Source organism: Sciurus vulgaris (assembly GCF_902686455.1).
Source record: "Sciurus vulgaris genome assembly, chromosome: 18".
Taxonomy (NCBI): domain Eukaryota; kingdom Metazoa; phylum Chordata; class Mammalia; order Rodentia; family Sciuridae; genus Sciurus; species Sciurus vulgaris.
In genome coordinates, this window is record NC_136479.1 from 30,456,693 (window position 1) to 30,700,485 (window position 243,793).

General features: G+C 41.4%; 7 protein-coding genes and 1 long non-coding RNA gene across 22 annotated transcripts; 3 read left to right on the forward strand and 5 right to left on the reverse strand.

The window, feature by feature from the left end:
• The first annotated feature begins 7,026 nt into the window (after nt 1-7,026).
• Nucleotides 7,027-39,211, forward strand: EIF2AK1 (eukaryotic translation initiation factor 2 alpha kinase 1). Of its 3 annotated transcripts, none has more exons than XM_079121248.1 (15): nt 7,027-7,253; nt 13,720-13,878; nt 15,929-16,062; nt 17,792-17,829; nt 19,066-19,165; nt 19,925-20,005; nt 20,755-20,859; nt 21,548-21,606; nt 21,904-22,225; nt 23,592-23,703; nt 27,501-27,601; nt 33,582-33,696; nt 33,904-33,986; nt 35,853-36,086; nt 39,065-39,211. In XM_079121248.1, exons 1-15 carry the CDS (start codon nt 7,136-7,138, stop codon nt 39,173-39,175), a joined length of 1,872 nt encoding a protein of 623 aa, XP_078977374.1. In that variant the 5' UTR covers nt 7,027-7,135; the 3' UTR covers nt 39,176-39,211. The 3 variants fall into 3 exon arrangements, with proteins under 3 accessions (XP_078977374.1, XP_078977375.1, XP_078977376.1); XM_079121249.1 differs by having other exon boundaries at nt 20,755-20,854; nt 21,549-21,606; XM_079121250.1 differs by having other exon boundaries at nt 20,755-20,854; nt 21,552-21,606.
• Nucleotides 22,247-23,585, reverse strand: LOC306649876. The gene is made up of 2 exons (XR_013760732.1): nt 22,777-23,585; nt 22,247-22,745 (listed from the first exon to the last, which is right to left on the reverse strand). It is a non-coding gene; the product is annotated as an uncharacterized lncRNA (long non-coding RNA).
• Nucleotides 27,645-33,575, reverse strand: ANKRD61 (ankyrin repeat domain 61). The gene is made up of 3 exons (XM_079121313.1): nt 31,771-33,575; nt 30,294-30,391; nt 27,645-29,347 (listed from the first exon to the last, which is right to left on the reverse strand). The coding sequence occupies exons 1-3, from the start codon at nt 31,984-31,986 to the stop codon at nt 28,402-28,404; spliced, it is 1,260 nt and encodes a 419-aa protein (XP_078977439.1). The 5' UTR covers nt 31,987-33,575; the 3' UTR covers nt 27,645-28,401.
• Nucleotides 39,212-40,244: 1,033 nt separating the features above from the next.
• Nucleotides 40,245-49,204, reverse strand: AIMP2 (aminoacyl tRNA synthetase complex interacting multifunctional protein 2). Of its 2 annotated transcripts, none has more exons than XM_079121294.1 (4): nt 48,943-49,204; nt 43,563-43,769; nt 41,573-41,804; nt 40,245-40,773 (listed from the first exon to the last, which is right to left on the reverse strand). In XM_079121294.1, exons 1-4 carry the CDS (start codon nt 49,075-49,077, stop codon nt 40,385-40,387), a joined length of 963 nt encoding a protein of 320 aa, XP_078977420.1. In that variant the 5' UTR covers nt 49,078-49,204; the 3' UTR covers nt 40,245-40,384. The 2 variants fall into 2 exon arrangements, with proteins under 2 accessions (XP_078977420.1, XP_078977421.1); XM_079121295.1 differs by having other exon boundaries at nt 49,063-49,189.
• An 80-nt stretch (nt 49,205-49,284) lies between these two features.
• On the forward strand, nt 49,285-79,277 carry PMS2 (PMS1 homolog 2, mismatch repair system component). The gene is made up of 15 exons (XM_079121225.1): nt 49,285-49,444; nt 51,173-51,312; nt 51,652-51,738; nt 52,053-52,155; nt 53,082-53,265; nt 56,231-56,398; nt 56,841-56,938; nt 57,924-58,023; nt 59,302-59,386; nt 62,795-62,950; nt 68,936-69,800; nt 74,420-74,587; nt 76,627-76,727; nt 76,943-77,112; nt 79,129-79,277. Exons 1-15 carry the CDS (start codon nt 49,422-49,424, stop codon nt 79,270-79,272), a joined length of 2,592 nt encoding a protein of 863 aa, XP_078977351.1. The 5' UTR covers nt 49,285-49,421; the 3' UTR covers nt 79,273-79,277.
• A 1,336-nt stretch (nt 79,278-80,613) lies between these two features.
• Nucleotides 80,614-155,549, forward strand: RSPH10B (radial spoke head 10 homolog B). 11 transcript variants are annotated; one of them, XR_013760724.1, is made up of 23 exons: nt 80,884-81,168; nt 82,207-82,557; nt 86,007-86,082; nt 97,682-97,750; nt 99,292-99,465; nt 102,414-102,499; nt 103,156-103,276; nt 106,285-106,461; nt 107,566-107,725; nt 107,966-108,087; nt 112,165-112,354; nt 113,395-113,509; nt 114,516-114,595; nt 114,876-115,024; nt 120,383-120,490; nt 122,102-122,245; nt 128,840-128,965; nt 130,123-130,207; nt 132,435-132,572; nt 144,719-144,917; nt 146,876-147,052; nt 154,721-154,899; nt 155,031-155,549. XR_013760724.1 is itself a non-coding variant. In XM_079121218.1 (22 exons), the coding sequence occupies exons 2-21, from the start codon at nt 82,304-82,306 to the stop codon at nt 147,048-147,050; spliced, it is 2,748 nt and encodes a 915-aa protein (XP_078977344.1). In that variant the 5' UTR covers nt 80,884-81,168; nt 82,207-82,303; the 3' UTR covers nt 147,051-147,052; nt 154,721-155,549. The 11 variants fall into 11 exon arrangements, 9 of the variants coding, with proteins under 9 accessions (XP_078977343.1, XP_078977344.1, XP_078977345.1 ...); XR_013760725.1 differs by having other exon boundaries at nt 154,799-154,899; XM_079121218.1 differs by having other exon boundaries at nt 154,721-155,549.
• On the reverse strand, nt 153,877-179,962 carry CCZ1 (CCZ1 homolog, vacuolar protein trafficking and biogenesis associated). Its single transcript, XM_079121282.1, has 15 exons — nt 179,782-179,962; nt 178,759-178,856; nt 178,573-178,666; nt 178,123-178,200; nt 177,667-177,714; nt 176,836-176,919; nt 175,399-175,574; nt 170,934-171,015; nt 169,232-169,293; nt 168,827-168,938; nt 163,634-163,667; nt 162,769-162,886; nt 155,971-156,129; nt 155,556-155,683; nt 153,877-154,242 (listed from the first exon to the last, which is right to left on the reverse strand). The coding sequence occupies exons 1-15, from the start codon at nt 179,899-179,901 to the stop codon at nt 154,187-154,189; spliced, it is 1,449 nt and encodes a 482-aa protein (XP_078977408.1). The 5' UTR covers nt 179,902-179,962; the 3' UTR covers nt 153,877-154,186.
• Nucleotides 179,963-187,655: 7,693 nt separating this feature from the next.
• OCM2 (oncomodulin 2) lies at nt 187,656-223,675 on the reverse strand. 2 transcript variants are annotated; one of them, XM_079120144.1, is made up of 6 exons: nt 223,399-223,675; nt 223,260-223,306; nt 191,578-191,645; nt 190,801-190,933; nt 189,977-190,086; nt 187,656-187,904 (listed from the first exon to the last, which is right to left on the reverse strand). In XM_079120144.1, exons 1-6 carry the CDS (start codon nt 223,411-223,413, stop codon nt 187,879-187,881), a joined length of 399 nt encoding a protein of 132 aa, XP_078976270.1. In that variant the 5' UTR covers nt 223,414-223,675; the 3' UTR covers nt 187,656-187,878. The 2 variants fall into 2 exon arrangements, with proteins under 2 accessions (XP_078976270.1, XP_078976271.1); XM_079120145.1 differs by lacking the exons at nt 223,260-223,306; nt 223,399-223,675 and adding an exon at nt 192,802-192,866.
• Nucleotides 223,676-243,793: the final 20,118 nt, after the last annotated feature.

A 243,793-nucleotide genomic window follows, 5' to 3' on the forward strand; every position in this document is an offset into this window, starting at 1 on the left:
AGATTCCAAGTGTAAACCTTCCTGATTGCACTCACCTTTCTCCCTCTTAAGAAGTAATCACTCTTTTAAAATCAGGTATCAGCCAGGGACATATCTCAGTGGTAGAGCACTTTCCTAGCATGTGTGAGTCCCTGAGTTGGATCCCCACCATCACACACACGTAAAGTAAAATAAAGCCAGATATCATTGCTATCTACATTTTAACATTTTTACTACAAATATCTGTGTCCTTAAATAATATTCACTTTAAGCATGTGTAAAATTTTTTATATACATGGCATCATACTGTGCTTTCTGAGACAGAGTTTGGAGCCAAACTGCCTGGATTTCAATTATGCCTGCCAGGGATTTTTTTTGAGGTAATGAAAGTGTCTAAAATTAGGTAGTGATGACAGTTTCCCAATTCTCTGAATATGCTAAAATCCACTGAATTCTACACTTTAAAAGAGTGAATTCTAAGCCAGGCATGGTGGTACCCACCTGTAATCCCAGAAACTCAGAAGGCCTAAGCCTCCTGTGTGGCTGGGGCTACAGTGCCTGGCTTCACTGTGTTGATTCAATATCCCTGATGATATATGTGGGCTACTTGACTCATTCTGTTCTATATTTGTTCACATATTTTTATTTGTTCATTTCCCTATTGGATTTAGGCATTTCCAATTTTTTTTTAGTTTTTAAATTTATTTTAATGTTTATTAGAAAAAATAAGTACATAAAATGTGAAATATGATTTCTTGAAACAAGACCATGGTTAAAAAAGGCTAAAACATTTTTTAAAATTAGTAAATATATGGCACAGGATATAGTACATGAGATCTGGAAAGTGGTAATACATTGAGGAAAAACTGTGTTAAGGAATTATTTGATTTAGCCGTCATCATTTCTAAATGCTTGTTATTAATGAGTCATTCAAATTTGTTTTTACAAATAATGTGGCAATAAACGCCCTTACGTATATATCCTTGGGAACATATATAGGGGCAACCAAGGGAACCTGCAAGGGGATTACTGGATCTTGGGTAGAAACATGATAAAGAAAAAATTATTCATGGAAGTTGATCACGATGGTAAGGACAATTTTATTGAAGGGCATTTTGTTATAAGAGGAGGTCAGATTTGACTCTGAAGACAACAAGGAAAGGTGGGAATATATAACCAGGGGACCGGGTGCCAGTGAATGGAAAACTACTAAGAGAAAAGCCCAGGGTTGGGGAGAATTTCTGGCCAAACTGACCTAACAGGATTCTTGCTGAAGGCAGGTGAGTATGATCAGGCATCACCTTGGGAATGGTAGAAGAGAAGAAATCTGATTAGATATCAAGGGTGATAAGATATGAAGGATGGGGGATTATGGCTATAGTAACTCATAGAGATTCTTTTTTCTTTTTTCAGACAGGGTCTTGCTGTGCTGCCCAGACTGGCTTCAAATTCCTGACCTCAAGAGATCCTCTTGCCTCAGACTCCCTAGTAGCTGTGACTATAGCCACGTGCCACTGCATCCTACTCAGGATTCTTGCTAAAATTGGACAATGCAGAGATGAACATAGAGGCCCCCCAAATCAGGGTCTAGATGAGAAGAGAGTTCAGAGGAGCCCCATTAGAGGTAGGTCAAGGAGGAGATCTTTGTCAACTGTTTGACTTTATTCAGTACCATTGAATTGCTCTTTAGTTGGGTATTGAGGTACACACCTGTAAACCCAGTGACTCAAGAGGATCTCAAATTAAGACCAGTCTCACCAGTTCAATAAGGCCCTAAGATACATAGCAAGACCCTGCCTCAAAATAAAAAGTAAAAGTGACTGGGGATGTGGCTCAGTGGTTAAGTGTACACCTAGGTTCAATCCCTGTACCAATATAAAAGAATAGCTCTTTAGCAATGTATGATCTTCTTTCTCCATATCCTCACCAACACTTGGTATGAGAAACTTCAATTTTTGCAAGTATAACATTTCTTTTTGTTGTTGTTGTTAGGTCATTTATTTGTTGATTTTTAAATCTTTTAGTGAATGAGCTCAATGCAATGAACTTTCCTCTTAGTACTGCCTTCATAGTGTCCCAGAGATTTTGATATGTTGTATTGGTATTCTCATTTACTTCTAAGAATTTTTTAATCTCCTCCCTGATGTTTTGTTATTTATTCATGCATCATTCAATAAATAGCATATTATTTAGTCTCTAGGTGTTGGAGTAGCTTCTATTTTGTATTTTAGCATTGAATTCTAATTTCATTCCATTATGATCTGATAGAATGCAGGGGAGTATCTCTATTTTTATATTTGCTAAGAGTGGTTTTGCTAAGAGTGGTTTTGTGGCATAACATATGGTCTATTTTAGAGAAGGATCCATGTGCTGCTGAGAAGAAAGTGTATTTGATTGTTGATGGATGGAATATTCAAAATATGTCTGTTAAGTCAAAGTTATTGATTGTATTATTGAGTTCTATAGTTTTCTTTGTTTAGTTTTTGTTTGGAAGATCTATCCAGTGGTGAGAGAGGTGTGTTAAAGTCACCCAGTATTATTGTGTGTTGTGGTCTATTTCATTCCTGAAATTGAGAAGGGTTTGTTTGATGTACGTAGATGCTCCATTGTTTGGGGCATAAATATTTACAGTTGATGTATGATTCCCTTAAGCAGTATGAAATGTCCTTGTTTATCCCTTCTGACTAACTTTGACTTGAAGTCCACTTTATCTGATAGGAGGATGGAAACCCCCGCTTTTTACTCAATCCATGAGAATGATATGTGTTTTTTTTCCATTCTTTCACTTTCAGTCTTGGATGTCTTTCCCTATGAGATAGGTCTTCATTTTTTATTTTGCATTTACTTGTAACCAGTGCATCTTTTGCTACGTTCACTGGCTGTTTGGGGTTCCTCTTTGGTTAACTGTAGTTTAATATTGCATGTTAGTATGCTGTATTATGTTTCATTTTTGTGATGCTGGGGAATGAAACCCAGGGCTTCAGGCTGAAGCCCTGAACACTTTGCTACTGAGCCTCATTATCCAGCTCCTTATGTTTCTTTTTTTAACAAATTAATTTCTGGATATAGTACAAAGGTTGACTGCCAGTTTTTAAACTTGGAAAATATAGATGTATTGTATGCAATTTATATAGATGAAGAGGGATAATGAAAAATGATTTTTAGAAGGAAGATGAAGAATCTTTTCATAGCTGGGCATGGTGGCACACACCTGTAATCCAGCAACTCTGGAGGCTCAGGCAGGAGAATCGAAGTTCAAAGCCAGCCTCAGCAACTTAGTGAGACCCTATCTCAAAATAAAAAATAAAGAGGGCCAAGATGTGGCTCAGTGTTAAATGTGCCCATAGGTTCAATCCCTGGAATTAGGAATTTGAGATACTTTTGAGGCATCCAAGAGAATACATCAGTGCTGTAGATATACCTTTGGGCTTCGTCAGATTGTAGATGGTATGCTAAGTGTAGTAAAACCCATGGTTGTCTCCTGGACAGAGATAACAAGAGCCCTACAGAATTTATACATTTGGAAAAGGAGGTTTCAGTGAGGGATCCTGAAATGAAGGACCAGTGAAGAAGAGGAAAACCGAAAGAGTATGATGTCATGGAAGGCAAAAGAAGAACATGCTTTTTTTTCAATTTTTCTAATGACCACATGAAGTTGCATCGCATAGGTATATGACAGTTGCTTTTCTACTTGCAATTTCACTTTATCTCATTGCTCTTCTCCCCCACCCTCCACATTGGTACTAGGGATTGAACCCAGAGGCACTTTACCACTGAGCTCCATCCCCAGTTCTTTCCACTTTTTAGTTTGAGTCAGGGTCTTGCTGAGTTTTTGAGTGTCTCACCAAATTGCTGAGGCTGGTCTTGAACTTGTGATACTTCTGCCTCAGTCTCTGCAGTTGCTGGAATTATAGGTATGCCCTGCCACACCTGACAGATGAATTTATAGATTCATTTTAGTATGCTACTCTGGTTATTTTATTTTTTACTGTGAATGGAAATCAGGGGAACTTTACCACTAAGCTACATCCCTAGTCTTTTTCTGTTTTTTATTTTGAGACAGGATTTGGCTAAACTTGTGATTCTCCTGCCTCAGCCTCCCAAATCCTTGAGATAATAGTGCGCACCACTGCGCCTAACTTGATTATTTCCTTAGGATATGCTCCTATATGTAGGTGAAAGGTAAAAGCTATTATTATTATTATTAGTAGTAGTAGTAGTAGTAGTAGTACTGGGGATTGAACCCATAGGTGCCTTACCACTGAGCTACATCCCCAGTTCTTTTTATTTTATTTTAAGACAGGGTCTCACCAAGTTACTTAGGGTCTTGCTAAATTGTTGAGGCTGGCCTGGAATTGGCAATCCTCCTGCCTCAGCCTCCTGAGTCGCTGGGATTACAGGCCTGCACCACCATGTCTAGCAGGAAAATCTATTTAAAACTTTTCAGGTCCTGGCTTGGTGGTGCATGCCTGTAATTCCAGGGAATTGGGAGACTGAGACAGGAAGATCTCAAGTTCAAGACTAGTCTGGACAATTTAGCAAGACCCTGTCTCAAAAAAAAAAAAAAAAAAAAAAGGGCTAGGGATGTGACTCAGTGGTAGAGTGTTCTGGGTTCAATCCCCTGTACCAAAAAACATATGAATAAATAAATAAAAGCTTGTAGTATAAATTGCACATTGTCTTCTAGAAAGTTCACTTCCATTTATATACCCACCTGAATGAGTTGCTTTTTCTCCATAAAATCAGTATTACTAGGCATTTCCAGTAATGGCAGAAAAGTGGTGAGAATCAAATATTGCACATGAACAGTTTTTTTTTTTTTCCAGATTTTAAAATAAAGGGCACATAAGAACTTTTTGTGGTTGTTGCTGCATTGCTGGGGATTGAAAAAAGAGCTTCACATGAGCTACCACTGAGCTACACACCAAGCCCCATACTGACATTTATAAAAAAAATATTCTTTTAGTTGTTGAAGGACCTTAATTTTATTTACTTATATATTGTGCTGAGGATCGAACCCAGGGCCTTGTGCATGCTAGGCAAGTGCTCTACCACTGAGCTACATTCTCAGTCCCAATAACTTTTTTTTTTTTTGTACTATAGGGTATTGAACCCAGGGGTGTTCTACCACTGAACTATATCCCCTTCATTTGCATGTTTTAGTTTAAGACAGGGACTTGTTAAATTGAAGAGGCTGGTCTGGAACTTGCAATCCTCTTACCTCAGTCTCCCAAGCAGCCCAAAAAACTTTCCCCACCCCCACTAAGGACTAAAACCAGGGCCTTGTACATGCTAGGCAAGCACTCAACCACTGAGATACATCTCTAGCCCCAGTAACTACCCCCAACCCCACTGGGGATTGAATCTAGGGGCGCTTAACCATTGAGGGCTAATTCCCTGTCTTTTTAACTTTTTTATTGCTTAACTACTGAACTACATCCCAGTTCTTTTTATTTTTTGAGACAGGGTCTTGCTAAATTGCTGAGGCTGTCCTCCAATTTGGTGTCTTTTTGCCTCAGCCTCCTGAGTTGCTGGGATTACAGGTGTGCACCACCAAACTCAGTTTTTGTTTTTGTTTTCGTTTTGCTCATTCTTGACCTTTTCCTTGGAATAAATTCCTGAAAGTGTAACTGCTTTCTTTTTGATATAGGGGATTGAACCCAGGGACACTTTAGGGTTGAGCTGCATTCCCTTGCTAAATTGCTGAGGGTCTTACTAAATTGTTGAGTTTGGCATCTTACTGCCTCAGTCTCAGTTGCTGGGATTATAGGCATGCGGAACTGTCTGGTTGAACATGGAACTGTTGAGTCAGATATATTTTCTTTCTTTAAGTGATTAAATTTTTTTGGTACCAGGGATTGAACCCAGGATGCTTTACCACTGAGCCACATACCTTGTTCTTTCTATTTTGAGATAGGGTCTCCCTAAATTGCCTAGGGCCTCACTAAATTGATGAGGCTGGCCTCGCATTTGCCATCCTCCTGCCTTAGCCTTCTGAGTCCTTGGGATTTACAGGAGTATTTGCTTTCTTAAAGTTGTGGATTCATGTAGTTAAATCACTCTCCAGAAAGGCTGTGCTCTCTCAGAACATCAGCAATGCATGGGGAATTTTATAGAGAACCGTTTCCTGAATTGTCTCGATCAGGCTAAATTTTTCCAGTATGACTCTATACGGAACGTATTGTTCAAATAAAAAAATTCAACCAGTTTTAAAATCGTAAAGACTATTACAACTGTATTTATCTAATCCTAGATCTCCTTAAGGATTATTTTCAAAAGCATTGTGTTGGGGACTGAGTCACCAGGGCCAGCTGCAGAGGGCATGGCGTACTGGGGATTGAACTCAGAGGCACTCGACCACGCAGCCGCATCCCCAGCCCTATTTTGTATTTTTATTTAGAGACATGGTCTCACTGGGTTGCTGTTGCTAGTTGCTGTTGCTTAGCACCTCGCCATTGCTGAGGCTGGCTTTGAACTCGCGATCCTCCTGCCTCGGCCTCCCAAGCTGCTGTGATGGCAGGCGTGTGCCACCGCGCCGGGCTGGAGGATGGAGTTTTGAAGTTGAGTGTTTCAAAATAGTAGATCCGGGTGGCCTGGAGGTCACATGAGAAAAAGTACTAAGGTTTAAAAACATTTCAGTGGTACATTCAGTCTCCCAAACAGCGTTATTTCTATTAGGTTAAATTCACTCTGGGATCAAGCTGGCATTTCCTATTTCATTGTGGTTTAACGGTTGACAAAAATAAATACGGCATTGTACCCACAAAAGGTAAACATTTCTAATGAGCTCTGCAGACACCTAATTTCTACACTGACACCTGACTTTTGGCGCGAGGTGTGAGTGTTAACACTCGTCCGCAGATACTCCAGACTTCCGGGAGGGAAGACTGGCGGCAGAACCCCGGCCCACCCAGTGGAGCCGGGCACCGAGAACCCGCGTCGCCCCAGGATAACCCCGCTGGGCGCGCTCGCCGGGAGGTCGGAGGAGGCGGAGTCTGCGCTGGGCCCGCCCCCGCCGCCGACGTCCTCGTGGCGGGGGCGGGTCTTCCGTCTAGTGAGGCGCTACTTCCGGATCGGCGTCTGTCACCGCGGGTGGCTAGCCGAAGTGGCTCTGAGCGAGCCAGGTTGCGGTGCTGAGGCCTGCGCGCGGCCGGAGATGCTGGGGGGCTGCTCTGGGGCCCGGAAGGACAAAGCCGAGGGCGACCGGGCGGGAGGTGTAGCCTCGCCGCCCGCCATCGACTTCCCGGCCGAGGGCTCGGAACCAAAGTATGATGGTGAGTGAACCCGCTGTCGCTGGCCGCCTGGATGCCCCCCCCCCCCCCCCCCCGATCACCCGCGTTTCCGCGCAGTTTGGCAGCGGCGAGGGTCGCCTGGGTTAGTGCAGCTGCCTCGGCGCTGCAGCTGGGGGTGGCGTGCGGGTCCTCAGGATGAGGTAAATATTTGTTGAAAAGCTTCTCGGACCTGCTTGTTTGTTTATGTTTCTGCTCCTTGGTTTCCTTTCTGCGCACTGAGGCCTTTGGACGGCGAAGGACTTACTGGCCGCCACTTTCCAGCTCTTAAAAGCCGTGTGGTCTGGTCAGTCGTTGGGAATGACCTTTGTTTGCTATAATGGGACTTTGCAGACTCTATGGTGCAGAACAGTTGGGTCTAAGACTTGCAATTTGTAGCTTTTCCTGTAGTTTTTGCATCAGTGGCAGAATAATGATTTCTCAAAGTCAGGTAGTGGAAATGCCTTTTTTCTTGATGCTTTTGGTTATTAGATGTGGCGTTACTTAAGTCAACTAGCATAAAATGCTAAAACAACATCTCTACTATTATACTGAAAATGCAGGGTTGTTAGTTGTCAGTTTTTTGGACAGTTTTAAAAATTAAGTGTGGCGTCGACAATGAATACATTGGGGCTGGGGATGAAAGCTCAGTGGTACAGCTGGTGTTTAAGCATAAATGAGACCCTGGGTTCAATGCCAGCACCGAAATGGACAAGGACTCAAAGAGGTTTTAACTATACAGTAGTCCTAATAGAATGATTACAGAGAATACACATTCAGTTGAAGCATGGAATAAATATTACTGTGTTGCAGTGGATTTAAAGGTGCAAACTGAGTTGAACAAGTTTTTGGAAAAGTTCTTGCATTTTCATCCCTAATAGTACCTGTAATTCTCTACTACAAAGAGAAAAAACAAACCAAACAGACTGGTGGTAATTTAGGTTGAGTTTTACAGAGGAAAATCGTAAGATAACAATTTTTTCATGGATACATAGTTTTTTTCCCCCAAACATTAGGTGGTATGTTAATAGCAGCTCAACATTGTGGAACATGTTATGTCATAGCATAAGTCCCAGCTGTAAACATGCAAGTCTGTCTTTCTGTGATAAGAGTTTCTGCAAACCAAAGATTACTCTTCAAGGGAGTAATCTTAGATAAACTTAAAATATTTTTCTTCTCCATTGTGCTTTTCTTCCAAAGAGACCTACACTGTCCAGATGCAGTTTATTTTTTTATATGAAAAGTGAGGCCTGTGAAGACTGTAAGTTCATTTTCAATAGATGTAAAAACAGAATAATTAAATGACTTCCCAAATGCTCTGGGATTTGAAGAGGTCACTGTGCCACTTAATGACTGAGTCATAAAATTCAAAATCTAGGTATAACTTTGGTAGTTGATTGTTGGAATTCTTCTAAAGCCAACATTTGCCTTTGATAAATTTACTGTATGTTTTCTTTTTGTGAGCATAAGGAGTACTGGGAGCCACAGTGGCACACATCTGTAATCCCAGCTACTCAAGATGCTCAGACAGAAGGATGACAAGTTTGAGGCCAACCTGGGTAACTTAGCAAGATCTTGTCTCAAAAGTAAAATGAACAGGGCTGGGGATATAACTCAGTAGTAGAGCACTTGCCTGGCATGTGTAGGAGGCCCTGGGATCAATGTCTGGTACCAAAAAAAAAAAAAAAAAAAAAAAAAAGGAGGAGGGCCAGCAGTAAGTCCATGGTCACATTATTCATTTTCTTCATCTGACACCAGTTTTTTTTAAAAATGTTAATTCAGAGGGGCTGGGATTGTAGCTTAGTAGCGGAGCACTTGCCTAGCATGTATGAGGTGCTGCGTTTCTTCGATTCTCAGCACCACATAAAAGTAAGTAAAGATATTGTATCCATCTATAACTACAAATAAAAATGTTATTTCAGGTTAATCTTCTGGGCTTTTCTTTTTCTCCTCCTGAGGAGTCTGAATTAGAGTATCTCTTTCATGTTTGAATACTCTCATCCTGCTTAGCAGAAGTCTAGAACTCTAATTCAGCTAGGATCTGCATCTTATTTCTTACTGTTTTATGAGAACTTGACCTCATCTTTCCTTTTAGCTACTTTCCTTCTCCTCTTCTATTCATGACCAGTACTGTGAAATGGGAAACTTTCAGCTTCAGCCTTCATTTCTTTTCCATTTTACTCATTTGAATAGCTGTCCTCTGGTTTTTTAAAAGTTGTCCATTTTCTTGAATTATTAAGAGCTCATTTGAAAAAACTGACCAACTTTTCTCTTTTATTTCTTCATATTAAAAAGTAGAATTTCTGGGCTGGGGATATAGGTCATTGTCAGAATATTTGCCTAGCATATGTAGCTCTGGGTTTGATCCCCAGGTGCAAAAAGATAGATAAATAAATAAAATTGAATTTTCTCATTGTAAAAAATGGGAAACTAAGAGTACAAAGAAGCAGAAAACCCTCCTAACCATAATCACACTGTTAAAAGTTATGTGTATATATATATTTAAAAATTTCACCAGGCATGGTGGCACAGAACTGTAATTTCAGCTACTCAGGAGGCTGAGGCAGGAGGATCACAAGTTTGAGGCCAGCCTTGGCAACTTTGTGAAATCCTGTCTCAAAATAAAAAAAACAAAAATGCCTGGGGATGTAGCTCAGTGGTAAAGTACCCCTAGGTTCAATCCTCAGTACGGGGGTCAGGGAGGAGTTTTCACATTAACAGAGTATGTTTAAAATATAGAACAGCATGAAGATTTAAAAACCATAATCTCATCACCCAGAGGCTATGGTTTACATTTTGGTGTAGTTAAAGACATTTTTTGTTAATGATTTCACATTTAAAAATGTTTATTAGAGAAAGGCCACATGAATGGATTGATGATTTCCATCTAATTTGCTCCAAATACAATAAATATTTAGAGAAATTATTCACAAAGATTTTAAAGCATAAAGGAAAAAAAGGAGGGGGGTTAATTGCCTATACTCACAGGAATAATCACTGTGAACAATTTGATCTTTTGGGTTGGAAGTGTAGCTTAGTGGTAGAGATTTTGCTTGGCGTGGGAGAAGCCTAAGGTTTGATCTCCAGCTCTGCAAGAGAGAGAGAGAGAGAAAGAAGAAAAGAAAAACAGAAAAACAACCAAAAAAAAAAAAAAAAAAGGGAAGAAAGAAAAAAACAATTTGATATTCATTTGCAAGTATTTATTGAGGGTTGTATACCAGTCACTGCCCTCAGTGCTGAGGTTGGAATGGTCAGACTATATAAAACAGCATTATAATGTAATTTAATTTCTTTTACAAAATCTATAGCTATATCATTAAAAACAAGGGGACAGAGATTTAGTCTGTTTTGTTCTTGCTAGCTTTAAAATTTTTTTATGTATTTTTTATTTTAAAATATTTTTTAGATGTTGATAGACCTTTATTCACATATTTATATCAAACTCGCTACCTCTCACATGCTAGGCAAGTGCTCTGCCACTGAGCCACAACCCCAGCCCTTGTGTATTTATTTAACTATAAAATAAATGCATTTTAAAAGTTTTATCAAGCCAGGCATGGTGGTGTGTGCCAAATGTTGTGACACTTTTCTGTCTCTTGTGTTTGAACATACCTGCTTTTCTTCCTCCTCCTCTTCCTCTTTTTGCACTTGAGATTGAACCCGGGCCTTGCACATGCTATGCAGAGGCACTCTACCACTGAGCTACATCCCCAGGCCATTTTATTTATTTATTTTGAAACAGGGTTTTGGTAAGTTGCCCAGGTGGCCTCAAACTTGTGATTTTTTTTGCCTCAGGCCCCACAGTGGCTATGATTTCAGGCATTTGTCACCACACCCAGCCATGCCTGCTTTTTCTGTACCCTTGGCAATATCAAGTATTTCAGGCTTTAAATAGTTACCAATGTGATGGGCAAACTCTAGTACCTTAGATATTTTAATATGTATGCCATTAATTACTAGTTAGAATTTTAATTGTACTTTTACTTTATTAGCTTGTGAGACTTCTAAGTTTTATTTCCTTTCCTTGTCATGCATAGTACAGACATATGTAATGTGTCTGAATTTGAGTTTTATATTTTAAGTTTAAGATGTCTTTACATGGCCTGGGGATATGGCCCAGTGGTAGAGTGTGTGCCTGGCATGGGTAAATCCCTGGGTTTAATCCCTAGCACTGCATATAAATAAATAAATATAGATATGTAACAGTGCTTCCTGACTTTTTTTTTAAGATCTCTTTACCTGAGGAAGTTTTTCCATGGCCACATTTTTCATTTTTTCTTTCCCATACTCAGACAACTAAGTATTTATTTAAAATGAATAGCACATCTGCACATAAGAAGGTCATGGTGGTCCCCTCCTACAATACACACACATGGCCATCTATAGATCAGAGAGGAAATTGATGCATAAATACTGGATTTTAAAATGTTGGCTCTTCCAGGACATTTAGTGGTTAATAGAGGAGACTGGAACAGAATATTTGAAATGGACCAATTTTATTTTTTTATTTTTATTTTTTTAGTACCAGGGATTGAACCCAGGGGTGCTTAACCACTGAACCACTTCCCCATCCCTTTTTGTGTGTTATTTTGAGACAGTGTTCACTAAGTTGCTTAGGGCCTCACTAAATTGCTGAGACTGGCTTTGAATTTGCAATCCTCCTGCCTCAGCACCCCCACAAGTTGCTGGGATTTCAAGCATGTGCCACCACGTCCCACAAAATGGGCCAATTTTTGAAGGGCTAGGAGCTATGTAGTCCTCTGCCTGCAGGATGTTTCTAGTTGAATGCATCCACAGCTGTTGGGAGTTGATATGTCCGAACTTTCCTCTGACTAGCACCTCATTATCTCATTAACACCTCTACCTTCCTATTCCTAGTGTTTTATATCCTGGCCTCCACAGTTCTGTAATTTGCCTCTTTTACTCATTTTAGCCACACCTTCCCTTATTTACTTCCTACCTCCTTCCAGGCCACTATATCATTTCAGAATGGTGTCCTCAAGCAGTTTTCCTTTATTATGTTTTTTGCCTGTTAAGGTTTGAAAATGGGGTGTCCCTCAAAAGCTCACATATGAGACAATCAATGCAAGAAGTTTCAGAGGAGAAATGACTGGGTTGTAAGACTTAACCTAATCAGCGATTTAATCCTTTAATAGGGATTAACTGAGTGGTTACTGAAGTAAGGCGTGGCTGGAGGAGACTGGTATTGAGGCTTGGCTTTGGGGTATATATTTTGTATCTGGAGAGTGGAGACTCTTTGCTTCCTGATGTTGTGAGTTGCTTCCCTCTGCCACACTCTTCCACTGTGATGTTCAGTGTTCAGCCTCACCTAGAGCCCTGAGGAATGGAGCCAGCCTTCCATGGAGTAGAACTCTCTGAAACTGGAAACCCTCAAATAAACTTCTCCTCTAGTCAGATCTTTTAGTCACAGCAGCAAAATAGCTGACTGAAACACCTGTTCAATAATTTATTGAATAAAGTGTTAATGAGGATTTACGACCTTCAGCTTTAAGTACCAGCTCATCATCTGTCTGTTTTATCTTCCATAGTGGCAAGAGGGCAAAATTGGGAGTCATTCTAACATTCCTGATTTGCTAGTTCCCTAACTTCTCAGATCAGTGTCCTTATCTGTAAACAGTGGTGATGGTAACACTTTATATTGTTTTTTAAGAATTAGAAGAAGCTGAGTGCAGTGATGTATGCCTGTAATCCCAAAGATTTGGGAGGCTGAGGCAGGAGGATTGTGAGTTCAGAGCAAGCCTCAGCAATTTAGCCCTAAGTAAATCAGTGAGACCCTGTCTCTAAAACATAAAAAAAGGGCTGGGGATGTGGTTCAGTGGTTAAGCACCTCTGGGATCAATCCCCAGTATCAAAAAAAAAAAAAAAAAAAAAAAAATTGGAGATTATGCATGTAAAACACTTGTGCATACATAGTTATGCGTTCAGAGTAGTTTATTCTTTTTTACCTTCTCTCCTTTGTCAACTTTCTTTATGCCTGCTTCGCAAAGGAAGGAGGCTGTCCTATTCTACACTTGCTAGCTTGTTTGTCTTAAAATTATTTTGTTTTTTCCCTTCTAATGTACGTACATATCATTGGTATCTATCATTGCTGCCAAAACTGTTTTCCCTCTGCCTCATAGCATCGTTTTTTTTTTTTTTTTTTTTAATAACCATTTTATTTAGTTTTTATGTGGTGCTAAAGGTCAACCCAGTGCCTCACGTGTGCTAAGCAGGTGCTCTACCACGGAGCCACAGTCTCAGCCCCAGGCCTCATAGCTTCTTGCTGCTGGTCCTCCAGCTCATAAAATTCAACTCAGAACTCACTTCCAGAAAGCCTTTCTTAACCCAACTAAGCATAACTACTCTTTTGTTTTAATTTCCCTTCAGTTAAATACTTTGTATTTCATTAGAGCGTGCTGTTTTTTCATTTTGAGATGTGTTTACCAATAATTTTTCCTTTTTTAATTTTTAGAATCTGATGTTCCAGCAGAACTCCAGGTGTTAAAAGAACCCCTTCAACAGCCAACTTTCCCTTTTGCAGTTGCAAACCAGCTACTGCTGGTTTCTTTGCTGGAACACTTGAGCCATGTGCATGAACCAAACCTACTTCGTTCAAAACAGGTGTTTAAATGTAAGTAAAAATAAGTTGATCTTGATTAAATAAAGTCTGTAAAAATACTCTATTGTTTAATGTGGGTCCAAGAAACAGCCGGTGTATAAAATTGGGTCAGAATTAATTGTGAATAATCATTCCTTAAATTCATTTCACGTTTTCCTTTGGGTAACTCCTGGGGAATCCCAAAATTGCATGTAATATAAATTAGTTTTCATTTTGGGGTACTGGGGCTTTAAAACTGAGCTACCTCCTCAGCCCTTTTGATTTATTTTATTATTATTTTTTTAATCTTTTTTAGTTGTACGTGAACACGTACCTTTATTTTTATGTGGTGCTGAGAATCGAACCTAGGGCTTCACCTGTGCTAGACGAGTACTCCACCACTGAGCCACAACCCCAGCACCTGATTTATTTTGAGACAAGGTCTCACTAAGTGGCTGAGACTAGCCTCAAACTTGCAATCCTGCCTCAGCCTTCTGAGATGCTAGGAACAGGAAGGTGCCACTGCACTCACCTTAAAGAATTCTTTCGCATCTGTAGCATAATGTGATATTCATGTGATTTTTGAAGCTCTGTTTTGATTTGGTTGATACGCAGATAAAAGAAAATCACATGTATTCATTCTGAGCCAGTTCTTGACCAGAGAAGTAGGATAGCTGCATATTGTGTTGTTGAAATGTTTTTTTATTCCTGCCAAAGGGCACTTTTACTCAAGACAAAAGTGAGTAGTATTATAGATGATATTTCTAGTTCAGCACTTTATTCCTGTTTGCAGTACAAGGGATTGGACCGAGATGTGGTCTACCACTAAACTACATCCCCCAGCCGTTTTTATTTTTTATTTTGAGATAGGGTCTTGCTAAATTCCTCAGGCTGGCCTTGAACTTTCAATGTTCCTGCCTACAGGGTACCTGAAATTATAGGCATGGGACACCACGCCCAACTGGTTGTTCGTTGACAGACCATTGAAACTGCTTTAATATCTCTAGCCACAGATTCTGAGGTTCTTTTCTACTGAAAAGGTCTTTCCAGGTCTTGTTTGGTGTTAGAAATTCTAAAACTTATACATTTGTGTGGTCTTAGAACTTAATATATTTTTGTAGACTTCATGGAACATAAAAAGTAGTAAAAATATTTGTAAAGTGTACATTTATTATTTGCTTGAAAAAAGCAAATCTTATACTGTACATTCTAAGTAGTGGCATATATGGGGGGCACATAAGAGGTGTTTCTTAGGTTCCAGAGAACTGGTACCTAGGGATTATTGCATTAGATTCATGGTATAGAAAGTAAATTGTGATAATGTTGGTGCAGTAACATTGCTTATAGTTAAAGCAGATTTGTAGATCTTACTGTTCTTTCTGATAATTGTGGGAACTGAATCCAGGACCTTGTGCACTGAACTACACCCACAGCATGATTTTAAGATAATTTTGAATTCCCTATGTATAGAATTTTTAGATTACTGAACTTTAAAAACTAGATGTATCTAATTTTTTAGAGACGATTCTAGAATCGTTCCTAAATAAATATTTCTGCTGTGATTCAGTTAGTTGATCTCAGTGGAGAGTTTTGAGTGTTAAAGAATATCCTCTGTTTTATCTGTATTTCTTATGAAGAAAACCAGGGCACCTCTGTAGGAACTTCTTTTTCTGAGGAGCCTGCTATTTGGTCTATAAATACATCTACTGTGCTCTTTGCATATTGGCTGAAGATGTTCCATAATAAAAAAAAAAAAACAAAAACAGTTAGTACTCACTTTGATTGTTACTTACCATTTTTTTCTGTCTCTGTTATCATATTTCTTGTCAGCAAAGTGTAATGTATGAAATGTCAGACGATTTTACATTTTTTCTTGCCCCCCCCCTTTTTTTCCCTAATGGAACTTAGTACTTTAATGACTAGGCATATAAGCAAATGACTGCAGTGTAAGATAGGCAGTAATTACAAACGTGTTCTTGATCAGTTAATATACCAGTTGCTCCTTCTCTTTTAGAGACTCAGTCTTCAAGCCATTTTATCGACAACCTTTCTAATCCTGGTTTTCCATGTTCTTCTTTTATAGTACTTTGTCAGACCTTTATCAAAATGGGACTGCTGTCTTCTTTCACCTGCAGTGATGAATTTAGCTCATTGAGACTACATCACAACAGAGCTATTACTCATTTAATGAGGTCCGCCAAAGAGAGAGTTCGCCAGGTAAGCCCTAACTGTGCTGTGTATGGAAAATGTTTAATTTCAAGAGAACTGAATTTTAAAGTATTATGAAATTGTAATTATATATCAAGTTTTCAAAAATACAAACTTCACTTATTCAAGATTTATGGAATATTTATGTGTTAGATTCTTTTGCAGGTGCTGAGGTAAAAATCACTGAACAAAATAGATGAAAATCCCTGCCCTCATGGAGATTATATTTAGATGGGAGGGCAGAAAACAGTAGGAAAAAATATAAAAATATATGAGATATTAGGTGGTGTTAACATAAAGGAGAAACATATGGCAGTGAAGGGGTTTTGGAGATGTCGGAAGGGGCTGCATAACTTTCACATAGGGTGCCCAGGGAGGACCTCACTGGCACAGTGCTAAAGTCAAGAGTTGAAGGTAGGTCAGGGGTTGTAGCTCACTGGCAGAGCCTTTGCCTTGTGTGTGTGAGGAATTGGGTTCGATTCTCAGCACTGAATATAAAGAAATAAATAAAATAAAAATCAATTGACAACTAAAAAATATTTAAAGAAAAAAAAGAGTTGAAAATTAGAGAATGAATTATGCAAATTTGTGCAGAAGATCATTCCAAGCAGAGGAACAGTAAGTGTAGGGACCCCACAGTGGGTATGCAGGTGGCAGTGTGCTGGGGGTGGGAGTGAGGGGCTATAAGGCATCCCTAGGGCTGGAATAGAGTGAACAAAGGGGAGAATTTAGAGGAGAGAGTAGGGAAAGTCAAGGGAAGAAGGGACAGATTAAATAGAACCTTGATACCATTTTAATGTGCTTGGTTTTACTCAGATAAAATGGGAAGCATTGCAATTTTTTGAGCATAGGAGTGACATAACCTGATTTACATTTTAATGGGATCACACCTGCTACTGTGTTGAGAATAGGCCAATGGAGGGGCTGGGGAGATAGCTTAGTCGGTAGAGTGCTTGCCTTATAAACACAAGGCCCTGGGTTTGATCCCCAGCACCTCCCCCCCCCCCCAAAAAAAAAAAAAGAATAGGCCAATGGAGGTCAAGGGCAGAAGCAGGGAAGCAGGTACAGTCATACAGGCAAGAGGTGGTAGAATGGGGGGGTAGCAGTGGAGATCTGGGGAGTAATCAGTTTTTGTATATATTTTGAAGGCAAAGTCAACATTGGCTTATGGAGCTCCTTATTAAATATATTCTCAGCTTTGAAATATTTTCAGTTGTAAACTTTTTTTTTTAAATATTTTTTTTAGTTGTTGATGAACCTTTATTTATTCATATGTGGTGCTGAGAATCGAGCCTAGTGCCTCACACATACTAGGCAAGTGCTCTACCACTGAATTACAACCCCAGCCAAGTTATAAACTCCTAAGTAATATTAAAAATGATGTTTTTTTGCCTGGTATAGTGGCACATATCTATAATTCCAGTTGCTTGGGAGGCTGAGGCAGAAGGGTTACAAGTTCAAAGCCAGCCTCAGCAATTTTACTAAGCACGCTGGTCTCAAAATAAAATAATAATAAAAAGGGCTGGGATGTGGCTCAGTGGCTAAGCCCCCCTGGGTTCAATTTTTGGTAAGCCTGCCTCCCCCCTCAAAAATAAAAAAAAACGTTTTTTGGTTTTGTTTTCAATATTGTTTGAGTTTTTGGGCTATTAATGTGACATTGAATTTTGAAAGATTCCTTATTTCAGACTTTTCAAAATGATTTTTAAAAAACGTTTTTTTTTTTGTTTATTTGTTTTAGGATCCTTGTGAAGATAATTCATATATGCAGAAAATCAGGTATGCGTTAAGTTCTTCTTTGATTATGTACAGACTAAACTATTCAGAAGAAAGCAAGATTAATTTGGGGATAAAAAAGTAATGGTGTTAGGGTAGTTTGTGATTTTTTTTTTTTTTTTTTTTTTGTACTGGGGATTGAACCCAAGGGTACTTGACCACTAAGCCACATCCGTAGCCCCCCCCTTTTTAAAAAAAAAAAATTATTTTTTAATTTTGAGAGCGGGTCTTGCTAAGTTGCTTAGGGCCTCACTAAGTTGCTGAGGCTTGCCTGGAGCTAACTTACCATCCTCCTGTCTCAGCCTCCCAGACTGCTGGGATTACAGAAGTGCACCACCACACCTAGATAGTTGTGAAAATTTAAGACTGTGTTGTCAGCACTTAGCCCTGCTCCAGGACTTGCTTTAATTCTCATTTCTTTCCTCTTCCAATTCTTGTCCCACATTGAATGGAATTCTGTAAGCCCTACTATTATTTCACACTACTGATGATACCCAGTCTCTTTTAGGGAACATCTATTTACCAGGTGTTTAAAATCTGTGACTGGTCTGCATCATTATGAGTTTAAATAAATTTATTACTGAGCTCACCTAATCAACTACTGTCCGTTGGTCTTCCTTAGGAAGGAAGAAAATGCTGTAAAACATTTTCTGTTGGTAAGGGGCTTGAAATTAGTTTAATGACCCCCTTGCCATTTTCATTATATTGTTGATTTGCTTAGTCAGTGTTTTCTTGGTAGAGAATGAAAAATTACACTTCATTTTTTTATGTATACATATATTTTTAGTTATATATAGATACAATACTTTTATTTTGTTCATGTGGTGCTAAGGATTGAATCCAGTGCCTCACACTTGCTAGGCAAGTGCTCTACCACTGAGCATGACCCCAGCCCCACTTCGGTTCATTCTTTATAAATGATTGCAGTTTAGTAATCGATGAGGACCAGCAGATTTGTACATAAGACTGTGAATAGGAACTGTCCTAAAACATATTGATTGTCTCAGGTATTTGACTGGTGTCGGGGGGCGGGGCAAACTTTTAATCCTAATAATTTGGGAGGCTGAGGCAGGAGTGTTACAAGTTGGAGACCAGCTTCAGCAACTTATTGAGACCCTGTCTCAAATTTAAGAAAGCACTGGGGATGTGGTTCAGTGGTAAAGTGTCTCTGAGGTCCATCCCCAGTAACAAAAGTAAAACCAGAAAATACTGATTATGTGTTTTGTATTTAACTTTTAGATCCAGGGAAATAGCCTTTGAAGCACAAACTTCACGTTACTTGAATGAATTTGAAGAAATTGCCATCTTAGGAAAAGGTGGATATGGAAGAGTATACAAGGTTTGTTTTCTACTTACTCATGTTGACCCATTACTCTATAAATAAGTGTATTTTGAGAAGTTTGTTTCATTATTATTATAAAGCACTCAGAGAATGCTCAGAAATCACGTGTATTTACTTACCATTATGATTTGTTATTTACAGGGAAGCACATAGGTTTTAATATTTTCCTAAGCACAGTAGGTGGATTTTGGATTCTGAGTTTTATGGTATATTCTTATTAAAAATGTTTAACTAACTACTTGTGAGACTGAGGCAGGAGGATTGCAAGTTCAAGGCCAGCTTTGGCAAATTAGAAAGACCCTTTCTGAAAATAAAATATAAGAAAAGGACTGGGAATGTAGCTCAGTGGTAGATTGCCCCTCGGCTCAATCCCTAGTACAAAAAAGAAAAAAAAAGTGTTAATCGGGCTGAGGATATAACTCTGGGATAGAGCTGGCATGCACAAAGCCCTGGGTTTAATCCCTAGCATTCACACACATGCAAAAATGTTACTAAAAAGAATATCCTCCTGCATTTTGGGACTTATGTGGGTTAGCTGATGTTCCTCTTCTTCAGACCGGGAACCTCTGGGAATCAGACTCACACAGTGTACAAAGCTGCAGTCCAGCTGACTAGGGCTCACTCCCAGAAAACAGGGGCAAGGAGTTATGGCTTTAACTTAATTTGATATTTTTGGCTAGTTTGGATTATCTAAGAACTTCTTTATTCATTTGTGATTTAATGGAACTTAATACTTGGTCTCTTTTGCTTTTTTAGGTCAGGAATAAATTAGATGGTCAGCATTATGCAATTAAGAAAATCCTGATTAAGGGTGCAACCAAGACCGATTGCATGAAGGTATGATTTTAAAAGTGATTTGAGTTAGGCCCAGTGGTGGCATGCACCTGTAGTTCCAGCTCCTGGGACACTGAGGTGGGACTTGAGCCCAGGAGTTCAAGACTAGTCTGGGCAACATATCAAGGCCTCATTTCAAAGAAGAAAACAAAGATCTATTTTGTGTAATTGTGAATTTAGTTCCTTTCAAAAGAAATATGTGTATTTGTGATATTTGGCAAATTGTAGGTGGTATGGATTGCCTGTTTACTAAGATGAGATTGTAGTAAAGAATAGTAAATATCAGAACTAAATTTTTATTTGACTTTTTTTTATAGACTACCACATTTCAGGTCATTGCTGGGGAAATTAATTTTTCAGGTAAATGATCAGTATGTAATACAACTTGTTACTATAAAGCATGAGCCCAGTTTGTCCAGGTCTTCCCCTTACATGCTATTGGGTTCTGAGAAAACAGCTGTTATTTTCTGAGCTGCTGTTTCTCTCACTTGGCAGTAATGTTTTTTTATTCACCTTGAATTGATATAGGAATCAGATGGGAAAATTATAAATGAGCTATACGAAACATAAAGCGTCATAAATTTATTTAGTTGCTGTAGCTATTTGCCTCTCACAAGAATATCCCCATTATTTTAACATAGTTCAGATTGCTTGCACAGAGGAATTTTTATTATTTTGCTCTGGAACAATAAGTGTTTGATACCATAAACATTTAACAAATTGCCAGTAAAATCTCTTTACATTTTCTTTAGGTACTTCGGGAAGTAAAGGTGCTGGCAGGTCTTCAACACCCTAATATTGTAGGCTATCACACTGCATGGATAGAACATGTTCATGTGGTTCAGCCCCAAGGTAAGTCATTTTTGACTATACAAGTTGAGTATCCCTTGTCTGAAAACACGAAAACTAGAAAACTCCAAAATCCAAAACTTATAAAGTGTTAAGAGTCACTTAGAATTTTTTGGATTTTGTAGTTTGTGAGAATACTTTAGGATCTGAAAAAAAAATCCCAAGTCTGATTTACTTCTGGTCCTGAGCATTTTGGATAGGAGATAGTCAACCTGTATAGTGAAATGGTTGGCATACTTCTACCTGTGAGCCAAATCTTGCCTGCCCTTGTTTTTATACATTTCACAAACTGATAATGGTTTTTTATTTTCAAATAGTTAAAAGGAATCAAAGAATATTTTGGGAAAGTTATGTGTAATTCACATTTCAGAGTCATAAAAAAGTTTATTAGAACCTAGGCTTACATACATATTGCTTTTGCACTACAACAGAATTCAGGTTGCAGCAGGGTCCCTTACAGTTACCAAAACCTAAAAGGTTTTCTTTCAGGTTTTCTATAAAAAGTTTGCTGACTTCTGGTGTATACAACAACTCTGTTTTTATACTTCCTAAAACATGCCAGCTATTTGAACAAACATGGTTTATTCACTTTGACTTGTAGTCTCATTTGGTATTATCTATACATTTTAGCTCTGCTTTTGACTTTAAGTTGAAATACTGGGCTGCTTGCAGATTTTTGTATTTTGTTTCTGTTCAGCAGGCAGAGTTCCTATTCAGTTGCCCTCTCTTGAAGTGCTCTCTGATGAGGAAGACAGGTATGCATTTGTCTGCACATTAGAGTGGTTTACTGTTGCCCGCAGTGACTTGCTTTTGCCTTTTGCTACTGGGATCTTGGGAGGAGTGTTTTAGGCTTTATTTTTGCGTATTTTTATTACAAAATATTAAATTTTCTTTAAGTATTTTAGTATGTTAAATAAAAGGTGCTGCTGGAAAGACTTGATACCTTTTTTGAAAAGTTGATCTGTAAGATTCCTACAGACTTGAAGGAGCAGTGAGATACTCTTTTGATCTTTTTTTACATTCACTTTTATTTTTTTCTGTTTTTCCTCCAGAGATCAATATGGTGGTGTTAATGAAAGCAGCTCATCAATTATCTTTGCTGAGTTTACCTCAGAAAAAGAAAAACCCTTTGGAGAAAATGACGGTGAAAATCAGAATAACAAATTGGTGAACTACACCACAGATTTAGTTATAAGGGACAGCAGTGAACTTGAGTCGTCCATTAATCTCCAAGAAAATGGTTTGGTTGATTTGTCTGACGAATCAATTGTTAAACATCAGCTGCCAGTGAGGCATAATTCAGACCTGGAAGGGAATTTCACATTCAGTGAAGAGTCTTCTGAAGAAAACTTTAACTTATTGGGGCAGACAGAGGTAGAGCATTTTCCCAGAACCTACTGATGTGATGTTTACCTTAATAATTGTATGAAGGATTGTGATGGGCCTGCCTTCTTCCTTAGCGAACTTCCCACTTGTTGTGCCTCCCTGTGTTCAGTCTTTTGGACTTGCATGTTCTCTCTTGCCAGATGGCCCTTATATTTGGTGTGCTTCCTTCACTTAGCTCCTACTAATAACCCTTTTCTAACTTCCCCAGATATTCTTGAATGTGCACCCTGGAGTTGGAAGCCTCATTCACACTCTATTTCTGTAGTATGTTAGTGTCATGCTATAAAAATATGTTTATGCAAAAGAATTTTCTATTTTTAGAGTATGACTTTAGATGAGTCCTGTAGGATTGCCAGGTCAGTTTTCAAGATATTCTTTTTGAGGGTTATACTAATATGCTGGTCAGACTCACATCGTATGCTCACTGGTATTGATTATTAGTATTTAAAAAAGTGAGCATTAACAGAGTCTACCTAATTTTGTCATATTAGAATTGCAAAACTGTATTCTTAGCCATACACACACACACACACACACACACACACACACACACACACACACAACAAAGAATTGTCAAGGAATATATATGTCTGTGTGTGTGTTTGGTACCAGGGTTGCTTAACCTCTGAGCCATGTCCCCAGCCCTTTTGAGTTTTTTATTTTGAGACAGGGTCTCACTAAGTTGTTAGGGCCTTGCTAAGTTGCTGAGGCTGATCTTGAACTTGGATTCCTCCTGCCTCACCCTTCTAGTTGCTGAGATTACAGGTGTGTGCCACTGTGCTGACTTTTTTTTTTTTTTTTTAATAAAAGAACGGAATGAATTCACGTGAATCCAAAGGAGTTGAGTTTGGGGGACTTCCAGTCAGAATTGTTTAATTTCTCTGTATTTCTGTATTTGGAAAATTTTCCTCAATGCCTAAATGAGTGGGCTGTAGGAAGTTTAATGTTTGCTTATTTTTTTCTTAAATAAGTTATTAGTTATGTACTATGTGAAGCCAAAGTATATATACGTCAGAATATGGTTATAATTGTAGAATACTATTTAGGTATTCTTTGATGTTTTATCTTAGGTTTAAAAACTGTTTGCAGACCAGTTTCAGAACTGGTTCCTTCATGCCATGTTCAGGAGCTTCTACCAGTGGACTCCTACTGACTTCAGCCTGATCTACCCTTGTCTCCTTGTATTATGACACACTGTTTTAATTATTTAATTATTGCTCTGCTTCTTGGGCAGGCCTGGATCCTTAGTACTTAGCCATTGTTTTTGGCCTAGAGTAAGCAAGTTGAGTGTTGATTAAATGAATAATGTTCGTGAATTGGCAAATACAGGGACCCACAGTGTGTCCTGTCCTAGGTTCGGTACCACCTGATGCTGCATATCCAGATGCAGCTGTGTGAACTTTCCCTATGGGACTGGATAGCCGAGAGGAACAAGCGGGGCCAAGAGTGTGTGGATGAAGCTGCCTGTAAGTACCATCTGGGTAGTAAATACTGAAGGGGAAATAAAGACAGTCAAGTCTTTCCCACCTAATGTTAGGAATGCCTCCAGGGGCTTTAGGTTAAAAAAAAAAGAAAAGAAAACTAACAACAAAAACTTCAAAGAAATAGTTGTGCTTATTTCAGCATTTTGCAAGAACTAATAGATAATTTGGAAGCTAAATTTCTCTATAATAAAGATTTTGTTATATTGAAATAGTACTACCATGAAATTTAAATGATTTTGGATAGACAAAATTTATTTCGTTGTCAGTGGATCTTTATTTATTTATATGTGGTGCTCGAGAATTGAACCCAGTGCCTCACACATGCCAGGCAAGTGCTCTACCATTGTGCCACAACCCAGCCCTAAGATAAATTTAAATACTTGTTTTACTTTATTATTATTATTTTTTAAATTCTGAAATTGGTGCTCTTATAAAAAAATTTCTTACATGATCCGGGCTCCCCCTCCCCCATACTCTATAGTTATAGGTTCTTCTAGAAATACTTTGTTGAATATTTAAAAAATATAACACTGATTCTCAGCTCTGGCTGCTTGTTAGAATCACACAGGGTATTTTTAAAAATGTTGATTAAAAAAACAGTAACTTTACAGTGGGGAAGCCTCATAAACACAATCTTAGCCAGGGATCAAAGTCACTGTCAGTGTTGGTAAGTCATGTTGATAGTGTGAGTCTCCTTGGTGTGATATGATGAGAATGGCAGTTTATCTCTGTGATCTTCCTTCCCCCAAACCACAGTCCCAGGCTAATCATGGGGAAAATACTAGAAAAATCCCTCTTGAAGGACATCTACAAAATACTTGATCAGTACTTTTCAAAACTGTCAGGGCTGTCAGAAACAAGGAAAGCCTAAGAAATTGCTAAGAGGAATCTGAAGAGACACCACAACTCTGTATTATATGATAGGTATATCCTGATTGGGGTCCTGGAACAGAAAGAGGAAACTTTTGTAAAGACGAAGGAAATCTGAATGAACTAGGAACTTCAGTTAACAATATTACCTATCAATGTTGGTATACCCATTGTGACAAATGTATCATATGAGTACAGGTGTTGATGATGAGAGAAACTGGGGATTTGGGGATGTAGCTCAGTGGTAGAGAGCCTGCTTAGCATGCCCAAGGGCCTGGATTCAACCCCAGCACTAAAGGGAAGAAAAAGAAAAAAGGGGCAATTGGGTGTGGGTTTTATGGAAACCCTTTGTACTATCTTTTCAGTTTTTCCGTAAATTTAAGATTTAAAATATAAAACCTATTTTAAAAGAAAGCTGCTGTCTGGGACTATACCACTTATATATGTAGTGATTGGTCTAAGATAGGCCTTGGCCTTTGACACTCTTTGGGAAATTTGCTTGATTCTTGCATGTAGTCCAAGTTAAAAATCACCGTATTAGATTATCAGAATTGTAGATGAGAGTGACTTGATTTTAAGTCAAACTAAATGTCAGTCATTAATCATTTGCCATCCACTTCTTTATTGGGTCTAAGATATACATTAATTAACTTACTCAAAATCTGAGACCAGCTTCCCGTGCAAAGACAAACCCTATCTCCAGAAGCTTCTCCATGCACCCAGTGCTGCTTCTCTGGTTTACCATGTAATTAGGTGGAGGGCATGTAATTGGTTCAGTTCAGTTGTGGCAGGAAGTGTGTTGCTTATTTTCAGTGCCCTGTGTATGTGTCTTTTGCCTGCTACATGAACAAATGGAAACAGTTTATTGGAACACTGTATGCAGTCCCTGATCTCTAAACTTCCATTTGGAGAATAAATATGGCATGAAAATTTTAATTTTTACCATTTAGTACAAGAAATCTGTTAAAACAATAAAGGAAAAACATGTATGATGCTGCTAGAATGTTGTGTGTATATGTATATATGTGTATTTGGTGTATATAATGTGTGTGTGTGTATTTTTTTTTTTTTTTTGTATTAGAGATTAAACCCAGGGTGCTTTTCCACTGAAAAGGGTTGGTGCTATACCTCCAACCCTTTTTATGTTTTATTTTGAGACCAGGTTTCATTACGTTTCCCAGGCTAACTTTGAATTTGTGATACTCTAGCCTCCTGAGTAGCTGGAATTACAGACATGTGCTATCATGCCGGACTGTTTGCTGCTTAAAATATTTTGAAGTTTTAACTTTGTAGTAGTCAAACCCTGTGTTGATAGCTTTATGTCAGTTCTTTTTCTTGTTTTTTTAGTCTCTTTTTTTTAATATATATTTTTTTAGTTGTGGATGAACCTTTATTTTTATTCATTTATTTTTATGTGGTGCTGAGAATTGAGCCCAGTGCCTCACACATGCTAGGCAAGCACTCAACCACTGAGCCACAACCCTAGCCGGTTTTACATTTCACCATTCCCAACAATCCCATGAGCAGCAGACCTGGGTTTGAGACCTGACTCTACTTACCAGCTGTAAGTTTCCATGCAAGTCTGGGAATACTCTCAGTTCGTCTTATCATCTGTCATTTGTGGGTTGTCCCTGTGGTGTGGGTTGTTGTGAGGATTAATGTGGGGAGTGTGAAGGATGTAGCAGATTGCTAGGCAGAGAAAATGCACTGAATGGACACTGTTGCCACAGAGTCAGGTCCCTGTGTGGTCAGGTCTGCCCCCGGGTCAGGTCTGAATCCTGTGACTGTTGCCTGCCATATGGAGAGGTGAGGCATATGAAACAAGAACCACATGTTTTCAAGACACCACAGGAAAGTAGTGGTTCTGCATAGTTGTGGCAGTCAAAAGCTCTTCTTACGTTTCTATCTAGGCAGAAGGGGAGTGATGACTTTCATGTGATGGGGAATCACAGTGGGGGTCTTTATAAGTGGAACCATTGCTTTTACACACACACACACACACACACACACACACACACACAGGTTTTTGTTTTCTGAAGTATTGCCCAATTATAGGCCAGATATTGTAAAAAGTTATTCTGTGTGGAATAGGTTTGAGCTGTAAAACAAACTAGGCTCATTCAAGAAGAGAGCATTCAGGCAGGGTTCTTTTACATGAATATAAACAATAGGTTAGTTAATGATTTAAAATGACTGAGCTATTAAATGCTTAGTGTGATATTACTAAATTTACTTGGTAGGAAAATTCCAGGATTTTTTTCTTTATTAATTTTTGATTTAGTCTTATAAATATTAATTAGATGAATTCACTTTTTTTTTTTTAATTGGTACTGGGAAACCCAAGGATGTTTTACTACAGAGCTACATCACCAGTCCATTTATTTTTTATTTTGAGATAGGGTGTTAATAAGTTGCTCAGGCTGGCCTTGAACCTCTGATCCTCCTGCCTCAGCCTTTCAAAAGTCACTGGGATTATAGGCTTGTGCCACCATGCCCAATTCTTTTTTCTTTTTTGCCACATACTTAAACTACATCTAAGTTAGCCACCTAATGTCTGAGAATTGTTTAAAAAGTAATTGATACAGGGTTTAGTTGATTCTGGGTAAAATTAGAGGTTCCTTCTTTCAGGTCACACAGTCCATCAAGGATTGGGTGCCAGTCTGATGGTTTCTTCTCTAGCTGAGGAACACTTTCTTTGTTGACTTTGTGCTCCAGAATGTCCTCCACAGCTCCTTGACTTGGTTAAAAATCTGAATATTGCCCAAATGTGTGATGTTAATGTGTATAGAACTACCTTAACATTTAGATATTTATATAATGGGTTCAATCCCTAGCACCACAAAAAAAAAAAAAAAAAAAAAGAGAGAGAGAAATGAAACTATTTATCCCCTCCCGCCCCTTACTTCCAGGTCCATATGTTATGGCCAGTGTTGCAACAAAAATTTTTCAAGAATTGGTGGAAGGTGTATTTTACATACATAACATGGGAATTGTACACAGAGATCTGAAGGTAAGTAGGGTCTCCAAATTCTTGAGAGCAGCAACTGGTAGTTTCGTGTGAGGAGTGACTTGATGTGGACTCCCTGAGTATAGTGAGATGATGTACCCTTGTTCATATACTTGGGAGGTCATTGTTACATCTGTTTAAATCGTCGTTGCATAGGGCCAGACAAGAGAACCTTAGACTAAATTTAAAAGCAGTAATTTTAGAGTATTTGAACATTCTTTATGGAGTCCAAGTACTGTTCTAATATTGGTGATGTTAAATGTAATTAATACTGTCAGAAATGCTCACATATTATCATATCAGTAGATAATAAACTTTCTGGGAAAGTTTTTTGCTGCTTAAAAAAGATAAGCACTATTCCAGTTTTAAATCCACAAAAGACTATCAAGAAAAATATTTTCTTCTTTGACAAGTTTTAAAGTAATTTGTTTACTTTCCAGGCAAAACTTACATCATGGTAAAGGCATTTAAAAGAAAATTAAGGAGCATAAGAGTTAATATGCAGGGGCTGGGGTTGTAGCTCAGTGGTAGAGTGCTTGCCTAGCATGTGTGAGGTACTGGGTTCAATCTTCAGCACCACATAAAAAAATAAGTAAATAAGATAAAGGTATTGTGTCCATCTATAATTAAAATATTTTTTTAAAAAGAGTTAATATGCAAATCAATTTATTTTTTGAAAAGGGTTGAAGAACCAGTAGTTTCTACATTGGGATGTAAGGGTGATGGGTTATGTATTTACTGGTTTATGTCTAGTCAGAAAAAGCAGTTGTTGAAATTCTCCAGCACTAAGGAACCTGGAGGTTTTATTTCAAGAGGTAAGCTAAGTCGTAACAACAGTATATAGAGTTCCACATCTTCATTGGGAGAAGCTTCTTCAGATGTTGTTTGTATTTCTCACCATAAATATTTCTGATATTTCTTTTACAGATATCCTCTAGGGATAAAGGTTTTTGAGATAAGTTTATTAGGGTTTCCTTTAAGAGGTGGAATTCTGGTAGCATGATTCCTGCAGGTAGGATTCCTTGCTTATTGGTCAGTCTCAAAGGGTAAGTGTGATAAAGTAGTCTGGCAAGAAGTGTCACATCTCTGATGTTGGAACTGCGTTGAAGGTACATATAAATTGGAGATTCTGCATTTTTTGTTAAAATATTAACATTTGCTTCAAATTCCAGCAAGAGATTGATTATTGCCTCTCTGCCTCCAAAACATGCCTCATGGAGAGCTGTTTGACCTTCGTGGTCCTGGGCATTAACCTTGGCTCCATGAATTAGCAGCACACGGATGCAGCTCACCCCTGCTGCTAGCAGTCGGCCTGCTTTGCTTGATGCGGTGCACACTGCCAGCTTCAGGGCTGTGTTCCCAGTAGAAGAGACAGCACAGTTAACATTTGCACCACATGCAATGAGTGTTTCCATCATCTCCTTATTAAGTACATCGGCAGCCATGTGAAGGGGTGTCATGCTGGATTCATTAATGGCATTGACCTGGGCACCATTCTGGGCCAAAATGGAGAGAACTGGGTAGGTTCCGTATGTTATGGCCAGGTGGAGGGGCGAATGTTTGTTGCTGTTGTCAACTCGAGCATTAACTCGAGCTCCATGTTCACACAAGATGCGGAGACACAGTACAGCATTATTCTGAATGTCTGTCAGGATCCTTTGGATTCTGTCACCTGGTTTTGTCCATGTGGTAGAAGTGATTGGCCAGTGCAGTAGCATCAGGTGAAGAGCTGTGAGGCCTCGTGTGTCCCTGGAGGGTATTTATCACATGTTAGTTAGATTCACAGTGAGAATGGCTCTACTTGAAGAATTAATGCTTAAGAAGGCAACATTTTCTTATTACCCTTTAACCTCTTTGAAGAAATGTTTCAGAATCTGTATTGCTGGGTAATTTTAGGATATCCACCAGTTTTCAGGTTACACAGATTTATTAGTGTGAGGCCCTGGGTCAAGGGGGACAGTAAGGGGCCCTGAGGTCTTCCAGACAAGAAACATAGTTAACTATTGAAGTAATATTGGAAGTGGGCAAACTTGCAGAGAGGTGTAGGGCAGGAAATGTTCACTCAGGAATGTTATATAGTTTTGAGGGCAGGAAAGGATGCTCTGCGGAGCCCCTGAGGAGATATAGGGAGTCCATGATGGATGTTTGGAGAAGAATTCAAAAGCTGGGGTGGGGGTGAAGGTGCAGGGAGAGATTGAAAGCAAGGCATATCTGGTGGACTCTAATGAACAGGGTCCAAGAAGTTTATTATTTTTATGCCATGTCATTCTTTCATTTATTCAGATATTATTGATTGGGTCCTTACTTGGTGGAGGCATTTGGTTTAGGTGTTAGAATAGTGAGCAAGATAAATTTCTCTTTCAGGAAGCTTACAATCTAGTGGAGGATCATAAAAAAAGACCCATTGTCTTGTTTTTCTTAGGTTATTAGATTTCCTTAGGGCCATGGCCAGAACTTAATATATTTTCCACAATACTATTACTGAGCACTTAATACTCAGTGTGTATTAATTTAGCTGAGTAGTTTGTGTTCTTGCATCTTTTCCAGTTTTTCTAATATCTCATCTAGTCATAAAAGATTAGATGATTTGTAGTTCTAAACCCATGAAGAATGTAGAAGCCCATATGTAACTAGGACAGATAACCTCTGAGTCACTAGAGATGGTCACTTAGGATGGTCTACTAAGTTGACTTACCTTACTTCTGGGTCAGCTCCATGTTCTAACAAACAGAGCAAACTTGGTGCCTTGTGGTATTCGGCAGCCAGATGAATAGGGATAATGGACTGTGTTTGCTGTGGGAAAATCAAAATGCATTATAAACATAGTTTGTAAAGTAATATTTGTGCTAGCTTGCCATTCCAAGGGAACAAAGTATGTTAGTTTTACATTGGTTCAGTGTATTTTGGCATATGTGTTGAAATTTTCCTTTGCTGTTTACCTATTTTAAATGGTTAATACCCAGGAAGTTTCATATTATAGAATTTATATTTTACAGAAATGCAAATTTACCAAGGCAACAGAAATAACACTCAGGACTTTGAAAGTTGATCCTGTGAATGACTCATAGTGTAAAATTAATGCTATAAAGTCATTTATCCTTAAATTGAAGTGACAGGCAAGTAGGTGCTATGTTTTAAGGCTTTAGCAAAGTCATATCATCAGGAGCAAAAACTGAATTTTTAGGGTTTCAAAGATAACACAGCATATGTTCTGTGATTAGCAGAGCTGTTTATGCCAGCTCTTAAATTGTGTGTGTGTGTGTGTGTGTACACACACATGTGATTTTATACTGTGGCTGTAAGATACACGGGGGAGGGAGGAAAAGAGAAGCTGACTTCCTTTTTTTGTTTTTAAATGATACTAGGGACTGAACCCAGGGGTGCTTGACCACTGAGCTATGTCCTCACTGTTTTTTATTTTTTTAATTTGGGACAGGGTCTTACTAAGTTGTTGAGGGTCTTACTAAGTTCCTGAGATTGACCTCAAACTTGGGAGCCTCCTGCCTCAGCCTCCAAAGTTGCTGGAATTAGATGTTTGTGCCACTGTACCCTGCTATGACTTCCTTTTTGAACAAAGAATTAACTGTATAGGCAATAATGGTTTTATAAAAATTAGTCATAAAAGAGTATATATTAAGCTGGGTACAGTGGTGCACACCTGTAATCCCAGCAGCTCAGGAGGCTGAGGCAGGAGGAGTGTAAGTTCCAAAGCCAGTGTCAGCAATTTAGTGAGGCCCTAAGCACTCAGCATAGATCCTGTATCTAAATAAAAATTTAAAAAGCCCTGGGGATGTGGCTCAGTGGTTAAGCTCCCCTGGGGTTAATCCCTGGTACCAAACAAACAAATGAATGAGTCAAAAAAGAGACTAAAAAATAAGTTCACTGCATAGGTATAATTACTATCAGTATCTTTGAGAGGATGACGTAGTGTTCTTTGAGCCAAATAAGTTCTAGTCTTTTCTTCATCAGTTTATACGTGGTGAATGGAAGGAAGGTGTTGCAGACCTGCACTCTGCTCTGTTGTGGGATGTGCTGGCTGGTGGCTGAGCCAAGTGTGAGCCAAGTGTTTTGTTAGGGCAGGGAGGAGCTTAGGTAGTTCACAAGTGTTAGGTCATGTTTCTCCATAAGCCTCTGTCTTTTTTCTAAAAGTGACTAAGCATAAAAGAAGGTACCTGGCTCAGATGTAATCTGTAACTGGTGGATCTGGCCAGAATAGTCAGGGGCTTGTTGACAGGGTGGTTTCTGAGAAGTGCCTTGATTGTAGTGCAGTCATCTTTGATTATGGCTTCGTAAAGCTTAGTGTGCAGTGCTGTGTCTGAGCTGTCCTCTGGTGACTTGACACTGTCAACCACCAGGTCTCTGCTTCCCTTCTTGGTTATATTTCCCATGAGAAGATTCTGAGGCTCTTGAGTTCAGGGGAAATTGCTGTTATGGAATCTGTCAGTTTCAGTTTCTTTATGATGATCCCTTCGGTGCAGTTCTAGAACTATTCTAGAATTGTTGAGGAGCCTATTTGTGAATACATTTCATTTTTTAATTGAAGCCAGACCATTTTAGATGTTGTTACCTGATTGCATAGTGCCAAATATCAGCAGTTTTTAGGCTTTTCTACTCAGTCACAAAAACATTTTAACTCTCATCCTACACTTAAGATTATTTCTGCTTTCTCTTCCAGATAACTTTAGTTCAAACAACTAATAGAACTAAAACAGGATATTTATATATTAACATAAAAATTTTTACATTTAAAATTAAGAAAACTTTTAACCCACGTATTTTTTTTTTTTTTTTTTTAATTTTAGTAGAATCTTTCCCATCATGTGGGTGCATTTGTTTTATTTTTTTGCTGTGGTGGGAATCTAACCTAAGGCCTCACATATGCTAGGCAAGTGCTCTACTACTGAGCACATCCCCAGCCCTTTTTGAAAATTTGAGAAAGGTCTTGCTCGCTAAATTGCTGAGCTTGCCCTTGAACTTGTGATCCTCCTGCCTCTGCCTCCCAAGTAGCTAGGATTATAGACGTTTGCCATTGCACCTGGCTAATGCAGTTTTTCACTGGTATAGGAATAGTCTGGAAGATGTTTTGGATCTGGGAAAATTGCTTAAGTAGACCAAATGTGTATCTTCATAGTGTGATCTAGTTGTCCCCAACCCTGGGTAATTTATGAGATATCTGAGAGCTTATGAAAAACGCCTAAGTTGCTGAGCATCATGGCTGAGGGAAACTGAAGCAGAAGGGTTGGGAGTTTGCCGTTTCCAAAAAAAATTGGCCTGGAGGAGTGTGCGTAGTTTGCACAAGACCCTGGGTTCAATTCCAGCACCTTCCACCCCACCAAAAACCAAACAAAAACAAAAACAATAAAAACAAACTCCCAGAGTTTTTCATAAAAACATGAGTCTTTGACTGTTGGAGGACAGTTCTTAAAAGCTTCTCAGATGATGACACACAAAGTCAAGAAGCACTTGTCTTGGTATAAAGCATGCTCTACATTAATGGTTCTAGAGCTGAAATGCCTTTGGGACTTTGGGACCTGCATTCAACCCCAGGAATTTTCACTTAGTTGTGTGAAGATGTTGAGATTCTTATGAACTTCTCTGATGAGTCTACATAGAGCCAAATTTGAGAACTGTTGCTCAGAGTTTGATTTTTGATAGGGCTACTTGCTTCTGAGTTGCTATCATTTTTTTTTTTTTGGTGGTACTAGGGATTGAACCTAGGGGTGTTGACATCCCCAATCTTTTTTATTTTGTTTGGCTACTACATTGCCAACTCTTTTTATTTTGTTTTTGAGAAAGGGCCTTGCTAAGTTGCCCAGGCTGATCCCAAACTTGCAGTCTTCCTGCTTCAGCCTCCTGAGTTGCTGGGATTATAGGCCTTTGCCATTGCACCCTGTGTCAGAGTTAATAACTCTTTTAACACTCATGAGTCTTCACTATTTGTTTTAAGAAAACTAAGGAGTAGACTTGTTGTGTTTGTTTATAGCCTAGAAATATTTTTCTTCATGGTCCTGATCAGCAAGTAAAAATAGGAGACTTTGGCCTGGCCTGCACAGACATCATACAGAAGAATGCAGATTGGACCAATAAAAATGGGAAGGGTAAGCAGTTTTTGTTTTTTGAATTAAAAAAGAAACATGGTCAAACATATTGGTATTTAAAGAGAATCACAAAAATTTAATGACAAAACTAAGATAAAAACAAAACAGCTGTTGTTCCCTTAGGAGCTACAGCACCCTGCTTATCATGTTTCTTAATGTTGACAGTGTTAACACTGTAGAATTTAATATGTGCTTTTTCAACTGTAGAAACACCAACACACACTTCCAGAGTGGGTACTTGTCTGTACGCCTCACCTGAGCAGTTGGAAGGATCTGGGTATGATGCCAAGGTAGGATTTATTGCTTGTTACCCTTTCATTTGAGTCATTCTGCAATCATTAAGTATCAAACAGTACAGTAAGTGCAGAAGCTGTATACTAGAGGTGTCTGGAGAGAACAGTCTTGCAGGTGACCTATTGACCATGCTGCTCTAGTAAGAAGCCTTATTTTTCCCCTGAATCTGACTATGTTGCTCTTTAAGCTACTTTACTATTTCTGAATCCATGGATGTCCCAGGGTTGCGGAGATAGCTCAGTTGTTAGAGTGCTCACCTCGCAAGCACAAGGCCCTAGGTTCAATCCCCAGCACCACACACACATACACACACAATCCCATGGATGTCCCAAGTTGTTCTGAAATGAGCTTTCCTCTTTGAACTATCACCATTTGCTTCAGGAAGTGAGAATTCATAGAAGCCCGTGTTCAACTTTTCATTCTTTTCACTTCAAACTTAGGTCAATAAATCCTACAGAGAAGCACCCCCCCCCCCCTTTTTTTGGTACTGGGAATTAAATCCAGAGATCCTTACCACTGAGCCACATTTCAGCTCCTTTTTATATATTATTTAGCGATAGGGTCTCATTGAGTTGCTTAGGGCTTCTCTAAGTTGCTGAGGCTGACTTTGAACACACAGTTCTCCAGCCTCAGCCTCCTGAGCTGCTGGGATTACAGGTGTGTGCCACCATGCACAGTATCTTTTATTGTTCCTCAAAGAAGTGTTAAAGTAAATCCCCTTTTCAAAATAACAGTCTAGGGGTGGGGTTGTGGCTCAGAGGTAGAGTGCTTGCCTGGCATTGGGTTACGTGAGGCATTGGGTTACGTGAGGCATTGGGTTCCATCCTTAGCACCACATAAAAATAAATGAAAAATAAAGGTATTATGTCCATCTACAACTAAAAATACATTTAAAAATAAAAATTCCCAAATAATAGTCTATTAAATTTTCTTCCTTTTTGAGGAGTGCATTAGTGTTTTAGCTATTGGGAAAGAACTGCCAGAAGAAACCATGACTGTCTCTAAAAGCCTATCTAGTAAAGACCTTCCTAAAAAATTAGTTTTTAGGGGAAATAGCACAGATTCATTCTTTCCCTTTTTTTCCTGGGATTGAACCCAGGCAGTACCAGTGAGCTACATTCCCAGCCCTTTTTATTTTTTTTATTTTGAGATAAGGCCCTGCTAAGTTGCCAGGCTAGACTCAAACTTTAGATCCTCCTGCCTCAGCCTCATGAGTTGCTGGGATTACCGGGCGGGGGGGGGGGGGGGGTGTTGTTTTGTTTTGTTTCCTAGTTGTAAATGGACAGAATGCCTTTGTTTTTAAATAAACTAAGGATTGAATCCAGTGCCTCACACATGCTAGGCAAGCCCTCTGCCACAGACCTACAGACCCAGCCCAGTAGCACAGATCTTATGAGAGTTTGCAAACACTACCAGGAATGCTTAGAGTATAGGCAGAGGTAAAACCAGAAAAGGACCCAGTGACAATCCTGTATTGCTCGCACTAACGGTTGCAAGCTTCTGTTGCTCTGCCTGGGTCAGGCCTCGATTGTCACGGATGGTGGAGACAGTTATAGGGCTCTGACTGCTGTGGGTGGTGGGAGATATCACTGCCCTTCACCTGACCATCAGACCTGCATGCCCATGGATGCCTCTTAAGGGTATTAAAGAGATTGGGTTGTGAAAGTCCTGGTCACCTCTTGCTTGGGGTAGATAATTGTTTTTGTAAGGCATGGACCTTCCTGTTGTGTTCCCATCTGTTTGTGATCGTAAATCCTCATCCTTAGAAGTCCTTGCTAGTTTGAGAGAATATAAACTGCTGTGGAAGTGTCATTCTAACTTTGTATTGCATTCTTGAACTCCCTTTTTTGTTCTTTTTTCAGTCAGATATGTACAGCTTGGGTGTAATCCTGCTTGAGCTCTTTCAGCCATTTGGAACAGAAATGGAGCGAGCAGCAGTTTTAACAGGAGTAAGAACTGGTCACATACCTGAATCCCTCAGTAAAAGGTGTCCAGTACAAGCCAAGTATATCCAGCACTTAACTAGGAGGAATGCATCTCAGAGACCATCTGCTCTTCAGCTGCTGCAGAGTGAACTTTTCCAAACTTCTGGAAATGTACGTAAAATTATTTAATGCTAGGGGAAATATCAAGCTTGAAATAGAATCTGTTTAAACTGTGAATCTTGTTTCATGAAGAACAGTTGAGTTTTGATTAAGGTTTATGGAAACCTTAAGCCCATTCTGAGTTCCCTAACAGTGTATCAAGTACTAAGCTTATACCATAGCACACTTGTGTTGGGGGTTTACATGAGCTGACTCACTGCCAGCTTTCCAGTATTAAAACGATAAGCTTCACTTTTAGCTTCATCTCCCTATTAGTCAGTGAAAAGGTTTTCATTTCTCCTTTTCAACCATGAACCTTTTCTAAATGATTATAAAAGTGCCTACTAATAAAAAGGGACACATATCAAAGGACAAAAGAGAGTAGTAATTCTAAGGTGTAGAGGGAACAGTGGTGGCAGAGGCTGTTTTCACCACAGGGGGAGCTTTCATCGTATACCTGTGATGTTAGTTTTCAGCCCTGTGATATGGTGTTGCCCTAGGCATCCCATTCCCTTCCTCCATCCTGACCCAGTTCACAGTGTCGAGTGCAACCACTAGTCTACTAGAAACAATAGGTGATTCATCCATTCTCTTCCTCTGTAAACTTCTGTAAGATTTAGCTGGACACAGTGGCACACACTATAATCCCATCTACCCAAGGAGGCTGAGCTAGGAAGATCACAAGTTTGAGGCCATGGCAATTTAGGAAGACCCTGTTTTAATTAAAACAAACAAACAAAAAGGTGGGGGTGGGGGGTGTAAGTCAATGGTAAAGCACCCCTAGGTTCAGTCCTCTGTAAGGGCTGGGAGTGGAGCAAGAAACCTAAGATTTAATTAAAGCTTGATTCAAAGATATATTCACAGATTATCTAGTACTTTGCTACTCAAATTATGGTTCTCAGGTCAGTTGCATCAGTGCTACCTGGGAGCTCCACATTCTCAGTGAAAATTTGCGTGTTTGCAAAATTCCCAAATGATTTACACACAAAGTTTGTGCAGCAGTCCATGAATGTGGCGGTTTCCTAAGTGTTGTCTCCAGGTCAGCAGGAGAAAATCCCTTGGGAACTTGGTAGAATTCTTGCCCTCACCAGTCTCCCAACCTATTAAGAGAAATTCTGAGTTGGTCGCAGTGGCACACGCCTATAATCCCAGTGGCTCAGGAGGCTGAGGCAGGAGGATCGAGAGTGCAAAACCAGCCTCAGCAACTTAGTGAGACCCTGTCTCTAAATGAAAAATAAAAAAGCAGGGGATGTGGCTCAGTGGTTAAGTGCCCCTGAGTTCAAACCCCAGTACCAAAAAAGGCTGGGGGGTTTATATTCTGGGAGGAGAGTGGGCAGCAGTTTGTACTTTAATAAACTTTTTTTTTAGTTATAGGTGGACACCTTTATTTTTTAAAATTTTTATGTGGTGCTGAGGATCAAACCCAGCACCTCACATGCACTACGCAAGTGCTGTATTGCTGAGCCATAACCCCAGCCCCAACAAACTCTTGAAGTGATTCTGATTTACACTAGTTTGGAAATCAATTGGAGTGTTTTAAAGACTCCATTGGGGCTAGGTGTGTGGCTCAGTGGTAGAGGTGTTCTTAGCATGCATAAGGCCCTGGGTTCCCTCCAAAGGGAAAAAAAAATCAGGAAGTTGATTTTTCTTTTATTTAAAGCATATTAATTTTCAATTAAAAATAAATTTTTATTAGCTTAAATGGTAAAATGGTAGATGTGATATTTCCTTTGAGAAAGTGAAAGTAGCAGGTGTGGTTCTAAACCAAGTGTAGGCATTTATCTTCTTAAGAAAGGATTCTGTAGTACCAGGTCAGGAGCTATTAGAAATGATAGTTATTTGGTGTTTATGGAAAAAGATTCCTCCCATCTTGTACGATTTTATTTAAAAAAGCAAAAACAAAAACCCCACACATACCTGTATATGTAAAGGTTTGTATATAGGCAGTCTTTTCTTTGCATGGAAATGTGGAACTGTAAAAGTAACTCTACAAAGTTAAAAAATGCCAAGTAATTAATAGGAAAGGTTATGATTGTTCTGTGATCTTTAAAGTGTCAAACATTAAAACTTTTATGTTGTCAGTTATGAACATGTGGAAATGAAAAAGATCATAAAATCATTGTTGAGTTAATGCATAGTAATTAGCAACATTGGAAATTGATGAGTTCCAGGAGTAAACAGTGCCTGCCACCTTCCTCTGGTAGCATGGGACATGGAGTGAGCACCTTTTCTTTTCTTTGACTCCCCTAATTGTCATGTTCTCTCCAGTTTTTTTTTTTTTTTTTGTCATCATCATTGTAAAATATCTCTGAGAGTTTCCAGTGGTTTTTTTTTTTGCTGGTATCACCTGTTTCCTAACTTAGGTTGAAAGCAGCTCTTAATCTGTGACCACATATCTAGTGTTTTTTCTGATGGTGACCACATTCCCACAAGCAGGCCACTCTTCTATAACACCATTTTCATTTGATTCAAAATTGCTTCCAGCATTATCACTTTTCATTACTTTGATGCACTTCATATTTGTTGGCCAATATCCTCTTTCATTTATCCAGTTTTTAAAAATGTCAGGTAGATTCCTCACTGGAAGACAAGGAGGCAACACAGTCATGTGTTGTTGTTAACTAACAGATATATAGTGACCAAGCACTGATAGATTTTGAAAGGAAAGACATATTTGACCCCTTAATGTGCTTTGTTCATTTACACAGTATCTTGGGAGCTGAGGAATGTCACACAGTTGTATTTAGTACACCATGATAGCTGACCCTGGAGCCATGCATTTGGGTGACTGGTGCTATTTAAACTGTGATAATGAATTTATGTGTATTGGAACTTTGCAAAGTGAGAACTGCCCGTTACTCTTTATTTATTGTGGTGTAGGGGATCAAACCCAGGGCCTCATGCCTACTGCCTGTATGCTCTACCATTGAGCTACACCCCAGCTTCAGAAGTGGCCATTTAAATGGAACTTAAAATTTTTCTCTTTACAGGTTAATCTCACCCTACAGAAGAAGATAATAGAGCAAGAAAAAGAAATTGAAGAACTAAAGAAACAGCTAAGCCTCCTTTCTCAGGACAGAGGGGTTAAGGATGATGTGTAGACCTGAGGCCACCTGAGTGCCCCTGTCCCCCTGCCTGGCACAGCAGGCACTCGCCAGGCCTGGGAAGATGGGAAAAAATACAAAAGATGGCAATTAGAATGGGAGCTTACCTGTCTAGCCTTATTTAGGCTACATCAGTAATATGAAAGTGGACTTAAATCTCTTAGAACAAGCAACTGGAATGTAAATTTTCAGTCTTTTTAGTAGGATATAGATGGTATGATTCTTAATTGTATTTAGTAAGCCTGTAGAAGACTTATTAAAGATGTAAAAGAACCCCCAGCTGCCTTTTCCTTAAGTAGCTCTTTCATGACCTAAGATTGCACTAAATTAACTTTTATTTTTCTTTTTATCTTGTGGTGCTAGGGATTGAACCCAGGGCCTCCTGCATGCCAGTCAAAGGCTCTACTACTGAGCCAGATCCCTAGCCCCTCTATCTTAAACCTGTTATGCTCTTTCCCTCTCTTCTGCAAGCTTGTATTCCTGAATTTCCTACTTAAATATTTCTGTCCGGTTTCTGAAATTGAAAATTTAAGCATCACTTTCAATAATTCCTCTTTGAATTATGCTCGTTGACCATCCAGTCCTCCAGAAGGTTCTACTGTAGAAATCCAAGGGTGCTTCCCTTTCCAATCCCCACGTGGAGGCCTGCATGCCAGCTGGGTTGTCACGTTCCAACAGCTGCCAGTCTCCCCAGTCCTTTCCCGCTGCAGCTGAAGCCAGTTCCTAGAAAGACACCTGATTGTATCACTCCTTGGTTCAAAACCACCTGCTGGCTCCGGCTGTCTCTAAGGTGGAATTTCAGTTTTTCAGCACCATCTCCAACTTTTCTCTGTTCTTGCACCTTCAACTCACCATCATTCTCTATAGAGAGTGACCTCAGAGCAGCAGAGACACACCATCTTTCCTCCTTTGCCCAGCTCTGCTCCTGGAAGTCCTTCCATTTAATATGGCCTTCAACTCCCAACAGCCTACATTCCTGAGGCGGCGGTCTGATGTGCCTCCCACAGTTTGCAGTCCTCATGGTGTTCTGTACAGTTTTAATGAATTTTAAATAAAATGGAACCCATAAGTTATATGATGCTTTTATTGATATTTGACAACTGTCCTAAATAAAAAGACTTTGATTATAATACAAGTCCTCTTATTAATAGGCATGAAGCAGCACCATTCGTAAAATCAAAACCCTTTAAAACCAGTTGGTAAAATTCACTTAAGGAGCTTGAGAGCAGCGTTGAAGGGGGCCAGGTTTTCACAGGATCTCAGCCACCGCTGCACATTGGTTGGTGCCACCGCGGTGCAGCCTCCAGTCTGCTGGAGCACAGACCATAGCACGACATCTGCTACGGTGAGCTCGTTCCCAACCAGCCATGGGCTCTTCCCTAGAGCAGAGTTCATGGAGCGGAAAACAGCTGCTTTTTCTTTGCTGCTCCCCTCTTTTAGCTGAAAAATAGCAATATCTACCCAGCTATCTATGAGGGTTGAGTTGATAGCATTATGCTTCTGGCCAAACAGAGAGAACAAGAAACGTGCAATGTTCCCTTCTCCTTCGATGGGGCACATCGTCTGGACACTGAACTTCATCTGAGTCTTGGGCACTGAAAGGGAGAAACATGCCAGGTAGTGTATGAGTGGCAGCTGCTGAGGGAAGTACTTGTGCTGTCTAGAAGGGGACGTCACCAATAATGACTGACTTATAAAGAGGGAAAGTATTTTCAAGTACATTACATTTTTCATGTCTCCCAAGTGTTTTAAAATTCAAGAGATTCAGATGCAAACCATATGTTAAAAACATACCCAAGTTGCCTTTATGCTATTTGATTTTGACGATTTTCAAGCTAGAAGGACCTAAGACCATCTATTCCAACCTCTGTTGCCAAGGGATTTGGACGCTGAGAACAGGAAACCAGGAGTCCCATGGCCCCAGTCAGGGATTCTGCCCTCATAACTTCTCCACTCGTGGAGCTGAGGGCAGTGAAGTTATCACTGATGAATGGTGTGAACTCACTGCCCTCTACATAAACCTAAACAGGACACACATCAGAGAGACAGCAAGTAAAATATCCTGCCAGCCTCCAAGGGCCATAAGAAAAGTAACTTCAGTGTCCCTGGCTTAAGTTTGAGAATAAGAGGGTCAGACAGCTGTGTCACTTCACCTCTGCTCTGCCTGGTTAGATAGTCCCCCTGGAACTCTCTCTCAGAGCTCTAACCTCCCAGAGCAATGAGGGCATCCTGTGTCAAGATTCATCTCTGCTCTGCTTCTAGAACTGCCCCGTGAGCTTTGAATACTCGAGAGGACCTGACCTGATGCAAGCAGCTCTAGTCTGCTATAGTATCCTAGTGCCCTGCCCTTTGTTGTCTGTTCATACATGAAGGTCAACCTTGTCCTATACTCACCATTCTTCCAAATTAAAGTGAAGCCCAGCTGATACTCATGACGGGGCTGTTTCCTAGTCTGTTCCCCAAAGCACTTGAGAAGGTTCTCGGGCACACTCTTAACCGATGAGTGGGTGTGCACAGTAGATAGCACCCTGTAGCTCTCACAGAGCAGCCTGTGCAGCACGAGCAGGGAGAGAGGAGGGGAGGCAGGGTTTGCGTTGATCACGATGTCTTTCAGTGCCCCATAGTCCTAGGGGAGAGACCAGAACGACACAGCCATCAAGAGCAAGCTGGAGTGCATGACTGTACGGTGCTACCTTGGCGGCTCCCATGAAGGAGGTACTGTTATGACCCCACCTTACAGCCAAGAAAACTTCAGTCCTGGTGAGGCAAGTCACTTGTCAAAATGGGCACTGAGCTCAGAAGTGGAGGTTGGATGTGGGCTGACGCCATGTCCTAAGCTCTCCACTCCTGGTTCACTACAATCAGTAGACTTTACTGTGAAACACAAAACAACATTGGGGATGACACCTCTCTTTTTTACCTTTGAGATAAAACTAAATTAGAAACAATCACGTGTAATTCCCGCAGCTACCAAATCTAACAATGACTACACATAGAATTTCTATACCAATTTGTGTTCATCAAGGTGTTTCAATGAAGTGCCCCTTGAAACAGGGTCTTGGATCCAGAGACCAGGGGCAAGAGATTTTGCAACCCTTAATGCTGACTAAAGTGCCCAGCCTGTAGTCTTTTTATTTATTTTGTACTGGGGATTGAACCCAGGGATGCTTTATCACTGAGCTACATCCTCGGCCCTTTTTGTTTTTTATTCTGAGACAGGGTCTCACTCACTAAGCTGCTGAGGCTGGTCCTGAGCTTGTGTTCCTCCTGTCTCAGCCTTCTAAGTGGCACTGGGCTATACCTGCAGTCTGTTTTTTTTTAAAGGTTGACATTCATACTTCTATGGTTTTGCTCTTAATAACAAAAACCATTCATGTACACAATCACAACCAGTTTCCTTGACCTTTTGTACACGACAGATTCATGTCCTTCATGCCAAGCCAGGCAGAACACTTCACAGATCCCTGAAAAGATCACATTACCTGATGCTGTGCTTTCGGAGGTATCAAAATGCCACAAGCATCTTGTGCTGAGAAGCCTTCCTAGCACACTGAGAGATCATTGTTCTGTTGTGCTAGGGGCCTGGTCAGGTCTCCTTTGGGTAGTCAGTGCAGAATGAGTGGGCAGAGGAATGAATACACCAGAGGCACTGAGGTTCCCCAGAACAGAGCCCTTGGAGAGACACTGCAATATCATATCTGCTTCTTAGGGCTTCAGTACCACTCCATCACCAGTTCATCACCAGGGCATTAGTAGGGAATCTTGGGACAAACCCTCTTCATACTCAATTAAATACTAGTTTGTAATAAGACATTCTTTGCATATCAGATTGTTCCCTTAATTAGCTGAAACCTATGAACTTCAATCATGAAAGCTGGCTGATAGGACTCATTTTAATAGAGCAAAATGAATTGGAGCAAAATACACTGGAAATAGATGGGACTAAGTAGCTTTTAGCAAGGTATTTCAAAAGGATTGGTGGGATATTGCACCTGGGCAGCCAACGTTTCTCTCAAAACATCAAGGTTGCCGCTACTGAGCCTCTGAGAAACACCCAGTAAGTAAGTGGAGACCTGTATTCCAGGACTCCAAGACTGCTGAACAGACTTGGACCCACAGGAGGCTGTGACTTGAGTTCCTTCTGCCCACACTGCTCCTCCCTGGGTCTGAGAAATTAAGTAGGGGCTTTGGAGCTTGCTTTGGTTTCACTCTTGCCTTCCAAACCTGTTCTGTGCCAAGGTACAATCACTGAGAGAAAAAAAGAACGTACTCTTTGCTCCACCTTTGAGAACTAGAGCAAAGCAAAAATCACACTGGCACGATTTTCTGGCACTAAGAACTATCCAACACATTTGATGTCACTCAGCTTTCAAAATGAACCTACCTTTCCAAGCACTGAATTCAAGTCCAATGCACTGGTGGTTAAAGGAGTGGGCTCATCAGCTTGTATGATGTTTGTCACGTCCAAGTCTGCATCTGGTGTGTTGATCATCTTGGAGAGACCATCAACCGCAGCTTTCAACTCGTACAAACGTTTTAAAATATCATCTTGGCGGGACTCAAGAGCTTGCAGAGATGGGTCAGAGGCATCCTAAACAAACCAATATCCACACAGTTGGCCTACATTTGATCACTTTTTTTTTTTTAATATTTTAGTCGTCAGTGAATATTTATTTATATGTGGTGCTGAGAATCGAACCCAGTTCCTCACACATGCAAGGCAAGTGCTCTACCACTGAGCCACAACCCAGCCCTGATGACTAGTTTTACTTTGTCCCCTGCACTCGCCAAACCTCCCACCCTTTAAAAGCCATTATTATGAAGCAGCAGAACCATCTCATTCCTCAACCTCCATCTAATAGGTTCTACAAATAGATCCATGAATGCTCTAAAATAAAGAAGAAACATTGTGACTGAAAGTCACTTTGAAATTGTCTGATTCCTATTTCAAGTAATTTTGTCTAAGAATAGAGAAGGGGAGAAAATGGAAACAAATCACTCCCCACCCCCAATGAATCTTTATTTTCTAAAAATTTTTTAGTTGTAGGTAGACATAACACCCTTATTTTATTTTTTATATATTTCTTAGATGTTGACAGACCTTTATTTTATTCATTTATTTATATGTGGTGCTGAGAATAAAACCCAGGGCCTCACATGTGCTAGGTGAGCACTCTATCACTGAGCTACAACCCCAGCCCAGACCTTTATTTTATTAATATGCAGTGCTGAGAATTGAACCCAGTGTGTTACACATGCTAGGCAAGCACTCTACCACTGGGCTACAACTCCAGCCCCAACAAATCACTTTTTTATTTATTTATTTTCTTGTTTCAGGGATTGAAATCAGGGGTATTCAGCCACTGAGCCACATCCCCAGCCCTATTTTGTATTTTATTTAGAGATGGGGTCTCACTGAATTGCTTAGTGCCTCACTTTTGCTGAAGCTGGCTTTGAATTCATGATCCAATCCTCCTGCCTCAGCCTCCCAAGCCGCTGGGATTACAGGTATGCACAACCGTCCCTGGCTTTTTTTTTTTTTTTTTTTTTTTGAGACTTGTTCTCACCATGTTTCCCAGGCTGGCCCTGAACTCCTGGGCTCAAGCAATTCATCTGCCTCAGCTTCCCACTGCATCCAGCATTCTTTATTCTTAATAATGAATTAAAAACACATTAGTAAAGAAAGAATGGGAGCAATGAGAATGTAACTTAAAATTTACACCAATAGAAGGGAAAAGGGGACACAGACAGTATTCAAGAAGGCTCCTTTAGCGGGGGTGGCGGCGCATGCCTGTAATCCCAGCAGCTCAGGAGGCTGCGGTTCAAAGAAAGCCTCAGCAAAAGCAAGGTGTTAAGCAACTCAGTGAGACCCAGTCTCTAAATAAAATACAAAATAGGGCTGGGGAGGTGGCTCAGTGGCACAGTGTCCCTGAATTCAATATCTGGTACCCCCCCCACACACAAAAAAAGGCTCCTGTGGCTCAGAAGTGGGTCCCTGGGGAAGGTGATCAATTCACCATATAGTTCTCAAGGTAACACTGGTATCTCCCTTATCTTAGAATCATCTAGAACTTTTTCATAGCAGAAGTGTATAACTCCATGAAGAGGAGCTACAACATTCATTCACTGAATCTGCATCCTTCTTTCCTTCTTTAAAAAAAAAAATTTTTTTTTTTTTTTTTTTTTTGGTACTGGGTTTTGAAACCAGGGGTATTTAGCCACTGAACCACATCCCCAGCTCTTTTTTGAGACAGGACCTCACTAAGTTGCAGAGGCTGGCCTCAACTTGCGACTCTCCTGCACTCAGCTTCCCAAGTCACTGGGATTACAGGCATGAACCACCACACGTGGCAGCACCCTCTTTACATAGTACATGGTCTGGTACACAGAAAATAACCAATGGTATCTGCTGAGAAGTAAGTCTCAGGTCCTACAGACTTACTTTAAAAGGCAGTAACAAATAACCTCCCCATAGCCATATCATACAACCTATTTACAGATTTATGAGTTCTCACAACAGATAATCCATTTTAAGTTGAAGGAACAAATAATGAGGAAAAAGGTCATACCTCGACAGAATAATCAAGAATGTGGCAATGACCTTGAGTTTATTATAAATAAGTACTCATGATACAATGGGAGTGGAGGAGTATTTGCTCACATTTGTGGGCAACCAAGTTCAATGTTCTCAGGAACATCTGTTCCTCCACCAGTCATATCCCTCTCTTATATCCAATTTATTATCAGGTGCTGCTAGTTTTACCTCCTAAATATTTCTGGAATCCACTGGCTTTTAAGAGTGCCTCCGTCACTGCCCAAGGCCAGGTCACCATTTTTCTCCTGCTCTAATTTCCTTACTGGTCACATAGCACCCATTCTGATCCCCTGCTCCAATCCATTCCTTAAAATGCTAGTTAGTTCTAAAAACGAACTTGGACCTTGTCACCACCTCCATAAGTCTAACTGCTTAGGCTCTTAGGAAAAAAGTTAAGCCTTTAACATGGCTTAATAAATACCTTGTATTATCTAGACTCTTGCTGTGTCACTTCACATAATTCTCTCACTTGTTCTGCACTTAAACCATACCATTATGAGTTTCTAAAACACCAGGCTCCCTTCTACCACAGGACCTTCACACATTCTGTTCCCTCCATCTGTGATACTCTCTCTTCTCTGGTCTGTTCAACTTCTATTTTTGTTTGCACTTATAACCACTATCTCACCTCTCTTGCTTGCTGCTCTTAAGATTGGACAGTAAAGGAATATAAGTCCACTGACTTCTGGATAGCACAAAGAATAGAAGATGCCACTTAAATAATAGGTGCTGGCTGGAAATAAGTCTGAATGCAAGATGTGACAGGTGGGACAAGCCCTTGGGTAGCACCCTGTTCTGTGATGACGTTCCTTCTGAGTAACATTTCCAGTCTCTTGTAACCAACCTGTGTTTGTACACTGTGCACAGTCTTGCTCATTTCTACCTACCCCGTAAGCCCAAAGCAGCAGCTACTAAATTAAAAACTCAGTCAACACACTCTGGGAATTTCTGAAGTAAGAACTGTACATGTGACATGGTCTGTGATTTCTAAGCCCCAGCAGAACTTGATCTAGCCCTTCATGATCTGCGTAATGCCAAAACGCTCAAGATCTGCTTTCTCTCATGGATACCTTCCAATTCTGGCCTGTGGTTTTCCTCGTTGAGGCTAAAGACTGTGATTTGGTACCCATCTGTTTTATCTTATATGTATTTAGAAGCAGCTGCTTCTTTGTGTTATTCTCATGTGCTCTAGATATGCTAGATTTCTAATTATTTGTGCATCCACATTAACATCTGCTAAAGGAATTGTTAGAGCCACAGGACTGTGTGTTTTCCAAGTCACAAGTTCACAGATTAAAGCCCGAAGGAACTCAGGCAGCAGATTTACAAAAACAAAACTTGGGTCTCAAATAAGAGATGACTGACAGGCACAGTGGCACACACCTTAATCCCAGGATCACAAGTTCAAGGCCAGCCTCAGCAACTCACTGTGAGCCTGTCTCAAAACCTAAAAGCTAAAAAAGTGCTGAGATGTAGCCCACTGGTAAAGAACCCTGGGTTTCAATCCCCAGTACCAAAAAAAAGATCTCCCTCTAGGTTTTCTTTATGGTCCTCTCTGTGCAGTTGAAGGGGGCACTGGGCCATGTCTTTGTGGCAGTTTCTAGTTGAAGGACCGCTGAACCATATCTGTCATTTTTGGCTTAGCTCTGTAGTGAGACAACTCTCAATGTCCTTGGGTTTCAAACTAAGCTTCCTTCTACTCTAGGCAGAAAGCCATTATGACAAAGTGAAGGAAAATACACGATGGGAAAACTGACCTCAAAATGTCTACTTATTCATCTCCTGTCAGAACGGACAGAATGTTTTTCCTACTAGAAACCCCAGATATGCATTTGTAATTGATAAAAAGGTAAAAGACTTGAGTAAGTACTTATAAAATAGGCAATCAAAATGGTTAAGGAGGGCTGGGGAAATAGCTCAATTGGTAGAGTGCTTGCCTCGTAAGCACAAGGCCCTGGGTTCAATCCCCAGCACCGCAAAAAAAAAAAAAAAAAAAAAAGGTCAAGGACGGGCTGGATTATGGCTCAGTGGTAGAGTGCTTGCCTTGCACATGTGAGGCACTGGGTTCCATCCTTAGCACCAAATAAAAACAAAAAAATAAAGATATTTTGTCCATCTACAACTAAAAATAGTTTAAAAAAATGGAAAGGGAAACATGAAAAGGTGTTCAACTTACTTAGAAACTGGAGAAAGCCAAACTAAAACTACATTAGGACACCTCCATTAGGATGACTACTTTAGACGCCCACCAGTTTTGTGAAGAGTGCAAACATGAAGAATTCTCTAACGCTAGTGAGAGGATAAACTGGTATAACCACTTTAGAAAACCATTTATCCAGTAAAGCAGAAGACTGATCTGCCCACTGAGCAACAATCCCAATTCTTAGTGTGGGTATGTGTGTGTGTATATATATATCTCCTGAGTCAAGTAGTGTATAAGAAGATTCACTGCAAGATTATTCATAATAGCTGAAAATGGAAAAGGACCCAGTGCCCACGAGCAGCAGGAAAAAAAATAATGGTAGTACAGTCACGCAGTGGAACAGCACGCTACAGAGAAGACGATTAATTCATTGTTGCAATAAAATTACCCTTAAAAATCACGTCTGCAAAATAAAGACAGTCCCAACAGAACAGATACTGTATGCCTCACTTACGTCAAGACCAGACTGTATAGGGATGTGTACTTAGTATGCAAAAATAACAGGGCCAAACAAGACAATGCTACCATCAAAGTCAGGACCTTTGGAGGAAAGTTGTAAATGGGAAGGGTGGGGAGCTGATAATGCAAATCAAACTGGGGTGGTGGTGACTCTGAAGTTCGCTAATTCCTCAAAATGAGTATTTATGTATTATTCACTTTTGTGAGGGTTAAATTTCATACTAAAAAATTTTTAAGTCTTATGCCAAAAAAGTAAAAAGAAGATGGATAGATCTTTTAATAGATAAAAGTTAGGATGACTTGATGCCCAAGCGGTGCACGGGGCCAGGTTGGGGTTTGCGGCCGAGTCCAGCGCCCAGTTTGTCCCAGCCAGGTGGGACTCGTCAGTCCTGGCCAGGGCCAGCGGGTCCGGATCGCTGCAGCGCCTGCGCACTGAATAGATGGCGGGATGCGGGGTGCGGCCGTGCACCAGCGCCTGCGCACTGGGTGGGAGCCGCGCACTCCTACCTGCACGTGGCCAGCCTCCGGCGCGGGGCTGCCGGTCCTGCAGTGCACGTTGGGGAGCCGGTACATGCAGGTGGGAAGCTCTACACGTAGCGGTGCGACGCCCCCATGATAGGGTTTTACCTGGTACATCGGCATGGCGGAAACCAAAGGAAGGAAGTTGGCGGGCGAGTGTCAAGAACGCTAAGAAACCGTCCGGGGCTACGACGAACTGCGGCCACCTTCTTTCTGACCCTGCTTGAGGCGTTCGGGAAAACGCAGTCTGTGCGTCCTAATTGGCTCAGGCATTCTTGACGTCACTAGCTCGACCTTTGACATGACCAATCCACGAGAAGGAGGTATGGGAAGCGTTCGCTGCCCCGCCCGGAAGAGGTGGGACTTAGCCCCAATAGCCACCAATGGGCACCCGGGAAACTCGGCCGGAGTCGGAACTGCAGCGGGAACTCTCACACAGTTGTGGAGGCTAGTCACATTCTGGGTCCATGGAGGGAGTTGAGGGTCCCAGGTGAGCGGGACTCCTTGTCTTCCTTGGGGGACGCCCTTGTGGAAGCCCACGGCGTCCCAGCCCCCTGGAAAGGACAGGAAGTGGTCTAGGCGCGCGGCGAGCAAGGCCCGCAGCGGCGTTCGAGGTGTGCCCGGGCCGTGTACTCGGTGAGGGTGCTCTTTGAGGTCGCGGTCCAGCCGCTGACCCCTCCCTGCGGGTGGGGAGTCGGCACCTGAGTGTTGCAGATTTGGCTCGCGTTGGACCGGCCTCTCCAGATGCTGTCGCAAGACGGTGGATCTGAATCAGGACCATGCAACTCCCCTAGACTGAATTAATTTCCGTTTTACCTGGTGTCTGATTCTAATTGGGGTTAGGGTTAGCTTCAAGGCGCACGCTAATTTGCGTAGCCGTTCTTGTTTTGTTTCGTTCCTTGTTTTGTTTTAATGCAATGCTTCTATATCTCTTTGAGTATTTGATTTCTGACTGGCAAGTTACCCCGAATTAGATGTAGGAGTCTGATGTCAGCACAGTTACATTCAATGTCAACGCACCTTCGCTGTTTGTATTTCAGTGTTGTGCCCCACCCCACACCCAACTCAAAACAAGTATCTGAAATGGCCCGTGGCCTATGATGTGTTGCCAAATATACTGATTTTTAGAGATACTTTCCATTTTATGTGAGGTCATCTGTAGTTTCACATTATAAACTTAAGTTTTGCAAGGTAGTATGAGGAGTTAAGAGGTTTGTTTATTCCCTTTTAGAGTTTGTTGAAGGTCTTGGTGGGTATGTTTCACATGCGTGGGAAATACCCAAAGATTTTTCTCCTGGGAAACTCCTGTCTTCCCTTATATCCAACCTAGGAGTTGCACCATTTGTTGAAAATGTCTACATATTAATGAACATATGGAATATTTTTTTTTTTTCCTCGAATGAGAAGGAGTTGGCTTGAAAGAGGGGGAGCACTTTAGACAGAAGACTGTAAAAGAGCAAAAATGTCTAAAAGAGGTTGTCCATTACAGGAAATACTTGTTTACTGTGACTGAAATTTAGGGACTTGGTGAAGGGAGAAGGATGAGAGAGAATGAGAAAATAAGGTACACTGGGGCTCAGTCGTGACTAATATTAAATTTCATCTAATGGGCAGTAAGGCACTAGTAAGTTTTTAAGCCTAAAAATTGTCTGACCAGATTTGTGATTTTGAAAATAACTGGTGGTAGCACGCGGGATGGAGACACTTGTAAAACTCTGAAAGCAAGTAGAGGAAAAACTTTGAGGGCTTTTGCCAACGCAGCAGTGCGCAGCTTGGATTTGGATGGGGTTGCAGAAGCAACTATGGGAATAGTTAGACAACTGGTACCCATTTTGGCAAACTTTCCCACCATACTTTTAGCTTTTCCAAGTTGTATGGGAAATAACTGCTTTTGCTTTTCAAGAAAGATCTCTTTGTAAAAGATTATTGACCTGTAGCTTGAGAATACATGTTTCCTTCATGTAGTTTAATATATACTTAGATTTTAAATATCTATTGAATATGAAACATTTATTCAGAAGTATTTTTTGGCAAATGTTTAAGGATTGTAGAACATTCATATTTGTAAATATATTAAATGGATATGTTCATATAATAAATGAATGGGATAGGTCCACCAATAACCGATGAATCATTTCCTACGGTTAATATCAGGGTGAAAATGCATTACTTGATTTGTTTGAATACTTATTTTGTTTCTTGTAACTGATTTCTTTAGTACGGAACTTGCTAAAGCCATTAAACCTATTGACCGGAAGTCAGTCCATCAGATTTGTTCTGGGCAGGTGGTACTGAGTCTCAGCACTGCTGTGAAAGAATTGATAGAAAATAGTGTGGATGCTGGTGCCACTAATATTGGTAAGTTTATGAAAGTTTTAAGCCTCAAGAAATAATCAGTTTATGTTATTTTATTTAAGAACCATTTGTTATTATAATAAAATTCAGATATACAAAATGACAGTAGTATGTTTAAATATACTACTGTATATGTGTTTAAGTGTTAGTATACCAATGAATTATTATTTTAAGTGTAAAGTTACCATTTATTGTACTAGTACTAGATAGTAAGAATAATAATAGTGGTTAAGTTTTACTGTGTTCTTACTATGTGTTTGTATCATATGTTGCGAATATCAATTTATAAAAGCTTTTCAGCATGGATTGATCTTTGAAAAGTAACTATTTTAAACTTTTTAGATCTAAGGCTTAAAGACTATGGGGTGGATCTCATTGAAGTTTCAGACAATGGATGTGGGGTAGAAGAAGAAAATTTTGAGGGCCTAGGTAAGTTGAATTTATAATATAATTGGGCCAAATGTCTCAGAATTTTGAATAACACTGTCTTAGTAAACACATCTTTTTAAACCAGTTACTGGGGCTGGGGTTGTAGCTTAGTAATAGAGCTCATGCCTGGCACGTGTGACGCATGAGTTTGATCCTCAGTACTGTATAAAAATAAATAAATAAAATAAAGGTATTGTGTCCATCTACAACTAAAAAAGAAAATTAAAAAAAAAAAAAAGACACCAGTTACTTTGGTAGTCATTGTGTATATTTATTTATCCTTGAGACATCTTACTTTATACTCTTTTTTTCAGCTCTGAAACATCACACTTCTAAGATTCAAGAGTTTGCTGACCTCACGCAGGTTGAAACTTTTGGCTTTCGGGGGGAAGCTCTCAGCTCACTTTGTGCTCTGAGGTGATGCATTGTTTTTATCCATTAACTTCACCATTATGCAGATTCTTTTGAAAGTTGATAAGTATGATTAGAGTCATTATTGTTTACACTTTTCTTTTCTTTCTGTCTTTCTTTTTTTTTTTTTGATGGAGCCCAGGACCTCATGGTTGCTAGGAAAACACTGTATTACTGAGCTACAGTCCCAGCCCTTATTTATTCTTCCCAATCAGAAAGTCTCATTCTCTAACTTCTAAATTCTTTTATCTGATTGCCAATCTAAATGATAATACTTTTGAAATGTGAGCAATAAATGATTAAATGAAACAAGTAGAATTGTAAAAAACATTGTTATTCATTTTAAAGCAGTAGTTTCTCAATTTTAAAGTAATACTACAGCTGTAGCTCAATGGTAGAGTACTTGCCTAGCCCGGTTTCAATCCCCAGCAAAAACAAACACAGGTAATAAATTATAGGGATCACTGTTTTGATTTACTTTCAATTTTGGGGGAAAGATTTAATCAAAGCCCTTGTTTATCCTAAAATTCTAAAGAGTCTATTATATCTAAACAATTGTTTTTATTTATTCTAAGATTCTAAAATTTTGTAAGTGGTTATACATTTGAATTATAATATCTTTTGGATCATTTTATCAAATTTTGTTAGAACAGTAGTAACAAAACTGAGAAATCTTTATTTGTGAATAAATTTTGAGATCATTTGTTGTTTGCATTTCAGCTTAAAAAAACGAAGTCAATGGTTTTATCAAACAGCATTTATAGAACTCTCAGTATCTTTAGGTGTCATACCTTAGATTTTATGATTATTCACTCATTTAAACTCTCTTAACTATCTCAGAGGGATCATCAAGGAAAATAGGTCAAATAGTGTTCTGTGTCCAACCCTTGTGAGTCTCTAACTGTGTAGCCATGGCTGCTGTTTTCTTACAGTGATGTAACTATTTCTACCTGCCACGCATCTGCAAAGGTTGGGACTCGACTGGTGTTTGATCATAATGGGAAAATTGTTCAGAAAACCCCCTACCCACGACCCAGAGGGACGTCAGTCTGTGTGCAGCAGTTATTTTATACGCTACCTGTGCGCCATAAAGAATTTCAAAGAAATATTAAAAAGGTGTGGTAAATTCATAATTCCAATCTTCAAGAGTATCAATTTTATAATGTACACTAGTAAAAGATTTAATAAAGATCTTTACTTTTCAGTTGATTCTCAAAGACTTCTTAGCTACTCAGAAGACTGAAGCAGGAGAATCATAAGTTTAAGGCCTGTCTGCGTAACTTAATAAGACCCTGTCTCAAACTAAAATAAAAAGGGCTAAGAGAATAGCTCACTGGTAGAGGTCTTACCTGGTACATGTGAGGACCTAGGTTCAATCCCCAGGATTGCCAAAAAGAAAAAGAAAGAAAAGATACTAAATTTTGAATGATGTACCCATTTCTTGCAAATAATCATAAAATAGTGTTTATTAGACATTCTTATATGGGAAATGGGTCCTTTAAAAAATAATATATTTTGATTCTGTCTGTATCTTGTGTGTGTGTGTGTGTGTGTGTGTGTGTAACTGGGGATAGAACCCAGGTTCTTGCATATGCTAAGCAAGTGCTCTATAAGCCCAGCTCCCATCTTCTTTCTTTTTGTTTTTGGTACCAGGGATTGAACCCAGGGGCACTTAACCACTAAGCCACATCCCCAGCCCTTTTTTGTATTTTATTTAAAGACAGCGTCTCACTGAGTTGCTTAGGACTTCGCTAAGTTGCTGAGGCTGGCCTTGAACTTGAGATCCTTCTGCCTCAGCCTCCTGAGCTGCTGGGATTATAGGCTTGTGTCACTGTTCCTGGCTCCCATCTTCATTTAAAAAATTTTTTCTTTTTTTTAGTTGTAGATGGACACAATACCTTTATTTTATTTACTTATGTGGTGCTGAGGATTTAACCCAGTGCTCTACCACTGAGGCACAACCCCAGCACCACCCCCACCTTCATTTTTAAATAAGATTATTTCTCTTTGTTTCCTGAAAAGTTGATTAGAATGCAAATGGATGGCAAAATGCTATATTGTATTTCAGAAGCAGATTATGAAATTGTCTTTGTATAATTACAGTTTTTTATCAGTGAAACAACTGACCTAAATATGTGTAGCAGAAAGCCTGGAAGAGTAGACTCTTGAGTGTTATGAGAGGTTACTCTTGGATGTGAGATCTTGTGCATTTTGCTGTCCTCTTGTTGCTTTTCTCTTTGGTATACACACACTTATTTTTGGTACTGGGGATCGAATGGAGGGGTGCTTTACCATTACATCCCTGGCCCTTTTTATTTTTTGAGACTAGGTGTCAATCATTGCTGGATCTGATCTCAGTCCTCCTGCTTCAGCCTCCTGAGTAACTAAGAACACAGGTGTGCACCACTGTGCTGGCTATACATACTTTTTTTTAATCTTTATTTTACCTATTTATTTTCATGTGGTGCTGAGGATCAAACCCAGTGCCTCACATGTGCTAGGCAAGTGTTCTACCACTGAGCTACAACTCCAACACCTATGCATATATTTTAATAATACAAAAAGTACCTTAAGTCTATATAGTTAAAAACTTTCTTCGCTTATAAAGCCATTTATGCTAATTTTAACTTTATTAAATTTTACAAAAATAGAAAAAAACTTTATATCTGATGGTAAAAAAAATTGTGCCTCAGAAAAATACAGGAATATGGGACTGGGGTTGTAGCTCAGTGGTAGAGTGCTTGCCTAGCATGTGTGAGGCACTGGGTTTAATTCTCAGCACCACATACTAATAAGTAAAATGTCCATTGACAACTAAAAAAATATTAAAAAAAAATACAGGGACATAGAACTTGTACTTGTTAGAGATGACCATTATTAATGGTTTGTATGTATTTTCAAATGCTTTTTAATTTCATGTTTACAAGTATTGGAAAAAACTTCAAGGTATATTAATATAATGAAAACAAGAAATATAGAAAGAACAGCAGTCATGTAATACAGAATTGTAGGTGGTAAGTTGTCGAGATTGTCTCTGTCTATCCTCAGTTTGATTTATAGTCTGAGACTATAAATGTACATGTGTGTGTGAAGCCTTTATACATGTATTTAGATATTTTTAAAACATTTGTATTGTATGTAAACTGTTGTGTGCCTGATTTTTTCACTTAGCGTGTTGTTATTTTTTGGTCAACACAGTAGCTTCTTCTGTCATTAATGTAGGTATACCATAATTTTTTTTTTTTGATGGGGTGTACCAGGGATTGAACCCAGGGGTGCTTAATCACTGAGCCTCATACCCAGCCCTTTTTTAAATATTTTAGAGACAGGGTCTTGCTGGGTTGCTTAGGGCCTCACTAAAGTACTAAAGCTGGCTTTGAACTTGAGATCCTCCTGCCTCAGCCTCCTGAGCTGCTGGGATTACAGGTACGAACCACTGTGCCTGGCCAGAGCTACCATAATTTAATTACCTCCTTACTGACAGTTTTTAGATTGTTTGTGGTTTTGTGTGGCCATTGAGTGTTTCAGTGAATATTTTTGTAATTTATCTTTGTATGCTCGTGCTAGTCTTTCTACAAGCATAACATTTTTAAATTTTTAATTTTTTTTGGTGGTACTGGGCATTGACCCAAAAGCTGCTCCACCATTGATCTTTATCCTCAGACCTTTTTAAAATTATTTTTGAGACAGTGTCTCTCTAAGTTGTCAGCCCGGGCTAAAACTTGCAGTCCTTCTGTCTTGGCCTCCTGAATCTCTGGGATTACGGGTGTGTGCCCCCACTCCTGGCTAAGGATAAGTTTAAACAACAATAACAACAACAAAACAGGATAAATTTCTAGGGGAGGGATTACAAGGTCAAAGGGAATGTGCGGCTGTAAGTAAGGACAGTGTGGAGGAGCCAAAGCCTGAGTGGCCTTTTATAGGCTACAGCGTGATACCTCTTTACAGTTTGTTCTGTCAGTAATGTTCCCTTTGTTTTTGAAGTGGTATGAGAACCTTGAATTGGATGTGGTAACTTGGGCCTTGTTATTCCTGTGAGATAATTGTAATGTTTAGTCTTGTCTTTGTGTTTTTCACATAGGAGTATGCCAAAATGATCCAGGTCTTACACGCATACTGCATCATTTCATCAGGTGTCCGTATAAGTTGCACCAATCAGGTTGGACAAGGAAAGCGGCAGCCTGTGGTATGCACAAGTGGAAGCTCCAGCATGAAGGAAAATATCGGCTCTGTGTTTGGGCAGAAGCAGGTAATGGTGGCCAGTTACTTAAGAACATGTTATTGCTATATAGAGAGACTATGACAGGGTTGTCATCCTTTAATAGAGTAGAGAATAAAATCCAAGAACTGAGTTTTTAAGGTACATATCATAAAAAATGTTTTGAGAACTGAACGTTTTTGTTATTCTTACAGAAACGAAGTACTACATCCTTTGAGTCTCTCTGAAAAAGCTTAGAGTATAATGGCCAGTGTGTTGATTACGAGTTAATAGAAGCTCAAGTGTTTCATCTTTGTATTAAAAATAGTCAGGTTTTTAATAGCACTGCAAAACAGTTATCAAGATTCCTTGAATTTCTCTGTGCTCTTAATGTGAATAGTTTCACTGTGAAAGAAAACACATTTTATCTTCTCTGAAGTTTGGACCATTCTGTCTTTATTAGGAAATAACTGTTACTCTTGGTTTGTTTCAGTTGCAAGGCCTCATTCCTTTTGTTCAGCTGCCCCCTAGCGACTCTGTCTGTGAAGAGTATGGCCTGAGCTGTTCCGATGCTCTGCATAATCTGTTTTAGTAAGTAGATTTGTCACCAGGAAAACTGCAACCACTATTTTTTCCTGAGGGTGTTTTTTTTGTTTGTTTCTTTTTCCTTTTTCAAATAGTGATTTTAAGACGTGTAGTGCTTTTCTCAATCCCACTGCTGAGAAAGGGGATTTATATAAAAGAGTTACTTGATCCAAACAGTATTCTGGGTAAACGGCACATTTCAGGGGGGGTCCTATTGAATTAAGTCTTTGTTAAGACTCTTTAGTTAGAATAATATTTAAATTATTTTATGTGCATTGTTTGACTTTTTGGGAATCTGTTCCTTAATTATTTTATAAAGCATCCTTATTTTGAGTCTGTGAAAAATAGACATTTCTATAAGCAGGATTGGCCCTGGCAGGTCCATATTGCTTATTCTTCCTCCACTTGCTTTTGGTTTGTGCCTAAAAGTGCAAAAAAAATGGAAATTCATTTCTTTATGTTAAGGTGTTGTTCTTACGGAAATGCAGACATCCTGGGTGGATTTCATGTAGAATAAGCACTTTACCAACAACACCTTAGTAGAGATAAGTTTGCTGACAGAGAACAGATTTTAAAAGGAGAGAGGATGTGGGTAGAGATCCTGAATACAAGTGGGGAGACTCCATTGACAAGCTGGTGGGGACAAAGGTGCAAAGGTCTTGAGAATGTGTTTGGAGTGAGGTCCACTCCTGACATGGAAGCCCAGGCTTTAATAGGGAAGGTGAGAGGAGAGCTGAGGAGGTCAGCAGTGCGCTCACTGCATTACCTGGGATGGGTTTTAGCTGTGAAGCTTTAGGGCATTTCAGAGTGTCTGGGCTCTTTTTGTGATCCATCTGGGTAAAGCAGAGATGCACTGGAATAGAAATAGGAATACTCATCAGCAGGTCACCAGGTTTTCTGTTGTTACTTGATTTTAACAGCATGCCTTGTGCTAAGTGTTCTAATGCTTAGCTTAGCTCCAGAACCTATTCTTACACGTTACCCTTGATAGTATCTCAGGCTTCATCTCAGGGTGTGCGCATGGTATTGGCAGGAGCTCAACAGACAGACAATTTTTCTTCATCAATCAGCGGCCCTGTGACCCAGCAAAGGTATTTACAAAATTTTTGTATTAATTTATTCTTGTGCCTCTGAGGTTTTATTTTATTATTTCATGATGTAAGTAATTTATGTGGAACTTGAGACCAACTCAGAAACATGACTTTAAAATTATTTCAAGCATTTAAGAAAGTCAATATGCAGTTGTTTCAATTGTGTATGTGCATATGTATGTCTATACATACAAGCTTAAGTAGACAAGCACATATTAATTACCAGTATGTTTGTTAGCACTGTTTGAAGAAAATAAACATTTCAGAACGTTTTCTGTCATCTAGACTTTAGCATAGACCAACCACATGCATACATTTCTGTGTTTTCTCTTCCTTCTGTCCATTTTCCAGGAAAATAAGGGCCCAGATTTCCTCTGCCTCACATTTTTTAAAAATATTTTTTTAGTTGTCAATGAATCTTTTATTTTATTTATTTATATGTGGTGCTAAGGATTGAACCCAGGGCCTCACACATACCAAGCAAGCGCTGTACCACTGAGCCACAACTCCAGCCCTGTAACCAATCATCTTGATTTGGTTACATAGGTTTTTAATGGTACAGTTTTGACTTTTGTATCTTCAGCAACAGTACCTTTGTAATATTTTCTATTTTCTAGTGACACTTCAAAATTTGCTTGTACCTACCACATGTGGTTCACCCTCTACCTGTTTTTAATTAGCACAGTTTCCATGCTTTATCTCTAATGCCATTAGGTAATCTCATCATAATGTCCTGTAAATATGTGTCTTCAGTACATTTGAATGTGCTTTTGAACATTTAAACTACACTTGAGTTTTATTAAAATTTCTTGAAGTGTATCTTCAGATTGGAAAAGGATTCAATTTCAGGATCCTAAAAAATACCTCTTTGAGGAACTTGACACTTTTTGAGTGATGGATATATTTATGATTTTGATTGTGGAATAATTCCACAGGTGTGCACATGCATGCACACACACAGGCAGGTTAAGACTTACCTAATAGGTAGACAGTTGTGTGTCCTTGTAGTCCCAGCTAATTCAGGAAGCTGAGGTAGTAAGATCACTTGAGCCCAGAAGGTCAAGGCCACCTTGGGCAATATAACAATTACCTGTCTCAAAAAAAAGAAGAGACTTATCAAACTTTATACTTTAAATATGTGCAGGTTTTTGCATACCAATAATACCTTAATAAAGTTGTATTCTTTTAATAAAACCTAAATAAAAATATACCCCTTTGGTGTTAACAACAGTGGGGGAAGGGAGCAATTATTATTTTCACACCTTTGTTTTTATACAGGTCTCCAGGCTTGTGAATGAGGTCTACCATGTATATAATCGGCATCAATATCCATTTGTTGTTCTCAACATTTCTGTTGATTCAGGTACGTTCCACTGAGATGTCAATAAAATGGGAGACTTATTCCTAAAAAAATAAGATGAAGTTATAAAGCTCTGACTTGACTGGAAAGAGGACAATTTATGGTGATAAAATTTTGAGTTTTATAGACCTTGCTTGCTTGCTAATTGAAACAATATCAAATGTGTTATTAGGAAAATGTGACTTTTTAATATCAACAAAGGGAAAAAGTATAACTAATGTTAGCATGTTCTCCCAAATTTTGAAAATAATTAATTTCATCATCTAGGTATTTTTCTTTGATTGTTAAAATTCTGGTTTATTGTCATCTGGTTTTTCTATACACTTAAAAATTATATGTGTGCTTACCTTGAAGTACATACACACACATGCACATATACTCATCCTTTGGGTGAGCAAATAATTTTGTGTCCTACTCTTTATCCTATCCCTAGGGATTGAACCCAGGGCCTTACATGTACTAGACAAGTGCTATACTACTGCACTGTATCCCCAGCTCTTTTTTAAAAAAATTTGAGACAGTGTCTTGCTGAATTGCCCAGGCTGGCCTCAAACTTGGGATCTTGCTATCTCAGCTCTTCCCAAGTAGTTGGGACCATAGGCATATGCCACCATGACTGATTGCTCTTTGTCTTTAGATGTGAAAAATGTTCTTTTCCATGTTATTAAAAATTACTAAGAAACATGATTTTAATAGCTGCATTATATTCCAATGCATGTTTATACTTGATTTTTAAATTTTTTAAAAAAAATTGTTATTATTTTGGTGCTGGGAATTAACTTCAGAAGCCCTCTACCACTGAACTATGTCCCCAGTCCCCCCCCCCTTTTTTTTTTTTGTATATTTTGAGACAGGTTCTCATTAAGTTGCCCAGAATGGTATTGAATTGTTACCCTCCTGTCTCGGCCTCCTGAGTCCCTTGAATTCCAGGCATGTGCCACTGTGCCCAGCAGTTCTTTTATTTTTTGATATATTAAGTTCTTTTCAATTTAAAGAAATTATAAATAACTATATTTTAAAATTATTATCTGTATCATCATTTCCATAAAATATATTTCTTGAAATGGAATTATTGGGCCAGTGAACATGATCATTTTAAGGCTTTTTGCTGTGTTGAATTCTTGGCATGTTGTATCAATTTATACATCTGTCAGCAATACTAGATAGATACCATAATTTTTAAATTAAACTCAGTAGGGGATAAAATATAGCTTGCATTTTTCTCTTAGACATTTTCTTTTCTTCTTTTTTTTGGGGGGCAGTGCTGGGGGTTGAACCTAGGGGTGCTGAGTCACTTATTCATATCCCCAGCCCTTTTTGTTTTTTATTTTGAGATAGTGTCTTCGTAAATTGCCCATGTTGGCCTTGAACTTGTGATCCTCCTGCCTCAGCCTCCGATGTCTTTGAGATTACATGGTGTACCACTGCTTCTGGTCTTCTACATTCTTATGTGTTTATTTTTCAGTTTACCCTTTCAAATCCTTATTTATTTTGTCTATTTGAAAAATTGTTGGGCTGAAGTTGTGGCTCAGTGGTAGAGTGCTCACCTAGCTGGTGTGAGGCACTCTATTCGATCCTCAGCACCACATAAAAATAAAATAAAGGTATTGTGTCCACTTACCACTAAAAATATATATTTAAAAAAAAAAGATCATGTTTTTCTTGTTTGAAAAAAACTACAATTTTTTATTATTTATTTGTTTATTTTGTGGTGATAGGGATTGAACCCAGATCCTTGTGCGTACTGGGCAAGTGTTTTATCACTGAGCTGCATTCACAGCTCTAAGTCACGAATATTAACCTGGATACCATAATTTTTTTAAACATTGTAACATTTTGTATAAGATTGTTGAAGGATGAGGGTAATTTAGTCAGAGTATCAAAGAGAACTAAATTTGAAATGAGACAGTTACTAAATCTAGCAGAATAAACAATTATAATAAAAGATTTAATCATAACACTATGTAGCTCACAGGAAACTGTATAATCATTAAATTAAAAACAGTAATATGCTTAATCAAAAATTGAAATGTAATTAAAAGAAGTATGGGTGTAAGTAGCTAAACTTCTTATAATAAGATACATACTGGTTAGGTTAGACTAAGTTATTCAATAGTAACAACTCCAAAATCAAATGGCATATCTAAGAGAAGTTTTTGTCTTACATCACTCTTCTTACTTGGGTCCTCAGATGTTCTGCCCCATATCATTCAGGGATTCAGTCAGAGGCTCTACCAACTTATAACTACACCATCTGAACATAGGCAGAGAGTGACAAAACAGTAGAGAAGCATGCGTGAGCTTTAACTTCTTTTACTGTCTCAACTTAGAAGTGTTGCTCTTCATTTCCTCTTAAAATTTCACTGGCCAGAAATAGTCACATGACCCTGTTTAACCAGCCAGAGTGGGCTAGGCAGTGCAGTCTTTATGTACTCTGAAGGGAAAGGAGAACAGAAATATTCACCAGGGTAAGTTTTTAAAACCATTTAAGATGGTTAAAAAGTGAAAGTAAATACCAGAACATGTTGAAAAGCTAAAGCAAAAGTGAATAAGGTTGAAATATTTCTGGGGAGGCAAGCAGGTAACCAGCATAGGCTGTGATGCAGGTCACAGAACAAGAGATTGAATGAGTTGAAAGCTTTCTAGCATTGTTTGACTTTTGAAACTGTCTGCATTATTGTTTTTATTAAATTATATATAATTAATTTTTAAAATTGCTTGAAAAATAAAGACTATGACAAACATATTCTCAGTAACCCCATGTAGGATCATCACTGAGGTCACTGTTAGATGGCTGGTCAGCTGTTTGCAGAAAACCTCTCTTGAGTGGTTGGTCAGGCTCCCTCCCTGGGTGTCTAACTGCTCCCGATTCCCAAGACTTGATGTGCTTGGAGAACGTAGGTGCTGTCTTATAGCTTCTTCCTCAGGTTGCGATTTTTTCTTGCTCATTTTGACCTTACACTGCTCAATACAAAAATAGTTCTTCAAGCAGCTTACCTTGATTTTTCTGATTCCACTGGCATCCTTGTGCCAGTGGAGAACGTAGGTGCTGTCTTATAGCTTCTTCCTCAGGTTGCGATTTTTTCTTGCTCATTTTGACCTTACACTGCTCAATACAAAGATTGTTCTTCAAGCAGCTTACCTTGATTTTTCTGATACCACTGGCATCCTTGTGCAGCTATTAGCAGGACTGGATACATGGCTCTGTCCTGGGGCCCCAGCCCTTGTGTTTCTTCCTGCCTATGCCCTGCCCAGGGCAGGTTGGAGCCTGAGCTCAAGTGATCTTTCCCTTGTTATCCCTATATTTTAGTAATACCTTTGGTAAGAATAAGTGAATGAATAGCATATGGCTAAATTATTATTGTTAAAGATGAATTTAAACATAATTAATGTACGTTATTTTTTTCTTAGAATGTGTTGATATCAATGTAACTCCAGATAAAAGGCAAATTTTACTACAAGAAGAAAAGCTATTGTTGGCAATTTTAAAGACCTCTTTGATAGGAATGTTTGACAGTGATGTAAACAAACTTAATGTCAATCAGCAGCCACTATTGGATATTGAAGGTAAGAAAAATGCAGTGATGTAACAATTTCTAAAACATCTAGCTATTGTGAGACTTGCTTTTTTCCCTGAGGTAACATTTTTTGATATGAAACAAAATTTCTTAGAGTGGATATATCACCCTAGAAACATGTAAACTGTAGGCTTAGGGTAATCTGTTAAAAAGAGACATAAGTGAGCACATTTAGCACTTATGAGTATTTAGTCATGTCTTTTTTTTTCTTAAATACTTTTTTAGTTGTAGATGGACATGGTATCTTTATTTATTTTTATGTGGTGCTGAGGATCGAACCCAGTGCCTCACACATACCAGGAAGCGTTCCATCATTGAGCTACAACCCCAGGCCCAGTGATGTCTTTTTTTTTTTTGGTACTGGGAATTGAACCCAGGAGTGCTTAACCACTGAGCCACATTCCAGCCCTTTATATAATATATATATATATTATTAAAGATAGGGTCTTCCTGAGTTACTGAGACTGGCTTAGAACTTGTGATCCTCCTACCTCAGCCTACTGAGCCACTGAGATCCAGTGATGTCTTTTTTTTTTTTTTTTTAATGTTGGTAGACCTTTATTTTATTCATTTGTTTATATGTGCTACTGAGGATTGAACCCAGTGCCTCACACGTGCCAGGCAAGTGCTTTACCACTGAACTCCAACCCCAGTCCCCAGTGATACCTTTCTTGGTCCATTAATGACCACTCCAGTTTTTCTGATCGTAAACAGATGACGTAAGATGTGTGATGAGCAGAAGTCTACCTTGATTGTAGATTCTTAATTCCCTTGTTATTTCTTTAACTATATATTTTTGAGTTAAGTTCTTAGCACTTACGCTGGAGATTATATTTAGCATAGCAATTGAATTCAGATTAATTCCAGTTTATTTTCAGTAGCATACAAGTTGATACTGGTGCCTGTCACCAGATTTGTCATTTTTGCTTTATGTAGTTGTCTTTTAAATCATATAATAGAGAAAAGGGATCCAAATAAAAAAATGTAAAAATACATTTATTCCTTCTTATATTTACCTTCTTTTATATTTACCTTTATTAGTGCTCTTAATTTCCTCATGTGGATTTGAGTTTCTGTCTAGTGTCCTTTTTTTAATAAAATTTTTTGTTTTAGATGGACACAATACCTTTATTTAATTTTTTTTTAAAGTGGTGCTAAGGATCAAACCCAGTGCCTCACATGTGCTAGGCATGCACTCTGCCATTGAGCTACAATCCCAGCCCCTCTAGTGTCCTTTTGTTTCATCCTGAAAGATTTCCTTTAGCATATTTTGTAGGGCAGGTCTACACTAATGAATTCTTTCAGCCTTAGTATCTCCTCCTTTTTCTTTTTTCTTTTTTTTTTTTCTTTTTTTTCTTTTTTTTTTTTTTGTAGGGAAGGGTACTAGGGATTGAACCCTGGGCTGTTTTATCACTGAGCTACATCCCCAACCATTTTCAATTTTTTATTTTGAGACAGGGTCTTACTATGTTGCTAAGGGTCTTGCTAAATTGCCAGGCTGACCTTGAACTTGTGTTCCTCCTACCTCAGCCTCCTGAGTTGCTGAGATGACAGGCATGTGCCACTAATCCTGGTGAACCATTATTTCATCAAATAATCTTTCTGCCTCTTTGTTTCTCTCTCTTCTGGGATACCTACTTCGTGTATGTTGGTGTGTTTGATGGTCTCCAGTGGGTCTCAGAGTCTTGGTTCATTTTTTTTTTTTTTTATACTTTCTGTTCTAACTAGATGATCTCAATTGACCCATCAGTATTGCTGATTCTTCTGCCTGATGAAATCTTCTATTGAGCTTTTCTAGGGAATTTTTCATTTCAGTTGTTATGCTTTCCAACTCCAGACTTCTTTTTAATAATTTCTATCAGGCCCACCTACATGCAGCCTGTCCACTGGAGACTCTGAGGCATATTTATGTGGTGCAGAGACACTGACGTTTTTCTTACAGTCCTTCCAGATTTCTCTGCTTTCCCTTCTACCCACACCTCTTCCTTCTACATCCCATCTGGAAATGATAATAAAGACATATACCACTTTGGAAAAAATAATAATAATTTCTATCAGGAGGGTGAGACAGGAGGTTCACAAGTTCAAAGCTAGCCTCAGCAATTTAGCGAGACTATAAGCAACTTAGTGAGACCCTTTCTTAAAATAAAAAAGAAAAAGGGCTGGGGATGTTGCTCAGTGGTAGAACACCACTGGGTTCAATCCCTAGTGCCAAAAAAGAATTTTTTTTCCATCTAACAATATTCTCATTTGGCAGGACATTATTTTTATAGTTTTATATATGTGTGCATGTGTACGCATCTGTGTGTGTTACTGGAATTTGAACCTGGGGTGCTCTGCCACTGAGCTCTACCTGTTTTAGTCAGCTTTTTCACTGCTGTGACTAAAGGATTCGACTAGCACAATTGTAGGGGAGAAAAAGTTTATTAGAAGGTTCATGGTTTCAGAGGTCTTAGTCCATAGAAGGCTGGCTCCATTCCTAGAGGCTTGAGGTGAGGCAGAACATCATGGCAGAAGAGTGTGGCATAGGGAAACAACTCACACGTTTATTAGGAAACAGAGGGAGTCTCTACTCGCCAGATACAAATATATACTCAAAGCCATGCCCTGATTCCCACTTCCTCCAGCCACTCCCTACCACTTCAGTTACCACTCTGTTAATCCCTGAGTTAATCAGGAGATTAGATCACTGATGGGGTTGACTCTTACAACCCAATCATTTCTCCCCTGAACCTCCTTGCATTGTCTCATGAGAGCTTCTGGGGGACACCTCACATCCAAACTGTAACATCCCCAAGCATTTTTTTATTTTCTATTTTTATTACTAAGTTGCCCAGGCTGGCCTGGAACTTGAAATCCTCCTACCTAAGTCACCCATGTCTCCGGGATTACTGGTGATATCTGACTTTCTTTAGTTCTTTACGTATGGTTTCCTTTGGTTATTTGAACACATTTAAAATAGCTGATTTAAAATCTTTGTCTAGGTAAGTCCCTATACAAGCTTTTGTAGGAATAGTTCGCTGTTGACCACCTTTTTTCCTTTACATGAGTTACACTTCCTTGTTTCTTTGTAGGTTTCTGTTTTTTTCCATGGAAAACTGAACAGTTTAAATAATAGAATATGGCGACTCAAAATCAGATTCTTTCCTTTTCCCAGCATTTGTTGTTGTTCCTGTTTGTTGTTTGTTTTTGACTTATCTGGAAAAAAATCTCTGTTAAAGCCTCTGTTTTTTGTCATGTATGGTCATTGAAGTCTCTGATTTTGGTTAGTTAATTATTAGACAGATTTTCTTAAATGCTTGAACCCATCAAGTATCCCAGTATTCTCTGAGAGGCCCCATGTGCTTATTGGGGCAGGCAGTTAATAGCTCTGCCTCAGCCTTCACTTCCTGCTTGCCTTAAGTATCAGGTCAGCCAGAGGTCTTGGATCTTCCCAGGTCTTTCCCAGGCATTCCAAGTGGCCTTGTAGATTCACAGGTTTATATTGGAGCTTTTTAAAGCCCCAGTGGACATCTCATTCCCAGGCTTTTCCTTTTGAACTTTTTTGGTTAATTTGTTGTTTTCCCAACTCTTAACCAGTCTCAGGCTATGATTTTAAGCAATTGCCTTGAATAGGTTTGACCATGACTCTCAAGGAAAGGCCTTTTTGTGCTGGGTGAACAGTCAGTACAGATACAGACATCCTTGCAAGTGGGGTGCTCCAGAAACTGCCAGACAGGTCAAGTAATCGTCCCTGTCTAGGATGTAAGGTTTCGACAGAGCTTCTGTTCTCCCCTGGTGGCTGCTAGGCTGCTGTAGTTTTATTGTGAGCTCAGGTGTTGAGTGCAGGACTGGGAAGGAGAAACTGCAGCTCTGCCAAGTCCAGTGGCCTCAGAGCTTGCTGTTCTTACGGAGATTTGACCATTTTTCTTGAATAAATACTCTCCAGTTGTAAATCTTACATTAATTTCCTGAGTTCTCAATCAGTTGTTTCTGATCGTTATTTTTGCCAGTTTTCTTATTCCTTTTAAGGAGGAGGGACTCTTTGGAGGCCCTCACTCTGCCATTTTCCCTGAGGTCATCCCATGCAGTTTTCACTTAGTGTCACATTGAAGTGAGAGTTGCCACAAAGATGGTCTGATCTCTGTCATGATGTGCTCAATCATTATTTTCTATCTGGCCACATGTTATCAGCCATTTGTCAAAGTAAAAAGTTTTCATTTTTATTCAAACAAACCATATATGTTGGGCAACCTGTGGGAGGTGCCAAAGTTGAGCCCCAGCTTCCTTCCTTGGCAGAGGGAGGAGCTGACCTTGCCTATGGTGGCCAGACTTATTTTATTTGGTTAAGTTCATAAGCCAATTTACCCCGATCCCTGTGTCTGGATGTGAAGGGATAGAGGTGGAAGCTCGTCATTGTGTCCTTGGTGGAGGAAAGGCCAGAGAACTGCTGCAAGACTGGAACTAGTCTTTAGTTGGAAACTACAGGGTGACAGATGCTCTTTGGATGCCCCCAGTGAGTGAAAAATGCTCTGCGATGAACCTCAGACTGGAAAAAGTTCTTAAGGAGGGTGCCGGGAGTGGTAAACCTTACCGCCTTCTCAGGTTTCTCCTAGGCATGCGGTGGCCATCTAGATCCCCGGGGTTAAGGGGAGCAGGATGGAGAGTAGAAAGAGAGACTGCTCTCTGCCCTCACACTTCCCAACACCTTGAGGGCAGGAAGAGGTTGATTTGGAAAATGGTGGGGTGGGCTTTTGTAGAGTGCCATGGAGGACAGTTGGGAGAATCTGAGGATATGGTGGGGGGCCTAGGCTCCTGGTGGTTGGGTGGGCTGCAGGGTTGTGGGAGAGGAGCACCGAAAGCCGGCATTGGTATGGTGGGGCTCTGACTTGTGTCTGGAAAGCTTGTGCCTTTCCTGGCTATTGTCTGCGTGGGAGAGTGGGACATCATCTCTGCTCGTGGAATACTGAGGGGGATTATTGGCAGCACATGCCTCTATGGAAGGGCTAACTGGTGTCTCTGAGCCCTTTTCAGACCTAGCTAGAGAGGCTGCCTCATAATAGACGATTTAGAACCACTGTATCAGACGCATGGTTACATCAGTGCCTGTCTTTTAGCCATTTTGTTGAAGTGGAGCAGTGACACAGAAACAGACATCATTTGAATGGCTTGTGAGTGTCTTAGCCCTGAGATCAAGAAATAGCTCCCACAGAACCCCCCTTCTGTGCCTTTTTCTATACTAATCACTAGTGGTAAACACTTTTCTGACTTTTTAAAACATATACTTTTTTTTTGTCGTTGTTGTAGGTGGATACAAGACCTTTATTTTTATGTGGTGTGGAGGATCGAACCCAGGGCCTCGTGCATGCTAGGCGAGCATGCTACCACCAAGCCATGACCCCAGCCCCACTTTTCTGACTTCTAACAGCATTAGTTTAATTTGCTTTTAATTTGCAATCATTTAATTTGTGTTTTTTATGATTTATTTATAAGAATCAGCCAAGTCATGTGGGGCATCCATTTGTTCATTCTGGTGGCTGTACACTGTATTCACATATCACAGTTTTTTGTTGGTGTTAGGGTTGTTTGCAGTCTGGGGCTGCAGAGAAAACTGCCATGACCATCCTTACACGTCTTCCTGGTGACCATAAGTAGGCGTTTGTGGTGGGAGGTGCGAGCTGGGTCACAGGTATATGCACTTCGGGCAGACTTCCCAGCTGTTATTGGAGCAGCTCTGCCAGTCTAAATTGCCACCAGCAGTATTTAAGACTTCCTTGTAAACCTCATTCTTGTGAACATTTGGTTACTTTTAAATTTCACCCATCTGGTGCTGAGCAGCATCATATTGTTTTAATTTGTGCCCCTTATGATTAACTGTTTATATATGTTTAATTAGCTGTCCTCCTTTTTTATGAAATGCCTGTTTATGTTAAAACATTCTTTTGTCTCACTTCAGCACAGTCCCTGATACTTTTCTTTGTTCCCATCTGCCTAGGTAACTTAATAAAGATGCGTGTGGCAGAAATGGAAAAACCTGTGCCAGAAAAGCAGGAGAGTTCCCCTTCCCTAAGGACTCGAGCAGAAACGAGGCTAGAGTCCATTTCCAGGCTCAGAGAGGCCTTTTCTCTTCATCACACCGCAGAGACCAAGTCTCAGGGCCTAGAGACTCCTGAACCCAGGTGGAACTCTCCAAGACAAAAAAGGGGTGTACTCTCTTTCAGTGCCTCAGATCCTGTCTCTGGCAGAGGGTTTCAGGGCCCTCAGGAAGAGGTGGTAAATCCTAGGAAGGACTGTGCGGACAGAGTAGAAATGGAGAAGGACTCGGGGTGTAGTAGCACTTCAGCTGGCTCAGAGGGAGGGCTCAGCACCCCAGAAGCCAGCAGTCATTGTAGCAGTGACCATGCAGTGAGCTCTCCAGAAGACAGATTTTCACAGGAAGATGTGGACTCTTGTGAGAAACTGCCTGAAATGGAACATATGGAACATCACCTTTCAGACATAAAATGCTGTTTAAACCAAGAAGGTGTTGGATATAAATTAAGAGTTGTTTCTCCACCAGCTGATACTACATCCTCAAACACCAAGCGTTTTAAAAAAGAAGAAATTTCTTCAAATGCTGACACTCCTCAAAATTTGGTTAATACTCAGAACATGTCAGTGTCTCAGGTTGATGTAGCTGTTAAAATTAGTAAGAAAATAGTGCCACTTGACTTTTCCATGAGGTCTTTAGCTAAACGAGTAAAGCAGTTACATCACCAAGAACAGCAAAGTCAAAGGGGGCAGAATTACAGGAAATTTAGGGCAAAGATTTGCCCTGGAGAAAATCAAGCAGCAGAAGATGAATTGAGAAAAGAGATCAGGTAAAGTTTGCTCTTAATGGTGTTTTGGTCAGGCTTGTGGCTGGTAGTTTTGAGTGAACCAGAGGTTGGGCCTAGAGACTTGGCGTTGGCTCCTCTGGCTGTCTTTGGCTTTCACTTTTCTGTCTGACTTGGGTTCAGGGTGGCCCTCCCTTGGCACCAGAATGTGTCCTCTGACTTGTATTGCCTCTCAGGACAGCCCTACCTGGGGGCGTCCCTGCTCCATAGACTTCTACTGTCCCTTGTGAGCTCCCCCTCTTTGCTCCCCCTCTCAGATTCTAATGTCAGGGCTGACCTTGACTCCATAGATTGATTTTTGACTTCGCCAGGAATTCTTGGTTTTTCCATTCACTGCCTTCTTGCTGCCTCTCACATCTGTCATGTTAGTTTTCTTTAAAGAACTCATCATCATACTTTATTGCTACAAATATGTAAGATTGTTTTTCCTTAGATTTTTTTCATCACTGTTTTGATCAGCTGTTTCGCTGCTGTGACCAAAAGACCTGACAAGAACAGTTAGAGGAGGAAAAATTTATTTTGGAGTTCATAGTTTCAACTCATTTCATAGTTGGACAACTCCATTGCTCTGTGTCCAAGGTGAGGCAGAACACCCCCCGCCACAGACAAAATATAAACTCCAGAGGCACACCCCCAGTGACCCATCTCTGGCCACACCCTACCTGCTTACAGTTACCACCCAGTTAGTCCCTGTCAGTGGATTAAGGCACTGATTAGGTTAAGGCTCATAACCCAGTCATTTCACCTCTTAATTTTATTGCTTTGTCCCACACATGAGCTTTTGGGGACTCCTTATATCTAAACCATAACAGTATCCTTTCCAGATCAGTCCAAATAAGCAAAGTCTTCTTGACCCCATTTTTATTCCTCTTCCTGACAATTTCCAGCCCATAGTGACTTCTTATGTTAAATTTATGGCAGATTTGGTGGATTATCAACATTTCCCCTTTTCAGTTAAATGTATATTAGAAAAAATTACCACTGGCTTATTGTCAACCTGATGATTTTGAGGGATAAGTGAGAGAGTCAATTTAAGGAAAGTAACAGTACGGATAATGGTAAACACTGGTAGCTCCTACCACTTTCTTCACTATAATCATGGTCTACTGTGTGGCACTTTTTATTCCCCCCAGTGCTGGGGTCAAACCCAGTACCTCAGGCATGCTAGGCAAGTGCTGTACCACTGAAGTACTTCCCTAGCTCCATTGTGGCTTTTTGATAGTTCGTTTTTCAAAAAACTTCTTGTTTGTTTTGTCTCAACAATCACCGAGGCATGCTATACCGTGCAACTCTAATTGCAGCGGCCTCCAAGCACTTTGGATCAGAGATTTTACCAATTCATATTCAATATGCTTCAACAACGAATAATATATACTTCCTTTGATATTCATAAACCTAGTTTATATTGAGACAAGTTTTCAAGAAATGCTTTCTTTAAAAAATGGTTTAAGATTGCTAGGCAGGTGGCCCACGCCAGGCTGAGGCAGGACGATTGTGAATTTGAGGCCAGGCTGGCCAGCTTATCAAGACCCTCAGTAGCTTAACGAGACCCTACCTCAAAATAATGAGGGCTAGGGAGTATAGCTCCATGAGTTCAATCCCGAGTACCAAAAAAAGAATTAATAGAGGTAAAATTTTTTTTTGGATAGGATCTGGTAATTGAACCTTGAGGAATCCAGTACAGAGAGACTGGTTTCTGTGCTTATGTGTGGCCATGCTCATTGTTGCTTGCGTGCGCGCGCACGTGCGCGCGCTCTCTCTCTCTCTCTCTCTCTCTCTCTCTCTCTCTCTCTCTCTCTCTCTCTCTCTCTCTCTCTCTCTCTCTCTCACGTGCACGCACACACACACACACAAATTATACAGGGCATATAATTGCTAGGGAGATTATGTAGAGTACCCACATTAATACCAAGTTATCCTTTATCTTTGGATTCTTTTAACTCAGCAAGTGAAAATTTTTAAGAATAGCCATTTCAGTAGACATTTACATATCAATTGCTTGCTATGGTGATTCTTGAATTTGGGTACACATGAGAATCACTTAGTAAGCTTGTCAGACAAGCACAACCTCTGGCTGATCTCCTTTCTCCGTGGATCATTACAACCTGGGAGTTGGCAGTTTTGCAAGAATGCTGGATGTTTGCCTCAAATCCCTGACCCAACAGTATGCCTGGCCTTGGCTCTTGGCTGCCAACACACAGCTGGTACATGGGCCACAGTTCCTGTTCAGAATTCTTGTTCTGACAAGGTGTGGTATGGTTTACTGTTTTCTGAGAGACACATTTCTAGTTAAAGATTAGGTAGTACTAAGCGACATGGAGGTAATGCTTACTACCTAACAGCCCCCCCCCAACAACCAGTACTGGGGATTGAACCCAGAGGCACTTAACCACTGAGCCACATCCCCAGCCCTTTTTATTTATTTATATAGTTTTTGTATCAGGAATTGACCCCAGGGGCGCTTAACCACTGAGCCACATCTCCAGCCCTTTTTATATTTTATTTTTGAAACAGGGGCTTGCTAAGTATCTTAGGGGCTTGCTAAGTTGCTAAGGCCAAACTTGGTGATCCTCTTGCCTGAGCCACTGGGATCACTGGTATCTTCTAATTTTTTATTATGAGAAAGAGTCCCCCGAGGTTGCCCAGGCTAGCCTTGAACTTGTGATCCTTTTTCCTCTGGCTCCTGATTTGCTGGGATTATAGGCATGCACCACTGCAACCAACTACCACCTTCTATAGTTTAAGTTGTAACCAAATATAGCAAGCCATAAAGTTTTGTTCCTTCTGTTGTTTAAACAGATATTGATTTCTGTAGGAGAGAAACCTACCAAAGACACAGACAAGCTGGGTCTTGAGGCCAGCACAGGTTCTTCCCAAAGGTCATTTTCCTGGGGAGCTGACTCATATGCAGACAGTCCCTGGGAGAGATGGAATCTCTGTCAGTTATCAGTGGATTGAGTATTGGCTCCATGCTGCTTTGCTCCTGGAGGCTAGACCACATAGGTAGGCATTTTTCTGGTGCACTGCTAGACTTTATCAAGAGAGCTTGCTGAGGGGAGGACACTGCAAGACAAAGCAGACACTTCCCTCCTTGCTTCTCAATGCCCATTTTCTTTTCCTTTCATAGTACAGCTGCCAGTGGCAAGCAGGAGCCCCTGCGTGGCTCACTGGCCATTTCTTTCCATTCAGGGCTAGCAGCTACTCCTGCTGGAACTCAGTCTCCATGGTGGAGCCTCTTCTGGGAACTCCCCTTTGGGGCACTCTCCCTCTCAAGGGGTAGCAGCTACTTCTTGTGTTTGCTGCTCTTCATTTCTTAGTTGAGTAGTTGACCATGTTTTACTGTGAATAACTTTATTGTAAATTCTCCTTTTCAAATCACAGATGCATTTTTATCTCTTGACTGGACTCTGGCTGACATGGAAATGGTCTAGGAACGGTGTCAGGAGCCAGACCCTCAAAGATAGGATTTGGGACCTGACTTGTTGTGACTTGGGTTGAACTTAGTGCTGAATCTCTTGCCAGTAGAAATCCATAGCATGCAGAGGGATCACAGTTAGTCGCACTGTCTATCATCTGTGGTTGATTGTGATGAGGTGCCAACTTTGTCACTTCATTGTGATGAAGCCAGTGTCTCAGGAGTCCCAGCGGCTGCTGTTCATTGATGATGAACAAGCACTGGTGTCCTCAGTGCCCTGGAGCACTTACAAAAAGAAATGGCAGTCTCAGCTTCTTCTGGTCTCTGTTCAGGCCACTGTCTAAGAGGCAGAGAGTTCATAGCAGCTCTAGCCATCTTATTTCTCATAGTTGTGGGGCTGATGTTGAGGAAGATAAATGTTCACAAAATGTAGTTGTGGGGTTTCAGGGTTACTATATCTCTTATGTGAAGGTTGAGGTGGTGTCTGTCTCTGCTTTGACCTATACAGTGTTGAGTTAGATTTGAAGTCAACCACCAAAGGACTTGGTGGTGAACCTGGCAGATAATGAAAGGATTAATACCCAGAATTGGCATAAAGATACTCTTACATACTCTGTTGGTGGGAGTGCAAACTTGTATAGATTTGCTATGAAAAGAAAAAGTGTACATACATAGTTGTAGGTACTAATCTCACAAAAATACTCCTATAAGTGAGCTGGTCTTGTTGCAACTTTGTGTGCATTACTGAAATTGGAAACAGCTGAATGTCCTTCAGTGGAGAATTTGTCCAAGTATGCTGCATCCACACAGTGAGTTCCTATGTGGCCCGTCAAAAGAATGAAGTAGGTCCATATGTGTGCATCTGAAAAAAATTCTACAGTGTCAAGTGATGAAAGTAGAATGGTGTGAAGAATAAAGTTTAATTTTAATTTTTTTAATAACAAAATTCATGTATAGGCAAAGATCTAGAAAGATATATGTACCAGATTATGGAAGGCATCTCTGGAAAGTTGAATGAATGAATAATCGATGTTATCTGTAGAAAGTGGGATTGTTAGGGACCTTCTCTAATTTATGTTTTTGTTTTGATTTTTTTTTTTTTTTTTTTTTTTTTTGGTTATAGTGTTCTGTTTTATAATCAGAAAAATAACCTATAAGATTTCTTATAATGGACATTTTATCCATGCAGTAAAACAATGTTTGCAGAGATGGAGATCCTTGGTCAGTTTAACTTGGGATTTATAATAACCAAATTGAAGGAGGACATCTTCCTTGTGGACCAGCATGCTGCTGATGAGAAGTACAACTTTGAGATGCTGCAGCAGCACACTGTTCTTCAAGCCCAGAGGCTCATTGTGTAAGTTCACTCAGGGTACAAAATTTTCACTGCTGTTTCCCCAGGTCCTCCCCTCATTTAAGATTGAACAGCTTGAAAGTGTGTGCATGTGTGCGTATAATCTGCCATGAGCATCTGGGCAACAGATTTTTACAATTTTACATAGTAATAGTTGTGCTCTTATTCATTGAGTGCCTATCATATCCTAGGCGCTAGTGAAGCAATTTGCATGCATTGGTTTATTTAATCCTCACAAACCTACAAGGTAGTTTTCATCTCCATCACGATTTCACAGGTGACAAAACTGAGGCACAAGGTCACTTAGCTGATGTACTCTTTAGGTATCAGAACTTTTCAGCTGTTCAAAAATGTTGCTCACTAGTTGGCCAAAACATTATTATGGTGAAGGGCAACTGATAGTACATAGTATTTGTAATTATAGTGCAGAAGGGTTGTGTGTTCAGAGAGGCAGTGCAGTCTCTCTGTGTTTTCACTGACCACTGTTCAAGGGGCTGTGATGGTTATCATGTAAACCAGCAGTCTTCTATTAAGCAGGGTTATAAGAAGAGGTCACTGATTTTCATCTGGGAAATAAAATTATGTAGCAAAATGAACTCATACTGTAAGAGGTAGATCTGCCATAGAGAAAAGTCCCACTGAATAGTTCTGAACTGGAAAAGCGTGTCTAGCATACTGAGTACTCCATTTCCTGTGGGAATACATTAATTCTTTCCATTTTCAGCAGGAGTTAATGGTAATAGTGAAGATGCTTCATAATATTGAAATATGGGGCTGAGGTTGTAACTCAGTGGTAGAGTGCTTGCCTAGCATGTACGATGCACTGGGTTTGAGTCTCAGCACCACATATAAATAAGTAAAATTAAAGGTCCATTGACAACTAATATGGAAATATTTCTGCTCATCTTATGGGACCCTTTGCCATTTTGCATAAATGTGCAGCATCACAAGTTGAACCAGATAATCAGAGGCCACTTTGGGTCCCACATGGACCACACTTCAGGATTAAAGGATAAAGACCAAAATTCCATTTTAGCCTCTGAGGCCCTGCACAGTTTAGCTGATGACCCCTCTAGCATCTTCTCTTCTCCCTTCTTGTTCTCTTGAGCCACTCTGACTCTTTCCTGGCAGGCCTGATTAATTCCTCCATGGATTAATTAATTAATTCCTGGAGAAGATGAAATGTGTCTTTATGTGTGGTGCTGGGAGCATCAGTGGTCCATTGGAGTGCCTTTGCACATGTGGTTCTCTCTGCCTGGAACCCTCATCCCACACCTACTTCTCTCCCTTTACCTGATTTGCCCTTTTTGTCCCCAAAGCTCAAGTTCACTTTCTCCCTGACCCCAGGACCAAGGCCCACTTACCTTATGCTCTCATGGCACTGGGTGTCTTCCTTATTCTCACTGTATTTTATAGTTATAATTGATTTGACTGTTTGTTTAGTGTCTTTCTTCCTACTAATGTAAGGCAGAGACCGTCTGTTTGCTTACTATGCTATCTCCTGTGTTTGTCTTATTATGAATCCAGTAGGAGAGATGAGTGGATAAGAAGTGCAGGCAGAAGAAGGAGCAGGATAGCAAAATTCTTGTTCACGTTCATAGTTTTCAAATTATCTTTATTGTGAGGTGGAAATGTTGGCATAGTTTTATCCTTAAGGAGAGGATCCGAAAAAAGACCAGGTCATTGGAATGGGGTAGCAGATTGAGGAGAAAGCAAACTACTTTTGTAGCTACTTTAACTTTTTTTTTTTTTTTGTGGTACTAGGGATTGAACTCAGGGCCTTGTGCTTGCAAGACAAGCACTCTACCAGCTGAGCTATCTCCCCAGCCCGCTACTTTAACTTTTTTAAGAACTTTATTAGAAAAAGAAAACTAAAGGAAATTGTGCAGGAGATTTCGTGATGAATAGTGGGAAGGTCCAGAGCTGAATAGTGTTATGTCTTGTTTTTGAAATTTAGTGTCATAATATTAATGTTTCGCTTTCATTTCTGCCTTATGGGTAAATGTGACATCAAGTTGCAGTTTGAATCTCCTGTTTTTCAGACCTCAGACCCTCAACTTAACTGCTGTCAACGAAGCTGTCCTGATAGAAAATCTGGAAATATTCAGAAAGAATGGCTTTGATTTTGTCATTGATGAAGATGGTAAGTTAGTAATCAGGACTATCGAGTTGTGCTTGTTTTTAGAGCTGGGAACAGTCTTTGACATCTTTTAATCAGTCTTAATCAGTCTTTTATTTTGTAAAAGGTGCAAAGGCTCCCCAAGAAGCATTGCTGTCTTGAAGTATTCCTTTTCAGTAGTACTCAAGTGATAGATGTTTCTCAAATAATGAATTTTTTTCAAAATTTTATTCTTTTAGCTCCAGTCACTGAAAGGGCTAAGTTGATTTCCTTGCCAACCAGTAAAAACTGGACTTTTGGACCCCAAGATATAGATGAGCTGATCTTTATGCTAAGTGACAGCCCTGGGGTCATGTGCCGGCCATCCCGAGTCAGGCAAATGTTTGCCTCTAGAGCCTGTCGAAAGTCTGTAAGTAAAGAAAACTCTGCTGCCAGGGCATGGTGGGTCTGCTCATCCCTGTGGTCTTAGGAAGTTCTCAGTTCAACTCTGAATTTGGTCAGCATTGTTGAATGTCTTCATGATTGCCATAGGTCATGTTATGCAAAGAGTCAGATCATCTCTGCTAATACAGCATATCAGTCAGCAGGTCTGTGTTATTTTTGACCTTTAATTCACGTTTAATGCCCTTTTTTCTATGTAGTTAAACAGTGTTCTTTCTTTTGGCTTTCGTTGGTTCCACCATAGTCGGCTTTGCATGCACCTTGCCTGTCCATGGTCCTTGTGGTGACAGCAACATTGGATGAGAAAGGTTTGCTGCTGCCAGGCCTGTGCTCCTGTGGAGTCATTTAGTTAACAGTGTTCCACAGGGGCCAGGTACAGTTGTATCCCTGCTGCTGCTCAGCTCTGTAGTGGAAATGGTAGCAATGGCTGGGGATTAAGCTAATGATGTCCAAGTTCAGTAAGCAACTGTGTCACTTGGTCACATTCCTTATTTATTCCTCATATATTTCTTGGGCCCCACTTTGTGGTCAGTCCTGTTTCACATGTGAGGACACAGAGGTAACCAGGCAGGTGAGGTCCTTGCTGGTATGGACTGAATGTTTAGTGGGGAAGAAATAGACATAAATAAAAATACATGACACCTCAGATGTCAGTGCTGTAAAGAAATTCACACAGTGTGTTGGGATAGGGAATAACCAGAGGAATGAGGTGAACAGGTGAGACGGGCAGTCGGGATTGGCTGTGTGAGCTGAGCTGCTGCTTGGAAGGTGAGTTGGAGCCCCCTTGGGTAAGAACTTTCCCGTTAGAAGAAATAGAAAGTACAAAGACTCAGGGTGTTTGAACAGATCCAGAGGCTGGTCCATGTGTTCACAGAGGGACACTTGGGAGTAGAGCTCTGAGGGGTGCTGGGCCTGGAGGAGATGGGATTTCTGGGGAGTGGCTGGAGTTTTCGGGAAGCAGTAGAGTGCTTGGGAAGGGGTAAAGCATCTGGTGAGGAGCACTGCTGTAGACATGCCCAGTGTGAGGCCCCAGGCGACTCTAAACCAGGTGTCTGTAAACAATGCGTTGGTGGGTCTAGGGCTCCAGGGAAGTGTCAGGGCTGCTGATCAGACTCAGGTGGAATTCACAGCTGTGAGACTAGGTGAAATTACTCCAGGGAAGAGTTTAATTAGAAGAGGGTTCAGAATCTGACAGGCATTTGGTGACGACCTAACACTGACCTTCCAGTCCTGGAGTCTGAGTGAGTGGCGGAGCAGGGTAGCCTGTGCTGACAGTGGGGCACTTTACCTCTCTGTCTTCATGACTCGAAGGCCCTGGAGCTACAGACTACCAGCTTGGTTTCTGCCCTGGGGATTTCATCCTGCTGTATCTCTCCTTTCTCTCACTCTGGTGCCTACCCACTTGGGCTTTCTTCTGTCACTCTGCCCAGGAGGCCTATGCTACCAAGCCCTGCCCACCCTTCAGCCCTTCTGTGCTCCAGCTATGCTGACCCTCTTTCAGCTCCACAGCCACTCCATGCACTCCCTCAGTTGCTTCTTCTGCTCTTCCCTCTGCCTTGGCCTATCCCTTAGCCCTTCACATGGTCTGGCTCCCTGCCATCTGCACAGCCCCTGCTTTTTTCTGTTAACTTGTTTGTTGTCTGTCTGCCTCTAGCATAGAAGGGCCCTACTGTGCCCCCAGCCCTAATAGGGCTACTGCAGTTGCCCAGGTTACAGGTTAGGGTGACTGGAGCAGTCAGGGTGTAGCTGCTGAGAGTGGTTGGATTCTGGATGGGTTAGATTGGCATCTCAAGGAGAGGTGGTGCTGTCATGCCAGAGCTGCAGGGCCCTGAACCCCACCAAAAGGCAGAGGGCTGAGATGTCAGTTGGGGCAGAGATGTCTTTGAGCTATAATCTTGTCTAGGCTTATTGTGGAGAAGAGTGCTTTTGAAGGGTATTTTAACAGAGACCAGTAAAACTCTAAACTATTGTGTCTTATACTCAGGTGATGATTGGCACTGCTCTTAACACAAGCGAGATGAAGAAGCTCATCATCCACATGGGTGAGATGGACCATCCCTGGAACTGTCCCCATGGAAGGCCAACCATGAGGCACATTGCCAATCTGGATGTCATTTCTCAGAACTGACTCTTGTCATTTTCTTTATAGATTTTATTGTAGTTTTCTTTTCTTTTTATTTTTTTGGGTGCTGGGAATTGAACCCAGGGCCTTGTGCTTGCAAGGCAAGCACTCAACCGACTGAGCTATCTCCCCAGCCCCTTTATTGTAGATTTCTGTGTTTTGAAAGACAGGGTCTTAAGTAACCATTTCGTTTCAAAATTAACCTGCTACTGTAAAGAAAATGTACCAGATCCACTTAAAAATGATCTTAAAGCCAGGTGTTGGTGATATGCTTCTGTTGTCCCTACTACTCAGGAAGCTGAGGCAGGAGGATTGCTTGACCCTAGGTGTTCTAGAGCAGACTAGACAATATATTGAGACCCTGTCTGAAAAAAAAGATTTGAGAATCTTTAAAACCATGTGAAGCAGCGCTTGCAATATTTTTTCTGCATTTGAGTGAATGTGCTTGCTGGAAAGAACATATATTACAAAAATAAGAATACCACTTTGGAAGTTACCCAGGCCTCAGCCCTGGCTGGAGGTGTTTTAATCTGCAGCTTTCCACCTGCAGTGATGATTAAATCATTTGGTTGAAATTCATAAACTTAAAATTATGCTTCTTTTGGGTTAGTTGTTTTCAACCCTGGTGCATGTTAAATTTTTTTAAAAAAGAAATAATCCCCAAAACACAGAAAACTCTGTTCGGCTAAAATGAAATGACGACGAGACTGGTGTTGCTATTTTTACATGCTCCCAGTGCAGCACGGGTTTGGAAACTGCTGTTCTAGGCAGAGGGAAAGAAAAGATTTTGATATTTCTGTAACTTCATAACTGTGATTTGGTTTCCTTGGGGTGTGAACTGTAGATGTTTTTTTCATGGACTTCCTATTTGAACTGTTGCCAAAAATGGAAGTAAAAATACCCTCTATGGATTCTAACATGATGGTCGGGGTACAGCAATGAATAGTGTGAGCAATCCCACTGGCAACCCTTTCTCCAGACTGGCCTTTCAGGAGAGTGGGCCTCCGAAGTTTAGTCCTGCTCAGATGTAACCAGACAGTCGTTATTGCATTCGTGTGTCAAACTGTATGCTGGTGTTTCTGCAGGATCTCATTTAATATTCACAAGAACTCTACAAATTGGGAATTGTGGTAGGCATGATGATCCCCCCACCCCAAGATGCCTGGGTCCAGTCCTCAGAGCCTGTGATGACATCTTGCATGGCAAAAGGAACTCTGCCAATATGATTAAGTTAAGGATCTTATGATGGGATTAGCTCCTACTGTCTTGATGGCCCCAGTCTCTCAACATGAGCTCTTCAAAGTGGAGACCACCCTCCCAGCTCCAGCGTGCCAGAGAGATGCAGTGTTGCTGATTTTGAAGATGGAGGAAGGCACCACTAGCCAAGGGTATAGGCATCCCTAGAAGCTGGAAAAAGTTAAGGAAACGAATTCTCCCCTGGAATCTCCAGAAAGACCAGCCCTGTTGGACTAACTTATAGAACTGTAAGATAATAAACATGTTGTTTCAAGCCACTAAGTTTGTGATGATTGGTTTAAGGCAGCGGTGGAAACTGATGCTTATTTCATAGTGACGAAACTTGCAGAGAGGCCATGCAAGGCATTTATTTACCATAGCTGGGGAAAGTCAGGCCAAATACTCTCCTCTTGCCTCAAGGACCGGAAGGGCAGAATGGGCTGCCCAACCGCTTTGAGGTAGCGGTCCCTTTAAGGGGGAGGGGCCCAGCTTGCGGCAACGTGGTTGCCGGGAGACTGACCTAGTTCCGGGACGCGTGCCCCTGCAGCTCCTCTGGGTCTGGAGCCCCTGGGCCCCTGCGTGCGGGGACAGTGCGTGGACCAGGGCCTGCTGCTTCTTCAGCCTCCTAGGACCTGAGCATGTGCTTGATGGGCGAGCAGACCTGAGGTAGGGCAGAGCAAGGCTCAGAAAAGGTGGGGTTTACTACTGAAGCTGCTTCCAAAGCCTAGGACGGGGACAGTAATGGAAAACACTGTGAGAAATGAAGTTTATTTGTAGTTTGAATTCCACTGATAAGAGGACCAGAAGGCCCATAAAAGCCCGAGATGAGAGCACCTTGGGCTGGATTGCTGTGGACGGTTTTGTCGAGGCAGTAATAGGGATCCCGGGAAAGAGCAAAGCGGGTTTTGAAGGCAGACAGAAGTCTGGAGGCGAGGCTGAACTGACCAAGTGGGGTCAAGAGGATGCTGTCAGATATAGGACCCCACACCGTGGAATGCACCCCAGGACACGTCTGTGTGCCCTGCCTAGTGGGTTAGGAAGTTTCTGATGGGTCCAGTTTTGGAGGGTAATGAAAACTGGCTTTGGAACCCTGCCCTTCTCAGCCTTGAGACCTTGGACAAATTTTTAGCATATCCTTTCTCCTCTGGCCTGTAAGAGGTAGTGGTGTTACAGGGAGTAGGCAGGCAGGGGTTTCAGGTTCAGAAAAGGAAAAGTGATAAAATAATCACTCCATTTATTGACTGCTCTATATTTTCTAAGGGATTTTTCTGTGCATAATCTTATCTAATCCTAATGGTGAGACAAGGTACTGTTATTTCTTGTTGATGTCCAAGGCAGAAGGAAATTAAGCAACTTGCTTAAAGTTACAGAGCTGATAAATTTTGATGCAGGTGTCTGACCCTAGCTACTGAGCACTTCACAATGCTCACATTTTAGGAGAAAGGTCTTAAAGTATGAACTGACAGCATGCAAGATCTTAGAGGTTAAGCAGTCATTTTTGTGTATGGAAAAGAAAGAATGTTAGCCTGTGATCCAATACTAAAAATTTCAGGACCACCAATACTACTATTTTGAGATTGTGTAGTGGTGATACTTGTAATTATTTTTTTCAGGTTTTAGGAGAATGATAATGATACTGTGGTAAGGCTAAGTTTTTATAAGTGAAACCTCCAAGTATTTAGAGACATAATTTTTATTTTTCAGATAAAACTCATCAGTGCTTTATAACAGACAGCTGTCATCTGAAGGACTCAGTTGGATATTTGTATACATAAATTGGATATTTATTCTTCCAAAGGCAATGGTGAAAGAAAAGAAAAAAGCAGACAAAAAAGGAGATAAGTCAGTCCGCTCTCCCTCTTCTATCTCAGAGTATGCAGAGTTTTCCAAGCAAGATGGCAGTGCCCCTAGGCAAGAACTGTCCCCAGGTGGCATCCAGGCATTGGAATTGCCACATAAGGAACTGTCACCTAGAAGATTCTCCAAAGGTCTTCAACAGAGTGAAGATGCCACTCAGTATGAAGAACCCATTCTGACCAAACTCATAGTGGAAAGGTGACTTTCATGGGGTGTGGCAGGATTGAATGCTGTGAATCAGGTGTTTGAGAACATGCTTCACTGCAAGCATATGAATCCTCACACATTTTTATGATCATTACATGATTGTCCCACGTCTGAAAACCACTCCTCTTTTAGGTAATGTTTTTGTGTGATGCTTCGTGAGATGATGGCTTTGCCCCATTGAGGTTCCTGGAGGTTGCCTCTTCCAGACTCCCTTTTCTACCACTTTTATGTCCCTCTTGGCAATCTCTTCTATCGTTGTAGCTTTACCTACCATCTCTCTAGATAACCATGAAAAACTATTTTCTTTAGTTCTGTTCCAAATTTCAGATTCAAATTTTTAACTTTATACTGGACTCAAACTCCCTCTGTCCAGAAGTACAGACTGCAGAGCTTGAGACTAGGCCTGGCTTCGAGTTTTAGCTCTGTGACATTGACTTCATCCATCCTACAGTCTTGCTGAGCCTCAGGTTCTCAATTGGGGAATATGAGAATATGCACCTCAGGAGGTTGCTGGGAATGTCATTCTTTTTCTTTTAGTTATAACCTTCTCCATTGTTTCCATTTCTATAATGGCAGAAATCTTCCACAACTCCTGACCTGACACCTTAGAACTGCCCTTCCCCATGCCTGTCACATTTCTTTTCCTTCATTCTTCTGTCATTTCATTGCCCTGTGCATAGACTTTATTCCTTCTTGTTGGATTGATTTGATGTTTCCTAGACTTGCCTTCCTGAAGGCCTCCTGTTTAGATTTACCTTCCTAATGCAGGGCTCTATCTACATTTCTCCCTGTATTATTTATGCACTGCTGTGTAACGGGTCACCCCAAAGCTTGGCAGCTTAGAGCTATAAATAGTACCTCATGTGGTTTCTGGGTTCAGAAATCCCACAGTTGGGTGTCTCATGAGGTTGCAGTTGAGGTGTTGACCTTGGAATGCTGTCATATGAAGGCTTGACTAACCTGGATATCTGCTTCCAAAGGGGCTCACTCCCATGGCTGTTGACAAGAGGCCTTACATCATTTCCTGATCACATGGTACATTCTCTGTAGGGCCCCTGAGTCCCTGGCATGGCACCTGCTTTCCCCTAGAGAGAGTGATGTAAGGGCAGAAGCCACAGTATGTCTTCTGTGACACATTCTAAGACACAGTCTCGGAAGTCACCCTCTTTCCACAATATCCTAGTGCTCATACAGGTCAGTGATATTCAATGCGAGTGTGAATACAAGGTGAGAATCACGAGCTAGTGGAGGCTGGTCACTGAACTCCCCTCCTTACCACCTCTTGAGTTTCTTCCCATTGACTACAGAATGAAATCCCTTAGCCCAACAGTGTGACTCCAGTTCATTTCTCCCTGCCCTGCCCAACAGGCAGGCCCACCTCAATTTCCTACTGATTCCATTTGATTCTGTTTTTGCTCTCCAGCTGCCCTCACTGGAGTGTTTTCCCTTGTTTCTATAGATGAAATCCTACCTGCTCTTCAAGGCCAACTTCTTCTGTTAATGCTTCCTATTAAGAACATTTCCCTCAGCACTTCTTTTGCTTATTTTTTGGTGCTGTGGTTGAAACCGAGGGCCTTGTGCATGCCAGGCAAGTGCTGTGCCACTGAGCTACATCCCCAGTCCTTTTAAATTTAGAATCCTTTAATCATACTGTTTTCTATTGTGTATCACTATACTTAACTACTTTCCATTACATGCATACATATGATGTATGTGTCATTGTAATTGACTTTTTAGCCCTCAGCTTCTCTACCTGGTTGAAAATTCCTCAATAGCTGAGGCGCAACTAGAACATCACATACCTGGCCTCAGCCTGATAGGTGCTCTGTTGAGATTTATAGTTTGCACAATACCAGCAGCTGTTTACAGTGTGCCCACTCACAGTTATAGCTGAGCACTCTAGAGGGATATTAAAAAGTATGAAACATAGTTAGGCAATGCATAATTATGTTCTCTGGTGGGCTATTTTAGGGAAGCTCAGAGCTGTGTGTGCTGAGTTGGTTTGGGAACGTGGGACCTGCAGTTACCTTGAGGCAGGAGCCATAGGATAGAATGTCCTGACATAGCAGGGGGTGGATCCTAGCCAGCTCCTGGATATATATGTGCTCTGGGGATGAGGAGAGGTGTCCTTCAGAGCACCATATGAGGCTGTTATGAACTCTTCAAAATCTTTTATATTTTCTTTATATATATATATATATATTTTAGTTGTTGATGGATCTTTATTTTATTCAGTTAATTATTTATATTTGGTGCTGAGAATCAAACCCAGTGCCTCACACATGCTAGGCGAGCGCTCAACCACTGAGCCACTACCGCAGCCCCCCTATATTCTCATTATGACAAGTGAGATAATGCAATGATATAATTAATTGTCCCCTTCCATCCCATTCCAGTTTTCCTCTCCCTACCCTTTTCATTAATTCATTATGTTTTTAATGTGGGGTTTTTTGTTGTTGTTTTGGGGATGGAACCCAGAGCCTTGGGTGTGCTGGGTAAGTGCTCTACCACTGAGCTACACCCCCCTGCCTTCATTAATTGCCATAAAGTCCTTTGGATTTTATAGGTAAATTATCACACAATTTTCTAGTTTCTTATTTCTTCAGCATTTACACCAGTTGTTTAAATTTCTTGACTTTTACATTAACTAGAACCTCTAAAATGGGTGTTGAGTAATTGGTAGTCAAAGCTCGCATCCTGTTCACGTTCCTGAATTTAATGGAATTGTTTCTTATCTCTCTTAAAAATCATGTGTGCTGTTTTTTTTCATTAGTCTATTATATTTAAGCAGCTTCCTCATATTATAAATTAGAATATTTTTTAGAAATGATTGCTGAAGCCTATCAAATACATGTGTGGTTTTTATTCTTTTAATTTGCTAATGTATTGAATTATGTTCATAGATTTTCCTGAAGTTTAATTTTCCTTGGATTTTTAAATAAGTCAGTTCTGGTCACACCCATCACAAGCTCATTTGTTTTCACCTCACCTCAGGTGAACTGTGTGACAAATCACACATTATCCTTTTGGTTTTGAACTAAAAATCTGGGCTGTGTTCTTAAAACCTCCCTTTCCCAAAGCTAACTCATCATCAGGCCCTGTTGGATCCATGTCCAGAATAGATCTTTTTTTTTTTTTTTTTAAGTTCTAAAATTTTTATAGTGGTAAAATATACATAAAGTAAAATTTACAGTTTTGACCATGTGAAGTGCAGAATTCAGTGGCATTAAGTACATTCATGGTGTTGTGCAGCCGTCATCCTGCTCTGTTTCCAGAACTTGTTCATTTTCCCTAACACCTGTTTAACGCTAACCCCGTGTCCCCTGCTCCTCCCCCAAGCCCCTGGGAATCTCTACTGTATTTTCCAACTATAAAATTTAACACACTGTCATGTAGGTTTATTTACGTCACTCATTACCTTGAGCTTTATTTCTTTGTAGCTATGAAGGGGAGAAAGTCCGAGGATTGTACGAAGGAGAAGGCTCTGCAGTTTTTCAAGGTGGTTGTACCTACCATGTGAGTCTCTGCTGGAACTTTCAGGGTGGGGAGGAAGGTGTGAGATCATATGTTTTAATTTGCAAGGCTTCCAAAAAGTCCACTGATTCTTCAAAAGGAATTGGAAATACTTCATGCTGATTTTATCCTGAACCTAGACTACATATTTAAGGTAAAAATTGGTCCAGTATAATTGAAGTGGTCACTTTAGATTTTTTCCCCCTGATTTTTATATTGTTCAAAGAACATCTCTAAAGCAAAAATAGTTGCTCCTTGGTGTTCATGGGGGATTGGTTCCACTTCCCCCTCAGATACCAAAATCCAGGGATGCTCAGATTCCTTATATAAAATGGCAGAGTAATTCCATATACACACACAATCTGTTAAATGCCCTAAATCATCTCTAGATGACTTACAATATGTTATAAATGTTATGTTGATGGGTGTTATACTGTATCATTAAGGGAAGAATGCGAAGGAAAAAAGGTGTATCTTCAGTTTAGGTACAACCACTGTAGGCCTAGACAATGTAACTATTTCCTTCTGGGGTCTGTTCCTTCAACATTTGTAAAGCATGGATATGGAGGCCAACTGTGATATACAAAATCTCAGTATTTTCACCATTTTGCCATGTGTTCCATTTGCCATGTTTCTATTAGTGGATATATCATTATTTAATGTGACACATTAATTTCATAGGTAACATTTTGAACTTTTTTTCATTTGTGAATCTGTATTTCCGCATAGTTTTCTTTCTTTTTGTTTTTTCTTTTATTCTGGAAATTGAGCCTAGCAGTGCTTAACCACTGAGCAATATCCCCAGTTCTTTTTATTTTTTTATTTTGAGACAGGGTCTTGCTAAATTGCCAAGGCTGGCTTTGAACTTGCAATCCTCCTGCCTCATCCTCCTGAGTTGCTGGGATTACAGGCGTGCACCACCACACCTGGCTTGCTGCATGGTTTTCATAAATTTTAAAATTGTTTTATTGTGAAATATACATAGCATTATTTTAGTGGACTCTGCAGTGGCATTAAGTATATTCATATTGTTGTTCAACCATTACTATTACCCACCTCTAGACCTTTCTTAGCATTCCAAACTGACTTTGAGACTGTACCCATTAATCACTAACTCTCCATCCCTGTTATTTTTTTAACTCAACTTTAAATTTTTTTTTTTTTTCGTAGATTGTAGATTGACCACATGCCTTTGTTTATTTTTATGTGGTGCTAGGGATTGAACCCAGTGCCTCATGTGTGTGCTAGGCAAGTACTCTGCCATAGAGCTACAGCCCCAGCCCCTCTGCCCTGTTATTTTTTTAAATTAATTTTTAATTTTTTATTTGTTCTAATTAGTTACACATGACAGTAGAATGCATTTATGTATTTTGATAAATCATACATTAATGGAGTATAATTTCTTATTTTTCTGATTGTACATGTTGCAGAATCACATCAGTCATGCAGCCATATATGTACAAACTAGTGACATCCTAATTCCTTCATTTCTTCTTCATTTATTACTAGAGTACTAGATATAACCTCTTATCTGGGAATTTTATTCAGTACCTTTTATTTCTAAATGAACTGTAATTTCTTTTGATTTTTAATTTACAGTAATTTAGAAGGGTTTCATAATCAGCAATTGTGAGTGGTTTTTTTGAGGGGGAAGTTTTCCTTTTGTAGGCAATGCTTAGAATTATATTGTATTCAGAATGTAACTACTATCATTTCTAAGAATTTTTAAAGTCATCTAATACATAGCCAATTTTTTAAAAAATTCCAAGGGTACTTAACTTAAATGTGTATTTTCTGTGTGTTACTATTATAGTTCATATCAACAAGGGCTGGGATGTAACTCAGGGGTAGAGTGCTTGCCTAGCATAAGCAAGCCCTGGGCCCAATCCCCAGCACTGCAAAAATGGACAAATAAGGTTCACATAAACATATGTCTGATATCAGTCTGTCATGGCCTTGCTGTTTTTCCCTTTCCTTTTTTTCTTTATCAAATTGAAAGTGAAGAGCCTTTATTTAGTTTTCTAGTGATGGTATCCTATCATCTTTAAGAAATATTATGCTTTTTCTATCAACATATTTCTAAATGTCAGAATCTAACTTTCCTCTCCTGAATAAATTAAGTCTTATAATGCACAGTTTTACTGACACCCAGTATCTAACTGAAATCCCCTGGAATTTTAGAGCAAGATCCTACTTTTTATTTTCTTAGGAATATTCACAACTGCCTTTGGCTTCTCAGCCACATTAGCAACAATTACTGTTTTCTTAACTGTGATGGAAGTGAGGGACTGACAGGGCTTTCATGGGGGTGTGCAGTAGGTCTAGGACTCCTCCGTTCAGGGGAGGCTACACTCACTCCAGAAATTCTCTCACTGAGGATTTGAGGTTGGGGTTGTGGGGAAACTTCCTTTTTCATTCCAAAAGCAAAGAATTCACTTGCTGGGATAACATTTCTACCTCTCCGTCCCTTCTCATTTTCCATCTCCGTTTCTCTTGCTAGATCAGCCTGGAGAATTCTAGGGCCCTCTGCTGGTTCTGTCATTAGGGCACATGTATTGTACTCCACTGAGTCCTTCCTTTGTAAGAGGGGCCTGCGGTCCTTCTGCTAGTTTGTACTTCTGTTTACATATCCGTTTCATTTGCCTCATCTAGTTTGCCTCACTAGGGCCAGAATTCAAGGCAGTCTAAAGCAGTAACGCCTGGATGTCCCTTAGCTCACAGCTCTGCAGCAGGAGTTCCTTCAGAGAGCATTTTCAGATGTCCAGTTCTGCTGCAGCTTTGCATATGGGCCAGACAGGAAGTAGGGCTGGGTGCAGCTCAGGTAACGTGCATGCTTGCTTAGTATGTTGTGCTGGCTTGCCCCCTCAGCACAGTAAAAAAAGAAAAACACCCCAAACTGGAAGGTGCTTCTTGCTGCTACATCCACACTTTCCAAATGAGTTCCTTTGGTGTTTCCACACCCCATTTCCCTATCCTACAGCTATGAAGAAGGCTGGCACCTCTAGGGACTCCATGTGGCCAAACCTAGACCAGTGATAATGGGAACAATTAGCAGTTAGCAGGAACAGAACACAAAATCCCCCCAAACCCTGGCCCCTTCCAGGGCGTCCCACACTCCATCCCTACCTATAAAAGCCAGATTTTTCACCAACTGCTGCTCCTGCCAGGCAACTGCACTGTTCTCTTTTGTTGGTGCAATACAGGGCCTACATTTTTTCCTCCAGTGGCCACCTCTGCCCCTCCTGCCTTTAGGTCCCTCCCCATTATTTTTGATATTGCATAGTCTTCTAATTTGTTAGTCATTACTAATTACATAGCTGTGATATTTTGGATGCTTTTACTTGTTGCCTTTGTTGATTACACCACAATGAAGAGATTTACCTATTCATTCACATTGTAAAAGAAATATGTGCTTATAATATGAGAACAAATTTTTGTAGCTGAGTCCAGAAGGCTTGAGTGTTAGTACCTGGATTTTTTCCCCCCTTAACATACTTGGTTATTTCCCTTTGTCATAAAAGCTATTCAGAAATACCTTTTCAGGTGACTGAATACTCTTTATTAATTGACTGCCCCATTTGACCTTTGTTTGCTCTGCCTTCTGGCACTCATAGGGTTTTGCTTATTCTGGTCAGGGTCTTCTCTCCTCTGCAGACTTTTTTTTTTTTTTTTTTGTAAGGGGGATTGAGCCCAGGGGGGCTTAACACTGAGCCACATCCCCAGCTCTTTTTTATATTTTATTTTGAGACAGGGTCTTGCTGAGTTGCTTAGGGCCTTACTAAATTGTTGAAGCTGGCTTTGAACTTGCAGTCCTCCTGCCTCAGCCTCTCCAGCTGCTGGGATTACAGGCGTGTACCACCCAGTGACTACCCTTTCTGCCCCAGGTGCTCTTCTGCTGACTGTTACTAGGTGGATGCAAGGAGCATGATTGGCTTGTGCTGTGCAAGCTAGGCTGCCCTGCCCTTCCACTGAGAGGGTGAGAAATGCCGTCCATTTCCTCTGCCTGCACTGCCAGCTACTTGATTTACAAACTTGCCATGTTTTCCCTAGACCCAAATGATTTTGATGAAAAATAAGCATTGCTGGACTTTCTTTACATTGTTTTGTTTGTTTGTTTTTGTTATTGAGAAGGGGATCTCACTAATGTTGCCCAGATTGACTCCAAATGCCTAGGCTCAAATCATGCTCCTGCTGCAGCCTCCTGCATAGTCACCAACCTGACTTTAAAAATTATTATTATTACTTGTAGTGCTGGAGAATAAACCCAGGGCCTTGCACATGCTAAGCAAGTGCTCTATCACTGAGCTACACCCAGCCCTAAAAAAAGATTTTAGCAATGTCAGTTTGTGGTTAAATTTTTGCATTTGGATTGGTTTAGGCCACCCCTAAAACAAATTGAGAAAGCAAACAAACACTGAGAGCAGAAGCAGTGACTTGCCCCTCTGTGTTGTTTTATATCAGGGCGACTGACTGTTTCATGCATCAATAGAGGTTTCAGTTCCTAGAACACTGAATCCCTGAGGCCTGAGAAGGATGTTAGCATTAGGCTCCTTCCAGGTAAGGGTCAGATCCAGAGACTCAGCGCTAGGCTTCTGGTGGGTAAGATCAGGCTTTCTCACATTTTTGGATCACGATCCCTAATGTACGTGTGTGTGTGTGTGTGTGTGTGCGCGTGTGCGCGCGCACGTAGATAGTGACAGCCAGCATTTCCCTTAGTATGTGAATACAGGCTGATTATTTTCTAGTCTAGTTTTTTAAAGTAAAAACACTGGCTGGTGTGACACATTGGATTGATTCCTTAATACAAAACAGGATCATAGACTGCAGTATGAAAATTACTGCACTGCCCTAACTCCTTTGTGCCAATCCTGTCTGTGGTGAGTTGACCTGGATTGATTCTGAAATTGATTCTTTGGTAAGGTACCTTCCTTTTCTATTTCCTGGAATACTTTGAGAAGTATTGGAATGAGTTCTTCTTTGAAGGTCTTGTAGAACTCGACTGAGAATCGTCTGGTCCTGGGCTTTTCTTGGATGGTAGATTTTTAATGGCTTCTTCTATTTCATTGCTTGATATTGATCTGTTTAAATCGTGTATGTCCTCCTGGTTCAGTTTGGGAGGAGCATATATCTCTAGAAATTTGTCAATGTCTTCGGTACTTTCTATTTTGTTGGAATACACATTTTCAAAGTAGCTTCTCATTATGTTCTGTATCTCAGTGATGTCTGTTGTGATATTTCCTTTTGCATCATGTATTTTAGTAATTTGAGTCTTCTCTCTCCTTCTCTTTGTTAGTGTGGCTAAGGGTTTATCTATTTTGTTTACTTTCTCAAAGAACCAACTTTTTGTTATGTCAATTTTTTGAATAGTTTCTTTTGTTTCAATTTCATTGATTTCAGCTCTGATTTTAATTATTTCCTGTCTTCTACTACTTTTGCTGTTATTCTGTTCTTCTTTTTCTAGGGCTTTGAGCTGTAATGTTAGGTCATTTAATTGTTGACTTTTCATTCTTTTCTGGAATGCCCTCCATGCAATGAATTTTCCTCTTAGTACCGCTTTCATAGTGTCCCAGAGATTTTGATATGTGTATCATCATTCTCATTGACCTCTAAGAATTTTTTAATCTCCTCCCTGATGTTTTTTGTTATCCATGTTTCATTCAATAGCATATTATGTAGTCTCCAAGTGTTGGAGTAATTTCCTTTTTTTACTTTGTCATTGATTTCTACTCTGTCTATTATGATCTGATAGAACACAAGGCAGGATCTCTATTTTTTTGCATTTCCTAAGGGTTGCTTTGTGGCATAACATATGATCTATTTTTGAGAAGGTTCCATGTGCTGCTGAGAAGAAAGTGTATCCACTCGTTGATGGATGGAATATTCTATATATGTCTATTAAGTCTAGGTTATTGATTGTGTTATGAGTTCTATGGTTTCTTTGGTTGGATTTTGTTTGGAAGATCTATCTAGTGGTGACAGCGGTGCGTTAAAGTCGCCCAGAATTATTGTGTTGTGGTCTATGTGATTCTTGAAATTGAGAAGAATTTGTTTGATGTACAGGGATGCACCATTGTTTGGGGCATAAATATTTACTATCATTATGTCTTCCTGATTTATGGTTCCCTTAAGCAATATGAAATGTCCTTCCTTTTTTTTTTTTTATTTTATTGTAAACAAATGGGGTACATGTTGTTTCTCTGTACATGGCGTAAAGGCATACCATTTGTGTAATCATAAATTTACAAGAGTAATGTTGTTTGATTCATTCTGTTATTTTTTCCCTTCCCCCCACCCCTCCCACCCCTCTTTTCCCTCTATACAGTCCTTCCTTCCTCCATACTTGCCCCCCTTTCTAACCCTAACTCTAACCCTAACACTAACCCTTCCCTCCCCCCATTATGTGTCATCATCCACTTATTAGCGATATCATTCGTCCTTTGGCTTTTTGAGATTGGCTTATCTCACTTAGCATGATATTCTCCAATTTCATCCATTTGCCTGCAAGTGCCATAATTTTATCATTCTTTATGGCTGAGTAATATTCCATTGTATATATATACCACAGTTTCTTTATCCACTCATCAATTGAAGGACATCTAGGTTGGTTCCACAGTCTGGCTATTGTGAATTGAGCAGCTATGAACATTGATGTGGCTGTATCTCTGTAGTATGCTGATTTTAAGTCCTTTGGGTATAGGCCAAGGAGTGGGATAGCTGGGTCAAATGGAGGGTCCATTCCAAGTTTTCGAAGGAATCCACACTGCTTTCCAGAGTGGCTGCACTAATTTGCAGCCCCACCAGCAATGTATGAGTGTACCTTTCTCCCCACATCCTCGCCAACACCTGTTGTTGCTCGTATTCTTGATAATCGCCATTCTAATTGGGGTGAGATGGAATCTTAGGGTGGTTTTGATTTGCATTTCTCTTATTACTAGAGATGTTGAACATTTTTCCATATGTTTGTTGATTGCTTGTAGATCTTCTTCTATGAAGTGTCTATTCATTTCCTTAGCTCATTTGTCGACTGGATTATTTGAATTCTTGGAGTAGAGTTTTTTGAGTTCTTTATAGATTCTGGAGATTAGTGCTCTATCTGAAGTATGATTGGCAAAGATATTCTCCCACTCTGTAGGCTCTTTCTTCGCATTGCTGATAGTTTCCTTTGCTGAGAGAAAGCTTTTTAGTTTGAATCTATCCCAGTTATTGATTCTTGCTTTTATTTCTTGTGCTATGGGAGTCCTGTTAAGGAAGTCTGGTCCTAAGCTGACATGTTGAAGATCTGGACCTACTTTTTCTTCTATAATCTGCAGGGTCTCTGGTCTGATTTCAAGGTCCTTAATCCATTTTGAGTTTAGTTTCGTACATGGTGAGAGATATGGGTTTAGTTTCATTCTGTTGCATATGGATTTCCAATTTTCCCAGCACCATTTGTTGAAGAGGCTATCTTTTCTCCATTGCATATTTTTGGCACCTTTGTCTAGTATGAGAAAATTGTATTTATTTGGGTTTGTGTCCGTGAAATGTCCTTCTTTATCCCTTCTGACTAACTTTGGCTTGAAGTCCACTTTATCTGATATAAGGATGGAAACCCCCGCTTTTTTACTGGGTCCATGTGCGTGGTAGGTTTTTTCCCATCTTTTCACCTTCAGTCTGTGGATGTCTTTTTCTATGAGATGAGTCTCTTGTAGGCAGCATATTGTTGGGTCTTTCTTTTTAATCCATTCTGCCAGTCTATGTCTTTTGATTGATGAGTTTAGGCCATTAACGTTCAGGGTTATTATTGAGAAATGATTTGTATTCCCAGTCATTTGGCTTATTTTTGGTTTTTAAGTTGGCTTGGTTTCTCCTTTGAGTGGTTTTCCTCTAAGGTAGTTCCTCCCTTTGCTGACCTACATTGTTCTTTTTCATTTCCTCCTCATGGAATATTTTGTTGAGAACATTCTGTAGTGCAGGCTTTCTGTTTGTAAATTCTTTTAACTTTTGTTTATCATGGAAGGATTTTATTTCATCTTCAAATCTGAAGGTTAGTTTTCCTGGGTATAGGATTCTTGGTTGGCAACCATGTTCTTTCAGAGCTTGAAATATATTGCTCCAGGCCCTTCTAGCTTTTAGAGTCTGGGTTGAGAAGTCTGCTGCTATCAGTATTGGTCTCCCCCTATATGTAATCTGATGCTTTTCTGTTGCGGCCTTCAAAATCCTATCTTTATTTTGAATGTTAGGCATTTTCATTATAATGTGCCTTGGTGTGGATCTGTTGTGATTCTGTGCATTTTGTGTTCTGAAGCCTCTTGTATTTGATTTTCCATTTCATTCTTCAGGTTTGGGAAATTTTCTGATATTATTTCATTGAATAGGTTGTTCATTCCTTTGGTTCCTTAATCCCAATAATTCTTAAATTTGGTCTTTTCATGATGTCCCATAGTTCTTGGAGATTCTGTTCATGATTTCTTACCATCTTCTCTGTTTGGGCAACTTTATTTTCAAGATTAAATATTTTGTCTTCATTGTCTGAGGTTCTGTCTTCCAAGTGGTCTAGTCTGTTGGTGATGCTTTCCATTGAGTTTTTTATTTGGTTTATTGTCTCCTTCATTTCAAGGATTTCCGATTGGTTTTTTTTGAGAATCTCTATCTCTTTGTTGAAATGATCTTTGCTTTCTGCAGGTGCTCTTTCAGCTTATTGGTATTATCATTCATTGCCTGCATTTGCTCTCTTACCTCATCCTTTGCTTCGCGAATCATCTTAATCATGTATAATCTGAAGTCCTTTTCTGACATTTCTTCTAACATACTGTCATTGGATTCTATTACTATAGAATCTAGATTTGTTTGGATCATTTTCTTCCCTTGTTTTTTCATGTTGTTCATGTATCTTCCCCTCTAGCGCTGCAGATCTGGAGTATTGCAGATTTCTCCCTATAGGCTTATAGTGGCCCTATAGGTTTCCAAAACCCTTTCTTTAAGGGGAGATCAATATTAGCAGTGCCCAAGTCAGACACTATGCAATCCTAGACCAAATAGCCCCTATGGGGACAATAACATCATGTAAATAAGGGAGAAAGCGACTCTGAGGAAACAGGTAAACAGAAGGAAAAGAAAGCAAGAAATGTAAAGAAATAAAAACTTAAATATTTTTTTTAAAACAGGAGAAAAAAGAAAATCTACTGTATAATAGTCATATACTAATGAAACCTCCCAGTGTTCAGTAGCCTGATGTATGAGAGGTACCTGACAATGAGCTTCAAGCCTCCAGCAGGCGTCTTGGGATGGGATTTGCCCCACCCGAAGATCGGAGCTACGGCTTCCAGGATTATCCAAGATGTCTGCTCTGGCTTCCAAATGTGTTGGCAAATGGGGAGCTGCAGCTCAGGGGTGGACGTGGTCAGCTGGAGGTCCTGGAGACAGGATGCAGTTGGTCCGGCAGTTGTCCTGGAGGTCGGGTGTGTTTGGTGTGGTTGTGGGATCCAGGAGGCCAAGTGCAATCAGTTGGTCTGGGTTCCCGGTGATAGGGCACAGTCAGTTGATCTGGGGGTCCTGGCGGCAGGGAGCAGTCAGTTGATGTGAGGGCCCCAGAGGCAGGGGGTGATCGGTTGGACTGAGGGATCCTGGAGACGGGACTCGGTCAGTCTGGCCAGGGGTCCTACAGGGCTTGGCTGTTGTCTCAAAATGGCGACAGCCACGTGTAATCAAACCTGCAGGTACTGTAACAGTGAACTTCCAGGCAGCAGCAGGCAGCTGGTTCTCCACTGGCGGTCTGCGGTCAATCTGCTGGCAGCTGTCGGACGATCGGGAGGTGAACCTCGAGCGTTGGGTGATGGATAGGGGTAAGGTAGGCGGTGGACAGGCGAGAGGCAGGCAAATGGCGGATGATAGACACCTGACAGTGAGCAATCTCTGAAGTTGATTCTTGCTGGTAAAGTTAGGGCCCCCACCAGCAGCATATGCATCACCTGGGAATGTTTTAGAAATGCACATTCTGGGGCTCCACTCAGACCTGCTGAGAAGTGGAAGCCCCAGGTGTGCCCAGCAATCTGCATTTTAACAAGCATGCAGGTAGCTCCCATTCATAGCAGCATCTGAGAACCTCTGAGTTCTGTTTTGTGTAGACAGTTTGTTTAGACTTGATCACCCACCTGACCTGACAAGATAATTTTCAGGAAGGACTAGGTATAATTTTATCATTGTTTACTCCTATTGCACTTAGACATTCAGCTGTGTTGTTTTTTGTGACTCTTCTTATATATCAACATTAGATACTCTAAATGTAAATTAAATGTAAATTAACTATACTAGCAGTGCTATAGTTGGCCCTCCATATTCACAAGGTCTATATCCACAGATTTAGTCAACCACAGATGGAAAATATTCAGGACAAAAATTGTATCCGTGTTGAACATGTACAGACACTTTTTCTTCTCATTGTTTCCTAGGTGATAGAGTATAATAGCTGTTTACTTAGCATCTATATTGTATTAGGTGTTCCCATTAATCTATAACTTAAAATATATAGAAGGGGGTTGAGGTACAGTTCAGTAGTTGAACTCAGGCTTAGTATTTATGAGGCCCTGGGTTCAATCCTCAGCACCAGGTAAATAAATAAAATGTATGGAGGGAATAGTTAGGTCACATGCAAATATTCTACCATTTTATGTGAAGGACTTGTGCCCTATTATCACTGAAAGCTTGGTCCTTGTCCACAGTGCCAATCTAATAATGAAGACAAGGTTGTGAGAAAAAAGGAAAAAAAAAAAAAAAAAAAAAAAAAAAAAAAAGTTGTGTTTCTTTGTTAGTAAAGGAGAAACTGAGTGGACGTCTGTCCCTGAGGCTGTGAATCTCCCTATCAGGGGAAACAGGGATTTTTAAAGATGTGATTCAAAGGCTCCCTTCTAGGTGTGCCCTGTCACACCTACTTGTGGCCCTGAGAAGTAGCTGTCTCATAGGTAATCTGATGCCAGGCCAGTCTCAAGATCTGAATTACCTCATTCCTCTGGTGTGTGTCCTCAAGGGCAGATAATGTAGCCTAGGATGGGAAAAAAGGATAATCTTATTTCCCCTTGTGGGGGAGGGAGATGAGGAAAGAAAATAAATTCAGGTTTAACATAAGCTGCAGTGGCAGAGCAGCAAGGGTCAATATTCAAAGCATAAAGTCACAGGAACCAAACCCCCATGGAAACTGAGGGACAAGTGTATATGCATACACGTATGTGGGCCAGTGCATATACTGATAATTCTTAGTAAAGGAAACTGGACAAAAGCATGAAATTTACAAATAATGTCTGATCCGATATTCAGATGATGGTTTTCATCATCTACCTAGTTGAAATTTAAAAGTTTTTTTTTTTTAAAGTTTAAAAGGCAAAAACCAAAAGTATTTGAATTGTTTTGAACTATACTGTTTTCTAGTAGCTTGCATAGAGAGAAAGATTCAGATTGTGGTATACATTTTAGAGAATTGGGTATTTTGGAATCCCTCTTTAGATTCTTTTTAGATCAGGATGAACCCCTGTGTCATGGAGAAGCCTCCTCTCTAAATAACTGCACCTTTGACAGTAGCTGCTTGAAACAAAGTTTCATTCTGAAGGTTTGCTGTTGTTTTGTTTTGAAGGGTATGTTTTCAGAAGGATTCATGCATGGACAAGGGACATACATTTGGGCTGATGGATTGAAATATGAGGTAAAGCATGTGACAAATTATAGTTCTAAATTGCAATTATGAAATTTAATGATCAGGCCCCCACAACTAGACATATTATTTTCATAAAATAATTTAGCACAAATTTAAAACAATGCACAGAATCAAAGGGTAGAGTAACTTAATGACTGCATGTGGCCTGCCAGGAATTGTTGTAACTGGTTCTGTTTGTAGCTCTAGAGGTATTTTATGTGTTTTTTGCCTATATAGCACATTTAAGTATATATTCCCTCCTACTTTTTACAGTTTATTATACATTCTCTTCTATGTTTTTTAGTGATCAAACAATATCCAGACATCTAGATCTATTTTTATTGGCTGCATGTGTTCCATTATCTGGGTTTCACTTAACCCATCTTGCCAGGTTGTGGGGAATATATGTACTTTTAAATTGATTGCTTTGGACAGATTTGTTCTTCAGGAGAGTATGCCAGTTCCAACTCCCACCCACAAAGTGTGGTGCCCAAAATGCTGTTCTAAAAATCTCCATTGCAGAGCTACTAATGTAGTGGTGTGTATAAATGGTGATGAAGACATTTAAAACACAGGCATGCCATGCACTTGTTCTAATAACAGCTAAGCAAGGACAGAAATACAGGTGCAGTTGGGCAGGAGTGCAGCTAACTGGAGCTGGATGAGGCAGGCAGGCTGCAGAGGTGTAGAGAGAGCAAAGGAGGGGTTCACTCTGAGGCCCAGGGGAGTCTGAGGTTTGATCCCCAACAGTGGTCTGGGGCCAAGTCCCTTCCCACACAACATTCCACCTCTAGCTCAGGGCCATGTTCAAGATTTCTGATCCAACTGGCAATTTGGCAAGGAGATGCCTCTGCTTTGTTGTTCTGGATATTCTTGGGGGTTGAGGACTCCTCCTTCCAGGCACAGACCCCTGCATCAGCCTAGTCAGATGGCTTCGTGGGCAGGGTTGGGGCTCTCACAGGAGCATCCTCAGGCAGGGAGTCCAGGCGGTACCACCTGGCCAGTGGTCAACCAGGCAGCACTGTGATGGCAACATCCAGTAAGTTCAGATTCCTGGAATAGCATCTATTGGCTTGGGGCAGGGTGCATAGTGCTGTGCCCACAGACATCCCAGTCCACCAAGGCAGATTCTGCAAAGATGTATCTGCAGAACATTGTAATGACCACAGGTAGAAGGAATGACTTCCACTGGTAATCAATCGCTTTGTCATGTCTGGAGGGAACAGGGAATGAGCCTGCTTCTGGGCCAGTGTGAAGAGTCTGAAGTCCTAAGGTCAGAGTTGGCAGCCCCTCTACCATATCACTTGCATGCTGCTTGGAGCTTTGTCCACACATAGTCTTTCCCGTATTTTATTCTCCATGCACTTCCTCACAGAGGAGCGATTAGGTGAGAGAGGATGGGAAATGCAGAGGAGGGAGGCTGGGGGCATGTCCAGCTTCCCATGGAAGAGGGGCAGGGGCAGTATCAGTGGTTAGGTCTCCAGCAGCCCACAGGATGAGGGGCCCCGCACTGCTGCATTCTCACCGCCCTTACAGACATTTTGCCTTAGGGGGACTTTGTGAAGAACATTCCTATGAACCACGGCGTGTATACTTGGCCAGATGGCAGCATGTACGAAGGAGAAGTGGTGAACGGCATGAGGAACGGATTTGGTATGTTCAAGTGCAGCACACATCCTGTGTCCTACGTCGGCCACTGGTGCCAAGGCAAGAGACACGGGAAGGTGGGTGGAGGCACCATCTGTGCACAGGGTGTGCGGTCGTGGTGGGTGGGAAGTGTTGAGGGATACTCGTGTGAAATAAAATTAACCATTTTAAAGTTACAGTTCAGTGGCGCCACGTCCATTCGTAATGTTTTGCAGCCATCACCGCTGTCTAGTCTCAAACATTCTCATCACCCCAAAATAAAACCCCCGCCCTTTAGGCAGTGCTCCACATCCCTGCCTTTACACGTTCCCTGGCAGTCCCTGGTCTACTGTCACTGTGGGTTTACCTACTGGACATTTTATATAAATGGAATCATGTGACATTGCAACCTTTTGTGTCTGGCTGCTTTCACTTAGCATGTTTTTAAGGTTCATCCGTGTCATAGCACGTGGCAGTCCTTCACTCTTATGGCTGAGTAATATTCCATTGTAAGTATTGATCATAATTTATCTATTCATCTATTGTTGGACATTGGGCTTTTTTTCTTCTTTTTTTAAAATATACTTATATATATGTAATATAGTTATGTATTTTTATATATAATATATATTATATATACATATGTTGTAGGTGGACATAATACCTTTATTTTATTTATTTATTTTTATGTGGTCCTGAGGCTCAAACCCAGTGCCTCACATGTGCACACTCCACCCCTGAGCCACAACTGCAGCCTGGCATTGGGCTATTTTCATTTTGACTATTGTGAACAATGCTGCTATGTATATATGTGCCTGGATTTGAGTACTTGTTTTCAGTTCTTTGGGGTATTTACCCAGAAGTGGGGTTGCTGGGTCATATGGTAACTTTACGTTTAATGTTTTAAGGAGCCATCAAATTGTATTCCACAACAGCTGTACCATTGACACCTCCAACAGCAATGCACAGCATATTCATTTTTAACCAAGGTTGCTACGTTTGGCATTATTGTTTTGCTTTTGTATAGGTTGAAAAAATACTGTAGCAATTTTTAGAATTTTAAAAATTCATAGTTTTTAGAAAATATCATAAGAAAAGAAAAAGTGTACCATTCTAAGTCTCATTGACTGAACATTGACAGGTTGGAAAACATCATTTGAGAGGGTATTGTTCCCAAGTCCTTGATTATGCAACATTAAACAAAGGGAGACTCTTGTTTTTCCCTTTTCTTTTCCTTCCTTCCTTCTTTCTTTTTTTCTTTTTATAATTTATGACTGCCTACTAAGATAAGGCAAATACCCTGGTTTATTTTCAGACCCACAAAAGTAAATGGACAGAGTCTGGCACATTATTTAGAACCTCCACAGAAATCAGTGCCTATCCCTCAAGTAGTGCTATATGAAAAAGCAAATCTGTGACCATGCCTGAGAAACCTTGGAGAATTCTAACTCTAGGAGTCTTTTCATCTGAACAACACAGATAATTAAATCCCAGATGCTGGTCTGCTTCCTGCAGGGGCCTGGTCTGTCTACCATTTTCCTTTCAAGTGGAACTACCAGATGGAAACTGGAAGGAAAAGTCCTTCCATGAGACGTGTGCCAGCCACTGGAAGTCACCAAAAGGCCTTGCAAGCCAAGGAGGACTTCCAGAGTCCATGCACAAAGGAATATCTAGGTTTTAGAGTTGAAAATGTGGCTGGAAATGTAGTTCAGCAGTAGAATGCATGCTTCAAATGTTCAGGGCGCTGAGTTTGATCTCCAGCACTGCAAATAAACAAAAAACCCAAAATCAAAACAGAGTGGTTTTGAGAGGGATTAGGGATCTAGTCCAGCCTTCTTCCTTAAGGGATGCAGGCCTGGAGGGTGAGGAGCGGGTGAGCCAGGGCTGCATGGCTGAGTTCACCTGGCACCTGGCCTTCCCTCACAGTTCCTCAAAATTCCACCTCAGCCCTCCTGCTCTGCTCAGGTTTTTTCTGTCTCTTATGTGGTGTTTGTGGGTATTTCTCAAGCTCACAGCAAGTCAGTTGAGACTGGAGGGGTTGGAGATGGTGACTTCCAGTCAGAAACCCCTGGATGGCTTCAAGAAGGAGCAAAGTAGCTGGATAATGAAGATGAAAGGTTTGCTGGGCTTGTTGTTGCCAGCCTGTAATCAGCAATAGAAGTCTGAGGCGGGAGGATCACAAGTCAGAGTTCAACGTCAGCAACTTAAAGAGACCTCAGTATCTTATTGAGACCCTCAGCAATTTAGTCTCAAAATAAAATATAAAGAGGGCTAGGGATGTGGTTCAGTGGCAAAGCACCCTGAGTTCAATCCCAAGCACCAAAATAAAGAAAAAGAGGGGGCTGGGGTTGTGGCTCAGTGGTTGAGCACTTGCCCAGCACGTGTGAGGTACTGGGTTTGACCCTCAGCACCACACAAAAATAAATAAATAAAATAAAGGTATTGTGTCCATCAACAACTGAAAAGAAGAAAAAGATTGCTTGTGTATACCTGTGCATGTGTGTGCATGCAGCATGCACACGCAGGAATAAATAGCAAAAAGGTAACTAGAGGCTGTTCAGCATAGATCCAAATACGCTGCAGAGTGGCACGAACCACTGCCTTGCAGAAGTCATCAAAGAATGACTGAATGTTGCTCACGCGGAGACAGCAAAATGGGTAAGACATTAAAATGGATAAAATGAAATGGCTTTGATATGTGAAAGAGTGACCTCCAGTTACAAGGAAGGTGCACCAAGAAGACAAGATTCTTCAGGTGTGTGTGTGACTAATAGTTATGGAATACAATGAATGCAGTCATTCCCTGCCTTAATGTGGCACTTTGTTATTAAGGGGTAATTGGTTTGTGATATTATCTCATTTGCCTTTGGTATAACATTTTCTTGATTGTAAAAGAGAAACTTAATGGCTTCTGTGCCTCATGTTGTGTGACGCTGACCTCTGCATAGTTTTATACTTCTTCAATTTATATACTATTTATATTTACATTTAAAAAAGCATGTGTTATGAGGCTTGAATTTTTAAAATATTATATTATTCATTTTAGGGCTCCATTTATTACAATCAAGAGGGTACCTCTTGGTACGAGGGAGACTGGGTCTACAACATCAAAAAGGGCTGGGGAATAAGATGGTAGGTATGATCACTGCCACATCTGGGGTGTAGGGAAAAAGTGTGTGTGGTCCCAAATAGCTTTCATTTAGGCTACAGATAAGGTGTAGAAATTACAGAGGATACATTGTCTGTTGAAGCAGGGTGGAATTGAAATTTATCTCCAAAGTGAAGAAAACATTCCATAAAAATTTAGAGAAATACCACATTAAATATTCAAACACACTGTTTCAGTTTTTTGTAAGTAGACACTGCCTTTCTTTGTTCTTTGTATTAATCATCAATCCTCATTATTGTATGTTTTCTGAAGAATGATGACACATTTGTTTGGCTTTGGATTCAGATATAGAATCCAAAATTTTAATAAAAGGATTTTTAATGTTTTAATAAAATGTTTAAAATATTTGGGGGCAAAATATTAACCAATCATAATATGATAGAGAATTATTTCTAAAGCATGTAAAGACCCTTCTTAGCTACTTTGTCACCTTATTAATCAGTGGGCTTAATAAAGTGATTTATTCTGCTCCCCCACATGATAATTTTTACTGACCACATGCCCACCCACTGGACACAGTGGAGGGGGCTGGGGTCCTGGGCATGGATTTCTTCACAGGTGTTCGAGGACTGTTGTATGCAAGGTCACTGCTGGCTGCTCATTGTTTCTTTTGTTTCAGTTACAAATCTGGAAACATATATGAAGGCCAGTGGGAAGACAACATGCGCCACGGGGAAGGCAAGATGAGGTGGCTGACGACCAACGAGGAGTACACCGGCTCCTGGGGGCGGGGGGTCCAGGTGGGCACTGGGCCATCTTGGCATGGCCCCTACAGTGTGCTGTACTGATCCTCAGCCCTGGGCTTCCGAATGAGATTACACAGTAATCTAAAATTTAAGCTCTGATGAATTTAGAACTCAAAGTACTCTTTCCTGGTCTCAACTGCACTTTTTATTGCTGTTTTATTATTTAGCGTTCTTTATAGTGTGACACACGTTAGGTTCTGCCATTGTCAACGTCATAAATTCATGTGGCTCCTCCAAGGGCAGAGACTATTATTTATACTTCAGAAATGTTGGATTTTCAGCCAGGTATGGTGACGCATGCCTGTAATCTCAGCAATTTGGGAGGCTGAGGCAGGAGGACTACAAGTTCAAGGTCAGTGTCTCGAAATAAAAAATAAAAAGGGCCATATGTAGAAGAATGAAACCTGATCCTTATCTTTGACCCTGCACAAAAGTCAACTCAAAGTGGATCAAAGACCTAGGAATTAGCCCAGCTGTCTAACATGTTGGCATAGGAACCCACTTCCTTAACAAGACTCCTAAAGCACAAGAAATAAACCTAAAAGTCAATAAATGGGAGGCATCAAATTAAAAAGCTTCCACACAGCAAAGGGAATGACAGCATGAAGAAAGAACCTACAGAATGAGAAAAGTTCTTTGCCACATTCTCCTCAGATAGGGATTAATATCCAGAATATATAAAGAACTCAGCAAACTTAACACCAAATAACCCAATTAATAAACGGGCAAAAGAACTAAACACACTTCTCAAAAGAAGAAATACAAATGGCCAAAAAATATATGGAAAAATGTTGAATATCTCTAGCAATCAGGTAAATGCAATTCGAAACTACATTGAGGTTTCATCTCATTCCAGTCAGAATGTCAATTATCAAGAATACAAGTAGCCAGGCACGGTGGCACACACTTGTAATCCAAGTGACTCGGGAGGCTGAGGCAGGAGGATCACAAGTTCGAAGCCAGCAATTTAGTGAGGCCCTAAGCAAGTGAGTGAGATCCTGTCTCAAAAATAAAAAATAGGGGTTGGATTCATGGCTCAGAGCACTTGCCTGGCTTGTGTGAGGTCCTGGGTTAGATCCTCACTACCTCATATAATTAAGTAAATAAATAAATAAATAGATAAATCCATTGACAACTAAAAAATATTTCAAAAAAATTAAAAAGGGCAGGGATGTGACTCAGTGGTAAAGTGCCTCTGAGTTAAATCCCTAGGACCAAAAAAAAAAAAAAGTAATAAGTGTTGGCAAGGATGCAGGGGGAAAAAGGCACACTCATACATTGTTGGTGGGACTGCAAATTAGTGCAGCCACTCTAGAAAGCAACATGCATATTCCTCAAAAATCTCCACCATATGACCCTGCTATCCCAGTCTTTGGTTTATATCCAAAAGATCTAAAATCAGCATACTATAGTGATGCAGCCACATCAATGTTTATAGCAGCACAATTCACAATAGCCAAGTTCTGGGTTTAACCTATGTGCTCTTCAAGAGATGAACGGATAAAGAAAATGTATACATTGTATACACAGTAGAGTGTTAGCCAGAAAGAAGAATGAAATTATGGCATTTGTTGGTAAATACATGGAGTGAAGGACAAGATGCTAAGTGAAATAAGTCAGATTCAGAAAGTCAAGGGCCATATGTTTTCTTTGGTCTGCAGAAGCCTGTCCAAAATAAGGGGAGGAGGGAAGTGAAGAAGGAAAAATGAGGGATTTCACCAAAATAGGAGAAAGATCAGTGGACTAGGTGAAGGGAATTGAGGGAGTGAGAGAAGGAACGGGATAAGCGAAGAATGAACCTGACCTACCTTTCCTACGTGCATATGTGAATATATCATGTAATCCGTAAGACACTAACTGAAAAATAACTAAAAATAGCAGAAAGATCAGTGGAGGAGAAGGGAACGGGGAGGGAAAAGGGGAGAGAAAGGAAAGCAGTGGGGACTGAATTAGAACAAATTATATTCCATGCTTTTTTAATCATGGCAAAAATGAACCCTAATGTTATGTATAACTAGAAAGGGAAAACTGGGGAAAAAATTCATTGAAATATAAAAAACAAAACCAAAAACAAGACTTGGGATGTGGCTCAGTGGTAAAGCACCACTGACTTCAATCCCCAGTACTGGGAAAAGAGAAAAAGAAACAAACAAATGATGGATTTCCTGCACAAAAGAGAAAAACTTTGGTTGATATAGTTCATAAAGCTAGAATTTTCTAATAGATATTAGTCTGGTAATGGGACCTTTGTAAACTCACATAATAGCTCCAGTTTTGTTTTTTTTTTGTGTGTGTGTGTGTGTTTAGGTTCTTTGGTGGTGTCTGTCTAGGCAATCATCTTTGCAAGTACAGTCGACTTCATGTCTTTCTTTCTAATCTGTCTGGAGTTTTCCCTCTTACTACTGTATTGCCTGGTGCTCCTGCATGATAGAGGGATGGAAATCTTACATCGTTCTTGATCCTTCTAGGAAAGAATTCAGTCTTTCATCAGGGGTGGCGTGAGCTGTAGATTTTTCATAGATGCCCTTTTCTCTTTAATTCTTCTTTTTTTTTTTCTTTTTCTTTCTTTTTTTTTTGGTACCAGGGATTGAATACAGGGTGCTTAACCCCTGAGCCACATCTCCAGCCCTTTTTGTGTTTTATTTTGAGACAGGGTCGGGCTAAGTTGCTTAGGACCTTGCTAAGTTGTGAGGCTGGCCTTAAACTTGCAATCCCCCTGCCTCAGCCTCCTGAGATGCCGGGATTACAGGCACTACCATTCCCAGCAAATTCTTAATTTCCTTACAGTTTTTGTTATGAATGTATGTTGACCCTTAAAGGCTTGTTTAAGTTCTCCTAGGTCAAAATACTGGTTAGTAAGTAGCTGAGCTAATATTGAACCTAAGTCTGTGTGGCTCCAAAGTTCTTGTCTCCTAAGTTATGATTGTGTTTGTTAGAAATGAATTCAGGTAAAAGGAGGAAGTATTTTGAGCATTTCTGATGGCATTTCACTTTCTTTTCAGAATGGCTTTGGAACACACACATGGTTTCTAAAGAGAATCCCCAACTCTCAGTATCCTTTAAGAAATGAATATATAGGAGAGTTTGTAAATGGATGTCGCCATGGACATGGAAAGTTTTACTATGCTAGTGGAGCCATGTATGAGGGCGACTGGGTTTCCAATAAAAAACATGGCATGGTGAGTATCCCTGTGAAGATTCATCTTAAAGATTATTTAGAGCAATTGAAGTGCAGTAAAAGGTGAGTCATTTCTAGCTAGTAAATTACATTATCCATTTTGCATAGATAACTTACTGTTAAGGTGGTCACATGAATTTTGAAATATTTCCAACATGTTTTCTATTTCCTGGATATTTAGAGTTTACTTAGTTTGTGTTTCATGAATGTGTATGTATGTGTTAGGTGGGTTTGGTTGCAAAGTATCAGACAATCTAGTTTAATGTGCCATCTATAATAAAGACTAATGGGAATGTGGGCTTAGGCTGGTTTGATTCAGTGACTTCTTGCGGTCAGGATTTCTCCTCCTCTGCCCACATCATCTCCCACCCTGTCAGCTTCACTCTTGAGTTGCCCTTCCCCATGACTGCAGGACAACTGCTGTGCTTCAAGACTTCACATCCATGTACCACACACTAAGTAGAAGAAAAGAAATTCTTTTCCTGAATCCTTCTATAAATGTCTCATTTCACAGAGCTGAGCTGTGTCATTTGCCCACCTCTGAAACAGTAACTGAACATTGGCATGGGTTTGACAAACAGCAGGGAGTCCCTCTTCCCCTGGGCTTTATGCTGGTCATGTGCATAGTTTAATAAGACCCATTCTGTGACCTAGAGGTTCTTATATTTGGGGAGAGGTTGTGGGCTGGATACAGAATGAGGAGAGAAGGGGGAGGAGAGGAGGGAAGAGAGGATTTGTATAATGATATGAGACCCTAGGAGCCAGGCATATATGGACTATGTGTGCAGTTTCAAAACAAACAGCTCTTCTGGGTGCAGTGGCACATGCCTGTAATCCCAGAGGCTCAGGAGGCTGAGGCAGGAGGATCAAGAATTCAAAGCCAGCCTCGGCAACAGAGAGGTGCTAAGCAACTCTAAATAAAATAGAAAATAGGGCTGGGATGTGGCTCAGGGATTGAGTGCCTCTGAGTTCAATCCCTAGTACCAAAACCAAAAAACCAGCTCCAAACCCTTGAAAGAGCCTTTGGTGTGCATATGCCAATGTTTCTTTCCAAGGAAACTTTTCACAAATTGCAAAAAGTTGTTTTCTACCTTTCTACCTGCAGGGTCGATTAACTTTCAAGAATGGGCGTGTGTATGAAGGCCCATTTTCCAATGACCACATAGCACAGTTTCCAGATCTTGAAGTTGAATTTATAAGTTACCTGGACCTGCCCTCAAATGATGCCCAAACAGGCAGGCAACTCCAATCTTCTGTTAGTGCTGGTAGGATCCTTTACTCAGTCTGCTTTTATCTATGTGTCCATTAATGAGAATATATCTGATACTTCAGGAAACAGCAGTTTCCTGTGAGCAACTTTTTTTTTTTTTTTTTTTTTTTTTTTTTAGTTTTTTTCCTCATACCCTTGTATCCCATTTTGTTAGAGAACATTTTGACATAATGGTGAAATTTTTTAACATTGCTTTTCATAATTATTCCCTGTTTTTGCCTTCATCATTTGCCAGAAACTATCAGAAAGCTTGATGGCAGTGAAAGCCATTCTGTGTTAGGATCAAGCATTGAACTGGACCTGCATTTGCTGCTGAACATGTATCCTAAGGAAAACCAAGCAGAAGAAAAAAAGCAGGTGGAAACATTTTTATTGCTATAGATTTATATTGTAGATTTAAATATTAACAGAGTCTCCACCGTCCTGGGATGCCAGAGCTGATGATTGTTGCCACCTGTCGAATGTCTTTTAAACGCTCAACATGGTTTAAGTAGATCGTCCTGCTTAGTTTGCAAGGCAACCCTGTGAGTGAGCAGGCTTGTGAGAAAAGGGAGGAACAGAGGGAGAGTTACCCTGAACCCCAGAGCCCATAAAAGTCACATCACCCTCACACTCAGGTCAGTTTGAAGTCCAAGACTGTGGCCACCTCCCTTGGTGGGACACTAATTCTGCAGTACATTATTATAGACTTTTAGGGTTCAGGAGAACTTTGGGCCCTTAGAAATCACTGAAAATTGAGAAACCTTTAGAGACAGATGAAATTATATGCACTTGTACCTCATTGAATGACTGTCTGGCAAATTATAGCCACCAAGTGCCAGTTAGTACCACAGGCCCTACTTAGACTGGGGATTGGTATGTTTCCTCCTGAAACTTTTGTTGCAGATGTTACTTTGAGAGCCAGCCTCTTCTGCACTGCAAAGCTCTTTGCCCCTTTCCTCTTGCTCATCACTGCTGCTTCTGGCCCCTGGTTCTTTGGGCCTCAGGAGGTTGCCTCACTCCATCTCCTGTCCTCCTATTTTGGGTTCCAAGGCCATCACCGTAACCCAGGCTCCCAGAATCAAGATTCTACTCAAAGATTCTTTTTAAAATTAGGAGTCTTTCAATTATCAAGAATACAAGCAACAATAAATGTTGGTGAGGATGCTGGTGGGGTTGCAAATTGGTGCAGCCACTCTGGAAAGCAGGATGGAGATTCCTCAGACAACTTGGAATGGAACCACCATTTGACCCAGCTATCCCACTCCTCTGTTTATACCCAAAGGACTTAAAATCAGCATACTACAGTGACACAGCCACAACAATGTTTACAGCAGCTTGATTCACAATAGCAAAACTATAGAACCATCCTAGATACCCTTCCATAGATGAATGGATAAAGAAAATGTGGTACATATACATAATGGAATCTTACTCAGCCTTAAATAAGAATGAAATTATGGAATTTGCTGGTAAATGGATGGAACTAGAGAATATCATGCTAAGTGAAATAAGCCAATCCCCAAAAACCAAAGACCGAATGTTTTCTCTGATAAGTGGATGCTTATCCATAGTGGTGGATGGACAGGGAAGAATGAAGGAATTTTGGATTATACGGAAGGGAGTGAGGGAATTGGTGGGGCAGTGGGGATGTGAAGGAGGATAGAATGAGACAGACATTATTACCCTGTATACATGTATGAAAAACATTTTTTTAAATTCTCTATTTAAAAAAAAGAAAGAAAAAATAAAAGAGGCTCTACATCCAAACAAAATCCCTCTTTCCCTCCAATTTTTTTTAGGGGTATATTGGGGACTGAATCCAGGAGTGCTTGACCACTGACCTATATCCCTAATGTTTTTTATTTTCTAGAGACAGGGTCCTGTCGTGTTACTGAGACTGACCTTAAACTTGTGATCCTTCTGCTTTAACTTCCCAAGTCACTGGAATTGCAGGCATATACCAGCAAGTTCAGCTCCCTCTTTCCAATTTTTAGTATGCATAGGTAGAATTGGAATCATTCCATTTACAAAATCTCTGTCTTCACATGGAATTTAATGATAGCTATTCAGTACCATAAGATATATTCCTACAATATAATTTTTAGGTGAATAATATATACTGATTTACCAAGAAAGGCAAAATCACATTGTTTACATTATTCCCCTCATCTCTTACAATATATATTATAGTATAATATATATGTATATGATCTCTTATAATAATATATGTTATTATTATACCATTTTACACTTTGGAGTTCTATGTCAAACATGTGGGTCTTATACAAATTATGGGTTTAAAAATATCTTGAATATTTCATAATCACAAAAGGAACACATGTTCGTACAAAAAAGTCAAGCATTATGGAAATACGGCACAGAAAGTGAAAGAATCCTACAATTAATTCTACACCCTGGGAATACCTTTAAACAGTTTTAATGACTATAATGTTTCATAATGGACATATTGCAATTTAGCAAATTTTCTATAGCTTACTTTTTACTTTTTATTATGCAGAGAATTAAAAAAAAAAAAAAAAAACATGGTTTCCACATACCTTCCTCCCGGCTTCTGCTCACGTACCATCATATATGACCATGGTACAGTGAACAGACCCCAGGAATGAGCGTTACAGCAACACAGTTGACTCAGCTGCTGACTTCTAGAACAGAATTTTACTGTTTTTTCTCCTAATGTCCTCTTTCCATTCTGGGATTCAGCCCAGGCCCCATTGATGCCCTTGGTTGTCTGTTTGACAGCTCCTTCATTTTCCACTGTCTTTGCGACCTTGAGGCCTCCCTCTCAAGAGAACTGCTCAGTTATTTGGTAGAATCTCTCTCAATTTGGGTTTAAGGTTTTCTTCATGATTATACATATTTATTACCTATTATTGACATTTGTCAAAATGTGGGTATCTGAGTAGAAGTTCTGGATTATTCTAGTTTCAACCAGGAAAAGCTAAAGCAAACAGGCCATGGTCCTCTGAGCCTTTGGGCTATCATTTCTCCCTCAAATAGTTGCCTCTATCAGGTGACCTGACAACCCCTTTCCAGCCTAACCCTGTCAGTCCCCTCCTCCTCACCATGACTTGCAGGACAGTGGCTCACACTGCAGAGTAGCCCTTGGCTCTGGGCATGGTTCCAAATGCCTTCAATCACTGACTCCTCCCAGCAGCCTCTGGGCAGGTCTGGGGTTGTCCCACTTTGCACAGGAGGGGCTGGAGCAGAAGGGGATGACAACTTCACTGCAGGCCCTCCTGGCATTCCTGGAACACCACCCCCTCCCCGCCCCACCACTGTCTGTTTCAGGCCCAGCCTACCCTTGGGGTGCCTGCTTTCTGTGACATTCTACTGCTCATGCTGTTCTCCCAGGGTCAGTTCAAATGCCGCATCCTCCAGGGAGCTGCTGAGTTAGAATTGCCTCTCTTTATGTAGGCTTGGTTCTCCCAGTGATACCTCTTTATTGCATAAAGCGTCTTGTGTTCATTACTCAATTTTAAGCTTCATGAAGACAAATTCTGTGTGTGTTCTAGAATAGTGCTTTAAGTGGGCATAAACGTGCATTGAAATTGAATCTCAAAAAGCAGGAGTCAATGGCAAGAGTAACAGATGCAGCTGTCCAGGTGGGGCTTCTTTGTTCTCCCTGGGGACCCCAAATGCCATTCTTTGCATTCTCTGACTAAGAGGAAGAGGCACAGGTAGGTGGAAGGGGACACTGTACAGGCTGTTGGGTTGTGTGGCTGGGGAGTTCAGGGCAGCATAAGGGCATCGGAGGCCTGGGAAAATACTAAAAGGTGAATTGGGGACAGAGAGAGAACTTAGTAAAGCAACCAGCATGGACATTGCTTAGTGCATACCTTCAGCCCCAAGTACACGTTAGCTAGGTGTTTCTGGCACATTCTGTTTATCAGGTTGAGGAGTTCCTTCTCTTCCTAATTGGCTGAGGGTGTTTATCATGAATAGGTGTTAATTCTGTCAAATGCATCAACTGATAATCGTGAGGCTTTTCTTTTTTAATGTACCAATATGGTGAATTTCTTTGATTGTATTTTCAAATGTCAAAATCAGCGCTGCAATTGCCGCATAAACTCCACTTGGTGTTGATGTATTATTTGTTTTACATAATGGATTCAATTATTTTGTCACAAGGATTTTTGCATCTATGTTCAGGAGGGATAGAATAGAATTTTATTGCTGCCATTGAGACAGGATGCCATCACATTGCAGTGTGAAAGGAACTCCATTTTCCAGATAACTTGTGTTTTTTTACTGTTAGAAATGGCATGTTATTGACTGAGGGTGACAGGCAGAAAAGAACACTGAGCTCTCACAGGTAAGAGGTACCTGGTTTCTTCATGTGTGCTGTCCTCATCTGATCTAGAAAACAGGTGCTGTGTCTTTTACTGTTGTTTCTATTAAGCAGGATTAAGATACATGGCTGTCTTTTTCCAGGTAGAATTTGCTGTCTTAAGAAACATTACAGAATTAAGAAGAATCTATAGCTTCTACAGCAGCCTAGGGTGTGATCACTCTCTGGACAATACATTTCTGATGACAAAGCTTCACTTCTGGAGATTTCTAAAAGATTGCAAATTTCATCACCACCATATAACTCTTGCTGATATGGACAGGATATTAAGTGGTGAGTGTTTGAGGTCCTTTACTTCTTTAGGTTTAGAGGACAATGTACCACACTGCCATTTGGAAATGAACTAAGGAATGTTGAGCAAGTAGGGAAGGCAAAAGTCGGGAAAGGAGTTCCAGAAATCAGCCTGTGTCCTTGCTCTCGGTGCTTACAGTGTACTTGCAGAGGTGGTCTCCAGCAATAATAGCTACCCTGGCAAGACCACCTGTAGCAGGGGCAGCAAGGCACAGCCTGAGGCCAGACCCTGCCCTCCAGCTCTTCTTTCCTGAACCTAGCACACTCATCTGTGTCTTGCCTATGACTGAGCAGTCAAGAAGGCCAGACCATAAAGCTTCATTTATTTACTCTCACGTACCTCACGGGTAGAAAAGTACTGAATTGCCAGGTCATAAGCAAGAAGGATCTGGGATGGCTTGGAATAGTCTAGAAAATGCTTAGTAGTTTTAGGATTGGTTTTGATTTCAAATTAGAAAGTTCGTGTGATAAATTGAACAACCTTGAAAGTTTTACTCTTTCCAGCTGAGTTCTGGGAGGCAGAACTGAAGGTCTTAAATTATCTACTTGAAAAAAATATTAGGAAAAAAAACCCCATTTACTTCAAACTTTAATGTTTGAAACATATTTAAAATTGACTTAGTATTAGCGGTGTTGGGGTTGTGACTCAGTGGTAGAGCGCTTGCCTAGCATGTGTGAGGCACTGGGTTTGATTCTCAGCACTGTGTAGAAATAAATGAATGAAGTAAAGGTCTATCAACATCTAAAAAAATATACATATATAAAAAAATAACTAGCAGTGATAATCAAACAGTGGCTCAGATCACAAGAACCATGGGGTCAAGGTGTCTTTTCTAGGAAACTAATCAGACAGAATTCTTCCATGTGGTGCTTCGTTTTTGTTTGGTTGCTCACATGTGTTCCGAGTACTCTCAGGAAACAAGTACTCTGTCATAGTCAGTTCTTTGAATTGTACACCAGGAGTAAATAGAACAGAAGTATCTAGAAAATGCTATCCATCCTTTCCATTTTTAAAATTTTAGCCAACAGTGACATACCAGTTGAAGAAATTCATTCTCCATTTAGAACAATACTTTTGAGAACATTCTTGAACTACCTCCTGCAGTTGGCTTACCACATTCATCACAAAGAATTTCAGTAAGTACCACTCCTGGGTCCCTGTGAGGGGTGACGCAGACTCACCTGCACCATGGTGACGGTGTTGTCCTCTTTTTCCATTAATCCTTGTTTTTACAGATCTTTGAAATGCAGGGCTAGAACCAAACTTTTTCCACAAATATCACCCACAAAGCCGTAAGATACTAGGTTAGACTCTGAAAACCCTTCACATCTTGAGCTGTTTCAATATTGCAAATAGCTCTTGGAATTCCATTCAGAAATAATCACAACTAACCCTTTCTTCTTAGATCAGAATTTCCTGTCTTTCTCAGAGCAAAATTGATACTATATATATTTTTTAACTTGTTGTTTTGAAGTAATTTTAGATTTTCAGGGTTGTTGCCAATTTAGGCTGTAGAGTTCCTGTGTATCCTTCACTCAAATTTCCCTACTGCTGACTCTTATATAGCTATGATGTATTTATCAAAAGTAAGGAATTAATGTTGCTATAATAACATTAACTAAACTAGACATTAGTAGGATTTCTCCAGTTTTTCCACTGTCCTGTTTCTGTTCTAGGATCTAATCCTAGATCCCACAATTCATTTTGCTGTCCTGTCTTCTCAGACTCTTCTAATCTATGACAGTTTCTTAGACTTTGTCTTTCATGACCTTCACACTTTAGGAAATGCTGGTCAGTTATTTTGTAAAATATCCCATGATTTTGATTGGTATCTGATATCGCCTCATGATTACTGAGGTGTAGATTTGGGGGAGGAACACCATGGCAGTGAACTGCCCTTCTCACTGTGTCACACAGGCAGTGTGTGACGTCAGTGTGCCTCATTACTAGTGATGCTGACCTGGCTCGCAGATTAACATGGCCTCAAGCAAGTTTTTCCACTGTAGCTTACATTTTCCTCTTCTCCCCTTCTATATAGACTCTATTTGTTAGAAATTATATTTAAGTCTCTTCCACACTCCAGAAGAGAATTAAGTTCTAGCTCCTGGAGTGAGGAGTAGTTATGGTATCTTTTAATCACAGAAGCAGAAGTCCATCGCTCTTTCTGTGTTTCACAAAACTGATGACTGAGAACATCCATCCAAATGCCTGCCAAGTAAAAGGTAAGTACAAGAATAATAGGGTCAGACTAGGTGCTAGCAACTTGGGAGGCTGAGGCAGGAGCATCTCGAGAATCAAAAATTTAAGGCCAGCCTGGGCAATTTAGTGAGACCCTGTCTCAAAATAAAAAAAATATAAAGGACTGGGGATGTAGCTCAGTGGTAAAGTGCCCCAGGGTACAATCCCCAGTATCAAAAAAAAAGAAAGAAAAATAGGGTTACGTTTGCTATGATTTCTTCACAATTTAATTCTATAATCATTTTTTGGAATGTTATATTTTAGGCACTTTATTCAGTGACCAACAGAGAACACTCTACTCAATGAATTACATTGATAAGTGCTGGGAGATTTACACAGCTTATTGCAGAATAAATACAGCTCCACCCAATGAGCCTACAATGAAGATGAGACACTTCCTCTGGATGTTGAGAGTAAGTTTAATATCAGTAGGTTTGAAATTGACTTTAACTGGTCCCAGGCATGGCAGCACACCACTGTAAATCCTAGAGACTTGGGAGGCTCAGGCAGGAGGTCATGTATTCGAAGCCACTGTGGGCACCTCAGCAAGATGCTGTCTAATAAAAATAAAATTAAAAAAGGACTGGGGATGCAGCTCAGGGGTAGAATGCCTCTGGGTTAAATACCCAGAACTACAAGGAAAAAATTAATTCTCTTAAATTGGTTTTATATTTATGGGAATTTTGATATTAACTAAAGGCAAAATATTGTAGGTGTGATATGTAATAATGAAGTGACGATTTGGGATGAATTTTCATGGTCACCGAATGTTTACTTTGGAGAAGAGAGTGATGTAAAGGGTCTGTGATGGTGGGAAGCCCAGACCCAGGGGTGTGTCCTGCAGTTCTGGTCCTTTGAAGGAAGATGCAGGATGAATGTCATGTTTAAAAATCCTTGTCCATGTGGGGCATGGTGCCATGGCCTTGGTCCCAGGTACGCAGGAGGCTGAGACAATGTGGGCAACATAGCAAAACCCTGTCTCAAAAAAAAAAAAAAAAAAAAAAAAAAAAAAATCACTCATCAAAATGTAATTTTTAAAAGTTAATTTGAAAAATAGTGACATCTTATTTATTCAGTGTTCTCATACTAATGGTAGTTTTGTTCCATGATACTTTGTAATTGTGGGAATACAAATGATGAAAGAATTGAATGCTAATTTTAGAGTGCTTAACATTTTCAACAGTGCTATGCTTATGAAAAACTGATAAATAAATATTTATTTTATTTTTATTTTTATTTTATTCTAATTACTTATATATGACAGTAGAATGCATTTATACATTTTGATGAATCATACATAAATGGAATATAAGTTCTCATTTTTCTGACTGTACATATTGTAGAATCACATCGGTCATACAGCCATATATGTACATGAGGTAATAATGTCTGTTTCACTCTACTATCATTCCTTCCCCCATAACCCTTCCCCTCCCTTCACTCCTCTCTACCTAATACAAAGTAACTCTATTCTTCCCTACAACCTCCTTTATTGTGAATTAACTTCCACATATCAGAGAAAACATTCGGTCTTCAGTTTTTTGGGTTTGGCTTATTTCACTTAGCATGATATTCTCTAATGCCATCCATTTACCAGCAAATGTCAGAATTTCATTCTTCTTTAAAGCTGAGTAATATTCCTTTTATATATATATATATATATAAAAGAAAATGTGAGATATATATATATATTTTTTTCTTTTTTCACATTTTATTTTTTTTAATTTTTATTGTAAACAAATGGGATACATGTTGTTTCTGTTTGTACATGGAGTAACAGCATACCATTTGTGTAATCATACATTTAGGGTAATGACGTTTGATTCATTCTGTTATTTTTTGCTTCCCCCTCACCCCTCCCACCCCTCTTTTTCCTCTATACAGTCCCTCCTTCCTCCATTCTTGCCTCCCCCACCCCCCATTATGTGTCCTCATCCGCTTATCAGTGAGATCATTCGTCCTTTAGTTTTTTGAGATTGGCTTATCTCACATGGAATGATATTCTCCAATTTCATCCATTTGCCTGCAAATGCCATAATTTTATTATTCTATATAGCTGAGTAATATTCCATTGTATATATATACCACAGTTTCTTTATCCATTCATCAATTGAAGGACATTTAGGTTGGTTCCACAATCTGGCAATTGTGAATTGAGCAGCTATGAACATCGATGTGGTGTATCTCTGTAGTATGCTGATTTTAAGTCCTTTGGGTATAGGCCAAGAAGTGGGATAGCTGGGTCAAATGGTGGGTCCATTCCAAGTTTTCTAAGGAATCTCCACACTGCTTTCCAGAGTGGCTGCACTAATTTGCAGCCCCACCAGCAATGTATGAGTGTACCTTTCTCCCCACATCCTCGCCAACACCTATTGTTGCTTGTATTCTTGATAATCGCCATTCTAATTGGGGTGAGATGGAATCTTAGTGTAGTTTTGATTTGCATTTCTCTTATTACTAAAGATGGTGAATATTTTTTCATATGTTTGTCGATTGCTTGTAGATCTTCTTCTGTGAAGCATCTGTTCATATCCTTAGCCCATTTGTTGATTGGGTTATTTGTATTCTTTGTGTAGAGTTTTTTGGGTTCTTTATAATATCTGGAAATTAGTGCTCTATCTGAAGTATGATTGGCAAAGATATTCTCCCACTCTGTAGGCACTCTCTTCACATTGCTGATAGTTTCCTTTGCTGAGAGAAAGCTATTTAGTTTGAATCTGTCCCAGTTATTGATTCTTGCTTTTATTTCTTGTGCTATGGGAGTCCTGTTGAGGAAGTCTGATCCTAAGCCAACACGTTGAAGATTTGGACCTACTTTTTCTTCTATAAGATGCAGGGTCTCTGGTCTGATTTCAAGGTCCTTGATCCATTGTGAGTTGATTTTTGTGCAGGGTGAGAGATAGGAGGTTAGTTTCATTCTCTTGCATATGGATTTCCAAAAACTGACAATTTAGTGTCTTACTGTAGGACAGTTTTTTAAAGGTAAGTGATTTAGGAAATGGAATATCATATAGCTGTTTGTCCACCTTCCCCTTTCTTCATGGTCATTTATTATTGAAGAAACTAGGTCATCTGTCCTTGCAGAGTAAGTCAGACATCCTGGTTTTTGTGGTAGCGGGGGTTCCCTGGAGCTCAAGTGACTGGGGCTGACTGCAGCAATCGGCCCTCACACTCCCACAGGTAAGATTTCAAAGGGGACATGCAGAGTAGCAAACAAGTGCTTATCAGCGGAATCGAGGTGGAAATGCACCTGGCAGAGGCACTGTGGACTGTCTCTGAAGAGAACCGTGGGGCTTTTATGGGGTTTGGGTTTCTTTGTTCTTGTCTTGGTTTCCCACACCCACTATGGTTGACAAGTTAGCTATTGTCCTCTGTTGTTTTGTATGGCCCTCAGCAAATTTTTTTTTTTTTTTTGGGGGTCTGGGGTTCGAACCCAGGGCCTTGTGCTTACAAGGCAAGCACTCTACCGACTGAGCTATCTCCCCAGCCCCAAATTTTCTTTATGAAGGTCTTAATGATGGGCTCACAGAACATGGTTTTGAGATAATGGTTCCTTTAAGGGGTTATCCTTAGCAATGGCCAGGGGTGTGTGACATGCTAGCTCCTAGTTTTTCATGTGTGGGTTCTGTGAGCACATGCTTAGCTATTCTGCTTGGGTTTCCTGCTTTTCCTAGTCCTGGGAGCAGTTCACATCTGACAGCCTCCCCTGTCAGTTGTTCCCCTTCTTGTCCCTCTTCCTGCCTGCTCATAGCTGACTGCATCCTCACAGTGGTGTTTAGCATGTTCTTCTTTTCCCCACACTTCCATGAAAGTGACAGAATTAGGGCCTTGATGGGATTCAGGTTTTTATTCTGTGACCAAGCCACAGGTGGTACTGTGCCCTTCCTGTTTCAGCCCATCGGGAGTGATTCCTTGTAGTGATGCTGTGATTGATCAGTGGGTTCATACAGTGTCCACGTCATGGTCTCTTATAATGTTTCCCATAAACCCTGTCTAGGGGCTTTGCAGTCCCTGATGGTCATTGCTAGTGGCCATTACTTCATGAGAGAGTATACACGGGCAATTTTCAAAATCTGTCATTTCTTTTACGTTCATTAGCTGTGAGTCTTCAAGAACTTTACTTCATTGGTTGAGTACTCTGAAATACAATCCATAGGGGAAAGGAAGGATGAGTGGTTGATTTTTTTTTTCCTTGATTAATTTTCAGAATAATGAGTTCTACTATTCTGGCAATTCAGTTTTTTAAAAAAATATATTTTTTAGTTGTAGATGGACACGATGCCTTTGTTTTATTCATTTATTTTTATGTGTTGCTGAGGTTGGAACCCAGTGCCTCACACGTGCTAGGCAAGCACTCTGCCACTGACCTACAACCCCAGCCCAATTTTTTTGTTTTTAATATGCACACAATATCTCTTATTCCACTGAAGATATGATTTGGAGTCGGGAGGCTAACTGGAGGTTTTTCTCTGCTCTTATAGAATACCTCTGTTCTGGGGCTGGCTTTGTGGCTCAGTGGTAGAGCACTTGCCTAGCATATGTGGGGCACTGGGTTTGATCCTCAGCACCACATAAAAATAAATAAATAAAATAAAGGCATACTGTTCATCTACAACTAAAAAAAAAATACCTCTGTTCCCTCCAAGTGCTGATTTTGTTTTTTGGTTCGGTTCCTTGGCGTTGGATGCGTGTCAAACCTTGGCCGTTGCTCGCATACAAGAAGGCACGCTCTAAAGCTGATTAGGTGGCACTTGTCAAAGAGCAGGTTTCACTGTAGAGAAATTGGCCAGGAAATGCCCTGCTGCAAACTGTGAGTACTGACAGAGCTTTTCTCTTGGGATTTTCCAAAAGCTGTCTCCTGACTCCTGTGTGGGAAACAGGTACCTGATTTTCACAGGCCCGAGGACAGGGTGAAGGGCAGGATTGGGTGTGGGAGAAGGGCCTTATCAAGACCCATTTTCACTTGATCTTTCTTTTCAGCAAAGCTCTGGGACTCAAGGGGAGCCAAGTGTTTTTTCTGCCCAAATTATCTCTGATCCAGTCTTTGTGGAGAGTAAGCCTTTAGTGTGGAAAGGGGACCCAGCACACTTGTCTCCATGCTGGCTTCCGTGGTACTCATCTCTCCTTCCCTCCCGAGCTGCTTATCCCTCCTTGAGTGCCTTGGCCTATTCCTCCAGGGCCAACGGCCCAGCTCTCCCCGGCCCATGGAGTGTGTTGTTATTCATACCGGTATCATCCAACTCCCATTTTGTCTGTCTGTGTTTGTGTGGAAAAAAATACTGTTATTTTAGAGAGATCAGAAAAGGGATAAAGAGGCCAATACTAATGGTGGTCCAGAGTGCTTTTCAAAATGATGGTTTCTAAGATATTGATTTCTGGTACCCTTTTTCTCCCCGCCCCCTTTTTTTTTCTTTTTGGTGCTGAGAATTGAACCCAGAGCCTTGATGCATGCGAAGCAAGCACTCTACCAACTGAGCTATATCCCCAGCCCCCATTTTTTCTTAAAGTATTATGTAACACTTGGATGTGCATTGACATTAAAATATATACCTGGGGCTGGGGTTGTGGCTCAGTGGTAGAGTGCTCACCTAGCACGGGTGAGGCACTGGGTTTGATCCTCAGCACCGCATAAAAAATAAATAAATAAAGGTATTGTGTCCATCGATGGAAAAATACTTAAAAACAAATAAAATATATACCTGTTTATAATTAATTATAGGCAGTTAAAAACTTACAGGCAGTTATGATTTGGTTGGTTTTTGTTTTTATAGGACTTTAGGATGATAAATAAAGAATTAACTGCAACTAAATTTGTGACAGTAATAGCAGAGGACAATCCTTTTGTACATGACGGAATCGACAGCAACTTGGAACTTGAGGTTTGTAAAGATGGGTCACAAATGATACAGATCCAACTCAGATGTTTGTTCTGCCTTGGACACCAGGAATCAAGATCTGACTGAGAAGAGTCTGAACCCAATATACAAAAATATATATTGTGTCTGTGTGTATACACATGTACACTTAAAAAATTTTAAATTTGTTCTCATTAGTTATACATGAAAGTAGAATGCACTTATATATTTTGATAAATCATACATAAATGGAATATAATTTCTTATTTTTCTGATTGTACATGTTGTAGGATCCCATCAGTCATGCAGTCATATATGTACATAAGGTAATAATGTCTGTTTCACTTTACTATTCTTCCTACCCCCCCACTCCCTCCCGTCCCTTTACTCCCCTCTACCTAATCTAAAGTAAGCCTTTTCTTCCCTAACAACCCCCACCCGCTTATTGTGAGTTAGCATCTGCATATCAGAGAAAACATTCGGCCTTTGGTTTTTTGGGATTGGCTTATTTCCAACTCCATCCATTTACCAGCAAATGCCATACTTTCATTCTTCTTTAAAATTGAGTAATATTCCATCATATATATATATATATATATACACACACACACACACACACACACATACACACACACACTCATACCACATTTTCTTTATCCATTCATCTGTTGAAGGATACCTAGGTTGGTCCATAGTCTAGCTATTGTGAGTCGAGCTGCTATAAACACTGATGTGGCTGTGTCACTGTAGTATGCACACTTTAAGTCCTTTGGGTATAAACCAAGGAGAGGGAGAGCTGCGTCAAATGGTGGTTCCATTCCAAGTTTTCTTAGGAATCTCCATAATGCTTTCCATAATGATTGTACTAATTTGCAGTCCCACCAGCAATGTGTGAGTGGATCTTTTCCCCCACATCCTCACCAACATTTATTGTTGCTTCTATTCTCGATAATTGTCATTCTGACTGGAGTGGGATGAAATCTTAGAGTAGTTTTGATTTGCATTTCTCTAATTGCTAGGGATGTTAACATTTTTTCATATATTTGTTGATCGATTGTATTTCTTCTCTGAAGTATCTGTTCAGTTCCTTAGCCCATTTATTGATTTGGTTATTTGTTTTTTTTTTTTTTGGTGTTAAGTTTTTTGAGTTCTTCATATATCCTAGAGATTAATGTTTTATCTGAGGTGCATGTGGTAAAGATTTTCTCCCATTCTGTAGACTCTCTCTTCACATTATCAATTGTTTCTTTTACTGAGAAGAAGCTTTTTAGTTTGAGTCCATCCCATTTATTGATTCTTGATTTAACTTCTTGTGCTTTAGGGGTCTTGTTAAGGAAGTCAGATCCTCAACTGACATGGTGAAGTTTGGGGCCTACTTTTTCTTCTGTTAGGCACATGGTCTCTGTTCTAGTGCCTAAGTCTTTGATCCACTTTGAGTTGGTTTTTGTTCAGGGTGAGAGATAGAGAGGTTTAATTCCATATACATTTTTGATTGTTAGAAAATGAGATTAATATTAGAAAGAAGGATATTTCAATGTCAGAAAAATGAATGAGAAATGATCACCCAAATCAACCTCTGTTCTACCTCCAGGTGTGTCAGAAAGAGTAACATCCCTACATTTTCTTCTATTTCAGCTGGTTTTCCTGGAATTCTTCGAAGCTCTCTTATGCTTTGCACTTAGCTATGTTCCTGAACAAATGACTAAGTCCTGTGTACATGTTCAGTATGATGAAATGTTTGGAAACAAAGTTGGAAGTATTCAAATGGTGATGAATCAGGTAACATAATCTTAGCATTTACAAACAAGGAAGGGTTTTATTCTGGAATGGCTAAACCTCCATGAAAACTATCTTGGGATTGCGCATGCCTAGCATGCGTGAGGCACTGGGTTTGACCCTCTGCACCACATAAAAATAAATAAAATAAAGGTATTATGTCCATCTACAACTAAAAAATACATTGAAACAAAACTATCTTGGTCTTTTGTAACCTTTCTAGAAAATAATCTAAAGCTTAAGAAAATTTATGCTGCCTTTTCACATTTTGAAAGGTTTGTATTGTTTTGTTTGGCTTTTTTTTAAGTTAGGGAAAATGTATTTCCTGGACATGGTCCAGGAAGACTTCTAGCAGTGAAATGTAATGGAGGCCAGTGCGCATATTGATGAGATCACATTAGGGAATCTGATGTCATTATGACATGCTTCATTATGTGTATGTAGTGTTTAGAGAAGCAGAAAGCCTGTCCCAGAGCAAAGGTATCAAGGAACAGTTCCTGAGTACACAAAAGATGATAAGCAGGTCCCCTGGGATGGGGCTTGAGCACAAGGATGGACACCCTAGACTTCACCGTGAGACCCTGGCCAGGAAGGTACGGTGACATCAATTTATGAAGGATCTAGGGCATGTAAAACACTTTGTTGGGGGTTTCAGTTTAGCAAGCTTGAAGAATTTTCAGATTTTGAGACACAAGGGAGATTCTTGGAGGCCTGCTGAGTGCCATACCTGGTTGACTCTTCAGAACTGCTCATGTGGAGAGTCACCTTATTGTTACCACAAACCCCTCAGATGTGCCTTGGATTGCTTATGGGGAAGCTGGGGGGGGGGGGGCGCCTTTGCGTTGGTTGTTTTTCTTTTTGTTTGTTTGTTTGTTTGTACTAGGGATTGAACTCATGGGCTCTCAACCACTGAGCCACATCCCCAGCCCTAGTTTGTATTTTATTAGAGACAGGGTCTCATTGAGTTGCTTAGCGCCTTGCTAAGTTGCTGAGGCTGACTTTGAACTCAAGATCCTCCTGCCTCAGCCTCCCAAGCTGCTGGGATTACAGGTGTGTGCCACCTCTTTGTGTTCTTTTCAGCACCTCATTGCCCACAACTTAGCCAGATATGCCTCCTTCAGGTTGAGCGTGTGGCTGGTGGCCTCTCCAGTTCATCTGGGAACTGATCTTGGGCCATAGTCCAGGGTTTTTCTCTGAAGGAAATGAATGTTCACCTTGAATTTTTCAATCATTTCACAGATGATATAATACTTTTTATTACTAAAATGAAATACTGCAGGTAGGCTAAGTTTATAAAGAATTAGCTTATAGTTCTAGAGTTTCAAGGGTTCATATCCTGATGATGCCCTTCTTTCTGGCAGAGTCATGAAGTGGCTCAGGGCATCCATGGAAAGAGAAAAAATTTGTCTGTGTGTCTGTCTGGTCTCTTCCTTTTTAAAAATAAAGCCGCCAGTGTTCAGTCATGGGGGCTCTATCCTGATGGTCATCTGATCCTGATCGCTTTCCAAAGGTCTTGCCTCCCAAACACCATAGTCAGATTGTCTGCCTCCTCTGACTGCCTAATGATGAGTGTTAAATCTCAACACACAGAGCCTTGGGGGATAAACTACATGCAAACCATAGCAGATGTCCTCCCCGTAGATTCTAATAATGTGGGTGTGAATATGCTGATCCGGGGCATGTCCCCCGCAACCACCTGGTAAGTTCGTTGCTGGATTTCAGTATGTCATTCCATGCAGTTTATGTGTCCATCTTATAGCCCATGTGCTAGGCCCCCTCATCCTTTCTCCAGCCCATGGGTTAGGCCCCCTTATCCTTTTCTGGAATTTGGAAGTTCACCTCATGCTTCAACTTCATCACTGCTCCCTTTTGATTAATAATTTTGGGACATTATTGAGAGTCCACTGAGACAGTCAGCCTCAACCTGTTAAAGTCCTGTCTTCTTGTTCTGTTCACAGCAACTTCATACATTTCAATAATTTGGGGGAGGGGGCAAGGGGAAATAAAGAGCTGTGCAGAATGAGAGAGAGTGAGCTCGAGAAATCTGCAGAGGTCTCCCTTGTACTGTTGGCTGAGGGTACTGCCATGGGCTTGCATGTAGGAAATGACTGGAGGCCAAGGAAAGAACCACCGGGAAAAAAGTGGAATAGTCCTAAGGACTTGCACACAACTGCAAACACGTGACATTCCCAATAGCTAGGGTTAGAGAGTCCTGACAAATGAGTAAGGGTGTTAGATCTGAAAAGTCCCCCAAAGGCCTATTTTGTTAAGCCTTTGTCCCACCCTAAGACATTACTGGGAGCTAGAGTTACTGCAAAGAAGGTAGGTCATTGGGGGTGTGTCACTGAAGGGGATATTGGAACTTCCAACCCCTTCCTCCCTCTGCTTCCCAACCACCATCAAGTAAGCAGCTTTCCTCTACCATGCACTCCTGCCATGATTTACAGTGCCACCACAGGCCCAAGGTAACAGAGCCAAACAAGCATTGACTGAAACCTCTGAAACCAGAGCCAAAATAAACCTTTCCTCTCTCTGATTTGCCTCAGGTATTTTGTCACAGGAATGGAAAAGTGACTAACACAGAGGGGCACTGGATTGAAGATACTGCTTCAGTATTTGTGTCCCAGATCAAAGCCTGTTCTGGGCCCAGCTTACAAAGCAAGACTGACAAGGATCAAATTATTTCCAACTAATTTAACTACATCTCAGAACAAAGCACAAAATAATGTTTAAAGGAATGCCAAAAATTTCCAGGGTACAATTCTGTAAAAATAAAAGATGCTTAGCATCCAGTCAAAACTAGGAGGCAGCCAGGTGTAGTGTTGCATGCCTGTAATCCCAGCTGCTCAGGAGGCTGAGGCAGGAGGATCCAGGGTTCAAAGCCAGCCTCAGCAAAAGTGAGGCACTAAGCAACTCAGTGAGACCCTCTCTCTAAATGAAATACAAAATAGGGCTGGGGATGTGGCTCAGTGGTCAAGTGCCCTGAGTTCAATTCCTGGTACCAAAACAATAACAACAACAAACTATGAGGCATGGAAAGCAGCCACACATGGTCTGTAATGAGAATAACCAACCAATAAAAACAAACCTAGAAATGACATGGATGACAGAGTCAGCAGACAAATCCTTTTTATAGATATACTCCATGTGTTCAAGGAGGATGAAGAAAGCAGGAGTATGTTAAGGACAGACATTAATGATGAAGAAAATTTTGGGAGGAATAAACAACTTCTTAGACTCTACAAGAGAAAAGATTAGCAAACCTCAAAATAGCAGAATTCAATCCAAAACAAAGGATGCAGTAAAAAGGAACTAGTATCAGTGGGCTTTAAGACTTAAAAGCCTCATATATAGATGGTTCCTGACTTAAAATGGTTCAGATTATAATTTTTTAACTTTATGAAGATGCAAAATTGATATACATTTGATAGAAGCCCTCCTTTAATTTTAATCTCTTCCTGGGCTATCTGTATATGGTATGATGCTCATGATGTTATGCAGTGGCAACCAGCCACTTCCTCGTTACTGTACAGTGTGCTGTTCAGTCAATCATGTGAGATAGTCAACACTTCATTCTAAAATAGACTTTGTATTCCATGATTTTACCCAAGCATGGGCTAATACAACATGTGTTGGATAAAGTAGGCTAAGCTGTGAGGTTTGGGAGGTTAGGTGTGTGAAACGCATTTCTGACACTACATTCAGCTTTCAGTGCATCAGGACATAACCCCATTGCAAGTTGGCGTCTCTTAAATTTTTGACACCCAGAAGGAGGGAAGAAGCAGAAAAGAAATGACTGAAAAGTCCAAAGATTATGGAAACTATAGACCTACAGATTCCAGAAGCACAACAAATCCCAACACATTTTAATCAAATTGCTTTAGAAAAGTGACAAAGATCTTAAAAGCAAGCCAGAGATAAGACAGTGAACAGATATAAGATTGACAAGTCTTCTTGTCTATCTTGTTCCTGTGGAGTAACATCTTAAAAATAAAGAAAAAAAACCCTTTCAACTTGGAATTCAACACTCACAAAAATAGTTTTCAAATGTGAAGGTGAAGGGAGGGAATTCTGGAGAGATGGTCAGAAACAGTAGTGATCTGGAACTCTGGAGTCTGTTGAAAGCCTGAAACTCTGTGTGTGTGTGTGTGTGTGTGTGGTGCTGGGGATAGAACCCAGGGCCTTGTGCCTATAAGGCAGGCACTCTACCAACTGAGCTACATCCCCAGCCCCCAAAGCCTGAAACTTCTGAGGTGAATTTTGGTGTGTTCGGTTCCTAGCCTCGAAGCTGGTGGCCCTCACCTAGCACTGTCTCAGGCAGCTGTGCACATGCACCAGCCTGCAGGCAGTGTATGGGAGCCAGGGTGGGCAATGAGGACCGTCCTCCAGTGTTTAGGAGTGCTCTGGCCCCTGGTTTCTGTGGCTGGCCACAGAGGAGCAGATCCAGAGGTGGGCAGTCCTTGTTGCATCCTTCCCCACTTTTGCAAGACCCTCAGCCTCTGCTAAAGAGACTTCCAGGTCCTTTAAAGGCCATAACTCTGCCACACTTTTCCCCTATTACTCACACCAGGCACTAAAGACTAAGTTATTCAAAAGCTATGGCAATATTAGAATAAGGGCAAGATTAGAATGCCAGGGAAGGGTGAAGCTCCAGAAAGACCTCTGATGACCTGATGTTTATGCCGCAGGCTAGTTCTCTGCACAGGGACAGCAAAAAACAATACGAAACAAAATATATCCAGTTACCACATTATTGGGTTCAAATATTCAGTTTTCAACAAAATAATCACAAGGCATATGAAGAAACAGGGAAGTGTCCCATTCAAATGAAAAAGTAAACCAACAGAAACTGTCCCTGAGAAAGATGAGGTGACAGTCTTACAAGACAGAGACATTAAAACAGCTGTCTTAAAGACACTTAAAGAACTAAAGGAAGATGTAGAGAAAGTTAAGAAAATGATGTATATACAAGTAGTAATATCAACAAACATATAGAAAACCTAAGAAGAAACAAAATCCTATAACCGAAAGTATAAGAAGTGAAAGGGAAAAATTCACTAGTAGAACTCAAAGGCAGATTTGATTGCACACACTGAAGAAAGAGACAGTGAACTTGAGAACAAGACAACTGAGGAACAGAGAGAAAAAAGAAAAAAGATGAAGAAAAGCAAACACAGCCTAAGGGACCTGTGGGACACCATCAAGTGGACCGACATATACATAAATCCCAGAAGGAGAAGAGAAAATGAAAGGAGCAGAGAGTATTTGAAGAAATAGTAGCTGAAAACTTCCCAAACTTAATGAAAGACATGAATATGAATATTCAAGAAGCTCCACAAACCCCAGGTAGGATGAACCCAGAGGCCCACACTAAGACACATTATAATCAAATCGCTGAAAGAATCGTGAAAGCAACAAGGGAGAAGTGGCTTGTCACCTACAAGGGATCAAAAGTAATGTTGTCAGATTTCTTATCAAAACTTTGGAGGCCAGAAGACAGTGGGCTGACATATTCAAAACATTAAAATAAAACCTATTAACCAAAAATTGTATATCACTCACTTTAAAAGTGAAATTAAGACATTCACAGATAAGCAAAAGGTGAGGTGGGTAAGTTCTGATGAGGCCTACTCTGCAGGAAATCATAAATGCTGAATGAAATGAAAGGACAAGATGGTGTATCAAAGGACACTACTATTAGATTGCTTAAAAAACAAAAACCATGAACTGTGTACATAAAAAACTTATGTGCATCCGACATTATCAGCCTGTGGGTATGGAAGACAATATTTACAAAGCCATATATCCTGTAAGAGGTTATAACACATAGAAAATGTTCAAAAACTTCTAAAACTCAATAGCAAAAACAACAACAGCAACAATACCCACCCAGTTAAAAAATGGGCAAAGGACTTCAATATGCATTTTTCCAAAGAAAGTATACAAATAGCAAGCTGCAGTGGTGCACACCTGTAATCCCAGTGGCCCAAGAGTCTAAGGCAGAGGATTGCAAGTTCAAAGCCAGCCTCAGCAACTTAGCAAGTCCCTGTCTCAAAATAAAAAATAAAAAAAAGGCTGGGGATGTGGCTTAGTGGCTAAGTTCCCCTAGATTCAATCCCTGGTATTAAAAAGGAAAGAAAAAAAAAAAAAAAAAAGGTCTACAAATAGCCAATAAACACATGAAACAATGATCAAATTGCTAATCATTAGGGGAATCCTAATCAAAACCACAGAAAGATAATGCCTCACACCCATTAGGGTAGCCATAAAACAAGTCCAATGGTCAAAAATTTTCAGATCACCCACCAAACTAATTACATATATCCATGCCAGTGGGACATGACTCAGCAAGAAAATAACAGCACAGATGAATCTCAGAATAATTACGCTGGGTGAAAATACAGGCAAAACGGCTGGATACTGTGTGGTGTCATTTATATAAAATTGTGTGAGGTGCAAAGTAATGGTCGCCTTGGGGGTGTGGGGAGGAAAGCCAGTTGTACCTTGTTAGAGAAACATGTGAATGTGCGTATACGTGCATGTACCTGCGTGCATCTCTGGAAGCTGGAAACCCTCCGTGTGCTTGTCCTTGCTTAGAGCGTCCACAACAGGAGTCCAAGTGTAGTCACGAGCCACGAGTCTGATGTCGTTAACTTTGGCAACACCAAGTCATCTTCAAGCAAATTAGGATTCTTGCCTGATATGAGGATAAGGAAATCAGAGGTTTGTGTTTACAGCGCACTGTGTCACATTTACACAGCTGCGGTGTCAGCCCGTCGAGTGCCTGTTACGGGAAGAGTGCCTTTCCATGTGCTGTGGGTCAGCAGTGGGCAGAATGCCCGTGTCACATGCACTTTACAAGCTGAGGAGGAAAGGGAGATTCTGGCAAGCAAGTGGCAGCAGCACACAGCTTTGCCAGATGCCACGTACTTCCCAGGTGTCAGCTCATTTAATGCCTCACATGACCTTTAGGTCCTGTTGTCTCCAGGAGGCGACTGTGGCGCTGGAAGCTCACGTTATTGCCCATGATCACTAACCAGTGAGCAGTGCGGCTGGGGTCTGTACCCACGTAGTCTGAGTCCAGAATCTGCACCTGTCACTACAAGCCTCTGTACACTTAGGAGGTCTAAGTGATTCCAAGGGCACCTGGCTGGTTCTGAGCGAGAGGGGATGGGAAACCACCTGAGCAGAGCCATCCATAGGTTCCTGGCTTCCCTGTTGACAAAAGATGGGAAGCTCGTGGAACTGTCCCAGTCCAAGGTGAGGCCGGCTTAGGCTGAGGTGGGGAGAAGGGCTCAGGACCATGGTGTTGTGGTGGGTGTGGGGATCTGAGAGGGAAAGAGAAGGCAAAGATTAATTTAAGATTTTTGGCCTGACCAACTGGAAGAATAGAGTTGCTATTCACTCTGATGTGGAAGGCCAGGGTGGGGGCAAAATTAAGAGGTTGATCCTGGACCTGTTTTGGGCACCTGATTAGATTTCTGAGTGGTGACCACAAGTGGCCAGACTGGGACCAGTCTGCAGTTCCAGGGTACATTCTAGCTGGAGATAGAATTGTGGGTGCTAACACATGGTCATTAAGGCCATGAATGTATGAATTTAAGTACAGTTGATCATATATTATAAATGCTTTGCCAGCAGACCCAGGGGAGGCCTTGACATCTTTGCTTTGGGTTTTGGGGGGAGCCTTTCAGTAGGTGCATTTCCTCAATCATATAAATGTCATATTTTACACAAGTTAAAAATAGTCAAATTTAGCTGAGAATGGCCTCGTTAGTAATTTTGCTAATCACTTAAAATGTAGAAAACTAGTTTTAGTCCATGATGATGCAGAAGTAATATTTCATTTTATGTTTTTTTTTTAAATGTAAATGTCCAAGATCAAGAAGTCTCTGAGTGATGACAAAAGTTCCAAAATGAATTTTAAGCCTTCAGGAAAAAACCTGGCCTTCCTTTCTCAGAATGGTGAGTATTTTAATTGGAGAACTTTAATACTTGTGAGCTGTTGTTCATAAATTATTTCCAGTCTGCTCAACTTCCCAAGTTTCTCTCTTACCTGAGGAGGCTGGTACAAATGCTCCCGGTTCTCCTTTGCCGGCTGTGGGAGGTCCCTCTCCAGGCAGGACCAGGACCAGGACTAAACAGCTGATGTCCCTCCCCGACCCTGCCTGGACTATGTCCCCAGTCAGCTATTTTTACTCAAGAGCCTCATTCTCCCCATTTTTTGAGGCCTATTCTAGGGTCAGCCTCCTCCACTGGCATCCTTTCTGGTTCTCCCACCTCCCCTGGCTGGCGGCACTTCCTCACCTCCAGGCTGTTCCTCGTGCCATCTGATTTCAACCACCCACTGTCCACGTCAGGCACCCCCAGAGCCACTACCTCTGCACATTCGCTGGGGACTTCCTGCCACCATCTCACTGCCCTCAGCTGCTCTGGCCTAGCTTCCCATGGTCAGCTACTGGGGGTGAGTTCAAGGCTCTGTCCTGGGCCTGGGCTGCCTCCTCCTGGGGCATCCATTTTGAGGGACTGTCTCTTCTCCGGCCCTTCCTCCCTCCCTTGCTGGTCATGCTCTTGAGCGCAGGCACACGCTCTCGCTCTCGTGTGTAAAAGGACATTGTTGGCCTCCTTCCTTCTAGTGCCTCTCACTTTCTCTGCTCCCTTGCTGAGGAAAGGCTGGGTTCATCTGCCTGCTTGGCTTACCCACACCCGCTTGCTCTCACCATACCCAGCTGTTCCCCTTCCTCCCTGGTGACTCTGAGCTGTCACCCAGTAACCCTGCCCTCATGTGAACTGCTTTCTCAGGAACCCTCTTCCCCTTGACTTCCACAACCCTCACTCTCTGTGTTTTCCTCTCCTCTGGGCCTAATCTGCAAGGCTGTGGTGGTCAGCATCCTAGCAGAGAACCAGACTTACTTAGGACTGTCCCCAAAGCCATCCTCAAGATGCACAGTTCCTATAGCAGCAACAATTACAAAGGGAACCCCAGTCACCATATTTCACCAGTGAAGTCATTAGCTGGTGATTCATCTTGTAGCTATGCCGTGATTTTGCCCTGGATGTCTCTGGTTCTTCCTTTAACAATGGTTGAGCACCTACTGTGTGCTAGCCACTGTGCCCATGGCTACTGCTCTGTCTGCTGCCAGGGCCATTCCCTTAGCCCATGTGGCATCTTTTCTCAAAGTCTCATTTCATCTGGTTTTTGCATGCAAGTGGCTATGACTTACTGTCCTTCAGCTCGGAGGTATTTATGATGATGAACATAAAAATTTTCCTTCATATTCAGTTCCATTCTGACCTTAGAGTCCTGGGCTGCATATAATGATACAATTCTCTGATTTTAAAATCTGCTTAGTAATTAGAAAATCAGCATTGCTTAAAAGGATGGGGAAATCACAGTAATTTGGAAAGATTTGTCTTTTTTTAGCCTAGATATGAAGGGGAGGAAGTGGGATAAGCCCTGGGATTTTTTTTTTTTTTTTTTTTTTTTTTTTTTTTTTTTAGAATAACCATAGCTCTCTAGAAGAAAGAATTCACTGAGGCACATAGCTCTCTTGTCCTAATGCACTTCAGACTTTGAGCAAGTCACAGACGGAAGTTATCAAATACTTTGTCCCAGATAGCTAAATAGTTTAACTGTAGTCTCTCTGGGGCTGAACGGTGGCACCAGAAAGTCCCTTGCACGGTTCTTCTTCTTACTCCACCCTGCCTATGTGGTCCCATCACCTCGTGAAGGCCCACAGGGTTGTGTTTGGGTTCTCTAATCTTCCTTATGTGTTCAACACATCTAAGGACATAAGAGAATGATTGACAAAGCTAGTCTGGAAGGCCTTAATTTCAAGATGAATAATTTGAAAAGTGCTATTTAGCTGGGTGTGCTGGTGCCTGCCTACAATACCAGAGGCCCAGGAGACTAAGGCAGGAGGATCACAAGTTCAAAGCCAGCTTCAGCAACTTAGTGAGGCCCTAAGCAACTTAGTAAGATTCCATTTCAAGATAAAAAAAATTTTTTAAATGGGCTTGGTATGTGACTCAGTGGTTAAGCACCCCTGGGTTCAATCCCTGGTACAAAAAAGTTTAAAGAAAGAAAGAAAGAAAGAAAAAGAAAAATGACATTTATTTTGGCAAAAGGATATATCAAGTGATTCCTGAACCATAAAGTAATTCCATAAACATAAAATTTATTAAATCGTAGCCCCAAATGTGACGTTTGATGCAAACTCAGGGCCTGGAATACATATGGAAGCAGCCTTAAAGACAGATGTCAAAGAGAAAGAGGATAATGGATTGCCACACATTGATGAAGAAGATGACACTCTTAGTAAAGGACCAGGTATGTTGATTTTAAATGTAAAATATCATCTAATTACTTGAAAATTTAAAGCAAAATCAAAGAACAAAAATCTACCAAAAATGAAGACCACTATTCTTGTAAATAATTTATAAAGAATATCAAATTGCCTTTCTAAGAACACTTAGGAAATTCAGATAACTTAGACATTACCTATAGGACATGACCAAGACTACAACCAGAAAAAAAACTTATCGTATTAAGTTTACTAAGAAAACAGTAGCCTAAACACTCAGCCCCAAAAAGTAGAAAGGAGAAATAGCAAAACATCAGGAGAGCAGGAAGAAGGCCATGGCAAGATGTACTCACAGGCGGGGCACGGTGGCTGCACCTGTATTCCCAGCAGCTTTGGAGGCTGAGGCAGGAGGATCTCAAGTTCAAAGTCAGCCTCAGCAACTCAGTGAGGCCCTAAGCAACTTAGTGTGACCCTGTTTCTAAATAAAAAATGAAAGGGGCTGGGATTGGGCTCAGTGGTTAAATGCCACTGGATTCAATCCCCAGAAATAAATAAATAAATAAATAAATAAATAAATAAATAAATAAATAAATAAATAAATAAATAAATAAATGGGATACGCTCACAGATTGCAGATTAGAAGAAAAAGAAAAGCAGCGGGCCTGGAATTCTACATGCTGGTCCTTCGAGTAAAAGGTAAATAAGACAACCTGAACCTCGTGGTCTGAATAGAGGTGATAAAATGCCGTTTTTGTTACTATTGCTCTACAGTAGAGTTTAAGATCTGGTATTGTGGTACCTCCTGCATCACTCTTCCTGTCCAGGATTGCTTTGGCTATTCTGGGTCTTTTGTTCTTCCAGATGAATTTCATAATTGCTTTCTCTATTTCAATGAGAAATGTCATTGGGATTTTAATAGGAATTGCATTAAATCTGTATAGCGCCTTTGGAAGTATGGCCATTTTGATAATATTAACTCTTACTATCCAAGAAGACGGGAGATCTTTCCATCTTCTAAGGTCTTCTTCAGTTTCTTTCTTTAATGTTCTGTAGTTTTCATTGTAGAGATCTTTCACCTCTTTGGTTAGATTGATTCCCAGGTATTTTATTTTATTTTTTTGAGGCTATTGTGAATGGAGTTGTTTTCCTCATTTCCCTTTCAGGTGTTTCATCGCTTACGAATAAAAATGCTTTAGATTTATGCGTGTTGATTTTATAACCTGCTATTTTGCTGAATTCATTGATGAGGTCTGGAAGTTTTCTGGTGGAGTTTTTTGGATCCTCTAAATATAGAATCACGTCATCAGCAAATAGTGACAGCTTGAGTTCTTCTTTTCCTTTTCGTATTCCTTTAATTTCTTTGGTCTGTCTAATTGCTCTGGCTAGTATTTCAAGGATTATGTTGAATAGAAGTGGTGAAAGTGGCATCCTGTCTTGTTCCCGTTTTTAAAGGGAATGCTTTCAGTTTTTCTTCATTAAGAATGATGTTGGCCATGGGCTTAGCATAAATAGCCTTTACAATGTTCAGGTATGTACCTACTATCCCTATTTTTTCTAGTGTTTTGAGCATGAAGGGGTGTTGTATTTTGTCAAATGCTTTTTCTGCGTCAATTGAAATAACCATATGATTCTTATCCTTAAGTCTATTGACATGATGGATTATGTTTATAATTTACGGATGTTAAATCATCCTTGCATTCCAGGGATGAACCCCACTTGATCGTGGTGCACAATTTTCTTAATATGTTTTTGAATACCGTTGCCAGTATTTTGTTAAGGATCTTTGAATCTATATTCATCAAACTTTTCTTTCCTTGATGTGTCTTTGCCTTGTTTGGGTATGAGGGTGATATTAGCTTCATAGAATGAGTTTGGTAGTGTACCCTCCTATTTCCTGGAATATTTTGAGAAGTATTGGAATGAGTTCTTCTCTGAAGGTCTTGTAGAACTTAGCTGAGAATCCATCTGGTCCTGGGTTTCTCTCAGATGGTAGGTTTTTAATGGCTTCTTCTATTTTATTGCTTGATATTGATCTGTTTAAATTGTGTATGTCCTCCTGGTTCAGTTTGGGAGGAGCATATGTCTCTAAAAATTTGTCAATGTCTTCGGTAGTTTCTATTTTGTTGGAATACAGATTTTCAAAGTAGCTTCTCGTTGTTATGTATCTCAGTGGTGTCTCCTGATATTTCCTTTTTCATCACAAATTTTAGTAATTTGAGTTTTCTCCTTCTCTTTGTTAGCGTGGCTAAGGGTTTGTCTATTTTGTTTACTTTCTCAAAGAACCAACTTTTTGTTTTGTCAACTTTTTGAATTGTTTCTTTTGTTTCAATTTCATTGATTTCAGCTCTGATTTTAATTATTTCCTGACTTCTACTACTTTTGCTGTTATTCTGTTCTTTTTCTAGGGCTTTGAGCTGTAATGTTAGGTCATTTAGTTGTTGACATTTTATTCTTTTCTTGAATGCACTCCATGCAATAAATTTTCCTCTTAGTACCACTTTCATAGTGTCCCAGAGATTTTGGTATGTTGTATCATCATTCTCATTGACCTCTAAGAATTTTTTTATCTCCTCCCTGATGTTTTCTGTTATCCATGCTTCATTCAATAGCATATTATTTAGTCTCCACGTGTTGGAGTAATTTGTTTTTTATTTTGTCATTGATTTCTAATTTCATTTCATTATGATAGGATAGAATACAAGGTAGTATCTCTATTTTTTGCATTTACTAAGGGCTGCTTTGTGGCATAACATATGGTCTATTTTAGATCCATGTGCTGAGAAGAAAGTGTATTCGCTGTCTGATGGATGGATTATTCTATGTATATCTGTTACGTCTAAGTTATTGATTGTGTTATTGAGTTCTGTGGTTTCTTTGTTTAGTTTTTGTTTGGAAGATCTCTCCAGTGGTGACAGTGGTGTGTTGAAGTCACCCAGAATTATTGTGTTGTGGTCCATTTGATTCCTGGAATTGAGAAGGATTTGTTTGATGTACATGGATGCACCGTTGTTTGGGGCATAAATATTTATGATTGTTATGTCTTCCTGATTTATGGTTCCCTAAGCAGTATGAAATGTCCTTGTTTATACCTCTGACTAACTTTGGCTTGAAGTCCACTTAATTTGATATAAGGATGGAAACCCTGCTTTTTTACTGAGTCCATGTGCAGGGTAGATTTTTTTTTCCCATTATTTCACCTTTAGTCTGTGGATGTCTTTTTCTATGAGATGAGTCTCTTGCAGGCAACATATTGTTGGGTCTTTCTTTTTAATCCATTCTGCCAGTCTATATCTTCTGATTGATGAGTTTAGGCCATTGACATTCAGGGTTATTATTGAGATATGATTTGTATTCCCAGTCATTCAGGCTTATTTTTGGTTTTTAACTTGACTTGGTTTCTCCTTTGAATAGATTTTCCTTTAAGGTAGTTCCTTCATTTTCTGACTGACATTGTTGTTTTTTCATTTCCTCCTCATGGAATATTTTGCTGAGAATGTTCTGTAGCACTGGCTTTCTATTTGTAAATTCTTTTAACTTTTGTTTATCATGGAAGAATTTTATTTCATCTTCAAATCTGAAGGTTAGTTTTGCTGGGTATAGGATTCTTGGTTGGCAACCATGTTCTTTCAGAGCTTGAAATATATTGTTCCAGACCCATCAAGCTTTTAGCGTCTGGACTGAGAAATCTGCTGATGCCCGTATCGGTTTCCCCCTATATGTAATCTGATGCTTTTCTCTCACAGCATTCAAAATTTTATCTTGTTTTGTATGTTGGGCATTTTCATTATAATGTACCTTGGTGTGGATCTGTTGTGATTTTTGTGCATTTGATGTTCTGTAAGCCTCTTGTATTTGATTTTCTATTTCATTCTTCGGGCTTGGGAAATTTTTTGATATTATTTCATATATTGTTCATTCCTTTGGTTTGTATTTCTGTGCCTTCCTCAATCCCAATAATTCTTAAGTTTGTTCTTTTCATGATGTCCCATTGTCCTTGGAGATTCTGTTCATGATTTCTTACCATCTTCTCTGTTTGGGCAACTTTATTTTCAAGATTAAATATTTTGTCTTCATTGTCTGAGGTTCTGTCTTCCAAGTGATCTAGTCCGTTAACGATGCTTTCCATTAAGTTTTTTATTTGGTTTTTTGTTTCCTTTATTTCAAGGATTTTTTTTTTTTTTTTAGAATCTATATCTCTTTGTTGAAATGATCTTTTGCTTCCTGCAGTTGCTCTTTCAACTGTTTATTGGAGTGATCATTCATTGCCTGCATTTGCTCTCTTATATCATCCTTCGATTCACAAATCATTTTAATTATGTATATTCTGAACTCCTTTTCTGACATTTCTTCAACCATGCTGTCACTGGATTCTATTAATATAGAATCTAGGTTTGCTTAGAACATTTTCTTCCCTTGTTTCTTCATGTCGTTCACATATCTTCCCCTCTAGCAGTGCAGATCTGGGGTATTGCAGTTTCCCCCCTATAGGCTTATAGTGACCCTATAGATTTCCAAAACCTTTTCTTTAAGGGGGAAATCAATATTAGCAGCACCCAGTACAGACAATATACAGCCCTAAACCAAATAACCTCTATGCAGATGTTAACAATATTGTCATAATAAACAGAGAGGATGAGTCCAATCATTATCTACAGTATAACAAATAGATTTGCAATAAGTTCTGCTGTTTCTGATGGAGGACAAGAAGAATCAGGAGGGGTATAGGATGTAGCTGATAATGGGATAAGAAAAGAGTATATAGAAGTTCTAAATCATAGAAAGAGTGAGAGTGTAATCAAAAGGAGTTGGTTGTTAGCATGCAAAAAGGGAGAAAGAGACTCTGAGGGAATAGGTAAACAAAAGGAAAAGAGCGAGAAAAGTAAGAAATAAAAACTTAAAAATTTTCAATAAGGAGAAAAAAATTCTACACTATAACAGTCATATAGTATTCAAATCTCCCAGTCTTCAGTAGCCTGGTGCATGAGAGGAACCTGACAATGAGCTTCCAGTCTCCAGCAGGCACCTCAGAATGGGATTTGCCCCACCTAAAGATGGGAACTGCTTCCAGGATAATCCAAGATGGCTGCTCTGGCTTCCAAATGTGTGGGCAAATGGGGAGCTAGAGCTTGGGTTGTGGGCATGGTTGGCTGGGGGTCCTGGAAGTGGGGTGCAGTTGGTCTGGTTGAGGGGTCCTGGGGGCAGGGTGTGGTCGGCTGAAGGGTTCTGGAGATGGGTCTCGGTCAGTCCAGCTGAGGGTCCTGCAGGTCCTGGCTATTGTCTCAAAAATGGCAGCAGCCATGTGTAACCAAATCTGCAGGTACTGTGACAGTAGATTTCCAGGCAACAGTAGGCAGCTGGTGATCCACTGGCAGTCTGTGGTCAGTCTGCAGGCTATGATCAGCAGGTGGACCTCCGGTGGTGGGTGATGAGTAGGTGAAAGGCAGGCAATGGGCAGGCAAGAGGCAGGCAAACAGGTAAATGGAGGATGATAGGTGCCAGTCAGTGAGGAATCTGCCCTCAAAAAGTAGTCAATATGCTGCCAGACTGCAGGTGCTGGCACACTGGAGGTGCTTGCAGTGGACAAATGGAGTAAACAGCAGGGGATGGATAAGCGGCAAAGACTACCTCATGGAGAAACAGTCTCTGCTTGAAACCCAAGTTACAGAGCGAGTTACGGAGTGACAAGGAATGCAGCCCCTCTCTAGTCCGCCATCTTGGATCTCCACTAAGTTTAATTTTTATGAGCAAGTTCATTCAAAAGTTTAAGGAAATAATAATATAAGAATTAGTCTTAGATTTTTTTTATTAAATCAAACTTTCCAACACCATAAAATATGCATTCCAGGTCATTTAAGAAAATTAGCATAACCAAGTTAAAAGAACTCAATGATTAAAAATATGGTAACAGTAGGCCGTTGTTCTCAACTGGGAAAGGGGTGACATGAAAACCCCTTAGAGTGGGGATTCTGGGAAGATGAGGGAGGTGCTTGGGTAGTTTTTCCATCTCTCTAGATCCCCACATGAAGCAAGTACACTGAGAGTGCAAAACCAAAGGGGCAGAAACTGTAGCTAGAACCCTGTTTTGTGATAAGGTGTTACCACAAAAGTCAGAATTTGAGCAGAAAGGGACAAATCATTAGCCTCACTAGTAGTGAGGTCACTACTTGAATGACCTCAGAATGCAAAATGGTTGCAAGAGGCAAAAAACTGATATAAAAGAGCAGTGAGGGTGTCGTAGGCCAAGAACATGAACCCAAAACTCCCAGCAGGAACTCTGCAAGCCTGGCAGAGCCGCCTGGGGAGAGAGTGTTGTGTGCTGGGGGTGGTGAGCAAGCACAGGCCCGGGTGAGGGCCACTGAGCCCAGGAACTCCACCTCGCCACCAAAGCTCCTTTCAGGAAAACCCAGGGCCCGGGGAGGGGGTGCTTCAAGAAGCCTGGGCAGAAGGGCAAGGAGGGAGCCAAAGGAAAGGAATTGGGAAGTGGTTGAGAGAGCAGAAGGGGGCTTCTAGAATCTTGAGGCTAGAAAAACTGTCAAGATCCTTCTACCTCTGCCCTAAAAGTTCAGACACCTACTTTTCTGTAGAAAAGAAGAGGTCTGTGGTCTCGTCTGAAACCAAAGCATCATAAGAAAAAAAGAATAAGAAGCAGAACACTACACCATGGAGAACCAACGCACGCCAGCAGGAAGCCTGCAAAGCAGATGCACATGCACCTGATATTGTGAAAGGAGCCCAGGTAAACTGAGAGTGCGACAGGAGAGAGACAGGACACCACCCAGAATCAAAGACCTCAGATGAGAAAACAGCTCAAGAAAGAATTAGAAATAAAAGGAAAACATTTTTTAGATACCGAACTAGAGGGGCTGGGGTCGAAGCTCAGCGGCAGAGTGCCTGCCAGCACGTGTGAGGCCCTGGGTCCAATCATCAGCACCGCTTAAAAATAAACAAAATGAATGTATTGTGTCCTTCTACAACTAAAGAATATAATCTTAAGAAAACAACCTAGATCAAGAAAGTAAGCAAGAAGAGAAATAGAAAACAAACAGAGAAATAGAAATAGGAAACGAATAGAAAGGGAAAAGGAGAATCCCAAAGAAAACGATAAAAAGGCGTCAAGAGAACAGATGTAAAAGGTCGGCAAAGAATTCCTAATGCCACAGGACTCCTCGCTAGGAGAACACAGAAGCAATAGAACAAGTATGGAAATCGACAAGTCCTGCACACTTTCTTGAAAAGACATTGGACTGATGTGTTCAAATGACATCTGTAAACCTGACCCAGGATGACTAGAAATTCCTGGGGGAAGGGCAGGAGAGGGAGAGAGACAGGCGAATCTAGCAAACCCAAGGACATCAGGTGGAAGGACCAAGTTAGACATGAAGGAGATCAGACTGTCAGCAAACTTTGTTTGCTGTTGTTGTTTTTGGTTTTTTTGTAGTGCTGAGGATTGAACCTGGGGCCTTGTGCTTGCGAGGCAGGTACTCTACCAACTGAGCTACAGCTCTAGCCAAATTTTTTTTTTTTTTAAAACAGCAATGCTACCTAATGCCAGAAAATAGCTTAAGTTCCTAGAAGAGAGAAAGTCGAGCTTGGGATTTTATTTCAGCCTTCAGACAGTTCACTCAAGAACTCAAGGATGACTGCTGTCACGAGCTGCACTGGACTTGAGAGGACACGAGTGCATGATGGGAGCGAGTGCTGCCCTGAGGACTGGGGGCATCTGGAGTGCTCCACGTCATCAGGCCGGTGTCCCCGGCCATCCTGTGAGGGGGACACGCACTCTGCTTCCTTCCTCTGCCTCAGCCTTGGCTTTGCAGTGTGTGTGAAACATCAGTCCCTCCGTCCCCCTCAGTCCTCTCCGTGCTCCTGGCATGGACATGCCCTGCACTCTGAGTGGAGAGCTGTCAATCACTGCTGTATTCCCAGCCATGCTAGGTGTGCTTCTAGGGACCCAAGAAAACTTGATTAATGAATGACCTCCCTGTCTACCTGGAGAAACAGAAGAACATCAACTGGGAAGCCATTTGAAAAATGAAGAGTGATCACCCCTGTAACCCCAGCTACTTGGGAGGCTGAGGCAGGAGGAGTGCAAGTTTAAGGCCAGTCTGGGTGACTCAGCAAGTCCTTGCCTCAAAATAAAAAATTAGGGAAAGGGCTTGGGATGTACCTTGGTGGTAGAGGGCTTTCCTGGCATATGCAAGACCTGGGTTCAATCCCTAGCACCACAAAAAAATAAATATACTACTATCGACGATCAGAAAATATGGAGAAAGAAAAACTATTAAGAAGAAAAGTTTCAGTTGATGATAAAAAATATAAAGTAGAAATAAATGAAAAGAATTTGTGGAAAGTACACGAAGAAAACTAGCAAAACCAAAAATGGACAAATGGTATTATGTCAAACCAAAAAGCTTATGCACAGCAAAGGAAACAATGATCAGAGCAAAGCTACAAACTATGGATTGGGAGAAAATATTTGCAAGCCAGACATCTTGTAACTGGTTAGCACCCAAAGTAAACATGAGGAACTCAACTCAGTATAAGAAAATAACCTGATTTAAAGATGGGAGGAATGCTGCTCCCTCATAGCTGCTGGGAAGAAGAGAAAGAGGACATGCTCCCCAGGACCCACTCCCCCCAGCTAGGCCCCACCCCCTACAGTGTCCACTGCTTCCCATGAGTCCATCCCTCCATGAGTTAATCCATTGTCGAGGTCAGGATTCTCATGATCCACCTCCGAGCATTGCTGCACCGGGGACGGAGCCTTCAACACATGAGCCTTTGGGAGATATTCCAGATTCAAACCAAAACACATACATGACACAACAATACCACTTCTAGCTACATACATAAAGTGTTTTAAATAATGATATTGGAAGAGACATGCACTTCCGTGTCCATTGCAGCAGTGTTCAGAAAAGCCAGTCAATGGATGAGTAACTAAATAAAATGTCATACACCTACACACATGGAATACTATTTAGCCTTAAAAAGGAAATTTGTCATTTGTGACAACATAATGATCCTGGAGGATGTTGTGCTAAATGAAAAAGGTCAGGCACAGAAAGCCAAATGATGAATGATCTCACAACCTGCAACAGCTGAATTCAGAAGCAGAGAGTAGAATAGGTGGTTATCAAGGATTGGAAGTAGTGACTAGAGTTAATTATGTGTATTTCAAAATTCCTATAAGTAAACTCCAAATGTTCTCACCATAAAAGTATGTATTTGAAATGATATATGTTAATTAGCCTGATTAAGCATACATGTTGTATCTCATAACTATTTACATTAAAATTTTCCATTTACAATTTTAAAACCCCAAAGTACTGAACTTTACAGATCTTATAAAAATCTTGAATAAATGGAAATACCACTTACCTGGCAAGACTCAGTATTGTAGCAATGTAGATTCTCCCCAAAATAATTTACAGACTTAACTGCAATTCCAGCTAATTCTAATCCCAACAGTTTTATGAATTTGACAAAAGGTTCCCAGTGTTCATCTGGAAAAACAATGGACAGAAACAAATAAGAATATTAAAAAGAAAATCAAGAAAATAATTTTAGTTCTCTTTAATAAAATATACTGAAAATATAAAGCTACAATAAGCAAACTGATTCTGGCAAAAAGAAAAAAAAAAAAAAAAGAAAAAAGAGGCTGACTATTGTAAATACACATGGGCATCCAGTAAATAGTAGCTTATTCTTCTTTGTAGGGGAAGATGGATTGTCTAATAAATGCAGCTGGGATTGGCTAAATTTAGGGAAAATATTCGGCTGAATTAAAGAGGTAAATGTGGAAACTGGAACCATAAGAACTGAGAGCATATACACGTGTATGTTATATTCTTAGTGTTGATAAGCCTTTTTAAGTATAAAAACTAAGGTGAAAAATACAAAGAAAAATACTGATAGAAATCAAAACCAAGTTTTGGCAAAAGAAACCAAGAACCAAATGAAAATCCAAACAGAAAACACTAGAACAAATAAAAATTGAAAAAAGAGGGGGAAAAAAAATAAGGGAATATCCTTAAAATACTACAAATAAAGAAAGATAAAAAATAGGAAAAAGTCACTCTTCAGAAACCATAAGTGACCCATAAACATACGGAAAGAACTTCACTGGTATCAGAGAAATGCAAATTAAAACATAAATGGCTACTAAAAGACAATGGTGCTATGGCAGTGAGGTGAGAGAAGAATGTCTTCATGCCCCGAGGTGGGATTATAAAGAGGCTCCATCTTTCTACAAGGCACTCTGGGTGCGCGTTTCCAGGGAGAGGTCAGTTTCATCCAGCAACTCTGCTTCTAGGGATTTATCCCAAGGAATTTAGAGATGTGGGCAAAGCTGGAGGAGGATGTTCACAGCAACCTGGTTGAGGACACTGAAGAAACCCGTGGCTGAGGGAAGCTGGGCGCAGTTCCTGTTTCCATGACATCAGGATGATTTACAGCCATTAACACTCCTACGGAAATCCCTGCTGAGGGAAGAGCAGGACCGGTGATCCCATGTTAGCTGTCTCCTCCGATAACTGACTAGTAGGATGTACACCAGAATGCCCATCAATGCCCAGGTGTTCAGGTCTGTCGACAGTTCAATGAAATGGACATGGGTACATTAAAATAGGTCAGAAATCATGAGTTAGAGACCGTGTATATATTTGATTTATTAGAATCATGTTAGCATATATTCCTACTATATAACATCTTATATAACATGTATTATATTCCTACTACATGTTATATTCTTATTATAACTATATAATTTAGTATTATAAAGTTTTTATAGGTGTTCCACATCTAGGACCATGGGACAGTATAGGTTCACATTTTGGTTACACTAGAGGTACATATTTTTGTTTTGTTGTGTTTCCTGCAGCACTTCAAACAGGGCCTGGTACATAATTGGTGCCCAATATATTTTATTAACAAATCTAGTATTTTCTGCCATGAGCAGGCTTGACTTCAATAGTTAGGAATTTTACTCAATAAGCTATCTTTTATGAAAGATTTTTCATTTCCTGCAACTCTCTATCAATCCATTCCATCCTGCCCCTCTCCCTAGGGTTGGAACACTGGTCTTTTGGTCCATGGGTCTTGCCCATGGCAGGATTACTGTGTGCTTCACATGCATGTAGGGCTTAGCTTGCATGCAACGTATCTGATCTTCACAACACCTGTGAGGCAGGTACTAGTGTGGTGCTCATTTGCAGTGAGGAAACTGGACACTGTTAACTGGCCAAGGTTGCACTATGAGGATGTGGCACAGCTAGGCCTCGAGTCTTAACTACGTGGCCCCAGTCTGTGCTACACAGTGCTGCTTCAGAGCAGGGCTGTGCAAGAGCCTTGTCAGGTTGGGGCTTGTTTTCTTGACTTCCATTCCTCCATGCATATAGCTACCCAAGCCCAAGGCTGTGTGACCTGCTGCAGGTTGTGTATTTTCCAACTGGAGTCCACGTGGGAAGCGCACATGGGAAGCACCATTAGTCTCGAAAATCTGGCACCAGAGTCATGGTTCTTCCTGTTCTTGCACTTGGGGCACACCACAGTGGACCCCGGACTGGCAGGCTGACTGGTGGGGTGGATGGTTCAGACTCCCTCCCACGGTGCTGCTCAGACACCACTGCCCTGTCCCCACCCTCGTATAGTGGAGTAGCCCAAACTCAAGACAAGTCTCCTTAACCTCTGTATGCAACTGTACCAGGGCTTGAACTAAGGGACACTCAGTCACTGGGCCACATCCCCAGCCCTATTTTGTATTTTATTTAGAGACAGCCAGGGTCTCAGTGAGTTGCTTAGGGCCTCACTTTTGCTGAGGCTGGCTTTGAACTCCTGCCTCGGGAGCTGCTGGGATACAGGGGTGCAGCACTGCACCTGGCTCAAATGAGGTGAAAGTCTCTCAAGAGTCAGGCAGGTCTGTTCCCCTCTGATGGGAACATGACTGCTCAGGAGGAAACGGGTACTGGGAGGCTCAAAGGCGGTGCTGACAGCAGCCACGGTCTGCAGAGCACTTGCCTTGTCCAGGTGGCCACTAGCATTCTGCAGTTTCCTCAACCCCTCTGGCAGGACTGGGACACAGAGGCCATCACAGGAAGGGGGTGGAATTAGAGTAAAAGACTCTGGATGGCAGGGTCGTACTAATTCTCATTTGAATGAAACTCTATTCCAGAGAAAAATGAAAAATCCAAGAATGAGCAGAAGGAGAAACTCAACACGTGGGTCAGCAGCATGTACGTCTTCTTCGTGAACACGCTCTTCCAGGCGCACAAGCACGAGGAGCTGCTTAAAGACAAAATAAAGGAAAACCGGTTGCGGGACGCGGCCATGGCGCAGCAGAGGAAGATGGAGAGTGAAGAGCTGGAGGCGAGGTAACAGGGCCCGGCCTCCCCTCCCTCCCTCCTCCGGGAGCAGCAGGAGCATGCCCATCGCCTGGGGAGCAGCAGGAGCATGCCCATCGCCTGGGGAGCAGCAGGAGCATGCCCATCGCCTGGGGAGCAGCAGGAGCATGCCCATCGCCTGGGGAGCAGCAGGAGCATGCCCATTGCCTGGGGAGCAGCAGGAGCATGCCCATTGCCTGGGGAGGTCTTGAACGTAACAAACATCTGGCCTCTGCCCCACCACCTTCCAAAGCCTTTATGACCTCCAGAGGGATAGGAGGACCTTTTGTTAGGAGTTCCTGACACCAGGCCTTCTCAGGTCCCGGAATCTCGATTCTGGAGGGATGCCTTTCATACACTTATGTACAAGATGACTTGCTGGGGCCCTGGATAACTTTGCTTGGGGTGGTTGCCAAAGAAACCAGTTGTGTGACTGGAGAACTCTCAAGCTTCACCTGTCTCTGGGCAGGTGGGGAGGCTGGGGACTGCGTTCCATTACTAATGGGAGTTTCTGGGGCTGAACATATCCATGTGATGGGGTGATGGGCAGGTGGCATACCCCAAACTCTGCAGGGACAGAAGTTCCTGTGCTTAGGGGACTCTTCTGGGTTAAAGTGCATGCCTCGTCCTCTGGCTGTTCATTTTTTTTTTTTTTTCTTTTGCAGTCCTGGGGATTGAACCCAGGCGTGCTCTCCCACTGAGCTACACCCCCAGCCCTTTTCTATTTTTTGAGACAGAGGGTCTCAGTTACCCAGGTGGGCCTAGAACTTGTGATCCTCCCGCCTCAGCCTCTGGTGGTTGGAATTGGTCCAGCACCACTGTGCTCTGCTGTTCATTTTTATTCTTTATAATATCCTTTAAAGTAAACCAGTAAAGGTAAGGCCCTAGATGTAAGCAAAGTGTTTTAGAGTTCTACGAGCTACTCTAGCGAATTTTAGAACCTGAAGAGGGGGTTGTGGGCACTTCTGATTCATAGCTGGTTGGTCAGAAGTACGAGACCTGAACTTGCAACTGGCGTCTGAGGTGGGGGTGGCCTTGTGGGACTGAGCCCTCTTCACTTGCGGGATCTTGCTAACATGAGTAGAGAGTCAGAGTTTAACCCAACTCCAGGACACAGTTGGTGGGGTGGGAGAAAACCCATTTGGTGTCAGAAGTGTCCTGGGGGCTTGTGGCTCTCTGCGGGCTGCTTGTTCTCCTGGGTGTCTAAGTGGAACTGAGAGCTGTGCAGGAGGCAGCAGGAAGCAGTGGGCAGACCCCAACCCCTCCACCTGCCTGTGCATGACTGCAAGCTCCCTCCTCTTCTGTGAGGTGAGGTGATGGGACCAGGTGTGACCAGGCGGTGAGCTGAAAACAAGGCTGGGATGCTGCACTCACCTTAGGGTCACTGCTGAGGCTCAGCTCCACGTGGTTATTTGTCCCAGTGCAGAAACCTGCCCTCGGTGACGTGTCTCCTCTCACTGGAGAAAGCATCGCTCTACGCTGAAGGGACATGCGAGGACTTTCACAAGACCACCAAGAAAAGTGGTTCGCACCAGGGCAGGTCCACAGGCACTCTACTTGGGCGCCTAGATATGGCTTTACTGACTAATTAGGCAAGGTGATGGCGGTTTAGTGTTGTTCACAGGCACTGTTTAAATACAGTATGGACAACTGTACATGATACATAAAGTAAAAATTGGCTTTTAAATTTTAAAAGAAAATGCTGGGCATGGTGGTGCACACCTGTAATCCCAGTGGCTTGGGAGTCTGAGACAGGAGGATCACAAGTTCAAAGCCAGCCTCAGCAATTTAGTGAGGCCCTAAGCAACTTGGCAAGAACTGTCTCAAAATAAAATATAAAAAGGGCTGGAGATGTGGCTCAGTGGTTAAGCACCCCTGGGTTCGATCCCTAATACCAAAATAAATAATTTCGAAGGTAAAAAGCTACCTTCTTGTGTTTGCTTTTTAAGGCTGAATATCCTACGGGAGGAAGAGGCCAAGAAACAAGACACTGAGGTGGACATCACTGTGATCAAGGAGCCAGGGGATGCCCCATCCTCGGTCCTCACGCCAAGCCCTCCCAAAGAGGACACAGCTATGTCCCAGGCCAGCAAGTCCACTCCGAGCAAGAAGAGGAGGAAGTAAAGGTACATACTGTCGAGGGTGCACTGCAAGGACAGGTGGACACAGAGCAGCTTAGGACTGCAGGAACTGTGACACATGCCCTGCTCAATAAAGTTGTTTGCAGTTCACCTGTGCTCTCAGTGTTCTGAATACTCCACCTTGGCCTGCACATCCAGCTTTATGCAGCTAGATCACTGAGAGGCCTGTGATTTGAAAACTGAGTGGAATGAACACACACATGCGCACGCGCGCACACACACACACACACACACACACACACACATGTGCATATTAACGAATGGATGTTTTAATACATGTCTAAAAAAATCAAAGTCACGCATGATGATGATGCTAGAATCTGATAAATGAATCAGAAGACAGTGGGGAATGAAGGAAATTATTCAAACATTTCTTCAGATACTCTTGCTCCCCTGACTGGATGCATTCTGTCCCCATAACCATCTGAGGTTCTTCAGGTGCCACTTCCTGTGGCCTCTCCCTGGCCCTTTCCTGCAAATGCCCAGAGCACCCCATGGCATTTGAAACACCACACAGCAACGATTGCAGGCAGCAGTGAGGGATGACGGGAGCAGGCATTCAATAGATGGGTCGTCAGAAAACGTTATGGCTAATAATTTGTGTTAAAATTTAAGGGTCACCACCAATCTAAAGCTACCCAAATTAGCAGAAGGAATACAGGAAACCATCAGTTCAACAGAAAGTGGAGGAAGGGGAAAAGATGGGAAATAGAAAACAGAAGAACGTAAAGAAAAGTGCTGATACCCCAACAGCCAAAGTAACAGATTAAACTCACTCTGCTCCCCCTAAACAAGTCCAGAGATAATTTAATGGCACTAAAAATAAAAATCCACCTCAGCATCACTCTACTAGGGAAATATCTAAGAGCTACACAGAAAGAATGAAAATAAAGACGTGCAAAAAGATGTGCCAAGCCAGTCTCATTGAGCTGCCCGCACTAGCAAGCACTGCCGGACACGAGTTATAGCAAAAGTGCACCACATGAAATCAAGGTGATGGCGAAAGGAGCACACACCTGCACATTAGCCTTGCAGAGCTGAGGGAATTCCAGGGAGGACTGCCATCGTGACAGTGGAAAGCAGGACGACACGGATTAGCAAAGGTTCAGATGATGTGAGCAACTAAACTCAAAACCTGATGGAATACAGAGCTAGGACCCGGGAAGCAACGGAGAACAGACACTGACACGCTAAACGCTTTTTAGGTTGAGAAGTGCAGCAGTTCCAAATGATGTATAGGGTACCGGATCTAACACAAGGTGACTGCAAAGCGTGCCACAAGCACACCGTAAACACGAGAGCCACCATCTGAAGTAAAACATGGGTGAAGAGGAAATCACCACGGTTGTGAATTATTTAGGACCAAATGACAATGAAAGTACTATGAATCCACAAAGACATTTCCTCCTAACAGGCTCATACAGATTAAGTGATAGGGAATATGGGGACCACCTTTAGGGCTAGTGAAATACCATGATTTTTGGACCGCTTAGTTGGCTAGTTTTCACCTAGATCCCGTGCTGGCCAGACAAATAAAAATTAGCTTAATCGACACGGATTTCATCTCAACCACGAGGTAAGTGCAGAGTTGTGGCTCATTGGGATGGTTCCTCAGGAGTTCCAAAGGACAATGAGGAATGCTTTCTGTTCAGACCACACTGGGCACTTTCTTCAAGCTCTCTGTATTAAATGGGGTCTAAAAATCACAATAGTGCTCAAGATAAAAGTCAAGTCTAAAGAATTATGGTATATCATGAAAAGGCCAAATTTAAGAATTATTGGGATTGAGGAAGGCTTAGAGAAACAAACCAAAGGCATGAACAATCTATTCAATGAAATAATATCAGAAAATTTCCCAAATCTGAAGAATGAAATGGAAAATCAAGTTCAAGAGGCTTATAGGACTCCAAATACACAAAATTACAACAGACCCACACCAAGGCACATTATAATGAAAACACCTGACATACAAAATAAAGACAGAATTTTAAAGGCTGTGAGAGAAAAGAACCAAATTACATTCAGGGGGAAACCAATACAGATATCAGCAGATTTTTCAATCCAGACCCTAAAAGCTAGAAGGGCCTGGAACAACATTTTTCAAGCTCTGAAAGAAAATGTATGCCAACCAAGAATCTTATACCCAGCAAAACTTACCTTCAAATTTGACAATGAAATAAAATCCTTCCATGATAAACAAAAGCTAAAAGAATTTACAAAAAGAAAGCCAGCACTACAGAACATTCTCAGCAAAATATTCCATGAGGAAGAGATGAAAAACAAAGAAGCAAATCAGCAAAGGGAGGAATTATCCTAAAGGAATTGTCAAATAAAGGAGGAACCAAGTCGTGTCAAATAAATAAATAAAATAAAATAAAATAAATGAACCAAATGACCGGGAATACAAGTCATATCTCAATAATAACCCTGAATGTTAATGGCCTGAATTCATCAATCAAAAGACACAGACTGGCAGATTGGATTAAAAAGAAAGATCCAACAATATGTTGCCTGCAAGAGACTCACCTCATAGAAAGAGATACCCATAGACTAAAGGTGAAAGGATGGGGAACAACATACCATGCACATGGACTCAGCAAAAAAGCTGGAGTATCCATCCTCATTACAGATAATGTGGACTTCAAGTCAAAACTAGTCAAAAGGGATAAAGAAGGACATTACATACTGCTTAAGGGAAGCATAAATCAGCAAGATATAACAATCATAAACATCTATGCCCCAAACAGTGGCTCATCCATGTATGTCAAACAAATCCTTCTCAATTTCAGAAACCAAATAAGACCATAACACAATAATACTAGGTGATTTTAACACGCCTCTCTCACCACTGGACAGATCTTCCAAACAAAAATTGAACAAAGAAACCATAGATCTCAATAACACAATAATAATTTAGACTTAACATTTATAGAGTATACCATCCAACCAAGAGCGAATACACTTTCTTCTCAGCAGCACATGGATCCTTCTCTAAAATAGACTATATATTATGCCACAAAGCCAATGTTAGCAAATATAAGAAGATAGAGACACTACCTTTTTTCTATCAGATCATACTGAAGTTAGAAATAAATGAAAGAGTAAAAAACAGAAACTACTCCAACACCTGGAGATTAAACAATATGCTCTTATATGATGAATGGATAACAGAAGATATTAGGAAGGAAATTAAAAAATTCTTACAGGTAAATGAGAACAAAGAAACATCATATCAAAATCTCTGGGACACTATGAAAGCAGTACTTAGAGGAAAATTTATTTCATGGAGCGCATTTAATAAAAGAAGTAAAACTCAACAAATAAACGACCTAACACTACGGCTCAAAGCCCTAGAAAAAGAAGAACAGACCAGCACCAAAAGTAGTAGAAGACAGGAAATAGTTAAAATCAGAGCTGAAATCAACGAAATTGAAACAAAAGAAACAATACAAAAAGTTGACAAAATAAATAGTTGGTTCTTCGAAAAAATAAACAAAATTGATAAACCTTTAGCCACACTAACAAAGAGAAGATGAGAGAAACCCAAATCACTAAAATTCGGAATGAACAAGGAAATATCACAACAGACACGATTGAAATACAAAACATAATTAGAAGCTATTTTGAAAATCTATACTCCAACAAAATAGAAAATTTCGAAGACATCAACAGGTTTCTAGAGACATATGAATTGCCTAAACTGAATGAGGAGGACACACACAATTTAAATAGACCAATTTCAAGTACTGAAATAGAAGAAGTCATCAAAAGCCTACCAACAAAGAAAAGTCCGGGACCAGATGGGTTCTCAGCCGAGTTCTACAAAACCTTTAAAGAAGAGCTCATGCCAATACTCCTCACAGTATTCCATGAAATAGAACAGGAGGGAACCCTCCCAAACTCATTCTATGAAGCCAATATCACACTGATACCTAAACCAGACATAGACACATCGAGGAAAGAAAATTTCAGACCATCCTTAATGAACATCGACGCAAAAATTCTCAATAAAATTTTAGCAAATCGCATACAAAAACATATTAAAAAGATAGTGCACCATGATCAAGTGGGTTTCATCCCAGGGATGCAAGGTTGGTTCAACATCAGGAAATCAATAAATGTAATTCACCATATCAATAAACGTAAAGTCAAGAATCACATGATAATTTCAATAGATGCAGAAAAAGTATTTGATAAAATACAGCACCCCTTCATGCTCAAAACACTAGAAAAAATAGGGATAGTGGGAACATTCCTTAACATTGTAAAGGCCATCTATGCTAAGCCCATGGCCAATATCATTCTAAATAGTGAAAAACTGAAAGCATTCCCCCTAAACTGGAACAAGGCAGGGATGTCCTCTTTCACCACTTCTATTTAACATCGTTCTTGAGACTCTAGCCAGAGCAATTAGACAAACCAAAGAAATTAAAGGGATACGAATTGGAAAAGAAGAACTCAAACTATCCCTATTTGCTGATGATATGATTATATACTTAGAGGAACCAGGAAATTCCACCAGAAATCTTTTAGAACTCATAAGTGAATTCAGTAAAGTAGCAGGATATAAGATCAATGCACATAAATCTAATGCATTTTTATACATAAGTGATGAATCTTTGGAAAGAATAATTAGGAAAACTACCCCATTCACAATAGCCTCGCAAAAAATAAAATACTTGGGAATCAATCTCACAAAAGAAGTGAAAGACCTCTACAATGAGAACTATAGAACACTAAAGAAAGAAATTAAAGAAAACCTTAGAAGAGGGAAAGATCTCCCATGTTCATGGATAGGCAGAATTAATATTGTCAAAATGGCCATACTACCAAAAGTGCTATACAGATTCAATGCAATTCCAATTAAAATCCCAATGACGTACCTCACATAAATAGAGCAAGCAATCATGGAATTCATCTGGAAGAATAAGAAACCCAGAATAGCTAAAGCAATCCTTAGCAGGAAGAGTGAAGCAGGGGGTATTGCAATACCAGATCTTCAACTCTTCTACAAAGCAATACTAACAAAAACAGCATGGTATTGGTACCAAAATAGAAAGGTAGATCAATGGTACAGAATAGAGGACACGGACACAAACCCAAATAAATACAATTTTCTCATACTAGACAAAGGGGCCAAAAATATGCAATGGAGAAAAGATAGCCTCTTCAACAAATGGTGCTGGGAGAATTAGAAATCCATATGCAACAGAATGAAACTAAACCTATATCTCTCACCATGCACGAAACTAAACTCAAAATGGATTAAGGACCTTAGAATCAGACCAGAGACCCTGCAGATTATAGAAGAAAAAGTAGGTCCAGATCTTCAACATGTAGGCTTAGGACCAGACTTCCTCAACAGGACTCCCATAGCACAAGAAATAAAAGCAAGACTCAATAACTGGGATAGATTCAAACTAAAAAGCTTTCTCTCAGCAAAGGAAACTATCAGCAATGTGAAGAAAGAGCCTACAGAGTGGGAGAATATCTTTGCTACTCATACTTCAGATAGAGCACTAATCTCCAGAATCTATAAAGAACTCAAAAAACTCTACACCAAGAATACAAATAATCCAATCGACAAATGGGCTAAGGAAATGAACAGACACTTCACAGAAGAAGATCTACAAGCAATCAACAAACATATGGAAAAATGTTCAACATCTCTAGTAATAAGAGAAATGCAAATCAAAACCACCCTAAGATTCTATCTCACTCCAATTAGAATGGCAATTATCAAGAATACAAGCAACAACAGGTGTTGGCGAGGATGTGGGGAGAAAGGTACACTCATACATTGCTGGTGGGACTGCAAATTAGTGCAGCCACTCTGGAAAGCAGTGTGGAGATTCCTTAGAAAACTTGGAATGGACCCACCATTTGACCCAGTCCCACTCCTTGGCCTATACCCAAAGGACTTAACATCGGCATACTACAGAGATACAGCCACATCAATGTTCGTAGCTGCTCAATTCACCATAGCCAGATTGTGGAACTAACCTAGATGTCCTTCAATTGATGAATGGATAAAGAAACTGTGGTATATATATACAATGGAATATTATTCAGCCATAAAGAATGATAAAATTATGGCATTTGCAGGCAAATGGATGAAACTGGAGAATATCATGCTAAGAGAGATAAGCCAATCTCAAAAAAACCAAAGGACAAATGATATCGCTAATAAGTGGATGACGACAACACATAATGGGGGGAGGGAGGGGTTAGGGCTAGGGAGGGGGGCAAGAATGGAGGAAGAAAGGACTGTATAGAGGGAAAAGAGGGGTGGGAGGGGTGGGGGGAAGGGGAAAAAAACAATGAATCAAACATTACCCTATGTAAATTTATGATTACACAAATGGAATGCCTTTACGCCATGCACAAACAGAGAAACAACATGTATCCCATTTGTTTACAATAAAAAAAAAAAAGTCAAGTCTAGCCAGGCACGGTGGTGCATGCCTGGCTCGGGATGCTGAGGCAAGAGGATTACAAGTTCAAGGCCAGCCTTAGCAACTTAGCAAGGCCAAGGCCCTAAGTAACTTTGAGACCCTGTCTCAAAAAATAAAAAGGGCTGGGGGTGTGGTTCAGTAGTAGTACACACCTGGGTTCAATCTTCGGTACCGAAAAAAAAAAAAAAAAAAAAAAAAAAAGCAAGTCTAGCTATTTTGGGTGAACACCTCCTTCTCCTTATTCAGTTCTCACAGCTGGGGAAAGGAATCTAGCTGTCAAAGCATCAAATGAGCCCTTAAATCCCAAGGGTACGTACCAGGGACCATTGGTTAGTGCAAAGTAGTAACAGAAGAATGCCTTAGTGCAAAACCAGAATTTTAAAAACTTTAACAATTTATTAGTCTTATTTTCCAGTAAAATATTCACATGTCAAAAGAATGGAATGATAGAGATAGAACCAACTACCTTTAAGTAATTCCACATAAATATTTAAAATCTAAAAACCTCAGGAGATCATCAGACTGAGTAGAAATTTGATTCTTCAAAGCAAGTATTGCTTTACTATTGTCATTAATCCAGTCAATAATATGACCAATAACTTGCAATGGTAAACAAAATGTTTGCTGAGTGTTTTAAAAGATGCTTTCCGTGAGCCATTATCAGTCAATCCAAGAAGAAGATGTTATTGAACTGTGTAGCACAAAGTTTCTTCACTTCTTCTGCAAAAAGAAAAGAAAATAGTACATAAGGCATAGAGGTTCTTACGTAAAAGGTTGTATGCTATGGGTTTTAGTACCTTAAATTTAGTACCTTAAATTCTTCTGGAATAAAGTTGGGAATAAATATATGTCTGTATTAATTCTGACTTTAAATTCCAGAAGCCTAAACAAAAAGTGTTAAACTATGAGAAAGGGGAACAGATCCCACACCTAAAACACCCATGAGACCCCAATACTTCCCAGCATACTGAAACACAGCTTCCTTGGGCTGAGAAAGCCTAAACCCGGGGCAAACAGTACCTGAGACACCTGCAGGTTGGGGGTTACAAGTACAACATCCAAGGCACAATCTGATGCAACAACACAAAAACTCTGGTTGCAACTATAGATCAAGGGCTCCATAGAGGTGTGCTGATCTTTAGTCTATTAGATTCCCATTTGAAGTCAAGCATGTACTAACTGATTTTTTTTTTTTTAGGGGGTGGTACTAGAGTTTGAACTCAGGGGCACTTAACCACTGAGCCACATCCCCAGCCCTATTTTGTATTTTATTTAGAGACAAGGTCTCACTGAGTTGCTTAGTTCCTTGCTTTTGCTGAGGCTGGCTTTGAACTCGGGATCCTCCTGCCTCAGCCTCCTGAGCCGCTGGGATTACAGGTATGTGCCACTGCACCTGGCATAGTGGATGTTTTTAATACACAATGAACACAGGTATTAGTATAGAGGAAAATTTTCATAGGCTCTAGAAGTTATATTTTTCAAAACATTGCATCTAACTTTCCTTACAGTTTGTACTGGGGTGCGTCTCCCCCAATCCGCACTGTTGCTTGCTCCAGCTCCAGGTCTAAAGCAGAGCAGCAGAGAGGTTCGTGAAGGGGACACGCCCTTTCTCCAGAAGAGCAGCTGTCAGGACCCTGCAGACCAGCTGCTGCGTGACACAGCATGAGGACCAGACTGCCATTTCACTGCAAGGCAGAGAATGCTCATCCTGCCTATGGATGGAAACAGCTGGGACTACCATATGAATCCAGCAGCTCTGCACATAAAAGATGTGTTTTCATCACAGGCTCTTGAGAGACTTTTTATACACAATGTGTAAAGTCATGGCTTATTTTAGCACTGTAGAAAATAATTTTCTTTTAGCCACAATTAAGCTTTCGATGTCACAGGACACAGAAACATAAAATGGAGAAATCTGCCTCAACTGTCCACAGTCATCATTTGCTCTATATACCATGTTTCTTAATACACTAAAGAGAGTTCTCAAATATTAGTAGCATTCAAATTATGGTCAAACACCAAATCCAATTTACCATTGACTTCGATCAGGTTTGCATTTTTTTGATTCAAAATGACATACAGCTCCCGCTGGTCAGACTTTTTCCCAACAACCCAATAATCACTCATGGCTTTCACGATGATTTCCTCATCTTCATCCGCTCTGCAAGGGAAGGATATCAGAATATAATATTTTATTATAACTTAGCTACATTGTGTGTGTGGGGGGGGGAAACATTTCAAAAATAGAAATGGGACACTGAATAGACATTTGGGAAGTTCTGGAGGCCACATGAATGGACTGGGCTTATGGATCTGTTCAGAAGGAGCACCCATGAAGGTGGTCAGGCCCAGCCCACATGAAGGGGCTTGGGGCCACTTAGTTTTGAAGATGATTCCTTTAATATCCTTTAACAAGGGGATACCTATTTGAGAAGTTGTTAGGATTACCTAGTAAAATCACTGTTGATGTCACCTAGAATCTTCATCAAATCTGGATGAACCGACGTAAGTGACACACTGGGCGTTTTCCTCATATGAATTGTACTTTTCTCTGCTAAATTCATATGGTTGAAGTAGATAAACTTAAACTGTGGTTCTTTTTCAGACCTGTAAAAACATGTCATCAAGAAGGTAACATTCTAAACATTATTTAAACTACACAGTTACATTTTAAAAACCAAATGGCTAAAGTCTGGTATTTTCAATGGTTGGATCTTTAATTCACAAATCTCCGTTAGTAACAGACTCTTCATTCAGTAATCACTTATGTGATATCCAACATGATGGAATCTCCCAGAGAGCTTAAGCTTATTAACTGAATAATTTTGAAGTACTGGGGACTGAACTCAGGGCCTCACACATGCTAGGCAAGGTTTCTCCCTCTGAGTTGCATTCCCAGCTATTTTCTAAAATTTCAATTTTCAGACAGCATCTTGCTAAGTTGCTAAGGCTGGCCTTGAACTTGTGATTCTCCCACCTCAGGCTCTTAAATAGCTGGGATTATAGGTGTGTGCCACCACGTCTGGCCTAAAATTTACTTTTTTTTTTTTTTTTTTTTGGTACTGAGAATTGAACACAGGGTTGCTTTACCCTGGAGCTGCACTTCCAGTCCTTTTAATTTTGAGACAGGGTCTCACTAAGTTACTGAGGGTCTTACTAAATTGCTGAAGCTGGACTTGAACTTTTGATCCTCCTGCCTATCTCCCAAGTTACTGAAATTATAGGTGTGTACCACTATGCCCAGCTAAGGTTTCTTTTTTAAACACTGAAAATACCTTAATATTGATGATTTTCTAAATGAAATCACAGTGTTTTGTAAGTGGTAATCACTTGGTTATTTGCTGACTTTTTCACAAATGCAAATGAAATCCACACAGGTCATTTATCTCCTAGTACAAGGGTCAGCAAACTATGGCCCTGAAGCCAAATCTGGCCATTTTCTTAATAATGTTTTATTGGAACATTGCATGCCTATACATTTCTGTGTTGTCTATGCTACTTTCAAGCTAAAATAATAGTTGAGCAGTTGCAATATACATAGCCCACAACATCTAAAATACTTACTATTTAGCCCTTTACAGAAAGTTTGCCAACCCCTGACTCAGGAGAGTAACATCTCATTTATCCCACAGTGCTAGGGAATGAAGGAGGCGCTCCAAGTAAATTAACCAGCCACACAACTGAAGCTTTATACTGTAATAGCTCTTCATCATCCTCAGTGGAAATCATGCTTAAAATGTACTGTTTCCTGCTGAAGTAAATTTTAATTGGGATATATATTTTTCCTGCTTTGCAAATTACTTTTCACTTGTCCCTGTGTCTTTCTCAGGGAACCATGGGGACAGCTGGGCTACACAGCTCACAAGGTGCCTCCCCGCCCCTCCCCTCTCACTGTGCCCTTATGAACACACTGGGTTCTGGGGAGAGCCTGAGCACAGCCTGCCACTGGGGGCTCAGAAGCCTTCTCCGCTTACTTCAGGGTTAGCAGCCATGTTCTGGAGGGCTGAGGGTGCCGGAAATCCGACCTCCGGACAAGTGGGTTACTACTGTAATACTTTACATCTAGGCAAAGAAAGAATGTGGGTGATTTAGTTTCCAGGAAAATGAAAATAAATTCTTACAAAACCAGAATGTTTTTAGTAGAGCCCTAAAACTAAGAGAAGTAAATAACATGAAAAACTAGATGGAAAGATGAAAAATTTAAGACTTTTGGAAAAAATTTCAATTTAGCTGTCCAAACACACACAAGTAACTTAAGTTGAACTTAAAGTTCTGGCTGTTTTGTCTAACCCCCAAACACTGTCTTTCATCCATTTATAAGACCTAAAACTCTGTCTTTTGTACCCCAGGTTGGAATTTACATTAAAAATGTTATTTAACTAGTTAAGACAGGGTTAAATAAATATGACTTTCTACTCCATCCTTCACAAAATATAATTGAAAAAACAGACACAAAAATGGCTACTTGCAATGTGCTAAAGAAGAAATAAAAGAAAAAGGGAAACTTGGCTCACATTCAAAATAGCCAGAGTAATTTTCAATGTACAACCTTATTAGCGATCAAACATAAGACTTTACGATGTCAGTTTTGAATTAGCAGCAGCCACATTTACCTGGTATTTTTTCCAAAGAGCTAAGAAATTCCTTTTAAACACCAAAGCATTTTTTTCACACACAAAATCACACACGTTTCATGCCTTCTTAAAAAAAGAACATACTAAACATAGTTAACAATGTCCATATAGGAAACTCTAAACACAAGAAAACAGTATAGAATTCTTCATGAAGACTCTGAGGTTTGGTTACTTTGTAACCAAAACACATGGCAGCGGGGAGTCCATCCTAAGTGGCTACATCTCAGTTTGTGTGTTCACTAATTTTAAAGACAGATTTCCTATATTCTGATATATCCATCATTTTTAGCCCTGAGAAAAAACGATTTCTTGGTCAGACTTATCTTCAAACATATTTTCTTCCATATGATGAACACCCAAGTAGAATCAATCCTGTGTATGTCCTGCACCCACAGATTGAACAAACTGGGAATCAAAGTAGAGGAAAAGTGCACCTGTACTAGACACGTATGGACATTTTGCCACCCCAATGCAGTATAACAAACTACTTACACAGTACCTCCACTGTATTGTTTTAAGTAACCCAGAGATGATTAAAGCACATGGGAGGATGTGCATGAGTTATATGCAACACAGTGCCTTTTATTTAAGGGTCTTGGACATCCAGAGATTTTGGTATCCACAAGGTCCTGGAACCAATCGCCCTGAGCTACTGAATGAGGACTGTAACCATGATTGTTAGATGTCATGAAAAGATGTGAGGAGATTTCCCACGAACAAACAGCAACAATTTTCCTGAGATGCCAGATTTAAATGTTTACATATCAGGTGTATGAAAACATCCTTAGACTTCGAAAGCATGCCCAGAGAGGGTGCTCTGATACAATGCAGGAAATCAGCACATGTCCAGTGAGCACCTAACTGCTTGAAGTGTCTCCTGTGGGCTTCAACAGCTGTCTGAGAACACAAAGATAATCACTACATCAAGTTGTTGTGGGCTCTGCTCCAAATAGCTAAGATTGCAAGATACACAATTTCTGGATAAATATGGCTCAGAGTTCCTCACTCATCTGACCTAACTGAAGGCCAAGAGGAAATACTGAATTGAGAAATTTGGGTACCATGAAAAAGAAAACTGGACTTAACTTATGAGTTAAGTTAATAAAGTTCTTTTCTCCTGGCGTTTCCAAAGTAATGAGCAAGTGAAGGAGAGCTAAGAATCCCAGAAATGTGCATCCTGCCTTCTCCTGGAAGATGTCCTCTTCCCCTTCCCTATTTCCGCACGCTGGCTCTAGCCAGGTGAGCCTTCCTCTCCCTTTCCTTCTGTCAGCATCCAATCCTGTATCTGATCATTACCGACTCCTATTGTCAATCGCGGTACCTTTCACTTCTTTACAAATCTGAGCCTACTCAATCTCAAAAAAAGAACTATACTAAAACTGATCAATGTGCTGGGGATGCGGCTCAGTGGCAGAGTACTCGCCTAGCATGCACCAGGCCCTGCACCCCATCTTCAGCAATCTCCCCTGTCATAAATAGATCATAGGAGACTTCCTTTTCTGAAGTCTCCTGTAAACTGTACTTTCTCCTTCCCATCCTCTTCAGATTTAGTATTAGAATTGACTAAATGAATAGGGATGTGTGAAACAAATAGAAACAAGAGTCTCAAGAAAACTATCAATTTGGGGAAAAAATTTTAAATTAGAACTCTGCCTCGACTCCTTAACAACTCCTGGTGAATTGAAGATTTAAATACACAAAATAAAACCACAACAGTACCAGAAGTAAAATGGGGTTGTATTTTTATAATATTGGGGTGGAAAGCTCAGATTACAACACTAAAGATGGAATTTAAGAACTGACTACATATAAATCCCATGCAAAGTAGCAAAATCAAAGTTAAAAAAATACATGCCATAACCAAAGAGCATTATATTAAGAGTACTGATGTAAAAGAAAAAAAAAAGAAACCCTTCAAGAGAAAGAGCAAAGAATCCAGAGGGCAATTTGCAGAAGACACAGAAATGCCAATGAACCATGAAGGGATGCCTGATCAGTGTCACCTACCAAATGTCAAAGAATAGCTGGTGGTGGCAGATCTGGTGAGTGTACAGAATGGCACCAGCCTTTGGAACGTGATCTGGCAACAGGCACCCACCCTTTAACTGTATATTCCTTTGGCCCTGAACTCGAAGGACACCCTCAGAGAAAAATTGAATGTGTCAGATTATTCTTTTTACAATGCTTAGAACAGCCAAACCCAGACTGCTGAACCCACTAACTGGGAGGGTTAGATGCACAAGAGTGCATCTAATACCATGATGCCATCAGAAACAAGAAGACAGATCCATATTAATTTAAAATGATGTTCATGCCATATGTTTTTAAAAAGTTCTAGATTTATGACATGATATGTATTTTTAAAAGTCATGTGTAAAAACATGTGTAAAAACCCATGTTTATCCATGGGTTTGAGTATATAAAATCAGAAGCAAGAATAGGTAAGATTTTTAGGGGCTGAGGATGTGGCTCAATAGTAGAGCACTTGCCTGGCATGTGTGAGGCACTGGGTTCAATTCTCAGCACCACATATTAAATAAATGAATAAAATAAAGGTCCATGAACATCTAAAAAAATATTACATGACAGAAAGCAAAGACCAAACAGCCTTGCTTCATGCCATTCATTAAAGGTAGGACCTCATCTTGGCAAGGAGCAAACAGTTGCAGTGCAGGACTCGAATTCTACCCCACAAATGATGCCAAGAACAGCCTCCTGGCGTTTCCAGCAAGGGGTGCAGCTGAAAGAACAGGTACAGAGATCCTGGAATTGGTCTCTGGGACCAAGATGGTTTCCTGCTCCAGCTCCTTGCCTCTCGAATCCTCAACAATGCCCTGGAGAGGTGACCAAGGTCTTCCTTTCTCCTGAGAGCCACCCCTCACCTTGCCAAACTAACTTCTCCAGGATCTGAGTTTTGGAGAAAGGGAAGGGCCCTGGACAGGGATATAAGATGGTTTGGTCTAGGTCAGAAGGATTTCTAGGAAGAAAAAAAAAATTATCTTTTGTACCCCAAAGCTTTTATCTTCAGTTCGCTGACATTTGTTGCTTAGCAAACAATAACACCTTATATATAAAATCTTGGATACGTCAAGAACTATTACAAGGTCAGCAGACAAAGATAAGAACATTTTTAGAATTCTGATTCTTGTCTCTGCACCTAAATTGTACCATGTTTACTTTATTATCCAGTTTTCCAGGTACCCTATCTTTCAGGGGGCTAGTGACACTTGTACAGTGGTTCTCTTAACAGTCAAAAGACCTGTCCTCTAGGATAGAGGGATATATGACAAAATATGTGCAGGAAAATATTAACTGCAGAATCTAACAGGGAGTAGATGAGTATTCACTATTATTGCATAATAAAATGTCAGCGAGAAAACTGCTTTCTGAGGTAATATTCAAGGCTTTCTCTTTCTGTGCAATTTTAAGGAGAGGTAACCTTATTTGCAAAAGAGAAGGTACCTGACAGCAAATTCTACCCCTGGATAGCTGTTGCTGAGTCACTTGGAATTCATGGCATCTGCAGAAAGCAAGGGCAGAGCAGTTACCAAGTCCTGTAATCTGAGAGCTCTGGGGATGATTCTAGAAACAATTGATCTACCCATCTGCTACTTTTTAACTTGCAAGATCCAAAACAGATTTAACTCACTCATGCTTCCTCCAAGAAAGAAAACCTGGCAGTTTCATGGGTAAAATAATCCAGCAGGCAGCACTGTCAGGAGGGGAGCTGGTCAGGTACTTTCATTTCTTGACCTTACCTTTTGCTGTCCATTCTTACTTAGTTCTCCAAAACCAATAAGCTGTCAATGAGCCACATACAGTTGTACTTTCAACCTGAGGGTTTTTTGTTTTTTGGTTTTTTTTTTTTTTTTTTTTGAGCTCCCTAGAGGCTGATGCTTATCAATACCATAGACACTAATACATGAAGACTGAGACACTGGTAAATAAATTCACAGTGCTTAGTAGCTGCTCAAATGGATGAAAAGCCCCAATAAACAGGGCCTGTGTCTGTCAAAGTGCTTTCCATGTACTCATTTATTCTTTACCATGGTTCTAATTTATACTGAGAAGAGAGAAGTAGGAAGAGTTCGATGACTTTCCAGTGTTCTACAAAACAAGAGGGTTTATTAAACCCTGAGTCTCGTGATGTGTCAAACTCAGGACCAGAGCCTCAATGGATCGCACTGCAGCCACGTTCACTCTGCATCTCCACAGAAAAGAAAAAGGTGCTTTCGCTTTATGCAAAGCAACGCCACACTGCCTGACGCTGCCAAGGTGATGCAACAACTTGGGCTCAGTAAGGGGGACACTCAGTGATACTCTAAAGGCCAAGGCAGCAGCAGGCGCAGACAGTCCATCCAACCCCATCCATTCATGTAACCAATGGGGAGAGTTAGGGACCGTGTTAACAGAAGACTGAGCCCTAACCATCATAGTGGGGCAGAGACCTCAAGTATAGTTCCCTGGGAAACTTCAGACAGGAATAAACAGCATATTACTCAACTTGGAGTGAATACAGGAACGTTAGCACCATCAATATTCTTAAAAATACCGCCCTATGTTTCCATGATCAGTTAAGTGTTTGAAAGTAAACACGAAGCAAAGTACAAACCCAGATATTCTTTTGTTGATGTTAAACTGCTCACAAATGTCAGATGCCAGCACTGTAAGCTGGGGCCCAACAATGCTGTCCAGTCTTCGGCAAAACTCCAATGTCAGTTGTATGGATGCTAGTAATTTAAAAAATAACATTCAGTGTTACAATACTTTGTGTCAAACAGGTCAATATTCATTTTACCTCCAATATTTAACAGTATTCAAATCAAACTTACTAATCAATTAAATAAAAATAGAACATTTAGGAAATAAAACAATTAGATGATCAGATACTCTTCCCCTTCCAAACAGAAGAGTTAAAATTAGTTATATTTAAGATAAAAAGGGCTGGGTTGTAGCTCAGTGGTAGAGTGCTTGCCTAGCAAGTGTGAGGCACGGGTCCCATTCTCAGCACTGCATATAAATAAATAAAGGTCCATTAACAACTAAAAAAATAATAAAATAAAAAAAGATAAAGATTCAGAGACGGTCTTACTGTGAAAAACTGCTTCATATGCACCTTGAGGGGTGGCAAATCAGCTGCTGCCTAGGTGGACCTGACACAGGACAGCACTCTGTAATATGCTGCTTGATGCTTTACAAATATTACTTCATTCAACCCCCCAAGTCCCCCTGAATCAGGCACCACTGCTACCAACACACAGTCAGGAGGTGCAGAAATATACCCAGGTCTACTGTTGACATGTGGGAAGGGTAGCAGAGGCCCCTAACGTAGCAGAGTTCCCAGATAGGGAATAGCACTTAGTATAGCCTCTCTGTTGCTTTCTACTGTACATTATTTATTGCTTAAGAACAGAACAGAGCAAATTACAAAAACTTTTATCTGGTCAGGCTGAAACTAGACATAGGTGTGCACCTACCATCAATCATAAAGCAAACAGCTGCACTCATGGCCTGGGAGAAAACAAACCAGAGATTATAAAACAGCACAAAAAGGAGGCTAAGTGTAATAACAAAATGCAGTGATTTCCTTTAAGTCTTGATTTGAACAAACCAATTGTAAAAAGATTCTTTTTCACTGACTGGAGCAATCTGGACATAGAGTGAACAGTGGATGTTAAGGAAGGACTGATTTTGTCAGGTGTGATAATGGTCTAGTGGTTAAGCTACAGAAGATATCCTTATCAGTCAGGGATGCAAAGGGAGCTATTTACAAGTGAAGGGGTCTGGCAATAACTCTAGTGAATAAGACAAATACAACACAAATGTGACAGACAAAAGATTAGCTTTTTATTGACTAAGCTCTGTGACGGGTACCTGGAGTTTCATTATTCTAGTCTATGTGTACTTGACAATTTCCATTAATAAAACTTAAAAAAGACTACAAATTGATGTCATCTTATCTCACTTTATTCTAGCAAGTAATTGCAGTTATGACATTAGCAAGTATTAGCAACCTATAGCCATCAAGATCATAAATAACCCAAAATGTTTAAAATTAAAATTTACCATAGCAATGCAGTGTTAAAAAAGATCCATTACAAATAATGACAGTCTTTAAAGCTGTAAGCTACAGGCTGGGGGCTGGGGCTCTGTGGCAGAGTATTTGCCTAGCACGTGTGAGGCACTGGGTTCGATCATCAGCACCATATACAAAAACAAGCAAAAAATAAAGGCAAGCTATCTACAACCACACACACACACACACACACACAAAGCTGGAAGCTAATATTATAAAGAAGAAAATCTCAATCAACCTAATCATCTACCTTAAGATTCTGGAAAACAGAGCAAACTGAACCTGAAGCAAACATGAAAGAAGAAAATAATGATCAGAGCAGAAAGAAATCGCATAGGGAGAACAGAGAAATGAAACCAAAAGTTGGCTCTCTGGAAAGACTGACAAAACTGAAATCTCTGTAGATCAGGAGAGAGAGAGAAGACTCAAATGACCACAATCAGGAATAAAAGGAAACTCACTACTGACTTCACAAGAAAAGAAAGCAGCAAAGGCAATATATCACACGAGAAAAAACTGTACCCAACAAATGGAATGACTTAATGAAACGGACAGATTCCTTGAAAGACAGGGACTACCAAAACTGCCTCCAGAAGAAACAGAAAATTAAACCTGTGACAAGTAAAGAGACTAGTAATTTTAATATTTTTCACAAAGGCAAGCCCTGGTACAGTGAGCTCTATTGTGAATCTACAAAACATTTAAAGAATTAACACCAACCCTTCATGAAATCTTCCCAAAAACAGGAGAGGAGGGAACATTTCTCTACTCATTTTACGAAGACAGCATCACCCTGATACCGAAACCAGACAACGTTATCATGAGAAAAAAAACCTACAGGCCATATCCCTCATGACCACAGCCCCTGCAGTATCATCCTGGCCTCTGCAGGGCCGGAGAGAGGTTAGCCATCTGGAGCCACCTGTGTCTATATGGCCAATTCCTGATAAAAATTCAGGTGGGCTCCCTGGAGGACATCACTCCACGCACATTTCACACATCAGTGCCACAGAAGTAGGTGCTGTGCTGCCAGGAGCTCCACCAGGAGAGGGCAGCTGGTGCTCACGCCTGGTGACTTCCTGCCACATGCTCTTCCCTGGGCTGACTTCACATGTACTCTTACACTGTAATAGACCGTGATTGTGAGTATAAAGGCTTTTCTGAGTCCTGTAGTCCTTAAGAACTGCCAAACCTAAGGGCAGTCTTGGGGACCCCCAAGAACTACTAGGGTTTGAACTGAGGGTGACCCTGGGGACTCCTGAACTTTGCAATAAGAAATCGCTGAATTGACCACTGACCATTTTAAATGGATGAATTTCATGGTATATGAATTATGCCTCAATAAAGCTGTTTATAAAAAGGCCGTGTGTGGCGGCGCATACCTGTAATTCTAGCTACCCAGGAGGCTGAGGCCAGAGGACCCCGAGTTCAAGGCCAGACTGGGAAACTTAGTGAAACCCTGACTCAAAATAAAAACAGAAAGAGCTGGGGATGTACCTCAGTGGTCGAGCACCCCCAAGTTTGAGCCCTAGTACCAAAAAAAAGATAAGGACTCTAACATAACCAGAGTGCCATTATCACACCTAAAATTATATCTAGAAGTTGACTAATAATGGAAATCCATAAACATATTGAACCAACCTGAAAGCTCAATGTCACTGCCCCTGAACCTTCAAAGCAGAATTTTAGCTTGACAAACAGTGGAGCAATACCCTCCTCCCGCCACCGCGGTAAACCAGGCCTCATTCTAGGAGCACATCTCCTGTTTTCTCTGGAACTCCCGCTTCCCTGGCACTCTGCCACATTTAACTGCTTAAGAATACCATTCCAGGGGCTGCGGTTGTGGCTCAGTGGTGGAGTGCTTGCCTAGCATGCATGAGGCACTGGGTTCGATCCTTGGTACCGCATTAAAAAAAATTAAAAATTAAATAAAATAGAGGTATTATGTCCATTTACAACTAAAACAAAAATATTAAAAAAAAAAAAGAATGACACTGCACAAACAAAAAATATTTGTATCTTAGAGGCCCCGAAAACCAAGAGTTGTCCTTCCTACTGCTCCATTATGGATATATCTGAGGCATTAAGTATCGGCAACCGAAAGAGCTCTGTTGTCTCGAGACTTCCTTTTATTCCCTCCTGGGTCAGAACCACTAGTCTGGATTCCAAGGAGTTCCTGTCCTGGTTTACTCATAGCTCTGATGAGGGTTAGCGCCATGTAACATCCTGAAGGGATGCAGGGGTGTGATCTTTTGTGACTTTCATGGGTAATATGTCTGTTCTTCCGTCTCACCTGTGACTGATAGTTTGGTTGGCCAAGATGTCTACACTGAAGACCATTTTCTCTCAGAACTTTAAATGTAACATTGTTACCCAAAATCTGGTGCTAGCTAGGAAACCAATGGTGTTAGTTTTACTGTTTTATAGGTGACTAGATTTTCCTTCTGGAAGCTTTCAAAAATCTTCTCTTTTTATTTCCGAAGTTGCCCAATGTTGTGTAGGTGTGGGTCTTTCTTATTCACTGTGGCAGATATTCAGAGAATCTTTATACTGTGAAAAATCATATTACTCTTCAGCTAGGCATTTTGTTATATGATTATTCTACTTGTTTCCTCTCCTCCACTTCCTGTTAATCAGATGGTGAAATTCCTGAATTAATCCTTTCTTCTCATCTTTTCTTCTGTGATTTTTACCTCCTATCCTTTTAATCTATATTCTGGAGCAAGCCAACTTATTTTTACCCTGCTAATGAATGTCTTATGTTAAAAATTATATTTTCAGGATTGGGGAATAAAGAGTTGTTGCTTAAAGGATACAGAGTTTCGGTTTTGAGTGATGAAGAAATTTTGGAAATGATGGTTGCATAACACTGTGAATACACTTAATGTTACTGAATCATACACTTAAAAATGGCTAAAACAGCCAGGTATGGTGGCACATGCCTATAATCCTAGCAACTCAAGAGGGTGAAGCAGGAGGATCACAAGTTCAAGGCCAGTCTCAGCAACTTAGTGAGACTCTGTCTCAAAATAAAAGGGACCTAAAAAGGACTAGGGGTATAGGCTCAGTAGTATAGCAACTATGGATTAAATCCCTCCTACAAAAAGACTAAAACAGAAAATTTTATAGTACATATATATTTTACCACAATAAAGCAAAAACATTTTTTGAGACAGGGTCTCCATCTATTGCCTAGGCTGGCCCTGTACTGATGATCCTCCTGCCTCCGTTTCCCAAGTAGCTGGGATTACAGGCATGCAACACCATACCTCTACCTTAAGATATTTTTAATTAACCTGAGTTTAATATAACCTGAACTCTTTTTATATCATCCTGCTTCAATTTTATAGGTACAACTTCTCCAATTAGTGGCTACTGATTTTTAAAAGTTCCTGGGTATTCCCAGAATTCTCATTTTTTCTTTGGGTGCCTGTAGTTTTGTTTTTCTGATCATGTTTAAGAATGAGGGAACCAGAGGGCTACCTATGCATGGAAATTCCACGTGGAATGTAGACAGAAGCAGTTACACTGGCAGATGAAGTCAGTGAGTCCACCCGATTCTCAGATGCTGAAAGCCACACTAACCTAGAATCTCAAACTATTTTACTGTCTTTTATATAGACCCTCAATCTTCACCCAGGGACAGAGGACAGAGGTTCAGCTGTCAGCCTCTCTGTGTGCAAGGGGGTGGACTGAAATAACACCTTCTTTTTCCCCTTCTTCCCTGCTGAGTTCCTGCTCCTGGCCCTCAGGAGTTTCTCTGGGCCCCTGTCTCAGAACACTGTCTCCTCTCACTCGCTGGCTCAGAGCCTTCTCCACTCTTCTTTCAGTCACCACTCTTACATTTCCTTTCTGTCTTCTGGTTATGGGATTCCCTTCCTGTTCTCTTGGGGCATCATGTCTAAGTCTTCATGAAAGACTTAACTGTAGTTTTCGGGTGGGAAAGAAGATCGACACATATACTTGGGCCTTCTTCCTTACCAAAAACTGTCTTTAGATAAAAAGAAAACTAGCTGGGTGTACAGGAGCGTGCCAGTAGTCCCAGCTACTCAGTAGGCTGAGGTGGGAAGATGGCTTGAGCCAAGGAGTTCAAGACCAGCTTGGGCAACAGGCAAGACTGTCTCAAAAACAAAACAACAACAAAAAAGAAAACTTGACCTAATGTAGATATCTTTACAAGGGAATATCCTGACAAAAACAAAACACCATCCTTATAGAATTAACAAGTCCTCCACTTTAAGAATCAGAGCAAAAGCAGATTTCACTGAGGTGTGGCCACAGCCAGTGGGCATTTAACTGACAGGTGGCACCACACTCTGACAGCCTTTGGTTTGTGAATACACAGGACTTCAAATGTTTGAGGAGCACCATCTTAGCGAGCTATTCTTTCACTAATAGCAAAATTGTTTAAAAAGAGCCGAAAACACACTTACTACTCCAGAAGAGCACCCATTTTGAGTTTTACAATAATTAGAACTACCAACAACTTCTCCAAAAAAACATTTAAGAGGTTTGCATACGTACTCAAGTACACATGCAAGAAAGATTTACTTTAGTATTAATCTGTAACACTGGAGGGAAAAACAGTTGTTACCTTATAAACAATTAAATGGAGCTCTTCATAAGTGTCATCTGTATTTACAAAAATTTTGGGGAATCTGCATTTTGCTTCTGGATCATTAAGGTTCAAGGGTCCAGTAAGAAATCTTAAAAGTAAGCACAGAGATGACTCAACTCAATGAGGTAAATTATAAACAAGAATATAGAAACACATTCCTACTCAACATACATCAATTTTTTTTTGAAACTAGATGCTACATAGAAAACATGAAACCAGAATATGATAAAGTAACAGTTTAAATTAACAGGAAACAAAAGAATTTCCTTTGTTGATTATCACCAATAAAATAGCACAAAGGCAATTCAATGTTCATCATTTCCTCTTTACCAGGAAAGCTAATGAAACCCAATAACGTAAATCAAAGAACAAAAGTCCTACCTTCCATAGTGTTGAAGATTTCCTGGCATTTCTGCTCTTATTGGAGAATCCCTTCCTGCCAACTGCAAACACATTTAATGTTCAAATAGACTTTTTTTACTTTCAAAGCTTTGATGAATAACATTCCCATCTGCTAATTGGTTCCATGTACTTTGTATCGATTTTCCATATTCCTCCCAACCAAAAGGAAAAAATAAAAAATAAAAAGGGTTGAAGTACATGAAGAACTGACTGATTTAACTATGTCTATCACCACACTACTTACTCTAAATTCCACAAACTAATCTAATTCCTTATTAAAAAAACAAAAAAACAAGCTAAAATTTCCCATGTGGCACAAGGTACTTAATGTCATCACACACTGTGGGGAATGTCCTCTTTCCACTTCCTAGATGTGGTTTGTAGAAGTGCACCCACACACACAGCTCCTAAGTGACAGGAGCAGACATCATGACCAGGCCTGTTCAGTGTCAAAGTCTCTACTTTCAGCCAATGACACCATATCTCTTCTAAGATTTATATTCGTCACACGTTCCCAGTTAATTTTGCTGAAAATATACCATTCCAACACACACAGGACATGAAACAATCCAAACCCAATAGTCATGTTTGTGAAATCTGATATTCTTTCAAAAATGTTTGACGTTTTTCTGGTTTATATAAAGCTTTAACACAGAACCTCAGATTGAAGACACATAATGGGCCCAGTGGCGAAAACACACAGACCACTCTCATTCACGTGTCTGCGCTATGAGCCAAGGTTTCACGTGCCCATGTCATGCTGCCACACATAGGTCTCTCTCTTTAACTGTACAAGAGAGTATCGGTTATCTGTTGTGGCACAGCATTGCCACCTTAAGGGGTGTGCTCATAGCAGGTGCTTCAGGATTTGGAAGACCTTGGGTAGGCACTGATGCCCCTAAGCCTAAGCTACCCATCGGGACTGCTGTTTTGGTATCATGAGAGTCTATAGGGCATGGGGAACCATGGTTGTGTTCAGGAATTACCCCAGAAATAAAAGCCACTGTCCTCAACCTATCTGGAAAGAAGTTAAGACCTGGATGAGATCCTTCTTAAAACCCTTCTTTCAATTTCTTATTAAAGAGATATTTTTCTGTTGTTTTGACATAAAGGCCTTAAGGTAGGAGGAGGATGGGAGGGAGAGAGGGAGAAGGTGAGGGAGAACGGGTCCATGCATGTGTGCTCCTGAGCAAAAATGATGACTTTATGGGCTGTGAACACTTTTTGCTTCCAACCTAATTAGAGCTATGAAAGGGTACTTTGGGGAGAACACTGGTATTATTTAAAGTTCTCCACAGAAAACTGGGAAATTAAGAACCAAAGTAGAAAAGCCAGGCAGGCAACATACCATCTACTCACAATGAGACCTCAAGTTCGTAGATGGAAGAGACCGTGGGAGTGATCAGGGTTGGTCATAGATCCCTGGCATTAACATGGTTCCCTGAACCTTACCTAAAACCCAGTCTTTCCTCTTAAGAACACACCTTTCCTACTGCATTTGGACGCAACGAACTGGAGAAAACCGACATACATGGGTTTCTATGCTAATAACTGATACACGATATCACATTAACATAAAATTTAGCTCAGAAATGCCCCCCACATCACCTTACTCAACCCTCAACCCTCTACCCCTGTCCAAAAGTATATGTATGTGTGTATCTACAGAGCCCAATCATACCTCAGGTTCGATGTGCCTGGGAAACAGAGAGGTGGTGAGGTATTTGTATAAAATTCTCATGTCATCTTGCTCTAGTCCACTCCTGAAATATCAGAAAGCATTGTGTTAGGTCTGGGATTGGTCTTCTTTTTTTTTCATTGCTCTATGATGAGGTTTACCTTCCTTCTTTTTTAAGAAGAAGGTTGCCCTTGACTTTAGATGGGGAGTGAGTTAAGACCTGAGCTCCAGCACGAGCACTATACCCTGACCTCTTCAAGGCTACTGCAATGCAGTCCTGTATTTTACAGGCATCTGAATCTCAGGGGATCCGAGTCTCAGGCTGAATTCCAAGTAGGGGAATTAGGGCACCTTAACAAGCACACTGCTGCATTCCAGCAGCAGGGGTCCCTTAGCTTCCTGGCCTATACAGCAACATCACATTCTGGAAAAAGAGTGGCACGCTACACACAGGGAACTCGATCCTAGGTTGCAGAAATACATATGAGTTTTAATTCTCTAGATCTCAGTGTAGACAAAAGGAAAAGAAAGAAGCTTTAATCTCAAATGAGGCAGGTATAAGGAGCTATAAGAGAAAGCATTAAGAAACTCGAACACAGCAGACTCTTTGAAGGGGTTTTCAGGAAAGGAAAAAAACATACAATGAGGCTGGGTAAGGGTTTTTCTTGTTCAAGGTAACTGAAAAGTCCTGGAAGAAATTCCCACTTTACATGGATCAAGTCTTGGCACCATATTCCAAAGGAGTTCTCTTTTTTTCCTTGTAAGGTCCTAAGTTCTGGCCTGTCTCAAATAGGCGGGGCCTACTTATTTCCTCCTCTGACACTATCACTCTGCCTTTGAGGTTCAATTTTTATGAGTCTTGACCACAGATACGGGAGCCCTACACTCTAAGACTGTTTTTTTTTTTTTTCCCCCCTTTTCTAAACAGGAAAAGATGTCCTGATACAAAGGAGAAAAGAAGAGGTAGCTCAAAACATTTAATGCTATCTTATGACAGTACTTAGTCATTTAGGAAGACTAAATTTCTAAATCAAATATGGAAAGCTACCAACTTATTTCTTTTGTAGAAATATCTGAAATAAGGGAAGAAGGGGAAAACAAAACCACAATAGGTTCTGGATGTTATTTTCCTTTTGAGAGGTAAATAAGAGTTATTGGGGAGTGGGAGTAATGGTAAGAAAAGACAGTGTATGAGGAATTAATGTGCTGTCAACTATCTTCAAGAGCTGCATTTCCAGTAGTAGTAGTAGCTAATGGGCACACCTGATCATTAGCACCTGAGATGGAGATGGCCAAAAACAGTGCAAAATGCACACTGGCTTTTAAAGCTAGTACAAAATCGATAGCTCATTAATTTTAAAATACTGTTTACATACTGATATAATATTTTACATGTATTAGGTTAAAGAATATATTTTATTAAAATTAATCTCACTCTGGTCTCTTTCTACTTTAACATGGCTACTAGAAAATGTACCGTTGCATATGTAGCTTGCATTATATTCAGCACTATCCTTGATCAGAGGACACTTGGGTAGAAAATAAGCTACAGGAGGGAAGGGAAGACAGCAGTGTGAATTGCTAACTGTACGCACTGTGCTAGGGGCTTTCTTTTTATTATTTCACTTAAGACCTGCTAGGCATTCCACACTTCACTGTTGGTTTTAGGAAATCAAAAAAGAAGACTGAGTGAGGCTGCAGCCAGTTGTGCAAAGCTACGGAATCCCACGCCAGTGCTTCCCCCCAGGTGTGCAGAGAGGCCTTCCTTCTCACAAGGTCACCAGGATCTCCAACACAGCCAAGCTCCCCACAGTATCTGCCTCCCACTCCCTGGCCCTCTGCCCTCATTAACATCATAATGTAGTTAAGTAAGACATTAGCACTGGAAAAAAATTCTTACAACTGCATATTAATCTTTAAGGACCTCAAAACAAAAAACTTACAACAGAAGAGCCCCTTCCTAGGCACAAATAAATATGTGAAACAAATGAAACCCTACACAGACAGGCCCAGGTAATCCCAGTTCCATCAATGACTCAGATCAAATAGGAAAACGGTCTACTTGAACTCAGAAGAAAAGATGTTCTCCAAGTCTCTCAAATACAGTTACTTAATGATTGGGGATTTTTTTCCCTCAAAAAACAAAAGAAGTTGGATGTGGTGGTGTGCCTGGGGTCCCAGCTACTCAGCAGACTAAGGTAAGAGGAAGCCTCGAGCACAGAATTCGAGGCCAGCTTGGGCAACAGCAGAGAGGCCCTATCTTAAAAAAATAAACAAAAAATCCTCAAATATGTGACACTATTACTTTGTCAAGACTGATTATTCTTTTTATTTTGTATATGTCTTTGGGCCAATTTATCATCAATGCTAAATGAACTTCCATGTGTGCCCCCCTAATTGCCTCTGGTGGAAACAACAAGCTATTGAGAACTTCTTTTAGCAGAAGCACTAACAAGAATGAGGTGGCTACCATTAAATGCAGAACCTTTCCTTTCAGTTCATTCTAAAATATAGATTGTGCTACTATCATGATATTGAATATAAAATAATCTAGCAGGAGCAAAGAATATGGTCAACTTGGAGTAACTTAAGAAAGTAAGACATTTACTCATAAATGTGCTAATTCCTCATAAGTAAATCAATACACTAAAAAGAAAAATTTCTCAAAAAATTGGCCAAAATCTGAACAAGAAAGTCAACTAACCCCTCCCACCCAACAACAAATATCTAACCCAGGCAATGACTGCTACAACAATCATACCCATTCATTAAATGCATAGTCCAAATAGAACTTGGAGATATTTTTAGTCATTACTTGCTCTGAACTGACTATCAAGATTTACTTAGCACCTACTGTGTGCCATGCCCCACCCATGTGCTACACATGCATGGAGTTTCTACTCTCAAGAAGATTAAAACAAAAATTATAGGAATAAGAGTAAATACATACTGTGCCCCAGAAGCATAAAATTCTTTTTTGGTATTTAAATATACCAGCTTTGGGACAAGCAATTCCCTGTTAAAATGTGCTGTTTTCTTAAAGCTCCTTATTGTTACTCCCTGGGACCAACTTTTCCTCCCTGCATACTGGATGGACCACAGAGCTGGTGCTCTGCTCGACTCCAGGAGAGGCCATTCACAAATCTGATGATGCTAAGAGGCTCCCTGAAGCTGGGCAACAGGTAGCCGTGGGAGTCCAGGCTTCCGGAGCTCAGGCCTGCTGGTGGCTCTAGAACCAGGGTCTCCCAGCACGAGCTGTCTCTGGGCCTTTCCCCTTCATCATTCCCAGGGTTTGCATCTGTATCAGGGCTTGTGAGCTGTATGAGAGACCAGAATCTGAGCTACTGTTTTCTGACAGTACAGAGGGGGCCCTGGACCACTGCCACTGTGTCTCCTACTACCAAGGATGGCTGTTAACCTTTCCAGCACCTCTGTAATTTTCACCTGTGTAGGGGCAACTCCCCCCACAAAACTGCTGCTGTAGAAGCACAACTATCTTTCCACTTCTTAAATTTCATTTTGCTAACACAGCATTTGTATCACAGAAAGTAACCAGAGCAGGGTCAGTTCACCAGCATAAAGTTGCCTGATAAACAATTTGTTAAATTGAAAAGTAGATAGATTTTCATCTGGAGGCAGAAGACAAAGTCCACAGGGAAACCCGCCAAACTGCTTACAACAAGGATTCAAATTTCTTTAGATTATCCTGTTTCTCTTCTGAAAACAGAGATACAGAATTCTGACAGAAAAGGGAATGGGCTTCTGGGCAACAAGTGCCACCTTTTCTATTAGCTGAATTCAGTTTCTCATGCTAAAATATGACCACCCGCTCAATTAAAAAATGTGGGTTACAGTAAATGCAAACATAAAAATTGAGAGCCGCAGGGGAGCTACTAGAGCAATACTGGCCAGTTGCCCCCTAAGGGGCCTCAGGCAAATCTCAACTGGGCTGGTACACAGGTGACAGGCAGGGCTACCACACTACTCTTTGGGGTCATATCCACTCCACAGTCTCATGCTCCTTTAGTCTTAGATGACAACATTTAATAATACTTTTTCTTCTTGAACACGGATATTTTCTTCAATAAAATAATGTTTTTGTTCCCACTACAGGATACAAACATAGCTGGGTGACAATGGTCTTCTTGGCTATTTTTAAGATTCAGCTTCTTTATAAGAAAATATGAAAAAGAATGCATTTCACATTTACTTTACCATTGCTTTGAAGATGGGGGTATTTTCTCCACCTTGTATGGAGCGAGTTCTAAGCTCTCCCACTTGGTAATTTTGTCACAACCCTAGTTTTGTTTTAAATAATCCCTGCTTTATTGTGACAGCGGCTATAAGGAAGCTCTCTACCCATCCCCCTGCTCTTAGTTCCTGCTTGACAACCTGCTAGAATCAGTCAGAGCTGTGTTTATTACTCTGACTTCCTCCTCTCACGTGCCAAGCCTTATGGTATACCTACCAGATGAGCTGATCATTGTAGAGAAATGCAGTGTATTTGACTATGTTCAGGCTTTCTTCCATTCTGTTAATAAAGGACTGAATTTTCAAATAAGTCATTTTATCCAATGGGAAAAAGCTGATTCCACCAAAAATGTCAAGTAGATCACACGACTGTAAATGTAGCGTTTGCAAATACTGTAGGAAAAAATAAGGTACAAAACTTACAAATAGTACATCTAATGTAGTACTGACAACTGAAATTAATCTTATGTTGGATTAACATTTATGGTACAGTTACATAAGGACAAAGAGCAAAATTTCAAGACCAACAAGTAGGGAAAATTAAATCAGTACCAATTTAAAAATACTGAACCTAACTAGTTACTATTTGGCATTTTATCTCTTTAAAATATTTAAGTTCTCATATTAGTGCTCCTCAGATTAAGCTCATTACTCATACGGGATTATTATACCATGGATGGACACTGACATCTTGCAGGATGTCAGTTGTACCCATCAACCAGAGTAATGAGAACAAGAACAGGAACCAGGAGACAGTATGAGAGTGATTATTGTGCTCAGCAAAGAGAAGAAATAAAGTAATTTATAAAAACAAAACAAAAAAACTCAATAAACAGAATCAAAGATGTCTGAGACGCAGTAAAGTTTAATTTAAAAAAAGATCTGAGAGGCATTTAGAAAGAAAATACAGAATTATTCATTTAAGATAAAACTGGATTTGACAGAAGTAGGGGTAAGATTTGCAAAATTCAATTTAAAATGAAAGAGAATGGCAACTATTTAGGGCCATTCTCATTTGGGACAAGTTATACTAACAACCACTAATGTGATAGACTGTGTCACAGGCAAAAATTTTTTCCTTCAGTCAATATAGATTATGCCTGTTTAGGGACCAGAACCAACCCATAATGTGCAACTCTAAGAATTATTTAAATTTTGCTAATCAAACAATCTATTACATAGTACAACTGCTTCTGAGCAAGTCTGTATAAACAAATGCAGGTAGAACAAGGGCAAAACCCAAAGATGCTTCCAGAAGCTCTGAACAGGGACAGCATGCTCTGCTCCAGTGTAGGCCAGAGGAGTTCCTCACTGCTTTGGTTTTGCCACAGTACCTCTTAGACTCTTTGACACATTCAGGTTCTGGGGTTTTTATAAAAAGAAAACAAAAAACTTTTTTGCATCTATATTTCTTTTTGGTACTAGTGATTGAACTCAGAGATGCTCTATCATTAACCTACCTTCCTAGCCCTTTTTATTTTGAAACAGGGTCTCACTAAGTTGTGGAGGCTGGCCTTGAACCTGTAATACTCCTAACTCAACCTCCCGAGTAGTTGGGATTATAGGTGTGCACCACCATGGCCGGCTTCCATCTATGTCCCTAAAGAATTGTTCGAATACTACTAAAATTATAAATAAAATTCAAAATACTTACCCGATGAAAGAATTTCTCTAATCTTTCTTTCAGGAGCTTGACACCTCCATCTTCCATGGCTTTCAAAAATGTTCCATTAAAAAGCTAATGGTGTAAGACATCATGGAAAACAATATCAATTTCCGATGTCCTTCAATTTCCTAATGTAAGAAGTTCTTCTTTTCCTTTTAATCAATTCAGTTAATTAATCCTCCCTACTTCCTTATAGACACAGAAAACATTCACATGAGAAAGTCGGAGTTATTAGTTATAATAAATACACTGTTAAGTGATACTGTCATTTTTATGAAATCCCCTAATTGTTCTAGAAGTTTTTGTTTTGTTGTTTTTTTTTGAGATAAGTTCTCATTATGTTATCAGGCTAGTCTCGAACTCCTGGGCTCAAGTAATCCACTTCTGCCTCCCAAATAATGGAGACTACAGGTGTGCACCATGGTGCTTGGCTATGGGTGTGTGTGTGTGTGTGTGTGTGTGTGTGTTTTTAATTAAGTTAAATTAATTAATTGAATTGTTTCAATTCACATAAATAACACCGCCAAGATTTTTAAATTATCACAATATTTGCAGTCTTTATGTTACTTGAGTACACAGACTCATTTGTTCCCTAATGGGGATATATTCTTTACAAGAACAGAGAAGGTGGTTTAATACTTAATGGAATATATGATTGCATAAACATTACTACCTGTTTCAAAGGCCCCATTATTTTATCCCCTGAAACAGCTACAAAATCACTTTACAGTCATCTAAAGAATTATTTTTAAACAATCATCAGGCTCATAAACAGGATGAACTGTACAGACTCTCAGTTTCAAAAGAAGTCACACTTACCTTGTACATGCTATAGCACTGTTGAAGCACTGAACTATAGACCTTGTCCTACAAATGACAAGAAAACAGCACAGAGCTCAATTTCAGGGAAAAAACAAAAAACTCTTTTGGGCATAGCAAAGATACATAACTATTGGCAAAGCAATATAATAATTATAAACTTGGTCCTATAATGCTTGTATGTTGAAAATAAAAAGACATTTAAATTCAAATTTACCAACCAGTAAGTCTAATTGTACAAGGGCTTCACACACAGATGATCAGTAGAAAGTTTTTAGTGAGACAGGATACATATACGTTTTCTAAAAAATTGTGCTAATATAAACACTAAATACAAAACTTTTCTATGTACTGTGAGAAACTTCTATAAAAATCACCTAGTTTAAATATGTCATTCAACATATTCAATAATATATTTTTTCCTAAAAATATGAAATAAAAAAAATGACACATTACCAACAGTTCCTCCTCTTGGTATTCAACAATTGGTTTTCCATCTTTACTTTGCTTTTCAATTATCGGATTCCGAACAACCTACAATGTTTGATAAACTGAAATTATACAATGAATTGATTCTGTAGGTTTTTAATTTTGCATTACGTTTAAAAATTTAGGGCTGGGGATGTAACTCAGTGGGAAAGCATTTGCCTTGCATATTCAAACCCTGGGTTCATACCCCAGCACCACAGAAAAAATAATTTGAACATGTCATACCACCAGAAACATTCCTTAAAACAGCCCCCAAAACAAATACACTGAACAGAAAATTGCTTTTAAAATAGCAACCAATTTTACTGTAATTTTACTTTGATGCAATAGTGAGAGAACATTCCTAAATTCCTAATGGTAAAGAATACCAATAACTTTACTATACCACTTCAGAAAAAGATACTTGTGTATAAATACCATGACCATCCAGAAATTTTCTTCTGGTTCATTGAAGAATTGTCTATTCTTCTGTGTATGTAAAGATTTTGCAGGTTTTGATGGACTAAACGTCCTAAAAAAGTTAAAATAATATGTTGGAAAATCTCTCCACCTTAAGTTTCAAGAATTCATTGAACTCTACAACAGCACATTTAAAGGCATTACCTTGTAAACTGTACAATAGCTTCGCATAACCCAACATTTCTAATTTTTTCATTCTTTTCTACTTCATTTGGATGATAAAACAAAATTTTATTTTCCTCCTAAAGTATGAAGAAACAGAAGCACAACATTAACAACACGATTTTCTTCATCTTTGCTGTTCAAAGTGCTAAGTTTAACGACGACCTCTCCTGCAATACGCTCTAAGGACAAAACCAAAAGGCACTTTTCAGAAAAACAGCTGTAAACGCCGCTCATCAGTGTGAAATTTTCGGCAACTGCGATATTCACTAAATAATCACATTTCATCTCAAGTAGTACTAAATAATTGCAAAGATTTCTGAATTTCTTTCCGTGGGCTAAGTTGTAACACCAACGCTGGTAAAAAGCAAGCGTGTGCGCACGTGCCCAGGAATACAGCTCTCAAAAATCAAACCCAGCTGGTTCAACGGCATTTGGACTGACAGCTTTTAACGAGGGCTGTGATTTGCTGACAACAAAACAAAGCTCTGGACAGCTTTCGAGGTGGTCAGCATCCTCACCAGAGAACAAACAAACAAAAGCTCCCAGCATCTATTTACTAATTTGGGTTAAAAAAAAAAAAAAAAAAAAAACTTTCCGAGGGTCCTCCAAGCTCGCATTATTTTAGGACTCCTGTCCTCCACTCGGGTTCCATAGTTTTACTCGGATACGTCCAAAAATAAAGACAAGTTCCATTTTTATTCCCCAGAACTGCCGCAAAGCGAAAAGAAGACTCAGCCTGCGTGGAGGGATTAACCGGGCGGACCCTGATTCAACAGACGGGCATCCATGCGGGACTCGACAGCCCTGACTGCCCTGTCAGGTCCCTGCCGCACACTTGGCACGGAGCAGGCTCGGCCAGTGCAGCTCGAGGTGCGCAGAACGACAGGGGCCGCCTTCCGGGCGCACCCGCGGCTCCCCGGCACCAACGCGGGCGGGCGGCCCTTCCGCCCCCTGGGCCTCCTCGGCCACCGGCTGACGTCCGCGCGCAGCCCCTCCGCGTACCTCGCCCTCGCGCGGCCCGAAGCGCGGATTGTAGATGAAGAAACTCAGCAGCGCCGGCGGGAACTGCTTCTCTTGGGCCGCCCAAGCCCCGCTCCCAGCCCCGGCCGCCGCGGCTGCCATACCGGCCCGGCCCCCACCTCTGGAGCCTCCCACGGCCCGCCCAGAGACAGTGGCCTCGAGGCAACTACACTTCCGCCTCACTCGCCACCGCCCCGGAAGTGGTTGCTGCCGGCCCGGAAGAAGAACTCGCCACGCTGCGTCCGGTGGGCCCCGTTCCCGTGCGTTTCCTGGGCTGAGGTGTTTCTTACGCATTGAAAGGAACTTGTATATCAACCGGTTCGTTGGAATTTGCGCCTTGCTCCAGGTTCTCTTGCTCGCGAAGGCGAGACCAGACGTGGCGTTCTCCCGAGTGCCTGTTCCCGGACCTAGGCACACTTGGGATTCCCGTGCCTTGAGTCCTGTGGATTGTGACAGCTGGAGGGCTCGTTAGGTCTAATATTTGGAGTTCAAACCCTTAAGAGTAGACGGATTAGAAAACCCACGTCGGTCACAGATGAGGTTTAGAAACAAGGCCTCTCTTACCCAACCCGATCTTCACGTCCAGGGAGGCGATGCTTTGGGGTTTGTTCATGAGACAGATCTGGGTACACATCCAGCTCTGCCATTCACTAAGTGGGAGACCTTGAACCCAAAGAGTAGACTATAGACTGAAGTCTAAGAGTACCTTCTTAGGAGCTACCTACATCCCCATTTCTCTTGGGGGCCCTCAAACAAAGTCGTGGAACTCTGCAACTCCGGGGAACATAGTTTGAAAACTCCAGGTTAAAGAATTCTTTCCCCTTGTCAGAGCGAATGCTTCTGAAAGAGTCATAGGAAGAGCCCAGGGATTGAATAGAAAAACCTGCATTTGAGTTCTGGCTTGCCATTTACCAGTTGTATGACCTTTGGACAATCTCTTAACCTCCTTTTAACCTCAATTTCCTCTTCTATAAAATGAGATGAAGACATGCCTCACAGATTGCCAAGATTACATTAGCTGATATAAATGAGAGCCCTTTGTAAAGTACAAAGTACTATATAAATGTGTGAGATTAGCATTTTGTAGTACTAAGTCATGATTTCTCTTAGGAAACACTTCTGTTTCCTTGTACACTTTGCCTCTCCCCATAGAATTAGTTGCATTAATCATCACAAGAGAGGTAAAGGGCTGGGAACGTGGTGCAGTGGTAGAGAGCTTGCTTAGCATGCATGAAGTCATGGGTTATATCCCAGTACCACCAGGCGGGGATAGGGGAGAAAATTCAAAACACCCAGAAATTGATGAAAATACTTTTAAGTTTCCAAAGCCAAGAAAGCAGGAAAGCTTGGACTTTGATTCACCCTCCTCTTCTAATATAGTCCTATATTAGGATGTGCGTGAGTGCAAGATACAAGTGATAGTGATGACAGACATCCACATAGGTTTGGAGGCTGTGTCTTGCTTCCCTGTGGAGCTGGGGCAGGGTGGCAAGTCTTGTAGAGTTCCTCAGTATTTTCTCGCATGATTTGGCAATAGTACAATATCCGTGACCACAAAAGAGTCTGGGCAATAGCCCCTGCTTGGTGCAGGAGGCAGCCACATGTTGTACACAGAAATAATCCAGAGAAAGTCTTGAGTTTAGAGGTCTCAAGGTCAGGATGAGGAAGAGGTAGCTGTGACCATTTATGATCACAGAGAGGAATGAGGCTGACTCCACAGTCACCATGTGGGCTGAGCACACTCCTTTCCCATCCAGAGCCTTGGTATGCCAGCTCCTTCCTGCAACCTAGGGAAAGAAAGGAGAAGACAAGTTCAAATTGCCCAAGATAATTCTGAATTATGATACTGACACCCAGGACAATAGTCAAATGAAGTTCAGTTACAGAACTTCTAACTTTGCAGTTTGTGAACTCAGAGTTTCAAGGGAATGAGATGTGGGAAAGGCACATTTCCTAGTAGAAAGTCACAGCAGTTCCAGGCTGGGTTCTTCTGGACAAGAGTTCATGTACTGTATGTCTCATCCCTAACAAGAAAAGTGAACTTCTCCTGTAATCCTAACAACTCAGGAGGCTGAGGCAGGAGGATTGCAAGTTCAAAGCCAGCCTCAGCATATTAGGGAGGCATTTAGCAACTCAGGGAGACCCTGTTTCTAAATAGAAGGCCTGGGGGATGTGGCTCAGTGGTTAAGTGCCCCTGAGTTCAATCCCTAGTACGAAAAAAAAAAAAAAATAGTGAGCTTCTCTGGTAGGACTCTCAGAGTCACCTTCTTGTTCCTGCTAATTCAGTGCCTACCTTGAAGCACACAATCCATGTGTCTTGAATGAATGAATGACAGAGGCAGGGAGGGTGGAGAAGTGTACATCAGAGATGGATGTTGCTCCTACAGGGTTCTGGTTGCTGCATGTTATGCCAACAGAGTTCTGACCACAGGCTGATCCAATGTTCTAGGGAGTTCTCTACTCAGGTCAGTATTAGCTCCAAGAGGAAGCTGCTGGGTGCCATGTACACCCCTCTCCTGCAGTTAAAATTGTCCTCATCGCCAATCTCTTCCCATCATCACCTGGAAAGTATCTTCAAGAACATGTGATTCTTTTTTAATCAAAAATAAAAGATGACCAGGTGTGGCAGTACATGCCTGTAATTCCAGTAACTCAGGAGGCTGAGGTAGGAGGTTTGCAAGTTTGAGAGTAGCCTCAGCAACTTTGTGAGATCCTGTCTCAAACTAAAAAAAATTAAAAAGACTAGGGATGTAGCTCAATGCCCCTGGGTTCAGTCCATACTACCGCAAAAACAAACAAACAAAACAAAAACAAAGACAGGAGGTCCGGGTGTGGTGGTGCATGTATATAGTCTCATCTCCTTGGGATCCTGAGACAGGAGGCTCTCTTGACCCCCAGGTTTGGGGCCAGCCTGGGCAACACAGTGAGTTTCTGTGTCCAAAAACAACAAAAAACAAGCGAAAGCAAGTTCTATTAAGGTTCAATGGGAGAAGCAATATTATTAGAAAAATACATTTACATATTTATATTACATAATAATGTAATTTCTAGATTATATTAATTACAGGTCTTATGCAATGATGTCACCATATGATATATGTGGAAGATTGCAAGTATTATGCACTTGGGAGAACTGGTCGAACAGTCTCTGGAAGGTTTCTGCCTTTCTGTTGAATGCCAAAGCCCAACCCTTGTGGAAGGATCAGGAAGGGATGATGGAGGTAAAGTTGGGGAGAGTGAGGTGAACCAGCCGATGAGGATGAGCTGACAAAGGTGTCGGTCTCCAACTGCCTCCACCTCTGAGGATGAGTGGGTGCTCTGGGGAAAGGCTGGTGTCCTTGGTCACAGAGAGAAAGCCTCAAGGGTATCCCACAATCAAAGAGGTGAGCCAGCAGGTGATGTCCACCTGCACCGACCTCCCAAGAGTAAAATACTATAACTGCTGCCTCACACCACCCCCAGCCTCTCAGGCAACTTGCTTTGTGGCCCACCCTAACTGGATCCCTATAGCCTAAGCAGTTTGCCCTATAACAAAGCCACCACCCAAGCAATGCCAAGATTTGAGGAAGTGAAACTGTAGGTACACAGGTATTCATGTTCCATCTTCTCATCCATGGGTTTGAAATACTTGATGCCTTAAAAAACAATTTAAGGTGTAAGTCAATTTACACTCATTGTAAAAACCCCTAGAAAGCAATGTCAAAATTTATCCCACCACCACCACCACCACCAAAAAAATAGGTTGATTTTTTGAGACCAGTGAAAACATTATGTAAATGTATAGTCTTTCCAGTGAATCGATTAACAGGCCAGGTGGAAACTATCCTGGTGCGTCCAATTTCATCTGTCTTCTTAAGTGTTTGCAAAGTAATACCATACCTTAACACTAGCAGAAGACACATAAGACAGGTTTTTGCTTGAAACCCAATCCTTGAGTACTCATTACATAAAATTAAACTGCATTTTTACTTATAATTAACTATGTACCTTGTAAACCTGAATACATGGACACATGTTTCCCATCTCAGCTACACTTTGTGTGTGTGTGTTTGTACGTATGCTGGGAAGAACTACTTTGAAAACCTGTGTGTATATATTTAAATCTTATTAATATTTTGTACTGTGCATATGCTGAAGAAAAATACCAGATAGCATTTGAAACAATGTCATCCTTCTCAGTCTCAACCATTAAGCACATTCCCAAAGCTGGCTTTGAGATTGCATTCCATTAAATTGTGAACTAGTGTACCGAGCTCCAAGCCAAAATTGCAGTTATGTAAAAACAGTTCAAATTAAAGCCTCTATTGCAGCCCTAATTTATAAACAATTAGGAAAAATAACAGGATACCTGGGTTTTTGTGTGTTTGTTTGTTAAGCTTTGTAACCTATGGTGCAGCTTAGGTCTTCATTTTTTAATTAAAATATGTTATTCCAGTGCTGAGGACATGTCTTCTTGAGGTAGGTGGGTGGTCATCTATAACTTAGGTGAAAACAGAGAAGGCCAGCCTGGATATAAATAAAGCTCTTCAAATGCTCTTTCAACCTTTTTTGGGGATTGCTAGATTTTCTTTAGAATTCTCCCAGTTTTGATTTGATTCTGGGTATGTTATAAAGTTTTCCCTCAGCATATGAAATACGAATGAGTCAAAAATGGGAAGAAATTTCAGTAAGAGAACATTATGCAGGGTTTTTGTTAACTGGAGTGTGGGGCACATCCTTGGCATGGAAGTTTTTTTTTCTTTTAAATGAGAATTTACTGTGAGTTTGGTTAGTGACAATAAAATCTATATCTGTGTTCTTCATTTTCTCTTCTGTGTTTGTGTGTGTGTGTGTGTGTGTGTGTGTGTGTGTTGCTGGGGATTGAACCCAGGGATTTGTGCATGTTAGGCAAGTGCTCAACCACTGAACTCTACCTCTGGTCTATGCTCCACATTTTTAAGAGGTTCCAGTCTTATCTTACTGTTCGATAGTCCTCCCTGTTGGGGATAATCACTGTTAACATTTTGCTGTATATTTTATTCTTTTTTCCTTTGAGATACACATTGACTGGGACCCTTTTTAAAAATGAATTGTTTTGCATAAAATTTATAGAATGAATCAAACTCAGAGAATTTTAGAAAAACATTTGTATTTCCAAATGGAACTTTCCATCAAAGATTTGGAAATGCTAATGTTTTTACAAATTTAAGCTTAGAAAAAAATAACAAGTCAAAAAGTGCTCATTCACAGATATGTTTAATGCCCAGAGAGTGGTTACCTGCATTCAGGACTAGAACAAATCTCTAGAAATCACACCTCAAATCCAAACGACATAATTAAAACTTGGTAAGAGTGAAGATAAGTTTATTGTTTTTACTTAAGCACACCACCTGGCACTTTGGAGGTGTTAAACACAGAGATGGATTCTTTTGATTGCTAATTCTAATTGTTAATTCTAATTGATTGCCTGTTGATAGAGACAGTGAGATTAAGGCCCTAAGACCGGGTTGGAAGAATGAAAATGTAGTGCATTCAAAGGAAACAAACTATTTGAATTATATTTTTGAAGCAATGAATAAAATTCATGAATAACTGACCATAACTGACCTATGAGAAGTTTGTGGGTATTTATTCCTTTATATACATGTAAGTTTTTTTCCCCAGGATGGAACATCAACAGTAAGACCCATATCACAGTGTCCCCTGAACACTCTGTCATACAGCTCCTCCATCATTTTTCCTGCTCAGGTGACTTCCTGAGAAAAAAAAATCGTGAAATTACCACCTTACTCTAGATTAGAGTGAAACTACCTTTGCTGCGCTACTAATGGAATTTTTGATCATTTAAAAGCTCACAAGAATTATTATTTGGTACAGGCCATTGAACCCAGGGATGCTTAACCACTGAGCCACATCCCCAGCCCTTTTTATTTTATTTTTTTTTTATTTTGAGACAGGATTTTAGGGCCTCTCTAAATTGCTGAGGCTGGTTTTGAACTTGAGATCCTCCTGCCTCAGCCTCTATGTCGCTGGGATTACAGGTGCGCGCCACCACACCTGGCTCACAAAGTATTGTTTTAAAAGCCTCATCCTCCACATGGTTTCTCTGAGGCTTCTGTGGGTGGTCAGAGTTCCCATGGAACAAGTACTGCAGGATCATTTGGAGTTCAAGTAGAACTTGTTGAGATAAAGAACCCTCCCCTGGGGTCTGGGGTTGTGGCTCAGGGGTAGAGCCCTTGCCCAGTACGTGTGAGGCACTGAGTTCCATCCTCAGCACCACATACAAATAAATAAAATAAAGGTATATTTTAAAAGAACCCTCAAATGGGGAGGAATACAGGAGTGAAATGAAAATAACAGACCAGAAACCAAGTGTACGGGGTGATGATAAGACTTGGGCTGCTTTAAGGACCAAGACTCCAAGTTAGTGGATGTAGGCCAGGAAGGTCCTCTTGCTGTCTACAAAGGATTCACAAGTGCATCTGGGAGACATTGTTACACGCCCAGGGAAGCTGGTGACGGAGGGGACTCGCCTGATGCCGGCAGGAAGTTGAGAAGGACAGTACAGGGACAGGGGACTGACCGCCAGGAAACTTTCCCTAAGGGTTCTTTATTCGAAAGCTGAATTCCCCAACATCGATTCATTTGAAAACACCCTGTATGGTTTGTGTTGGTCCAGACACCATCTCTTATGATAATTGATATCTTCACACTGGCTCACTTTCAAAACCTGATTTGCCCTTTATCCTGTTCTCAGCATTGGTATTGAAACCATGTTTTTTTGTTTTTTTTTGTTTTTGTTTTTGTTTTTTGTTGTTGTTTTCTAATGCATATGAAAATACATGCAGGGCCGTTGCATTTAAAAATATTGACCCCCGTCCTTCTCAAGTCATTTCAAGAACTCCCCCTTCTAATAGTATCTCGCACTTTGAAACAACCACCTGAAATGTGATCTTTCAAACAATACAGGTTCAAAACTCACTAAGCTATTTTGTGTGTAAGAGGTGATCTGGAAAAATCCTGGCATGTGGTGAGCCCAGGAGGTGTATTGAAAAGGTGCTTTTAAACAAGCTCCCGGGAAAATATCTCAGTGACACCCAGGAGTCCTCTGCTCTCAGGATCAGTCAGAGAATAGCGTTGTGTGTCGGCTGGAAGACAGACAGATGAGAATTTCCTTGCCCGGGACTGCCCAGTCCTCATGACAACCCTGTAACAGGACCCTTGAGACCGGCCTTGAATGGTAAGGCAATTCTAGGGGTAATTGACTCAGGTGCCGTCACCTAAGAGCCAGGAAAATGGTGGCCAAGAAGAAGTGGGAGTTGAGGGCAGGTGAGTCTCTCTGACAGCTCATTTTTATTTCTTTTTTTGTTATATTGGGGCTGGAACTCAGGTCCTCATGCATACTATGGTTGAGAGTTCAACCACTGAGTTAGATCCCCAGCTCAAGAACTCAAGAGCTTGAAAATGGGTATGTTTGTGCCAAACTAGAATAGCAAGTCTCTAGCTTTGTGGCCTCCTACATCTTGTGCTGTCTTGTCCTGTTTGCTTTTACTTAAATCTTTCCTAGAGCAATATAACCCCCAGTATCAGAACAGACATCAGTGAGAGTGATTTTATGCTGGCTAACACCTCTTCGTATTAATTTTGGAATTAGATAAATTGCCAAGCAAAATCCTTGCACAACCACGCCATTTATTTTTTTAAACCTGATTTTCCTGTTTCCTCCTTCACAATGCCAGTGTGGCTTGCTCAGCGCCTGATGGGACCCTGAGATCTTTGGACAAGACCTTGGTCCCCACTTGCTTTGGTACCTTTACCTGGTTGAGAAAAAACACACCCACACATCAGCTGTTGAAGAACTGTCTTTATTGGGCAATTTGAGAGGCAATGCCTGTGGCGAGTCCTTACAGAAATCATGAGGCAGACTCACCACTAAAAAGCTATGGGCTGATTTATTTCCTCACTCCAACAACGAGCAAATTGCAGAAGCATTTCAAGGGGACTTGATAAATAAGTTCAGGATAGAATGTGGGGTTTTCCATTCCCGGGCTTTGCAGGTTTTCCGACTGAAGGTTCCTTTCTTTCCATAGACTGGGGCCTTTAAGAATGCACCATCTCCTGGAATTCTAGAACACAAGAGGTGAGAACAGGTCAGTGGAGACGGCTCAGTTCTTTCCAGATGCGCCATCACTGTTGGAGATCCAAGAGGTAAGGGAACTCTGAAGCCAATATTCAGATGACAAACATGGTCCCCTTAGAGGGAAGAGAAGGTGGGTATCAACAACCACAGGTCCAGAGCATTCACAGCCTCCCAACCTTCTGTGTGATCTTGATCAACAAACATCTTCAGCTTGGCTCCAGAGCCGCTGCATTAGAACTCACCAACTCCATCGTTCCTCTCCAACAAGGAAGGAATTCAGTGTCATTGTCTATTGCAATCTGCAAACATTTAGTTTTTTCCTTGGGCCAATTTAAGACAAAAAGGGGGGATTTTCTTCCTTTATTCTGCAGCAGTATATTGCATATTTAGGTAGCATTCAACATGAGCTCACCTTACCCACCACCAGAGTTTATATTACTAAAAGAAAGATGATGATAATAATAAGATGTGGATGCTGCAGATTGAAATTGAAATCTGAGAGATTTACTTTATATTCGTTTGGAAGTTTTTCTGGACATCTTTGTCCTTGTGTGTAAATAAATCAGTCCTCCCAGGCCTGAACTAATTTTCTGAGCTGTCTACGGAAGCTGCATTCACTCCCAAATAGTAAGCTATAGTTCTAAATGGATTTAAAAAATAAGAATCTAGCTGGGCAAGGTGGTGCACACCTGTAAGCCCAATGGCTTGGGGGCTGAGGCAGGAGGATTGTGAGTTCAAAGCCAGCCTCAGCAATTTAGCGAGGCCCTAAGTGACTCAGAGAGACACTGTCTTTAAATAAAACATATATTTAAAAAAGGGGGGCTGGGAGTATGGCTCAGTGGTTAAGTGCCCCTAGTACCAAAAACTAACAATAAAAATAAGGATCGAAGGGCTGGGGATGTGGTTCAGTGGTGGAGCCTTTGCCTAGCCTGTGCCAAGCCCTGAGTTCAGTACCCCAAAAGGGAAAAAAATTAAGGATCTAAGAAAGCAAATTTAAGTTTCAAATTAGGGCCACTATTAGCATGATCTCCATAGGTTCTCCTGACTTGTCCGGCACAAAGTCCCTAAAAATCATAACCTGCAGTCATGCGACTATGATGACATTTTGGATCTAGGACTCTGCACACAGAAGGCTCCATAAATCATGGTTGACTTATTTGTCCTCTGTTTAATATTGTGCAGTTGGGGGTCTAATGCCCACTAAAATGTCTTTGTCTAAAGCCTTGAAAGCTAAGAGGATTTTCACTGCCAGCCATAGACTGTTGAATATGACACAATCCTGAGAATGCCGATACTTCCTTTATCCAGAGCGACGCAGGTCCTTGCATGATGTTTGAGGGGCATTATTAGTGCATGTTGCAAATAACTGGCCAGGCAGCTAGCTAGTCCCCTACTCAGGTAAAGGAATTTTTTCCCCTTTTCTTTTGCAGTGCTGGGATTGAATTCGGGGCTTCATGGACTCCAGGCAAGCACTGAACCACTGAGTCACATCTCCGTCCTCAGCCCTGAGAATATTTTCTTTCTTTCTTTTTTTTGTTTTTGTTTTGCAGTACTGGGGATTGAACCGAGGGGCACCCTACCACGAAGCTACCACCCAGTGTTTTATTTGTTTGTTTGTTTTTGCTTTTTGAGGCAAAGTCTCACTAACTTACCCAGGTTGGCCTCAAACTTGTGATCCTCTTGCTGCAGCCTCCCAGGTAGCTGGGATTACAGGTGTGCACTACCATTCCCAGCCATTTTTTTCCTCCTAATTCATAGAATGACCAGAGGGACCAGCTTCTAGGAGAGATCCGGGGCTTCATGCCAGAATTTTTGCACATGTGTCTGGTGCTGGGGAATGAACTCAGGGCCCTCTGAGCAGCATCTCCAGCAATGCCAGAAATTTTACACACAACATTGGCAGCCTTGCATTTTAGTCCCATTTTACAGATGAGAAGATTGAGGTCTAGCAAGGTTAAGAAAGGGGATCAAAAGCCTGTGTCTCTTTGATCTCGGAGCCAAGCCCCAGTGGATGCTCCCGAGCTAACATGTTCATGCTACACACAGATGTGGACATACCATCAGCCCCGATTTTTCCATCTCCATCATTATCTGCAGCAGCCATCAAGGACTTGGTTTCTGACTCGGTCAGTTCTCTAGCACCACTCTCAAACTTCTGGAGGAAAAACCTATAGGATAATAAAGATTGATGGGAATTTTCTGAAAGAATCTGTGTCTCCCTGTTCCTTTCTCTCTCCCTCCCTCCCTTCTATTCTTTCTTTTTTTTTCTCCCCCAACCCCTGCACTGGGGATTGCACCCTGGAGCGCTCTACCACTGAGCTACACCCCCATGCTTTTTATTTCTGATTTTGAAACAGGAGCTCACTAAGTTGCTGAGGCTGGCCTCGAACTTGCAATCCTCCTGCCTCAGCCTCTGGAGGTTGGGGTTATAGTTGTTACCACCACACCCAGACCTTTCTTTTCTTTAAGCCAACTCTCTGTTTCTAGTAGTTGCAAGTATCAGTCAAGGTCTTAGCAAACAAAGGACCAAGGGGCTGAAAACACTGGTTATTAAAAAAATACTCTCATAATATCCCTGAACCAAAGGGATGCTTCATGGATCCAAGCAAACCAATGGTGTATGTTTTATTTTTAAGAGTTTTTGCAGAGTTTCGTCAAGTCCATTTGCAAAGGAAATTTCTTAGACTAAGAAATCTTTGCAGCTGTGGTTTTCAGTGCCTAAGTTTAATGCTTTGCATGGCTAGAGGTAGGGCCCACTGACTTCACTTTAAGGAGTCTCAGGCAAATGAATGCCCAATGGCAAGCTTGGCCATTGACAAATACTGAGCCCCTTGCGCTCCCACCCCACCTAGAAATCCTGGGGTGCTCAGGACAAAACTTACTTAAGCTCTTCTTCATCCAGATATCCACTCTGGTCATTGTCTATGAATCGAAAAACGTCCTTCACCTGACTAGCTGACATCTTGGAGAGGCCTGATGTCTGGAAGAATTTTTGGGGTTCAAAAGTATCTGGGTCTAAGGAACAGAAAATGGGTTATTCTGATGCTCATTGGATCCCATTCTATCTGGGCTAAGGTGCTGAGCCACAGGGATGCCCCACTGATCCAAGACTTTAAGACAGCCAAGTCTGGGGGCTCAGGGTCTGAGGCTGACTTCGAACTCGAGATCCTCCTGCCTCAGCCTCCAGAGCCACTGGGATTACAGGCATGTGCCACTGCACCTGGTTTTGTTTTTAATTGAAGCCAGGGTCTCCTGCATGCTGTGAAAGCACTCCACAACCCCAGCTCTTTCCTCTTGATTTCACCCCATCTCCCTCTCTCTGCTCTGTGCCTCCCCCTAATTTCCATCCACTCAACAGGTTGCCTATCCAAGCCCCCAATATCACTGCTCTAATAAGTGGGGAAATGCAATCATCGGATCTGAACAAACTTAATTGCATCCATGGACTCCCTGCCCCCACCTGCCAAGGCCACTTTTGGGGTTTCTTTCATCTGACAGAAGTGCCATCACATGCTTAGATCCCAGAATCCTATATCTAATTCAGCTATTTCATTGTCTGAGTCCATGAATCTTCCAGCAAAGGTCACATTTTGGTTTTTGTTGCTTTGCTGGAGGTGTGACGCTGGGGCGTCGGCCCACATCTGCCTCGCACCCCTTACCTTGGCATTCCTGTAGGGCAGCCGCGATGTCATCAGCACTGAGCACATCTGTGATGCTCATTTTCCACCTGGTCATCCGGAATGAAGGAGACGGGGTAAGATTTTGCAGGGCTGGGGATTGAACTCTGGGCTTTGCACATGCTAGGCAAGTGCCGTACCATTAAGCTACCTCTCCAGTCCCTGTCTAGAATTTTAAAAATGTGCTAAGCACCTGAGATAGGAAAGAATATCCAAACAAAAACCAGACATGGGAAAGATCCCAGCCCCCTTGGTCTTAGTGCCATCTCCTTAATACACTCTGAAGATGAAATTTTAAAAATGACCTAAAAATGGATTTGATTCAGTTTTCTTATAAAATTGTATTTACATAATCAATCATTTACATAGACAGCTGCAAATCATTCAAATATAAACCATGTTGCAAATGCAATAACAGTTTCATACATCAGCCAGAGAATTACATTGTTGCAAATTCCACATAAGCCTCAATACAACTTGAGTTGCTTGCAGATCTTCTATGGAAGACATGCTATCTGTTCTGAAGGATGGGAATCAGATGCATGAAAAACCCGTCTACCACAGATCAAAATCCTTCCAGGTGCCAAAGTCATGGGAAGAGAAAAATCCGAGCACAGCATGTACAAACCTAATATGAATGCATAGGGGGAAGAAGAGCCAGGGGTCTGGTAGGTCCACAGCTACTCACCGTTTTAGATTTTCCCCCAAGAAGAATCAGGGGAAAAAAAGTTCAAGGAGCAAAAAGTAGATGTGCTTTTGCTACCTCACTGACCTCCCTTATATAGGGTTGAAAAAGTGATAGTTACAACCTCTTAGATTTCCTTCTTAAGGATCAAGTGGATGTAGCTCAAATGTCTTACTTTACTAATTAAACCTCTTTTTTCTTCTATTTATATCTCAAGTGAATGTGGTTGGGAACAGTTGAAAAAAAAAAAAAAACCTCAACAAAACTAAGGTTTCGATTCTGCAAACAATCCTGGTTGGCAAAATGTAGGGAGGATACTGGAGGCCTGGTAAAGAGGGGCAGGTGGCTGAAATGAGATAAGCTTGTTCTGGGGGTGCTCTATAAACTGAAAAGGCCCCCCCAGATGTTAGTGGCTGACATTTGAGGCAGGTCTGTTTTCAGCCTCTGAAACCACGGACATGGGAGGCCGACCGCGATCCAGGGTTGACAGACTCAAAGTCAGGGTCAGCAAATGGACTCACGGGGCTCGTCCAGCGAAGGAGACAGGGCTGGTTAGGTGACTCTCCTGTGAGTCTTGACTTTGACGTTTCCCAGCAAGATCTGCACACTGTCAAAAGACAAAACGGAGGAAAGCAAACACCCATTCCCTGCCCCCAGACTCGTATTTGTAGAAAACAGTATTATGATTTGAGAGTTCAAGTTATTTTGTTTGTTTTCACTTTCAGCAAACATTTTTTTGAAACCCTTATTGCCAGCACTGTGCCAGACTCTCTCTTTCTCTCTCTCTCTCTCTTGCAGTGCTGAGGATTAAACCCAGGTCCTCACGCATACTAGGCAAGTGCTCTATCATATCCCCAGATTGACTCTTATGTTATTGTTGTGATTTTTAAAAACCCCACATAACCTAAAATGTACCATCTTAAACTCCCCTGACCCTCTCTCTCAGGAACTGGTGATTGAACCCAGGGTTGCTTAACCACTGAACTTCAACCCTAGTCCTTTTTATTTTTTATTTAGAGATAGGACCTTCCTGAGTTGCCCAGGCTGACTTTGAACTTGTGATCCTCCTGCCTCAGTCTACCGGTCACTGGGTTTACAGGAGTGCACCACCACGCCCAACCCATCTCAACTGTTTTGAATTGTACACACGCTACAATAGTGTTAATGATGTACACATGATTGTGCAATAGATCTCTATAACTTTTCATCCTGCCATTTCTGTTTCTAAGAGTTTGACTACTCTAGGTCTCTCATCTTGATGGAATCATGTGGTGTTTTTCTTTTGTGACTGGCTTATTTCAGCTAGCATCATGTTCCCAAGGTACAACCATTTGGAATATATGACAGCATTTCTTTTATCTCATCTTTTCTTTTTCTTTTTTTTTGTACTGTAAATTGAACCCAGGGGTGTCTCACCACTGAGTTGTACCCCCAGCCTGTTTATATTTTATTTTGAGACAGGGCCTTACTAAGTTGCTGTGGCTGGCCTCAACTTGTGATCCTCCATCCTCAACCTCCCAAGTTACTGGGATTGCAGGCATGAGCCATTGCAACCAGTCAGATTTTCTTTTTGAAGGCTGGAATTGAGTTTTTTTTTTTTGGGGGGGGGGGCGGTGCTGGGGATCGAACCAAGGGCCTTGTGCTTACAAGGCAAGCACTCTACTGACTGAGCTATCTCCCCAACCCCCGAATTGAGGTTTTTTTTTAAAGTGCAGAAATAGATCCTATGTTGCAATCAGAAATATCCAAGTGTCTTAAAAGCAGAGAATTCAATAACTCTAGAGAGGGCCCTAAGACTCTTCCCTGGATACTAACCTGGAAGGTCATCTGTAGTTTACCCCAGAATGCATTCCCCACTTCTATTCCAGCAATGTCTTTGTGTCACTGATGAACAAGTTCTCTCAGGGATACCAGTAGCATTTCTTTCTTTCTTTTTTTTTTTTTTTTTTTTTTTGGCGATGCTGGGGATCAAACTCCAGGCCTTGTGCATGCAAGGCAAGCACTCTACCAACTGAGCTATCTCCCCAGCCCTCCAGTAGCATTTCTTAAACTACCAAACCTCTGGCAAGCACCAATATCAGTTTTTCTCACATTTTGTTCCCGAAAGCCTAGCATAGAGCTGACCTGTTGTTGGGTGGTCAGTAGCTATTTGATCAGAGAATAAATAGTAAAAAGAACTTAAAAAATGGTAAAAAGAACTTAAAAACACTATGATCAATCAGCATTAACCAGCTGAGTCCTTAAAAAAGTATTCTGAAAATAAGTCTCAAAAATTTTGAATTAGGTGTGGGTATGGGTGGGGGTGGTAGAGGTCTTGCCTACTGTGTGGGGGCCAGGGTTTGATTCACAACACATAAACAAAAACCAAAACAAAAGAAGTTTTGAATTCCATTTCCAACATTAAGTTGCCATAGAAACATGCCAAACAGTCCCCCTGGAAGTGTTTACAATTGTCCACAGAGATAAAAATGTTGTAAAAAATATCGGGAGGCTGAGGTGGGAGGATCGTGAGTTTGAGGTTATCCTCAGCAACTTAGGGAGGCCCTAAATAACTCAGTGTGATCCTGTCTTAGATAATGTATAAAAAAGGGCTGGGGATGAGGTTTAGTGGTTAAGCACCCCTGCCTGGGTTCAATTCCTGGTACCACACACATACACACACATAAAATGTTAATTTTTTTTTTAATCAGGTTAAGTGAAAAGAGTGTATGGATTAAACAGAACACTTCAGATGTTCTTGCTGTTTTTCTGATAGAAAATAGTGATAACGGAGACTGAGTTAACATGTGGGAGGTGATTAATTAGAAGTGAGGCATCCAATGTGATTGGCCTGGAGAGCAAGGTGGCATTCTCTGGTAGGTTCTAAGTGGGGACAGAAATTAGGAAAGCTGGCAGTTCTTAATCCAGTCCTGACTCTTGGGAGCTGATTGCACGGGTTAATGTTCAACTTCTTGGACTATTTGAGACAGAGGCCTGACTCTGACAAGTCCACCTTGGAGGAGCAGGCCAGCTTCTGGGGCTGGCTGCTGTAGACAATGGGTCAGAGTTCTGTTTTTAGAGATGGTCTGGCCACGGTCCACTTTTGTCTTCAGCCTCTCAGTGGAACATTCCTTGTCCCATTGCAAATGTTCAATAAACTTATTTATGGAATAAATGGACTCTGTCATCTTAAGCAAGCCTCTTACACTGAGCCTCAATTTCTCCTTTTAAAAGTGGGGACGTAGCCAGGCATGGGGGGTGGTGCATGCCTATGATTCCAATGACTTGGGAGAGGCAGGAGGATTGTAAGTATGAGGTCAGACAGAGCAACTTAGCCCCAAAATTAAAAAAAAAAAAAAAAAAAATAGAAAGGGCTGGGGAGCTAGCTCAGTGGTAAAGTGTCCTTAGGTTCAATTTCTAATACCAACCAACCATCTAACTGGGGACATATACAAGCCACTTCTATAGGTCATCGGAAAGCAATGCAAGAGGAGCAGCTGGCATTGTGCCTGGCACACAGGCAAGGGACAGTCATTAATGGCAGCCATCGCCCAGGCCGTTATTGGCTTTGCATGTGCTAGGCAAATACTCTACAATTGATCTATATCCCCAGGCCACATTTTTGTGGTTTGTTTTCATTTTCTGGCCCTGTGCTGGGGAGTGAACCCAGCCCTTGTCATGCTGGGCAAGTTCTCTACCACCGAGTTACCTCCCCAGCCTTGTAGTAAAGTCTTTTACAAATGAAGTTAAAACTCGTGTATGGCGCTGGAAGAGAGTAGCAGGTGGGGAGGGTCATTCCTGAGGATGGGAGGTCTTGGGGTGCAGATAATGTTTTATTTCTTGATCTGGCTGCTGGTGACATGGGCATTTTTATTTTAGGGAGATTCGTCAGATGCTTTTCCGTTATGTATGTTTTACTCCAATAGAAGGTTGTCTTAAAAAACAGTGGTTGTTTCCTCCAAAGGTTGGGCAGAGAAGGACGAGGGTCCTGCCTTGTGAGTCTGGCCTTAAGGAGTGCAGGGTACAGGTGGCGAGTCAGGCCTTGCCACTGCAGTCACCTTCTTGTCCTCTTGGCTGAATGATGGGAGGGCTTTATGGGGCGGCTCCCATCAGGCGGGGACCCAGCCACTCGACTCTGGGACTTCTAGTGGTCACAGCAGGACTGTGAATGGAGATGCTTGAGGGAACCATTAGGCGTCTGGCCTTGTGATGGAAGGAAGTGACCTAGCAGCTCAGAAGGAGAATACTGTTCTGGCCCCATTGCAGAGAGGCCTCCCTGTGGCCACACCAGTCTCAACACACTCTGTTTTTCATCCTTGGCACTTTGCATGATCTGGAATGATCTGGTTTGCCTCCTTGTGTACTTGTTTGTCATCCTTCTCCTCTCCCAAATGGAAGTTTCTGGAAGGCAGGGTCTGCATGTACTGCTCATCCTCAGTCCCCCAGACCTGACATTAGATAACATTGGAGGGCCCATCAGTGGAGATGAGAGATTCTAAGGCAGACTCAATGGGCACCTGAAGTCTCATTTAAACTATGACCCCTATGGTGGGAACATCCTTCATGCCTGGGGATGAGTTCTGAGAGAGTCCATGCTCTGCATGGAATTTCCAAGTCAGGCAACTTCCTGACCCTGACCCAGAATGGGAAGAGTTCCTGAAAGTGTTATCAGTACAGCAAGAGAGGCTGTAGTGGAAGACATATTCCACACACCAAAAGAAACTCTCCAATGTCTTATAGGTCCACAGCAAACTACTGGATGACATTAAAAGCTGAGATTCTTAAATGTTGGTGATGAATTAGCAAAGGCCCACAGGAAAGCAACTTCTGACTGACAAGTTAGAAAAGCTAAAAAAAAAATCTGAATTTCAGCATTGAGCTGATGTCTCTGTATGGTGATATGGGCAGAGGGGAATCTACAGTTACAGGAGTGTCTTTATTTATAGATGAGATTCCTTTCTAGAGGTGGATTTCCTTTCTCTACCCAGAGAAACTCAGCAATAATTTGTTAAATAAGTTTATTCATGGGGGCTTAGGCCGAGCTCCTTAGAGAGGTAGAATTACTAACAGAGATTATAAAACATCTTAGGGTGGAAATAGATGGGCATCTTGCATATTTCACAACTAAGTTCCTAGCAAACAAATGGCAACTCCCCGGAATTACACAGCCCATATGTATGAGAGTTAGTGTCTCCTGGGTTTGGAGTTTTTATCACTCATGGGACCAGATACATCCCTCATGACCTACTACAGGTCTGGCAATGAAACAAGGCTCTTACCTACCTCTGGTGAGGTAATCTGTGTGCCCAATGCAAAATGAAAATGTGAGTCCCCTTGTTCAAGTTATGAAGAATTTCAATATGATGTCCACAGAGCTGTAAAGGAAGCGTGGGCCCCTTCAAAGAACAGGGCCCAGGTCCCACATCCACAAAGCTAGCCCTGCTGGTGATTTATCAACCCAAGTATGATGTTGCCCAGTTTATCAAAAGCACATCGTTAAGTCATTTATTGCAACAAATCTGTGAAATGTCATCATCCCCGTGATGGGAACGAGAGATTCAGAGATACTCCAGTGGGTTGGGGGTCCAGCTCCGTGGTGGAGTGCTTGCCTGGTACGTTCAAGGCTGTGGGCCTCATGGGCAGCACCGTGCACACACACAAAAAGAAAGAAATGAAGGGAGTGAGGGAAAGAAAACAAAAAGGAAAAAAAAAGGGCGGGGGGAGGGGGAGTCAAATAGCTATTTCGGTGGAAGAGCCGGAAGTCATCCTTGACCTTTTCTGTGGTACCAGCTAAAAAATTCCAAAGATATTCAGGTCCCTGGATTTCTGCACCTCTTCACCTTAGAAAGCTAAAAGGGGCACAAGTTTGTATAGAAGGTGCTGGACAAAGAACTCTCCAACACAGAATCATCACATAATCCAGCCTCTCCCTTCCCTTGACCAGGGAGAGGACCACACGCAGTGATCCCCCGCTAGACTATGGTGCGAGCGCTGTGTGGGAGGGTGGGGAATGGGACATGTTTCCCTCTGTTCTTGATAATTCACCTCAGATCCAGGACCACGGGTGTGCTGGACCAGTTTTCTTAGGGAGAATTTCTAAGAGCAAGACAGTTCACCCCAGTTTACCATACGAATAATATTAGGGGGCTGGGGGATTTAGCTTGGTTGGCAGAGTGCTTGCCTCACCTGGGCAAGGCCCTGGGTTCAATCCCCAGCACCACAGGGGAAAAAAAAAAAAAAAAAAAAGAATACTATTAGGAAAGCCAGCTGTAAGCACAGCATGGATCTAGGCGGCCATGTGTGGCACTGAATGATACTGGTCTAGGTTAGAGTAGAGTCAAGAAATGAATAAACAAGGCACGTATATGTCCCGGCTTACATACACACGGTGCCAGTCAGCTTTGTCACTGTGACAAAACACCTGAGATCATCGGCTCCTTAGGAAGAAAGGTAGATTTCATCCCATGGTTTCAGTCCATGATCACTTTTGCTTTGGGCCTATGGCAGCCTGGTCCATCATGGCGGAAGGACATGGCAAGTGGTCTGTTCATCTCATGGTGGCCCTCTAGAAGTAGAAGAGAGAAAGAAAAAGAGGCCAGAGTCCCAACATCCCGCTCAAGGGCTTGCCCCAGTGACCTAACTTCTTCCCACTGGGCCCAACCTCCTACAGATTGCACCACCTCCCAGGAACACCACAGGCCGGAGACCAAGCCTTTAACACATGGGTTTTTAAAATGCAAATGGTAGCACCCAGTATTTCTCCATGTTGGTGTGTGTGTCTGTGAGTTAAATAATTTCGAAAGTGTTATTAGAAGCGTAAGACCTAATCCGTGTAGAAAATATCAACATGTGAAAAAAGAGGAAAAAGAGAAGGGAAAAGATTGGAGATACAGAACAGAAAAAGAAAAGAAAAATCACATTACCCACCATTCTGAATGACTGTCTATCTTTTCAGGTATATCTATTTTAAAAATATTTTAAACACTGAAATGGGTTGATAGCTCAAGGTTTCATTTAACATATGAACATTTCCCCCTGTCCACAGGTATAAATCTATACTATGATTTTATGCATAATTCTCTTATATAGGGGTGGCTACAATTGATTACCTGAATCCCCTATTATTGGACATCTGGATTGATTACATATTTTATTTATTTATTTAGGTACCAGGGATTAAACTTAGGGGAACTTAACCACTGAGCTACATACCCAGCCCTTTTTATTATTATTATTTTGAGACAGGGTCTCGATAAGTTGCTTAAGGCCTTGCTAAATTGCTGAGTCTGGCCTTGAACTTGTGATCCTCCTGCCTCAGCCTCCCAAGTCACTGGGATTACGATGTTCTCATATTTTAACTATTACAGTAAGCAACTAGAATTTAAATCTTAATCATGAAAGCAGAATGCATCCACTGGGAAATTCTAAGGTGAGGAGTGAGTACATCAGATTTGCATTTTCAAAAGATTCCCCAAGCTTTCACAGAAAAAGATTGGCAAGGGCCGGAGAAGATGATGGGGGACCAGTGAGACAATTACCATTCTTGTCTAGACAAGAAATGACGCCCTGGACCGGGAAGGAGTAATAGAGATGCAGAGTGAACAGAGTAAGAACAATTCAGATAGTTAATGGACTGAATTTAGTCATGACTTAGGGCAGTATTTTAGTCTGTTTTCCAATACTGTAATGGAATACTGGAGGTTTGGTGACTTACGAAGAAAAGATATTTATTTAGCTCACAGTTCTGGAGATTCAAGGCCAAGCACCATTATCAACTCAGCTGTGGTGAGGATCTCATGGCAGATGGCATCACACAGTAAGACTGGGTGAAAGGAAGAGATCACATGGTCAAAGAGGAAGCTGCAGAATGGGAAAGGGTTCATTTTGCTTTTTCATAACAACTCATCTCATAAGAACGAACTGGGGTCCCACAAGAACTAATCATTGGGGGACAAACCACATCCAGATCACAGCATGCCATGACAGAGGTGCCAGTCAGAGGTGGTTCCAGGAAACGGATGACGCCTGTCACAGGGAAGTACACACAAGAAGACCATCCAGTTTGCAGGGGTTGGCTCATTTTGGTTAGGAGCAACTTGAGTGTGAAGTGGAAGAACCCCCATGGAAATATCTGGAAGGCAGTTGGATATGTACCTGTGGGGCTCAGAGGAGACGTATAGGCAGGATGGGCACATTTTTTGAGTCACTCTTGAATACCTGGCAATTGAAGCCCTGAGTTCGGAGCATCCTATCTGGAGACAAAGAGCAAGCAAAGACAGGGACCTAGGTCTGAATCTTGAGGGCCTCTGGCTCCTGAAGATAAGCCTGAATAAAAGAAAAAGAATAGCCACCACAAAAGATAAAAACGAAAAAATAGAATACTATAGTAGAGCAACCCAGTGTTATGGGCTCAACTGTGCGTCCGCTGAATTTGTAGGCTGCAAGCCAAGTGTCTCAGAATGCAACTGTACATGGAGACAGGGCCTTTAGAAACATAATTAAGTCAAAACGAGGGTGTCAGGATGTGTCCTGACCCAATGCAACTGGTATCTCCATAAAAAACGATGGGGACACACAGACACCTGGGATGCGTGTGCCTAGAGGGAAGGCCATGTGAGGATACCATGTGAGAAGGAGTCATCTATAAGCCAAGGAGAGAGGCCTCAAGAGAAACCGGCCCAGTTGACCCCTTGATCTTGATTTTCTGTCATCCATGACTGTGAGAAAAAACATTTCTGTTGTTTAATTGACCCAGTCTCTGGCATTTTGTTTTGGCAGCTCTAGCAAATGAATATACCCAGAGAACAGTCCATCCTCAGAACAATCAAGAAGGGTCCCAAGTGTGAGAGATGCCCACTTATCACAAGCACAAACTGAAATGTATCAAAAAACACTTGTGTCCTTGGCTGGGCAGAAGCTTTCACATTTGATGCCATTTATTAACTCTTGGCATTATTTCTTGAGCGTTAGTGGTCCTGTGGAAAAATCACTGCTCGTGACTACCTGCTGGAGTGCTGACACTACACTTTCTTCAAGGAGTTGCAGTTTCTGGTCTAATTCCTAGGACTTTGATTCATTTTAAATCAACTTTTGTGCAGGGTGAGGAATAAGTATTGCATCTCATTCTTCTACATATGGATAACCAGTTTCCAAGCACCATTTGTTCAGAAGACTATATTTTCTCCAGTGTATGGTTTTGGTACCTTTGTCTAGGATCAGATGACTGTACCTGTGTGGGATTTTCTCTGCATATTCTATTCTGTACCCTTGGTCAGCGTGTCTGTTTTTATGCCAGTACCATGCAGTTTTTGTTACCATGGCTCTGTAGTATAATTTGAAGTCAGGTATTGGGATGCTTTTGGCATTGCTTTTTTTGGGCTCAGAAACGCTTTGATGATTCTGGGTCTTTTATTCTTCCAAATGAACTTTAGGGCTTTTTTTCCCCCTACTTCTGTGAAGCATGTCATTGGCATTTTGATGGGGAATATATTGAATCTGTATATTGCTTTTGATAGTACGGCCATTTTAACAATATTAATTCTGCCTATCCATGAACATGGCAAGTTTTTCCATCTTCTTATGTCTTCTTCAGTTTCTTTCTTCAATGTTTTATAGTTTTTATCATAGAGGCATTTCACCTCCTTGGTTAGATTTATTTCTAGGGTTTTTTTTTTGCGGGGGAGGCGAGGCTATTGCAAATGGGATTTTCTGATTTCTTTCTCAGTAGATTCATTATTGGTGTGTAGGAAAGATACTGATTTTTACATGTTGATTTTGTAGCCTGCTACTTTGCTGAATTTGATTATCAGTTCTAGCAGTTTTTTGGTGGAGCTTTTTGAATATTCTAAGTATAAGATAATATCATCTGCAAACAATGATCATTTGTCTTCCTCCTTTCCTATTTTTATGTCTTCTATTTTCTTTTCTTGTCTAATGGCTCTGTCTAGAACCCCTAGCACCATATTGAATGGGAGTGGTGAGAAAGGACATCTTCATCTTGTTCCAGATTTTAAAGGAAATGCTTTTATCTTATGCTCATCACTATGATGTTGGCTTTGGGATTGTCTTATATAATAGCCTTTATGATGTCGAGGTAGTTTCCTTCTATCCCTAGTTTCTTCCATGTTTCTGTCATGAATAAGTGCTGAGTTTTGTCAAAGACTATCTTTGCATCTATTGAGATGACTAAGTGGTTTTCATCCTTAATTCTACTTATGTGATGAATCACATTTATTGATTTGTGTATGTTAAAACATCCTTGCTTCCCTTGTATAAAACCAACTTGTTCATGATGTACCATCTTCTTAATTTGTTGTTGAATACAATTTGCTAATATTTTGTTAAGGATTTTTGCATCTAAGTTCATCATGGATATTGGCCTGTAGTTTTTTTCCCCCCTTGGTTTTGGTGTGAGTGTGATAACTGGCTTCCTAGTATGAATTTGGAAGTGTTCCATCCCTTTATATTTCATGAAATCATTGGAGGAGAATTGGGATTAGTTCTTCCTTTAAAAGCCAATAGAATTCAGCTGAGAATCCATCTGATCCTGGGGTTTTCTTTGTTGGAAGGAATTTTATTACTGCTTCTATCTCATTGCTGTTTATGGATCTGTTTAAGTTTTCTATGTCTTCTTGATTCAATTTTGGCAGGTCATGTGTGTCTAGAAATATCTCATTTCTTCTAGGTTTTCCTATTTTGGGGAGTCTAAGTACTCAAAATAGTCCCTAATGATCTTTTGGATTTCTGTGATGTCTCTGGTGATTTTTTCTTTTTCATTTCTGATTTGATTAATTTGCATCTTGTCTCATTTTCTTTTGGTTAGTTTGGTTAAGGGCTTATCAATCTGTTTATCTTGTCAAAGAATCAACTCTTCATTTCATTGATCATTTGTATTGCCTTCTTAATCTCAATTTCATTGATTTTGGCTCTGATCTTAATTATTTCCTTCCTTCTACTGGTTTTGGAAATGATTTATTCTTCTTTTCCAAGGGCTTGAGGTGCATCATTAGGTTGTTTTGGATCTTTCAGGTTTTCTTAGGTAGGCACTCATAGCTATAAACTTTCCCCTTAGGACTGCCTTAACAATGTCCCAGTGATTCTGGTATGTTGCATCACTATTCTTGTTTGATTCTAAGAATTTTAAAGTTTGTCTCCTGATTTCTTTTATTACCCATTCATCATTCAAAATTATATTGTTCAGTGGTACATATACACAATGGAATATGACTCAACCTTAAAGAAGAATAAAAAGTATGGCATTTGCAGGTAAATGAATAGAACTGGAGAAGATCATGCTAAGTGAAACAAACCAATCCCAAAAACCCAAAGGCTGAATGTTTTCTCTGATAAGCAGATGCTGGTCATAGTGGGGGTTGGGTAGGGAAGAATGAAGGAACTTTGGATTGTACAAAGGGGAGTGAGAGGAGGGGTAGGGTGAGTGGGGATGGGAAGGACAGTAGATTCAGACAGACATTATTACCCTATATGCATCTATGAAAAAAAATTTAAATATTTATCACTGTCAAAAAAAGTTAATGAAAAAATAAATGAAAGTTTAAAAAAATCTCCATATGTTCATATAGTTTCTGTAGGGATTTTTGGTGTTAATTCCTTATTTCACTCCATTATGATCTGATAAGATGCAAAGAATTATATTGATTTTTTTATTATTTGCCAAGAGTTGCTTTATAACCTAAAATGTGGTCTATTTTGGAGAAGGTTACATGAACCATTGAGAAGAATGTGTATTTGGCTATTATTAGATAAACTAACATATGGATATCTGTTAAGTCAATTTGATTTATATTATTTTCCAAGGCCAAGAGTCTTTACTGAGTCTATGTCTGGATGACCATCTATTAGTGAGAGAGGTGTGTTGAAATCATCCGGTATTATTGTATTAGGTTCTATCTGAATCTTCAATTCAATAGTGTCTATTTTATGTAATTAGATGCACCAACATTTGAAGCATAAGTATTAATTATCATTATATCTTTTTATTGGATCATTCCCTTTACTAGTATGAAGTAATCTTCTTTGTCTCTTCTGATTAATTTTAGCTTGAAGTCTACTTTGTTAGATATGAGAGTAGCTACTCCTGCTTATTTTGGGGCTCCATTGCATGGCATATAAATTTCCATCCTTTCACTTTCAATCTGTGACTATCTTTGCCTGCAAGGTGAGCCTCTTGCAAATAACATGTAGTTCAGTCTCGTTTTTTAATACATTTGGCCAGCCTGTGTTTTTTAATTAAAGACTTAAAAATAATTTACAATCAATTTCACTAAATATTTTAATTAATTCTTGCCATTTTGATTTATTTCTAATGTTTAATTTGGTCCTGTTTCTCATTTTCTTAGCTACTCTCCAAATAAGATTTGTTCATTTGATTTCTTCTGTGTGGAATATTTCTTTAAATATTTTCTGCAGTGCCAGCTTGGTAGTCATGAATTCTTTGAGTTTTTGCTTATTGTGGAAGTCTTTTTTATTTCCTCTTTGATTTTGAAGTATAGCTTTGCTGGACATAGCAATCTTGGTTGACAGTACCCCCCAACCCTGATTTGGAACACATCATTCTGATACCTCCTGGCTCTTAAAGTTTGTGCTAAGAAAGTTGAAGCAATTCTGATTGCTCACCTCCAAATGTGACCTGACATTTTTCCCTTGAGGCCTTTAAAATTGTATCCTTGTTCTCTGTGTTAGGCATTTTAATAATTGTCACCATGTGGTTCTTTTTTTTTTTTTTTTTTTTTTCCTTGTCTATTTGGAGTTCTGAATGCCTCCTGTCCATCTCATTCTGAAGACTTGGAAAATTTTCTGTTTTCATTTCCCTGAAGAGGTTATCCATGACATTAGCCTACATATTACAACACTCTTCAATTCCAATGATCCTTAAAATTGGTCACTTAATGTTATTTCAGAATTTTTGTATATTCTGGTCATAGTTACTTATTTTCTTTTCTTTAATACTGTCTGAATATTCAAGGTAGGCCACTTTGTCTTCCAGATCTGAAATTCTGTCTGTTCAGCATGGTCTACTCTATTAGAGAGATTTTTCACTTAATATTTTATTTGATTTATTGTGTCTTTTTAAAAAATAATTTTTAAAAGATATTTTTAGTTGTAGGTGAACCTAATAACTTTTAAAATTTATTATGTGGTGCTGAGGATCAAACCCAGTGCCTCACATGTGCCAGGTAAGTGCTCTACCACAGAGCCAGCTCCTCAGAGATCTATCTTGTTGAGGTCAGCTACTGATGAATTGTGAACTTTAGGAGACATTGTGTTATCTTATTTTTTCGCATCTCTTGTATTCCTGTGTTGGGTTTTATGTATCTGTTAGGATGAATTTCTCTTCCATTGTTATGTGTGAGTCTTTTTACGGCATAGTCTTTTCTTGACAAAGTGTCCTCGAGTAAGCTAGATTGAGACCCCTTGGTAGGCATGGTATCCACAGCACTTGTGTTAATTTTCTGGTTTTGCTACAGGAGTGGATGTTCATGAGTGGGACCTGAGGGCCCACCCCTAGCTGTTCCTACTTGAGGAACTTGTAGTGTTCCTGTAGATTCCCAGCATCTCCCTGAAGAGGGGAAAACAAACAATAGCAGCAACCAAATCAAGTAATATACAGCATTAAAATAAATATCCAGTGCCTACTATGACATCTACAACACGGATTACCACAAAAACAGGAATGGTGGGGTCAGCAATTGCCAATAGCAAAAACAACAAATAACCATGAACTAGATCTGGCTTTAAAGTAAACAGCAGGTGTCAACTATGTCATCTGCTGCACAAATAGCTGCAACAACAAGAATGGTGGAAGAAGAAGTTATATAAGCAAAAGAGTTCTAAATGATGGTAAAAATACAATTCATTAAAATAAAAGAAAATGTGATAGGAAGGTAGAAAAAAGTTTAGAATGCAGAAGAGATAATATAGTAAGTGATGGTTATAGAGAAGGAGGAGAAAAATAGGGGAAAAAAAACAAAGGAGGCAGGAGAACAAGAGAATTTGACTATTGAAGAGAGGAGGGAGAGAAAGAGAAACAAACAAAAATAAAACAAGAAAGTAAATAAACAAACAAAACCTCCAGACCCTTAAAAGACAATACAAGAAAAATAACTCACAAAAATGTTAACAGTGTGCAAAAAGAAACCAATATGTATATGTATATATGTCCATAAACCAATCAGCACATCTAGAACACCAAAAAAAAAAAAAAAAAGGAAAAAAAGATTCTTAATGAAAAATGAAAGAATTGTCTCCATTGAGGACATCTAAACAGTTGACAAGAGTGGATGGCTTCTGCCTTCTTTGTTGGGCTAGTGCTGAGATTAAAAGCAAGGGCTGGGGATTGTTAACCCCTTCCTCTTTTTGTGCTGCTCACTGAGCAGCCAGCTGGAGTGGCCTAAAACTAAAGCTGCCAGAAATAGCTCTCAGCTTCCCTTCTCATCATCATAAGGTGGTATGGGATGGGAAGTACTGTAGATCAGTTTTGTCCACACAGATCAGATTAATGCCCTCCCAGCCTGGGGCTGCTGCAGAGTTCTGTTGAGGTCCTGCTATTTCTTCCTCATCTCCGGGCTTCCTGAGATTACCCAGCTGTAAAGACCCAGCTTAGCCTCTGTAATGAGAGAAGGAGAGACCCTCTGTGGAGGGGGGCCCAGCCATGCTAGTGGTCCCAGTAGTCCTTGCTGGAGCCCCAGATCTATGAGTGTATTCAGCAGACACATGGAGTTTGCATGTGTCTTCCCAGCTGAGCCCAGCCCAAACTGTGGACAAATAAGATGGTGTTGTCAAAGTCACTGAGTTCCATAGGTACTAAGTCTAAAATAGCATTTCTTTAAAAAAAAAAAAAAAAATGGACACAATCTCCTATTGTGTTTAGGATAAGATGGACTTAGTGTCTTCACACATGTCGTCCTGTCTCTCTGGACCACTTCCCTATGGTCCACCCCTTCTAGCGCTCTCCCACTTCAACACTTTGCCTAGAAAATTCCCTCCACATCTTTCAAATCTCAGGTTAAATGTCATCTCCTCAATGAAGCCATTTCTGTACCCCAGCTGTTATTTCTATCATCCCAATATCTTCTCCTTCATGACACTCGTGATATTTATTTGTGTATTCGGGGTTAAATGTTTTTCTCCCCAATCAGCTGTTAAGCTCCACGAAGCTTTGTTAATTTTGTTTCCCACCAGTGGGAGAAGAGTCTTGGCACTTGGTGCTCAACAACTGAAGGAGTGACTGTTAAACATCTTGAGGAGGAGTCTATATTCTAAAAACATTCAGTCATCATTTCGATCTACTAATTGTGGAGGATGATTTGAGTTTTTTCTTGACCCTGGTGTTTGTGTGTCAGAAACAAAACATGGGGTCAGAGAAACAGGAAATGCATGAAAAATTGATTTTAGTTTGGAGACCATCTAGATTTCTAGATTCAGTTTAAGTTTTTTGATTTTTTGTTTTTTCATTTGGGGTGTGTGTGTGTGTGTGTTTGCGTGTGAGTGTTTGGTGCCAGGGATCAAACCCAGGGCCACATGCATGTTAAGCAAGTGTTCTACCACTGAAATACATGCAGCTGTAGATTCAATATAGAAGAGGATTTTAAAAAAAATATACATATATATATTTTAGTTGTTGATGGACTTTCATTTTTATTTATTTATATGCAGTGCTGAGAATCAAACCCAGTGCCTCACACATGGTAGGCGAGTGCTCTACCACTGAGCCACAACCCCAGCCCAGAAGAGGATCTGATGATGTGTTTTTAGACTTTATTTTGTAAGTTTCCAGACATGTGCACAACTAACTGCTATGCACTCTCATCATCCATAAATGTTTTCTTCTTAGGTTTCCTCTATTTGCAATCTCCACCCTTTCTTTGATGGAGAATAAAAGAAAATCCTAGACAGAATGTCATTTCAACCCGCAATGCTTCAGTATGCACACAATGCGTTCTTTTACTAACACCCTACGTCTTCAGAAATTCTTGAATGTCGAGGGGTGTGGGGGTGCACATCTGTAATCCCAGCTTCTCTGGAGGCAGAAGCAGGGAAATTGCAAGTTTGGAGGCCTGTCTGGGTAACTGAGTAAGACCCTGTCTCAAAATAGGGGTGTAACTCAGGGATAAGCAGATCCCCAGTACGGAAAAAAAAAAAAAAAAAAAAAAAAAAAAAAGAGAGAGAGAGAGAGAGAGAGAGAGAGAAGAAAGGAAAAGAGAAGAGATTCTTGAATGCAAATCTGAAAAGCTTAGCAATATGTTTACAGGAAATTTCAGCCCTAGAAATTTGAACAAAGGCATCTTCACCAATAATAGTATTTTACTTGCCCTGCAATTATGAGACTGAAATGATTACAATCTTTGTTTTTTGAAGAACAAAAAAATAAACAACTGGATCATCAGTAACTCTGTCTTTTGCTTTGCCCCTCGATGTGCACATTCTTATTGTTTTCCAAAAATGAAGAAAGGGACCAAGGATTTCAGTATTGTCTTGATCCACGTTCTTCAGTGTATAGTTAAACTCAGAAAGCACAGGGTAAAAAAATAAAAATAAAAATAAATAAATAACAGCGCAGGGTATCGTTGCCCAAGTGCTTAATGGCTGGCTTGGACTTTTAGGTCACTGTCGAATGTGTTTCAGTTCTTCTGTTGCTGGAGGTGATTAATGTTTATTTTTAAAAGTGGCCTCAGCCTAACAAGGAACAGGAATGGCGTTGCCACCATGAACTGCCTTAATGATATTCTAAAAATGCAGTGGCTTCTTATTCGGTGGCTGGTTTCTCTTTGTCTCATTAGTCAGGGTCTCTTTTCTCCTCTGTGTGCTGTGATTCTAATGCTGCTAGGCATGGCCAGCTCTCGTTTTGGAAGCAATTGTGAACTGTCAGTAAAGGTTCATCTCCTTTAAGAAGCAAAAATGTTCAGCAAGAAAATTCACTGGGTCTCGGTTTTCTAGACAGCATCCTCCTAGATCACACCGGGTGCTTAATAATTTAGGCTTTTGGGCGAAGTTCTCGTTAGAATAGGTCAAAACCATGAATAATTCAGACATTTGAGAATCTTACTGCTCAGTTGTGCTGACTCCAGCCAAAAACCACCTTAGGCGCTTACAGAGAGGCTCGAGGTGGCTGGATCGGGTGACTGGGTCATGATGACACCAAATTTGGTTAATGGGAATCCCAGGTCCTATCCGGCGGTGTCAAACTACGAGCCACTGCTGGTTATAATTTTGCAAGTCTGAAATGTCTCGTGCAAGTCAAAGTTCCCGTCAGAAAGACAAGACTCCACATCCTGACTCTCTTCTCTCTCTAGATCCCAAAGCCTGTCTACTCTCTTCATATTCTAACACTCCTTCATTCTCAGGAGATGACCTCAAGTCCTCCTTAACTGAGAAAATAGAGAAGCAATGGGAGGAGAGCCTCCCCAGCTCCCCAGCCACATCTGCCCATCACCAGTGCCCCTACCCAGCTACACTACTTTCTGTCATGGGATGAAACATCTCATGCCAGCTCCTCCGTGTCTACACTGGATCCTACTGCTCCTACTCACTTGAGCTCATCTCCCCACTCACTGTCCCCTCTCTCTCTTACATCATCATTTTTTAACTCCCTAATAAATCTTTTTCATCAGTACACTAACGTGCTGGTGCACGGTGTAGATCTCACCTTTAATTCTCCCTAAACAGGTGATAAGATGCTTAACATCCTGAGAGAAGTGCAGATTGAGACCTTGACTGGATACCGCCATAATGCAAATATCCAAAATCAAAAAGATGGATCAGGGCTGGGATATAGCTCAGTTGGTGGAGTGCTTGCCTTGCATTCACAAAGCCCTGGGTTCAATCCCCAGCACCACAAAGAAAAAGAAAATGGACCAACCTCAAGTGCTACTGAGGGTGTGACTGGTATTCTCTTCCAAGGGGAAGAGAAATGTGTTAGCCAAGTAACGACCAGTGAATTCTCTTGGCTCTCCTTTCATTCTTCAAACGCATTTTACTTCCTGAAATTAAATTTTCCTTGGAAAACAAGTTGGCAGTGTCTTAAAATGTTAAAGATACAACCACCACATGGCCCTTCATTCCCTTCTAGTTTCCTTCCTAAGAACTGGGATTCCCCAGGGTCACTTCTTCCTCTCATCCTTAACACAGTGACAACTACAGCCCCATCTGTTCCATGTACGTTTGGTGTTGGTGGTGGCACATGAGGACTTCCTGTCAAGATCTTGAGCAGTTTTCACTTAAAATATGTTCTTGGAGTTTCCCCTATATGACCAAACTTAGTGATTTTTAATTAATGTATCAATTTTTGACCAAGGGCAAAAAAAATTTGGGGAGAGCCCCAAACTGATCAGGCACCTATGAAATGCTATAGGAGGCTGATTTTTTTCATGAACAAGAAATGTGAGTATCTTTGGCTCAATTTACACGTGCTGGAGGCAACCTTTAAAGGAGACTCAAGTGAGTTAATTAAGGAGAAATCGGAACTGAACCCCACATAATGAGTCTGCCTGGATTGCTCCAGGGCCTCCTTCCTTCTCTGCTCTTGAGCATGCAGGTGTTCTGAGGGGTTCCTAATAACGGACAGAAACGCCCCTAAGAATCAGACCCCAAGGAAAACCATCCAATAAGATAAACTTCAAGGAAGGTCACTGTCATTCCCAAATTCCAAAGACCTGGGATGGGCTCACAGTCAAATCCAGGAGATTGGTGGAAAGTCTCAAGAACCTTTGACATTCCACTCTGGAGGTGACCTTGAATGGATGGGAGATTAGGAGACATGGAATCCCACCTTCGTTCTGACTTCTCCGACCGTCTGATCTTGAGAAATTCATGTAATTTCTTAGAACATCAGTTTTCCTGTTCATTTACTCAATAAATTGTTATGGAATGCTCTTAGGTGCCTGGCACTAAGAATAAAAAGTATTAATTGGCTAATTAATTCACCAAACATTGCTGGCATAGAAATGATACACTTACAATGAATGAACATCTCATAGCCTGTGGGAATCCCACTGTGCAGAGGACTCTGTTAAAGAAAAAGTGAAACCCCACGGATTCAGTAGGGGCTGTAAAGTTCAATTTACGTCTTTTAAATTTCCTTCACACTTCTTAACGTGTTCATATTTTCTTCACCTTCTTGGACATTCCAAATGCAGTTGTAGTAACTATTTTAATGTCCTTGTTAACTCTATGTCATTTCTCTTGATGATTTTTCTCTTCCCATCATGGGATGCAATCCTTGTTTCTTTGCATGCCTGGTAATTTTTAATTCCATAACAGATACTGTGATTTTTGCCTTGTTGGGTACAGGGTTCTGAATATTCTTCTATTTCAAAATATATATATATTCTTTAGCTTAGTTTTGAGACATAGTTAAGGCACTTGGAAATAGTTTGATCCTTTTGAGGCCAGCTTTTAAGCTTTGCCAGGCAGAACCAGAGCAAGATTTAGGGCCACTTTTGCTTCACCCTCTTGAGCTCTTGACTTCCCGCCTCAGGTATTGTGAGGTGTTTTTCTCTTTCTGCTGGGAACTAGAAGAACTATTCCCAGCTCCCTGTGGGCTCTGGAATTGTTCCACTTGCTTCTACCATGGAGTTCTTTCCCTTGCCGTCACATGCACGAGCTGGAAACTCAAGAGGGAACCTTTGCTCATCTCAGGTTTGCTCCCTATACCCTTGTCCCCTCTGAAATCTTGCCCTGCAGATCTCAGCTGCTTTGCCTTCCCAGTCTCAGCTCAGGGAGAGAACCGTGTTCTGCCTGGCCTAAGCCTCCTTGCATTGCAGGCTGCAAAATCTTTGCCTTACCTTGTTTTACCTCTGTTAGGGATCATCGTCCTGATGGACTACCTGTTGCTGTGTCTAAACACTTCTGTTTCATAAGTGTGGTTCAATTTTATAGGTGTTTAAGGCAGGAGGGTTAATCCATCATGGCCACAAGTGGGGGATGTCTCCACAATTTTTTGTTTTAATTGAGTTCCTGGAAAGAGAATTTTGAGTAAAGGCCTATAAAAACTATCGAGGCTTTTAACAGAAGGGGATATGAAATTTCTTTTAAAAATGTGTGTGTGTTTGTGTGTGTGTGTGTGTGTGTGTGTGTGTGTGTGCACATGCTCAGCAAATGATTTATTTCCAGTGGAATCCTGACTGCTCCCACCTCTTTGGTCCTTCCTTGTTTGTGGGCATAAACTTTGCAGTTGCCTGTAGATGTCACCAGAGGAAGGCAAGTCAGAAGGGACAAAGATTGAAAAACACAGCACCACAGCAGAAGGTTGAAGAAGAACGTTTTATTTTGAGTCAAGGAATTTTGTCCCCAGAACCAAGATTTTCAACAAGGATAGAGTGAAATTCTTATTAAAACAAATATTAGCATAAGCAATGAAATTAAACATTGTCCAAGTTAAGAGTGAGGAAAGATTTAGTTATGTTCTGGGATTTGGACTGGTGTAATTGGGGTCAAACTTTATCAAAAATCTTCTTTTCCAAAGTTGGGTCTCCAACTGGAGCTTAAGCAGATGTTTCTCATAAGGAAACCTTTGTAAGTCTGTTCTGTTGGATGAAATAATGTGTGTGTGTGTGTGTGTGTGTGTGTGTGTGTGTGTGTGTGTGTGTTTCTTCATTGTATTTATTTATTTTGCAGTGCCCAGACTGAACCCAGGGCTTAAACATGCTCAGCAAGTACACTACCTCTGGCTATACCCTCAGGTCTCAAAACAAAACAAACACACTTAATTGGTACATAATAATTGTGCATATTTGTGGAATGCTACATGTATACATCGTATAATGATCAAATCAGAGTAATTAGCGTATATGTCAACCCAAACATTTATTATTTCTTTGAGGGTGTTTAGGTTTAGATATTAGGTGTTCCCCAAAAGCTCACATATGAGACAATGTAAGAACATTCAGAAGTGAAATGATTGGGTAATGAGAGTCTTAACCAATCCATGAATTAATCCCCTTTTGGGGATTAACTGAATGATAACTGAAGGCAGGTAGCACGTGGCTGGAAGAGGTAGGCTTGGGGGCATGGCTTTGGGGTATATATTTTATATCTGGCAAGTGGAGTCTCTCTCTGCTTTCTGATCATCATATGAGCTGCTTCCCTCCACCACACGCTTCTCCCATGATGTTCAGCTTCACCTTGGGCCTCAAGGAATGGAGCCAGTTATCTGTGGACTGAGACCTCTGAAACTGTGAGCCCCCAAATAAACTTGTCTTCCTCTAAACTTGTCCTTGTCGGGTCTTTTAATCACAGCAGTGAAAAAGCTGACTATAACAGAAGTATTCCTTAATACAAATGTATTATAACTAAACAATTTATTTTTGGAGATATTGAATGTACAGTATTGATCAACAAACATATCCCCACTCTCCTGAGTCTTGCCTGCCAGTGCAGGGACACAACAAACAAATACACCAGGAAATAGATGCTGACATGAAAAGCAGACCTTGTGATCATGTCGAATTTTCATTATTGCTGCCTTCGAGTGCACGTTCTTAAGCTACAATATGACTCTTGCCACAGAAACAGTTTGGAGACTTCATAATAAATGTGTGTGTTAGTTAGCTTTGTGGTGTTGTAATAAATGCCTGAGAAAAACAACTTAAAGGAGGAAAGATTTATTTTGGTTTGGTTTTAGAGGTCTCCGTCCATGGTTGGTTGGCTCCATTGCTTTGAGCCTGAGGTGAGGCAGCACCTCATGGTGGAACAGTGTAGCAAAGGAAAGTTGCTCTGGTAAGAAGAGAGAAAGAAAAGAGGCAGGGACAAGATAGAGTCCCCAGGGGCAGGCCCCCAGTGACTTAATTCCTCCAACCAGGCTCTACCTACCTACATCGTCTATGACCTTCCAGAAGTAGTCCACTTGAATTTCTAATCCACTGATGAATTTGGAGCCCTCATGATCCAGAAATTTCCCCCAAAATCTTACCTTTGAACACCGCAGCACTGGGAATGAGACTTTAAGTATATCTGTCTTTAGGGGATGTTCCAGATCCAGTCCATAACAGCGTATCTGAATCTGTTATTGGCAAAGCAGTTTGACAGGTTTCTTATTTCAGAGAATGAGTTTATTTTCAGCCCTAAAGGCAGTCAACTCTCCCCGAGGAGTCTGCGGTGGTTGCCGCAGCCACGTGTTTGTGGTTAAAGACAGCTGTGTCCCACAAAGGCGGTAGCTCCAGCCGCATCCTGGACAATTTTCTTTGGAGTTGGCACATCTTCATCAAGTAGGCAGGATATGACTGACAGGAGAGCTGGGGTCCAGTCCCCAAATCAGCTGTATCACAAGCCAGGTGACCTCAAATCAGCCCCATTGTCCCTGAGTCCACATCAAGACTCCCTCATCCAAAAATCCAGAATCCAGAATGCTCCGGAATCTGAAACTTTTTGAGCACTGAAAGGATGTCAGAAGTAGAAAGTTCCACCCCATGGAACTTTATTTCAGGCACAAAATTGTTTAAAATAGTGTGTAAAATTACATTCCAGCTATGTGCATAAGGCGTATATGAAACAAATGAATTTTGTTTGGAACTGGGTCCCCTTCCCATGGTCTCTCAGGATGTATATAGGCAAACATTTCAAAATTAAAAAAAAAAAAATCTGAAACCCCAAACACTGCTGGCCCCAAGCAATAAGGGATGAGGAACCAGGAAGGTCCTTGCCTCCAAGTTTGAGAAGCTTATGAAATAATGTCAAATGTCTCCGAATCATTCCAGAAGAACCAAACTATCTCCAAGTCATTTTAGATATGAAGAATGAGAGGGGGGAACCCTTTCCAAAGGATTTGTTAGGCTAAGGTGTGAGCACATTGCATAGTTCAGATTATTTTCAAGGCAGACAGGAATCTGTTGTGGAGTATCCACCCTTGGTGAATTATAAAAGATTCATAAAATGCTACATATGGTTTAAATATTGATAATTCATGGAGGTGGGTGGTGGCAACTGACCATGTGTACATACAGTCTACACTTGTCTGAAAATTGAAACTCCAGCAAAGTTCCCTGAACCTCAGAACCACTGACAGGAGGGACATTGTGAGAGTGGATTTGGACCAGGTTCATTAGGGACTTACTTCATGGAAGCTCCGCTGTGTGATTTCTGGGGAGGGAGCTGTAAGATTTAGAAGACATGGATTCTGCCCTCTGGCTGCTTAAAATAGAATAGAAAGGGTTTCCATCAAAAAGAAGTAGCCGCTGGGCCCAGTGGCGCACACCTGCAATCCCAGAGGCTCAGGAGGCTGAGGCAGGAGGATCGAGAGTTCAAAGCCAGCCTCAGCAATGGCAAGGTGCTAAGCAACTCAGTGAGACCCTGTCTAAATAAAATACAAAGTAGGGCTGGGGATGTGGCTCAGTGGCCCCTGAATTCAATCCCCGGTACGCCCCACCTCCCCCCAAAAAGGAGTCATTTGCACTAACTCACCAGTTCTCATGGATCGGGGCAGAGGATGTCTGTGAAGGCTGCGGAAAGCGTTAATCCCTGGTTATTCACGTTCTTCCCAATTCCGTCTCCTGTCCTCATTACAGAACCACATCGTTCTCACCATGTGGGTGTGGGTGTGAATTGTGTCTCTCCAAAAAGATGTGTTCTATCTTAACCCTGATACCTCAAAACGAGACTTTATTTGGAGACAGGGCCACTCCAGAGATGGTCAAGATAAAATGAAGTCCTTAGGGTGCAGCCTCGTCCAATAAAGTAAGTGACCTTACATAAAGGGGAAATTTGGCCTGTAATCCCAGTGGCTTGGGAGACTTGAGAGCTCAAAGTCAGCCTGAGCAACTTAGTGGGGCCCTAAGTAAATCAGCAAAGCCCTGTCTCAAAAGAAAAAATAGAAAGGGCTGGGGATGTGGCTCAGTGGTTAAGCACTGCTGGGTGCAAGCCCCAGTACCAAAAAATAATAAATAAATAAATGAAGAGGAAATCTGGACACAAAGACAGATGCGCACATGGAGAGGAAGGCAGAGGTCGGGTTGTCCCTCTGTGAGCCCAGGGAAGTCTGATGGTGAGCAAAGCACCGAAAGCCAGGGGAGAGGCCGGGAGCAGATTTCTCACAGTTCTTAAAGGGAACCAGCTCCACTGACACCTTGATCTTGGCCTTCTAGCCTCCAGCACTGTGAAGAAACACTTTTCTGCTGGTTAAGCCACCCCGTTTGCGGCACTTCGTTACAGCAGCCCTGGAGGCCGTGTGCAGGGACTATTTGGTACACTTGATGTGTATCAACTCATTCCATCGTCACAATAGCCCTACCATGTGTGTGCTGGGGTCACCCCCACTTCCCAGATCAGGACTCTGATGCCTGGAGCAAGGTTTCATGATCTGCCGGAGGGCACACAGATTGGACATGGCACAGCCAGGATTCGATCTGTGCCCTTAGCTGTGGGGCTACCCTGACTCTCACTGGGTCATGGGGAGGAAGTGCAGACATCTCTGGGAAGAAATGATGGGTAGGGAAGAAGGTGCATCCGGTGTGGGTCACTGAAGGGCAACCACAGGGAAGGGCCTTCGAGTGAGTACAGGGAGCTGATGCTCTTTCAACTGGGGTGAGTGCCAAGGGCCACCGTGCTCAGCCTTCGTTATTTGTCCACCAGGAATGTGTTTCCCACTCTCTCCTGGCCCTTCAGGTGGACTGTGATGGCCACCATGTTGAACAGAGCAGCTGTAGAGCTGTGGTGGTCAAGCCATAGCCACGCTTGGATCCCCTGGAGAGGACATCCAGCTTAGTCCTCTCAACAGAGGCCCAGGGTGACAAAGAGACTAACTGAAATTCTCCAGCCGGAGATTAGCCTCCTTCTATGAAGGAATTAATTTTATCAGGAGGTGAAAGGGTGACTTGAATGCCAAGACAGGGTGACAGAGATATGGCTGGGAAACCTGAGTAATCAGAGAATATCTTTGTTCCGGGATCCACGTGTAAAGACATAAATAATTAGTTGATTATTTCTCTTTTTAGGTGGGGCCTCACTGTATCTCCCAGGTTGACCACAACTCCTGGGCTCACAGATGCAGGTATCAGGGATTGAACCCAGAGGCACTTAACCACTGAACCACATCCCGGCCCTTTTTTATTTTTTATTTCAAGACAGGGTCTTGCTAAATTGCTTAGAGCCTCGCTCAGTTGCTGAGGCTGGTCTCAAACTTGCGATCCTCCTGCCCTAGCCTCCGATACTGCTGAGATTATGGGCCTGTGCCATCACTCCCAGCTCCGCATTTTTTTTTATACATTGGCCCATGATAGTTCATTGCGTTGCACATAATGGTGGGATTTGTTGTTACACACTCGTACATGCACACAATAGAACAATATAATGAGGCCCATACACTCCCCTGCACTTTCCACCTCCCTCTCCTCCCACCCTCTGGTCCCTTTCCTGATCTGGTCCCTTTCAACTGATCTCCCTTGGACTTTTGTTTGGTTTGTTTTTTTGTACAGGGGATTAAAGCCAAGGGTGCTTTACCACTGAGCTATATCAGTCCTTATTTTGGGGGTGGGTATTGGGGATTGATTTCAGGGGCACTTGACCACTGAGTCACATCCCCAGCCCTTTATATATTTTATTTAAGACAGGGCCTCACTGAATTGCTTAGCACCTCGCCATTGCCGAGGCTGACTTTGAACTCGAGATCCTCCTGCCTCAGCCTCCCCAGTTGCTGGGATTACAGGTGGGCACTCGCTTGGCCCTTTGACTTTCAAGAGACCACCTTTCTCTTCCGTTTTCCTCTTCCACATATGAGAGAAAACATTTAACCCCTGATCTTCTGGGTTTGACTCTTTGTACTTAACATAATTGTCTCTGGTTTCATCCATTTTCCTGCAAATGACAAAATTGCATTCTTCTTTATAACTGAATACAACCCCATTATGTATAATACCACCTTTCCTTTGTCCATTCACCCATTGATGGACACCTAGGCTGGTTCCATAGTTTGGTTATTGTGAATTGTACTGCTGTGAACATGGGTGTGCTTGTATCACTGTAGTGTGATCCCCTTAATTCTTTAGGGTAAAAACAGAGGAGTGGTATAGTTGGGTCTTATAGGGATTCCATTCCTAGTCTTTTAAAGAATCTCCATACTTATTTCCACAGTGGTTGTACCAATTTACAACCCCATTAACAGTATAAAATTATTCCTTTTCCTCCACATCCTCTCCAGCATTTATTATTATTTGTATTCAACAAGAATTCTGACTGGAGCAAGATGAAATCTCAGCGTAGTTTTGATTTGCATTTCCCTAATTGGTAAGAAAATTAAAAGATTTTTTCATACATCCGTTGGTCATTTGTATTTCTTCTTTTGAAAAGAAGTTGGTGTGATTCATTTGCCTGTTGATTAATTGGGTGATTTGGGGTGTAGAGGTTTTTTTTTTTTTTTTGCATTCTTTATATACTCTAGGTATTTATCCTCTGTCAGAAGAGTAGCTAGCAAAGATTTTCTCCCATTCTGTAGGTTCTCTCTTTGCCTTCCTAATTGTTTCCTTTGCTTTGCCAAAGCTTTTAAATGTGATGTCATCCAATGTATTAACTCCTGGCATGATTTGCTGAAGTTCCAGAGGAAGGGGAGCAGGCTTCCTCATGCCACCAGGGGTCGCTGCTGTCCACAGCTCTGAGCCCCTGGTGGGCCTTTGGGTCTCTCCACCTTCCTTCAGCCCCTCCTCTTCAGGACCAGGCGGCCAGCTCTTTCCTCTCAGCCAGACCCTTTTCACCACACGATCCCAGTCTTCCTCTGTTACTGCAGGATCAAAAAGTTCCCTAAGTTATCCAGGTCACATGGTCTTGTCCTGTGCCCATCCCTCCCAGAGAAAGTTTCTTCTGTGAAATTTCAGCCTATCAGGTTGGCAGAGTACTATGGCCTAAATGATGGCCTGCTGCAGGTAATTACCAGGTCCTGTTTCCCTCTGGAGGGCTTTTATAAGGATCAGGTGAGGTCCTATGTGGGAAAGTACCTCATAAACACAACCTGGGGTGATGATGGGGGCTGGGACTGCCATAGTGAGTCTCTGGCCTGGGGCATGTGGTCTTTCCTCTGGGGCTCTGAAGAGTCCTTCCTGGTTAGAACATGCTTTGAGAACTGCCGGGTTCCAACTGGGTGATACATTTCAGTGTCCCCCGGGGCCAGAGCCAATGAGGCTCCTGGGAAGGGGACACCATCCATGGCTGCAAGTAGGGGCAGCCACTCCTGAAGCTCAATTCATGGATGCTCGCCAGGTTTAAATGTGGGCTCCATGTTTCCAGATAGTCAAATTTTGTAAGAGAATTTGAAAATGCATCTATTTTTTGCCCACAGGAAATCTCCAAATGTTTCAATATTGGCAGTTAGTTACAATTTTTTTTTTTTTTCAAGCTCTGCATGGGCCCTCAAAACAGTCTACAGTCTGGCCTATGGGTGCCATTTTGCAGTCTCTGGTGGAGTCTTGTTGAAGACATCGGTCAGTGATGGAAGTACCACGGGACTCGACCATGGGAACGGACTGAGTTTTATGCACCCTGGTGTCTCCTTGGTTCTCACCTCTTTGGAGGTGAACCAGGAGCCTGGCTTCTCCTCCAGGAAGATGAAGGGACATCCTTTGGTCTGGGACCCAAGATGAACTAGTAATCTAGAGATGTGAAAATCCCCATTTGTATCCCATTTCTCTGAACTGCCTTTTTGCCTGAGCAGTGAGAGATACTGGATAGCCCCTAGTCCCTACTGGACTCGTACAAACAGGAGCATCAGATCCTCCCTTCTTCCTCCACCATGGCACTGCTGATGCTGATGAGGAGCTAACTCCACACTGGTGGTCTAGCCAGGCCAAGAAAAACTGACCTCATGCTCCCCATGGATAGGGCAACGGTCCTTCTGCATCTTGGGAGGGTGATTATCCTGGAAGCGCCATCAACTGGAGCCAGAGCCTGGGGCTGTGGTTGGGTTGGAAAGTCCTTGGTTGCTCAGCTCTTCACACCCACTCAGCGAGCGTGATCGCGGCTACAGGATCTAAAATAGATGTGCTTGGCAGAAGTCCTTCTAAGGTGTTGAAATGGAACTTCACATGCCCAGCTGAAATATGTATGCAGAAGGAAACCAGACACGGCACATGCCCTTCCTCGTGTGCATCCAGGGGATGAGACTTCTGGTAGAGGTCCTGGTGTGTCTTTGCTTCTGACCCCAGGAAGACAGCTAGACCCCTTTCCCTAATTCAGGAATCGTGTAAAGCTGAATGCTGTCATCCCAGGCACGTGTCCCTCCCCTCCCCAATGAACTTCCATGGAATGAACTAAGTCAGATTTTAACAAGGATAACTACAGCCAAGGGCAGAATAATTCCGATCCTCTTTCTTGGTATCTTCCCCCAAGAGCTAACCATACACACACGTGCATGCACACACATACACGCCCACGGTCAGCCTGCATGCACGTGCACACACACACGTGCCTTTAAATCACCGCCGGGGGATTTTGGAAAGGGTACTATTCAAAACAGATGAGGTTAATCACAGAAATATTTTTTCCTGACTTGTAAATACACTATCTGATGGAGGAAAAGCCGCTCCCTTTACCATCTACAGGTCCTCCAACTAAGCACAGCTGCTCAACCCGCATCCATGGCCTCATCTCTTTGGGGGCAGAGACTTCTGTCTCTGGAGCAGGCAGAGCACATGAAGCTTTGTGTTGAAGTCTCTTTCTGCTGTTCTGGAGGGGAGCGAGGATGTGACATCTCTGTTCTCAGCTTACCAGAGAAAAACTCTACTCTTGTTTCAGCTCAATCTTTTTTCTACGTTTTCCTCTGAGGTCCTCTTCTACTTCCCTCCCCACTGCTGTGGGCCTAGATTTGGGGGGTTCTCAAAGAATCATAACCCCAGCCTCTGATCACACACCCCGGCTGGTTGATTGCATCCTAAAAGGGGCTTGGGTGTTGCACGTACCTTAGCAAAGCACAGCCAGTAGAACCTCCTGTCATGGTGGAAGTCTTCCATCTGGGCCGGCTGTTGCGGTGGCTGCCAGCCACCCATGGCTCACAAACCCTGAAATGTGGCAGTCGGAGAACTGAAGGTTCCATTATTTAAGGAGCCAGAGGTGGCTAGTGACTATTGTATTGGACCGCACAAGTTTAGATCCTCACAACAAACTTGTGAATTACAAAGCTCCCCCTTCTTCCATATCCATGGGTTCTATATCCTAGGACTCAACAGAGTACAGATGGAAAATATTTTTAAAAAGTCGTGTCTGGCCAGGCAGGTGCGGTGGTGCACACCTGCAGTCCCAGAGACTCGGAAACGGAGGCAGGAGGATTGCCAGTTCAAAGCCAGCCTCCGAGACTTAGTGAGATTCTGTCTCAAAAATCAAACAAAGAGGGAGCCAGACCCAGAGGTGGGGGTGAGGATGGGGGTGGAGGTGGGGCACACACCTGGAATCCCAGTGGCCCAGGAGACTGAGGAAGGAGGATCTTGAGTTCAAAGCCAGCCTCAGCCAAAGTGGGATGCTAAGCAACTCAGTGAGACCCTGTCTCTAAATGAAAACCAAAATAGGAATGGGGGTGTGACTCAGTGGTCGATTGCCCCGAGTTCAATCCCTGGTAACACACACACACACACACACACACACACACGCACACACACACAAATTAATTAATTAATTTAATTAAATTAAAAAGTAAATCAAACAAAAAGGTTGAGGGTGTACCTAAGCAAGAGAGTGCTTGCCCAGCTTGTGTGAGACCCTGGGTTGAATTCCCAGTGCCACCCCACACCACACAGAAGCCATGTCTGAACCGACCACATAGACCTTCTCCTTGCCATTATTGATTAACAATACGGCATACCACTGATTTCTTTCTGTGGCATGTACATTGTAGTTGGTATTACAAGTAATCAAGAGGATCTAAAGTATATAGGAAGATGTCTGTAGCTTGTAGGCAAACGCTCAGATATTTTATTTATGGACTCGAGCAGCCACAGGTTTTTGGTGTCCTCAGGATCCTGCCACTGATCCTCAGCAGAAACGGAGGGATGACTGTATTTCCCTCCATTTTACAAAGAAACCAAGTTTTCAAGGGATCAAGTTACCTGTCCAGGGTCACAAAACTTCCCTCCAAGCATGGCCCCAAGTCTGTGTGTTTAGGGACAATGTTGCTTTGGAAACTAATCCTCAATCTTTCTCTCCAGGTTGACCTGGGTCTCCCGTGCAAAAGAAGTCACCTTCCCGTCGTCTGGTCCTTCTTTCCTTTCTTTGCGCTCTAAAAAATATCTTTTTCTGCTCATTGAGGAAATTAGCCACAGTGAGGGGGTGGGTTATGGGACACCATAAAAAGAGAATTGTCCATGATTCCTTTGACTAGATAACCCACTACATTCTGTTGGCCCATCTCTTCCCATATTTTTCTACACACACACACACACACACACACACACACACACACACATTTTAAATTTGAAGACTTGTACTACATTTGCCAAGTAGACTTTTGGAAATTTATACTGATTTATATTCTAAACCTATATGTGAGAGTTTTCTTCCTGCTCCTTCACCAAATATCCTTTTCCTCCTTCGGTTGAGTTGTTCCTATTTTTTTCTGGTGCCATTTCCATTTCCTAGCATTCGTGGCAGTTTCTGCTACTTTCTGCTGCCTTCTTGTCTCAGGATGCCCCATCCAGGCAGGACCAGAATCTCCCCTGGACGCTGGATGCCCCCATGGACAAAGGTGCCCATCATGAGAAGCGGGGCGGACCTGAGAGAGGTCAGCACAGGAAGAGAAAGAGGGTGCGGGAGGGAGAAAGAAAGATATCCGATATCTTGATGGGTTTCTTTTTACGTTATTTTTCTGCCCCAAATGCCACACTGTGAGTGCCACGCCCTTACCTGTGACTCTGCCCCGTTGGGACCCACAGTGTGACGGCCAATATGCCTACTTGGCCAACCGTCCTGAGGGTGCAGTTAGCAACATAGGGTTGAGAGGTCAACGTCACACAGTGATGGGGAAACGTGCAGATGAGTCCAGAAGCACCAAGGGGCTTCGGGGACAAAATGCTCTTACCTGTGCTGGACCCAGAGCTGCCTCAGCCTTTCCCAGGGACTGGAACTCTGTTGAGAGAAGAAACATATTTGAGGTGGCACAGGGAGGGACGCCAATCAAATCAAGTCATTACTGCTGGGTGCAAGACTCCAGGGCAAACCTGAGGAATAAGCATGCTGGTGTCCGAGTGAATGTCGTGGCGAGGTGCCCTGGGCCCCAGGGCTTCGCTCTGGTTAGGACCCAGAGATGCAGCTTCCAGGGGAGCCTAGCCAGAGGCCACAGGGTCATCTTCACCTGTAGCCACCTGATGTCTGCGGGCACGTCCCTGTCTTCCTACGCAGGTCTTCCTCTCTGCTGGGAACTTCTGGGAGATGCACAGGCAAAGACCTGGGCAGCTAGAGTGTCAAAAATCACAGACCTGGGGCTGGGGTTGTGGCTCAGTGGTAGAGCGCTTGCCTAGCATGTGTGAGGCACTGGTTTGATTCTCAGCACCACATAAAAATAAATGAACAAAATAAAGGTCTATCAACAGCTGAAAAAAATATTTAAAAAAAAAAATCACAGACCTGCCAGGCCTGGTGGCGCACACCTGTAATCCCAGCAGCTCGGGAGGCTGAGGCAGGAGGATTTCAAGTTCAAAACCAGCCTCAGCAACTTAGTGAGGCCCTAAGCAATGTAGCAAGACCCTGCCTCTAAATAAAATATTAAAAAGAGGGCTGGGTAGGGCTGGGATCATGGCTCAGTGGTAGAGAGCTTGTCTTGCACGTGTGAGGCACTGGGTTCGATCCTCCGCACAACATAAAGTGAATAAAATAAAGGTATAAAAAAAAAGGTGGGGGGCTGGGGAGTGGCTCAGTGGTTGAGTACCCCTGGATTCAATTCCTGGCACTAAAAAACAAAAACAAAAACCCGGAGCCTCAACACGGAGTGAAATGGATTTTAATTCCAGAAGGCTCTCCCTCGGAACTCCGGCTACACGGATGGGGCCAAGAGCTGGGCTGTTTTGTCTTTGGGTCTCGCCCTGCGACTGTGAATCCTGCTGGTGGCACAAGGTGGAAAGAGGGCAGGGCTGTTGACATTCCACGGAGTCGGTGCCACGGCGTGGCATTCTGAGAAATGCAGTGTTAGGCAACCTCGTTGCTGTGAAAACACCAGCCTGACACCAGCCTGAGCCTGCAGCCTGCCACACGCTTAGATTATGTGGGACGGCCTACTGTTCCTGGGCTGCACCCCATACAGCATGTCGCTGTAGTGGATACTGCAGGCAACTGTGACACCATGGGATGTGTTCATGTGCCTAAACATATCCAGACATAGAAAAGGCACGGTAAAAATACTACGTGATAGTATTGTAGGGGATCATTGCTGCACGTGCACCATTATACCCCACATAACTGTGATTTGATGCCCTCGTTGGGTCCCTGGATTGGAGGCTTGGGGCTGCCACGCAAGCCCCTCCCTGGGCTGCCTGTCCTTGTCCGTGAAAAGTTCCCCTCTGACAAGTCTCTTTGTCATTTCTTAGGACCCTCGCCCAGACTATCCCAGGGCTCAGAGATTATCCTGTAGGCATCCCCTGGAGGCTGTCTCTAAAAGGACAGGGGGACTTTCCTGCCAGACCATTGTGAATTTCCATGTTGATCTGAGTTTAATCTGACCCAGGATGAAGCGGGGCGGGGGGGGGGGGCAGGATGACAAATGACTGGGTTCGTTCTGGGACGCCTGTGTGACTATCACCAGCTCAACATCCAGAGCACCTGCCCACACAAATCCCTAAGTTCTATTTTACGAAGACAGTGATGTTGACATTCCAGGAGGAAAAAAAAAATAATAATAATGAGCTGTAACATGTGAGCATTATCTTCTCCAGGGATCGTGGCCGCAGGTTAGGAAATAAAGGATCGTTGTTCATCGCAGTCAGGGTACAAGACGTGACTACTTTCACTCTGGGATAATACATTAATATCCAGGTCACTGGAAAGAGAAAAGCATCACAAACTTCATTTGTCAGAAGGTCTGGATCCCAGTTCTGAGTCTGTTGCATAGGAAAACTTTCTGAGAACTCAGTGTCTTGCATCATGAGATCCTCAAAAAATTCCCATTTTACAGATGGGTATACTGTGTCGGGCTCAGATACCGAATGACCTGTGCAAAGTTATATGGGTTGCAAGAGGTGAGAGCAAAAATGGGAACCCAGGCTTGCAGACCCTAAGATCTAGACTCTGGTTTGCAGCTTCTTCTGTATCTGTGGTGCATCCATCTATCTCTGTCTCTTCTCTGAGAGAAGAGCCCTCCCTAACCCTCTCATTCATCTGCTCTCTTTCCCTCCTCTCCCTCGGTCCAGAACTTGCTTCTGCCTCTGTGTTCCACAGATAAGGCAGAGGCTACTGGCAGAAAGGGTGAACCTGAGAAGGAGGCAGAGGCTCATAACAGCTGCCAACATTTATTCAGCACTAACTCGAGCACAAACACCATCACCACGGCCACCAAACCCTGGATGTCTGCTCGTGGATTAAATGGATTGTCAAATTATAACGATCCCTTGAGGTAAGGAGTATGGCAAGCTCTTTTACCAGTCAACTCAACTTTGATCAAGTTCAGAGTCATATAATTTGCTCCAGGTTTCATATAATTTAACAAGAGAGGAAAGTGGGATTCAAACCCAGCCCCAGGCACTGGTCCTACCCAACCCGGGATCTCACATCTCCTAACTCAAGTTTGTTCTTGCTGCAGCTCAAAGATTTAGGGGTTGTTTTCCCTGCTTTACAGGTGGGCACACCGTCTCTCAGAGAGCCCCGGGCTGCTTTTTCCAAGCTGTAGACATCTGTGGGACTGTGGAGCACCCTGGAGGTCTCAGGTTAACCCAGCAAACAATAAGCTTCATCTGACAGGTGGAACCTGGGGGTCACCGAGGCTGAGGGGAAGTGTTCCGGGTCATACCATCACTTGGGGCCAGCGTTCGTGGTGTTTTGGGGCAAAGCACGTCGGGGTACCTTGACTTGGACACACAGACCTGTAGGCTTGCAGGAATAGAAAGTTCTGAGATGTGGTTCTTGCTCTGCAAAGGCGGCCTTGGTAAGTCCAGGAAAGAGGGTGGAAGACAGGAGGCACCTAGAACATACTGCTGGCTCCCACGTGTGGCCAGTGAGCTGTCGCTCTGATCAGCACAGATGGGGGCCAGGTACTAACCCATCTCATGCCCCGTCCAGAATTTCTCCAATCAAGGCCTGTTGTCTCTAGGAGAATTCTTAAAATTCAGTGTTTTCATTTTGTAATTTTTTAACTTATATAAAAATAGTGTGGTTTAATTTTACCGTCATCAATTAATTCCATACCGGAAGAGGTGAGATTAGTTTTTTGTACTAGAATTTTCCACCTCCCTCTATCTTCGCCAGGTAAAAAGCCTGTTACGGTTTGTTCCATTCACTTGCCTCTTGGCTTCTGTCATTTCCAGTGTGCCTGTTTTTCACTGAGATGCATAAATTTTTTCATACACGTATGACCCAGATCAAGATATAGGACATTTCTATCGTAACAGAAGTTCCTGTGGGCTCCTTTTCTGTCTTTTCAACAATGATCTTAGCAGTTCAAACACTCATCCTTTGTTCTAAGGACACTTTGTAGTTGACAGATTTTTATTGAATAAGAGATTAGATTCTGAAGTTGTTGCTTCTCAAGCAGAGATCCACAGAGCCTTGAGTCTATAGTATATTCTCAGGAGTCCCAGCCAAGACTTCCTTTAAAGGGTCCCAAGGTTACTCAAGATGGAGGAACCTGGGTCTGGGCTTTCTCTCTCAACACACACAAATGTCAAATTTAGCCCAGGACTTCTCAGCCTTGGCCCGGTTGGTATCTTGGGCAGGATCTCTCTGTGTGGGAGACTGTCCTGTGTGTTGTAGGACAATTAACGACACCTCTGGTCACTACCTATTTGAAACCAATGGCACCCCTTCCCTTCTCCAGTTGTGATAGCTACAAATATCTCCAGATGGGATTCTCACTCTCTCCTTGAGAATTACTGGTTGGACAGGCGTAGGTCTGGAGAAGCTAAAGTGTCCTCTTTAAAATCAGACCAGGACCTCTATAATAATAAAAGTAATAATTAAGGAGGGGCTGGGTTTGGCAGGGATTGCTGGGAACCCCTGCAGGGAAGCAGAAGAACTAGGATAGGCAGGGCAGGTGGGCGTGAGAAGCACCTGAATACAGGTGCATGTGTGTGGGGGCAGGGTGGTTAAGCTGTCCGGCTCACCACCTGCTCCTTTCTGTTTGGGGTGGGAGGGTTGGTACTGGGGATTGAACCCAGGAGTGCTCTACCACTGAGCTACATCCCTGGCCCTTTTTATTTTTCATTTTGATCTGTTGTGATTCTGTGCATTTGGTGTTCTGTAAGCCTCTTGTATTTGATTTTCCATTTCATTCTTCAGGTTTGGGAAATTTTCTGATATTATTTCATTGAATAGGTTGTTCATTCCTTTGGTTTGTATCTCTGTGCCTTCCTCAATCCCAATAATTCTTAAATTTGCTCTTTTCATGATGTCTCATAGTTCTTGGAGATTCTGTTCATGATTTCTTACCATCTTCTCTGTTTGGGCAACTTTATTTTCAAGATTAAATATTTTGTCTTCATTGTCTGAGGTTCTGTCTTCTAAGTGGTCTAGTCTTTTGGTGATGCTTTCCATTGAGTTTTTTATTTGGTTTAGTGCTTCCTTCATTTCAAGGATTTCCGGTTTTTTTTTTTTTTTTTTTTTTTTGTTGTTGTTGTTGTTTTGTTTTGTTTTTTTGAGAATCTCTACCTCTTTGTTGAAATGATCTTTTGCTTCCTGCTCTTTCAGCTTATTCGTATTATCATTCTATTTTTCATTTTGAGATGGGGGTCTCACCAAATTGCTGAGAGGCCAGCCTCAAACTTGCAATCCTCCTGCCTCAGCCTCCTGAGTAGCTGGGATTGTAAGCCTGTGCCACTGTGCCTGGTTCATATCTGTTTCTGTCTTACCATTTGTGTCAGAGTCTCCTACCTGGAGGAAGGTTTGGGTCCCTTTATTGTCAGGGGCCAGGCAGATGGTGAGAAAAGCGTCAGAACCAGTCTGGAGTAACAGGGTGCTTTAGGAGGCTGGCCAGGCTGCCAGGGAGGCCTGCATGGCATCCTGTGAACCCCAGTGGGTGTAGCTGTTGTTCTGATGGCTGGCAGCCCCTGGATTTCCTATGGACTGCCAGGGCAGAGACAGGGTGGAGGGGGAACTGGAGAGGTTGGGATTCAGGGGACTGTTCCCAGGTTTCCATAGAAGTCACAATCCCCAGTGACCTTTAACTCTGGCTTTGTCCACTCTCCCCACCCCCCAAAATTTGGAAAAGTTTTACTGAAGCTCATCGTCTTTGATGAAGCCCCCCTTGTCCTAGGGTGGAAACTCCTTTCTGGATCAGTGTTCTTGTTGGCTAAACCCCTCTGGGAGAAGAAGGCTTTATAGTTGAAGCTGCAGATCTGAGAGGCACAGAGACCCTCTAGGACTTTTTTTTGTTTGTTTATCATTTGTTTTTAACATGAGATAGGGTCCAACCTAAATGTGCCTGCTATAGCCTGGTTCTTCAATGTCCTCCAAAGGTCCATGTGATAAGGCTTGGTCCCCAGTCTGTGGCACCACGGGGAGGTGGTAGAATCTTTAGGAGGTGGAGACTGGTGGAAGGAAGTTAGGTCATGGGGGCAGGTCCTTGAAGGGGATCGGGGACCCTGGCGCCTTCCTGTCTCTTTTTTGCTTTCCAGCTGCCACGAGGTGAATCGGCCTCTTCTGCCATGCACTGTCTGCCATGATGTGCTGTGCCACCACAGGCCCAAAGCACCAGGGCCAAGTATCCATGGACTGACACCACTAAAACCTGGAGCTAGTTTTTCCTTATTAAGTTGATGATCTCAAGTATTTTGTTACAGTGATGCAAAGCTGACTAACACAGAGCCTGATCGGCATCCCCATGAATGTTCTTTGTACTTCTTTGTATTTTTTTTTTCTTTGCTTTTTGTTTTTTGAATGTTCCTTGTAGATGGGTTAGGCATTTGTGTGTATTACCGAGGTGAAACTCACATCGCATAAGATTCACCATTTTAGGACTGAGGATGTGGCTCAATGGTAGAATGCTGAACTAGCATGCATGAGGCCCTTGGTTCCATTCCCAGGGTCAAGTTAAAGAAAAAAAAAAAAAAAAAACAGATTCACCATTTTAAGTGAACAGTTTTGTGGCTTTTACTACATTTGCTATGGTGGACAATCACCACCTCTAAGTTTCTAAACAGCAAAGTCAAAGTATTGAAGTCTAGGAGTATTCAACACAAACAGGCTAATTTAGCTGGGTGCAGTGGCACACACCTGTAATCCCAAAGACTGGAGAGGCCGAAGTAGGAGGATCACAAGTTTGAGGCCAGCCTCAGCAACTTAACAAGAGACTAAAAGCTATTTTTTTAAAAAATAGCTGGGGATGTAGCTCAGTGGTAGAGTGTGCTGGATTCAATCTCCAGTACCTCTAAAAGAGTGAGGTTTTTTTTTCTTTTCTTTTTTTCCAAATTTACACATTATCCCTAGGTGTGACTGGGTGCTAATGCAAACTGAAGCAACTCTTCAGATTTGCAGACCTGGCCACACATAGCAAAGAAATGCACCCAGTTTCTTCTGCAACATATCATCTTGCCGTAATTCACAAATAGACCCCAGTGAAAGATGTCAAAGTCAATAACGATAATATCTAGAATTTATTGAGTACTTAACCACATGTCAGATACTGGGCATCTATTGTATGAAACAGCTGCTATTTTTATCTTTGTTTTACAAATGGATTTTCTGAAGCTAAATAGCTATTAAATGGAAATCAAATGGTTGTTTGGTGTCCTGGGGCTGGTGAGTGGCCAAGCAGAGGCAGAACCTGGACAGCCTGAACCCGGCACCTGTGCACTTGAGACCAACCTTGTGCTGTCTGTCAAGGTAATCATTCCCTTACATGCCAGATGCATCAGAATGAGCCATGGTCTTGGCATCAGGGAGCAAGACCAAGCAAGCCAGCTAAGCCCTGGATAAACCCACATCCCTTCTGAGCTTCAGTTTCCACATCTGAAAACAAGAAGGCTGGACTGAGCAACCTTGGGGCAAGTCCACCCTTCATGTCCTAAGAAGAGAGAGGACCCCCTCACCTTTGCAGCTGGTCAGAGCAGGCTTGATGTCATTGGGGAAGAGAATGCCAGTCATCACCATGGCTTGGCCCCAAAGCAACAAGCACAAGTGACCGTCTTTGCTCTGACATCCCCAGTCTGCCTCTGTTGGCACTCAAACCCAAAACCAGGCTAGAGAGTTTGGGGTTGGGTGACGTGGGAAACAGGCAAGGGGAAGAGGGGAGAGAAGCCCTGCAGTTTGGATTGGCCTCTGGGCAGCCTGTGTGTCCACATACAGTATGGAGACAGGATGTACACTGTTGGCCACTATCCCGGGTGCTGACTTGCACTGACCCCCTGCCAGAAGGAGCCCCCAGAATTTGAATCCAGTCCAGACACCAAGTCTGGAGACTGTCACTTCTAAAGGGCAAATGCATTCTCTATTTAATTAACACAAGTGGCTTCCTGGACCTGGGTGCCTCTGCTGAGCTCATGTTTTGAAAATAGGTATCATGGAGGAGGGTAAGGAAATGCCTCCTTGCCTTACCATTACCAAACTTTCCAAATGAAACCAGAGATATACCCATGCCTGGGAATGGGAGGGTCTCCAAGAGAGCAGGTCTGGAGTCCATGTGGCCCTTCTGTGGAACCTGAAAGAATGTATCTAATTAACAGATCAGACATGGGACGCATCTCTGGGTGTTTGTCCAGGGCAGCTTCTGGCTCTATCAGAAACTCTGCTGGTTCTAACGCGAACTAACCCGTATTTCTGGGATGCAGTCAGGGTGACTGGATTAAGGGTCGTAGTCCTGGCTCCATCTCCGGGAGTCTGGCTGTCCCTTTCTAGACCTGCTTCTGAGAACCCTGATCTGTAACATTTCGAATTTTTATATGGAAAAGGTATTTCGAATGTCACATGTAATACATATATAACTAAAATTTAGTACAACCATAGAAAACAAATGATGTGCCGCATTTGTGTACCATGAATCAAAATGCAGTCTGTAAAAATAAATTAATAATAATAAAATTTAACTTTTAAAAGAGGACTCAACTGTAAGCCACTGTATTTTCTCTCTCAGGCTTTTAGAGACTTCCTGATTTGCATGTTGTATCTTCAAACTAAGATCTTCCTTCCTATTTTGTTTTCTTCATGGACACTAAGTTTCTGGAACTATCTTATGCATTGATTTACTTTTGGGGGACTGACTACCCTTAAAATATAACACTACTAATTATTTATAGAACTTATACCAGGCCAGGCACTATTCTAAGTGTTTTGTCTATAAATTAGTTTTTTTGTACTGGGGATTGAACCCAGGGATGCTCTACCACTGAACCACATCCCTTTAGCCCTTTTTATTTTTTATTTTGAGATAGGGTCTCACTAAGCTGCCCACACTGGCCTTGAACTTGTGATCCTCCTGCCTCAGCCTCCTGAGATATTGGTATTAAAGTCATGTGCCACTGCACCTGGCTAAATTAATTCATTTGAATGCTACAATAAGCCTTATGAAGTGTGTGTGGGGGTTTGAATGACCCCAAAACTCACGTTAAAATGTAATGCCCCTTGCGAGGCCTTAAGAGGTGGGACCAGGTAGGACCTGTAAGAGGGGATTTAGTCATGGGGACTCTGCTCTTGTGAGTGGATGAAACCATTCATGGATTAATAGCTAACAAGGGAGGAGCTTTGGTTATAAAAGTGAGAGCTCTCTGACAGACCTGCTGTCTCACCAGATGAGGCCCAGCATCACCTTGAGACTCTGCTGAGTTCATGATTTGAAAATAGGTGTCATGGAGGAAGGTAAGGAAAAGCAGAGAGTCCCCACCAGCAAGAAGGACCTCACCAGTTGCAGTCCTTTAGCCTGGGACTTCCCAGCCTCTAGAAATAAATAAGAAATAAATTTCTTTCCTTCATAAAGTGCCCAGCCTGTGGTAGTCAGTTACAGCAAAAAAAAAAAAAAAAAAAAAAAAAAATCAATGAAGACAAAGTCTGTGTCATTAATATTCCCATTTGACAGACGAGGTCACTGAGGCCCAGAAAGACTAAATGAATGGTTTGCTCCATCCATAGGGCCAGGAGTTAAACTCAGTCATGGACTCCAGATTCTGTCTCTTAACCACCAGCACCAGCCTGCCACTGGGACCAAGTGCTATCACAAGGCAGTGCCTGGAGCTGGTGACGCTTCAGGGCATGTTTGCTGACCATGGCGGGGTAAGGGGCTCCAGGGAGTGAAGGAAAGAAGCAATGGCAGCGTAGGGTGCTGAGCAGACCCCTCCTGCACGGATGTTCACCACGAGGCTCCAGCCTGAGAGAGCATCTCAAACCCCCAGAAATGGCCTCAGGTCCCCAGGGAGTCCTGACACTGTCAGGAACTTGACATCAGAAATCACCGTCCCCCACCCGTGCTCCCAACAACATATGCTTGGCCCTCAGGCTACCCCTGGAGATGGGCAGTTGGATCCCCAGTTCACCTTCCAGCAGGAAATAGGAGTCACCTGTGGAACTTGATCTACCCTAAACTTAGTTCTTCTACAGACTAGCATCTGGGTGAGTGGGATTGGTATCAGATAAAATCTCAAATAATTAATTACCTCATGCTATTTATGGTGGGGGGTTTACTGGGAATTGAATCCAGGGACACTTAATGCATCTCCAGTGCTTTTGATTTATTTATTTATTTATTTAGAGACAGGGTCTTGCTAAGTTGCTTAGAGCCTTCCTAAGCTGCTGAGGCTAGCCTCGAGCTTGTGATCCTCCTGCCTCAGCCTCCTAAATCTCTGGGATTACAGGTATGGACCACCACTTGGCTATCTCATGCTTTTTTTTTTTTTTTTAACTCCAGAGAATACAAATTCTCTTTACAAAAAAACCAAGGTAAATGTCTAAATCTGGGAAAGTGTCTGGCTAGGTCCAGTTTCTTAGGATGGAAGCCGAAAGTTTGAACTCCTCCTTAAGCCCAGAGCCAAGGACAAAAAACAAGTGTTGGCCATGCCCAGGATGCTGGATGAGCCAAAGTGACAAGTGGGCAGCCCAAGAGGGAGCAGAGAGGCATTTCCATGTGCTAAGTTGTCCCTGCTGCGTGCAGATGGCACCTGGGGACAAGGCTGGTCTGGCCAGCGTCTGGGCAAGAAATTAATCCCAAAATATGTGACTTGTGTTTTGTTTGTGGGTTTTAATTTCAATGTGGACTAACTTGTCTATTTTTTCCCTGGTATCGAGGTTGTGTGTGTGTGTGTGTATGTGTGTGTGTGTGTGTACATGCGCACACGTGCACATGTGTGCTGGGAATGGAATCGAGGGGCTCACACGTGTGAGGCAAGTGCTTTACCACTGAGTTACACCCCCCAGTTTTTGTATTTTTTTTTTTTTTTAATTTTGAGATAGGGTCTTGCTGGGTTGCCTAGGTTGACCTCAACTTGCCCTCCTCCTGCCTCATCCTCAGGAGTTGCTGGGATTAACAGGTGGGAGCCGCCATACCCAGCAACTGTGCATAAAACCTTTTTTTCCTTTTGGTACTGGGGACTGAACTCAGGGGCACTTTACCACTGAGCCACATCCCCAGTCCTATTTGGTATTTTATTTAGAGACAGGGTGTCACTGAGTTGCTTAGTGCCTCACCATTGCTGAGGCTGGCTTTGAACTTGCAATCCTCCTGTCTCAGCCTCCCGAGCTGCTGGAATTACAGGCTTGTGCCACCAACACCTGCATACTTTCTTTTTGTGGTGCCAGGAATTGAACCCAGGACCTTGTGCATCCAAGGCAAGCACTCTACCAACTGAGCTATATCCTCAGCCCCTGTGCATAAAAATTTAAAAACCTTTTACTTAAAAACCACCCTGGTTTTTCTCCTCTGGTCTTTAGAAATGTCCTGATTGGCACATCATTGTGTTCTCTCCCAAAGGATTGCCACAGATCCTGCTGCTAGTCCGTCCTGGGGGGAGGGGGGGTTCTAGAAAGCCAGGCCCCAAAGGCAGGCTTCTCCATCAAGGCAACGGTCCACCTGCACCCCAGTGGTCCCCGTGCAACCTAAGATCCCATTACCCACTGCCTGTGGTGTGTTCCCCAGAGGACCTTGAAATGTCTCAGCTTTGGTCAGTCTGCTCCATTCTGGCACCAAAATCACTTTCTGCTGTAGACAGAATCTATTTTGAGCTGCCTCTTTTTTTTTTTTTTTTTGGTCTACTGCTTCATATGTGTGGGTCTCCCGTGGGCTTCACATCTGAGAAGCTTCGCTCCCTTACAGACTCTCAGAAACGGAGCCAGCCAAGCGGGGAGGGCTGTTCTCAGGCACAGATGGCACCTATAGGGGAGAGGAGACTGCTCTGGGTCTCTGCCACCCGCCGGTGGAACGAAGCCAGCTTCCTGGCCGATCTTGACATCAGAGGAGCTGACCGTAAAGCTCTTCTTCGAACCCGTAACCAGAAGCCTCGGACCTTGTGAATGCATGGCAAGGTTGACTTCTGTTCTCTAGGCTAAGGTTTTGGTAGTTTGTAGACATATGTCTCTTTAAATCCAGGTTTCTGTCAGTGTATGTTCTCTGCTTCTTCACTGGCATCTCTTAGAGATGCTGGTAAATGGCCAGTGGATGCGGGGAGGTTTGTGAACAAAAGTAATTTGCAAGCTGGGTGTGGTGGCACAGGCCTGTAATCCCAGTGGCTCGGGAGGCTGAGGCAGGAGGATCACAAGTTTAAGGCCAGCCTCAGCAAAAGTGAGATGCTAAACAATTCAGTGAGAATCTGTCTCTAGATAAAATACAAAATAGGACTGGGGATGTGGCTCAGTGGTCGAGTGCCCCAGAGTTCAATCCCCAGTACCAAAAAACAAAACAAAACAAAAGAGTAATTTGCTTTCTGAGATGAGTATTTGGCAGAGGGCTGAGGATGGGGAAGCCCAGGAATCATGCAGACCCAGGGGTTCTACTGTGAGTTCGCCTTGGGCACACGCCCTCCCCAGCGACCCTGGGGTCCTGTGGCCTCCACACTGTAAAGTAACTATTTCACCACCCCTGCAATCCCGGTTCCTACTCCCCACCCTCTGAGCCAGTGGCTTCATGTCCCCCCACATAAGGAATCGAACCCCTCTTCTAAACACAGACCGGCCCTCCCTGCCGTCCCCTCTACTGTCCAAACCCGCTGCTGAACCAGGCTTGGACCCCCTTCTCTTCTCCTGCTAACTCCCAGCAGCCTGGCTGGGAGCTTCTCATCTGGTTTTAGCCTGTCTCCTTAGAAACGGAACAAAACACTCGAAACCCTCCAGGGACCCCCTCACCCTCCTCCGGTCATCCCCAATTTTCTCTTCTTTTGTAGCCAAATTTCCCAAAAGATGTCTCTAAATTCTCTGCCTCCCAGCCTCTTTCTGTTCCCCCTGGCTCCCCGCTCCACTCAGATCGTGGCCCCGGGGCCTGTCAGCCCTCTTCTCGCTGTCCTAGGCAGGGGAGGTGTGGCAGGTTCTTTTCCTGCTGACCCCACCTCCCTGGAGCTACGTTCTCTGCAGGCTCCTCTTCCTGCACCAGCCCGGGCAGCTGGCTTTTTTTTTTTTTTTTTTTTTTTTTTTAACATATTCATTTCCCTTGTGGTGTCAGTTACAGTCCATCGCCAACGTTCCCTATCCATGTTCTTTAAGGTTGCCACAGACACCAAATGTCTGCACTCCAAACCATTGCTTCCAGGGAAAATACAGGGTGAGGTTTCCAAGAACCTCTGATCACAAATTTTCATCAACGCATCAGTACATAACCTCCTTTGTGCGTGTTTCTGTTTCATAACACCTTATTTAATATATATTGTTGGTTGGACGAAGTGGTGTGCACCTGTAATCCCAGCTACTCAGGAAGCTGAGGCAGGAGGACCACAAGTTCAAGGCCAGCCTCAACAACTTAGTGAGACCCTAAGCAACTTAGGGAAAATCTATGTCAAAAATAAAAAATAAAAAGGGCCGGGCTGGGGAGATAGCTCAGTCGGTAGAGTGCCTGCCTTGCAAGCACAAGGCCCTGGGTTCGATCCCCAGCACCCCCCCCCAAAAGAAAAAGGGGCTGGGGATGTGGCTCAATGGTAAAGCACCCCTGGGTTCGATTCCAGTATATATATATACATATATATATATATATACACACACACACACACATACAACTATATGCATCTAGTATATATATAGCATAAGGATAGCTATATATGCTATAGTATATATAGCGTATATAACTATGTATTGCATATATAGTATATACTATATAATATATTATATAGGTAATATACTATTTATACGACTGCTTCATGAACATTAAACTATCACCCACACCCAAGGAAGTCTATCCTAACACATGTATTTTCTTTTCAACATCTAGAAACAGTAATCCCTACTTAGTACTTAGTAACAGTTTGGCAACTAGCTGGAACTGTGGTGTCAGCGATCTGTGGTCAACTGAGATGCACAAATATGCCATGGAACATTCCAGAAGTAAACAATTCACAAGTTTTACATTGCATGCTGTTCTGAGTAGCATGGCGAACTCTCACACCATTCACCTCACTCCTGCCTGAAATGGGAATCATCCCTCTGTCCAGTAGATACATGTTGTATGTGCCCATGAGTCACTTAGCGGCCATCTCAGTGATCAGATTGACAGCCGTGGTTTCACAGTACTTGTATTCAAGGACCATTGTTTTACTGAATAATAGCCCCAAAGCACAAGAGTGAGAAGTGACATTGGAAATTCAGATATGCCAAACAGAAACCAGAAAAACCTTCCTTTAACAGGTAAAAGTTTTTGACTTGGTCAGGAAATGGGAAAAACATCATGTGCTGATGTTGCTGAGCTTTATGGTAAAAACTGTAAGGAATCCCATAGAAACCACACCGGACACGGGAAATCACATAAGGGAGTTTATTAAGCAAACAGAGTATCTCCCTGCAGGGTAAGAGAGAAAATGAGAGGCAAAGAAAGGGAATGAGAAAGGGCACACGCAAGAAAGAGTGTGAAAGCAAGGAGGATAGAGAAAGTGAGTAGGAGAGAGAGAAGGATGAGAAAAGATGGCCAGGTAGCTACAGTAAACCAGTTGAATTCCGCTGGGCTAATAGGGGACCAATAATGGAGAAGGATACTTGCAAGCTGACTGATGAACCAATAGCTAGCTAGGATGTTCACAGATTGACAAGTGGTTGGGAGGTGGGGAAAATGGCTGCACCGGTAAGGGCGGGGTTTCCGTGGGATTCCTTACAAGAACAGAACATGGTAGGTAGGTTTCAGTATTATCTTGGTTTCAGGCATCTACTGGTGTCTTGGAACATACCCCTTGTGGACAAGGCAGGGAGAACTGTACAGTTATTCTATCTGCCAGTAATTACAACTTCAAATATATATTTTTTCTTTTTCTTGTTTACTTACCTTAACTAATTTTTCCTGAACAAGATTTAATAATTTGAAGCAAGTGAGCAGTCTCATTATTATTCCCTTTAAAATGACAAGTTTTTGCTGGGTGTGGTGGCACATACCTGTAATCCCAGCGACTCAGGAGGCTGAGGTAGGAGGATTGCAGATTCAAAGCCAATCTCAGCAACTTAGCGAGACCCTACGCAACTAAGTGAGACCCTGTCTCAAAATAAAAAATAAAAAGGACTGGGAAATGTGGCACAGTGATTAAGTGCTCCTGGTGCCAAAAAAGAAAAAGTACAATGTTTCTAGTGTTTCCCCTCTAAACATGATGATCCACCCACTTGTACAGTCATGACAGGGAAGAGTTCTCTTTTTGACCTTTCAAATGGATGCACTATCATTATGTTTTTTAGACATTGAACCAGCCTTGCATTCTGGCATTGTGTCTTTAAAAAGGAGTACTAGAATTCTTAAATTTAAAAAAAAAATTGTTTTGCATTGATGTTTAGACATGAGATTGTTCTGCAGACTTCTCTTTGGGGAGTTATTTTTACCAGATTTCAGTATAGGAGATTAGACTGTCCTTGTGAAAAGAACTTGGTAAATTTTCCATCTGAATGGTCTAGCCATTTAAGTAGTGTTGAAATGGTTTCTTTCCCAATTTTGCTTTTTAATTTTGTAATTTGTGATGGAATCATTTGAGTGAGAACCTATTTTGAGGATGGTTTCTATGATTACATTCTCAATGCCACTTATTGTAAGTAGACAGACAGGAATCTTGCAGAGAGGGAAGAGGCTGCAGAATTAATGAGTGAGCTCAGCCTGGCATCTAGGGTGCTATGGAGTCTTTGGGAGACTAACTTAAATGGAAGCCTGCAGACACAGCCCTTAAAGAACCCTACTCCTCCAAAGGCTGCAGGTTCTCTTCCCATTGAATCTTTGAGCCCCACCCACAGCAGACCAGGTGCTATTGTTGGATAGTGTCTTAGTCTCCCAGGGCCCCTGTAACAAATGATCACAAACCAAGTGGCTTAAAACAACAGAGAGTTATTTTTCCACAATTCTGGAGGCTGGGACTCCATGCTCCTGCTGAAGGCTGGTCTTCCCACAGGTCCTGGTAGTCCTTGGCTGTGGCACATCACTCCAATCTCTACCTCCATTGCCACAGGATGGTCTTCCGCCTGGGTGTATCTGTGTCTCTTCTCTTCTTAAGGACACCAGCCTTTGGATGTAGGGCCCACCCTAATCCAGTGTGACTTTATCTTAATTACACCTAGAAAGACACTATTTCCAAATAAGGGTGCGTTCACGGGTACCAGGAGTTAGGACTTCTACATACCTTTTTGGGGAATACAATTAATCTCACAGCAGCTGTAAAATGTCCATATCCTTTAAGAAATTCCCCTTTTGTTGAGCACAGTGGCACACCTGGAGTCTCAGCTACTTAGGAGGCTGAAGCAGGAGGATCACTTGAGTTCAGGAGTTTGAGGCCAGCCTGGGGCAACATAGAGAGACCCTAAGGAGAGAAAAAAGAAAAAAAGGAAAGAAGTCCCCCCTTCGGCTCAAACCCATGTCTACGAGTGATGCCCATCCCCCCGCCTGTGCCCCTGGGCACAATCATAGCAATAAAGGCTCTCATGCACGAGGACCTGTTGACTGTCAGGCATTGGGTTCTAGGTACAATGTCAGGTTGGAGATAGGGGGTAGGGAAGGGCCAGGGCCCTCAGCCCCATGCAATGCACTTCCTACACAGGAAAACTGGGCTATCTTGCAGTTAAAGGGGAACTCAAGACCCTGAAGGTAAAATCCCTGATCTTGGGCATTCGCAATAGCCCCAGAGACTGACCTAAAGTGACCTTGTTGCTAATTAACATATCATTATCATTGCAGTTTCTGCCCCCTTCTGTGCATTTTCCAGTGGGAAAAGAAACTTAGGCATGAGCAGTTGAGAAGAAATTATATCAGATTCAGCTGTCAATCAAGGTACTGATCAACCCCAGGTCCACCCAGGGGAGCAGGGGGAGAGCTAGCATAGGCCAATAAGAGCAAGCTCCATGGTGTAGCTTTGAGCCACTTTGCAACTTGGCCAACTCCTCTTTCCAGAATGTTCTTTTGCTTTCAATAAACCTCTGCCTTGCCTGCCAACCTCTTGAGTTTTGCTCAACTCTTTGCTTGGGATGCCAAGAACCTGGACCTGAGACCTCCTGGAGATCCCTACCCTTGTGCTGACAGCACAGTGATTTGCCCAGCATGAACTTTTTATCCATATTATGTGCGTGGGGAAACCCAGCTGGTCACAGGTGGAGGCAGGGCCTTCTCGGTGGCTACCTGGCCACCAAGAGGCCACACTGCTAGCTCTAAAGTCATCCTGTCTGTGGGTCTGCTTGTTGGTCAGCAGGAGAGAAGTGGGGGTGAGATGGCCATGCAGAAGGGACTCATTTCCTGGCCAAAGACAGACCCAGGATTGCCAGCATCTGACTCCCTGTTCCTTGAGGCCTGCCCAGCCTCCAACCCCAGGACTCTTCAGGGAAAGGAGCGTGGCCGCAGGAAGCAAGACTGGGAGGACGGGTGGCATTCTGGGCACTTTGCCTTTTGCCCAGGTCACCCGCACTCTGTCCCCAGCCATGGCGAGCACCACGACCCCGTCTGGGAGTGAGGGACTGCCTCCGTCCCTGCTGGGAAAGCTGCCCTCAGCAGTGGCCCTCAGCCCCTGACCCCGTCCCAGGGCAGGGGCCTCCCTGGGGCTGCACTGAGCTCAGCTCGCCCTCCACCCCGGTGCGGTGCGGTCCTGCTGCCCTCTCCAGGCCGCAACCCCCAGGCCAGCCCCAGTCAGCGCAAGCTCATCCCCCGCCGCGCACCCTGGGCAGGGCTCCTTCTCCCGGGGGAGGAGCTTCCAGGAGGGGGCTGTGCATCCTCACCTCTGCTGGGCGCCCTCTTGCGAGGGCTCCACGTTCTCATCCCACACCCCGAGTTTTGGGTGCTGTTTGCGTGCCACCCCCCTCCCTGCACAGCAGTGTGACTCTTTCCTCCTCTTTTGACCCTGCCGTATCTCAGTGCAGTGGGTCCTGGGGCACTGGACTAGTTTTGAGGTCAATATTCGGTTAGTAAGACCTGCTTCCCACCTCCCCATTTTTGGACCACTCCCGTGGACTTCATATTAGACCTACCCGGCTGAAAGGGGCTCCCCTTTCCTCCCCACCCTTGCAGCACCCCTAAGATATCCTCTCTGATTCTGAGAAGTGCCCAGTCACTTTCGACAAAGACTTAGGTTTAAATTGGTTTTTCTTTAACAAAAGTGTGTAGTGTGTAGACTAGACCCAGGTGCTAGTCTAAGTGCCTTAACTCATTTAATCCCCATAACAAGTCCATGAATGAAGTCCTACTATTTAGCTACATATTATTCTAGATGAGGAACAGAGAAGTCGAGGAACTTGCCCGTGGTCACACAGCTAGTGAGTAACAGAGATGAACACGAGCCCAGACAGGATGGCTCTAGAGCCACCTGTCTCCTGACTGCTTGTCAGGTTGCCCTCTCAGAGTCAGCGCTCTCCGCCCCCACACTGACCCCTCACCCCATCGGCACATCCCACCTGCTCCGCTTTCAAAGTCTACCCAGCATCCTCCAGTTCCCACCTCCTCCAGCCCTGCATCCTGGTGTGAACCTCCTGGACGCAGCCGTCACTGGCCAGCTGGACTCCCACACTTCCTCCTCTCCCCTGCCTCCACCTGGCCAGGCTGTCACCCGGCAGCCACGTGTCTTTTTGAAGAAAACCGGAACACTTGGAATAAATTCCGATTCAGGCTACACCAGGGTGGACCTTGAGAACGTTATGCTGAGTAGAAGCAGCGGGACACAGAAGGACGAGTCTGGTAAGCTTCCACGTGGGTGAAACATCTGGAAGAGGTGAAGGCGCAGACCCAGAGGGTGGGTGAGAGGAAGCCACGGGCTGGCCGGACTCCAGGCGGAGGGTGGTATTGCTTGATGGGTACAGAGTTTCTGGGGCGATGGAAAGTTCTGGAAATAAACGGTGGTGGTGTTTGCAGACCATGTGAATATAATGAATGCCATGGACTGTGCTCTTAAAAATAGCTAAAGTGACAGATTTTATGTCTTATATATATAGTTTATAAATACACATATATACTTAAAAATTAATCATGTCGTGCACCTCAGTCCATCAGATTGTACACTTTACATGGATGAATTTTGTGATATGTGAATTACATTTTAATAAAGTTGTCTTTTAAGAGAAACCTTAGCTCAGACCAGTGTCCTCCAGCAAGGAAATCCTAACCTGACTGGGCCCCTGGTGATCTGCCACCCTGACATCTCTCTGACCTCTTCCCCCTTCTTCTTACTTGCTCCTCAAGCCACTTGGACCACTTGGCTGCTTCTCTAGGGTACCAGGGACCACCCATCCACCTCAGGGCCTTTGTACATGCTGTTCCTGTTGCCTAGAACCCTTCCCCAGTTATCTGCGTGGCTCAACTTCCCTTCCCTCAGCCCTCTCCCCCAGTGTCATCTGAGACGTCTTCCTTGACCAGTGAAATAGCACACACGCACACACCACAGCACCTTCTGCTCCTGACCTGGCTTCATTTTTCTTCTTAACCCATCTTACCACTTGAATACTGCAAACGTTTAGAAAAACGTTCCATCTCCTCCAACTAGAATCTTAGCACAGTGAGAGGAGGGCTGAGAGAGGCTCAGGAAGTGTTTCCTGTGAGAAGGAGGAGCTGCACGGTTTCTGGGTTTCTGGGTGCCTCTTAATGTGTGACTGTTCACGACATGTCTTCACCTAGCCTTGACGGCTGTTAATTATGCCACAATAAAGAGCTTCATATCCAGGCCTTTGAATCCACATCACAGTATGTCTGGGGCATAAATCCTCAGAAGTGGAACTGACATATCAAGAGCGTGTGTGTTTCCTGTTTTGATAGATGTTGCCAAACTGTCTTCCAGACATGGCGGGCATTATCCGTGGGCGACTGTCCCATCAATCATGCTAAGCATCCTAAGCAATAACATGCTACCTTTTATCTTTGCCAGTCTGAGAGGTGAAAAAATAGTTTCCTTTTTGTGTAATCTATTAATCTATCCATATAGATTAATACAGCTATATTAGATTAATCTAATATTAGATTGTTATATATTAATTAGATTAGTATATATTAATATTAGATAATATATTATCTAATGAGTATATATTATATATTCACATAATATACATATATTATGTAACATAATATATAACATAATATACATACATTATGTATAAAGAGCTGCATATCTACATATTAAATATTATCTAATGTACATAATATATATACTTACACACATAATTGTATATAAATGTGTATGTATACACACACACACACACACACACACACACATTTGGGGGTACTGTGGGTTGAACCCAGGGATGCTTTGCCACTGAGCTACATCCCTAGTCCCTTTTTAGTTTTTAAAAATTTTAATAACTGAGGGTCTCACTAAGTTACTGAATGCCTGGCTAAGTTGCCAAGGCTGGCCTCCAATTTATCATCCTCCTGCCTCAGCCTCCTGAGCCACTGGGATTACAGTCCTGCAACACCAGGCCCAGCTTGATTTATATTTCTTATTTGAAAGAGTTAGATTGATCATGACTTAAAGCCATTTGTTTGATCTGTAGACTCAAAGCAATCCTGGCCAATGGTTTATTCAACCAATTCCCTATTAATGCATGTGTCTGGTGTTTCCATTATTTCACTGGTTTAAATAAAACTTCAGTGCTCAAAGTATCCAGATTTGCTCATTTGTCTGGTGACCTCCCTCACTAAAAGTGCAAGTACTGTTTCAAAGAACTCACTCATTTACATTTCAGGTGGGTAAATAGTTTTCTAAACCGTCTTCCGAAGTCTGTTCCCATTTATTCCCCCCAATAAAGTACAAGAACCTCGATCTGTCTTCTGGAAGGATCACAATCATTTACACTCCCAAAACAGAGCATAAGAAGGCCCTTTTCTTATACTCTCCCTATGGAGGCTTGTTAGTCTTTTTGGTTTCTCAGAAGTGT

Coding starts and splice junctions, on each gene's coding strand:
- OCM2 (XM_079120144.1), bottom strand. Junction 191,646..223,259: donor CAGCTCTGGGTCCAGCACAG/GTAAGAGCATTT, acceptor CCGGATGACCAG/GTGGAAAATGAGCATCACAG. Junction 190,087..190,800: donor CTGGATGAAGAAGAGCTTAA/GTAAGTTTTGTC, acceptor ATTATCCTATAG/GTTTTTCCTCCAGAAGTTTG.
- EIF2AK1 (XM_079121248.1), top strand. CDS start 7,136: ATGCTGGGGGGCTGCTCTGGGGCCCGGAAGGACAAAGCCGAGGGCGAC. Junction 7,254..13,719: donor CTCGGAACCAAAGTATGATG/GTGAGTGAACCC, acceptor TTTAATTTTTAG/AATCTGATGTTCCAGCAGAA. Junction 33,697..33,903: donor GACCAATAAAAATGGGAAGG/GTAAGCAGTTTT, acceptor TTTCAACTGTAG/AAACACCAACACACACTTCC.
- AIMP2 (XM_079121294.1), bottom strand. CDS start 49,077: ATGCCGATGTACCAGGTAAAACCCTATCATGGGGGCGTCGCACCGCTA. Junction 41,805..43,562: donor TGAATTCAGTGCTTGGAAAG/GTAGGTTCATTT, acceptor TCTCTCCCCTAG/GACTATGGGGCACTGAAAGA. Junction 40,774..41,572: donor CACTTTAATTTGGAAGAATG/GTGAGTATAGGA, acceptor TCTCCCTTTCAG/TGCCCAAGACTCAGATGAAG.
- ANKRD61 (XM_079121313.1), bottom strand. CDS start 31,986: ATGGGAAATATAACCAAGAAGGGAAGCAGAGACCTGGTGGTTGACAGT. Junction 30,392..31,770: donor ACAGATTACATCTGAGCCAG/GTACCTTCTTTT, acceptor ATTTTCCCACAG/CAAACACAGTCCATTATCCC. Junction 29,348..30,293: donor GGAGCTGACCCAGAAGTAAG/GTAAGTCAACTT, acceptor AATACCCTCCAG/GGACACACGAGGCCTCACAG.
- PMS2 (XM_079121225.1), top strand. CDS start 49,422: ATGGAGGGAGTTGAGGGTCCCAG. Junction 49,445..51,172: donor GAGGGAGTTGAGGGTCCCAG/GTGAGCGGGACT, acceptor TGATTTCTTTAG/TACGGAACTTGCTAAAGCCA. Junction 56,939..57,923: donor GCTCTGCATAATCTGTTTTA/GTAAGTAGATTT, acceptor TACCCTTGATAG/TATCTCAGGCTTCATCTCAG.
- RSPH10B (XM_079121217.1), top strand. CDS start 82,304: ATGGTGAAAGAAAAGAAAAAAGCAGACAAAAAAGGAGATAAGTCAGTC. Junction 103,277..106,284: donor CCTGGGGGCGGGGGGTCCAG/GTGGGCACTGGG, acceptor CTTTCTTTTCAG/AATGGCTTTGGAACACACAC. Junction 130,208..132,434: donor GGCCTTCCTTTCTCAGAATG/GTGAGTATTTTA, acceptor ATTAAATCGTAG/CCCCAAATGTGACGTTTGAT.
- CCZ1 (XM_079121282.1), bottom strand. CDS start 179,901: ATGGCAGCCGCGGCGGCCGGGGCTGGGAGCGGGGCTTGGGCGGCCCAA. Junction 176,920..177,666: donor AGTGCTATAGCATGTACAAG/GTAAGTGTGACT, acceptor TTACACCATTAG/CTTTTTAATGGAACATTTTT. Junction 168,939..169,231: donor AATCTTCAACACTATGGAAG/GTAGGACTTTTG, acceptor CTTACTTTTAAG/ATTTCTTACTGGACCCTTGA.